The 277,272-nt window shown below is 55.5% G+C and overlaps 8 protein-coding genes across 21 annotated transcripts; 3 read left to right on the top strand and 5 right to left on the bottom strand.

The window, feature by feature from the left end:
- Positions 1-30,393: 30,393 nt before the first annotated feature.
- Positions 30,394-33,527, bottom strand: Cryaa (crystallin alpha A). Of its 2 annotated transcripts, XM_070030850.1 has the most exons (4): positions 33,288-33,527; positions 33,000-33,068; positions 31,786-31,908; positions 30,394-30,603 (listed from the first exon to the last, which is right to left on the bottom strand). In XM_070030850.1, exons 1-4 carry the CDS (start codon positions 33,474-33,476, stop codon positions 30,394-30,396), a joined length of 591 nt encoding a protein of 196 aa, XP_069886951.1. In that variant the 5' UTR covers positions 33,477-33,527. The 2 variants fall into 2 exon arrangements, with proteins under 2 accessions (XP_069886951.1, XP_069886952.1); XM_070030851.1 differs by lacking the exon at positions 33,000-33,068 and having other exon boundaries at positions 33,288-33,476.
- Positions 33,528-51,484: 17,957 nt separating this feature from the next.
- U2af1 (U2 small nuclear RNA auxiliary factor 1) lies at positions 51,485-64,296 on the top strand. Of its 2 annotated transcripts, none has more exons than XM_070030846.1 (8): positions 51,485-51,592; positions 56,098-56,185; positions 59,401-59,467; positions 62,785-62,834; positions 62,932-63,030; positions 63,257-63,390; positions 63,469-63,561; positions 64,017-64,296. In XM_070030846.1, the coding sequence occupies exons 1-8, from the start codon at positions 51,549-51,551 to the stop codon at positions 64,156-64,158; spliced, it is 717 nt and encodes a 238-aa protein (XP_069886947.1). In that variant the 5' UTR covers positions 51,485-51,548; the 3' UTR covers positions 64,159-64,296. The 2 variants fall into 2 exon arrangements, with proteins under 2 accessions (XP_069886947.1, XP_069886948.1); XM_070030847.1 differs by lacking the exon at positions 59,401-59,467 and adding an exon at positions 58,543-58,609.
- A 6,467-nt stretch (positions 64,297-70,763) lies between these two features.
- LOC138831899 (basic proline-rich protein-like) lies at positions 70,764-73,614 on the bottom strand. The gene is made up of 3 exons (XM_070028907.1): positions 73,590-73,614; positions 71,415-72,478; positions 70,764-71,354 (listed from the first exon to the last, which is right to left on the bottom strand). The coding sequence occupies exons 1-3, from the start codon at positions 73,612-73,614 to the stop codon at positions 70,764-70,766; spliced, it is 1,680 nt and encodes a 559-aa protein (XP_069885008.1).
- On the top strand, positions 71,694-85,866 carry Cbs (cystathionine beta-synthase). 3 transcript variants are annotated; one of them, XM_070030833.1, is made up of 18 exons: positions 71,694-71,819; positions 73,689-73,896; positions 74,490-74,596; positions 76,138-76,272; positions 76,473-76,552; positions 76,635-76,769; positions 77,426-77,495; positions 78,620-78,711; positions 79,670-79,795; positions 80,241-80,325; positions 81,457-81,562; positions 81,993-82,067; positions 82,169-82,303; positions 82,752-82,860; positions 83,915-83,999; positions 84,600-84,641; positions 85,335-85,439; positions 85,612-85,697. In XM_070030833.1, exons 2-17 carry the CDS (start codon positions 73,697-73,699, stop codon positions 85,436-85,438), a joined length of 1,686 nt encoding a protein of 561 aa, XP_069886934.1. In that variant the 5' UTR covers positions 71,694-71,819; positions 73,689-73,696; the 3' UTR covers position 85,439; positions 85,612-85,697. The 3 variants fall into 3 exon arrangements, with proteins under 3 accessions (XP_069886934.1, XP_069886933.1, XP_069886935.1); XM_070030832.1 differs by having other exon boundaries at positions 71,695-71,819; positions 85,694-85,866; XM_070030834.1 differs by lacking the exon at positions 84,600-84,641 and having other exon boundaries at positions 71,695-71,819; positions 85,694-85,866.
- A 70-nt stretch (positions 85,867-85,936) lies between these two features.
- On the bottom strand, positions 85,937-134,682 carry Pknox1 (PBX/knotted 1 homeobox 1). Of its 6 annotated transcripts, none has more exons than XM_070030840.1 (12): positions 132,137-133,973; positions 130,654-130,707; positions 122,880-122,987; positions 120,058-120,185; positions 109,858-110,029; positions 108,531-108,701; positions 107,706-107,805; positions 106,047-106,144; positions 101,188-101,316; positions 93,772-93,848; positions 90,553-90,725; positions 85,937-88,846 (listed from the first exon to the last, which is right to left on the bottom strand). In XM_070030840.1, exons 3-12 carry the CDS (start codon positions 122,928-122,930, stop codon positions 88,635-88,637), a joined length of 1,311 nt encoding a protein of 436 aa, XP_069886941.1. In that variant the 5' UTR covers positions 122,931-122,987; positions 130,654-130,707; positions 132,137-133,973; the 3' UTR covers positions 85,937-88,634. The 6 variants fall into 6 exon arrangements, with proteins under 6 accessions (XP_069886941.1, XP_069886940.1, XP_069886939.1 ...); XM_070030839.1 differs by lacking the exon at positions 132,137-133,973 and adding an exon at positions 131,837-131,964; XM_070030838.1 differs by lacking the exons at positions 130,654-130,707; positions 132,137-133,973 and adding an exon at positions 134,559-134,682.
- Positions 134,683-151,655: 16,973 nt separating this feature from the next.
- Positions 151,656-162,162, bottom strand: Ndufv3 (NADH:ubiquinone oxidoreductase subunit V3). The gene is made up of 4 exons (XM_070030837.1): positions 162,022-162,162; positions 159,876-159,993; positions 153,833-154,849; positions 151,656-151,937 (listed from the first exon to the last, which is right to left on the bottom strand). Exons 1-4 carry the CDS (start codon positions 162,067-162,069, stop codon positions 151,729-151,731), a joined length of 1,392 nt encoding a protein of 463 aa, XP_069886938.1. The 5' UTR covers positions 162,070-162,162; the 3' UTR covers positions 151,656-151,728.
- Positions 162,163-164,531: 2,369 nt separating this feature from the next.
- Wdr4 (WD repeat domain 4) lies at positions 164,532-177,453 on the top strand. Its single transcript, XM_070030778.1, has 11 exons — positions 164,532-164,645; positions 165,691-165,756; positions 166,614-166,757; positions 168,847-169,003; positions 169,558-169,670; positions 170,995-171,055; positions 171,594-171,692; positions 172,773-172,837; positions 173,426-173,609; positions 174,131-174,200; positions 174,494-177,453. The coding sequence occupies exons 1-11, from the start codon at positions 164,557-164,559 to the stop codon at positions 174,661-174,663; spliced, it is 1,218 nt and encodes a 405-aa protein (XP_069886879.1). The 5' UTR covers positions 164,532-164,556; the 3' UTR covers positions 174,664-177,453.
- A 1,869-nt stretch (positions 177,454-179,322) lies between these two features.
- On the bottom strand, positions 179,323-253,780 carry Pde9a (phosphodiesterase 9A). Of its 5 annotated transcripts, none has more exons than XM_070030773.1 (19): positions 253,670-253,780; positions 234,355-234,425; positions 233,335-233,412; positions 226,995-227,038; positions 204,600-204,654; positions 203,866-203,936; positions 199,298-199,382; positions 196,350-196,431; positions 194,314-194,388; positions 190,511-190,597; positions 189,911-190,015; positions 189,503-189,585; positions 188,331-188,487; positions 187,912-188,025; positions 183,335-183,439; positions 182,776-182,904; positions 181,688-181,783; positions 181,314-181,431; positions 179,323-179,891 (listed from the first exon to the last, which is right to left on the bottom strand). In XM_070030773.1, exons 1-18 carry the CDS (start codon positions 253,736-253,738, stop codon positions 181,330-181,332), a joined length of 1,608 nt encoding a protein of 535 aa, XP_069886874.1. In that variant the 5' UTR covers positions 253,739-253,780; the 3' UTR covers positions 179,323-179,891; positions 181,314-181,329. The 5 variants fall into 5 exon arrangements, with proteins under 5 accessions (XP_069886874.1, XP_069886875.1, XP_069886873.1 ...); XM_070030774.1 differs by having other exon boundaries at positions 179,324-179,853; XM_070030772.1 differs by having other exon boundaries at positions 179,325-179,856.
- Positions 253,781-277,272: the final 23,492 nt, after the last annotated feature.

Here is a 277,272-nt window from a genome sequence, read left to right as displayed (position 1 = left end):
CTCACTCATGTCTTGGTCTGGGTGGTTGTTGTTGTTTTCACCTGGAAAGCCTTTTGTTTTATGGTCATTGATTTACATCTCCCATTCCCCCGGTTTCTGAGTACGCCCCGCTTTAGAAGAATCCTCTCAAAACGTGTCAGGAAATGATCGTGTTTTCTTTTACAGTGTTTCTCACATTGAACTCATTCTACGCTCAGCTGCAGCTATGCAGGACGGAGGTCTCGGTGGGTAACATCGGGACGCAGTGTTGTATTGAGAGACATTCCAGTTTCCCTGCAGGACCCCCGGTCCACTGGGGCACACGGCAGGAATGGCGGGCATCCCCTTGCCCTGGGTGAAGTCCCTGTGTGTTTGGATCTCTGCTGCTCTGCCCAGGTCTCTGCTCTGTCTCCTGACCACATTTCAGTAACTAGAACTGCCCCACGACCGTGGCAATCTACTTTAAGATGTCCTAAAATCAAAGCATCTTTACAGCCTGGCTCCCAGTTTAGCGAGATCATGCATTCACGTTGGAAGCCCCACCTAGGGTGCTTAGGCTTGTGTCACTGGGTTTGGGTGTGGTTCTCCTGTGAGTTTCACCAAGAGCAGTGGGACTCCTCCTTCCTTCCCAACGCTCGGCAGACATTGGCACCATAGTGGTGGTGATCGGGGCTGGGAGCCGTCTGGAAAGCACCTGTGCCGGGGCCACCTGTAGCTCTGTTGCTGTGTCATGGTCAGTGGCTGGCGGGCACCAGTGCCATGGCTAGCAACTGGTGCAGGTGTGACGTGGGCATGTGTGGCACAGAGATTAAAGGCCACAGGCCATTATGGTCTTGTGTTATCAACAACTAACAGGCCGCTATACAGCTCACCCCTCACCCCTTCCCCATACACCTCTTCCCTGGGACCTAACCCCTTCCCCAGCAGCCCACCAGAGCCCACAGCCCAGCCAGAGCTCGGTTTCACAGCCAGGTCTTCTGCAATCACATTGTCGTCAAATGACACCATTTGTCCTCCCTCCTCAAGAGTGAGAAGGCACTGAGCAAGGATTTTCCTTCAATTAGCTCTGTCAACACATTAGGGAAACTTCCAAAGAAACCCCAAACTATAAAAGAAAAAGGAGAAGGAGGAAGAGAAGGCGAAGAAGGAAGAGGGGGACAAGGAGGAAGAGGAGGAGGAAGAAGAAGAGGGTAGCAGTTCCTCAGAAACTCAAAAGACGGAACTACCACCTCATTCAGCAATTTCAGCTCTAGCCCCCAAAACACTAAAGGCTGAGATCTGAAAAAACGCTTGCACACCCATGCCCACCGCTGCATGATTCACAGAAGCAAGCAATGGAACACACGAGTGTTTACCCACAGATGAGCAGTGGACTATTATTCACCCTGAAAACGGAAATTCTGATCTGTGCTATGCCAGGAAGGAACCTGGAAAATATACGGAGTCAAACATGCCAAGCTCACGGGGACCAGTGCTGTCAGAGTCCACCCTTCGGGGCCAGAAGCAGGGCCGGAGTCAGCGAGGAAGGGGACAGAGATGGCTGCCCAGGCCTGTGAATGCGCCCCTGCGCTCGGTGCCCTTAAACCAGGCACTGACCTGGGACTGAAAGGCTGAATTCTGTGACAGATGACAGATAGATTAGACAGATAGACAATTACCACAATCTAACAATGACTGCATAAAACAAATGACGTGTGAACCATGACAAGTAAATGTGTATTAGAAAAATATGTTTTTTAGGAAGAGAGGAGAAGCCCTGCAGCAGGGCCCTGTGGGGACCTGCGGAGGGCCCGCCTCCCGCCCCCGCAGCCCTGCCTCTGCCCTGGGCCTCGCGCTCCCGCAGCCCTGCCTCTGCCCTGGGCCTCGCGCTCCCGCAGCCCTGCCTCTGCCCTGGGCCCGCCTCCCGCTCCCGCAGCCCTGCCTCTGCCCTGGGCCCGCCTCCCGCAGCCCTGCCTCTGCCCTGGGCCTCGCGCTCCCGCAGCCCTGCCTCTGCCCTGGGCCCGCCTCCCGCAGCCCTGCCTCTGCCCTGGGCCCGCCTCCCGCTCCCGCAGCCCTGACTCCCGCCCTCCCGGGGGATCTGGCCAGGCAAGGGCTGGAGCAGCATCCCAGCGCCACCCACCAGGCTCTGCGTGGCCGCGGTGCGTTCCAGCTAGCTGCGTGCCGCCGAGCACACAGCAGAACTGTGTTGGAAGCTTCACCTTGAGCCTGAATTCATGGACGAGGGGCTGGGGCCAGGGCAAAGGGACACCCTGAGGAGTGGCTGATCGTGAGGCGGTCAGCAGGAGCCAGCCTGGCCCTCCCCGCGCCCACCGGAGCAGCGATGACGTCGAGGTGTCCCTCCGCGGCCTGCAGAGCTCAGGTCTGGAGAAGATGGCCTTGGGCCCCGGCCACACCGGCTCCCCTCACCCTCCATCCATAAGTACGGCGGCCATCGGAGCAACGTTCTGGGCCGAGATACGGCAGATGGACCCCTGTGCAGCCGGATGCTGCTGGGGTCTGGGACGGGAGCCCTGTGAGAGGAAGCTAGGCCGGCCGGTATTCCTGCCTGACCCCCTCATGGAGGGGCGAGGCCGGCCTCCCGAGCAGCCTCACCTCTCCAGGCCCTGCGTCCCAAGTGTGTCTTCCCACCCTTGTTTAGATGCTGCAAACAATTCTCTGGGAGTTGAAACGAGGAAGGCCATGCGGGCAGCGGTGAACCTGTAGGACTCAGACCTCCGCCACCATGCAGGCTACCTGGGGTGGATGGAGGCCCCCAACACGGCGAAGGCAGGGCGCCTCCTTCCTGGGGCTGGCTTCCGGGGGCGCTCAGAGGGCTCGGAACCCTTTTATCTGTGTTGTAGGCAGCAGCAGCCCTCCAGGGACAGCATCGGCTGAACGTGGAAGGCCACTGATGTAGCCTTGGGCCAGAAGTCATTACGTCCATAACCAGCCAGCATCTTAACACTGACCACGAGCACCCGCAGAGCTTCAGCCCCGTGCAGTGTCAGGCCCGGCCAGCACAAGCCCCAGTGACCCAGGCCCACAATGGCTTCTCTCTTTCGTCTCCAGGGCTTCTGTCCCCAGCTCTCCTCTCAGCTTCCGTGAGGTTCCCTGGGCAGGAGTGGGGGAGGCCAGGGCCGCAGGCCCCTCCACCACCCGTGAGCCACCCCTCCCTGTGTGACGCCTGCAGGGCCGGCCCCGCTGTGCACCTCTGCATCCTGATGCCCTCCCGTTGCCCTTCACCCCTCCTCCCCGGGCCAAGCCTGGACCCCAGCGGGCTGGTGGTTGAAGGAGTGGCCAGCCCACTGGATGGACACTGGGTTGGCAGTATGGCGCTCTTACAGACTTGGGGAGAGAAACCCAAGCCCTGTGGTGGGTCAGGGTCATCTTGGCATGACTGGACAGGCAGGAGATGGCCACATCCTGAGGAGGACAGAGCTGTTGTACTGTGGGCCTGGTGAGGCCTAAGACCCACTAATCACAGACATGCTTCCCCTTCCCCTACTAAGAAGGAGTTGGGGAGACACAGGACTTTCTGTTCCAGCTGGGACCACGCTGCAGCTGTGTGTCGGGCTGTGGCCCGCGCCCTTCCCTGTTCTCCCCACCGTCATTTGCATTCCTGGTACAGCCTGTTCACTTGCTGGTCCCACCCAGGCCTGGCAGCTGCACCAGCTCCTGTCTGCCGCGAAGACCAGATCCAGATGGGTGTGGCCTGACAGAGCCCCGGGGAGTCAGCTGACACCTGGCAGGGCTTCCCGCCACGATTCCTGGGGTCCCATCTGCAAGAGGAAGTACACGTAGGCCCCAAGGTCCCCCGAGCCCAACAGATCTTACCACTGAAGGTCACCTGACGTGAGCCCTGTGTCCACTGTGTGTCCCTATGTGGCCTCTGTGTCACTGTGTGTCACTGTGTGTTACTGTGTGTCCTGCTGTGTGTCACTGTGTGTCACGGTATATTGCTGTGTGTCCTTGTGTCCTGCTGTGTGTCACTGTGTGTTGCTGTGTGTCCTGCTGTGTGTCGCTGTGTGTTGCTGTGTGTCCTTGTGTCCTCCTGTATGTCACTGTATCACTGTGTGTCCTGCTGTGTGTCACTGTGTGCCACCACGTGTCCCCGGTTGTCCCTGGGCTCAGGTGTCTGCTCAGAGGAGGGAGGATCTCAAGTTCAGCTTTCATGAAAAGGAGTGCGTTTCCATGGAGACGTCCTGGTGGTGGCACTGAGCTGGGAGCCAGCCATGGCCAGGAAGCCACCCCACACCGGAGGCCCAGGACACCCCGGAGGCCCGTGGGCTGAGCTCCCTCAGGAAGACCAAGCTGTCCGCAGTGGCCATGCAGTGGTCAGCCTTGCCCGCCCCTCCCCCCGGCACTGAGCCTGCTCCGGAGCTTCACAGAGGAGCTGGAGGCAAAGAAGGCAGCCTGGCTTCACCTCAGCGTCTAGCCACCCAGCCATGGTAACGTGCAGAGGTGACGCACGCGCCCCCCCCAGCCCCCTCTCCAGGTCCCTTGTGGGAAAGGACTCGTGTGCGCCAGCCCTGGCGCGGTGGCTGTCCCTGCAGGCCGCTGTGCTTGGCCATCCCAGGCCACTATGAAACAGGCTGGGCCCATGGGCCGGGGACAGAGCCACTGAGCGGTCTTTGATGACTCAAGGGGTGGGCATGGCCTACAAGGACACCCTCCATCTGGGCCTGCTCCCAGGCCTCCTGGGCCAGGTCCGGAACTTTCCAAACACAGTCCAGTCCCAGGAAGGCAGAGGCTTCCCACCTGGTGAGAGGACTTCCTGCTGGGCCGCCGCTGCCCTGGGACCACCCGCCAGCTGAGCTACCCCCCCCCAGGACACCACCGGGGGACAGCTGGCCCATGACACAGCTAGGTGCCCTTTCCCAGAGTGGCCGAGGGAAGACTCTGGGAAAAGGCTGGAAAGACAGCCTGGCTTATCTCTTTCGGGAATCGGAGGGGAGACTGAGGCACAGGGAGGCAGTCGCGTGTGAAGCCCTAGCGCTTCCTTTTGAACTCTCCCAGCCAGCCCTGAGGCCTTGCCACGGGCCAGCAACTGTCCCCTCGGCCTGGAGCTGCTGTCTATCCGCACACGGGGCAGCAGAGGACACGGAGGGCCGAGCGCTGGCCTCAGCGCTGGCCTGCAGGGCCTGGGGCCGTGTCTCCATGTGTGCCACGGCCTGGCGCTTCCCTGCTCCAGCAGCTGCTCTGCTCTGATCGGCTCCCGGGTCAAGGGCCACAAGGGGCAGGAGAGCAGACTGGAAGAGGTCTACACCTGCAGGCGGGCCCGAGAGGCCCCGGCAGCCCAGACGACGAGAAGAAACAAAAGGCACCAGATCACGTCATGACAAGACTCATGTCCACATGACTGTGTGTTACTCTACCCCAACCCCTCCATGTAGACTAGAAGCTTCTAGCAGCCGCTGCAGCCTTCTGTCTGTTCTCTCCAGGCAGTGGTGTCGCAGGCAAAGATCTCCAGTGTCACCAGAGGTGACGGTGCAGCCCCAGCCCCGCAGCTCCTTGGCTTCCGTTTCATTTCCCCGTGATGAAGATCTATTCAAGGCTGGAGCGTGGCTCAGCGGCGCAGCACCTGCCTAGCAAGCGTGAGGCCCTGAGTTCAAACCCCAAGAGCCTTTTCATTCCCCCTTAGGAGAGAAAACAAAGCAGACGTCATGATGTGCTGTGGATCGGTCTTGGCGTGCCTGCTGCGTACAGCGTCACGGTGTCCCCAAGTTGTCCCCAGTTGTTACGGACACCCCCAAGTTCAAGCAGCTGGAAGTCAGGGGCCGAGGTGCTCATGACAGGCTCCCTCTGCTCCCCAGCGTCCCGGGGTGCAGACGAGCCACGCCGCTGGCCAGGCCCCGCGCCTGCCCGCCCCTCCCCGCGCAGCCAGCCGGGGAGCTGTCAGGCTAAAAAAAGCAGCATTGTTCAGCCCGTGCTGGCTTTGACGTGGCTGCCTGCCGGCGTGTTGGGATGACAGGTCCACGCAGGCGCTGGGCCCAGGCACACACCCACACACGCGGGCCTGTGCACACGCGGGTGGTCACGTAGCAGGACCCGCCTCCCAGGCCACAGGCGGAGGAGCTGGGCCTGGGAAGCCGGGCCGGTCCCCAGGGGCCTGGGGAATGTGCTCTGTCTGAGGCCGGGCCGGGCGGCTTCCGGTGGGATCGGCGCCCGCCCCCTCCCTTGGGGCGGACGGGCCTAGGAACTGGAATGTGGAGGCAGGCAGGGTGCTTTCCATTTAGAAATAGCTCTGTGGGAGCGCAGGAGGGACGCGGGGCTACGTGCAGAGGCTCAGGGGCCGGCCAGCTGTTTGTCCTGCGGGGCGCCCTGAAGGCCACTGTGGAGTGGAGTGAAGCCCCTCACTTTTTGCCCCCTGGAGACTCCCATTGGACCTCCCAGGCCCTCATCATCAGCCCAGTATCCCACAGATCTTGGGGCTCCGAGTCTACTCTGCCAAATGGGAGATTCCACCACTCCCCGGAGACCTGTGACTGGTGTGCCTGTCTCTGCCAACGCCACGATGCAGACTGCTGTGGAAAGCCTCGTGCATTCTGAGCTCTGAACGGACATGTTCCCATGGGGGAAACTGAGGCAGGATGTGCTTCTCCCAGCGAGGAGGGCACACCCAGGCAGAACCATGTGCGAGGATACTTTAAGTCCAGTTGCAAACGCGCTTCTTTCTTGGTGTGCTGGTTCTGGGACTGGAACTCCAGGCCTGGCGCCACACCTTAGCCTTTTCACTCAAGGCTACAGCTCCAGCCTTGAGTCACAGGAGCTACAGCTCCGCTTCTGTCTCTTTGGTGGTTCCTGGGAGATAAGGGTTTCAGACTTCCTTGCCTGGGCTGATTTTGAACCTCCTGAGTCGCTAGGGTGACAGGCGTGAGCCACCCCCGGCAGCTTTTCTCTTTGCAAGCATGTTCCGCCTCTGCCCCTGGGGAGGCAGGTGCTGCTGGGAGGCGAGGAGAGTGCCCCGAGCCTGCCGAGGCTCGCTGCGGCTCTGGGCACCCTGTGCGTGGCCCGCGGCCCTTGCACTTGGATCTCGGCCATTACCAGCCCTTCTTGTGCAGCATCAGTGCAAGGGAGGAGCATGAGCTTCGGGGGAGGGGGGTGCCCCACTGTGCAGGCCGGACAGGGGGAGGGGCACAGCTTGATGTGTCCCAGCTGACAAGGTGGCCCCGGTGGCCTTTCAGAAAGTCCAGACATCAGTGACTCCTGGGGGGCGGGGTGTCCTCTTCCAGACACCAGCTGTCTGCTGACCACAGCAACGAGCCGGCCACCACCTCCGCACAGAGCTGGAGGACCCCACCGCGGACCCCCTCCCCGCTCAGGGGACACGGGCTGGGCTAGGCTCAAGGCCCCTCAAACTAGACTGTGCAGGGAGCTGCTACAACCCCACTGCCCAGGCTGAGCCCCACATAATCCAGTCCACCCCGATGAGGACCCACTCGGCCCTGTCTGCGGAGAACGTGAGCAGGGGTTTCCAGGAAGAGAGGGGTCAATGAGCGAGGCGTGGACGAGACGCTCAGAGACTCTCAAGAGGTCAGCAGCAAAACCGTAAGGACTGTAAATGCTAAGGGCAGCATCAAAGGCTGAGGCTGGAGCTCCTTTGCGCAGTTGTAGGCAGCCAGGCGGCGCCAGAGGGGGGCCGCTTCTCAGCACTGTACCGCAAGCACCGAAGCCAGAGCCCAAAGTCAAAGCGGTGGGGGCGGGGTCCCCTGAGCCACGGCTGGGTGTGCCCTTGGCCCAGTCTTCACGTGATCAGCATCTGCGTCTAGTCTGTCCCTCTTGTGCAGTGACCACAGAGGAGGTGACACTTGGGGTCCACGGCTCTCTCAGTCATCATGGATACAAGCCAAAGTTCTGGGATGGCCCCAATTGAACTATAAGAGCCAAAGGACAGGGATCTGACGGGGGGGGGGGGGGGGGGAGTGAACAGGTTAAGAGCTGAGGGGAAGGGTCTGGGAAGGTGGCTCAGTGGTAGAGCGCTTGCCTTGAATGCATGAGGCCCTGGGTTCGATTCCTCAGCACCACATAAGCAGAAAAAGCCGGAAGTGGTGCTGTGGCTTAAGTGGTAGAGCGCTAGCCTTGAGCTGAAGAGCTGAGGGACAGCGCCCAGGCCCAGAGTTCAGGCCCCGTGACCAACCAAAAAAAAAGAGCTGAGGGGAAAACCAACAGACTGCTGTGTATGTTGAAACCTTGTCTGGAATCCGTCCCCCAGGGTCGCCTGTACTTGGCCCCGCTTACATGAACACTGCCGCTGGCGACACCCAGACCCCTGACCACACGCCCTTCCCCATCTAAAGCCTCCGCTCCTCCTGCGCCTCATCTACAGCCAGAGCCTGCTCTGTAAGCAACCACGCCTGCCTTTGTACAAATGGTCTACTCCTGTCCAGCGGATGGTCTGCACCCTACACACACACTGCACCCCCATACACACCACACACACACACACCACACCTCACACACACACACCACACCTCACCCACACACCACACCTCACCCACACACCACACACACACCACACCCACACACACAGACACACCGCACCACACACACTGCACCCCCAGACATACCACACACACACCACACACACCACACACACCACACACACACCACACACACACCACACACACACACACACACCACACCTCACACACACACCACACACACACCACACCTCACACACACATACCACACCTCACACACACACACCACACCTCACACACACACCACACCTCACCCACACACCACACCTCACCCACACACCACACACACACCACACACACAGACACACCGCACCACACACACTGCACCCCCAGACATACCACACACACACCACACACACCACACACACACCACACACACACACAACACCCACCCACACACACCACACCCACCCACACACACCACACCTCACACACACACCACACACACACCACACCTCACACACATACCACACCTCACACACACACACCACACCTCACACACACACACCACACCTCACCCACACACCACACCTCACCCACACACCACACACACCACACCCACACACACAGACACACCGCACCACACACACTGCACCCCCAGACATACTACACACACACCACACACACCACACACACACCACACACACACCACACACACACACACACCACACCTCACACACACACCACACACACACCACACCCACACCCACACACCACACCTCACACACACACACCACACCTCACACACACACACCACACACACACCACACACACACACACACACACACCGCACCACACACAATGCACCCCCAGACATACCACACACCCCCATACACCCACACCCACACACCACACACACCACACACACACCACACCTCACACACACACACCACACACACACACCACACCCCCACACACAGACACACCGCACCACACACAATGCACCCCCAGACATACCACACACCCCCATACACCCACACACACACCACACACACCACACACACACCACACCTCACACACACACACCACACACACACACCACACCCCCACACACAGACACACCGCACCACACACAATGCACCCCCAGACATACCACACACCCCCATACACCCACACACACACACCACACACACCACACACACACCACACCTCACAAACACATACCACACACACACACCACACCTCACACACACACATCACACCTCATACACACACACCACACACACACACCACACCCCCACACACAGACACACCGCACCACACACACTGCACCCCCACACATACCACACACCCCCATACACCCCCACACACACACCACACACACCACACACACACACCACACCTCACACACACACCACACACACATACTGCACACCCACACCGCACCCCATACACACACACCGCACACCACACACACACACATCCCACCCCCCACACTGCCCCCCAGCGCGTATGCATTCACACACACACACACACACACACACACACACACACACACACACACACACAGCGGCAGCTAGAAGCTTGCAGGAACTTGTCTTCGGACCTGGCCCCCTTAGGCCTGGGATCCAAAGCTCCTGTTTTTTTTGTGTGTGTGTGTTTTTTTTTAATCAGCAATCTCCTTGGTTTGAGCGTTGGAGTTAAAGCCGGGTGCTGGCGGCTCACACTGTAACCCCAGCTGCTCAGGAGCTGGGACCCTAAAGAGCAAGGGGTGGAGCCATCCCAGGCAGAAAAGCTTGTGAGACGCCATCGTCCATTAACTAGCCAAATGCCAGCCTGGAGGTGTGACTCAATGGCAGAATACCAGCCCTGAGCAAGAAAGCCTAGCAAGGGCACAGTCCCAAGTTCAAATCCTACTGCTGAGAGTTTGGGTTGAATGTCAAGCACACTACAATTCACTGCTCATCCATGTACTGTCGTGTTCGGGGATGCTGGGGGGAGGACGGGAAGGTGATGTCACCCGACACCACAGCTGCTAGGCCGCAGGGAGGGAATCCATGCGCCTGGGAGGCAGGGATCGCCGCAGGCAGCTGGACTGGGGAGGCCTCGGCGCTCAGCTAAGAGTGTGGACGACGTGGTAGGAAATGGGCACGTGGAAGGCAAGGCTCACGGAGGGAGGCAGAGGTTCCCGGAGGCTGGGCTCCACCCTCAGTCTGGGTAGAGGCTCTGCCCTGCCTTGGGCTCTCCATCCCGGTCGGAAAGGAAGGCGGATACACATCCCTTGCCTTCCACCTCCACCCTGCCGCCGTCCTCTAAGAACTAACTCACTTGGCAAATTCCACCGTGTCGTTTTGAATAGCGCAATTAGGTTGCATTTGCATTGAGCTTTTACGGTGCTTTTCTGGGCTGAAGGCTAGTTCACGGAGTGTCGGTGCAGCGTGTGCAACTTCTGAAACTCCGCATCGGATGGACGGGGTGGTTTCAGTTACAGGCTTGGAACACGGATGTCTCCTCAAAGAGACCTCATGGGTCCCTCTGCTCACTGCGGTCACTGGAGGATGGGGGGGGGGGCCAGGAGGGCGATGGTGACCCCAACGCGGCTGCACTCTTCCTGGCAGCGTGAGGCCTCCGGCCCGGCCCTCACCCAGCCCCAGGTATTTCCCACACATCGAGTGGCAGGGCCAGGTGATGGAGATTCACACAGAAGCACGGGGAAAGCCAGGCTGTCCACTTGTGTTGTATCTGAGAGGAAGTGGCCGGGCAGCCTCCGGCTGGCCAGCCGGGCAGCCTGCCGAGCCCCAGTGGTCCCCTCCGTATTTCGGGGCCGTGCCCAGCGGGATCCCATCTGGGAGAGCCGTCCTCTGCCTGCCGCACACTGCTTGGCCGTTTGGCCGTCACCGAATTCCGAGCTCGACGCTTGGCTTTCGCCAAGGGCTGCATTTCAGCGGGGCCGCGGCCCTGGCGCAGGCCGAGCCGCCCGCCCCTCCCTCACCCCACCGCCTCCAGCAGCCCCCAGCCGGGAGACAGGCTGATGGGAAGCAGGAAGAGTCTGCTCAGAGCGTCTGTTCCCCACTGCAGGAGCTCCTGCATCACGGGGGTGGGGAGCACTCCCCCACAAGCACCTGCCCACCTGCCCACCTGCCCCGGCTTGCCAGCCACGCGTTCAAAGATGTGGCCTGTGCGTGAGATGTGTGAACCTCTTCCGTCTGTGACCAATCACTGCGGGTCCCGGCAGACTCCACACCGACCGCCACCCCAGCAGAGGTGAGGAAGAAGAACGGTGGGAAAGGAACTTGGCACAAGCACAGCTCCCTGGCCACAGCCACCACAGGCCCCTGCCGGCCACGGCCACGGGACACGGCCACGGGACAGGCCTGGGAGCCGGGGCGGGGCCGAGGGGTGGCGGACGCCCTCTCCCACTAGGAGCGCAGCTTTCATGGCGCGTGGACCCTGAGCTCTCTGCTGCTTCCAAATGGCTGTGGGCTCCTGGGGGAGAGCAGTGTGGAGGAGGGACACGTCCCCCTGGGACTTGTCCCCCCATCCCACCGCTGAAGCTGAGCAGGGAGTCTTCCTCCACCACCACGCCAGGCCGTGTCCGCTGGAGGAGCTCCAACACTCAGCAGAGACTCTGTCAGGAAGGAAGGACCAGGCCAGCGGGGCCGGGGCCACGGGGTCGGGCCGGAGACTTCATACCAGAGAACCAAACCTCCCACTGGAAGCCCCCGCCCCTGCAGCGGACGCCAGCCCAGTCGCACGGCTCAGGACAGATCTCAAGGCAGTACCAGCTGGGAGAGATGCAGGAGGACCAGCGGGCGTCGGCCCCACGTGAAGCAGGTGCTGGTCAAGGAAAAGGTGGCGTCCGGGGCTCAGGCACGAAGCTGCCTCACACAGAGACACCACAAACCAGACCCCGGGCCCTGCAGTGTGATCCCGCAAAGGTGCAGAGCTCTGAGGGTCTCCTGTGTGGGTGGGGTGCACGGTGGGCGGACGCTGCTCCCACGCCTCCCTCGCTGGGTGCACGTTGATTGTGCGCTCACCGAGCGTGATTCCGGAGCAGCAGGGTCAGGCTCCCAGAAGCCTCTGCGCACACTTCCACAGCCAGCGAAAGCACAGCCCTGGTGGACGTGTGCTGCTGTGCACAGACGCCGTCTCTGTCTACGCTGTTAACTCATTAACGCCCAGCACAGCGCCCACCCGAATGGAGCACACGAACATGCCTTCTCCCTACGCCACGGCAGCCTTCCCGTGTCAGGGCTGGACGTGGCCATGTCCAGGCAGGACCACAGCACTGTACCTGGACAGCAACCAGTCAGGCTACCCATGGAAAGCACGGATGGCCTAAGCGGTGGTCCTGAACAGGCCCCACGGGTGGGAGCCCAGCGGGAGGGACCTGCTTGCCACGTCCTCGCTCGGCCGGGCACGGCGCAGGGCTCCGTGAGCAGCCGCACAGGGCTGGAAGTGCATTTCAGCGGGCGGCCACAGGCGAGTTCCCCAACAGAACCTGTGACTGGCTGGGCTACCGTCCCCGCTCCGCAGCCCCGGCCATTCTCCCTCCAGACGGAGAGGGAGGACACGGAGGACAAGGCCTAGAAGACAGCAGCGAGGACGGGGTGCTCACCCCTGCACCCCCTCTCTGCTGACGGACATGAAGAGGGGCTTCCCTGTCTGTTCCTGGGCTCTCTCTGTCTCTGAGGCCTCTGTGCCCAAGAGGTCAAGGATCAGGGGCCTGGGACTGACCTAGGGGTGTGGCTTGCTCCCCTCAGGGACAGAGGCCAGGGAGAGCCAGGGGCTTCCTGGTTGTCATGGAGACCCTGTGGTTCCATCTCAGGAGCCTCTGGAGGTCGAGCTTGAATGAGGACCGACCAGCCTCAAAGATCGCCACCCCTTCCTAACTAGAAACCAACTTTTGGAAACTGCTCAGCTTCCTAGAGAGAAAATCCAAGTGTAGGGCCGAGCACAGTGGGTCGTGCCTATAATCCCAGCTCCTTGGGAGGTTGTAATAGGAGGATTGAGAGTTAAGGCTGGCTTAGGCAAAGAGAGAGAGAGAGAGAGAGAGAGAGAGAGAGAGAGAGAGAGAGAGAGAGAGAGAGAGAGAGAGAGAGAGACTCTATGCAAAAAATAACTAAAGCAGCTGAGCGTCGGTGGCCCATGTCTGCAATCCTAGCTACTCTCGAAGCTGAGGTCTGAGGATCGAGGTTCAAAGCCAGCCTAGGCAGAAAAGTCCTTGAGACCCTTCAATTAACTAACAAAAAGTCAGGAATGGAGCTGTGATTCAAGTGGTAGACTGTCAGCCCTAGGTCCTGAGCAAAAAAGCTCAGAGACAATGCCTAGGCCTTGAGTTCAAGCCCCTGCACCAACACACCCACAAAGTTCCCAACGTACTGTGAGTGGATGGGAGCAGAGAACTGGGGGAGAGGGGAGGGGTGACATTGTCCAAAACCTCACATTGTTCTCAACCTCACATAACTGTAACCCTCTGCACATCATCGTTATAATAACAACAGCTAATTATTTTAAAAAAGATAAATAAAACTGGGCATCAGTGGCTCATGCCTGTAGTCCTAGCTACTCAGGAGGATGAGATCTGAGGATCACAATTCAAAGCCAACCCAGGCAGGAAAGTCCGTGAGACTCTCATCTCCAATAAACTACTCCAAAAGGTCAGAAGTGGCACTGTGGCTCAAGTGGTAGAGCACTTGCCTTGAGCAAAAGAAGTTTAGGGACAGCCCCAGAGCCAGAGTTGGAGCCCCAAAATAAAATTGAATAAATACACGAATGAATAACTAAATAAATGAGGGGAGGGAGGGGGGTGGGAGGCATGGGAGAGAAGGATGGACCGGTGACATTCATCAAGATGCGTGGTAGCTATAAACTGACATCTTGAATTAAAACCCCTTTGTCCAACTACTTAAAGATAATAAAAGTCATGCTATGGAGGTGCGGGCTGAATCCTCTCCCAGCCCCTGTGGGGACCAAGGCGGGGCTGGCGCAGCTGCCCCCGCTGGCCAACAGGTGCCCACCTCCCACACCCTGTTCATTATAACACAGCCCGTCCCTCCTGAGCGCTGCTGTCAAAGCCGTGCAGCTGTTGCTGGAGCTTCGGTGAACCGCGACGTCCTCTGACACTGCAGACACAGACCGGGAAGAGACGCTGTGGGCAGTGGTGCCCAGCTTCAAGGCTCTGCTTACACCTGCCCGGAGTCCCACAGCCTCTTCTCCACAGGAAGGCCCAGGCCTGGAGCCTGGGTTCCGGGAATGCGGCTGAGCCGGGGCAGCCCGGGGAGGCCAAGTGGCTGCCAAATTGGGGGATAATTACAGGCCATTTGCCTGAGATGGAGACTTAATGAAGTTTCCAGGAAGGCTCTGCACAAAGATCGGCCCTTCAGAGAATCAGGAAAATGTGCTTTTCCCTCCAGTGAACGCCAGTCCTGGTGCTGCCGGCCAGCCCAGGGCTTCCCAGGAGACCCTGATGGCATCTTGGGGGGTCTCCTGGCCCCTCTGCTGTCCAAGAAGGAGAGGGCAACCTTGCCCGACACTGAGCCCCCGGGGACCTTGGCCTTGGATCGCAGCCTCCAGAACCCAGACAGAAAGTCCTGTCTGTCACAAGCTGCCAGTTCGCCATGTTTTCTTACTGTAGCCCAGACAGACAGACAGACGTGTGTGACAAGGCATGCATCCTCTCGTTTCTGGGGATTGTACCCTCTGTCCCTCGGCTCTCGGTCAGGATGGTGACCCAGAGGAACCCCCGGGAGACCCAGGTCTCTGGAGCTCAGCTGCAGGACCTGCACCTACACCCACCATATCTGTCGGAGGGGACAGGCCGCCCAGCCTGGCCCGGTCAGGCCGCACTGCACCTGCTCAGAGCCACGCTGGGCGACCCCGGTCCTGTCCTGCCCTGTCCCGGTCTGGCCCGTCCTGCTCACCCAGACCTCCTGCAGCTGAGGGGGAGGGGCCATCCCTGCCCCCGGGGGCAGCGGGGGAGGGGCGGTGTCCTCCCAGGCCCGTGCCTCCCCCTTTCTCAAGGGGCCTCGTCCCCCGCGAAGGTGAATTGGGGGCAGGACAGGGTCCCGGGGCTGGGCTCTCAGGCTGGACCTCAGGAGGAGGCGGGGCAGGCTCAGGCGGGCTTGCTGGGCCCTCGGGAGGCTGGGTTGCCAGCTCCTTCCTGACTCCACGTCGGGCGGGCAGGAAGGGCCCGTCCCAGCCTTGGGACAGGAGCCACAGTCTACCTGTACTCCCTCGCGTCCGAACTTGAGCGCATCCCATCTCCAGACAGGCCACCGGATGGGGCGGGGGGGGGGGGGGGTGGGAGCTGCTGGGGCAGCGGGCCTCGTCTGTCCCTCCTCATCTGTCCCTCCTCTCCCGCCTGTCACTGCCCAGTGCCCTGCATGGCTGAGCCCTCCGCGTCCTCAGGGCTGCAGGCGGCCACACCCAGGTCCCCAGCCACGTTGCCCAGATCGCCATGGGCCTACCCGCCTTGGTAGCAGCCTCTGATCCTGTGCGGCTTCGCTGGGCTTTGTTCTGAGCAGGGAAGGGTTAACCACCTTGTGGCTGGCCCTGAACCCTGCTGGGTGCTGTTCAGACATGCCACGCCAGCTGTGTGACCGAGCCGTTATTCACTCCTTTCTGCATTAATTAATCAAACACTGAGTGGCAATCCCTGAGGCGCCGGAGCCGTGTCACAGGCCATTGACACCACCGCGGAGCCAAGAGCCCTGGCCTCTGCTGCAAAGGACTAGAGCCGCGGCCTCCCTGCCAGCTCCAGGGGTCCCCGTGGAGCCCCCCGAAGGCACAGGTGCAGCCCAGCCCCACCACCCTCCATGTCCCGGAGCCCAGGGTGGGCTGACGGACGCGCGGGCGGGTGGGCCTGGGTCAGCCGGGAGCCTGCGGCTCACACGTACACTGCCACCATGGCTCCTAATGGCAGGTAAAGGCAGGCCACCACCTGCCGGCGGCACCTCCCCGGCAAAGCCTCTGAAAAGACCAGAGCCCAACCCCGCGCGGCACGTGGCAAAGACTTGTGATTTTCCTTCACTTCTGAGCTGAAGAATCGATCTAGAAAATTGCAGCCAATTAAGCTGCACTGCCAAATCCCTGAACGGCGCCTCCCTGTGGGAAGCGGGGTCCCCGGCCGGGCGACCCTGCCCCACACGCTCCTCGCCTGCAGCCCTCCCCACAAGGGACCGCCGCAGGGGCGAGCGGAAGCAGCTCCCAGGGTCAGGCCCCAGGCAGGAGCCGCAGAGAGGGGAGGCAGAGGTGCCTGGGCTCCCGGGAACACTCAGATCCTGGGCAGCTCCTGGGTGCTGGGCTTGACCGGGCATTAGAGGAGACTTAAAAGATGCTGTGCAGCTGCCAGGGCCAGTGGCTCACGCCTGTCATCCTAGCTACTCAGGAGGCTGAGATCTGAGGATCATGGTTCAAAGCCAGCCCGGGCAGAAAAGTTTGTGAGACTCTTATCTCCAAGGAACCACCAGAAAACCAGAAGTGGTGCTGTGGCTCAAGTAGAGCCCTTGCCTTGAGCTGAAGAGCTGAGGGACAGCGCCCAGGCCCAGAGATCAAGCCCCACAGCCAACAGCAGCAACAGCAAAGAGGCTGCGCTGAGCCCTGTGAATTCACTAACATCCTCCAACTTTGAATCTGTGCCCATTCCACACCACAGGAGGATTTGGAAAGGGCCTTTCCTAGGATGATAGAAGGGACGTAACCCCCACTGGGAGGCAGAGAATCCATAGAAAAGCCTAGAAAACCCAAAGACAAGCGGTGTTCCAAAAAGTGTTCTAGACAACCAGCTACACATATATGAACCGAGAGAAAGATTCGAGACGCGCTCCTCTTTTTTTACGTGGGATCTGAACTCAAAGTCTTGAGTTTGCTAAGCAGGCGCTCAACCATTTGAACCACACTCCCAGCTCTCTTGCTTTTATTTTTCAAATAGGGCCTTGTATTAATTTTGCCTGGGCTGGACTCAAACCACGCCCCTCCTTTCTCCACCCTTCTCAGACCTGGGGTTACAGGTATAAGCTACCATGCCCCACCTGAAAAGTTTGTTTGTTCCAGACATGATGGATGCAATCACCCTCCAGAGCCAGGAAAACGAGCGTGGTCTCCCAAAACAGCAAGCTTAATTTTTTTTTTAAATGAGCTACTCTTTAATCAGTTGTAAGAGCATCCTGGCCTCTCCGTCTACCCAGCGCTGCTGTCATTCAGCCCTGAACTTGGTCAGTGCATGGGAGACGCTGGGAGGGGTCGGGGAGAGCCCTCCTCCCGCACGTCTCCTTCTGGGCCTGTGACAGGCGCCTCGAGAGGGAGCCATGAGAATGGAGTGCGGGAGCGGGAGCGGGGGCGGGGGGGGGGGGGCTTCCCCCGGAAGTTCTTCCAAACACAGCTGACCTCCCCGGTGCGGCAGGCTCGCCCTGTCACTCAGCAGCAGTGCGGCGAGCGGCCTGGCGAGGTGAGTCTCCTCCCTCTCATCGAGCATATTATTTTATGAACGCCTGGGCGGGTGGTACCCAGACGATGGATCTGAGAATCAGGGTGCTGGGGAGAGGACCTTTGTGCTGGGGAAACGCTAGCAGCAGAGGCCTGGCTCTGCTCCGGGTCTCCGGAGGCCGCGCTGTACGGCCCTGACCCCACCGTCTGCACTCCAACGATCCCGTGGCTCTCTGCAGACACGAACTACCTCTCCCCAGCCGGGTGTCCGGTGTCGAGGGGCAGGGGAGCTCTGGATTCGTGGCGTGGCCCCACCCCTGTGGAGGCCGCCTGGTTTATGGTGAAGTGAACCGGCCACCTCCATAAAGCCAGGCCAAGGACGAAAGCCCACCCCTCAGCTTGGCCGGGCAGGCCCACCTGACCACCTCCTGTGCCAGGCCCAAGATGGCAGGCAGGCCCTCAGCCTCCGCGCTGGCCGGGGACCCAGGGAGCAAGGATCCTCCGGCAAGGCCGGCAGAGGACTAGCAGTCCCTCAGCATGGCCACAACTGGAAATGCAAATGGCCACCTTCGTCCATCCAGAGGCTGCGGCCAAGAGGACTGGGGAGACCAAGAAGGAAAAGTCCCAAGCTACCGAGGATCCCATTTGTCCGGAGACCCCCTTGGTGGGGGCAGGGTGGGCCGGCAGAGCGGGGATCGGCCCTCCTAGCCTGGGGAAGGGCATGGCGGAGGCCACGCTAGAGCAGAGCAGAGGACCCCGGGAGAGACGGGGCTGGGACCGTGTCTCAGAGAAAGAGCGGCTGGGGGGCGGGGAGAGCGCCGAGATCCTGGGGGAATACTTGAATTCCCAGACCACTGCAAGCCGAGAAGAGCCCGGCCCTGTGCCCAGCTGGCCGTGGCCGGCAGAACCTCCAGAGCGGCCAGCGGCCCGGTCCTGTTGCAGCCGTGGCCCGTCTTAGTGGGCCGCTGTAGCAAACTGCTCCTGCACCTAATTAGCTTCCTTGCCCGCTTCCACGGCTGCCCCTGGGCTCTGGTGCTGCTTCACCACGTTCCGAGTCGGTGCTCTCAGCTAAGCTCTCTGGCCAGCTGTGGGAGCTGCAAGACCTGCCCGTCCTGAGCGCACTGGGGAAGGATAACGCCTGTGGTCAGCCAAACCCAGCCAGGGGTTCAGAGAGCCAAGGTGGAGCCGGGCAGGGCCATTCCCGCTGCAGTTCTCTCCAAAACTCTTTGCAAAGAAAGAAGGCTGGTGACACAGAGCTGCCAGGCTCTCCATGGTCGTTGAATCGGAAGGACGGCTACGTGAGCGTCATGGCAGTAAGCCTGTCTATTTCCTGTAGCTTTGAGAGAGACAAGGTGAAATCAACTCTGCGTGCACATGTGCGCGTCTCCTCTGCTCTGGTATGGTTGTAAAGGCCCCGTAGTGGCTGTGTGCAATTTGGCACAAGCGTTGGCTCTTCCATGATCAGGAAGTGCCCCTTCAGCCCGGGTGAGGATGGCCTTTGGCTTGGTGGGTGGGGCCTGCCTGGGTCCGCCAGCTCTACTGCGGTATGGTGTGAGAATTTCCAGCCTACGCATGTAATTTCTGTCTCTGCATTTCAGGTCATTTCCTGTACTTAGCATATAATCGGGTCTTGCTTTTGTAATGTAGTCTGACAATGTCTGCTTTTTAATTAGCATGCTTAAGCCACTTACACAGGATGTAATTATTGATATGGCTGGGTAAAGCCTAGCAACTCGCTCTTTCTTTCCTGACTCTGTGTTCACTTATTATTTCTCTTTTCCTGGTGGATTTCAGATTGGGTTTTTATTTATTTCCACTATTGGATTATTAACTATTTCTTTCCTTGTTTTTATTACAGGTTTCTCTGCGTTTATCATATTTCACTCATCAGACATCTAACTTTAACCTCACAAGAGCTGGGCACCAGTGGCTCATGCCTGTAATGCTAGCTACTCAGGAGGCTGAGATCTGAGGATCGTGGTACAAAGCCAGCCCGGACAGGAAAGTCCATGAGACTCTTATCTTCAATTAACTACCAGAAAACCAGAAGTAGAGCTGTGGCCCAACGTGGTAGAGCAATAGCCTTGCGTAAAAAAGTTCAGGGACAGCATGCAAGCCCCAAGTTCAAGCCCTATGACTGACCAAAAACAAACAAACATTTACAAGAGAAACTTCTGTTTACTTCCCAGGAACTAATTTCTTCCCTCTTTCAAAAATGTTGCATTTGCAGAAGCCGTGCCCTGCTCAGAGAGCCAAGGGACGCCAAGGGCACCAGGCGTCTGGCGGAAGTGCTTAAAGGGTTGAGCTGTGTTACATTTGAGCTGAGCTAGACTTAAACCACGGAAGAAGGGTTGGGACACAACAGGCCGTTCCTCAGCAAAGGTAAAGTGAGCACAATCTACCATGGAGTCACTAGCAGTGGGTCCAGAGAGGAGCCGGCGGTGTGGAGGCGAGCGAGCCGGTGACAGAGCCTCCACCCCTCCCTGATGCACCCCTGGTACCCAGAGCAGCGCGGTGCCTGGCAGGACCCTCCTCCGGGGTTCAGCCTCACGCGCCTATCATGTCGTCTCTCCCGCGAAGGACTCCACCACCGCCCCCTCCCGCGAAGCAAGTGCGAGCCTCTTCTATTTACCTCCAAAGAAACTTCTCACTGGACAAAATGACCCCCATTTTTGAAGGATGCTACAAGGGAACGTGGGTGAACTGGCAAAAAAAAAAAAAAAAGAAAGAAAGAATTAATTGCTGACAAGTTTGGCAAATTAGAGGGCTTTGGCAGAAATCTCCAGTGGCGGCCGGTAGCTGGACCCGATTCCCAGACGCGCCTCCGTGCACCGTACAGCGTTCTTTTCATAGATGCTAATAAACCACAGTTCCCTGCTTTGCGTGAAGAGTCAGATTTGATCAAGCCAGACCCGCGTGTTCCATGCCCTCCTCTCCAGCCCCACAGAGATTGCCCGTGTGACTCTGAACAATTGGTCTGAGAAAGAGCAGCCCCAGGCCTATGGGCTCGTTTATGCTGGCTACGAAAGTCCTAAGCTGTCCTCCGGGGAGACCCCACGCGCTGCCTCCCTCCCCAGGCAGGAGGAGCCCCTGGCGCCCTGGAGCTGGCCTCAACAGGAACCTCAGATCTGTGGCATAATGGACTGAGGAGGAGTCCAAGGGTCAAGAACACCTCTGAAAATACAATCCAAAGACATGGATTTGTTTCAGGAAAGCAGGCACACACAAGTGCACATGTGTGCATGCAAGGAAACAGACAATGCACACACACAAGGCATGAGCAAGCACACAACCCCTGTAACACATATCAAATGACCAAACACAACATGCATGCATGCATAAATGAACACACAATATAAATCTAACCACATCATGTGTGTATACCCGTGCACATGAGGCCACACACAATGACAGCATGCGCACTCTTACAACACACATGAACATGTGAACACACGCGTGTGTAATGTGCACATACAACACATTCATGCACACAGAGAGACACAAACACACACTCAAGTCATTCATGGGCTCAGAGGAGCTCAGACATGGTTCCTAGGATCAAAATAATAAAACAACCCGACACTTAAGATGCCTGTACTCATGAACTGACACGTGATTGAAATCCCTTTGTATAGCTGCTTAAAGATAATAATAATAATAATACTCTAATAAAAGATGATCAGAGCTTTAGATGAGATCACTTCTTCAAGTGTGGGAATAGCCTGTCAATGGCTTGTGAGGTTAATTGAGTGAAGGGATTGAGCAGAGTGGTACTAGAAATAGACTAACCAGAAAAATAAAATGAAAGAGGAAAGACCAGAACTAGAACTTGGTATCTGACGCTTTTGCTCCTTGGTTGGCGCTCTACCACCTGGGCCGGACGTCAACCCTCAGAGGCACTGTGCCCTGTGGAGCGGGGATGGAAGGTGGCTTTCCTGGTCATCTGCTTCGTGTGCTGCTGTGTGTCCGGAGGGTAACCGGTGCTCGTCGCAGCCAGCACCCTGTGGGGCTCCGGGAGCAAGCTGATGGACGCCCTGACTCTGGGCTTCATGAGCTCCCTGACTACGACCCTTAGCGGAAAAGGAATGTGCGCCTTGATCCCATACACGTCATTGGACGCGTGCAACCTCGGCACGGGGGCTTTGGCCCCATTTCTGGTGCCACACCCTCTTCCCCTCCCTGCCACCGCTCCCCGGCCTCTCCCCACCTCCCTCTGGGCAGCCCTGTCGCTGGAGGGGTCCCCACCTCTGCGGGAGCCCTTCTACTTAGCAGGCTGGATCCTGGTCGCTGCAGGTGGCCCAGCTCTCCAGAGCCCTTCAGCTCGGCGGGGCCTCTGCCCACTGCCAGGCCTGCACGGATCTGCAGCAGCCCCGTCTCTCAAGCTCTCTAGGTGTGTCTCTGTCTGTCTGCCTCTCTCTGGGTGTCTCACTTGCTCACTCAAATACAGTTTTATGATTAAAAGTGATTTTCTCTCGGCTCACAGGAGGTTGCCTGCCGTCAGAGGCTCTGATGGAAAACTCCGGTGCCTCCAGCTCAGCCTCTGCGCTGCGGGCTTGCTCTGCCCAGGACCAGCTCAGCCTCCCAGGAAGTCAGCTTCTCAACGTCTCCCGGGCTCACTCGTGAGCCGCACTGAGTCTCGTTTTCCCACCCTCCAAATTCCATCCCAGGGAGCAATGCGGTTCTTCCGTTTACCCCGGCCTCCTCTGCTCCCACTACGCAGATCGCCAGGGCAGCCCCACAGACAGCCCAACCGCTGTTCCCACCACCGGCGGCCGCGGCTCTGGGCCTTCCCCACTCCACTCATCTCCAGGGAGCTCAGCCGAAGATCTCGGGGTTGTGTTGGTCTCTAGGTCTGTCCCTGGCTGCACGGGGACCCCTCAGCCTGCGAGATGGGCAGCTCACTGTGCAACGCCGTCCACATCCAGTGGTGGAGAGCCGGCCGGGGCTCCCCAGCTTTCCTTGGCTTCCTTACCCAGCCTCCGAACACAGGTCCCCCCTTAGAAGCTGCACCTTGGGGAGCCTCTTCACCCAGCCGCCCCGTGATCGGGTGCGACACGGCCCCTTCTCCAGAGCCTCACCTCCACCTGCTCACGTGCTAATTTCCAGAAAGCTCCAAGTGTATTTGCATGTTTTCTATCTAATTTAGCTTGATCGCCGTTTAGAGCAGGTGCCACTCCAGCAGGCAACTTGAGCAATCAGCCAGGCCCGGTGGGCGGCTCAGACTCCATGCCCAGCGTCTCCCCCCTGCCTGCCTGGGGTTGTAGGGCTGAGCTACACATGCACGGGCCCGCACACACACGTGCACTTGCACACCAGCCAGTCTGCTGTGCTCTAGGTCTGAGCACTCTGAAGTAGGACTTTATTATGGGGGGGGGGAATGAGAAAGGAGGGAAGAGGAGGGAGGAGAGCAGGGGAAGGGAGGACGAGGAAGCCGAGAAGGAGGAGGGGGAGGAGAGAGGGAGGGAAGGAGCATAAAGCACTGGCCGCCTCCAGTCCTTCTTCACAGAACCAGGCCCGTGCGAGCTGTGGACACCCCGTGTGGGAAACACAGACACCCCACACGAAGACCAAGCATCAGCCACTGCACACTGCCTGGAGAGAGGCCTGCGTCACCCTTACAGGACATGCACACACACACATGCACACACACGCACGCATGCACACATAAGCACGTACATACACGCACACGCACACTCATGCACACACGCACATGCACACACACACATGCGCATGCACACACACGCACGTGCACACGCACACATCACTTCCACGCAGGCACACAAGTTAAACACATCCACACTAATGAATGCACACATGTGTGTCCATGCGTGTGCACAGGTATACACATACCTGCATCCCTATCGACAAGTGTGCTCACACACTTCCCCCTGTGGGCACAAGTCTGTGGAGGTGTGCTCACACCCACGTCTGAATGCATTCAGACACATGCACACCTGTGCACACAGGAGGAGTGTGCACACTCGGGGTCCCTGGCGCCAGGGCCGCTCCTCAGCAGTGGAGGAGACAGCTCCTCCCAAGGCCCCTGCGTCTTTCCCACCCTGCCCTGCGGCCCCCAAGCCTGCTTGTGACAACTCGCTGAGCAGCTGCGGCCGCGGAGCTGGGCAAGCGGGCTCAGGCGGAGGTCAGATGGCCTCCCTTCTCACGGAGCCCCTCTGACAGCCTGCGGGGGTGCACCGAGCTGTGCCCCAGCGGCCACGGGGCCCTGTCTGGCTTCCGCTGCAGGGGTGGAGGGCAGAGGAGAGGCCCCGTGGGCTGGCCCTGGGCCTGGCATGTGGAAGGCGGGGTGAGGGCCAGCCGAGCCCCTGATCCAGAGACACCCCCCCCCGCCGGCCCGCCCTCCCTTCTCCAGCTTTCCCGTCTTTCCCCCCCTCCTCCCACACACACCTTAACTGACCACTGTTGGGGCGAGTCTAGTCCCCCCCACAAACCCAGTTCCCACTGGACAGATGAAGACACGGAGCAGGCAGCTAGGCAAGGTGGCCGTCAGCAGCTGGCGGGAGGGGTGACGTCACCGTCCTCGGCCCGTGACTCAGTCGGTGTCACAGAGACACCCAGCGCACACCACACGCTGCGTCACAGCGTGGGCACCTTCTCCCCCGAGGGCCGCGACCTCACCGAGAGGGGTCCCCGCCAAAGGGAGGGTGCCTTGTGTGCGCACCCCGGTCTGTGCCCCCCGTGAGCCCCCCCTCCACTCCACCTCTCCACCTGTTTAACACTGTGACTTAGCATCTACTTTTGCACACGGCCCTGAGGACAGGCCCTGACCCTTCCAGCCGGGCCCTGACCCATGGCAGCGACCCTGCCGCAGCCCCGGGAGGCTCCATGTGTTCTCTGGTGCCCAGCGCTGATGTTGGTACCCGAAGGTGGCTGTGGCCCGGCCGGTCAGCGGCCAGCCCAGCGTCTGTTACTGGGTGACTCACTGGTCATTTTGGGCGGGGACTGCGGATGGCTATAGAAACATCTAGAACTGAAGCATGGGCTGGTAGCTGGCCCTTGAGAGCGGGAGCGGGCGGCCTGTGACTGACTGTCCAGCTCTTAGAGGAGCGCGGGGGGTGGGGCTGGTAGAAGGGGGAGCAGGTGGGGCTTCTGTCGGCTCTTTCATCAAACGCGTTGCAAGCCGCTCGGTTTGAGGTACTAAAATAATCAGTGACTCACAGACTTTCTCCAAAGGGCCGCGGGAGCTTTGCCCTTCACCACTCCCTGCATGCCTCTGGTTTGACGCCTGTTTGCTGGACGGGTGGCTGCACCTCACCTCCGACCCCAGCCTCCAACCCCAGCCTCGCCTCCAACCCCAGCCTCTGACCCCAGCCTCCAACCCCAGCCTCGCCTCCGACCCCAGCCTCCCGCCTCCCACCCTCCAGCCTCCGGCCCTCCAGCCTCACCTCCGACCCCAGCCTCGCCTCTGACCCCAGCCTCCGACCCCAGCCTCTGACCCCAGCCTCCGACCCCAGCCTCTGACCCCAGCCTCCGACCCCAGCCTCCGGCCCCCCAGCCTCGCCTCCGACCCCAGCCTCCGGTCCCCCAGCCTCGCCTCCGACCCCAGCCTCCGACCCCAGCCTCACCTCCGACCCCAGCCTCCTGCCTCCCACCCTCCAGCCTCCGGCCCTCCAGTCTGTGCGCCTCTGGCCTTCAGGTTCTCCATCTTTTAAATGGGGAGCCAAAGCCAATGTTCACACCTGTCATCCCGGGTACTCAGAGGCTGAGATCTGAGGATCAAGGTTCAAAGCCAGCCTGGGCAGAGACGTCCATGAGACTCAACATCAATTAACCACCAAGAGCCAGAAGTGGGACTTTGAGTCCAGTGGTAGAATATTAGCCCTGAGTGAAAAAAATCTAGTGGACAGTACACAGGCCCTGAATTCAAATGTCAGTACTGGGACAGAGACAGAAAAAGAGGGGGGAGAGGAGAGAGAGAGAGAGAGAGAGAGAGAGAGAGAGAGAGAGAGAGAGAGAGAGAGAGAGAGAGAGAGCGCAGCAAGGACAGTGAACGCAGGGAGGCCACCGACATCTGCTGCAGGTGATCTAGGCCCCTCAGAGAGATATGACTAAGTGTGACACCCCAGAGCCTGGAAAGTAACCCACACGAGGGAAAGGGTGCTTTGCTGATCAATGAAGCTCAGATGTGAGCGCCACCAGCCTGGATCAGGTGCTCCTGAGACCCGGGCCCTGGGTCTTGGCTAGACGGGGGACTCGGGCAGGAGGAGGAATGGCTTGTGAAGATGGAAGCCAGAGGAATCGTTGGGAGCAAAGCCTGGAGAGCTGCTCCCTCCACACTCCGGCAGACCCAGAGTGCCTGCCAGCACCTGGAGCAGCGGGGCCCGGGGCCGGGAGCCGGGCAGGGCCGGGACCCGGGCAGCGCGGGGGGAGCCGGGCTGGGCTGGGACCCGGGCAGCGCGGGGGAAACCGGGCTGGGCTGGAACCCCGGGCAGCGCATGGGGAGCCGGGCAGGGCCGGGACCTGGGCAGCGTGTGGGAAGCCGGGCTGGGCTGGGACCCCGGGCAGCGCATGGGGAGCCGGGCAGGGCCGGGACCCCGGGCAGCGCAGCCCTGCACTCACGTTGACTATGGCCTGGCCTCCCCATACACTCGTGCTGTTTTCGGCCACCCAGACCTCTCAGAGCAGGTGACTCCCCGCACCGCAGGGCACCAGGCCCAGGGCCGCCCGCTCCTCTCGCTTGAGCATCGTGCAACCGCCCGGGCCTGCTCTGGTGCCCCGGACAGCTCTGCCCGCTGCGTCTCCACGCGCCGCCATCGCCAGCCCCGCGCCGCCAGGAGCAGCGGCCGAGCAGTGGCTTCCTTTCAGAAGGCGGCGGCGGCGGCAGCGTGGCGCGGTGTTCCACGGCTGTGACGGATCCCGAGTGTCCTGTCTCCTCACCGCCGGCCGGTCAGCCATGCCCTCCCCCACACCACACCCTCATCTCCCTCCAAAATGCCTCCGGCTGGCCAGCGACACCCACCGGCTTTTTTTTTTTCTTCTTTCTGATCCTGGGCCTTGAACTCTGGGCCTGGGCACTGACCCTCAGCTCTTCAGCTCTAGGCAAGCTGAGCCACAGCATCACTTCCAGTTTTCTGGTGGTTCATTGGAGATAAGAGTCTCACGGACTTTCCTGCCCAGACTGGCTTTGAACCTGGATCCTCAGCTCTCAGCCTCCTGAGTAGCGAGGATGACAGGTGGGAGCCACCAGTGCCCAGCTTCCTCCTTGCTTTTTAACTGGATTTTTCTTGGTAGAGGTGAGGACAAGGTTCTGCAAACCACTCCTCTTCCTTCTCTTCCCCAGTGACCTTGGGGTGCCCTTGAGCCCCAGAGAGTGATTGTTCCTCAAGGTGGTAAAACAGGAATGAAGTGTCTTTGTGTGTTTGTATCTTTCAAGCTCAAGTACAAGTACAGCCCATGCACTGAGATGGCCTTTGTAGGGCTGTGCACGTGTGTGCTTGTTGGCATGTGTGTGCACCCTTGTGTGCTCCGTGTGCTTTGTGTGTGAATGTACCTATACATGTGTATGTACATCCGTGCATTCTCTGCCTATGTATATGTGTATGACAGAGAGAGAGAGAGAGAGAGAGAGAGAGAGGAGAGAGAGAATATCTCTCATTCTGCTCTGTTCTGTTCTGATGAACTACAAACTCGTTTGGGGTCTCTCTGGTAAGCTCAGTCCTTGGCTGCCAGCTCAGGGAGCTCCAGCCTCTCAGCCAGCAAGTGAGCTGCCCAGGAGCTGCTGCTAACGAGTCCTTGTGTTGACTCCCCCCCCCCCCCCACTGGGTCCCTTTCTAACCCTCCCATCCTGAAGGAGACCCGCAGAGAAGGCTGTGCCCGGAGTAGCTCCTCCCCAGCCTCCCAGGCCCTCACAAGCTTTCTTCTCAAGCTGGAGGGTCGGACAGCCAATCCAGCCCCTCACCTGTGGCTGGCAGGACTCTGAGACCCAGCACCTACACGGGGGAGGGGAGGGAAGGGCAGGACGAAGGGCAGGGGAGGGGCACTGGTGTCTTGGTCTTTGTTGGAGCGACAGAAGCCCTGAACCGGCAGGGCTGACGTCACTCGGCACAGAACTGCGGGAGCCGGCACAGCGCCGGCCGGCCTGCCATGGCTTTGGGGGCTCAAGCGCGGGGTGTCTGCCTAGGGAGCATGAGGCCCTGAGTACAGATCCCAGTACCACCAGAAACATTAAGAACAATCCAATGATTTCCCAAAATTGAGCCTATAAAACAGCCCCGTTCACGTTCCCCCGCCGGCCAGGAAGGTCCTGCAGCTCCGCAGCTCCACAGCCCCACGGCCCAGGGCTCCCACGCCAGGCTCTGCAGTGTTTGATGGCTGCTCCCTGCGTCTGCGACAATGAAGGTGACCTTTAAGGCTGGTGCTCCCGAGCGCCTGCCAGCCAAGGTCTTGGAGCTCCAGCAAGGCCTCTGCTGCCACCTGGTGGTCATCTTGAGACGCATCGTGGTAGGCAAAAGAACAACTAGTCCAGGCCTTGGGTGGCTGGCGGGGAAGGGAATCTGGCTCTCAGGGGGGCTGCACACCTGCCGGCGGTCACACAGCAGGTCACCAGCAGAACAGGACCAGTGTGGTGAGGAAGACGTCAGCGATGGTGATGGTGACATCAGGAATGGCGGTGATGGCGTCAGCGGTGACGACGGTGATGGTCATGATGAGAACAATGACCACAGAGTGACACGGATGCTCAAGGTGAAGAACGGTGCGGGGGAGACAACCCTTGTCCCACAGCCACACAGGGTGTCTGCGGGCCTGGGCGGGCGCCGGCCTGGACGGAGAAGCTGAGACCTGACGCCAGGCAGCTGTGGTCTGGGGAGACTCCCCACACACCTGCTTGTCTGTACCTTGGTCATCTCTAAGGACGAAGGATCTGTCTCCCACTGAATCTATTCTAGGGACCTTGTCGTACAACTTGGAGTCATAACTCAGACATAGCAAGAACGGCAGGGGCACAAGAGCTCGGGACAGCCAGACATGGGGGTCACAGGCCCTGACGCCCAATCCGGCAGAGGGCGCAAGGTGCAGCAGATGTACACTGGAGCTGACCCAGGAGAACACAGCAGGGGCTCCAGCCTGGCCCGTTCCTGAGGCCAGGTCTCCCCGTCCTCCTGTCTTTCTGGCAAAGCAGGAGGGGAAGGCAGGATCCTGTGTGGAGGGAGGGGCGGGTGAGAGTCTAGAAAGTCCCAGGAACTGCTATTGTGGACAAGAGGTCAGGCCAAAGAACAAAGCATTGCAGGCCTCATGTGGAGATTGTGTGTGTGTGTGTGTGTGTGTGTGTGTGTGTGTGTGTTAGAGAGAGAGAGAGAGCTGTGGTGTTCACAGACACTGCAGAGCACGGGTGCACAGCGTTTTGCTGCATGGTGCAGGGGTGTGGTGTGGTGGGCAGTGTTGTATGTGATCAGCGGTGTGGATGGCGCGTGTGGTGCGGGTGCAGGGGTGTCGGTGCCGTGTGGAGTGTGCGCGTGTGTGTGCTGGGTGGGGTTTGTGGCCATGGTGTGGCCTGTGCGTGGCTTGGTGTGCGTGTGAGGCAAAGGTGTCTGTTACCGAGCGACGCCCACAGCACACTCAGTCGCCACTCTGATGCTGCCCGCCCGCTGCCCGCCCGCCAGCCCCTGCGCGTCAGGCTCCTCCGAGCGCAAGGCCTCTGTGTGGCCTGGCAGGGCCTGGCGGGGCCTGGCGGCTGCAGCCCCACCCCAGGACCCCCGTCGGCCCCCGGGGGATCTGTGAGGAGCCCCCTGCTCCTGGATGGGAGTCTGCGCTGTCAGGTGCATCCTGTCCAGGCTCTGGGGCCCAGGCAGGAGCCGGTGGCCCATGCCGGGAGGCACTTCTCTGGCACTTGGGCCCTGATCACTGCCATTGTTTCCCAGGGCCACTCTGGAAGGGGCAGAGACGGGGCCAGGCCTTGAGCGGGCATGGAGAGCGCAGGGGGCTTGGGATAGGACGTGATACCCCTGTTATCATCTCGTGGTGCTGGGATTGGCACTTGAACTCAGGGCCTCTGGCTGTCCTTGGTCTTTTCTGCTCTGGGCTGGTGCTCAACCACTGGAGCCACACCTCAGCTTCCAAAACGAACATCAATCCCCCCTCCCCCTCCCCCTCCCCTGTGGTCAGGCCCCTCCCCCAGCCCCTCAAGACCCTGTGGGGGGAGACAGCACAACAGGACCACCGAGAGTTGCTTCTGTCACCTGCTCTTTATTGGCTGCCGGGGCTGCCTGCTCGTGGGTGACCGGGGTCCCCCGGAGCGGCACTAGGTAGAGGAAGGGGGGAGAGAAGATGCGAGGGAGGGCTGCCGGGGGGCGCGGCCCCCGGGGGGCGGGCTCGGGGTCGAGCCAGGCATCGTGGAAGGGGACAAGGTCTCATCTGGAGAAGTGTGCGGCGTGGCCACTCCGCCGGCCGGCTGCAGGGGCCTGGGACAGACCCCACACACACACACAGGGCGGAGGCCCCGCGCCCCGCGCCCGAACCCCCCTTCCCTCCGAGAAGATGAAAAGGAAGTGAAGACTAGGAGAGGAGAGGAAGCAGGCGGCACGCGTGGCCCGGCCCGGGTCAGGGCCGCAGCGGCAGCCGAGCCCACGGCGGCTTAGGACGAGGGCGCCGAGCTGGGCTTCTCCTCCCGAGACACGGGGATGGCCCGCTCGCTGTGGCCAGCGTCCAGGCCCGACTGGACTTTGGGACCAGAGAAGGTCAGCATGCCGTCCACGGACAGGGAGCAGGACAGGGCCGACTGGTCCACGTTGGAAGGGAGGCGGTAGCGGCGGTGGAACTCCCGGGAGATGTAGCCGTGGTCGTCCTGGACGGGGAGGACGCGGTCAGAGCGGGGCCGGGCTGGAGCCTGCCCGCCCCACACGGCGGCTGGGCCAGGCCACCAGGCTGCAGGCGTCCTCGCCCGGGCTGGGCCAGACAGCCTGAGAGCTGGTGCCAGAACCTTCCAAAGAGTCCCAGCTATGTCCTGACTCTCCCTGGCTCTGGGACTTCAGCCGAGAACTGGGACAGAGGCAGGGCCGCCCCCCCCCGCTGGCCCCCGCCCGTGACCCCGCGCCCTGGAGAGTCCTGCTGAAGCTGCTCCTGCCCGCATCAGCCTCCCCCTCCCTGTGGCCCAGTCCAATGGGCGGTTACCCATAGCGCCCCTGGTGAGAAGCTCACTTCTCCTGAGTACCAGACTCCCCCAGATTTGGCTTCCTCACCCCCCCACCAAGTTCCTGCTCCTCCCAAAGCTTCGTCTGAAAGCAGGGAACCGGGAGGAAAAGCAAGCCCGGTGGCCGTGGAGAGCCCCAGGCGGAGAGGGCAGCGAGTGAGAACCTGACCCCCAGCCCATGCCCCGCCAGAAGAGAGAAGACAGCGGCCCGGAGCCTTGCACACGGCCCCGTCCCTGCTCCACCGGGGCCTGCGCAGCCCCAGCAGCCCGAGGCCCAGGAAAGGCTGCGGGAGCCAGCGTCCGTGCCCAGCCTCCCCTCACACCCCAGGGCCACCCCCACACCACAGAGCTGGGTGGCACCGCGCCGGGAAGAACGCTGCCCTGCTGGGTACGAGCTGCAAGAGCCACCGGCCGGACCTCAGAGGCCGCAGGGGGACGGGGGCTCCTGAGCCTGCCCTCTGACCGGAGGCTGCTTGTGGGAGCACACACTGGCTCAGCAGCGGTCACTTCCGGGGGGTCCTTCTCCCATCCAAGTACTAACCAGGCCCCACGTACTTAGCATCTGAGACCAGACGACGCCGGGCGTGTCAGGGCACGGCTGCGCTCACCCTGCCACCACCGAGTGCAAAGAGCCGTGGCAGGCGGCGCGATCTGGATTCCCGAGACGCGGTCCCGACCCAGGCTCAGAGTCACAGAGACGGCCGCAGACCCAGGGGAGTGGTGAGGAGGGGCCCAGCGCGGCCAGAACTGCCCCCGGCCCCGGCCCCTGGCCCCAGCCCCCGGCCCCCGGCCCCACCTCCCGGCCCCCGGCCCGGGCCCCCGCCAGGCCCAGCTCACCTGTCTCTCGTTATGCTTGCCGTGGATCTCCACGAAGTCCTCCAGCACCTTCACGGTGAGGTCCTCAGGGGAGAAGTGCTTCACATCCAGGAAGATGACGAACTTGTCCCGGTCAGACCGGACCTGAAATCCAGACCCTCGCATGGAGCTCCCCACAGGGCCGCCAGCTCGGGAGGGTGGCCGCTGCGTCCCCACTGCGGGCGAGCCCGTGGGGGCTTGCCCGCAGCTCCCCGGCAGCCAGTCCCTCCTCTGCTCCTCCGTGGGAACAGAGCGTGCCGGGACCAACCCCATCCGCACGCCTGAGCCCCCAGGCCCGGCCTCCACCGGCCACCGGACCCCGAGACAGGCAGTGGTGTGTCGCTGCCCGGTGATGCTGGCCGCTGGTTGTAGACCAGATGGCCAGTAAAGGAGTTGCTTGTCTGCTTTATAGGTTATGGTGCTGAGTTCAAGCTGACTGGCTGATTGATAATAGTTTTAGTGGCTCATTATGGGCTGGCCAGGAGTTTGGACATGGTCAGTTGGCTGGACATAGGTCAGTTGGCTTTGTATGGGTCGCATAGCTCTTTGGGGGTTAGATAGCTGTTGTGTTACTGTTTGGCTGGCTGCTGATGCTTGGGGGAGGCCGGTTATGGGCCGGCTGGCTGACTTCTGGGACTGACTGGAGGAAGTTCACTGCCCCTGCTTCGCCAGGCCCCCCGCCCGGCCACGCCAGGAGTCCCCCCCACACAGTGGGCATGGTACTGCAGCAGCCCACACCAGCACAGCTGCAAAGCCTTGCACACTGTCTCTCCTGCCTCCCCTCCCCATCTCCTCCCCTCCCCTCGCTTCCCCTCTCCTCTCCTCTTCTATCTCCTCCCCTCCCCTGCCCTCCCCTGCCCTCCCCTGCCCTCCCCTGCCCTCTCCTCTCCTCTCCTCTGCTCTCCTGACTCAGAGCCGTTGCCTAGACCGTTAGCTCCCTGCGCTGGCTCCCAGTGGGTCAGCTCAGGGACTCTCCTACTTCTGAGACTGTGGGTGCCGCAGCTTCTCCAGCGCTGCGCAGCCGTTCAGGTGCAGAGGAGACTGCCCTGTGGCCTTTTCTCCGCCTTGGCTTGGGGTGGCAGGGGAGGGGGCCAGGAGCGGGGGGGCCGTGCCTTCCTCTCGTCTCAGGGCAGTGCCCCCCCCCAGGGAAGAGTGCGGGGAAGCACCCAGGAAGCTCCCACTGCCATGGAACTTGCCTTGCCAGGGTTGTTCTTGGGGTTTCTGCCATGTGGTTGCTGCATTACAAACCACATGTGGCTCATGAGCTGATGGGAGGAAAAGACAGCAGTCGAGCCCGGGCTGGCCTGGTCCTGGCCGCGCTGGGCCGGCGGGGCGGCCGCAGCCAGGGCGCGAGCGCTCCTGCCACGCCTGGGCGGGCGATGCGGCAGTGGTTCTGGGGGCCCTCGGGGATCCCTAGCTGCCCTCTGCCAGGGCCAGGCCCCCCCCAAACCAGCCAGGAGAAACCAGCACCACCGGGGCCTCACCTCAGAGATGCCAGAATCCAGCACCGTGCGGAAGAGAGACTGGCGGTAGTAGGGGCTGATGGTGGAGGACAGGAAGGGCAGCAGGTCATACTCGAAGAGACCCTCACCGAAGAACTGGTCGAACAGCCGGCTGGGGTAGAAGGGCCCCAGAGCGCGCTTGAACCAGGGGTGCTGGATGGTGACGTCCATCTTCTGCTGGGCACCACAAGGACCAGAGGCAGGTAGCGAGTCGGGACAGGGGCCTCTGGGAGCGCAGTGGGGAGCCCGGGCGCCAGCCCTCTCTATATACTCTGGGACAGAATGGAGGCATTAAGGGATTTCTCTGGAAATGCCTGAGCTCAGGAGACAGGCTGCAGCGTCAGCAGCCTGGCTGGGCCGTGTGCCCGCCAGCCCAGCCCCGCGGAGCCGGCGCTCCGGCCAGATGTCCCCGGGGGTAGCCCTGTCCCTACGGGGTCTCATGGCGACAGGCCGGGGACACAGGGGGTCACTGCATGCTGTCCTCTCGACCACCCTCCGGGGGGGGAAGCTGAGGCACAAGGTTGACAGGAGACCCCTCTCGGGCTCTCCAGCATCAGGTGTCACTGATCACAGAGTTCGGAAACTCACAAAAACCTCAGGAAAACCAAGCAGAAACCAGCAGCCGGTGCTGCGGTTCACACCTGCAATCCCAGCTACTCAGAAGGCTGAGATCTGAGGATCACCATGTAAAGCCAGCCTTGGCAAACAAATCTGAGAGGTACTTACCTCCAATTACCCAGCAAAAAGCCAGAAATGGTGGTGTAGCTCAAGTGACAGAACTTGAGTGGAAAAGTGAGAGTGCCAGACCATGAGTTCAAGCCCCAGTTCTGACGCAAGAAAGAAAGGGAAGGAAGGAAGGAAGGAAGGAAGGAAGGAAGGAAGGAAGGAAGGAAGGAAGGAAGGAAGGAAGGAAGGAGGAGGGAGGGAGGGAGGGAAGGAAGGAAGGAGGGAAAGAGGGAGGGAAGGAGGGAAAGAGGGAGAGAAGGAGGGTGGGAAAGAAGAAAGGAAGGAGGGAAGGTGGGAAGGAGGGAAGAAAAAAGGAGGGAAGGAGGGAGGAGAGAAGGAAGGGAAGGAAGGAGGGAGGGAAGGAAGGAGGGAAGGAGGGAGGGAGGGAAGAAAGAAGGAGAAAGAGAAGGGGGAGGGGGGAGACAGAAAAATGGAAGGAAGGAAGGAAGAGATAAGAAAGGAAAAGAAAATGAAGCCAGCTGGCACTCGTGATTCCAGAACAAGCCTTGCTCTGTGAGGCCTGTGAAGTGTGTCTGGGTCTTATGAAAAAGGGGAACCATGCTCTGAGGTTGCCTGCTGGCCCCGCCTGCCCTCCCAGCTTTGGGGTACTGCCCAGAGCAAGGCGGTTAAACCAGCCTTGCCTTTAGTGGGGCTGTCCCACCCCACCCCACCTGTGGCTCTGTGCAGTTACTGTCAAGTGTCAGAGAACTCACCTTTCTAAAGCTTCTTTTCTTATTTCCTTTTATTTTATTATTTATTTATTTATTTAGTCAGTTGTGAAGCTTGAACTCAGGGCCTGGGTGCTATCCCTGAGCTTTTCTGCTCAAGCTTTTCTGCATTTGACCACTTTGAGGCACAGCTCTACTTCCAGTTTTCTGGTAGTTAATTGGAGATAAGAGTCTCACAGCCTTTCTTGCTCTGGCTGGCTTTGAACCGCGATCCTCAAATCTCAGCCTCCTGAATAGCTAGGATGACAGGTGTGAGCCACCGGTGCCTGGCCCTAAGGCTTTGTATAGTTTCAGCAACTTGGCATTTGGCATGTCAGGACGGATGCCTTGGGAGCACTCTGCTAACTACTTTAGCAGGGAGGAAGCGCACCCCAGCCCTCCTGGCCCCGGGTTGGCCTGTGTCCTCCAGACCCGAGCAGCCGCTTGCTCCTCTTTGTGTCTCCTGTTCCTCATCCAGATTCTAGTCAGCATGAGTGTGTGTGTGTGTGTGTGTGTGTGTGTGTGTGTGTGTGTGTGTGTGTGTGTCTTTTTAATAAATGCACACCACAAAGCACTTTGGGGTTCTTTGCCAATCTCTCTGGCCTGTGAACTCAGAGGCTGAGAATAGACCCCCCCACCATCGGAGGAAGCCGGGGATCCCACAGGCTGTGAGCTCCACGGGCTGTGAGCTTCGTGCTTACCACAGGTGGCCCTGAGTCACAGGAAACAAAGGGAGAGGGGTCTCTACCAACAGGCGCACACAGCGCGCCCCGCCTCACACTAACAGCGTCTAACAGCGTCCACCCACCCTGGGTCTGGGAAACGAAGGCCCTTTTGCTCCCAGCCCAGATTCTCCTAGAATCCACACTGACAGTGTCTGCCGGGTGCTCTGCTTTCCCTCGGGCTTGGTGGCCCCATCCCAGGCTCAGCAGGAGAGGGTTACCATTTGCATGTGAAGTTGTGTCTCTGAAAGAGGCTCGAAAGCTTCTTCCCCAAGACAAGCACTGTTCAGAGACAGGAAACCACCGGGTCGGGACAACGCTGACTTTGTGAGCAGATTCACCCGGGGATGGATTCAAGTTTGGAAAGACTATTGAGAGGGAGTTAACAGGACCCCAGAAGGTGGGCGGAGGCAGCCTGGCAAAGAGGGGTGCCTTTGAAGGGTGTCGTGTGTGTGTGTGTGCGTGTGTGTGTCCTGGGACTTCTGTCCCTGAGCTTTTGCGCTGAAGGCTAGGGCCATAGCTCAAGTGTTTAATTGGAGATAAGAGCCACACAGACTTCCCTGCCCGGGCTGGCTTTGAACCACGATCCTCAGACCTCAGCCTCCTGAGTAGCTGGGATGACAGGCGCCCGGCATTTGAAGGGCATCTGGCCCTGGCCCCTTTGCCTTCTTCTTGCTCTGCCTCCCAGGTCACGAGAAGGCCCCGCTGTTCCACCTCGGGCTTGGCCTTGGTGACGTCTGTCTCCCGCAGCCCAGAAGCCCAGGAAGCCGCCACCCTTGGGCCAAAACCTCTGATATCATGAGCAAAGGAATGTCCCTCCCCTTGCTGCGTGTGGTAGGCACTCTGTCAGTGATGACAACCATGGACTCACACGGGGCTGGCGTGGCTGGGGACGCGTCCTGGAGGAGGGCTGCAGGCCCTGCTCCCTTCCCCCTTCGGCTGCGGGTCTGTGAGGCCGCGGCTTCCTCGGCCGCTTTCCCGCCGTGGTGTTCTGTCTCAGCACAAGTCCCAGAGCATGGCAGCGACTCGTCCCGGACGCGCTCTAGTTTAAGATCAAGCCAAGTGACACCTTTGGTTGTGTCCGGCATTGGCCTCCTACAGGAGGCCACTTCCAAGCCACGGTGCATCTGGAGGGGGCCGGGGGAGGGGGCAGAGGGTTGGGAGTCCCAGCACAGAGGAAGAATTAGAACAATAAAACCGGCCAAGGCTGAGACGCCAAGGCCGAGACGCCGACGCCGCTTGTCATTATGAGCACTGTCAATCTACACAGCGGCACAAAGTGCCCCTCCTCTTTGGCTGGTTCTAGCAATTGCTACCAAAACAATACAGTCAGCTCTGGACATTCGGGGAGCTATGTCGGCTGCAGCCCTCAATTAGTGGGTAGGGCAGGAGGTGTCCCATCGCCCTCGGTGCTAGCGCCCCCAGCCTGTCAGTCCCCAACCCGGTAGCAGGCGACAGCCGATCTCATGACCGGCCTTCCCTCAAGGTCAACGCTCTGGAGCCTGAACAGACCTGTCTAGCTAACAGACTTCTCTCCGTAGGACGCTTCCCAGCCTCCAAGCGCACATGCGGGGCCCAGGACAGCCCACCGGCGCGGCACACACTTCACGGCTGAGAGATGAACCAGGAAGTGAGGACGGGAATTTGTCCTGCTCACCGGGAACGTGTGTGCGCCGGGAGGAGGGGTCTTCACGCCACACACACACCAGAGAAAGATGGTGGAAGTGTGGCAGAGCTGGCTCAGGGTGGCACACCAATTTGAGCAAGTGGGTGTTCTGGACTTGGACTAAAGGGAGGTCTCCCAGAATTCCCAGCTCTCAGAGTCTCCATCAGAAGGTGCTTGTGTCTTAAGACAAGGTCTTTAGGGAATGAGGACATACAGGTGGACCCTGACCCGATCTGCCATAGGAAGAAGAGACCTGGACATGCAGAGGAGACCCCACAAGGCTCAGCCAGAGACCGAGGCCTGGGGGGACCCGACCTGCCGACAGTTTTATCTGGGACTTCCAACCTCAAAAAGAGTACCTTTCTGTACTGTGTCAGTCCACAGTGCAATCTACCCTTTTATCTGAGGTTTCGCTATCTGCTGTCTACAAACATGGAATGGAAAATACCAGGTATAAGCAATTCAAAAGCTGTTCTGAGTGGCAGAACTGCTCTCCTGCCTGGGTCAAGAATTGTCCTTGGTTATTGTTACCTTCGTCAGTCACTTGGTAGATGGACTATTGTGGACTTTCAGTGCTAGGCTTCTAATAACCCTTATTTTACTCAGTTATGGCCCAAGCCGAAGGGGCTTGGTGTTGACCATGCAAATGGTCAAGCCATGAGGGCTTCCTTTAGGCAAAAAGACGAAGGATCCCATTTTGATAACAATAGCAACCGGTGTGGTGTGGGATTGACTCCATGTCTGCTAATGCCGCAGCTACCTCCTGACGATGATCAGGAGAAACGCCCACCCTGTGTCACAGCCCCGCAGACGGGAGCCGGAGGTGACCTCACACATTCTCATGCCTGCGCTGGCTTGAAGGACATCTGAAGGACGGGAGGTGTATCAGGAGCTAAGGAACGGGGGTTCCAACCCCACTGGCTCAATACACTTCCACGCAGAGCGGATTTCACATGAGCGTGGAAGCAGCCACTTCCTGCCAGGTCTGTGGCTCTGGAGGCCTCTGGGCATTTCTCTTTTGTGTTGAAGATGTAAAACTGAGACTCGAAGCCCAACCTCGTGTCTAAATGCAAATACAAACCTGTGCCTAAGATGTGTCACTGAACAGAAAGTTGCTCTTGTTTTTAATTACCATTTTAAAGAATCAGGGAAATGGGGCTGGGAAGGTGGCTCAGTGGTAGAGCGCTCGACTTGCATGCTCAAAGCCCTGGGTTCGATTCCTCAGCACCACATAAGCAAAAAGAAAAAAGCCGGAAGTGGCGCTGTGGCTCAAGTGGTAGAGCGCTAGCCTTGAGCTGAAGAGCTGAGGGACAGCGCCCAGGCCTTGAGTTCAGGCCCCATGACCAGACCCCCAAAAAAAAAAAAAAAAAAAAAAGAATCAGGGAAATGATCATTATCACAGGATCACACAGAAAATCCTTGTGTCCTGTGGAGGGTGGAAGGTTTGGGAACGTGATTAACTGGGTGACAAGGGCATCGGGTGCCAGGGTAGCCTGTGGCGCGCCAGCACCCCGGGTCCCCCTCAGCTGGAACCGAACGGAGGGAGGGCACTATGGACCCAGGAGGCCTCGGACCCAGCAAGGCTCGTCCAGAGCAGCAGGACGGCTTGCAAACTGCACTGTCTAAAACCCAAAGGAAGAAAAAGTTGGGGACAAGGCCTGGCTGGTGACCCCACGGGACTCCAGCGTCCGGGCAGGACAACACGGCTCTGATCTGCCCTGTGCATGGACCTGGGTCCAGGGGTCGAGGACACCTGAGGGTCACAGAACAGGAAGCTCTGGAATTAGGAAGCAGAGGTAGACATGGTTGGGAGGGCCCCAAATGGATTGTGTTTGTGCTGGGGGGAAGGGGTGGGGAGGGTGCATGAGTGACATCCGTGTGTGTGTGTGTGTGTGTGTGTGTGTGTGTGTGAGACATTGTGTCATGGGTGGTACAGGTGATGCATTGGATGGCAGGCAACCCGCCCCCCTCCCGCTCCCTGAGTGCCCGCAGACGGCTGGCACACTGCAGGCCGGGGCCCTGGCTCTTCCACGCACACCCGTCCTGGGCAGCCGCTTCCCCTGTCCTCAGCACTCCCGCTGCACGGCTTGGCCCCCCACAAAGCCGTCGCATTATCGAGAGGATTCCACGACGCCAGCAGTCTGCACAGGGAGCGCTCACAAAGGCCGGCACTCCGGTTTCCACTCCAGGGCCCAAATCCGCCCTTGCGCGGCCACGGGGCATTGTTCCTGCAGGGCAGGAATGCGACCGGCTAAGCCCTGGCCCCAGCCTGGGTCAGCAGGGCAGACAGGACCGCACGGCAGACACCACTGCCCAGCGGGGCGGGTGGGGGCCAAACGCAGCACCCCTTCCAGGACCCAGCCCCGGCCACGGCCTGGGGACAGTCCCAGGGACCGCCTCTCCTCTGCCACCCACACTTGGAGTCTTTGATAATTCGCCGTGGAGGTGAGGTGCTGTCCCATGAAGCTTATTTTTATTCTAAAAAAAAAAGTGTTCGGACACTCTTGAGGCCAAATGTAGTGATTGAGGCCTGTCACTCTAACTGCTCGGGAGGCGGAGATCGCAGGAGGGCAGTTCAAGGCCAGCCCAGGCGTAACGTTTATGGGATCACATCTTATTCATGGGCTGGGGGGAGTGACACACATCCGTCACTTCCAGTGACACAGAAGGCACACGCCAGAGGACAGCAACCAGGTGTAGAGGGAGACCCCCCTTTGAAGGTAGCCAATGGAGCTGGGTGCTGGTGGCTCACGCCTGTAATCCTAGCTGCTCAGGAGGCTGAGATCTGAGGATCGCGGTTCAAAGCCAGCCCGGGCAGGAGAGACCGTGAGACTCCTATCTCCAATAAACCACCAGAAAACCGGAAGTGGCACCATGGCTCAAGTGGTAGAGCGCTCGCCTTGAGCTGAAGAGCTTAGGGACAGCACCCAGGCCCAGAGTTCAAGACCCATGACCGCAAAAAAAAAAAGTAGCTGATGTAAAAAGGAGCTAGAGGGGCGGCTCAAGTGGTAGAGAATCTACCTAGCAAGAATAAGGCCCTGAGTTCAAACCCCAATCTCTCTCTCACACACACACACATTTATACATTCCCCAAAGTAGAAAATGGCACAATGAGTCCATGGAGACAGCCACCAGATTTGCCAACTGTGATGACTTTTGCCCCCTCTGCTGCTGCCTTTTTTTGTTTTCCAGACAAGCCCTGACGTCAGATCTCTGACTCCCTCAGTGCTTCAGTGCCCAGCGCCTCCTGGCAGCGCACATTCCACTTCTTGGTTGGCCTAAGAATTTCCTATGTCATCTGAAGCCCCATCCCTGTTCACACCTCCCTGCCTGTTCCGAGCTGCCGGGGAGGGCCGTGGCTCGCTGCGGCTGGCGCACTCTCCACGCACAGCCACTCGCCGCCTTTATTGTATATGGATCTCTTTTTCCAATGCTTTTTCTGCATTTCTGAAAAGGTCACGGTCTTTCTCTTTCCATCTGCTAGCACAGCGAGACTGGATTGTCTAATGTTAAATTGGAATTAGGCTAGCTTAGTCAGTGTCTTAGCCCGGGTCCCCTAACGCAAGAGCCTGGGGTGACAGAGAGGAGGGAGCCTGCTGGGAGGCGGAAGAGGCCCGGAGAGCGCGAGGTGCTGTGCCAGGCCGACCCAGCTCTGGGAAGCCGCTGGCTTCATCCTCTGGGGAGCAAGTCACAGCCACCGCTCCCCCTCCTCAGGTCCCTGCTTCTCCCAGGGTCTCTGCTGGGGGGGGGGGGGGAAGGAATCACTGGGTCTGCAGTATCCCAGGGCAGCTGTGCTGGGGTTGGGGGGTAGGAGATGGAGCAGGGGGTTCGGATTTGCTGTGCTGTGCGCACACCTGCCCAGCGTCCCCTCTTCCTGGTTCTGTCCTTACACTGGTTTTGAAGCAAGGTGGTGAATGTCTCCTCAAATCTTCCTCTGTGTGCACATGCACACACACATGTACTGGTACTGGGGCTTAAACTCCGGGCCTCACACCTTTGCTGAGCTTCTCCCCCAATCAAGGCTGGTGCTCTGCCACTGAGCCACATTTCTGCTTCTCACTTTTTGCTAGTGAATTGGAGATAAGAGACTCCAGGATTTGTCTGTTGGCTTAGCTTTAAACCATAAGCCTCAGATTTCAGCCTCCTAAAGAGCTAGGCTTATACATAGGTGTGAGGCTTGAACTCTGGACCTGAACTCTGCGCCTGAGCTTTTTTGCTTAGGTGAAGTACCACTTGAGCCACAGGTCCACTTCTGTTTTTAGGTAGTTAATTGGAGATAAGAGGCTCACAGTCTTTCCTGCCTGGGCTGGCTTCAAACTGCAATCCTCAGATTTCAACCTCCTGAGTAGCTAGGATCACAGGTGTGAGCCACCGTGCCTGGCTTTCTTTTCCCTGTAAGTTTCTATAAAACTGAAGCTAAGCCAAATGGGATGGGACAGCACTTGGAGACGGAGGCAAGGATGGCTAAGCCAGACCCAGTATGAAAATAAGGCAAAGTAAAACAAAAACTAATGATAAAACAACACAAAAACACAGAAACTATTTTTGTGTGTGTATCAGTCATGGGGCTTGAACTCTGGGCCTGGGCGCTGTCCCTCAGCTCTTCAGCTCAAGGCTAGCACCCTACCACTTAAGCCACAGCGCCACTTCTGGTTTTCTGGTAGTTAATTGGAGATAAGAGTCTCATGGACTTTCCTGCCCAGGCTAGCTCCTCAGATCTCAGCCTCCTAAGTAGCTAGGATGACAGTTGTGAGCCACTGGTGCTTGGAAGAAACTTTTTTTTTTTGTTGGTCGTGGGGCTTGAACTCTGGGCCTGGGCGCTGTCCCTCAGCTCTTCAGCTGTAGGTGAGTGCTCTAACCACTTGAGCCACAGTGCCACTTCCAAAACTATTCTTATATGCTAATAAAACTCATCATCTATGAACAGCTAGCCTATTGCCTTCTTGGTTTTTTGTTTTTTGTTTTTTTTGCTAGTCCTGGTGCTTGAACTTGGGGCTGGGTACTGTACCTGAGCCACAGCTTCTGGCTTTTTCTGAGTAGTTTATTGTACATAAGAGTTTCATGGACTTTCCTGCCCAGGCTGGCTTTGAACCTCAATCCTCAGATCTCAGCCTCCTGAGGATTACAGGCGTGAGCTCGTGGTACCTAGCTTGGCCTATTGCTTTACGTGGGGATTTTTTCCTACTGATTTCATTTCTTTTATGCTTATAGAACCTTCTATTTTCCTGCTGGCAAGCTATAATTTTCTTGACTTTTTATTTTAAAAAAAAAAAACATAAATACTACTTCACATAAGTATTCAAATTCATTAGCATGAAGATGTTCACTGTGCACCCGTCCCGGCTCACGCTGGAATTAGTAACCCTTAGTACCGGAAGTTGGTTCCAATTAGCAGTACTGGTGGAGGAGTAGTCCTAGACAGAAAGTCTCCACCTTTCTATCTGATGAGCCTCGGGAGGTTTGTTCATTTTATTTCCATTTTTTAAGAAGCACCTTTTGTTTTTGTTGACCTTTTCTGTTGTATGTTGTTTTCTATTCTATTAATGTCTACTCTCTTTTATTATGTTCTTCCTCCTATGCTTGATCGATTCATTCTGCCTATAACTTTCTTCATGTTTATGTTTTGTTTTGCTACCCAGCCTTTGCCTTTGCTTTGACCTTAATGTCAACACATAAGATGCAAGTTTCCTCCCTTTGCCCACAAGTTTTGGGGACATGCTCAGAAATGTGTTGGGGAGCTGTGTGGCTGCTGTGGACCCGCCCCGCCCCGCCCGGAGCGAGCCCCACACAACTCCAGGCTCAGACACGAGGCTGACCGAATGCTCAGCACGCATGTCCCTGTCCACCTTTCCCAAAGTGGCCAGGGCTCAAGTACTGGGCATCTGCCACCTTCAAAGGAACCGAAGATTCCTGGCTTTGCCCTCCTGCTTCATCGAGGCCTCCCAGGCGAGCGGTCCTGACCCTCACACACACACAGTCAGAAACGCGTCCCCAACTCTGAGCCGACTGAGTGTCCCGTGCCTCATCATCATGACACCTGACTTAGCCGTGGCTCCTGCGTCCACCCCCCAAGGCTCTGCACATGGTGTGAAACAGCGGCCGAAGAATCGCCTGCTGATGGACATGTGGGGTAGCTCCCACCCCCGGCCCGTCCGAAACAATGTCACTCTCGTCTCTGTAAGAGCATGTCGTAAGCAAAATTCCAAGGGCAAAACTGCTGAACGAGTCATCAAATACTAGTGAGACCGCTGCCTCCCTCCGCCTCCTACAAACTCATACAAGGGGGCGGGAAACGAGCAAGGGCAAGGCTAACACCTCCCAGCGCCCCACAAGGCAGTCACTGGCTGGGTGAGCACAAGGAATCCCCCCGTGCTGACACATGGCCTCTGTCCCCGTCAGATGGAAAAACGATAGGCACCACACGGTGGCCGTGGCGCGGACCTGGCTGCTGTGGCCATGGCGTGGATCTGGAAACTCCGTTCTGTCTCAGTGGTTCCTGCTGTTGGTGCCGTGCTGTGAGGGTGGCCAGCTGTCTCTGGCTCCCACAGCTCAATACACAGTCTAGAAAACTGATCAGTCAGTCTGGGCACCTCCGAAACCAAGGTGGCCGCGCAGGGGCAGGTGATGGAAGGTCCTGCCTACCCGCTGGTTTCCACAAGTCGATGACGTGAGGCACAGAAACCCAGCGGGGCTCCGTGCTGATCACAAGTGCAGGCCGAGTCCACAGACGTCAGGGTCCCCCACGAGACTGAGGCAGCGGGAGGGAGCGGGTCAGATGGACACCTGAAGGCGGTTCTCAGTGGGGAGGGGCAGGGCCGGTGGCAGCACACCTGCACGGCTTGGCTGTGAGTCCAGCCCACAGCTAGGTTTGAGTGGCAGGTGACAAAGAGGGCCACAGGTGCAGGGCCATGCTGCACGGGGTGTGACGGACAGCTCGCCGTTATTTCTTCTCTCCTATCTGAGCCCATGCACGGCGCTGTCACCACGCCGTTCAGACGGACGGCTGGGGCTGCGCTGTCATCACCTCAGGAAGTCCTGGGATGGGGGTAGTGAGCGGCTGATGATCACAGAAGCGGGGCTGACAGGCCACTGACATCTGAGACTTGTACAAGAGCTGCTGCGGTGGCTGGGCTGTGCGGGGCAGGGCTGGGCTGGGCGGGGCAGGGCTGGGCTGTGCGGGGCAGGGCTGGGCTGGGCGGGGCAGGGCTGGGCTGTGTGGGGCAGGGCTGGGCTGTGTGGGGCAGGTCTGGGCTGGGCGGGGCAGGGCTGGGCTCTGCGGGGCAGGGCTGGGCTGGGCGGGGCAGGGCTGGGCTGGGCGGGGCAGGGCGGGGCTGGGCGGGGCAGGGCTGGGCTGGGCGGGGCAGGGCTGGGCTGGGCGGGGCAGGGCTGGGCTGGGCGGGGCAGGGCTGGGCTGGGCGGGGCAGGGCTGGGCTGTGTGGGGCAGGGCTGGGCTGGCTGGGCGGGGCAGGGCTGGGCTGGGCGGGGCAGGGCTGGGCGGGCAGCCTGACAGAAGCGCCCGAGGCCCCGGGCAGTGCCTCCGGAGGCACTCGGTCCTGCAGTGCCGGGGGTGGGGGGCTGTGCAGGACACCCCTGAGCCGGTCCTGAGAGGCCCCCGACAGAGGCAGCGCCTGGCAGAGGAGCAGAAGCCTCCCACCCATGAACAAGTGGGGACAGGTGCACAGTCCTGGTGAATGGACAGAGGAGAAGTTGGGGACCAAACAGAGAGCGCCAAGAGCAGAAAGCCAGGGCCACCAGATGCGGCCAAGACAGATGAGCTGCCATCTGCCGAGGCCCACACCCAGAGAGGGGCAGGGGCTGGAGACAGCAGAGGGGCTCTGAGGCTTCCTCTCCTCCATGCTTTTCTCTAGGCCAAATCCTGAAAAGCAGTGCAAAGCGCTTGGCAGGAGCAGGGGGGGGGGGGCTTCCGGTCAGTCGGTCGGTCTGCAGTCCCTGAGCAGTTCTCTTCAAAATCACCTTAGCCACGCCCGGGCTGCGCCCTCCTGCCGCGGGAGCCGCAGCCTCACGCCCTCTAGCGGTCACCGCCAAAGCCAGGGAGACGCTCCAGCCCCAGTGTGGCAGGAGACCAAGCTCTCAGCACAGGAGTCTGAACCGGGCGAATTCCATCCACAATGATCATCCTTGCCTGACAAACCCACCGCAACATTCCCTCCGCTGACAGACTGAGCACGCCTGAAACCAGCACCCCACAGACACCACGGGAAGTCAGGACTCAGGGACCCAGGGGCGTGTCCACGGCATGTCTACAAATGTCAGGTGATGGCCGGGCGCGGGGTGCCAGGCACGCAGTGACTGCTCACAGCTGTCCCTGTGTGCTTAGGAAGCCAACAATGGACAAGCAGGCATCGGCATCTGTAGTCAGGTGGACCAGAACGCTCAGCCAGGATATTCTACACCAGTTCCAAGTCACCATACAGTCCAGCCAGGTTCACAACAGCGTCACTCCCAAGAACCCAAGGTGGAAGCAACCCAAATATCCATCAACAGACGCCTGGATGAGCTGCGTGCATTCTGTACAAGCATGGAATATGACTCCACCTTGGAAAGGAAATTCTGACACATAACCCAATGAGGTCTCTCTGCTTGGTGAAATAAACCAGACACAAACAAAGACAAAGAACAAAGGGTTCCAGGGATGATGAAGGACCTGAAGCCGCTCACTTGACCATAGCCACAGAGAGCCAGAGGTGGTCCCAGGGGTCTGGGGCCAGGTGATGAGAAGCTGGGGTTTAATGAGGACACAGTTCCAGACCCGCAACATGGAAAGCATTTTGGAGGCTGAAGATGGTGCTGGCTGCACTGTGTAGCTAATCCTCAAGCGCTGAGCTGCAGCATGGCCCAAAGCGCCAATGTTCTGCTATGTACCTGTTTGCCACAATTGCTTTTAGAAGTGAGTCGATTCTTTTTTTTTTTTGGGTCGGTTGTGGAGCTTGAACTCTGGGCCTGGGCGCTGTCCTTGCACTCTTCAGCTCAAGGCGAGTGCTCTACTGCTTGAGCCACGGTGCCACGTCTAGTTTTCTAGTGGTTTATTGGAGATAAGAGTCTCAAAGATGTTCCTGCCCGGGCTGGCTTTGAACCGCGATCCTAAGATCTCAGCCTCCTGAGTAGCCAGGATGACAGACATGAGCCACCGGCGCCTGGCTGAGTCAATTCTTTACATTGCAATGGGAAACATCTTTGAGTCTCTGTAGCTACATGAAGTGTCTCTGGGACCCAGATGACATGGTTAGCCACGGCTGTTCTTGATGGGCCTGTAGGCTAGACACAGCCAGACGCCTCCGGTCTGAACTGTGAACCATGAGAGTGCACTAACCACACATAAAATAAGAAGTGACAATGAAAGTACAAGCTGGGCGTATTGGCACATGCCTATAATCCCAGCACTGCAGAGGCAGGAGGGCTGAGAAGACCATGTCTCAAAGGGGGGCTGGGGAGGACACTGGAAGGGAAGCTCAGGTGGCAGACCCGCCCCCCCCCCCCCCCCGGCCAAGTCAGCATGAGGTCCCAGTGAGGGCCTGAGTCCAAATACTCAGCTAGGCAAAAGAAATCCAGAACCCTCTACTGCCTCACGCCTGTCTCCTAGCGAGTCAGGAGGCTGATATCTGAGGATCCCAATCCAAACCTAGCCCAGCAGAAAAACGCGTGAGACTCTGATCTCCAACTGACCAGCAAAAAAGCTGGAAATGAAGGTGCGGCTCAAGAGGTAGAGCATCAGCCTTGAGCGGAAAACAAGACAGCCCCAGTACCAGCATAAACAACAGCAGGAAATCAAAATAATAAATTAAAAATATAAAAATGGAAGGACTAAAACCATCTATGGACTGCCACGCGTGGGTCCCGTGTGTACCAAATGTTAGACCAACTTGTTCCTCGGGTGTAGACTGTTGGGGGTTAAATGTTTGTGTCCCCCAAAATTCCTGTGCTGTAACACCAACCCCTCCCCCCAGGGAGAAGGCAGCAGCAGTAGACTACTGTGAGCTCATCAGGGTGGAGGCGTCCTGATTGAGATCAGCACCCTGTCAGCTAGGAGGCCCATCGCACCCTCCCCTCTCCTATCTGGGAAGATAGAAGATGGCGGCTACCCGAAACCCGGACACCGACATCACCAGTCACAGGGCCTACCAGCTCCAGGCCTCCACAGCTGTGAGCGGAGACACAAGTTCTGCGGTGCAAGCCAGCCACTGGGGCTATTTGTTACAGCAGCACGCACAGACTAAGAGTTTAAACTTTCATCACTAATCGGACCAAGGATTCGCTGAATCTCAGCACTTGGTAGCACTGTGGAAGCTGCGGGCTCTTCGAGTCCGATTTCCTCCCTCACTTGCCCAGACTTAGTCTCTGGTTGATAAGCTTTTGTTGGAGGGGGGAGGAGAGGGGTAGACAGTGAGGTCTGCTCCTCCTCCTCTACCACAAGACAGACCTCACGTCCAGAGTCAGGAGACGGAAGGGAGGACGAGGGGAGAGGGACTGGCCTCTTGGGGTTGGGTGTCTGCAGAAAGCTCTGGGGTCTCCGTGAAGAGCAGAGGGGGGGGGCTTTTTTCTTCTTCTTACAGAATAAAACTCCTTTCACAGGTGGGGAAGTCAGTGTCAGAGATGTGTCCTGTCCTTTCCTGGACACCAGAGCGGCTGGGCAGCCAGGGCCACTGTGGCCTCCCTCACTCCGAGCCCTCTGAGACTTCACTGGCCCAGGTGGAGACGCCTTCCTGGCTTCCCAGGATCTGCTCATTTGCATACAAGGAACTAGCGCCAGCCGCACACACCTGTGGCTTCTTCCACACTCTGTTTCTTCCTGGCACCTGTTGTGACTCTCCTGCTCATGCTGCCTCCCTGGAAGCTGCCACCTTCCCCACACGGTGGGCAGCGAGCGAAGCCTTCCATGTGCGTCTCCATGCAGCTTGTTCTACACCTCGGCGCCGTGTGAATATTCATGCTCACCTTTAAAGCTCAGCTGTCCCGCCGCGTGGCACGCCGTGCCCTGGACCGACATCTGGGCGCCGTGTGAATATTCATGCTCATCTTTAAAGCTCAGCGGGCCCGCCGTGTGGCACGCCGCGCCCTGGACCGCGGCCGTATCTTCCCTGCCAGCTCCGCTCCGTCTGCTGGCAAAGCTCCTCGCACACACGCTTCCAATCTGGCATCTGACGACAGCTCAGGGTCTTCGCCAAGACCGTAAAGCTTCAAGCACTTGTCTTTTATCTCCTGTGTGCTCGAGCTTTCCAACCTCACTGGCGTCTCTGCACTATGGTCAGGATTCTGGAAGCACGGCCTTCTCACAGTGAGCTGCGCAGTGCATTTCTTTTTATTTGTGCCCAAAATGCATCATACTCAAGATTACAGGACAGATACATTTTAAAAATTAAAACACAGTTGGGTGCAAGTGATTCAGGCTTTTAATTCTAGCTACCGAGGAGATCTAAGGATCTAGGTTTGAAGCCAAACCAAGCAGACAAATCCTGGAAGACTCACTGGAAGTAAGATGTGACTCAAGTGGTCGAGCCCCAGCCAGTGAGCAGAAAAAAGCCCGTACCTCACCCCAGTAGCACACACCTACTACAGCCCCAGCCAGGTGTAGTAGAACATGCCTGTAAGTCTCAGCAACTTTGGCAAGAGGATCATTTGAGCTCAGAAGTTGGAAGCCAGCCAGGCGGTGGTGGCTCACGCCTGTCATCCTAGCTATTCAGGAGGCAGAGATCTGAGGATTGTGGTTCAAAGCCAGCCCAGGCAGGAAAGTCCGTGAGACTCTGATCTCCAAGAAACTACCAGAAAACTGGAAGTGATGCTGTAGTTCACGTGGTAGTGTGCTAGCCTTGATCTAGCTGAGGGACAGCGCCCAGGCCCAGAGTTTAAGCCCCATGACCAAAAAAGCAAAAACAAAAACAAAAGTTGGAAGCCAAGCTAGGCAAAAGAGAAAGACTTTATCTCAAAAACTAAAGTTTAGGAAGTGGAAACGTCTCTCTGTCATTGTTGTTGTTGTTGTTTTAATTTTTTATTGCTATTATAAAGGTGATGACCAGATGAGTTATAGTTTCACAAGTAGGTAAAGAGTACATTTCTTTTTGGACAATATCGCCCCTTCCCTCTCTCTCTCCCAGTTTTTCCTCCCATCCCCTTGTTTTTGTTGCTTTCCTTTGTGTGTATCCACAGTCAGCAGAGACGCCCATGCTAGATTGAGCACTGGGCTGTCCCCACACCTCAGGTCAGATCAACCTTTGCAGCAAAGTGAATCTTGGCACCAATTTTCTAGAAAGAAACCATTTCCAGAGCTCTCTGCATTCTGGGACAGCAGGTAAGAGTCTGCACGGACTGTCCTACCAGGAATTGCAATGAGCAGATGGGAGAAGAGGCCTCCAGTGCCCGGAGCCCAGCAGGAGAGACATGTGCACACAGCTGCATCACAGCCCACCCCAATGGCAGCTGCAGCCTCATGGGCGCCTGAAAGAGGCCAGGCTGCAGCTGTTCTCTGAGACAGGGGTGGCTGGTTTCGTGGACAAACGGAGTTCTGACTACAGAGAAGCTTACAGCCAAGGTTGCATAGCCAAAAGGAAAAAGCAACCTTAAAATGCTGAGTGGTGGAAGGGGACTGAGGATGTAGCTCAGTGGCAGAGAACTCCATTCCCATGCACAGGCCCTGGGTTCAGCCTCAAGCACCACAACGGGGGAGGGGACAGTGAGAACCCTAAATGAGCCCCTTCCCAGCAAGAAAGGCTGCCTGAGGTGTCAGGCCAAGCTAGCATGTTGAAAGGAAGGAGGGCAGAAAGGCAGTGGAACCAAGACTTCAGGACAGAGGTGGAGACAGGCAGAGTGGAAAACTACCATGTGTTCAGGATCGGTGAGCCACACGGCCCCCATCTCCCACTGGAAGTAATGACACCGGTCTGTTTTCCTCAGAGCTCTAGGTCAGCCAGACCTCTGCCACCTAGAAGGGGAGGAAACAGCGTGGCTACTGCTTGGGTGACTGAGGACACTGAGGAATGGCCAAGAGGAGGGAGGAACCAGGACAGAGGGTTGAGTGAAGACAAGAATCTAATGGATAGGAGCTGGGAAACCAAGGGGACCGAGGTGAGTGTAGGAATGCTAGAGCAGAAGGCCTAACAGCAAAGGAGAAAAAATGTTATCAGATTACAGACAGCTGAGCTCAAGAGATGTGTTGGCCCAGTTTGCATCTATATACCTGTCACTGGAGGTGCAGAAACAGTTATGCTCACAAATATCACAGGATGGACAGTTGATGATGGCCAGAGGGGTAACCAAAAAGACAGATGGATGAATGAATGAATGGGTAAGTGGAAGGAAGGAAGAAGGAAGAAGGAAGGAAGGAAGGAAGGAAGGAAGGAAGGAAGGAAGGAAAAATGGAAGATGGGAAGAAAAATGGGGCAGATAGATGGATGGGTAGGTGGATAAAAGGGCAAATGGATAGAAGAATGGACAAATAGAAGGACAGGTGGATGAAAGGATGGACACATGGGTGAATAGTACAGATGGGTGGACAAATGGAAGGGTGGACAGATGGAAGGAAGGACACATGGGTGGATAGTGGACAGATAGGTGGGTGAATAGGACAGATCGGTGATGGGTTGGAAGGATGGACAAACAGACAGATGGTAGGCAAATAGGACAAATGGATGGATAAAAGGAAAGAGGGAGGGACAGACGGAAGGAGAGATAGCCAGGTAATCAGAAGGATGGATGGACAGATGGAAGAAGGGATGGGTGGATTGTTCTGGTGGCCCTGGACTCATTCTAGTAACCAGACTTAACTCCTCATCAGACCCTGCATCTCAGGTCAGTTTCCACGTGCCCTGGTCCAGCCGCCTCCAGGGCCTCCAGGGCAGGCCCGGGCTTCGCACCGGCCAGACGCTGCCCTCCCGGGAAGCTGCAGGCTGTGGATGCGGCCACAGGTGCTGTCCTCCCGGGCGAAGCACCACACCAAGACCCGCGGCTGCGACCCGCCCCGCAGACCCAGGCTGGCCTTGGGATGCCAGGGGCTCACCTGGGCGGGCTGGACATGAGCACGTGGAGCAGAGGTCCCGACTGGGCCCTGCGGGGATGGAGGCCGTCCCGGAAGGCCAGGGCCGGGCCTCGGGCCACAGCAGGGGTGGCTTCCCCACGCGGAGCCCGGACCTGCCCCCACGCGGAGCCCGCGCTCCCGCAGGCCGGCCGGCGGGCGGCGCGCGAGACCCGCGCCGGCACAGCGCGGGCCCGGCAGAGGGCGCGCGGGCGCCCGAGCCGAGGGGCGGAGCCTCCGCGCGCACGACGTCCCGCCTCCGCGCAGGCAGCGTCTCCCCCGATTGGACGACGCCGCAACGTCAGGCGGGGAGAAGCGTCGTCGCGTCCGGTGACGTCTCCCGCGGGCGTCGGCAGGGTCGGCAGTGTCGGCGGCCGTGTCGGCGGCGGCTGGTGGAAAATGGCGGAGTATTTGGCCTCCATCTTCGGCACCGAGAAAGACAAGTGAGTGAGAGCCGGGCGCCGGGGCACGGGCTGCGGCGGCGGGCGGGGCGGGGCGGCGGGGGGAGGCCCGCGCGGGGTGGTGGGGCGGCGGGAAGGAGCCGCGGCCTTTCCGGCCTCGCGCGCCTCGTGGGCCGCTCCCGCCCGGGCCTTGGCGCCCGGCCTCCCGCGCCTCCCGCGCCTCGGGCCCCGCGGCCCCGCCCGCCGCCCGCTTTCCCGCGATCCCGCCAACTTCCGGGCCGCCGGCGCCGCGGCGCGGGGAGCCGGTGACGGGTTTTGTCTCCGTGCCCAGCGCCGGGCGGAGGGAGTCGGACCGGCTTCCCGGGACCCGGGCCGCGGCGTCGGGAGGAAGAAACGGGCGTGTCGGTGTTGGGGTTTCTCCGACCCCGCGTTAGGCTTATGGGTTTGACACCCACCCCCCCGAATAAAAAGGAAAGAAGCTGCCTGCCTTCCCCGACCGACCGATCGTTCTTTAGGTCTTTAAAAGTGAAAAATGAGACAAAAATTAATTTCACTTAAACTCGTTGCTGCCCCGGCGAGTGTTAATTTCCAGTCTGTTGGCTGAAGTTTAGGCTAAATGCAATGTCTTCAGACGCTTTCAAGGGTAATTCCTACTTTGAAAACCTGAAGACTTAAGCGTCTGACCTAATCTACTCTGAGTAAGTAGTTAACCATCTTGGTATTATTGGGTTTCATACAAGTCTTGTAAAAATCCCTGTTTGTAATGGTAAGCCCCTAAATTTGCCATGGATAACACTGTTGGAAATGTTTCTGTTTTTTAGGAAGGAGTCCATCCTGTCCAGTGTCTTCTTTACACACCATAGACTCTCCTGTTCTTTGCCAGAGGGAATCTATTTCTTTCAAAAACTTGCATGCCCATAACAGCACTTAACCGTAATCACTGTAGGGACGTTGGTGTGTGTCACCTATGAGCCAGTCCGATTAATGGAAATACTATTTGGGTTTTGTCCTCAGGGAACTCCTGGAGGGCAGAGGTATATGTTGTGTTAAGGATAATTAAAGCACATTAAAACCTGTTACAGGGTCAGGAAGGAGGTGGTTTGGGAAGCCAGCCCAGAGTATGTTCTTGGGAATGGGTAGGCAAGCTCTGCAGGAAAGCAGCTTCCTTGCATTTAGGCTGAAGATGTCACACGTGCAGAATCCCGGGCACCATCAGTAGTCCTGCCCCTTGGTTATATTTGTGTGTGTGGTGTTTTCTGAAAAGCTGTCTTTGGCAGTTTCACTAGTACTCTACAAAACTCATGCGTTAGAGGCTTATTCTAAGTGGTGGGGGAAGGGGGCTGCTTAAACCAGGTGCTCTCTGAACGTTTTCCTGTCACAGGCTGTCACTCTACCACTTGAGCCACAGCTTCACTTTTGGCTTTTTGGGGTAAATTGGAGGTAAGAGTCTCAAACTTTCCTGTCCAGGTTGGCTTCGAACCACAATTCTCAGCTCATCCTTCTGAGTAGCTAAGATTATGAGCCACCAGCACACAGCACTCCATCCTAATTTATTTTCTTTATCAGCATACACTGTTGATGTGTGTTCTGGTACTAGAGTTAGAACTCAAGACCTCAAGCTCTCACCTGAAGGTGTTTTGTTTTGTTTTTGCTCAAAGCTGGTACTCTGCCACTTGAATCCAGCCTTTTTTCCCTCATTAATTAGAAATAATAGTGTCCAGGAGTTTTCTGCTCAGTCTGACTTCCAAATGTGGTCTCTCAGATCTCAGCCTCCCAAGTAGCTCGGATTACAGGTGTGATACACTAGCACGTGGCCACATATGTTAGTTTTAAAGGGGAATTTCATCGTGACGTTTTCACACATAATGTGTCCCCTCTGTCAGCATCAGGTCTCTGTCACTCTCCCTTGTCCCCTCTGATAGCACTTTTAAAATAGTCCTGCTGTAAATGACTACACTGAAGTCATGATTGTGATTCAGGAAGTTAATTAATAGATCCAGGCTACTTGTGTTCTCATTTCAGGGACAGAAGGGGAGGTTAGCTTCCAGGAAACGGGATCAAAAAAGTGAAAGTTCCTTTATAGCAGGCTAGAAGCAAAATATAGGGCTCTACTAAATAAAAATATTTAGCTTATTTGCCATTTTATTTATAGGCAATTTCTAGATCTGAGTGTAGATCTGCCTATATAGTAGCATGTCTGTGGATACTCTCTACTTTTTTTTTTTCATTTTATTTTACTAGTTTGATAATAACATCACTCAACGGGGCTGGGAAGATGGCTTAATGGTAGAGTGCTTGCCTTGCATGCCTGAGGCCCTGGGTTCGATTCCTCAGCACCACATAAGCAAAAAGAAAGCCTGAAGTGGTGCTGTGGCTCAAGTGGTAGAGCGCTAGCCTTGAGCTGAAGAGCTGAGGGACAGCGCCCAGGCCCAGAGTTCAGGCCCCACGACTGGACCCCCCCCCCCCCAAAAAAAAAAAATAATATCACTCAAGTTCCAGGCGTTTTAGTTAACTTACTAAATAGCTAATAATGGAATGGAATGAAAAGCATTTCTGGAAGTACAGAGATGAGGATTGCTTTCTTTATATGGGCTTAGTTGAGTGTTGTTGAGACTGGAGTTTTGATTATTTGAGATATTTTTTAAGTGAGATCTTCATTTTTAGTTGGCTTCTTTTTGGGGGGGCGGGGGGTGTTCGGTCGTGGCCCTGAACTCTTGGCCTGGGCACTGTCCCTCAGCTCAAGGCTAGTGCTCTAACTACTTGAGCCACAGCGCCACTTCCAGCTTTTTTTTTTTCTCCTTATGTGGTGCTGAGGAATCCAACCCAAGGCCTCATGCATGCAAGGCAAGTGCTCTACCACTGAGCCACCTTCCCAGTCCACTCAGTTGTCTTCTAAGGATATGTTATGGTCTATTTGAGTTAGGTTATCTAAAGTGAGTCTTACAAGTCTGTAGATTACATATAGCAGTCATTTTCTCTCCTGATAACACTCCAGGCTTTCTCATCTCTACTGCTGCCTGATAATTTTAAAAGCCCAGTTTAGCTAGGCCCTTCAAATTTCATTGAAGTTGAGACTTCTAATCTTGACTTACTGATGCATAAACATATGGCTCTGACTAAAAGTGACTGAATGTACAGGGTAGCACTCCACCTCTGAAACCTGATGGGGTTCCATAATTCACCACAGATCTGCCACTACCACACAGTGCTGGTTTTGATTTGGTCTGGCTAGTTGGTGTTTTTGAGTGTATTGGGGATGGCGTCTCAGAAGAGACCCAGTGACTTTAGGCACACTTATCAAGATGTGCTAGGGTCCGTTGTTCAGCGAAAGGAGACGAGAACTTTGCCTCACATCTGTAGTGACTTTCTTTGAAAGCATGCTCAGGTTTGGCGAGAACCTGACTGTTGTGTTTTTCCTTCAGGAAGAGTAGCACTTAATGAACCCTGTGAACTAGGTGCACATACCTGATTTCTGGGACAGTGTCAAGTTGGCATTTTACTCATATTGGAAGTGGTAGAGGAGCTTGCCTGAGGCCATCCAGCTAGTACAGTCAGGGTCTTTCTGATGCTGTGACGATGTGCTGCTTCCTCAGGAGAGTTTCACTATGAAGAAAGAGAACAGATGGGGCTTAAGTTTGGTTTTAGACTAATACTTCATTTAAGAAAGAACTGTAGGGGGCTGGGAAGGTGGCTCAGTGGTAGAGTTCTTGCCTTGCATGCATGAGGCCCTGGGTTCGATTCCTCAGCACCACATAAGCAGAAAAAAAAGTCAGAAGTGGCGCTGTGGCTCAACTGGTAGAGCGCTAGCCTTGAGCTGAAGAGCTGAGGGACAGCACCCAGGCCCAGAGTTCAGGCCCTATGACCGGACCCAAAAAAAAAAGAACTGTAGAGGCTGGGAAGGTGGCTCAGTGGTAGAGCACTTGCCTTTGCATGCATGGCCCTGGGTTCGATTCCTCAACACCACATAAACAGAAGAAAAAGCCGGAAGTGGTACTATGGCTCAAATGGTAGCGTGCTAGCCTTGAGCTGAAGAGCTGAGGGATAGCTCCCAGGCCCAGAGTTCAGGCCCTACGACCGGACCCAAAAAAAAAAAAAACTCTAGCCAGGCACCAGTGGCTTATGCCTGTAATCCTAGCTACTCAGGAAGCTGAGATCTTTGGATCTCAGTTCAAAAGCCAGCCCTGGCAGGAAAGTAGAGAGCATCTTATCTCCAATTAACAACTAGAAAAGCAGAAGTAAAGGTGTGGCTCAAGTGGTAAAGTGCTAATCATGAGCACAAAAGCTCAGAGAGAATGCTCAGGCCCTGAAATCAGTCCCAGGACCAGCAAAAGAAAGAACTACAGAGGAAGTAAACATTAAAAACTGAGTGCATTTGAATGAGTAGAAGTCAGGTTAGAATGAATGATGTTGTAGAACAGTAACAGGTTAGTGAAGGAGTAGGTGAGTGAAACACCCCAAAAGACTGCTGTCTGGGAAGTGAGAGGAGACAGGTTGGTGACATTTCCTTGTGACATCTTCCCAGTAGTCCTCTCACGTTTCTCTTCCAGAGTCAACTGCTCGTTCTACTTCAAAATCGGAGCGTGTCGCCATGGAGACAGATGTTCTCGGTTGCACAATAAACCGACCTTTAGCCAGGTTTGTTTGTTTTCTTTTTCATTTTCACGTAAACTATTAAAAGTTTGTGTACTTTTTTAGCGGCAATAATTTCCACACACAATAGTCCTTTTCCCCTTTATTTTTCATGTTCATCGTGTTGTCTTTTGCTTAAGTGGAAATGAAGTAGATGACCACCCCCAGAGGGAAGTCCCCACCCCTCTTCTTACAATTGGAGAAACTAACAATAAGCATAGACTGCTTGTGTGTTGGCTGCCGCTGACCGTGCCCTGCCATGCCCACCCCCGCCCCCACAGGCCTGTTGCGCGCAGGCCAGCACTGGCTCAATCTCTTCCCGTACCGGCGGGGGCATGGTGACAGCTGCTGGCCTGGTTGTCAGCAGACTTGTCGTGCTGTGCTGTTGCACTTTCTCCAGTTCTCCAATGATCTCATTTTCACAGCCCAAGCAGCCCATACCAGGCTGCACCATGTCACGGAAACAGTAAGAAGGAGGCTTAACCTGTAGAAGATAGGCACACATTGTCCATAGCAGCATATCTGTTCAGTAGCTGAAGATGCCTGCTATTCTGGGCTTAAATCTGCCTTTCACTTCAGCCCACAAGTATGGTTTGGGTCGTTTTGGTTTTGGCTGACATCCTGCAGGGGCTCACCTATAAGGAGAAGCAGAAAGCAGCTGCCCAGGTGTCAGAGCGTGCGAGGTCAGAGCCTGCACCTGACTCCTGTGAGGAGAGCCGTTGCCCTCTTCCTCTGAGCCCTCACTTTCTGTCCCTGTGTTGACTTCCTTACAGCTTAAATATGACTAGAGCCCTAGGAAGCCTTATACAATAATGTTCGTAGAAGAGAGGACATGACCTGATGGCCAAGCAGTTACTATAGCAAGACCTTGTAACAAATTAACGTAACATGACCTGCTAGCCAAGCAGTTAATGTAACAAGAATCTGTCTTTTAATAACTTAACATGTCCTCTGAACATGTTCCTTTTTTTTTTAAGTTACTTATCATCTTAATCACTCCAACTAAACCAGCCATAACTAAACTAAGCACCTTGAGTATCTGCCCAGGTGTTTGATTTGGGGAATCATTTATAGGAAGTAGAGGGCTAAGAAGAGAGGACATCCCCTACTATCAGTGTACTCGTTAAGCCTCAGGAAGTGCAGCTGTTGCACACTTGTGATCCCGTACAAATGGGGTGAGGTCAGTAGTGTATGTTAGCAGAAGCATCCAGTTGGGGCTTAGTTGGGGTACTCCTGGCCACCCCTAATTGAATCACATCTCCCTTTTGCATGAGGTTCCCTAGAGTACATAATTCCTGCAGAGATCTGCACTGCTGTTGCATAGCCGGGCCTGTGTAGCTTATCAGAATGTGCCGGGTGACTCCAGTGGAGAGCTGAGTAAACCAGCTCAGGGAAGTTGGGCCCACACTGAATGAATGGCTAGAGAGGGTGGTAGGCCCAGTATGGAGGTGGCTGCTTTCATTCAGGTGCTCAGCCCCTGCAGGTGGGGTTACATACAGCAGAGACCTTGGACAGCAGATCTGGACTGATGCACAGAGCACTGAGAAAAACTGCTTCTGTGCGCCCTGCCATTGTGACTGAGTTACGTTCTTAAGTCCTGAGGTGTGGGTTCAGCTGGTAGACCCCAGCGTGGCTCAGGGTGGGTAGACTTCTTTCAGTGATGTGGACATTAAGCTTCGTGTAATATATTAGCTTACTAACTTAAACATGGTTTGTTTTTTCAGACAACTTGATTTTAAGAAGAGCGGTACAGTGTAAGGTTTCAAGTCTTCCTGATCCAGTTTAAAGCACAAGGGCTAAAAGGATTGTTTTCCTTAAAAGAAGGATCGGAAAAGAGCAAATGTTTTAACTATTGTATTATGTAAACAGAGATCCCACCAAGAAAGTGTAAATAAGTGTCAGGTATCCATGACAACTCGTGTGCCTGTTTGCCAGGAGACCAGAGAACTTGACGCACTGCATACAGTTGAGCTATGCATTTGGTTGGGAAAAATAATTCTGTGTGGGGCCTATGATGAGAATGTGAATTTTTTGACATCTAAGTGTCGGCCGGCTTGAAGTACAAGAAGTGTCCTGTTACTTCTCTTGTATGAAAGCGCCTCACGATTGATGCGGGAGCCATTCAAAACAACAGTTAGCAGTTCTTGGTTGCTGGCTGACTTGACCCAAGGCACTGCTCAAACTCTGTTTTCATAATATGATGGTTTTGGTGTACTCTGCACAAGACAGTGTCTGACTTGCGGGAAAAAAAATCAACAACAACGGAGGTTTAGCCATTTGCAAACAAAGTGTCTCTTTGCAATTGTCTAATATCTGCACAGCAGCCAGTAGAATTCCCCTTTTTATTTTTTTTTTCCCCGCAGACCATCTTGATTCAAAACATCTATCGTAATCCCCAAAACAGTGCACAGACGGCTGACGGCTCACACTGTAAGTCCCACAGTTGGAGAAATTTTTTAAACAATGGTGTTCAAGAGCCTACTCTTAATTGAGACACATTGGCTCTGAGCTGCTGACATAGAGCTGTTGCAAACAGGACAAGGTGCTGGAACTGCGTGGCGCACACAGCCAGAACTTGACACGGGCCACGTTCAGAGGCTAGTTGACTAGGGAAGTCACTGGCCGGCCTCTCAGCTGACTGACGGTTGTCACGAGAGCGCCCGTCCATGTGAATGGGTTTTCGCCCCAACAGCCCATCATTGGCCTTCACAGTGACTGAACCTTGGCCTTTATTAAGTTCTTTCTGTAAAGTTAAAAATGGTAGGAATATTAAGGAGTCAATAAGGTAAGTCGCCCAATAAGTGTGGGTTTTATTTCACCATTCCCATTTTTCCTCTAGGAAGTGGAGATTTCATGACATGTGATTATTGTATTTCTTGGATACAGCATTCTTCTTGCATTTATGGAAGCACTTTATTCCTAGTTCCCGAAGGTGTCTGTTGGATCTAAACGTTGGTAGTCACCTGGAAGTCATTGGCACTCTTCCTGGGTTGGCATGTTGGAGTGCAGAAGTACAATACTGGCATCTCATGAGATCTCGTGGCATCACAGTGCTAGGTTAGCTCAGGACAGCCGCCAGCTGAGGGACATCTCTGCTCTGAAAAATAACCTGCTCTTTTTTCAGCACCGACTCAACTGAAGCAAGCGATCGCCAAAGGCAGCCGGTGAAGTGTTTACATTTAATTTTCCATAATATAAAGTTGTTGCGTTTTGTATTTCAGACCATTGCCCTCTTGAACATTTACCGTAACCCTCAAAACTCTTCCCAGTCTGCTGACGGTTTGCGCTGTAAGTTCATCCAAGTTCCTTCCCTGGTTCCCTGGGCTTGCGTGTCAGAGCGCAGTGTCCGCTCCACCTGGTCTGCTGTGCTGTGTCACCAGAGGTGGCAGGAGCTTCCGTCCCACCACCCTCTGTTGGAGATCTGACCTCCTGCCCCGTGCTCACGGGGTGACAGGGAGTGGGAAGGGCGCCTGGAAACCTTCGCCCTCTGCCCTCCTCACTCGCTGTCATCGGAGGTGTGCTGGGCTGGCCTTCCGGTGCCGCGCTTGCTCGGAGGAGCAGCGGCCTCTGAACATTTCGCTCACGTTCGGCAACTCCCAGAAAGAATTGTGAAATTTTTCAGGTTTTATTTCTTGCTAGGCTTTTTCCCCTAAAGCTGCACGTTGGAGATGACAGTCTGAATGTGCAGCGAGGGTCTGCAGTTGGTGTGGACCCTCAGTTTTCCCCCTCGCCCCTGCCACCCCTGACATACAAGTGTGCTCAAGCTCGTAGGCACTTGGCAGAAAAGACACTGGGTTTGAGCCGCCTGCTTGGCAAAATACAGTCTCAACTCCAGAGTTAGTGTTCTGCATTTGGGGAACTTGTCAAAAGTCCTTCATGGAAAAGCAGTTGTGAATGACCACTCAGTGCACATCACCGGTTTCCTCCTGAAATGGGAAATGCTAGGCCTAGGAGCAAGCACGTATGCAGTGGAGGCCTCTGGAGAACAGTGTGCATTCGTGTCACTGGGAAGTCCAGAAGCCCGGCCTTCATCCTTCACCCATCCCGCAGTAGAGCCATGGGAATGTAGTCCTATGTGGATGAGTAGAGACGAACACCTGGACTCATTAGAGTGTCCAAACTGAAGGTAGACACTGGTCATTCACCAGTTTGGTTTAAAGCAAGAAAATTCATAGCGTGCCCTCGGGTAGCCCAGGCCTAAACTAAAGCACATCTGGCTCTGGGTAATGGCTCCGGGTGGGGAGGCCCCTGCTGGGGACCGGGAGGCCTCTGCTGGGGATGGGGCTGCCTTAGAAGTTCCCCGATGAGACACTGATGTTTTTGATGAAAATACTGACCTGATAGTAGAGATTTCTTTCCCAGTAGGACTTCCTTGGTGACCCTTGGTTTAAAATTCCTGGTTATTGTTTGCTTTTTCCGTTTTAGAAATGTTTCTCTATGGACTTAACAAATAATTTTATTCACAACTCTGCCCTGGAGTAAAAACAAATGAAATGTAGATGACCGGGTAATGATAATTAAGAACTCTTTGCCCTGGATGTTCACTTTGGGGGGTTCTGTATGCTTTATTGACTTAGCATGTTGTGTATTGTAGCTCCAGCACAGTTCACAGTAGTGGGTTTTGGCACATACTGTGAACTAACTGTTACTAAGTCCTCTGTTTCTGGGATCCAAAACATACCGATTAAATATACTTTCGCATTTTAGGAAGAAAAATCACCTAAATAAAACTGCTGGCTCTTTTTGAGATACTCTTTCACATGTAGAAAATAAGCTTTAAAAGAAAGAGTAATGAAGATGGTAAATTTGATCAAAGTACACTGAATGCATGTATGGAAAAGAGCATCATGAAACCCCTTTATATGATTAATACACATTAAACAATTTCAAAGACTTCATATGTATCAGTGAACAAATACTAATTCAGAGTTTAAAAGATGATGTTTCTCTTAAGAAAACGGATTCATTTCCCAAGTTGTATTGTTTAAAATATATAACTTCACGTCAATGATTTTCTCTGTGATCAGTGTTTTGATGTACTGGTCTCTGCCTGTTAGGATATTTTAACTGATTTTTTTAAATGGGCAGAATGAATGTAGCCCATAGTTCAAAATAGGCACCACAAAAACTTGTCAAAGCTGCTAAGAATTTTGAGTGTGTAAATAATCGCTTTCCTTTTTACGCTCTTTTGTGATAGGGAAAGGGCAGTGGGTTTTAAGCGCTGAGGTCGCCTGTGAGCCGGCTTCCGGCTGGCTCTTGTGCTGTGTGTCCCCCAGGTGGGCCTCCCCTCTCGGTTGGCCATCTGGGATACGGCGGTCGGTAGTCTCAGTAAGTTAGTAGCTGATAGCTGATACATTCACTAGGTTTGGGGCTTTAGTAACTGGGCTTCTAGAAATTTTAAAGATAACAAAAACAAGCCCTAGTCAGGGAAGAAAGGGAACTTAGAATTTCCTTGAAATCAGAAGATAAGTTGCTTCCGAGAGGTGAAGGGTTTGAGTCTGGGTTTGCTAGCCGCCAGCTTACCTGTGTTGGGAAACGTGGTTTTGGAGGTGACCGTTGGAAAAGGGGTGCCAGCCTGACCTTTAAGCCCCTGCGTTGCTGGCTACTTACCCAGGGCTCTAGATATGACAGCATTGACAGGCACGCTCTGGGGTTCCCACATTACATTGGAGGACTCTACCCATTTGTACAGTAAAATTTGCTAGCAAGAATGGGAACTTTCAAACTTGCCTGCAGTAGACATGAATTACAAAGAATTAATGTGATGAAAAGGTTTTGGATTGCTTTCTTCAACAAAGCATTCTGTCTTATCTTTCCCTTTATTCAGCAACACTCAGAACACTACATTTGTGCCTGGTAATTTTCCTGCTGGTTTAATTGCACTAGAAAGGGTTTTTTGTTTTTGTTTTAAGCTGGGTGCCCATGGCTCACACTCGAATCCTGGGTATACAGGAAGCTGAGATTTGAGGGTCACGGCTCAAAGCCAATCCAGGCAAAAAAGGCCACGAAATTCATCTCCAATTAAACAGCAAAAAGCTGGACTGAAGGTGTGGCTCAGAGCTGTAAAGTACAACAAGCCTCAAGTCAGAAAGCAGAGCCAAATGCCAGCATTGTTCTTAGTGTTGTTTGGTTTGGGGTTTTGTTTTGTTCTTAAGGAGCTTTCTAGTATTCTGCTACTGGCAGTGTGTGTGTGTGTGTGTAAAGGAAACTAGTTAGTTAGATACTTAAGTTCTTAACTGCCCTGTTTCCACTCCCATTTTAACTTCATAAAGGGAAAAAATGTCAGTGTGCTTGCTTAGCCTCTACTTAAAAGAAACTTTTATTTTACAATCCTCTTAATTTGAGAGTCAACTTTTTTCTCATACTTTCTGGAGATGTAGCCCTTTTGATGCTGATTAAAACTGGTTATGATTTAACAGCTGGAATTGAGCCAGGTGGAGCATGTAAAAATCTCAGCAACTCCAAGTCATGAACAAGTCGGTGCTCCTTTAGCGTGCAGCCCTGGCCTGGTGTCTCTAGACAGGCGTGTGTCACTGTAGCGGTTGAACTTAAGGACAGGCGCTCCGCTGCCCGGCCCTAACCAGCAAGCTGTGTCTCGTTTGCAGGTGCCGTGAGCGATGTGGAGATGCAGGAGCATTATGATGAGTTCTTCGAGGTGGGTGCCCCGTGGCTGTGGCTCACTGTCTGGGGGGTGCTGGCCCTCGGTAGCCTCGGGCTGGCCCACAGCCCTCACCACCATGTTCTCCCCTCAGGAGGTCTTTACAGAGATGGAGGAGAAGTACGGGGAGGTTGAGGAGATGAACGTCTGTGACAACCTGGGAGACCACCTCGTGGGCAACGTGTACGTCAAGGTACGGAGGGGCCAGCCTGTGCCGCAGGGAGGGAAGGAGGCGCGCCGGGCCGCCGTCACCGGTGGCTGTGGCCGCGGCCACGCTGCATCCTTGCGCTGTACCGGCACGCCTCCCTGAGTGGATCGGAAACAGGCGGTGTTGGTTGCGGTGGGGCTGTGGCGGCGCTGGCCTTGTCAGTAGAGAAGCGAGCACTGGGCAGGGAGTCAGGCAGTTTGATGCCTTTCAGTTTCGCCGGGAGGAGGATGCGGAGAAGGCCGTGATTGACTTGAACAATCGTTGGTTCAATGGGCAGCCGATCCACGCCGAGCTGTCACCAGTGACTGACTTCAGGGAAGCCTGCTGCCGCCAGTATGAAATGGGGTGAGTCCGGCACACACGGGGAGCCCCCGCCTTGAGCTCTGCCGCTGCGCAGTGTAACAAGCGTCTGCTCCCCCGCAGGGAGTGCACGCGAGGCGGCTTCTGCAACTTCATGCACCTGAAGCCCATCTCCAGGGAGCTGCGGCGGGAGCTGTACGGGCGCCGGCGCAAGAAGTGAGTGCCACGCACGGGGCGGGGCCGGGCACCCAGAGTCTAAAACGTGTAAGAATGCACCTGCGGGGGGGCGTGCACGTGCGTGGAGCCCAAACCTCAGCAAGCAAGCAGCGAACCGTGCGTGTGCCGCCTGGTGATGGCTGTGGAGTGTGAGCCCGCAGTGGAGTCTCCCTGTTGAGTCTTGTTTCAATGCTGCGTGTGCCGTTAGGCTTTCTTTCGGTTTTGCTGGTGTTTGGGCATCAGTGGCACTGGCCGGCAGGGTTGGGCAAAGTGTCCATCCCAGGCCCTGGGTTGAGATGCCCAGCGGTCACCGGCAGAGTGCTGTGGTGGCGGCGTGTCTCCTCTCGGCGCCGTCAGCTGACTTGCTGCAGAGGTTAGAAGTGTTGGCACTGTGCCTTCCTGCTATGCGTTGAGATTCGCCGCTGACGGCTACCCTGTGCGTGTCTTGATTGTAGGCATCGATCGAGATCCCGGTCCCGTGAGCGCCGGTCCAGGTCCAGAGACCGTGGCCGTGGTGGCGGTGGCGGCGGAGGTGGCGGAGGCCGGGAGCGCGACAGGAGGCGGTCGAGAGATCGCGAGAGATCGGGGCGGTTCTGAGCCGCGTGTTTTTACCGTATGTCTGCTAGGAAGTGTTGTAGTTGATTGACCAAACCAGTTCATAATGGGAATTTTTTTTAAAAAACAACAAAAAAAAAACAAAGATGGGTTTCTGAATAAAATTTGTAGTGATACAGTTTTCTTGGTGTAACTTATTTCTCAGTGTAAACTTACCAGTCGTGAACTTGAGGCAGATTAATATTCATCTGTCACTTTGACTTTAAATGACTGTACTTTTGGAGTTGGGGTATTAAAAAAAAAAAATGAAGAAAAACTCATATGGGAAAATGTTCCTCTGTCACGCGGGGTCTCTCCTGGCCTGGCGCCTGTGGGCTTGTCCCTCCGTGGACAGCAAGTCCACACCAAGATGCGACCCCCAGCTTCTGGGCCAGCCGACGTTCGGGGCACAAGCCTCCTGTAGGAAGATGGGGGTGAGCCTGGTCTAGCGCACGGGTGCATGTCTGAGACACTGCGTGATGAGGTAGCTGGTCGTGTGTTGCCTGGCAACTCAGACTGAACAAACTGCCAATAGCCACAAAGCTCCACGGGCAAGGCCTCTTGTAAGACTGCTGTCCAGTGTTACTTCCAGACTCGTCCCGTGTGTAGGGATGCCACGTGTGCTGGCCCTGTAACTCAGGCTGGGCTCAGACCACGCAGCTGCCTTGCAGAGGCAAACCCAGACACACTGCCAAGTCCCTGTAGTACTGTGTTCCGTTCCAGTGGCCCCGAGGGGGTGAGAGCCACTGTGCTTTGACGGGCCCCACCCCCAGGGGCGCCTGCTCAGCACGGAAGGGAGGGGCTGTGGCCACAGCCACTTGGGCAGTAGGGAAAGGTGATGTCTGGCGAGGAGGGCGCTGCTGCGACCGTCTGTGCACTGGACGTCTGAGGGGTCAGCTTCGCTGCCCGTGGTGCGTGCAGCAGCAGAGAGGCAGGGCCACAGCCTGGTCCACTCCCTGTGCCCAGAACCCCAGCACAGGTGCTTGCGCAGCTGCACTGCAAACGCATCACTTGTACTCCCTGAGGAAGGAAGAAGGGGGAAAACGTACCACCTGGTGGTGACTAGACCCGGCTCTGCAAGTCCAGAGCGTGATTGCACGTGCCGGCGTATTCTAGGGCTGGAGGATCTCAGGGCAGGCTCTGCCCCAAGACGGCTCTGCAACAGATGCCACGGTCGCCAGGTGGTTTGGGATCAGACTTAAGAACTTGAGCAGCTTGACCCTAGCTCGCTTCTCCAGAAACAGACCTGGAGGATTGTGGGACAAGGCTAGCCCTGGGGCAGAGGCTGGAGGTGTGTCTAGAGGCAGAGTTGTCCACGAGCAAGGAAACAGGGCCACACAAGAGACTGGTACTGGCAGAAGAAAAGTACAGTGTGCATATGCCCCCAAGGTCAAGCAGGTTGTATAAGGAGGAAGAGAACCAGTCACTCCACACACCCAGTCTGAAATGAGGTCACACCCAGTGCACTGCAATGTTTCTTCAGGATAGTGTCTGATGTTAGTTGCATGTTAGAAGCATGTGGGGCCCGGCTGCTGATTCAGCATGTGGGTCCGGCCACTTCCATGGCGTTCCGTGCAGCCGTGCTTGGCTGGCTGCTTCAATCTGCAGGCCAGCTCTGCCATGCACTGCACGTCTGTGGGAAGCAGCACCGACACATGGTGTATGTGTGCTAGTACATACTGAAACTGATTTCTGGGGCCATTTGTTGCCTGCTTCCTGATCACTGCCTCACTCCCAGGTACAGGATTGCCTGTTGGCCAGAGGAAATGCAACTGGAAATGACTCCCACTCTTTGTTGTCTTGCAACTCCATGACTATTCTGTATGTATTCTAAAGTCCATTATGAGTTAAGCACAGTTGCAACCAGCATTCAGGAGGCTGCGACAGGAGCACAGTGAGGTCAACATGGGTCAAAAAAGAAGCAAGAGCCTGTCTCTAAATAAAACCTTCCGTGTCCCTTCAGTGATAGAATGTGCACTTAAAAAGGGTGAACAAATCGACACTGAAAAATGAGTAGTAAGGTAGAAGGGAAGGTCAGGCCTGGCCATGAATGCCCAGTAAACACAGGAGCGAGTCTTCAGAAAAATTTTGACAACCATATAAATAAAAATACCTTCAGACAGCCAGGCGCTGGTGGCTCACGCCTGTAATCCTAGCTACTCAGGAGGCTGAGATCTGAGGATCGCGGTTCAAAGCCAGCCCAGGCAGGAGAGACCGTGAGACTCCCATCTCCAATAAACCACCAGAAAACCGGAAGTGGCGCTGTAGCTCATGTGGTAGAGCGCTCGCCTTGAGCTGAAGAGCTGAGGGACAGCGCCCAGGCCCAGAGTTCAAGCCCCACGACCGACAAAAAAAAAAAAAAAAAAAAAACCTTCAGACAAAACCAGTAGATATCTGCAAAGTTAAAAAGTACCTCCCCAGGAGCTACTTACTAAGACAAAAAGTAAAATAGTAACTTTACCTTAGAAAAAGCTGCTGACAGCACCCAGCCACTGGATGACAGCTAGCATCCTGCTCTCCTGGCCTTCCTGCCAAAGCCTCCCGCCCTCTGTCTAGCCACGGGCATCATGCAGACCAGCTCGGGGCATTCTGCAAAACCCAAGCCGAGTGAGTAACGAGCTGTCTCAAATACAAAGAGGTGATGATGGCTAAGAAAACCCAGACCTGCAGAAGGAGGGGGGACAGCACCCTACAAATCTAACCCTGGAACCCTAGCTACTCAGGAGGCTGAAATCAGATTGTGGGTCAAAGCCAGGAAAGCCCATGAGACTCCAATTAACCACCCATAGAGTTAGAAGTAGCTGTGACTTAAGTGGCGGATGCCCGCCTTGAACAAAAGAAATGCTCAGGAACTGCACCCAGGCCCTGAGTTCAAGCCCCCAGATGGGCACTAAAAATAAAAAAGGGGGCTGAGAAGGTGGCTCAGTGGTTAGAGTGCTTGCCTTGCACACATGAGGCCCTGGGTTCAATTCCTCAGCACCTCATAAACAGAAAAAGCCGGAAGGGGCACATTGTGGTTCAAGTGATAGAGCTTTCACCTTGAGCTGAAGAGCTGAGGGACAGCGCCCAGACCCAGAGTTCAGGCCTCATGACTGACCAAAAAAAAAATGAAAAATGAAAAAGGGCTGCCATAACCAATTAACAGAAAGTTGGCTTCAAACGTACACAAAAGCCAGGTGCTCGGGCTGGGAAGGTGGCTCAGTGGTAGAGCGCTTGCCTTGCTGCCTGAGGCCCTGGGTTCGATTCCTAAGCACCACATAAGCAAAAAAGAAAAAAGCCGGAAGTGGCGCTGTGGCTCAGTGGTAGAGTGCTAGCCTTGAGCTGAAGAGCTGAGGGAGAGCACCCAGGCCCAGAGTTCAGACCCCACGACCGGACCCCCCCCCCAAAAAAAAAATCCCAGGTGCTGGTGGCTCACGCCTATAATCCTAGCTACTCAGGAGGCTGAGATGTGAGGATTGCAGTTCAAAGCCAGCCTAGGTAGGAAAGTCCATGAGACTATTTCCAATTAATCATCAGAAAACCAGAAGTGGTGCTGTGGCTCAAGGTGGTAGAGTGCTAGCATTGAGCAACACTAAAAAAAAAAAAAAGCAAAAAAATTCAGCACCTAGGTCCTGAGTTTAAGCCCACAACTGATGAAATCCTTATACAAACGTGTGTGTCTTCCATTGGTTAGAAGCGCAGATGAGGGTAGGCGGGGCCAGGCTCTGCAGGCTGAGTACTCCTTCCTGCTCCTCCTCCCTGCTGGTTGGGGCTGTCCCCAGGCGCTCCTTGGTCCACTTTGAGAGGCCCCCCCCACAAGTGTCTGAGTGCAAATTCCTGTCTCCTTACAAAGACACTTGTTACAATGGGCTCAAGCCCCCCACCCCACCCCAGACCCAGCCTGACTGACCCAGATCATACCCCTCAGAGACCCAAATAAGGCCACGTCGAAGGAGCTAGTAACAGACTGATCTTGTATGCCTCTCTACTCTTGTAAGAGGCAACCGAAACCAAGTATTTGCTGGGTCCTGTGAATTAACTAGAAGTATCTGTGCCCTTTGATCTGAGCTAGTCTCCTCGGAAGTCACTTTGGAATCACCTCGGGGTCTGGGGGAGAGGGGAGATTCAAGCCTGGCACTATTGGCTCATATCTGTAATCCTGTCCACTCAAAAGGCTGAGATGTGAAACCAGCCTCAGCAGACAAGTCTGAGCAACTCTGATCTCCAATTCAGCACCAGAAAGCTGGAAGTGGAGCTCTGGTTCAGGTGGTAGAGTGTGAACCTTAAGTGGAAAAAGCCAAGCAAGAGTGCAAGGCCCTGGGTTCAAGCCCCAGTAACCACACAGAATAAACAAGTTCATGATAAGTATCTTATGTGGATGCAAATGCAAAGCCTTCTAATCATCTTAAAGGAAGCAGCCCCAAACTCCCGGCTGTTCTGTGCCTGTAGTAAAGTGATAACATCCTAGAACTCCCCCAGGGACCAAGCCTGTGATGAGGGTCAGTCAGGCCTCACCTGGGACCTGGGACTGTCTTCACCCTGTGTGCCTAACCCTCTGCCCCAATCCTCCCTATTTAACCTGAAGCCAATGTCTTGTACCAAAGGTGGCTGAAGATGTACTGAAGCGCTGTCTCTCCACAGCTGCCGGGAACAGGTTTGTCTCTGCCCTTCACCTCATCTCTTATTTGACACATTGAGGCAAGTCGCTGGAAGTGACTTGGGACTCCTGGCCTTAGGGCCTTGGGTCTAAAAGCCTGGCTTCATTTTCACCAAACAAATTGGCAGAGATTAAAAACGAACAAGTCTGCATTTTTATTTGAAACCTCCCTACTTGCAGCCCTGGTTTCACAAGCCTCACTCATTTGTGCAAAACTTCTGACCAGCTGGCCTTGGCCCGAGCTCCCAGGTCTTCCTGCGGTGTCCCCACTTCCTCCCCCACTTCCTCCTTCAGCCTTGGACACCCTGCTCCTGCCCCAGGCTCTGCAATGGAGTTGTCAGCCTAGAACATTCCTCCCCAGAACAAAATGTGGCCCTCCAGTATCTATTCAAATGTCACCTGCCTTGGGGGCCTCGAAGCTGCACCCCGTCATTCTCCCAGGGGCTGAGGCAGGAGGGCAGCAAGCTCAAGGCCAGCTTGGCCAGAGAGTAAGCCCTGCGTCAAAAAGAAGAGAGAGAGAAAGAAGCGCACTGGTGGTTCATGCCTGTAATCCTGGCTACTGGGGAGGCTGAGCTTTGAGAATCACAGGCCAGGCGAGAAAGTCCAACTCATCACTGAAAAGCCAAATGAAGGCATCGCTCAAGTGGTGGAGTGCCAACCTCGAGCACAAAAGCTCAGTGCGGCGCCCAGACCCTGAGTTCAAGCCCCAGGACTAGCACCAAAAAGTAACAATAGATACATTAATGCAAGTAAGTAAGTTCGAGTCTCCTGTCCCCAGCCTCTCTGGCCCCATACAGGGCCGTCCCCTGCAGTGCCAGCCGGCCAGGCTCTGCTCTTCCTAGCCATGCTCACTAGCCAGGACGTCAGGAGGCCACTCCCCGGGCAGCAGGGGAGGGGGAAGGCCATGCTTGGAGGAGGCTGGATCTCCAGCATTGACTGGTGATGCCAGCGGGGCCACACTGGGGAGAGGTAGGCTGTACCAGTGGGCTCCTCCTCAGGCCTGGGGCCTGGGATCGTCCACAGGCCTGGGATAGTCCACAGGCCTCCAGCCTGTGCTGGTCCACATAGCCACCAAAGGGGGAGGGGGACATTGAAATCCCTTATTTTCCAGACCGGGTCTTAGATGTGGCCCAAGCTGGCCTCCCACCCATGGCCTTCCAGCCTCAGCTCTACACATGGCTGCACTACAGTGCGCTGCCGGACTGGACATCAGTCACCCAGACTCCAGTGACCGTGACCTCCTCAGTCACCCAGACTCCGGTGACCCTGACCTCCTCAGTCACCCAGACTCCGGTGACCGTGACCTCCTCAGTCACCCAGACTCCGGTGACCGTGACCTCTTCAGTCACCCAGACTCCGGTGACCCTGACCTCCTCAGTCACCCAGACTCCGGTGACCGTGACCTCCTCAGTCATCCAGACTCCGGTGACCCTGACCTCCTCAGTCATCCAGACTCCGGTGACCCTGACCTCAGTCACCCAGACTCCGGTGACCCTGACCTCCTCAGTCACCCATGACCGTGACCTCCTCAGTCATCCAGACTCCGGTGACCGTGACCTCCTCAGTCACCCAGACTGCGGTGACCCTGACCTCCTCAGTCATCCAGACACGGGTGACCGTGACCTCCTCAGTCATCCAGACGCGGGTGACCAGCTCAGGTGGCTTCCCGGGCTTCCGGGGTGTGGCTGGGCCAGTGCCTCTGTCTGGGGGCCCTGAGGTTTTGGGCCACACTACCGCCTCCTGCCCTGGTCCAGTCTTTCCGGAGAAGCCAGCGGCAGGGCAGGCGGCCTGGCGCGGTCCCGTCCTGAGCCTGGGTGCGGACCCGCCCCCACGCACGCACGACAGGACCTGACCTCCATCGTTCTGGGCCTGGGAGGCTGGGAGGGACCCGAAGTTGGCTCGGGGATCCCCGGCCAGGGCCTGGGGCCCGGGATCCGGGGTCTGGGGTCCAGGGTCCGGGCGGGGTCCGGGATCAGGGATCCGGGGTCCGAGGTCCGTGGTCCAGGCGGGGTCCGGGGTCGGGGCGGGGTCCGTGGTCCAGGCGGGGTCCGGGGTCGGGGCGGGGTCCGGGGTCCGGGGTCAGGGCGGGGTCCGGGGTCGGGGCGGGGTCCGGGGTCCGGGGTCGGGGCGGGGTCCGGGGTCGGGGCGGGGTCCGGGGTCGGGGCGGGGTCCGGGGTCCGGGGTCCGGGGTCGGGGCGGGGTCCGGGGTCGGGGCGGGGTCCGGGGTCGGGGCGGGGTCCGGGGTCCGGGGTCCGGGGTCGGGGCGGGGTCCGGGGTCCGGGGTCGGGGCGGGGTCCGGGGTCGGGGCGGGGTCCGGGGTCCGGGGACTAGGAGGGGTCCGGGGTCCGGGGTCAGGGCGGGGTCCGGGGTCCGGGGTCGGGGCGGGGTCCGGGGTCCGGGGTCGGGGCGGGGTCCGGGGTCCGGGGTCGGGGCGGGGTCCGGGGTCGGGGCGGGGTCCGGGGTCCGGGGTCGGGGCGGGGTCCGGGGTCGGGGCGGGGTCCGGGGTCCGGGGTCGGGGCGGGGTCCGGGGTCGGGGTGGGGTCCGGGGTCCGGGGTCCGAGGTCTAGGCGGGGTCCGGGGTCCAGGCGGGGTCCGGGGTCTAGGCGGGGTCCGGGATCGGGGCGGGGTCCGGGGTCGGGGCGGGGTCTGGGGTCCGGGGTCGGGGCGGGGTCCGGGGTCCGGGCGGGGCGGGGTCCGGGGTCGGGGCGGGGTCCGGGATCCGGGGTCGGGGCGGGGTCCGGGGTCCGGGATCGGGGCGGGGTCCGGGGTCCGGGCGGGGCGGGGCGGCACGGCCGGCGTGCTGCGGCTCAGGTTGGCGGGCGCCCGCTCCCCGCCCCGCCGCTGGACCAATCGCCTCTGCCCGCCGCCGGCCGTCGGGTCGCTGGACACGCGCCAGGCTCAGGTTCGAGTCTCCGCCGCGCAGTCGCAGGGGTCGGAGCTCGCCGCGCCGCGCCTGCCCGCGCCCCCGCCCGGACCCCGGACCCCGGACCCCGCCCGGACCCCGCCCGGACCCCGCGTCCTCGCGCAGGTGAGCTCCCGAGCCGCCCGAGCCCGGTTCGGCCCGCGTGGCGTCCGCGCTCGGAGCCCGGACGTGGCGAAGCAGGGCAGCCGGGCCCGGCGTCCCCGTCCCCCGCGGACCCCCTCCCGCCCCCTCCCCGGAATTGCGGGCGCGCGGTGGCGGGGCCGCGGGTATCGATCCCGGCGCGCGGGATGGAAGCGGCTGTTTCGCAAACCGGGGCCGGTGCGGTGGGGGCGGGGAGGGGGAGGGAGAAGATGGGGGAGCCGGTGGGGGGGCCGGGGGTCCGGTGGGGGGGCCGGGGGTCCGGTGGGGGGGACGGGGGTCCGGTGGGGGGGCCGGGGCGTCTCGGGCCCGGGGTAAAATGGAGACGCGCCGAGCGGCTCGAGGGCTCCCGGACTTTGTCCCGAGCGCCCCTTCCCGAGACCCAGCGGTCACGTGGCCCCGGGACTTCCGACGGCGCCCGACGTCCCCGCACGTAAGGGGGTCCCCAGGGCCGGGCGGGGCCGCGGCCCCGGGGCTCTGTCGGAGCGGGGAGCGGCGGTGCGCACCGCCGGGGACGGTCACGCCGGCAGGACCGGCCCGGGGCCCGGGACGCGGCCGCAGAGGCCGGCGGTTCGGAGCCAGCCCGGAGCCACTCGCGTCCTGTCTCCAGTGAACACCAGACAGAGCTGTGGCTCCGGGGCGGACACAGGCGGAGGGGCAGCGCCCAGACAGACAGGCGGCGGGGGAGAAGGCGGTGGCAGCCCCTTCCCCTCCCCCACAGCCCGCCCTCCCGCCTGGACCTCTGCTGGGCACCTCCGCTGTGTGGAGGCCCAGCTCCAAGGCCAGGAGCCGGCCGCATGCGCCCTGCCTAACTCCTGCCTCTGTTTTTGTTTCTGGCAGAACTTGAGCCTAAACTCGGGGCCTCCAGCCTCTCCCCGGAGAGCCCCAGCCCCTCTTCCTGCCGCGGGGTCCCCTCCGTGGCCAGCGCGGCGGTCCTGCTGCGGGGCTGCTCCGCTCTGCGGGGGCCGGCAGCGCAGACCCAGGCTCCCAACGGCCGAGGCTGGGCGTGGACAGCAGTCCCCCGACTCCTCCTGCCGGGTAGCGCAGCCACCACATCCAGCTTGCTGTTTGCTTTTAAACCAACACAGCCTTTCCCTTGACCACAGGGGCCGGTTCCAACCTCATTTCTTGCCTGTAACATCTGTGTACCTGCTATCCTTGCATGTGCTGGCTCTCCCCCCCCCCTTTGTGCCAACATCAGTGCTTGAACTCAGAGACTGGGCCCTATCTCTTGTTTTTGCACTGAGGGCTCGTGTTCTACCACTTGAGTCACAGCTCCACTTCTCTCTTTTTGGTAATTAGTTGGAGATAATTGGGAGAGTCTCACAGACTTTCCTGCCCAGTCAGGTTTCAAACAAACCTCGATCCTCACATTGTAGCCTCCCGGGTAGCTGAGGATTTGGGGCATGTACTCCTAGCTACCAACAGCCAGCTAAGATCTGTATGTGTCTCGCGTATTTCACTTAAACAACACCTTGAAGATTGGTTCGTGTTGTGGCGTGTATCAGAATTCCATTCCTCTTTTGGCTGAATAGTGTTCTGTTGTGTGGATGGGACACTTTTTGCTTACGTGTTCATCCGTCGTGCGGCACACGGCTCCGACACGGCTGTGCAAACACCTCTTTCCGTTTTTTGGATCAATGCCTAGGAGTCAAGTTACTGAGTACACGTTGGCTCCGTGTTTACCTTAGTGAGGACGGCCGGTCTGTGGGCAGCGGCCGACGCCTGTGCCCTCACAGCCCTTCTTGGTGGACTTTTCCATGCGTGCCATGGGGCAGGAGCCAGACCGGCCGGCCCCACAGGCCTCGCCTTGAACCAGTGCCTGTGCCTCCGCAGATCTCAGCATGCCTTCAGAGACGCCCCAGGCCAAAGAGCTTTCTGCAGGGCGCCCCCACAACTTGGGCATGCACCCAGGGAATGGAAGCCTGGAGCAGAGGCCTTCCGGGGAGAAGGAGCGTGCATGGATCCGGCCCGACACCCCGAGCAGGTGCACCTGGCAGCTGGGCACACCGGCCACCGCCTCCCCCCATCACCACGCCACCCCGTGAGTCTGTCTGTGTTCATAGGACTGTCAGTCCAGCGCCTGGAGGGGGAAGCCACAGAGAGCGAGGATCGGGGCCAGAGCCTCCTGTGTACAACCGTGGGGACTGCAGAGCCAGCTCAGGCGGAGCTCAGAGAGGCCAGGGCCTGTTTTCACTGTAGCCCAGCACCTGGGGGAGCCCAGAAAAGATGTGGATGTTCCAGAAGCATTCTCCGAATAAATGCGCGTTGGTGCCCAGGCCACGTGCTTTAGTGATGGAAGAGGGTCTCAGCCCTAGAGATACGAGACTGTCTCAATGCATGGGTGGCTGTGCCTTTCCTCGTAACCTTAGGCTACAGACAGGTCCCCGGACAGAAGTATTTTGCTGTGGTGGGCTCGGGACTGAGGGATGAATAATCCTCTGTGTGTGCGTGTGTGTGTGTGTGTGCGTGTGTGTGTGTGTGTGTGTATCTATATATACTTATATATGTACTCATGCATATACAAGCACGCGCGCGTGCACGCACACACACACACACACACACACGAACTTGAGCTGCCCATGCTTGTCTCTTACCTTGTTTCTTTTTCTAATTGTGGACTCCTTTCTGTTTTAGGGAAAAATCACCAAAAATCCTGCCAGACATCCTGAGAAAGATCGGCAACACTCCCATGGTCAGGATCAACAAGATTGGGAAGAACGCAGGCCTGAAGTGCGAGCTCCGTGAGTGCCTGGCCCCGAGGGCGGGGGCGGGGCGGGACGGGGCGGGCGCTGCCGGTCACGTGATGGCGTCCGTCCAGTCGGGGGGTCCCAGGTCCTGGGGTGCGGGGCAGGCACCTGCTGCTGGTCACGTGATGGAGCCCGTCCAGTCAGGGGGGTCCCAGGTCCTGGGGTGCGGGTCACGTGATCACGACAGTCCAGGCTAGGGGACCCCGCATCTCGTCTGTCTCTCCAGCTGGTGGCCAGGAAAGGCTTCTGCCAAAGACAAAACAGGACCCTGGGGAGACTGTGGGTGGTTCCACCTGGACGCATCCTTTGAGGGAGGGTGGGTGAGGCCTCGGTGAGGGTCTGGGGCGTCCGCCTGCGCTGGTTGCATCACTGCTGGACCAGCAGCTGTGGCCGTTTGGTCCCGCTAGGTTTGTGGGGCCTAGTGGGGCCGCCGACCATTCATGACACAGGACGGGGATTTGGGAGAATCTGTGGGGCTTGGGTGGACACACTTCATGCCACACATTTCCCTTCCCTTCTCCTTCCTTCCCTCCCCTCCTTCCTTCCTTCCTTCCTTTCTTTGTCTCTTTCTTTCCCTCCCTCCTTCCCTCCCTTCCTCCCTCTCTCTCTCTCTCTTTCTTTCTCTCTCTCTTTCTTTCTTTCTTTCTTTCTTTCTTCCTTTCTTCCTTTCTTCCTTTCTTCCTTTCTTTTTTCTCTTTCTTCCAATACTGGAACTTGAATTCAGGGCCTGAGCACTGTCCCTAAACTTTGGCTCCAGACCCAGACGCTGTTCCTTAGCTTTTTTACTCCGGGCTAGCTCTCTACCACTTGAGCCACAGCTCCACATCTGGCTTTTTGCTGATTCATTGGCTATAAGAGTCTCACAGACTTTCCGGCCCTGGATGGAGGTTTGAAGCCAAACCTCCATCCTCAGATCTCAGCCTCCTGGAGTATCTAGGATTACTAAAGGCATGAGCCACCAGCACCCACTTCATCACTTCATCCCAGATCTTAATTCAGCTGTTTGGGAAGGGAAGCCGCTCCAAAGCAGGAGGGCCTGAGGCCCTGCACGCATATGCACGTATGTGCACACATGTGCACACGCATGCACGCACGCCCCCCCCCTTCTCTAGAGCATAGGCCAAGAAGCTGCGTCTTGCAGGGGCCCAGTGCGGGGAGCAGGCTTGTGGCTCTGAGGATAAGAGCAGCTGCTGACTGGGGCTGGGGGGCAGAAGGAGAGCTTGGCCGTGGGGGGAGGGGCAGTCCAGCCGTCCACACGTGTCTGTCGGGACTGTCTTGCCCCAGGGGGACGTGTTATCTGGGACTCCCTGGTGCCTTCCTTTCCCATCCAGCCGCCTGGCTCGGCAGGGTGGCAGGGAGTGGTTCTGTTCTCGTCCAGTACTGGGGGCAGGCACAGGAGGCGTCCTGCCTGTCCCTGTCCCTGTCCCTGTCCCTGTCCCTGTCCCTGAGGAGTTGGGTGATAAGGTCTGAGCAGGAATGGGGGGGGCGGGGACCGGAGGTCTTTTCCTCCCTCGAGATCTGTCTCTGGCTCCCAGTGGCCAAGTGTGAGTTCTTCAATGCGGGCGGGAGCGTGAAGGACCGCATCAGCCTGCGGATGATCGAGGACGCCGAGCGGGACGGGACTCTGAAGCCTGGGGACACCATCATCGAGCCCACCTCCGGGAACACAGGTGGGCGCCGGCTCCGGCGGGAGGGGCGGGCAGCTGGGACGAGCCCCGGAGCACCGCCATGGCCCTGTGCCCCGGGTGGCTGGAGGAACGGGGTTTCCTGCCCTCGGCCCCTGCTCTCCACCCTCTAAGCTCCCTCTTCCCCCACCCTGCGGGGTGAGAGGTCACGGGCCGGGCCTCTCTCACCCCGGACACCCTCTCAGGGATCGGGCTGGCGCTGGCCGCCGCGGTCAAAGGCTACCGCTGCATCATCGTCATGCCGGAGAAGATGAGCGTGGAGAAGGTGAGCGTGCGGCGCGGGCGGCACGGGCGGCCGGGGGCTCCCGAAGCCGAGGCCGCCCATCCCGTCACCTTTCCCCGCACAGGTGGACGTCCTGCGGGCCCTGGGCGCTGAGATCGTGAGGACGCCCACCAGCGCCCGCTTCGACTCCCCGGAGTCCCACGTGGGCGTGGCGTGGAGGCTGAAGAACGAGATCCCCAATTCTCACATCCTAGACCAGGTGGGGCACGGGGGTCCGGGAGGGAGCGCGCGGTTGAGACGCACGCTCAAGGAGGCTCGTTGGGATTCGGGTGCGGCAGGTCTGGGGGTCTGTCCTGGCTCCGGAGCCCTCTGGACTTGGTGGGGCCTCGTGTCTGCGGCCTGGGCCAGCGTCAGTGGGCAGCTGCCCTCCCCAGTCCAGATGTTAGCGTGGCTTGGGCCGCCTTCATCTGGGGCCCCGCTGCGTTCTGAGGCCCCCCGCCCCCACCGGAACCTGTCTCATGTATTGCATTTCTGGGTTCATCCAGATATTTCACCTTCTGAAGAGGGGTTGGGGATGCGGTATTGTTTTTTGTGCCAGTCCTGAGGCTTGAACCCAGGACATGGGCCTGTCCCTGAGTTTGTTTTTGCTCAAGGCTAGCGCTCTACCACATGAGCCAGGGCTTCCGCTTCTGGCTTTTTGTGGTTAACTGGAGATGAGTCTCCTGGACCTTCCTGCCTGGGCTGGCATTGAACTGCGATCCTCCGATCTCAGCCTCCTGAGTAGCTGGGATGACAGGCGTGAGCCCCGGCGGGGCTGGAGAGTAGGCGTTAGGCCTCATGTCCTGCGTAGGCTCCTAGACAGCGCCTGTGGGAGCCGCGGCGGCCCTGGGCTCACGGCGCCTTTCTTCCCCGCAGTACCGCAACGCCAGCAACCCCCTGACGCACTACGACAGCACGGCGGAGGAGATCCTGCAGCAGTGCGACGGTACGCGCGCTGGGAGGGACGCTACCCTCCCCTGCATGGGAACTCCTCTTCACCCTTCAAAACCCAACTCTGTGACGTGGCCCCTAGAGCAGTTTCCTCTCTTTAAGCCCCGTGGCTTCTGCCTGTAGCACCCACAATGTGGTGCAGGTTCTGTTGACCCCACATTCTCTCCTCCAGGTGGTAGGAGCTGCTGTGGCAGAGACCCGGGCTGGCACTGACCCCCGCTTGGGATTGAGCTCCAGCCTGGGCACCGAATTCCATGTCTTTCTCCCCTCCAATTAGCTTTTGCACAGGCATGAGAGGCCTTGGAGGCCGTGCAGCGGGCCCGCGCCAGGCCCCGGGGCAGCGGAGACGCGTCCTCTGGGATGGCTGGCGGTGTGCACTCGAGTTCCTGCCCTGGCACGGGCTGCGGGGCAGCTTTGTTACGTGCCCGGGTGGGGTAACGTCCAGGCATTCTCTCATCCAGTTTTACAAGTGAGAATTCTCTCACTTGGCGAAAGACTGAAGCCCCGGTTTGGCGCGGGTGTCCGCCTGTGATCAGACTTGCCTGCTCCTGGACTGGGTGCGCGGCCGTGCCAGCGCCCACTCGGGTTCTGAGCCAAAGCCTGAGTGATTGGGCCTTTTTCTGGTGCTGATCCTGGAGCTTGAACTCAGAGCCACAGCTCCTCTTCCAGCTTTTCTTTTCCCTATGCCAGACCTGGGGCTTGAACTCAGGGCCTGGGTGTTATTCCTGAAAGTGTTTGCTCAAGGCTAGTGCCCTACCCCTTGAGCCGCAAATCACTTAAGGCTTTTTGGGACTAAGAGTCTCACAAACTTTCCTTCCCCATGCTGGCTTTGAACCACCATCTCAGACTCCAGTCTCCTGAGTTGCTAAGATTACAGGTGTGAGCCACCAGTACTTGGCTTCATTTCCAGCTCTTCTTGCTGGTTAATTGGAGGTGGAGTCTCATGTACTTTGCTGAGGCTGGCTTTGAACCTCGATCCTCACATCTTAGCCTCCTGAGGCTAGGATTACAGGCACCCAGCTTCTTCTGGGAATTTTGATTGCTGCCTTGATTTGAGCCGTGTGTCTTTAAGAGCGGTGGGCTGGAGGGGCTGTGGCCTGAGACCATCCCCTCCACCAGGGAAGCTGGACATGCTGGTGGCTTCGGCCGGCACGGGCGGCACCATCACAGGCATTGCCAGGAAGCTCAAGGAGAAGTGTCCGGGGTGCACGGTGAGCGAGGCTGCGGGGCGGCGGTGCAGGGCGTGCTGGGAGGCGGCGGCGCAGGGCATGCTGGGAGGCGGGCGGGCTGCTCTCCCACGGGCTCCACGCACGGTGCTTCTGGACAGCGGAGTTCTGCCCGCGTTTTGGCCTGGGCTGGGAACAGTGCTGGCTGATAGGAAGCTCAGTCAACGCACTGCGTGCATGCACAGCGGGCCTGGCGCAGCCTGGGGCCTTCCTGTCCTCCGTGGGGCGGGGGCTCCAAGGAAACACCTGGAAGCTGTGGTGTCCCGAGTCTCAATGTGTGCGTGGGGCGTAAGGGGGGTGTGAGGGGGCTCAGATGCTCGGCCATTACGTTTTCTCCCGGACACTGTCACCTGCGCTCCAGGAGGAGGTCGGTGCGCAGAGCCAGGGCCGTCCCCAGCCCGCTGTCCTCCTCCTCACGCCTCAGTACAGCCGTGGGATGTCACTGCGCATGTGTGCGCGTGCATGCGTGTGCCTGTGTGCGTGCATGCCTGTGTGTGGTGAGGTGGTCCTGGGTCTTGAACTCAGGGCCTGGGTATTGTCCCTGTTTTGGTTTTTTTTGCTCTAGGGAGTGTGCTCTACCACTTGAGCCACAGCTCCGCTTCTGGCTTTTTTGTGGTGAATAGGAGATTAAAGTCTCCCAGACTCAAAAGCTCAGGCGGGCTTTGAACCATGATCCTCAGAGCTCAGTCTCCCAAGTAGCTAGGGTTCTAGAATGAGCCTCCAGGGCCGGGTCTGGCCGGGAGGTCTCTTCTGAGTGCCCCACCCTGGATGACTCCGGATGGATTGTTAGGGCCCTCAGCCCAGGAGCACCTGTGGGTGCCTTGTTTGCCTCCATGCCCCGTGGACGGATCAGCACTAAATGCAGCAGCGGCCGGGGCCACTGTGGGAATCGCCCGGTGTCCAGTGCGGACACCCCAGGTTCAGCCTGTTGCTGCCCCCGCAGATCATCGGCGTGGACCCCGAGGGCTCCATCCTGGCCGAGCCTGAGGAGCTGAACCGGACGGAGGTGACAGGCTACGAGGTGGAGGGAATCGGCTACGACTTCATCCCCACCGTCCTGGACAGGAAGGTAGCTCACCCACCGCACTGCCGGGGTCCCAGGCTGAGGCGGCCCCCCAGCTCCCTTCCTGGCCATTAGCGGCGGTCTCCAGCCGAGCAAGGGCCCATGCAGGCCACGCACTTGAGTTCCCGGCCCACCCGCCAGGCACAGGGCAGGGCAGCCGAGGGGAGTACGAAGCCCAGACACACACGGTGACCCCAGAGCCAGAGCGGAGCCCCCGGGCCGTGGGGCGTGCGGCTGCCCGGTGGGGCCTGGCGGGTGGTTGAGTTGCTCCGTGTAACGCAGGGCACAGGAAGGGCACAGAGATCCAGGTTTGCAGGCCTGCCTTCCACACCCTGGGGCGGGGGGTCAGGGGTCAGGGGTTGGGGGGTCAGGACCATCTGAGGGAGCCCTCTGTGAGGCTGTCGAGCCCCCACGGTGCCCCTGCCCGAGATGACGGCCTGGTCCTGCGAAGGTCGTGGACCGGTGGATCAAGAGCAACGACATGGAGTCCTTCACCTTCTGCCGGATGCTGATGGCGCAGGAGGGGCTGCTGTGTGGTGAGCGGGGGGTGCTGTGTAGGGGGGAGGGGCGCACAGCCCAGCCAGGCCTCTGCAGGCTCCCGTCCAAATGCCTAGCGACAGCAGGCCGTGCGTCTTGGCTGGAGTCGCCTGTGTCTGTCTGTCCAGGTTCTTTAGAAAGTGATTCTCAGGGCCAGGCCAGAGCCGCTCACCATTCCTCCCATTCCCCAGCCAGCCAGCGCGTCCTGGGGGTGGGGGCCCCACGGCAGTGGTCCGGGTCTTCCCGTCCCCGCCGCACCCTGCGCCCAGGCTGTGCGGCGCGGCCCACGCCAGCTCCCGGGCCCACACCTGCTCCCGGGCTCCCTCCTGGCCTCCGCTTAGTTTAGGTCTCAGGAAAATTGGAAAACACACTGAGCCTGCTCCCAGAAACTGCCCTGAGCCTTGTGGGGATTCAGGGGAGGAACACTGCTCCCCCCATGTGACCAGATCCCCCACAACTGAGCCCCACCCTGGAGACCGGCGTGGGCCCTGTGATGCAAACTTCCAGAATACGGCAGGGACCCACCTGGAAGGGACCCTGTCCCCACCCTGCTCCCAGGAGAACCGGCCGGGCCCTGCCCGCTGGGCTCCAGGGACAACAGGCTCTGCCCACGCCCACTGTCATCCGGGGACTTTTCTGGCTTCCTTGTGCCACTGCAGCCGAGCCCACCGGGCCTGCTGGAGAGCTGGCTCTGCCCCAAGGCTCCAGTGCAGGCTCCGTCCCAGCACGGCAGCGTCCCTGTGCGTGGGGTGCCCAGCAGTGAAGGGGTCCCCGTGTCCCTGCATGCCTTCCGGCAGCTGCCATAAGTGGTGAGAACGTGGCCCATCCCGGACCCCTGGCATTCTCCAGAGCCGCCTCTGCTCCCGCCAGCCCCTCGGGGACCTCCATGTGTCCTCGGTGTGGCCCACGCGGGAAACGCAGGCCCTGCGGCACACCCGCCACCGGCCAGGAGGGGGCCGAGGGAAGGCGCCGGGTCCTCGCAGGTCCCTGGCCAGGGCCGCCCGGCTGATTGCTGGCGCCGTGGCTTCCTGTCAGGCAGTTGCACACTCGTGCATTTCCAGAGTGGGCACTCGTGCAGGCTGCGCACGCACGTCCACGGGTGTGTGCGAGTGCGTCCCGCCTTTCCACAGGCGGCAGCTCGGGCAGCGCCATGGCCGCGGCCGTGAAGGCCGCCCGGGAGCTGCAGGAAGGCCAGCGCTGCGTGGTCATCCTCCCCGACTCCGTGCGGAACTACATGTAAGGCGCCCCCCACCGCGCCCCCACGTGGCTACCCGGGGTTCGCGCGCCGAGCCTGGCTGTGCCAGCCTGCCCTGACGGGTGCGCTCGCAGGAGGGGCGGCTCGGGGCGGGGCCGCCGCGCGGAGGCCCTGAGCACGGGCAGGCGGCGGGGAAGGATGGGCGTGGGCTGCAGGAATCACCTGTGGGCGCGTTGCGGCCCTGGGCCGCCTCCAGGCAGCCCTTTAGCACAGTGGGGGAGGCCCCTGGATCACAGAGGCTTCTGGAAACAACCACCCAGCTGTGGAGCTCCTTCAGCCCAGGCCAAGCACCCTGGTGGACCTCAAAGCCCACTGACCAGCACCCCCAGCCTGCCTGGAGCCCCTGGCAGGCGGTCCGGGCCTGTCCACGCATGGGCGGACGCGAGGCCTTGGTTGTGCCCCTCCCCTCAGGTCCAAGTTCTTGAGCGACAAGTGGATGCTGCAGAAGGGCTTCCTGAAGGAGGAGCTTTCCGGAAGCAGGCCTTGGTGAGGGCTGCGGCGCGGGGGCGCAGGGGTGCAGGGGCGCAGGGGTGCGGCCCGCAGGCCCTTCCCCTGCGGCTCACTCCCGCCGGCCCGCCCCTCCCCAGGTGGTGGCACCTGCGCGTCCAGGAGCTGAGCCTGCCGGCCCCGCTGACCGTGCTGCCCACGGTCACCTGTGAGCACACCATCGCCATCCTGCGCGAGAAGGGCTTCGACCAGGCGCCGGTGGTCAGCGAGTCCGGGTCGGTCCCCGCCGCCCCGCAGCCGGGTTCCGTCCCTGAGCTCTGCCAGGACAGCTGTGCGCTGCCCGCTCTGTGGGCAACCGAGGTCGCCCGCAGGGCCCCTCAGCAGCCTGCCACTGCCCGGCCTCTGCCGCAGGCACTGGGCACTCATGAACTCCTCGCACCCCAGTCCTCTGCTCCCCCCATTCACTCCTAGTGCACAGGCCCGTCTGGGCCCTGTGCTGTGCCTTGACCCCACAGCGCCGGTCCCTCCATCTGGGCACTGAGGGCCGTCGGGTCTGGAGCAGTGGGCTCACTCTCCTGCCTGGCCTCTCCCGCTCTGACCACGAGGTGGCGCTCAGCAAATGCTTGCATTTTTCCAAGGTGCCACAGGGTGGCGCCCGCGCTGCCCTGGCCGGCTCTGGCAGTGGCTGACCCCTGCCTCTCCCTGGCCTGTCTCTCCCCACAGGGCTATCGTGGGCATGGTGACCCTGGGGAACATGCTGTCCTCCCTGCTCGCCGGAAAGGTGCAGCCGGCCGACCAAGTCTGCAAAGTCCTCTACAAGCAGTTCAAACCGGTACGAGAGCCGTCCTTGGAGGCTCCCCTACCCCCCCCCCGCCCTACCGCACCCCACAGAACCACCACGCCTGCGGCTCCCTTCTGCAGATGTTGGGGCCCTGGCAGGCTTGCCCTGGGGATCGCGAGGTCGCAGGGCCCTGTCTTTCCCCTGGGGATCTCGAGGTTGGTGGGGGCTGTCTTCTGTGCCCAGCCCTTGCTTTTTCCTGCACATGCTTCAGAGCGCTCCCATGGGAGTTCCGGCGAGGTCCCTTGCCCTGGACCCTCCTTGGTGGGCCCCGGGGGCAGGGGGTGGGGGGGCGCGGGGGCGGGGCTGACGTCACCTTGGCCAGGCTCAGCACCCCACACAGACCTGCAGTGGGTAGACAAGGCTGAGGGTCCACCGAGTCAGCAATTAATTTGACCTCTCACCTTCCAAACCCCCTCCCTGAAACCCCACAGCACCCATGCCAGCCCCGCCTGCCGCCCCGCCTTCCCACTGCCCCGAATGTGTATGTGCACACGTGTGCACGCGTGCCTGCACATGTGGTCCCACAGGTCCCTCAGTGTGTCTCCCTGTAGCTGGAGAAGCCGGTAGACGTCTGCTCAGAACCCCTTAGTCCCGGCCTGAGTCCCACGCTGGGCCCCAGCTTTGGCCCCCCCCTCGCCCCCCTGCCATGACCCCTCCCGGCCTTCTCCCCAGGAGACAGGTGGCTGTGGGCGAGCTGGGTGCTGGGAGGGCTTCCTGGGATGCGGGCCACAGCTGAGTCTTGACGGTGCAGATCAGCTCTGGAAGCAGGGAAGCACGCGGCCCAAGTGCTGGCCAGGAAGCCTGGGCCCCCCCACCCCAAGTGCATCCTCACCCCAGCCCAAACCGCAGATCCTTCTACCCAGCTGCCTGTGACAGGCGGTCCCGGAGGCACAGTCACACGGCATGTGGCCCTCCCGCGTTCACAGAGCGCGTTGTGCGTCTGAGGCCCAGGGGTTTCCTTGTCCTCTCCAGGTGGTGCTGGTGAGTTACCGGGATGGCAGCTTCCCACTCGGGCCGTTGATTGCTGACTCGGCTTCTCTTCCAGATCCGCCTGACAGACACGCTGGGCACGCTCTCGCACGCGCTGGAGATCGACCACTTTGCGCTGGTGGTGCACGAGCAGATCCAGTGTGAGTGTGGTCTGTGTGCGTCGCGTCTTGTTGGGAGCGAGGTCACTGGGCCTGGACACGGGCATCGTCCAGCTCAGCTTCCCTCCTGTGCTTTCCAGCCGCATCCAGCTGCCAGGCCCGCGCCCACGTTTGGGGGGCAGTGGTGATGAGTGGCACTAACCAGCCTGGGTACCGAAGGCTCCCGGCTCAAGGGCTGAGTCAGGAACCTGTGACTCAAGCTGTGTGTGCGAGGGGCCTGGCAGGCAGGCAGGCAGGCAGCAGGCAGGCTGTACTTGGATGAGGCTCAGGTTGCCGGGCAGGGGATCCTCATCCCAGCTCCCAGCCCCAAGGTGGCAGGTTATCTCACAGAGGCCCGGAAGAATCTGGAGGCTGCCTCGGCTCCCACGGCCTCCTCGCCCTGGCAGCACACACACTTTGTGAGCCCTGTACCTGAAGCTTCCTCAGCCCCCCGAAGCGCGAGTCCACCCAGGGCCCAGAGGAGAGCTGTAGAGCTCAGGATGCACAGTTGAGGCCTCAACCCCGCCCGCCGGCTGCGCTGTGCGTGGTGGGCGCCTGGGGCAGCCCCATGTCTAACCCCCTCTCCCGTCCTTGGCTCTACAGCACGGGACCAGGCCTGGTCAGGAGTGGTGGGGGGGCCTGCAGGTATGTACGCCCCGTCCGTCCCAGCCCCTGGGAAATGGCCAGGGGGCAAGCTCTGCGAGCCTTGTAAGGTCGGTGGCAGGCAGGGCCCGCAGAGAACCAGGGCCTCACCATGGGGCCCCGCAGGGATGCATCTTGGGGGACACGGTTGTGGAGGCTGACACTTCCCAAACCCATAAGGCTGAGTAGCAGCCCTAAGCCCCTGGAGAGCGGATGTGACAGTTCACGTCCCAAAGTAGGAAACTGCATTACTTACGGGGTGAAGCCTGCCACAGTGCTTTTTATGGACTCTGGTGCTAATCCTGCTGCAGCAGGCACGCCCGGCATGCCATGGGCTTCCTGGTGGCCTCATCTAAAGTCTGCCACCACAACCTATGGGCTCCGTGTGGCACTGGGCCCAGCTGGTGCCGAAAGCACGGGTTCTGCAGCTCGGGGCGGGGTGGCGCGGCGGCGATGGTCCAGCTCTGCACCAAGCCTGTGGCCCGGGCTGCACAGCCCAGGCTCCTCCCGACTCCGCTAGGCCGGGGCGGAGGAGCTGCTCTGACTGGGCCCACAGGCTCAGGACGGAGTGGTGGCATGGGGCCTCCCTGTGGGTCACGCAGGTGCCGGCGAGAACCCAGGGAAGGGTCTGGGGATGGACCCTGCTCAGAGCAGCCCCGCGCCCCACACCTCTCACCGGCCCTTGCTTCCCTCCAGACCACAGCAGCGGCCAGGCCAGCCAGCGGCAGATGGTGTTCGGGGTGGTCACTGCCATCGACCTGCTGAGCTTCGTGGCGGCCAGGGAGCAGGACCAGCATTGAGGTGTCGTATAAATGGGGGTCTGCACCTGCTTTCATGAACACGCAACGGACTGGTTTTCACCTTCCTGGGGCTGGGCCCCCTGACCTCCCTGCTGGGAGCCACGGTCAGGAGCTGCTTAGACCAGGGCTGGCTCACTGGCTGCAGCGGGCTTCTCTTGAATGCTTCCCCACAGGAAGCCAGGCTGGGCACGGGGCGACGGGGAGGCCCCGGGCTGGGCCGACTGGAGCGGCTTGAGACTGTGGATGTCCATTTAGGTGCAGTTCAATAGCTGAAAACCCACAACGCGGGAGCAAATGCGCATTCAGGACGTCCCGCTGTCCCCTCGCCTCTAAGTCCACAGCACCCTGGGGGAAGTCCCCGCCCTGGCTCCCCTGCCTGGCCTCCGGTCTTCCCCAGTGTGGACTCTCACATAAATGCCATCACACCATCTGTGGCTCAGCCGTCTGTTCTCCCGGGGGAGGGGCCCTCCGTGTAGCCGGGAAATCGTCCGTTGTGTGGATGGACTGCGTTTTGTTTTTACATTCCCCCCGCTGATGGGCCAGAGAATCTTCTCCAATAGCGCAGTCCTGTGCAGCCCAGGGACACCGTGCCACACACACAACACCACATGCATGCAAAAGGAGCTTTTGGTGACATGAACTTTATAAAAGCAAAACATCCATAAGGCATGTTTCTATTTTTAATTTTTTTGCATTGATAAATCAACTGCTTCACAAAAATCCTTTTAAAGACAACAATCCAAGAAAACATATTGTTACAGTATTCACATTTTATAAGATTGTCAGCTTCAAGGACCGAACAGAACCAGAAAGACACTGTGGAGATGGCCGCGGGCACACCAAGGGGAGGGCAGGGCAGGGCAGCGGCCACCGGCGTGCCCCGGGCTGAGCCTGGAGCCCGGCTAAGGTCTCCACACACTGCAGGACTGGTCTACTGGGGTGACTCTCTGGAATCCAAACATGGAGCGCTGAACCGCCCACTGGAGCTCGCCACTGGGTAGCCAAACAGCAGGCAGGACAACGGGCAGACTGTGGTCTCAAACACACTCAAAGGCTCTACCACAGGGGGAAGTTGGTGAAGCTAGGATCAGACCTGACCACGGAAAGGAGGCTGCAAGGGGACACACGTTCCGACCCTCTCCCTGGCTGAGGGCTGGAAAACATGTGTTTTAAGGTGCAAACTTAGAACAAATACAATTGGCAGCAATTTCATGAGCCAGAATGGCCAGCTCTGCACAAGCACCTCAGTATTCATGGAGGGTCAGAGGAAACACAGCCAGGACCCAGTGTAGCTCTTGATTTTGTTTTTGAGATAGTATCTTGCTATGTAGCCAAGGCTGGCCTTGAACTCAAGATCTTATGCTATTCCTTGGAGTTTCACAAGAGAGAATTCAGGGTTTAGGAACACAGGCCTGGCACCTCTCGGCAGGGTGTTCAGGCCCCGGCTGGGACAGTGGGGTGTGGCCAGCCCTTCTCGTGGACGCGGGCATGCCACCCCCAGGTTTGACCATGACTTCAGGGGTGGAGAGATGTGCTCTGCACGCTGTGGGTGTGTGCCTGCGCTGCCGAAGATGGAGGGGGGGGGAGGAGGAGGGGCTGCCAGCCCCACAGGTCCCAAGTGAAAAATTCCCGCAGAAGAGGCATTAAAAGAGCTAATGTGAACTTTTAGACTTGTGCAGACCTGACTTAAATATTAAAAACTATAAATAAGGAATGCAATGGCTGCTTTAAAATGCTCTTCCCCCCCTAAAGAGTTGCAAAACAAGTTTTTCTTTTAAATGAACTTCTGAAATGGCCTGGTAGCAAAGTGAGCCCTCTGCGGTCTCCCCTGGGTGAACAGACTTTTGGGGGAAAGATATCAGTTCCAGAAAAAGCCCCGCACCAGCTAATGATGGCCCCCAATGTGACCCTGGTCCAGACCCAGTCACTCCTGGGGAGTCGACGCGCAGCTGTCCCTGCTCAGCAGAGGGGCCTCGGGCCCTGGGGGATACAGATGTGGGGACCAAACCCCACCTCCTGACGGGGTGGAAGAGGAGGGTTCTGGAAACTGGGACACCTGCTGAGAGCAGGGGACAGGAGCGCCGCTAGAGGAGTGTGGCTGGGGAGGGACGGTTCAGTTCGTCGGGGGCCACACCGTCAGGTCACTGCTGTCACGTGACACACGAAGAGGGCCTGGGCGCCTGCTATTCCCCCCAGCTCTGAGCCGGGGGGGAGAGCACACGTTACGTTAGTTTCTAATAAACATTCTATCCATTACATATTCTGGCTAAAAAAAATTCTAAAACGATGCACAGTTAGCACGGTAAGGCAGCCATGTAACTGAGGTCAAATTTAAATTAGACAGGACGACAGTGGGGCTGGTGAGGCTGCGGCCTCTCACGTCACTTACCTCAGGTTCTAGTCACCACGCCCTTCCGTGCTTCTTAGATCACGCGTAAAACGCAATCTGAGCGTCACACACACAATTCATCAGCTGGATGGTCGCTCCTCTTTTAGCAGTTAAAAGGTAAACTTCCCGAGGGAAACGGGAGCCTGCAGCGGGGCGGCGGCCGGCAGGCCGTGGGATCTGGCGATTCCGAAGGTTCCAAATGGAAAACAAGCATGTAGTGTAGTGTTCCTTCTCTAGAAATTTATCCTCAATATACTCATAATCCAATTCATAGTGAATTTATAAAAATAGCTTTTTATCCAATAATTCCAGCAAGGTAAAAATAGGAGTTTCTTTTTCTACATAGTAAATGAACGGGCTCGCGGGCCAGTACCATGCACGCTGGGGAACCCAGCGCGACCGGCCCGGCTCTTCCACCCGTGGCCACGCACACGGGCGGCCCCCGAGGTCTGCTGCAAACCACAGAACTCAATTACGACTGCATAATTTTTTTAGAAAATGGCAGCACTACTCCTTAATCTAGTCAGGGATTCAAAATGGGGGGCAGGGGCATCATTCACGGTTCTAGCAGTAAACCTTTGAAGAAGTTCCTTAAAAACCCACACACGCACGTTTGAAGAAGTCGCGGCAGCGGCAAGGCCGCTTGTTAACCCTACTATGAAATACAAAAGTGCACGCTCCTATATCTACATATAAAACATATTAGAATAAAACTGTAAAATGTTTGCTGTGCAAACAGTAAGAAGTCGGGTGCGCGGCGGGCGCTGGCGGGCGCTGGCGGGCGCGGCGGCCCCGGCTCAGCCGGCCCTACTGCAGGGAGTCGCTGTTCTCCAGCACCAGGCCGCCCATGTGCGTGGGGGCCAGCGCATCCCCGTCATCCTCCGCGCTGTCCACGGACTCATCCTCACTCTGCCCCGCCATCATGACCTGCTGCACGGCCAGGGTGGCTCCGTCCGAGGACAGGGACTGCAGGCTGTCCACGTTCATGTTCACAGGCGTGGTGATGGTCACGACGGTACCTGCAGCGGAGCACAGGGAGTTACGGCTGAGAAGAGCTGTCTGCTCTCCACGGGTGCTGCTAGCTGGCTTGGCTGAACCTGAAGAACCTTAAGAAGCCTAGGTGTCTGTGGAGAGCCCCGCAGAGGCGCAGGCCACGCCCAGCTAAGGAGGTCTGGATGGGAAGTTGGGTCAGCAGAGGTCAGTGTGATGGACAGCAGATTTCCAGGCCAAAGCATGCTCCAGAGAGAAAGAGAACCCAGGACATGGGACCAAGATGTATACAAAACCAAGCACAAAAGAGAAGCAGGTCAGAGGCAGGAAGACCAATTTGAGAGGGCAAAAAAGAAGAGACAGTAACGGTGTAATATGTAAATCTCTGTCATCAAGCCTGACGGCCAAGGAAGGAAACTACCCACACAGAACAGGGATGTGGCGCATGAATACAGTGAGCGGATCTGCAGGTTCCAACCAGGTATTAGCAAGGAGACAAGGGGAGACCGTACACGCGGTGTCCACAGGACGTTAGTAAGTGATGACAAGAAGGGACCTCACATACACGCGGTGTCCACAGGATGTTAGTAGCGACACGAAGAGACCTCACATATTTGCATATCTGTATGATACGCACATAGCCAAGAAGAACCATAGAAGAGATAAATTATTCATTCCCATCTATGAACAGAATTAGCAGGGAGCACAGGGAAACGGACTGGTTGTCTCTCCAAAAATCAGAAGCCACTGGTTACTCTAGTCTGAAATTCGGGTCATCCTTGCCTCTTCTGAGGCAGGGGAGGGAGGAGAGGACCGTGATGGTTATGGTGTGGATGCAGGGGCCCAGGACCTCGAAGCGGGCTGGGGACGCTGGTCTCCTCCCCTTCCTGTGTCTCCATGATGTGGCCCTTGCTGGAAGCCGGAGCCCAAGGCCACCCACTTAAAGCCAAACAAGTGGCACACAAAGCGTTCTAACATTTGAAGCATGCGTGCAACACAAAGATGCTCCTGAACCGCGTGAGGACGGCGGCCTGTGGTAGGGAGAGAAAGAGAAGAAATAAAACTACAGACAGGTGCTTGCACTGAAAAAGGGGAGGACATCAGGAGGCCAGGGGGAGACCCGTTGTGCCAGCTGCACCTGACACTGGCAGAGGAGGAAAGCAAAACGAGAAGCGAAGGACAGAAAGCGCGGGTGATGGTCACATCTACTCTACAACGAGCGCAAAGGGTTCACATCCTCCAGCCCTGGCCAGAGCCCAGCACCGACAGACATTCACTCCATAGCTTTCTCGGAGCTAGCCTGAGTGCACAGCGGCCCACGGGGCCCCAGCTCACAGGACCACCTCTGTCCACAGCGACACGGGGCCCCAGCTCACGCGATCACCTCTGTCCACAGCGACACGGGGCCCCAGCTCACAGGACCACCTCTGTCCACAGCGACACGGGGCCCCAGCTCACCCGATCACCTCTGTCCACAGCGACACGGGGCCCCAGCTCACGCGATCACCTCTGTCCACAGCGACACGGGGCCCCAGCTCACAGGACCACCTCTGTCCACAGCGACACGGGGCCCCAGCTCACCCGATCACCTCTGTCCACAGCGACACGGGGCCCCAGCTCACAGGACCACCTCTGTCCACAGTGACACGGGGCCTCACGTTCACCCGATCACCTCTGTCCACAGCGACACGGGGCCCCAGCTCACGCGATCACCTCTGTCCACAGCGACACGTACCTTCTGACATGGCGAGCTCACTTGGAGGCGGCTGCGGCACGCCGGAAGCAATGGAGTCAGGCCAAAACCTCTGAACCGGCCTGTTCTGAGCAGTTTTTTTCTTTGTTTTCGGGGTCTCTGAGCAACTGGAATCCAGCATTGGCTGGAGAATTCGTCTTCTAGCATTGATGAACCTGTGAGGAGGAAGGGACATGGAGAGGCCTCCTGCAGTCCGTGTTCCTAATGAACACGCCTAGCAATCAGGCCCCAGAGATCCAACCGTGAAATGAATGAGTGAGCAAAGTCTCCAGAAACCGAGGGCCTGCCATTTACATAGCAACTGGTTTAAATAAGGATCCACTCTTCCATGGCACCTTTCTGGTTTTTGGTGAAGGGTTTCTGTTTTGTTTTTATATCTCATCTGCAGTTGATCTTAGCTAAAACAAACAGAAAAAGGCTGAGAAGTAATTTTTTAAGCACACCTGATTTTCTCTACATGGGTGAAATTAGGCATTCATGATGACACAAATGTGAATACGACGTTATTTTTTGTAAGGAAGAAAATGTTCAAGTAGCAAGACCTTACGAATCCAGTCCTCTCCTCTGCCTGAGGTGCGTGTTGTGCTGCTGGCCAGACCACATGCTGGGCCACCAGGGAGCTCTCTGGCTCACCACAGAGTAAGGGCCTGGGTAATGCTCCACCGCTTCCCGACACCATTCCAGATGGTGAGCTACCTAGCACAGCGCCTGTGTGTGGACAGTGATTGACCCCCCGGGACTGCGCTGCTCTGTGTGCTGGGGGTGGGGCGGGGCGGGGGGGGGGCGCAGGTCTGGAGGGCAGGGAGCAGCTAAGCAGGACTCACAAAGCTACATCATAGCAACAACAACTTGGACCTTATTCTACATGACATTATTCTATTTCTCTCTGTTGTCCTTACAGTAACAGGTCAAACTACTGCCAATGAGCACTCCTGAGAAGTTGAGCCATTGAAGCTGTTTTTTTTTTTTTTTTTTTTTTTGGGTGCAGTCATGGGGCCTGAACTCTGGGCCTGGGCGCCGTCCCTCAGCTCTTCAGCTCAAGGCTAGCGCTCTACCACTTGAGCCACAGCGCCACTTCCAGCTTTTTTTTTTGCTTTTGTGGTGCTGAGGAATCGAACCCAGGGCCTCATGCATGCAAGGCAAGCGCTCTACCACTGAGCCACCTTCCCAGCCCAATTGAAGCTGTTTTTGAGGAAACTACTCAACTTAGGAACTGAAACACACAAAGCAGTCAGCAGGCAGCCCCGGGTGGCTGCAGGCCAGGGTGGTTACGAGCTGGAGGGGCTTTGGGCTGGGGACAGTCTTGTGTGGCCCCCCTTTCCCTCACACTGGAAGGGCGGGCTGGTAGGACATTCTCTGCACTCACGAACAGGGAAGGAAGAGCAGGTGGGGTCAAGGCAGGGCCCACCCGCTGGGGAGAAAAGCTTCTCTTTCCTTTTTGTTCCTCCTACCCCATAGCCACATCAACCTGGAACTTCCTAAAAAGTCTCTGGCCTGCCTCTCTGTCCTAGCTCCACACGCTGGCCACCACCCAGTGCCTGAGGCTCTACAGGAGGCCTGCCCAGCCTCGACCATGGACCCATGAGATGCTCCCACTTGGACACTAAGCCTGCGCTGGCATTCTACTTGAAGGCAGTACCTCAAGTGGTACGATGTGTTATTGCTACCCAAATAACAGCCCCAATACAAAATCATAGAAAAAAATTTTGGTGTATGCTGGTCTTGGGACTTGAACTCAGGACCTGGGTTCTGTCCTTGAAGTTTGTATTTCTTTTTCTTTTCCTCAAAGCTAGTGCTCTACCACTTGAGCGACAACTCTAACATGGGCTTTTTGGTGATTAATGGAGGTAAGCATCTCAGGGACTTTCCTACCTGACCTGGCTTCAAACCATGATCCTCAGATCTCAGCCTTCTGAGTAGCTAGGATTAGAGATGTGAGCCACCAATATCTGGCACAATAGAAGTATTTAATGCAACACTAAAGCATACCTGGTTGCATCTCTGCATAAATATAAAAGTTTGTTGCTTATATTGAAATTTCAACAATTTTACATGTTAGCATAGTTAATAAAGTAAGGACAATAATGTTTACTACAACTGGTAGGATTTGTGCCTTCTCTTACGCATACCAGAAGCTGACATTGCTTCTCACACCTGAATAAGAAAAATGAGACAAGTAACCACGCTACTGAATGGAGCTGCACCTCTACCCAAGAGCACTGGGTGGAAAGTGTCCTCTCCCTGGAGGAAGACACATGGCTGGGGTCCGAGTGACCTTACCAGGACGTGACCCAGGCCCGGAAGAGGACGTTCCATCCACAAACAGCTATGTCCCTGGGCACCCTCTCAGCGAACGGCTCCAGGCCCTGCCACGCAACACAACTGTCACAGACAGATGGGAGAAAAACTGCGCCCTTGAGCTATAGGTAGAAGCCAGAGCACCCCTGACTCTCGCTGTCCCGCCCAGGGGCCAGCCCTGGGCGTCCCAGTTCAGAAAGAACGCAGGGCTGGGGTGGAGGCGTCACTGAGAGACCGGCAGTCCGCAGTGGGCTGGAGATGAAGCAGTGGGTGGGCCGTGAGCACGCACATTCCCGGCGCCCTGCCAGCAACGGCAGCTCTTGGAGGACGGGGTCCCGCCAGCTAAGAGCATGCAGACAATTCAACAATATTTCCTTTTCTTTTTTTTGCCAGTCCTGGGGCTTGAACTCAGGGTCTGGGCACTGTCTCTGAGCCTCTTTGTGCTCAAGGCTAGCGTTCTACTACTTGAGCCACAGCACCGCTTCTGGCTTAGATTTCTAAGTAGTTTATTAGCGATAGAGTCTCACCAGCTTGCTTGCCCCGGCTGGTTTCAAGCGACAGTCCTCCCACCTCACCCTCCTAAGTAGCCAGGATGACAGGTGTGAGCCTCCAGTGCTCCTCCACTTGCAAGCCCTGCCTTGACCCCACCAGCTCTTCCTTCCCTGCCCATGAGTGCAGATACTGTCCTCGCTGATAACTGGCCTGTTAGCAGAGTGTGCCTTCCTGTGTAGGGGAAGGGTGGGAACAGCTAGACTGTCCCCAGCCCAAAGCCCATCCAGCTCTTGACTACCCTGGCCTGCAGCCACCTGGGGCTGCTGGCTGATTGTTTTGTGTGTATGGGTCGCCTCTCTAGGTTCTACTGCAGTAAGGACATGGTGTCAGAAAGCTGTGCATCTGTCTTACCAGTTGTTCACTTGGAGTAGTGTCAGATTTGTCTGAGCAGCAATCTGCTTTTTCTCATCTTCTGTTGGGTAAGGATGCTAAAAAATAAAAGGAGGGTTTGTCCATGACCTTAACTCTTAAGAAGAAAATAGAAGCATACAAATTACCAAGAATAAAAGCTGGTATCAGTAGCACTTTTAGCCAAACTTAACTTTAGTCTTACAAATCTTTTTTCAACATAATGTTATTATTACGATCAGGGTGATGTAGAGAGGGGTTACCGTTTCCTAAGCCGGGTAATGAGCACATTTCTTTTTTGGACGGTGCCACCCCTTCCTTTTCTCTCTCCTTGTCTCCCCCATCCGGGATCACATGTTGCATAGCTCATTTTCCACACAGGGTATACTGAATACCATGACTACATTTGTTCACCCCTCTTCTCTTTCTGCACTATCCATTGCCTCCCCCTTAAAAGACAAAAACAAAGGTTAAAAACAAACACCACCACACTGCCACCAACAGAAATCCATGCTGCCATTTATTTTTATTTTTATTTTATTATTTTATTTTATTTTTATTTATTATTTTTTGCCAATCCTGGGGCTTGAACTCTGGAACTGGGCACTGTCCCTGAGCTTCTTCTGCCTCTAGCACTCTACCATTTTAGCCACAGTGCCACTTCCAGTTTTTCTGTGTATGTGGTACTGAGGAATCTAACCCAGGGCTTCATGCACACCAGGCAAGCACTCTACCACTAATCTACATTCCCTGCCTCTTAGTATTCATTTTGTTTAAATGTTCAGAGTTTTCCCCCAAGAGTAACCTCCTGTAGCCTGTGTGAGACAGTCCTGTAGCCTGTGTGTGTGAGACAGTCCTGTAGCCTGTGTGAGACAGTCCTGTAGCCTGTGTGTGTGTGACAGTTATGTAGCCTGTGTGTGTGAGACAGTCCTGTAGCCTGTGTGTGTGACAGTTCTGTCGCCTGTGTGTGAGACAGTCCTGTAGCCTGTGTGAGACAGTCCTGTAGCCTGTGTGTGTGAGACAGTCCTGTAGCCTGTGTGTATGTGACAGTCCTGTAGCCTGTGTGAGACAGTCCTGTAGCCTGTGTGTGTGAGACAGTCCTGTAGCCTGTGTGTGTGTGAGACAGTCCTGTAGCCTGTGTGTGTGAGACAGTCCTGTAGCCTGTGTGAGACAGTCCTGTAGCCTGTGTGTGTGAGACAGTCCTGTAGCCTGTGTGTGTGAGACAGTCCTGTAGCCTGTGTGTATGTGACAGTCCTGTAGCCTGTGTGAGACAGTCCTGTAGAATGTGTGTGTGAGACAGTCCTGTAGCCTGTGTGTGTGAGACAGTCCTGTAGCCTGTGAGAGACAGTCCTGTAGCCTATGTGAGACAGTCCTGTAGCCTGTGTGTGTGAGACAGTCCTGTAGCCTGTGTGTGTGAGACAGTCCTGTAGCCTGTGTGTATGTGACAGTCCTGTAGCCTGTGTGAGACAGTCCTGTAGCCTGTGTGTGTGAGACAGTCCTGTAGCCTGTGTGTATGTGACAGTCCTGTAGCCTGTGTGAGACAGTCCTGTAGCCTGTGTGTGTGAGACAGTCCTGTAGCCTGTAAGAGACAGTCCTGTAGCCTGTGTGAGACAGTCCTGTAGCCTGTGTGTGTGAGACAGTCCTGTAGCCTGTGTGTGTGTGACAGTCCTGTAGCCTGTGTGTGTGACAGTCCTGTAGCCTGTGTGTGTGACGGTCCTGTAGCCTGTGTGAGACGGTCCTGTAGCCTGTGTGAGAGACAGTCCTGTAGCCTGTGTGTGTGAGACAGTCCTGTAGCCTGTGTGTGTGAGACAGTCCTGTAGCCTGTGTGTGTGAGACAGTCCTGTAGCCTGTGTGTGTGAGACAGTCCTGTAGCCTGTGTGTGTGAGACAGTCCTGTAGCCTGTGTGTGTGAGACAGTCCTGTAGCCTGTGAGAGACAGTCCTATAGCCTGTGTGTGACAGTCCTGTAGCCTGTGTGTGTGTGAGACAGTCCTGTAGCCTGTGTGTGAGACAGTCCTGTAGCCTGTGTGAGACAGTCCTGTAGCCTGTGTGAGACAGTCCTGTAGCCTGTGTGAGACAGTCCTGTAGCCTGTGTGTGTGTGAGACAGTCCTGTAGCCTGTGAGAGACAGTCCTGTAGCCTGTGTGAGAGACAGTCCTGTAGGCTGTGTGAGACAGTCCTGTAGCCTGTGTGTGTGTGAGACAGTCCTGTAGCCTGTGTGTGTGAGACAGTCCTGTAGCCTGTGTGTGAGACAGTCCTGTAGCCTGTGTGTGTGTGAGACAGTCCTGTAGCCTGTGAGAGACAGTCCTGTAGCCTGTGTGTGTGTGAGACAGTCCTGTAGCCTTGTGTGTGTGAGACAGTCCTGTAGCCTGTGTGTGAGACAGTCCTGTAGCCTGTGTGTGACAGTCCTGTAGCCTGTGTGTGTGTGAGACAGTTCTGTAGCCTGTGTGTGAGACAGTCCTGTAGCCTGTGTGAGACAGTCCTGTAGCCTGTGTGAGACAGTCCTGTAGCCTGTGTGTGTGTGAGACAGTCCTGTAGCCTGTGTGTATGTGAGACAGTCCTGTAGCCTGTGTGTGTGTGTGAGACAGTCCTGTAGACTGTGTGTGAGACAGTCCTGTAGCCTGTGTGTGAGACAGTCCTGTAGCCTGTGAGAGACAGTCCTGTAGCCTGTGAGAGACAGTCCTGTAGCCTGTGTGAGACAGTCCTGTAGCCTGTGTGTGTGACAGTCCTGTAGCCTGTGTGTGTGTGAGACAGTCCTGTAGCCTGTGTGTGTGTGACAGTCCTGTAGCCTGTGTGTGTGTGACAGTCCTGTAGCCTGTGTGTGAGACAGTCCTGTAGCCTGTGTGTGAGACAGTCCTGTAGCCTGTGTGTGTGAGACAGTCCTGTAGCTTGTGTGAGACAGTCCTGTAGCCTGTGTGTGTGTGAGACAGTCCTGTAGCCTGTGTGTGTGAGATAGTCCTGTAGCCTGTGTGTGTGTGAGACAGTCCTGTAGCCTGTGTGTGTGTGACAGTCCTGTAGCCTGTGTGTGTGTGACAGTCCTGTAGCCTGTGTGTGTGAGACAGTCCTGTAGCCTGTGTGTGTGTGAGACAGTCCTGTAGCCTGTGTGTGTGTGAGACAGTCCTGTAGCCTGTGTGTGTGTGAGACAGTCCTGTAGCCTGTGTGAGACAGTCCTGTAGCCTGTGTGTGTGAGACAGTCCTGTAGCCTGTGTGTGTGAGACAGTCCTGTAGCCTGTGTGTGTGAGACAGTCCTGTAGCCTGTGTGTATGTGACAGTCCTGTAGCCTGTGTGAGACAGTCCTGTAGCTTGTGTGTGTGAGACAGTCCTGTAGCCTGTGTGTATGTGACAGTCCTGTAGCCTGTGTGTGAGACAGTCCTGTAGCCTGTGTGTGTGAGACAGTCCTGTAGCCTGTGTGTATGTGACAGTCCTGTAGCCTGTGTGAGACAGTCCTGTAGCTTGTGTGTGTGAGACAGTCCTGTAGCCTGTGTGTATGTGACAGTCCTGTAGCCTGTGTGTATGTGACAGTCCTGTAGCCTGTGTGTGAGACAGTCCTGTAGCCTGTGTGTGTGAGACAGTCCTGTAGCCTGTGTGAGACAGTCCTGTAGCCTGTGTGTGTGAGACAGTCCTGTAGCCTGTGTGAGACAGTCCTGTAGCCTGTGTGAGACAGTCCTGTAGCCTGTGTGTGTGAGACAGTCCTGTAGCCTGTGTGTATGTGACAGTCCTGTAGCCTGTGTGTGAGACAGTCCTGTAGCCTGTGTGTGTGTGACAGTCCTGTAGCCTGTGTGTGTGTGACAGTCCTGTAGCCTGTGTGTGTGTGACAGTCCTGTAGCCTGTGTGTGTGTGAGACAGTCCTGTAGCTTGTGTGTGTGTGAGACAGTCCTGTAGCTTGTGTGAGACAGTCCTGTAGCCTGTGTGTGTGAGACAGTCCTGTAGCCTGTGTGTGTGACAGTCCTGTAGCCTGTGTGTGTGTGACAGTCCTGTAGCCTGTGTGTGTGTGACAGTCCTGTAGCCTGTGTGTGTGAGACAGTCCTGTAGCCTGTGTGTGTGTGAGACAGTCCTGTAGCCTGTGTGTGTGTGAGACAGTCCTGTAGCCTGTGTGTGTGTGAGACAGTCCTGTAGCCTGTGTGAGACAGTCCTGTAGCCTGTGTGTGTGAGACAGTCCTGTAGCCTGTGTGTGTGAGACAGTCCTGTAGCCTGTGTGTATGTGACAGTCCTGTAGCCTGTGTGAGACAGTCCTGTAGCTTGTGTGTGTGAGACAGTCCTGTAGCCTGTGTGTATGTGACAGTCCTGTAGCCTGTGTGTGAGACAGTCCTGTAGCCTGTGTGTGTGAGACAGTCCTGTAGCCTGTGTGAGACAGTCCTGTAGCCTGTGTGTGTGAGACAGTCCTGTAGCCTGTGTGAGACAGTCCTGTAGCCTGTGTGAGACAGTCCTGTAGCCTGTGTGTGTGAGACAGTCCTGTAGCCTGTGTGTATGTGACAGTCCTGTAGCCTGTGTGTGAGACAGTCCTGTAGCCTGTGTGTGTGTGACAGTCCTGTAGCCTGTGTGTGTGTGACAGTCCTGTAGCCTGTGTGTGTGTGACAGTCCTGTAGCCTGTGTGTGTGTGAGACAGTCCTGTAGCTTGTGTGAGACAGTCCTGTAGCCTGTGTGTGTGAGACAGTCCTGTAGCCTGTGTGTGTGTGACAGTCCTGTAGCCTGTGTGTGTGTGTGACAGTCCTGTAGCCTGTGTGTGTGTGAGACAGTCCTGTAGCCTGAGTGTGTGTGAGACAGTCCTGTAGCCTGAGTGTGTGTGAGACAGTCCTGTAGCCTGTGTGTGTGAGACAGTCCTGTAGCCTGTGTGTGTGAGACAGTCCTGTAGCCTGTGTGTGTGTGAGACAGTCCTGTAGCCTGTGTGAGACAGTCCTGTAGCCTGTGTGTGTGTGACAGTCCTGTAGCCTGTGTGTGTGTGAGACAGTCCTGTAGCCTGTGTGTGTGTGAGACAGTCCTGTAGCCTGTGTGTGTGACAGTCCTGTAGCCTGTGTGTGTGTGAGACAGTCCTGTAGCCTGTGTGTGTATGTGACAGTCCTGTAGCCTGTGTGTGTATGAGACAGTCCTGTAGCCTGTGTGTGTGTGAGACAGTCCTGTAGCCTGTGTGTGTGAGACAGTCCTGTAGCCTGTGTGTATGTGACAGTCCTGTAGCCTGTGTGAGACAGTCCTGTAGCCTGTGTGTGTGTGACAGTCCTGTAGCCTGTGTGTGTGTGAGACAGTCCTGTAGCCTGTGTGTGTGTGAGACAGTCCTGTAGCCTGTGTGTGTGACAGTCCTGTAGCCTGTGTGTGTGTGAGACAGTCCTGTAGCCTGTGTGTGTGAGACAGTCCTGTAGCCTGTGAGAGACAGTCCTGTATAAGTTATCGTGTCCAGTTATATTTTAGATCTGGCTACAAATCTTTTTTTTTAAGCACTTCTCACATTCAAGAACTTTCCGTGCTTAGCAGCTTCCAGAGCACGGTGAAGATGAGGGTGGCTCTGGTCTTGTCTGGGCAGGGACTGGTGGCAGCGGCCAGCTGTGGGGTGTGCTCTGTGGCGGGCACCGCTGGAGGACTTGATATATAAGCCACCACCTGTGTCAGGTTACCTTTTATCTATGACAACTAACTGCCCCCAAGGAAAAAGACTTCTATCTAGCAGGAGTGGGGAACCATATTTCTGCTGAGGGCCATTTGGATACTCAGAACATCATCCGTCGCCATACACAATGGTCACCGCCGCAGCCTCGCCACTGAAGCTGAGGAGAAGCGTATGTGCCTGTCCTGCGGGTATACAGAATGCTTCCAAGGACTGTCAACAGCCCATGGCCAGACATTCCTCCCTCCAGCACACAGAAAGTCCTTTTCCCAGCCCTGGTGACTGTGCCAGGATGACATTTACTCGGGTGTACATGGGACCAACAAAGCAGGATAGCAGCATCTGCCCATTGCCCTGGACGCGGCTTAAACACTCAATTTGAGTGGCGGCACATTACCAGAGGGATGGAACGGCATCAGATCTACTTGGCAGTCAAGTGTGTTCCTGAAAACTTAGCAACAGGATATGTGATTTGATAGGACTGAGGAGTGTGTAGCTCTGATTTCCACATTGTAGAAGCATATACATTTTTGCCCTTTAAGTCTCAATGTGCCAGGCGCCAGTGGCTCACGCCTGTAATCCTAGCTACTCAGGAGGCTGAGATCTGAGGATCACAGTTTTAAGTCAGTCCAGGGAAACAAATCTGAGAGCTCCTTATCTCCAATTCACTAGCAAGAAACCTGGAGGTGTAGCATAAGTGGTAAAGCACCAGTCTTGAACACAAAAGCCAAATGAGAGCATGAGGCTCTGAGTTCAAGTCCTAGTACTGTCACGTACACAAAACAAAAACTTCCTAAAATAACAAGGGTGTGGTGCTGCAAGCCTGTGATTCCAGCACTTGGGAGGCAGAAGCTGGAAGGGCAGCTACTCAGACAGACCCATCTCATAGACCACAGGCTGGGATGTAGCACAGTGGTAAGCCACTTGCCCAGCACGAGGTGGGGCCTGAGCACCATCCCCAGCAAGCCCCTTCCCACCCCACGAAACAACAACAACAACAACAACAGCTGGGCAGGAAACAAATACATAGAAAAGCAGGCAATAACCAGAGCTGCCCTGATCCGTTCAGAAAACCATGAGGCCAAGTCATTGCAAAGAAAGGAGAATGAGGGGAGACCGCAGCCCTGCAGCCGGCGTACAGGCCAGCATACCCACAACGCGGCCCTTCTCCCTGCCTGTCGCCACCCAATCCTTTCCCTGCCGTGGTACTCAGCTCTGTGCGCCCTGGGTGCGCACCCCCACCTCCCCACTCCTGGGCTTCACTGCATCTTCCTCCAGGACACGCCTGGTCACTCTGGACTCTCGATGCTCCCCGTGTGGCAGTGGGCTACCTACAACACGTCACCACTGCCACCACACCAAGCTTCCAGGGAATCTGGGGCATGAGGAGAGCCGGGGTCCCTGCTCACCCGGGGACCCCATGTGGGCAGTCAGCTCATGCTCCCAGACCCTCCTCGGTACACACTGCGCTCCCTAACCTTAATGACATCCTTGCAAACACAGCATGAAACACCGCTTTCCTTCCCGAGGTTTTGCACGAACGCATCCTTTTCTCTGCCTACTTTTTAAGTAACCCCATGCTACCATCAGACCTGAAGGGTAGGATTTTCTCCCACACATGCACACAATTAGCATGAGCTAAGTTAACTCTCTTTCCACTAGGAGATCCTTATGTCTTAAGTTTTTCAAGGCCATTTTAGGGACCCATGCTCAGCCCATACTCAGTGTAACCCCAGACCCATAGACCTGGGGCTGCTGGACACAGGGACAAGACACGCGTGCAGAGGGCACCTTGGGCCACACTAGCTGCAGCCTGGCCCCCTTACCCCAATGTGCTGGAAGAGCCAGGACCGCATCACGTTGGTGGCATGCTTTGGCAGGACGCCCCTCTTGTTCTTGGACGAGCCGTCATCTTGGTGTAGAATGCTGAGATCTTGGTTCAGCTGTAACTGGAGCTTGAACATTTGACCGATAACATTAGAGAGGAAGCGATGACACGTGCACACAGCTGTGGCTTTAGAGGGGACGCCCCCCACGGAGTGATGGCTGGCTTTATGTAAAAGTGGACAAGCCAGACCTATGGGGACTCATCTTTTTGTTGTTGTTGTTGGTTGTAGGGCCTGAACTCTGGGCCTGGGCACTGTCCCTCAGCTCTTCAGCTCAAGGCTAGCGCTCTACCACTTGAGCCACAGTACCACTTCTGGCTTTTTCTGCTTATGTGGTGCTGAGGAATCGAACCCAGGGCCTCATGCATGCAGAGCAAGCGCTCTACCACTGAGCCACTTCCCAGCCCGGGTACTCATCTTCTGAGGCACATCTAACAATGCAATGTCTCTTTGTTCTTCATCCCCACTTCCTGCCTCATATCTGTTAAAGTCCTTGGACTCTTCCAGGGATAAATGATATCTTTTTTTTTTTTTTTTTGGTCAGTCACGGGGCTTGAACTCTGGGTCTGAATGCTGTTCCTCAGCTCTGAAGCTAACTAACGCTCTACCACTTGAGCCATGGCGCCACTTCCAGTGTTCTGGTAGTTTATTGGAGATGAGAGTTTCACAGCCTTTCCTGCCCGGGCTGGCTTTGAACTGCAATCCTCAGATCTCAGCCTCCTGAGTAGCTAGGATGACAGGCGTGAGCCCAGCTCTGGGCAGTGATATCTTTCTGTACACAGTGAGTTGTCCTGGCTGCCCCCAGAGGCTCCAGGATGGAAACACCAAGGCAGGATTACAGCCCGAAGGCTTAGAAGGGCTGACGGTTACAGTGATCACTAGTGTCCAGGAGGTTTGTCAGTCATGCTTATACCATGACGCCCCCATAACCAATCCAATAACATGTCCCAGGCCCCAGAAGCTTCCTGGAGGGCAGAGTACCTGGGAGGGCGGAGCTCCAAGCTCCTTCACCTGGCAAGGTACACCAGCCTCACCCGTGCCACTTTGAGACACCTGGCATGGTAAGCTGGCATACCGCTTCCGAGTTCTGGGAGCTGCTCTAGCAAACTGGCCCTGAGCCAGGGTTGTGGGCGCCCCCATTTTTAGCCAGTCACCAGAGGCACAGGCCACACTGTGGGGATGACTCGGCTCAGGGAACTGGGGCTCGTCCAGGAGGCACATTGGAGCTGGGCTGGGGGAGGGGACTCGGGCTGGTGCCAGCTCAGGAGCCCACAGCAAGCCCACTGGTAGGGACACGCTGTGCACAGGCAGAGGTGACAGGTGCGTGGGGCAGGGTGAGAACAGGGGAGGGCGGTCTGCTTCTCTCCTAGAACCTATGGCCCACCACAGCATCACTATGTCAGAGAGCTCGCAGAAGTTTGTCTCAGATGGACTCACAGGGCCTCGGAGTCCTGGAGCCAGGCCGTCGGCAGACAGGGGGAGCCCAGGTCCTCACACCAGCGCTTCCCGAGGCACCCCGTCAGCAGCAGCGGTGGGAATGGACGGGGCCCTGCACCCAGGACTGACCCAGGGCAGAACAGGCCAGCTGAGCAGAAGGGAAGGCAGCAGAAACCGTGCAGTGGAACACAGCCTCAGGAGCATTGCTACGGGCCGCTGGGCACCAGAGAGCACGGAACACAGTGAAAAACACACAGGGAAAACCAATCAATCAATCAATCAGGCTCACACCTGTAATCCTATAGTTTAAGGTCAACCCAGGCAAAACTTCTCAAGAACCCATTTCCAGCAGTAAAAAGTTGGGTGTGGAGGTGTGCACCTGTCTCTCACTGTGAGTGACGCATTCAAGGATCCCCACACAGACTGCCAAGGCATACACGCAAGCCCTAAAACCAACAAAGTCAAAGAGGGCTGAAGACAGGGCTTCTGGCCAGCAGGAGGCCTGGAGTACAACCGCCAGTACCAGCAAATACAGAGCAAAACGACCCACCGCCTCAAGGCGGGACAGCACTGGAATCAGAGACAGCCACATGGCAGCAACAGTGCTGGCACTGCTAACACCGAATACCAGAACACCAACCAAGCATCAGGAGGACGAGGCTGGAGAGGAGGCAGGAGAGAGATACCCGCTTCCATGACAAAGACAAAAGAAGGTATTTTAAAGGATGAGTTAAGAGACAGAGGAAAACAGAAAAAAAGGGCTGGACGGTTTGGCGGGGAGGTGCGGGGCTGTGCCAGCACCTGCTGCCAGCCTGTGGTGGCATCCTATGACAGCTGAGCTGTGACAGACGCGGACCTGAGAGGAACACTCAAAGTGCCTGTGAGAAGAGGGGAAGCCAGGCGCCGGTGCTCACGCCCGTCAGCCTCGCTGCTCAAGAGGCCGAGATCTGAGGATGGAAGTTCAAAGCCAGCCTGGGCAGGAAGACCATGAGACTTATCTCCAATAAACCACTCAGAAAACTGGAAGTGGTGCTGTGGCTCAAGTGGTAGAGCGCTAGCCTTGAGCTGAAGAGCTGAGGGACAGCGCCCAGGCCCAGAGTTCAAGTCCTACAAGCAACAAAAAAAGAAGAGGGGAATAAAAAATCGGTACCAAGTCACAGGAGCACAAGAAAGTGGCGGGCAGAGGGACTCCCCACCATGGCACTCTGCACAGCCATTGCTAAGTGGGCTTGTGCGGGCCCCGGGATGAAGGCTTCTTGGTGAAGGGCCTCAGAAAGGCAAGGCCAGGACGCCCTTGCCCTGCAGGGGAGGGCAACGCGTCCCACACAATGGTGACTCACGCCCTCCTGGGGGCTGCCGTGTGCACCGCCATCACCTTCTACAAGCCCAGGATGTCCACCTGCCTGAGCCACAAGGCAGGGAGCCCCGTGGGACAGAGCAGTGTTGGAACAAGGCCATGACTACCACCCATCCTGATGGGTTGTTTTTGTGCCAGTCTTGGGAATTGAACTCAGGAACTGGGAGCTTCCCTGAGCATTTATACTCAAGGCTAGCACTGTACCATTTGAGGTACAACTCTGGCTTTTCGGTGGCTAACTGCAGGTGAGTCTCACAGACTCTCCTGCCCTGGTGTCCAGCTGAGGGAGCTGGGGTTATCTATCACGCAGGCCACACAGGTCCAGGTACGAAGGTGCTCCACTGGAGTACCATTTATAGCTTTTCTATTTAAATAGCAAGAAAATTCAGTTAAGTAGAAAACATCCTTCCTAATAAACAAGACAAGTAAGATTCTGATAAGATATTTGACTTGAAAATGTTTCCTCTAATTTGACACTAGGAAATTATTCTGCAACTAGATGGCTGTGTGGTCACCGGCGTTTAAAATGGAAGAGGGCCGGCTGGCGTGACATGAGGCCCAGAGAGGGGCTGGGCTACAGCAACGACACGGACCGGGCTAAGCCCTGCGGCCAAGGCAGCACACAGGCAGCTCAGCCACAGGCCTGCATCCTTGACCCGATGAAACACTTATGTAAACACGGGCTAGATAAAGGAAAGGAGTGTAAAAGACAGGAGCTCGTGGTTCTGGTCACTCAGCTTTTGGAGCACGAACCCACTGGGTCCATCAGTGCCGGGACAATGACTGTTTCCTGCAGGAAGGGCCTGGTGTGGTGTCTCCCTCTCAGGAGGATGAAGGGGCGGCCTTGCTGGGGTCTGACTGCTTCCCTACGCCCCTGGGAGGCCACAGCGGGCAGTGGAGCAGACGCGCTCAGCTCTGCGCTCGCGTCCAGGGCAGCTGCAGCCATCCACGGAAGGAAGGACGCAGAAACATGCTGCACGCCAGTCAGGCCTGAGAGAACCCAAACCAACACTCCCCAACGAGAACCCACGTCTTGTCTTTCTCATTTAAAACTAGCTCAAAGTAAACAAACAAACAAACAAACAAAAAAACAGAAAGCGTTTGTGGCTCCAGAATTTAAAGGGATCCTGCAGCCTCGCAGGTCCAATTTCCTTATTCCACCCCAAAGGATGGGGAAAGGACAGGGCACAGTGTACACATCTGTCTGCCTTGTCCCTGTTGACTCACACAGCTGTCTCTCCTGCTATGGAGGCCAGACACTTGAAATGGGGCGCTGAGAGCCCCGGCGGGAGCCCCTTTGGTCTCTCATTGGCGTTTGCTTTAAATCAAGTGCCTCAGACACAGAAAAGGCACACTGCGGAGAGCCAGGAAAGCTTCCAGCGCTGGCGACGGCTCTCCCAGCCTACTGCTGGGAGTTCAGGCTGGGTCTTGTCTTGCTGTAAAACTTGCTGCTGCTCTGCACAGACAGAACCTCAAACCTCAGGTGAACATGAACACAAGCTGGTTAACAAGCTGCTTCTGGGGGTTGCAAAAGTCTTTCCTGAGCTGGGCACCGTGGCTCAGCCTATCATTCTAGCTACTGAGGAGGCTGAGATCTGAGGATCGAGGTTCAAAGCCAGCCTGGGCTGGACTCTTATCTCCAATGAACCACCAGAAAACTGGAAGTGGCGCTGTGGCTCAAAGTGGTAGAGCACTAGCCTTGAGCTGAGGAGCTGGAGGACAGAGCCCAGGCCTAGTGTTGAAGCTCCATGACCATGACCACCACCACCACCACCATGCCACCAATAACAACAACAAAAGACTTTCCTGAAATTTGCAAATTTTCAACAGCAAGGAAGATAGGAAGTGAAAAGAAACAAACCAATTCAAACGGATTCAGCCTGAGTGGAGATTGTCCAGGAGACACCACTGTCTTCAAGCAGAGGGATGGCCCACTTCTGGCCTGTCCCTCAGTGCCCACACACATGGCCACCCGACCCCAAGCTTCTCAGAAGGTGGCACTCACCTGGGAGTTCTGGATCCTAATTGTCCCTGGCGACAAGGCCTGCGTGACCACCTGGCCTTGCGGAGTGACCACGGTGACAGGCTGGTACACTGTGCCACCTCAAAAGGGAGAAGAGACTTTTAAGAACTAAGCTACTTTACAACTTACTTTAACTGCTCTTGTTCTACTTAAGGAGGGAATTTCAACAATACTCTGTAAACTGACCTTCTGTGACAAATGACCAAAGGCTCACTCCCCTCCTCACTAACCCACAGAACCAAAGGGGACCTCCATGCCCCTGCCTCTTCTGCCTGCCTCTGCCTCTGCCTCTGCTTTTCTCTCAATTACCACATATTAAAGACTGGCTAATGGCTCCAGATAAAGAAATACTTTCATTCTGGTTATATTTTGACCACTGGTTTTGTTTTTGTCAGTTGTGGGAATTGAACTCAGGGCCTGGGTGCTGAACCTGAGCTCGTTTGCTCAAGCTAGTGGTCTACCACTTTGAAGCACAGTGCCATTTCAGGTTTTCTGGTGGTTAATTGGAGGTAAGAGTCTCACGGGCACTGGGCTGGTCACTAGTGTTCTTTTTCCTGGGAGGTTTCCCATTCTGCTGTTATATGAGGTTTCAGTTACATTTTTACCACAGCCAGCAGATCCTGCTCCATTCCCAGCATGCCTTGGTCCACTCCCTTCAGAGGCTTTTGTTTCATTTGTAACCGTCTACATATGCCAAGGAATGCTGCAATCAGTCCCCTTCTTGAAATGGTTTTGGCTAGCCAAGTAATACTAAAATTAGGCCTAGGGCTGGGAAGGTGGCTCAGTGGTAGAGCGCTTGCCTTGCATGCATGAGACCATGGGTTCAATTCCTCAGTACCACATAAGCAGAAAAAACCAGAAGTAGCACTATGGCTCAAGTAGTAGAGCTCTAGCCATGAGCTGAAGAGCTGAGGGACAACGCCCAGGCCCAGAGTTCAGGCCCCACAACAACAAAACTTTTTTTTTAATAAAATAAAATAAAAATAGCTAGGTGCCATTGGCTCACACGTGTAATCCTAGCTACTCAGGAGGCTGAGATCTGAGGATCACAGTTCAAAGCCAGCACGGGCAGGAAAGTCTGTGAGACTCTTATCTCCAAAAAACGACTAGAAAACCAGAAGTGGCACTGTGGCTCAAGCAGTAGAGCGCTCGCCTTGAGCTGAAGAGCTGAGGGAGAGCGCCCAAGCCCAGAGTTCAAGCCCCACGACTGACAAAAAAAAAAAATTAAAATTAAAATAAAAAAAAAACACAAAATTAGGCCTATAATTTTTGCTAAACTAACAATTCATGATACAGCTTAGCTTTTTCAGTTGCTGTTAAAATTATAATTCAAAATTCTTATTTAAAAAGCACAAATATTTTTTGCTATGTATTTTCAGCACCTTATGTTAAGACTTTTTGTACAAAATACTTTAGGTAGGAAAAATACAATTTAAATATTATTATATTTGTTCATAATAAGAAATATTCAAAGAACTAGATTCTAGTACAATTATATCAGGAGCTGGAATTGAACAAAATACTGTGAAAGTACAAACAAATGTAACAATTTTAAAATTCATATTTATACACTCATTTGAATATAATAGATCTTCTTTTCTGCCCAGTCTTACAGAAAAAATGGACATATGATGGTCATACCTGCCACCGTTGCCATGGTTACATTTCCCTGCTGCAGGGCGGAGGCTGGTACCACAATTCCCTGGGGGCTGAGGGTGCCCGTGATGGCACTTTGGACCTGCTAAACATTAGAGCACACATGGATGCGAGGGCGAGCTGGCTGCGACACCCATCACACCATGATCACCAGGTTGGTCCCACTGAGCTGCTGGCTAGGCGGTGTCCCCTTCCTCCCGCACATGCTCCATGTGCCTCCCTCCCGAAGCTATGCACTTGGTCTAAGAGGAGAACCATCCCTGACAGAGAAGGATCGTCTTCCGTCAAGGGTAGACAGGTAGCTGGGCTCCCCTGCTGGAAGCTCTCAAAGTCCCAGGGGGGAAAAATCCCGTCCAAAACTCAAAGGAAGGGCATAATGCTATCACAACAGAGGGAAGGCCTGAGGTGCAGTGCAGACTCTCTGACAAGTTTTCAGAAAATAGGGTCCCTTATGAAAAAGAGATGCAAAATGACTGCTAAATACAGTGATCAGTACTTAAACGTTGGTGTCTTTCAGTACTTACCAAGATAAAGAAGCAAATGGTACTCTATTCCACTCCCCATAGACAAGGCCAGGGTGGGTGGGGCCTATAATGTAGACGGAAGACCCACCCCTTCCCTCTACACCCCCATCCCATCCCCCAAGCTCAGAAAGACATTTTCTCTGGCCCTAGTCACGCCGAACCAGACCAAGTTCAAAGAATCAGATCTCTGCAGCGGGGCAGTCATCCAGTGAGTCCAGCACCTGTAAAGGTGCTGCTGGTCTCAGGAGCAACCCACAGGAAGCAGGCCGGGCCCTGGGGACAGTACCTGGGACTGCACAGGGGAGTAGGGGCTCCCAGGCTCCCCGCTCAGCAGGGTCTCGCTGTTCATCTTTGTCTTTAGACAAGCAATGTAGCGACTGCAGAAATCTTTGCAGAGTTCATTCACCTTTTCCAGCTCAAGAAGATGAATGCGCAGGACCTGGATTGCTTTCACCATCTAGAAAGAGTTAGTGGACATTTAGCTGAGATCAGAGGACAGCAATCATCACTGTCACACGTGTCGGGTCTTGGTTAGTGGGTGGAGATACCTTGGATGCTAACAATGGAGGTGGAACCACATCTGAAACCACACATGGACAATGTCTCAGAGCTGCTGAATCGACTCTGGGCCATGAAGGGCATCTGGTCTACATACAACACGGAGCCCAAAGCCACCCTCAGAGCAGCCATGCTACAACTCTGTCCCTACAGACATGGGGCCACAGCCCAGCCCCAACTCACTGTGGCTAAGCAGGTCTCTCCTTTGCGCTACTCCATCCCTACAGCCACACGATCCCATACGTGCTTCCTAATTTCAAAATCCCAGGTCTTCTAGATTGTATTTCTAGTGTCAATTCTAAGAACTCTGCTCACACAAAGATTTCTCTTACAACTTTCCTAAAGTTTAATAATTTGGTATGAAGTCACTAAATTTTGAGGTAAACTACCCCTCAGCAACCGATGACTACTAATAACATCAACTCTGCTGTCATCAGCACCCCTCTCCTGGGAGTCACTGGCCCTCTGCCTGTAAGCTTACACAGGAAGTACTGCATCAGGTTGGAGAAGTCTTGGAGGACACCAAGTCTTATGCCAAGATTAGGGATCTACCAAGAACAAAAGGTGGGCACACAGGTCTGCTGTGGAACCTTCACAAAGACCCGCACAAGCTGGCATGGAGGCAAGGATTCTTTTTATTTGTTGTTGGTCGTGGGGCTTGAACTCTGGGCCTGGACTTCAGCTCAAGGTGAGCACTCTATCACTTGAGCCACAGCACTACTTCTGGTTTTCTGAGTGGTTTATTGGAGACAGGAGTCTCACAGTCTTTCCTGTCCTGGCTGGTTTTGAACTGTGATCCTCAGATCTCAATCCTCCTGAGTAGCTAGGATTATAAGTTTGAGCCACCACACCCAGCTCAAGATAGGAAGATTCTTTCACTCACTTGTCCAAAGAAAAGCACAGAAACCAGAAGATAGAACCATGGGTTTTTGATACATTGAAACGAACTTGTTTTATAATGATACAATTCTCTAGTGAACTTCTTCACTAGAAGCTTAACATTTTGTGAAAGGATTTCAAAAGTTTTTAAAAAATAAAACACTGACTTTACTTACTAAGTTGTCTGTTTCCGGATCCTCACAGAAGAAGGGTTTCCCTTCTTTTTCCTGTTTCCTGACAAAGTTCTCAATGTCCACATCAAAACTGGCAGAAGTTGTACCCTCTGAGCCTTGTGTGGACTGTTCACATTTTTCAAACAACAAAGCTAGTAGTGGGAATAGTGGATGCCTGGAGAGATAAGAAAAAAAAAAGGTGTGCTTTTTCCTGAGAATGCTTTGGCATGTGTGTGTGTACGCACTCGCACACATACACGCGTGCACGATTTATGTTTTTGAGAGAGACTGTCTCATTATGTAGCCCAGGGAAGGCCTCCAAACTCACGATCCTTCTGTCTCAGCCTTCTGAGTGCTAAAATTATAAGAATGAATCTTTACCCCTGGCTTGTCTGTGTGACGTTCTATAGCGGCTTTGCTGAGCTCTCAATTCTTCATTTAAAGTATACAAGTCAATGAGGAAAAGTGCGTTTTAGAGGCATGCAACCATTATCAGTAAATAGTAGACTGTGATCACCCCCAAAAGAAATGCTGTAGCCACTAGCAGCTGCTATTCCCCAAGGCCAATCCCATCACAAACCTACTTCCTATTTCTCTGTTTATTCTACTCATGTCATTGAAAACAATTACCCGTAATCACTGGAGTTTGGTTTCTGAGACTCAGCATGTTTTTGAGGCTTATTAGTGTTGTAACCCACACTGGTCCTTTACTGCTCATGGCTGAACACTACTCTTAGGAAGGCAGCTCCTATTTCCTTCTCTATCAGTTGGTGGATGCCTGGCTTTGGGCTATTATGAACAATGTTAATGCCATCATTCCTGTACAAGTGTGTGTAGGATATACATTGTCATTTCTCTTAGGCATGCACAGGAGTAGTTTCTGGGTTGAATACAACTCAACTTTCTCTGTCTCACTCTCTATGTCTCTATTTTTGTGCTAGTCCTGGCCTAGGCACTGTCCCTGACCTTTTTTGCTCATGGCTAGTGTTCTACCACTTGAGCCACAACTCTACTTCCAGATGTTTTTGGCAGTTAATTGAATAATCTCACAGACTTTTCTGCCCAAACTGCCAAATCTAGGCTTCCTGAGTAGCTAGGATTACAGGTGTGAGCCACCAGTGCCTGGCTGGGGGTGGGAAAGATTTTTTTCGGTACCACTTCTGTTTTTATGGTGGTTATCATGAGGACTTTCCTGCCCAGGCTGGCTTTGAACTGTGTTCCTCAGATTCAGCCTCCTGTGTAGCTAGCATTATAGGCATGAGTCACCAGTGCCTGGCTGGGCGTAGGGATGTGATTTTTGAGACAGGATGCAGCTATATACCCCAGACTGGCCTAGAACTGGGGATCTTTCTGCCTCAACCTTCCCAGTGCTAGGGTTACAAGGATACACTATCAATCAAACTTTCTGTTTTTTTTTTTTTTGTCGGTCGTGGGGCTTGAACTCTGGGCCTGGGCGCTATCCCTCAGCTCTTCAGCTCAAGGCTAGCGCTCTACCACTTGAGCTACAGCGCCACTTCCGGTTTTCTGGTGGTTTATTGGAGATAGGAGTCTCACGGTCTTTCCTGCCCGGGCTGGCTTTGAACCACGATCCTCATATCTCAGCCTCCTGAGTAGCTAGGATTACAGGCGTGAGCCACCAGCGCCCGGCTTTCTGGTATTTTTTTAACTATGCAGTACATATCTCTTAGAAAACTCATGGATCGGGCTGGGAAGGTGGTTCAGTGGTAGAGCGCTTGCCTTGCATGCTTGAGGCCCTGGGTTTGATTCCTTAGCACCACATAAGCAAAAACAAAAAAGCCAGAAGTGGTGCTGTGGCTCAAGTGGTAGAGTGCTAGCCTTGAGCTGAAGAGCTGAGGGACAGTGCCCAGGTCCAGAGTTCAGGCCCCACGACCAGACCCCCCCCCCCCCCCCCGCAAAAAAAACAACTCATGGATCAAGTGGAAACCTCCGGAGAGGTTTCCTGAGACCAGGGTGAGTGCTGTGGTATGTACCCCAGCCTGCTTAGGGGACACTGTACCCTCCCACAGTTCATTCTCCAAAACCCTTCTCACAAACTGGACTGATTGCATGAGTGGACAGCTTAGACAGTTGGTCATGGATCCCCACCCAGTAGGACGCTCTGCTAGACCTTGCTTTAAAAACTCATTTTAATTTCCTTTTGTACCGACTGCACCAGTTCAGCGGCCAGTGCCGCTTCAGAGCCTGCCACTGACGGCAGCACAGTGGCCTGCAGTGTGCCAGTGTGCCATCCAACAGCCCCGCCATTCCCTGGCACCCTCCCTAAGTCCTCTGCAGTTGGTCACATTTACAATGGAGGGCGCTGCAGTATGCAAAGGCCATCATCTTCTAGGAGAGATGCCTGCAACAGCATCGGAGAAACACTGCAAATATGACTAGGGCCACAGTCTAAACAGAGATAATAAACCTGCTTGTAAACCTTGAGGACAGTATGCTCAGGGACAAAAAGCCCACTGTTGCAGGATTCCATTTATATTAAACATTGAAGTAAACTCTTTTGTTGTTGTTGTTGATCATAGAGCTTGAACTTGGGGCCTGAGCTCTTTTGCTCAAGGCTAGCACTCTACTACTTTGAGCCACTTCAGTTTTCTAGTGGTCAGTATTAAGAGTCTCACGGACTTTCCTGCCCAGATTGGCTTTGAACTATGATCCTCAGAGTAGTTAGGATTACAGGCATGAGCTACCAGCACCTGGCTGGTAGTTAACTCACGCTGGTATCGGGTCTTGAACTCACGGTCTTGTGTTCTACCACTTGAGCCATGCCTCTGTTCTGACTCTTCACTGGTTAACTTTCACTTTAGGCTGTTTGTCAGTTCCTTACTGGTCCTTTAAAGCTTTGGGGTACCAATACTTTGTGTGTGCATTACACACATATGCTTCCAGCCTGTTACTTGCCTTTTTTTTTTTTTTTTTTTGTCGGTCGTGGGGGCTTGAACTCTGGGCTTGGGCACTGTCCCTGCGCTCTTCAGCTCAAGGTGAGAGCTCTACCACTTGAGCCACAGCACCACTTCTGGTTTTCTAATGGTTTATTGGAGATAAGAGTCTCTAAGACTTTCCTGCCCGGGCTGGCTTTGAACTGTGATCCTCAGATCTCAGCCTCCTGAGTAGCTAGGATTAAAGGCCTGAGCCCCTGGCGCCCGGCTATGTTACTTGCCTTTTAAATTATTTTTCCATGTAAAGGGTCTGTTTTGATACTCAAGTCTTCTTGCTGTTTTGAGTTTGCATTTGGGTGGTTATCTGGAGATAAGAGTCTTGCAGGCTTTTCTGCCCAGACTGGCTTTGAACCGAGATCCTCAGATCTCAGACTCCTGAAGGCATCTTCAAGTGATGGCAACCTGTATTTTGTTTTCCTCCAATTCGTTGTACATTTTTAATCTTGGATCTTCAAGTGGGATTTTGCAAGCAGAGACTCTCTCAGGTGGTCTTCCCATGTCACCAGCTCCTCCAATGTTTATGAGTCTTCTGCCTAAGAACCTGAAATGCTGTGCCTTCCTTCACCCACAGTTCAGTGACCTCTTCCATACAATAGTGACCACTCCGTGCACTCTTGCCTGGAATCACGCCAACTGAAGGACTGTGACAAACAGGCTACTTTATTACAGCTTCCAGTCCCCGTCTATTCCACCTCTTCCTGCAGGGCAGGTAAATACCATTTTTATATTTCTTGGTGTGACTTTATTCAAGTGTTTCTCTTCTGAAAGGTTTGGGGTTGTTTTCATTTTTTATTTTTTCGCTGGTCCTGGGGCCTGTCTGGGCCTGGGTGCTGCCCTGAGCTTTTTGCTCAAGGTTGGTGATCTACCCCTTGAGCCACAGTGCCACTTCTGACTTTTTCTGAGTAGTTTATTGGATGTAAGAGTCCCACAGACTTTCTTGCCTGGGCTGGCTTTGAACTGCAACCCTCAGATCTCAGCCTCCTGAGCAGCTAGGATGACAGGCACCCAGCTCTTCTTGTTTTAATTAATGATTTTCCTGTATGAGATCAACTGCAGCATCTTTTGGTGGGGAGGTTCCTACTGGGCTTTGATTGTATTAAGTTTATAAGTGGGTCTAGGAAGAACTATGACACATAGCACTTACGCAGTGACACACACAGCTCTACTGTGTGTGGAGAGTGAACCACGAGCACCAGGCTTGGCCATGTTTTTGAGACAGGACTTTGCTTCCTGGCTGGCATTTGCCTGGACTGCTACCTGCATATTTTGGGCTTCCTGTAGTTTCTGGAAAGACAGGCAGACTGCTCTTCATCTGGCCTCCTTCTGGTGAGATGCATCTTTTGGACTTTTCCGCACTGCCTGGCCTGGTACGGCCACCCTCTGGCCCCAGTCTACCAGATACCTTAGGGTGACAGGCACAGGCCACAGTGTCCAGCTATGAATTCAGAAGGGGCCTCACAAATTTTCCTGCCTTGAATCGAGATCCTCCCACTTCAGCCTCCCAAGTAGCTAGAGTTACAGGCATGAGCCACCAATGAAATATTTTTAACTGGATTAGTTTAAAGAGATTTGAGTCCAATGTTTAAAGAACTCCAACTACTGTATTTTAAATTGTTACTTGTAAACCGACTGTCCCTGGTGTGCAGATCTGCATTTACACATGTGTGGCTATGTAAACGCTGCTGCACAAAGGATTCAAAGCAGCACCAGGACTCCCAAACCCTCCTTTTGCTCTGGTGCAGTTGTGCCACACCCAGACCCCAGTACCGACCACTGTTGACCAGGTCAGCATCGCCACAGCAGTGCCATTCATGATATGGTTCAAGTGAAACCACATCGCTGGGTGCAGCTGGAACTCACCCGAGTTCCTGAACAGGGCCAGATTCCTCCCTTTTACATGTGCAGTGAGGCTGGGAAGGTGGCTCAGTGGTAGAGTGCTTGCCTTGCATGCATGAGGCCCTGGGTTTAATTCCCCAGCACCACATAAGAGAAAAAGCTAGAAGTGGCGCTGTGGCTCAAGTGGTAGAGCACCCACCAGCTGAGGGACAGTGTCCAGGCCCAGAGTTCAGGCCCTATGACCAAAAATAAGTAAATAAATAAAACAAAAAAATAAATATGCAGTGACATTCCAGTGCATGGATATACCACTGCTCTCCTATCTGTCAGCGGAGAAATACTCCGGTTGTGCCTAATTCATGACAACTGGGAACATAGCTCCTACAAATGCAGATGTGCACTGAGCCAGGTATTTGAATTCCCATGTCTGCAGCAGCACTAACCAAGGTCAAAACATAGAAGCAACCCAAGCATACCTGTATAGTTAGATAAACAAAATGTGGTAGATGCATACAGTATAATATTCAGTGTTAAAAAAGAAGAGGGGCTGGGAAGGTGGCTCAGCGGAAGAGTGCTTGCCTCGCATGCATGAGGACCTGGGTTCAATTCCTCAGTACCACATAAGCAGAAAAGGCTGAAGTGGTGCTGTGGCTCAAGTGGTAGAGTGCTAGCCTTGAGTTGAAAAGCTCAGGGATAGCTGGGCCCTGGTGGCTCACGCCTGTCATCCTAGCTACTCAGGAGGCTGAGATCTGAGGATCACGGTTCAAAGCCAGCCCGGGCAGGAAAGTCTGTGAGACCCTTATCTCCAATAAACCACTAGAAAACCAGAAGTGGCGTTGTGGCTCAAGTGGTAGAGCACTCACCTTGAGCTGAAGAATGCAGGGACAGCACCTAAGCCCAGAGTTCAAACCCCACGACCGACAAAAAAAAAAAAAAAAAAAAAAGCAAAGCTCAGGGACAATGCCTAGGCCTAGAGTTCAAGCCCCACAATCAACGAAAAAGGAGGAGGAGGAGGAGGAAGAAGAAGAAGAAGGGGCAGTAGGCATGGCTCAAGGCTCAAGTGATGGAATCACTGCCTATAAACTCAAGACCCTGAGTTTAAACCCACCAGGATGAAAATTTTTTTAAAAAGTAAAACACGTGTGTGTGTTTGTGTGTATCTGTCTGTCTGTCCTGGGGCTTGAACTCACACTCAGCGCCTGAGTGCTGTCTTTGAGATTTTTTGCTCAAGAGTAATGCTCTACCATTTGAGCCACAGCATCACTTCTGGTTTTCTGGTGGTTAACTGGAGATAAAAGTCTCATGGACTTCCCTGCCCAGGCTGGCTTCATTGAAGTGCAATCCTTGAGATTTCAGCTTCCTTAGTAGCTAGGATTACAAGTGTGACCCACCAGCTTGATGTATTTTATAACATAGATAAACACTGAAAATAACCACCACACAAAGAAAACTATGACATTATGCCAGCTAGAATAAGTCAGCCACTGAAAGATGAGACACTTTGAACAGCTGGTCAGTATGGCTTGTCTTGTATACACTTGGTCATTTAGTAGAGAAAGGTAGGAAATGGTAGCTGCGAGGAGCTGGAGGGAGTGGGCGTCAGTGTGGAATGGGTACCGAGGTTCAGTTCAGGAGGATCACAGGCTTGGAGGTGAATAGTGGTGCTGTAAACAGTGTGAGTGAACTTAACCACTGAGCTGTATTCCTAGAAATAAGTAAGGTAATACATTTTGCTAGATACTTTGCCATGAAAGTAAAGCACTCGCAGACATAATTCTGAGTGAATGTGTGTGCTCGCTCAGGTTCACACCCTGGAGTACAGGACATCGACAGCTCATACCAGTGAGAAACCCACAGGCAGCGCCCTCCTCCAGTAGCACAGTAAGTCCAGCATTGGTGCCGGTGCCATAGTTTACTTCAGTATTCTGACAGGCGCGCAGTGGCCTGTGGCCTGTGACGTGACACTGCCAGCTGTGTTCGAGCCTTTGCCAGCTTTTCCCCTGAATTGCTTGCTTTCTTTCTGTTGTGTTTTCAAAGTTCTTTATCTGATATATTCTAGATATAATTCCATGGCCAACCATGTGTTGCAAGTACCCCTCCCCAGCATATAGTGTGTCTTGTCTTTCTTTCTTAGTCATGAGGCTTGAACTCAGGGCCTAGGCACTGTCCCTGAGCTTTTTTTTTTTTTTTCCACTCAAGTCTTACGTTCTGCCGCTTTGAGCCACAGAACCACTTCTGGTTTTTCTGGTGGTTAACTGTAGATATGAGTCTCATAGACTTTCCTGCCTGGGCTGGCTTCAAACTGCAATCCTCAGAGCTCAGCCTCCCGAGTAGCTAGGATTACAGGTGTGAGCCAACAGCACCCAGAATCTTTTTCATTTTCTTAACAGCATCTCTTGGCAAAGCTTAAGTTCTAAATTTTGATTAGGTCCAAATTATCGCATTTTTATTTTATAAATCATGCTTTTAGTGTCCTAAGAAAGAATTTTTTGCTGGACGCTGGTGGCTCACGCCTGTAATCCTAACTACTTCAGGAGGCTGAGATCTGAGGATTGCGGTTCAAAGTCAGCCCTGCGCAGAAAAGTCCTTGAGACTCTCATCTCCAATTAACCACCAGAAAACCAGAAGTGGCGCCGTGGCTCAAAGTGGTAGAACATTCACATGAGCAAAAGATCTTAAGGAGAGCCTGAAGAAAGGGCTTTTTGTCCAACATAGTCCAAAAGACTCTTTTGTACTTTCCAAAGTTGTTAACAGTTTTAAAAGTTGCATTAGATCTATAATACCAAATCTTTGTATAAGATGTAAAACTACTCTGAGGATTTATTTTGCGTACAGATGTATAAACTGTTCCATTACCAGTTGTGGAAAAGTAACCTGAATTACTTTCACATCTCAATCTAAGCTCAAATGAAAGCTGGGCATGGTGGCATACAAGTATAGCGCTGGGGTGGCAGAGGCAGGAAGATCGTGGTTTGAGTTCAGTCTAGGCGACATAGCCAGACCTTGTCACATACATACAAAAGGAGTCCTATTTTATATTTATGCACATTTGTTTCTCGATTCTCTTTGTGTCACTTATCCAAGTATCTGTCCTTCACCAATATCAAAATGTCTTAACTAATACTTTAAAGTTATTAAAATTGTTTAGAGTGACTCCTCCAACTTGAATCTTTTTAAAACTTATTTTAGCTATGCTAGCTTTGTCTTCCATATAAAATTTATAATCAGCTTGTCTATTTGCACAGAATGCGTCTGTTAAGCCCTGGATCAGGACTGGGTTCAGTTCCAGGAGACGGGTAGCTCCACCACATGAAGTCTTCTGAGGAACGGAAAGGGCTCAACATTACTCAGGTACTTGTTTGCATGAGCATTTTTTTTTTTTTTTTTTTTTTTTGGTCGGCCGTGGGGCTTGAACTCTGGGCCTGGGTGCTGTCCCTCAGCTCTTCAGCTCAAGGCGAGCGCTCTACCACTTGAGCTACAGCGCCACTTCTGGTTTTCTGGTGGTTTATTGGAGATAGGAGTCTCACGGTCTCTCCTGCCCGGGCTGGCTTTGAACCGAGATCCTCAGATCTCAGCCTCCTGAGTAGCTAGGATTACAGGCGTGAGCCACCAGCGCCCGGCTTGCATGAGCATTTTTATTCTTTTAGCATGAAGATGTTAAAGATTCCCTCACCATACTACATGGTGGAGCACTTCCATTTCAGAACTGAAAAGGAGCCATGAGAAGGGCGTCTGCTTTATTCTTGCCTTGGGGAAAACATTCAGTCTTTTACTATCAAGAGGTAAGCTGTAGGGCTTCTTGCAAAAGCCCTTCTTCAGGTAAAAATGTCCCTGTGGTCCCCTGCCCCCACCCCAACCATGTCACCTTTTGCTTAGTTTATTTTTGGTGCCAGTTCAGGGGCTTGAATGCAGGGCATGGATGCTGTCTCTGAGTTGTTTTTTTTTGCTCAAAGCTAGTGCTCTAACACTTAAGCCATATCTTCACTTCTGTCCTTTCTGGTGCTTAACTGGAGATACGAGTCTCATGGACTTTGCTGCCCAGGCTGGTTTCAAACCAAGATCTTCAAATCTCAGTCTCATGAATAGCTAGGATTACAGGTCTGAGCCATTAGTGCCTGGCTTGGTTACAGGTTTTGGTTTTCTTTTCTTTTTTTTTTTTTTGCCAGTTCTGGGGCTCAAACTCAGGATTGGTCACTGTCCCTAAGTTTCTTTTGCTCAAGGCTAGCACTCTACCACTTGTGCCACAGTGCCACCTTTTCTGTTGATGTGGTACTGAGGAATGGAACCCAAGGCTTCACGCATGCTAGGCAAGTACTCTTCCACTAAGCCACATTCTCAGCCTCACAGTTTTGTTTTTAACTATAATTGAATGTTGAATTTTTTTCCAGTGCATTTCTCTATCAGTGGGTAAGACACCCTGGGGACCTCATTAGTTAACTTTTTAATACTGAACCAGTCTTTCATTACAGGAAAAACTCTATTTGGTCACTGTGTGTTACTCTTTTTATAGGTTGATGGATTTAATTTCTTTGTACATTATTGATGATTAGTAAGTTCAAGAGGGATGCTGTTTGTGTACTGTCTTTGGCTTAGTTTACAGTGAGCTGAGAAGACTTCTCCCCTCTTCTATTTTCTGAAAGACATGATGTAGCAGTGCTGTTCTTTTCTCTTAATATATTGGTAGAATTCTCCCGTGAAATCATCTTGGCTTGGGCGTGAAGCTCAGTGAGAGAACTTGCCTGGACACTCAGACCCACATTCTACCACAGCACCGCAAAACAAAAATATGTGGGTCTCAAGATAATTTTTTTTCCTTTTTTTTCTTTATTCTTAAAATATTACTCTGTAGCCTAAGTCAATCCAGAAATTGCCTTGACTCAAGATCCTCTTCTGGCCTCCACCCCAAGTGTTGGGATTATAGGTATGTGCCATCATGCCTGTCTTAAAGATTTTTTTTTGCAAAATTATACAAAACATACTTTTTGTTGGTGGTGGTAGTCATGGGGCTTGAACTCTGGGCCTGGGCGCTATCCCTAAGCTCTTCAGCTCAAGACGAGTGCTCTACCACTTGAGCCACAGTGCCACTTCTGGTTTTCTGGTGGTTAATTGGAGATAAGAGTCTCATGGACAATCCTCCCTGAGCTGGCTTTGAATCATGATCCTCAGATCTCAGCCTCCTGGTAGCTAGGATGATAGGTGTGGGCTACCAGCGGACGGCTTAAAACATACATTTATATTACAGTATTTTTTTCTTTAATTACTAGAAATAACATCTTAATCTGGAAAAATATCCATCAGAGCATTTACTGCCTCACACTGGCTCCTCCCCACTCTGCCTGGTTCTGGCACTGCCGTTGGCCAGTGTTTGTCCTCACTGGTCCCTTGGAAACCCACGTGCTCCATACCCAGACACTACCTATAAATGGCCTGCTTGTCAGCATCCATTGGGGTTTGAGACTCCACGGGAGGAGGGCTCACGCCTTCCGCATCCGGTTCAGAGCAAATGGGATCTTGCTCTGTTTTTAACTCTGTTACCACCTGCATCTGCAAAAGAGGAGGAGACTTTGTGTTACTAAATACAAAATAAACTCTACTGCGTATTCTACTCTCATACAGAAATGCAATCAGAAGATTGGTAAACAGACAGCCAGTTACATGATGGGAAATAAAACATTAAAAAGTTAAAACAATTATTAATTTAAAAGTAGGGCTGGAGATGGCTCAGCGGTAGAGTGCTTGCCTTGCATGCGTGAGGCCCTGGGCTCAATTCTTCAGCACCACGTAAGCAGAATAAGCCAGAAGTGCGCTGTGGCTCAAGTGGTAGAGCACTCCCTTGAGCTGAAGAGCTGAGGGAGGGGTGCCCAGGCCGAGTTCAGGCCCCACAACCAACCAAAAAAAAAAAAAAAAAAAGTAGAGACCAGCCAAATACCAGTGACTGTCATCCTAGCTACTCAGGAGGCTGAGATCTGAGGACTGTGGTTCAAAGCCGGCATGGGCAGGAAACTCCATGAGACTCATCTCTAATAAACTACTCAAAAAAAAAAAAAAGCTAGGTCTGGGAAGGTGGCTCAGTGGTAGAGTGCTTGCCTTGCATACATGAGGCCCTGGGTTCGATTCCTCAGTACCACATAAGCAAAAAGAAAAAAGCCAGAAGTGGTGCTGTGGCTCAAGTGGCAGAGTGCTAGCTGAAAAGCTGAGGGACAGCGCCCAGGCCCAGAGTTCAGGCTCCACGACTGGACCCCCCCCCCCAAAAAAAAAAGCTGTAAGTGGTGCTGTGGCTCAAGTGGTAGATGTATCTATCACCTTGAGCAAAAGAGCCCAGGGACAGCACCCAGGCCCAGAGTTCAAGCCCTAGAACTGGCAAAAAAAAAAAAGAAAAAAAAAGTAGAGACCCATAAAGGCCAAATCTTCAAACTGCTAAAGAATTGGATTGACCAATCCCTGTGAAATGTGTATGGTTTCTGAGTTGACAAGACTATATGCCCCTGCAGAGACTATACACATGCAATCTCAGCCCCCTTCTTGTCATATGTTCCTACAGCTAACGGAGGGATAAACAAATAGTCGAGGCTCTTCTTTTCTCACAAAAACAAAAACTCAGTATGCTATCTACCCATGACACAGTTGAAATTCGCCTTATCTATTCTACCCCTCAGAAATTCATAAGCTATAAACCAATGTAACATGGCTTTTGGCGTAGCTCAGTGGTAGAATGCATGCTTAGCAAATGCAAGGCCTTGAGTCTGATCCCAGCCTGTATATACTCTCAGACATATACACAATTTTTTTTTGGGGGGGGGGTCTTGTCGTGGGGCCTGAACTCTAGGCCTGGGCGCTGTCCTGCAGCTCTTCAGCGCAAGGCTAGCGCTCTACCACTTGAGCCACAGTACCACTTCCAGCTTTTGTTTCCTGCTTATGTAGTGCTGAGGAATCGCACCGAGGGCCTCATGCATGCAAGGCAAGCACTCTACCACTGAGCCACCTTCCCAGCCCCCATATACACAATTTTTAACAAGGGTCACTGCACTCATGCTAGGCATCAGTACCTCACATTTGTAATCCTAGCTACTTAGGAAGCTAAGATCTGAGGATGGAGGTTCAAGGCCAGCCCAAGAGAAGCCTATGAGACTCTTTTCTGTAATTAAGCACCCAACAGCCAGAAATAGAGCTGTGAATCAAGTGTAGAGTGCCATCCCCAAATGAAAATGCTAAGGGATAACACCTAGGCCCTAAGTTCAAGCCCTAGTACCACCTTCCTCCTCTCCCCAAAAAAGGTCTCCGCATTCAGATCAGATATGTTTATTTCATTTACTTACATCTCTAAAGATGTATTTTATTAGTTTACATTGTTTTATACAAACTGTCATCTACTATATTTAAATCCTTAAGTATATTTGAATCCTTAAAGAATTCAATTTACACACATGCAAAAATCAAATTTGCTGGGCTGGGAATGTGGCTTAGTGGTAGAATGCTTGCCTAGCATGCATGAAGCCCTGGGTTCGATTCCTCGGCACCACATAGACAGAAAAAGCCAGAAGGGGCACTGTGGCTCAAGTGGTAGAGTGCTAGACTTGAGCAAAGAAGCTCAGGGTAAGTGCCCTGAGTTCAAGCCTCAGGCCTGGCCCCAGCCCCCTAAAATTAAAAAAAAAAAAAATCAAATCTGCTGCCAAAAATTTCTAATTCTCTAGAAGCAGCTCAGACTGCCCGCATAGTGTGGTCTAGACCCAGTTTGTAGGCCTGGCACATCCCCCACTCCACCCCATGGCACTGTATTCTCCCCAACGGTCTAGAGGGAGCTACAAGGTACCTATGCTGCTGCCTTAGATGGAAAATTTTTTCTCTTTCTCTAGAAAAGCAACATAAGCCCAAGCACCTTGTAGAGGTTTATTTCACAGCTTTGTTATTAATGACTTATTTGACCTCAGAGAACAATGTGGGCCTCACACATCCTAGGCAACTGTCCAGCTTGTCTTTAAGAATGACAATACTAATCAACACTGACCTTAAAAATGTCAAATTCCCAAGAAAGTCATGATTGAGGCAGGGTTGATATCATGTAAAGAAGTAATCTGAGCAACTACATAGTTTATCTTTCTGAAGACAAACATATAATAAACGCAGAGTATACTTAAAATGGAATGTGCAGCTTCACAGAGATTGAACGATGAATGTGTACACATTTGGTGCCAGACTGCCTGGCAGTGCTTAGGTGCAGAGTAAAGCTCAAGCTCTCACTTGCTGCCCATCTTGATAGCTGTCTATACTCAACGTCTGCGTAGCCATCATGGTTGATGGGAGTGCTATTTAACTCATCAAATCATCTTGAGTCCGAGCAAGCAGTGTCTGGGAAAACAAAACCAGGAGAAGACCAGTTAGCACGTAGTCAGTGTGTTCTTGTCTTCTATTCTACAGCATTCGTGCAATACTAAATAGGCTCATGCCTGTAATCCTAGCTACTTAGGAGGCTGAGATCTGAGGATTGTGGTTCAAAGCTAGCCCAGTCAGAAAAGTCCCTGCGAAACTCTTATCTCCAATTAACCACTCAAAAACCAGAAGTGGTGGTATGGCTCAAGTGGTAGAACACTAGTCTTGAGAACAAAGAGGCTCAAGGACAGCACCCAGGCCCTGAGTTCAAGCTCTACAACTGACAAAACAAAAACAAAACAAAACAAAACATTCTGCTACCCAGGAGAGACTGAGAGGATCATAGTTCAAGACCAGACAGGCAAAATGGTAACAAGAATCACATAATCCTACTTGGGAGGAGTAAATACAAGTACTAAAAATCAGGACAGCACAGGTAAAAAGGCAAGACCCCACAAAAATCACAACAGAATATGGACTAAAACCCTCCAAAACAGAGTTAAAATAAACCCTTCTTCCTCTATTGTTAATGTGAGTTATATTGTCAATGTCAAAAAAACTTGACACAGAAAATTGATAGAGAAGTGCAGTGACCACCTGGCCAGGTGGTTCACAAAATGCTGGAACTGGTTGTGGGAGGTATTTGGAAACATTTAGAAATGGAGGCTAGAGAAGCTTGAAAATATTAGAAGCAGAGGTTAAAGTGTGACTGTGTTGAGTTCAGGAAAGCAGAAAGCGGATAGGAAGTTGGACAGTAAAGGCTGTGCTCATGAGGTAAATAGATAGAATGGAGACTGTTTTGGACATTGGACTTGAGGCTATTCGTGTTACATTCTGCCAAAGAGCTTGTCTGTGTTTTGTCCATGCCCTGAGACTTTGTGTAAAGTTAAAATTAAAGATGACAAATCAATTAAATTTCAAGGTGGCACAACACGCAGGCTGTGGCATGAGGATTGCTAACTGCTTTTAGGCAGCTTTACGGTGAGATTCAGGAGCAAAAGCAAAGTAGAAAGATTTGAAAAACTTGCAGTTTGATCAGAAAAGGAGCACATTTAAAATTGAGACAAGGAGGTGGGGCGGGGAGGGCGAAGGGGAGGATGGGATGGGAAGGGGAAACTAGGGAGGAGGCTACAATGCTTGATAAGAAATGTACTCACGGGGCTGGGAAGGTGGCTCAGTGGTAGAGCGCTTGCCTTGCATGCATGAGGCCCTGGGTTCAATTCCTCAGCACCACATAAGCAAAAAGAAAAAAAAAGCCGGAAGTGGCGCTGTGGCTCAAGTGGTAGAGCGCTAGCCTTGAGCTGAAGAGCTGAGGGACAGCGACCAGGCCCAGAGTTCAAGCCCCATGACCGGACTCCCCCCCCCCCCCCCCCGCCCAAAAAAAGAAATGTACTCATTATCTTGCCCATGTAATTGTAACCCCTCTGTACAGTATTTTCACAATAAAAAAAAAATTGAGACAAGGAAATGTATAGTTGCTGAAGACACAGACTAGTGACACTGAAAAGAAGCCAAAAGCTAGAGCCAGTGAGTCACGCCTGTAATCCTAGCTACTCAGGAGGCTGAGATCTGAGGAGTGTGGTTCAGAACCAACTTGGACAGATAAATCTGAGAGACTATCATCTCCAATTAACCAGCAAAAAGCTCCAAGTAGAAATGTGGCACAAGTAGCAAAAGTGGCAGCTGTTGAGTGAAAAGGCCGAGTAAGAGCACAAAGTCTTGAGTTCAAGTCCAAACCACTACTAGCACCAAAAGAAAAAGAAGGCAAGAACTAGGACAAAAGGAAAAGATGACTTCAGGTCATCTCAGGAACTGGACAGACTGTACCACTGGAGTGCCTTTCTAGCAGCGGACCACAAAGAGAAGTGTTTCATTCAGACACCCAGAAAACTGCCGCTGCTACAGTCCAAGTGGGCCAGCGGCTGCCTGAGTTGGCAGAGGATCTGGTGTCATCTGTGGCATGATCATTTTTTCAGACATGCAGAATGTCAAGAGTTGTGGGGTCAGAGAGGCATAGAATAAGATTTTAAAGGAAGACCGAGGAGGTAGGCAAAGGATGGTAAGGTCAGCATGCTTACAGAGGTCCCCTGAGGGAGATCCACAAAGCTGAAAAGGGTGAAGCGGAAGCTACAATGGAGACCGGAGGTTAGAGATACTAGGAGTGTGGAGCATCTGTCAGGAAAGCCCCAGGCAACAAGCAGAAGCAGCCCAGGAAGAAGCCTTGCTGGGCAGAGCCAGTCAGGCATGGATGGGGCAGAGGTGCCTGAGCCCGCTGGTGTTCACGTCACACCCTGGATGCTGGATATGAAGCTAAAGGATTTAATGTTTGCCATGTTGGGTTTAAGTCTTGTTTTGGTCACATCCCTCCATAGTATAGTATTTGTAATGGGAATGTGCACCTGTCCTACACTATTGTAGGTAGAAAGAATAAAACTAGTATGGGTGTACACATGCAGACACGGAACTTGAAGTTGGGGCCTAGCCCTGAGCTTTTTGGCTCAAGGCTAATGCTCTACCACTTAAGGCACAGTGCCACTTCTGGCTTTTTGGTAGTTCACTGGAGATAGTCTCATGAACATTTACGCTCAGGTTGGCTTTGAACCATAATTCTCAGATCTCAGCCACCAGCACCTGTTTTTGTTTTTATTTTTATGGGGTTCCAAACTGAGTCTGCTTTGGGTTTCAGAGGAGAATGTGAACTTGGGACTTTTGAGTACTGCTGGAATTTTGGAGACCCTTGGAGATGAACTAATTGCATTTTGTATTATGGAACTGATAGGAGGCTGAGAACCAGGGGCAGATTATTTGAGTATGAAGTATCCTCCAAGAAGACCTATGTGTTGAGGTCTGGTCCCAGCTTAGTGGTATGACTCAGAAGCAATGACCAACCTTGATGGTCAATGTGAGTGGACAAAGAACCTAGGAGATTAGGAGCGCACACTCTGGGCATGCGTGTGAGTGCCTTTTCAGAGAGCATGGCCATAGGCAAAGAACCCACTGTGAATGGGCGAGTACATCCTAGGGCCACTCCTTTCTTTGTTCTCTGGCTGCCAATGGCTTGAACTGCTCTGTTCCACCAAACCCCCTTCCATACCATTCCCAAAACAGTGAACCAGAACAAATCCTTCCTCTCTTCACTGCAGTTAGGAGAAAAGCTAACCAATACATGTGGTGAGGGGACCATGAGGTTGCTAACTTAATCTAGTGATGAATGCAAACTGAGTAGGCCGTTCCCAGCCAGGTCTTGGTTGGAGGAAGGTTACTGGGATGTGTCTTTGAAGGTATCTCTTTTCCCTCTCTGGTCTCTTTTCCTTTCTCTGCTGCCTGGTTGCAATGAAGAGAGTAGCTTTTTAAAAAACTGTTATTGTAAAGGTGAGGTACAGAGGGGTTGTGGTTACGTAAACCAGGTACAGTACATATTTTTGGACAATGTCACCCCTTCTCTGGCTTTTTCCCAGTTTCACCCTCCCGCCCCTCACTACAAGTTGTATACTTTATTTTCAACAACGTCCAGTGAATACCATTGCTGCATTTTTCACCCTTTGTCCCTCCATTGAGAGCAGCTTTCTTGTATCCTATCTTCCTCCATGTTTCTCCCTTGCCACAGGCCTAAGAGCATTGGAGACAGTCAACCATGAACCGAAAACTCTAAGACTGAGACCTAAAATCAATCAACCAAAATCCTTCCTCTGGCCTCAGCCTGGATGCTGTCCTGACTTTTTTTTTGTTTGTTTGGTTTTTCGTTTTAAGCTAGTGCTGCTCTACCACTTTGACCCACAGCTTCATTTCCAACTTTCTGATGGTTAATTGAAGACAAGAGTTGCATGGACTTTCCTGCCCAGACTGGCTTTGAACCTCGATCCTCAGATCTCGGCCTCCTGAGTAGCTAGGATGACAGTTACATGAGTGATCCACCAGGGTCCAGTTCCTCTAAATTTTTATAGACTACTTTCACTCTTAGGTTTTTGTTTGCTTGTTTGGTTAGATTGGATTTGGTGTATGTGTGTGTGAGTGATAGTGGGGTTTGAACTCAGGGCTCTGAGTTCAAGCCTCACACTTGCTAGGCGTTGTGGCTCAAGTGGTAGAGCGCTAGCCTTGAGCTGAAGAGCTGAGGGACAGCGCCCAGGCCCAGAGTTCAGGCCTCACGACCGGACCCCCCCCCCCCCCCGCAAAAAAAAAAAAAAAAAAACGAGAGTTACTGAAGGCTGGAAATGTGGCTTAGTAGTAAAGTGTTTGCCTTGCATGCATGAAGTCCTGGGTTTGATTCCTCAGTACCACATAAACAGAAAAGGCCTAAAGTACAACTATGGCTTAAGTGGTAGAGTGCTAGCCTTGAGCAAAAGGGGCTTAAGGATAGTGTCCAGGCCCTGAGTTCAAGCCCCAGAATGGGCAAAAAACAGGGGTGGGGGGAATTAACTGAGCAAAAACTTAGATGTAACCACTAGCTCCAATACATTAGGCATGTCACTGAAAGCCTCCCAATCATCAGTTTTCAGAGAGACAGTGTCCCAGCAGGTGGACATCTGGCAACGCCTGTGGCATTTCTTGCTATCCCAGTGAGGGAGATCCTGAAATGGTCTGGCCTCACACATCCCTCTGGTCCCTGGGTCTCACGGTTACGGGAGTCATGGTCTGGTTTCTCCTGTGTGCAGAGCTGTCGGGTCCTCTTGCTCCCATCAGTCTTTGCTATGCTGTGAGGAATATGAAATTCTCCACATTAATCGTACCTCTAACAGCATATTGGTAGCCAGCTGCTTCTCCCTTTCACCAAGAGCCCTCTAGCTGTGTGGTCATCATGAGTTAAGCCTTGTCAGACATCTCTTGTTATCTAACTTTCCCATCTACCTGCACAATTTTAGACACATGACTCAGAGCACCTAGCTAGATGCCGTTTATCTGTTAAAACTAGAGTTTTATCATGTAATCCTATAACCCTTTCATATTAATTTGTGGCTTGTGACACAGTTGGCCATGTTTATGTCATCTTAGTAACAAGCAAGCATACTAGTTTTGTTTCTCAATTGTCTTGTTGAAGATGTTCTTCATTCAGTTTTCCCCTCGGAAGCTGAGAGTTACATATCCTCAGTCATTTAATAGTTATTTTCACATGACCTAAAATCAACACTAATGTTCCTATCTCAATTGGTTTACATAACAATCCTTTATCAGTTACACAAACAGAACGCTTATGGGGGACTGGGAAGGTGGCTCAGTGGTAGAGTGTTTGCCTTGCACGCATGAGGCCCTAGGTTCAATTCCTCAGCACCACATAAGCAGAAAACACCAGAAGTGGTGGTGTGGCTCAAGTAGTAGAGCGCCAGCCTTGAGCTGAAGAACTGAGGGACAGCGCCCAGGCCCAGAGTTCAAGCCCCACGACCAACAATAAATAAATAAGTAAGCATGCTTTGAGGCCAGCACTGATGGTATGCCTACAGTCCCAGGTACTAAGGAAGGGAGGCAAGAGGATTACTTGAGCCCAGGAGTTCAGTCAGCCTAGCATCACATCAGGACCCCCGTCAGAAGCAACATGGAAGGAAAACAGCAGAGCACATTTATTGAACTTCTAGCCTTGAAGTCGCACTCTTCAGAGTGAGGGCATTCATTACTCAGCTTATCTCTGTGTTCCTCGCTCACATCTGAGCACAAAGTAATTTGGAAAGAAAACTGCACGGGGGAGGAGGTCATTTCAGAAGCATGTTTTAAGTAAATGCACTTCAGGGCAATTAAAGGTTAAAATTTAGTATCTAGCTGTAGTGTTTTATTCCCAGGTGATGCCACATAACACTGTAAGTGTACACACACACACAAACACACACACACAGAGTACTGTGAATGCTCATGGATACTGTACAGTCCTCCCAGATACATGGTTCCAAAGAGTGTCAGGAAAGAAAACCGCGCATGCTGAAGCAAGACTGACCGCGTGCATCTCTGCAGCAGCTGTTCTCGTGGGAGGATTTTACAATTCATGCAACTATGCATAAGAGATCCATGATTAAGGCAAATTTACAATACCGTGTCCTCTTTCAATGAGAAAATTAACTTAGCAAATTACCCAATACATAGATTTTTGAGCATGAATATTTGGACTAAGATAAGAATTCAGATCACTCTGATATTCATCAGGAATATGGCTAACAGGTATTTTGATGCTCTATTCATAATGTTACTTTTTTTTTTTGTTTTTGTTTTTGTTTTTTTTGGTCGGTCATAGGGCTTGAACTCTGGCCTTGGGTGCTGTCCCTGTGCTCAAGGTGAGCACTCTACCACTTAAGCCACAGCACCACTTCTGGTTTTCTGGTGGTTTATTGTAGATAAGAGACTCATGGACTTTCATGCCCAGGCTGGCTTTGAACCACAATCCTCAGATCTCAGCCTTCTGAGTAGCTAGGATTACAGGTGTGAGCCACTGGCACCCAGCTATAATTGTTATTTTTGACATAACATTACAGAAATGTTCAGGGGCTGGGAAGGTGACTCTGTGGTACAGTGCTTGCCTCTCATACATGAGGCTCTGGGTTGGATTCCTCAGCACCCCATATGCAGAAAAAGCTGGAAGTGGCACTGTAGCTCAAGTGGTAGAGTGCTAGCCTTGAGCTGAAGAGCTGAGGGATAGCGCCCAGGCCCAGAGCTCAGGCCCATGACCGACAAAAAAAAAAAAAAAAAAAAAAACATTATAAATACCATCACATCAAGAAATGAATCCACTGAGTGGATGTATCTACTCCCCACTGATTATTCATGTTTCCCCAAGTTATGCTATTTGATTCCATTTATGTCAAGATCAACATTGTTTCCACTGAGAGCTAAGGAACTGAATGGGTAGGGCACATTTGTCTAGCAAATTTCTGAAAAGGCTAGTGAGCATTTTAGGTTGGTGGGCCACATACCAACTCCACTACCTATATACATTTTCTTTTCAACTGTTTTTTATGGCTGTGGAGCTTGAACTCAAGGCCTTGGCACTGACCCTGAGCTTTTCATTGAAGGCTAACACTCTTACCACTTTGAGCCACAGGGCCACTTCTGGTTTTCTGGGGGTTAATTAGAGATTAGAGTCTTATATACTTTCCTGCCCGGACTGGCTTTAAACCATGATCCCCAGATCTCAACCTCCTACTTAGCCAGGATTATAGGCGTGACCCACCAGCAACTAGCTCTTTATAACTTTTTTTTTTTTGGTGGGTTGTGGGGCTTGAACTCTGGGCCTGGGTGCTGTCCCCGCACTCTTCAGCTCAAGGCGAGCGCTCTACCACTTGAGCTACAGCACCACTTTCAGTTTTCCAGTGGTTTATTGGAGATAGGAGTCTCACAGTCTTTTCTGCCCGGGCTGGCTTTGAACCGCGATCCTATCTCAGCCTCCTGAGTAGAGTAGCTAGGATTACAGGCGTGAGCCACCGGCGCCCGGCTCTTTGTAACTTTTTAAAATGTAATCTCAGTTCTCAGGAGGCTAAGGCAAAAAGATCAAAAGTTCAAAGTATGCTGCCCAGTGTCAGTGACTCACACCTGTATTCCTAGCTAATCAGGAAGCTGAGCTCTGAGGACCGCAGTTCAAAGCCAGCCTGGGCAGGAAAGCCCATGAGACTCTTATCTCCAATTAACCACCAGAAAAATGGCACTGTGGCTTAAGTAGTAGAGCACTCACCTTGAGCTGAAAAGCTGAGGGACAGCGCCCAGGCCCAGAGTTCAAGCTCCACGACTGACAAAGAAAAAAAATTCAAAGTATGTTAAATAAGGGTGAAATTTTACTAAGAAAAAATGAAGACATTATGCTAAGGGAAATCACAAATATCGTTGGATGTAGAGACAGAATCAATGTTCAAAGCCAGCCAGGGAAAAGAGATAAGACCCTATTCTCACCGGGAGCGAAGTGTAGTGGTACGTATCTGTAATCCCAGCTAGGTAGAAACACAGGTAAGATAATTATGATAGCTACTGACGCTGGGGGGGGGGCGGGAATATGTGAAATATGTGAAAAATAAGCTAACACAAAAAGGGCTAGAAAGTGGCCTGAGCACAAGGCCCCGAGTTTAAACTCCAATGCTACCAAAAATTAAACAAACGCATGCATTATGATTCCATTCATATGGGACACCTAGAAGAGACAAGATCACACAGAAAATAGATCACAGTTGACAAGGACAAAGTCCATGTGGGGGTTAAGGCCTCAAGGCCAGCTGCCAGACACCAGCCCCAACACCAGCCCCTGGGAATGGGGGGGGGGGGGAAACGGCTCTCTAGCCAAGGTGTGTGCTGGGAAAAGGGAAGAGGGTAAAGAGACAGAGCTAGGGACTGGGAGAGGCTGGGGGCAGAGACCAAGTGTGCAGGAAGGAGCAGGGTGGACAACAGACAGGCTGCGCGGAGAACGCCACCAGCCCTGGTGGGTGAGTGGATGGTGAAGTGCAGTTCCATTTGCCCTGGGCCCATCGCAGGGGGCTCCAGGATCCCCCTAGATTCTCCAGAGAACCTGCAGCAGTCCCTCTGCAGCCTCACTGATAGGATCCTCTGATAGGATGTGGGCCAGATAACAGCTCTTCAAGCAGAAAGTGGTGCTGCGAGGAGGGAGAACAGGGCCCACTGGCTTCACTGGCCAGAAGGAGGGCAGCGCATCATTGGGGGGGGGGGGGAGCCCAAGACAATGACCTGACTTTGGTGGGAAGGGAGGGAGGAGGCAGGACACTGGAGTGTGAGCAAGGCTCAGAGGACCCAGAAGCCCTGCTGGCTCCGAGCCTCGGCCTCTCAACCTGGAAACAGTAGTAGTTTTCAGGGTTTTTGAATTTAGAATTTTGTCCCCCAAAATGTTTAGAATGAAAACATTGCTCGGTCACCTTCTCACGTCTCTGGGTCTGACTTGCAGCTCTGACTGTGACACTGGCAGGCAGCACACTGGCCAGGGCGTCTGGGTGGATTTCTCGGGAGCAGTAACTCTTTTACTGTTGAGGATGATGCCAACAAGGGGGGGGGGGGGGGACAAGCCAAGGGCCCCGTGCATGCTTTCATGGGACACCCTCGGCATTGTGGCCAAATGACAGGACCTCTGCCCTCACCATGCCTTCATCCATTTCCTAAGCTCTTCTACACACACCCATACGCCATACTTCCCTCACACAACTTCTTAGTCTGCTTACACAAGTGAAGTTTAGCACTTTGGTGACGCCAGCAGACAATAACCCGGGCAGCTTCCACAGAACTTCGGGGAGGTACTCCATCCACAGAGCAGCTGGTGTCACAGAAGCTTCCTGTCACTACTGCCACGGGAGCCCACAACGGGGGCCCCCTCCGGCTACCACTGAGCAAGACAGGGCGCAGGGAGGGCTCAAACCGCCATGACCGCACTTCGCTGTCAGTTCTATGGGACGTTAGCCTGGCCAAGTCCTTGGGGGCATTCCACTTCCCATCACATCCCCATTCCCGCATGTTTTGTAAAAGGTCACATCTGGGTCAGAGTGAAAGTTGTAAACACCAAGATATGACTTAGGCAACTTTCAGCAGCTCACAACCTGGAACTTCAGATACACTGTGCCCAAGTGTAATCAAACGCACACTAGAAGTCCCCCAGCCCACACTGAAATCCCTGGCAGAAACGGCTGTCTCTGAGCAGGCCAGTCATCCGGCTGCGTGTCCTCAGTCGGAGATCAACTCCCAGCTGTCCCGGGAGACACAAGGATCAGAGGTTCTGAGTGCAAGCTCTACTTCCAGAACCAAACATAAAATGAAAAAGCAGAAAGTGGGGACAGCAAACCAGGTGTCTGTGGCTCCTACTGCTCTGGAGGCTGAGATCCAAGAACCCAAGTTCAAAGCCAGCCTGGGCAGGAGTCCACAGGATTTTGACCAGTTGAGCAGAGAACCTCGGGGCGGCTACGGCCTGACCTCCAGCCCTGCTCAGCGTGGCCGGCCAGGGACGTTCTCACCTTCTGGACCCACGGACCCGAGGACCCCCACGCCACTCTCCATGCTCAACACGGAAGGAGCAGCGACTAGCCCGCCACCCTCTACACCAGATGTGGGGTGCTGCGCCCATACCCTGGCCATGCACTGGCGTTTCCACAAGCCTTTCCCATGAGACACAGAGCCCTCCATCCTCCGCCCCACAGGACACAGGGGCCCTCCGTCCACTGCCCCACAGGACACAGGACCCTGTATCCCAGACACCACAGGGCACAGAGCCACTCTATCCCAGGCCCCACAGGACATGAGGCCTCTATCCCGTGCCACACAGGGCACGGGCCCCTTTATCCTGTGCCCCATAGGACCCGGGCCCTCTATCCCAGCCCCAGGGGACACGGGCTCCTCTATCCTGTGCCCAACGGGACACAGGCCCCACTATCCTGTGCCCCACGGGACACGGGCCCCTCTATCCTGTGCCCCACGGGACACGGCCCTCTATCCCAGGCCCCACGGGACACGGATCCCTCTATCCCAGCCCCACAGGACCCGAGCCCCTCTATCCCGGGCCCCACAGGACATGGGGCCTCCATCCCGGGCCCCACGGGACACGGATCCCTCTATCCCAGCCCCACAGGACCCGGGCCCCTCTATCCCGGGCCCCACAGGACATGGGGCCTCCATCCCGGGCCCCACGGGACACGGATCCCTCTATCGCGGGCCCCATGGAACACGGGCCCTCTATCCCAGGCCCCACGGGACACGGATCCCTCTATCCCAGCCCCACAGGACCCGGGCCCCTCTATCCCGGGCCCCACAGGTCACGGGCCGCTCAATCCTGGGCCCCACGGGACACGGGGCCTCCATCCCGGGCCTGGGCCCCACGGCCGGGAGCGGACGGTGGAGAGCCGCGCTGCTCGGCAGGGAAACCCGGCCACCGTGGTGAGACCCGGCCGGGCCGGCCCGGGGTCCGAGCGCACCACCGACGTCAGATCCTCCGGCCGGCTCCGGCCTTCTAACTTCCGAGCGCCGGCGGCGGCCCGGGCGGCGCGTCGGGCCGGCTCCCTCCGAGCCGCCGCACTCGGCGCGCGGGGAAGCGAGCCGCAGGCCTCCGCGGGCTCCGCACGCGCCCCCGGTGCGCGGCGGCGGGCGCTCGGGGACCCCGGGACCCCGGCGCCATCTTCGCGCCCCGCCCGCCGCCCCCCCTCCCCCGCCGGCCCGCGCGCCCCCGTCCCGCCCGCGCGCCCCCGCCCGCCGGCCCGCGCGCCCCCGCCGGCCCGCCGCCCGCGCAGGGCCGCGCGCCGCGCTCCGGGAGGGACGGTTGGGGCGCGCGCCGCGAGCGGGCCCAGCGCGGCGGCCGCGGCGCCTTCCAGAAATTTCCGCGTCCCTGAGCCCACACAGGAAAACAAGCCGGGCGCGCCCCCGCGCCGCGGAGGACGGCGCCCCCTCCCCCTCCGCTCCCCTCCCCCGCTCCCGCCCCCGCCCCGGGCGCGGGTCAAGTGCGGCCCCGGGCGCCGCCCGCCCATCCGCCCGCCCGCCCGCCCGCCCGCTCGCTCGGCCCGCGGCGGCTGCGGCGGCAGCGGCGGCCGCGGCCGGTGTGATTGATAGGGACGGCGGCGGCGAGAGCGGCGGCGGCGGCGGCGGAGCGGTTGAGTGACAGCTTACCTGGGTGCCAATCTTCATCACACTGACAAGCGGCTGCAGCAATCGGGACCCGCAGTGCCGCGCCCGCGTCCAACCGTCACGCCGACGCTGGGCCACGCGACACAGCCTTGCTCAATGGGAGGAGGGCGACGCCGACGCGCGCTGCATCAATATTCACCGGGGGGGCGTGGCCTGCCCGGCACGGGCTCCGCCCCCGCCCTGCGCGGCGGCGGGCGTGGGGCGTGGCGGCGGCAAGGCGGGGGCGAGGCCATGGGCGGGGCGAGGCCGTGGGCGGGGCGGGGGACGGCCCCGCCCCTCCTCGCGCCCGCAGCCAGGCCCCGCCCTGACGGCCGAGCTCGGGCGCGAGGAGCGGCGGCCCCGCCCCTGAGGCTGAGCTTCCCGCCTCATGACTATGCAGTGAGGGCGTGGTTTCGCGCCGCCACGCCCCCTCCCGGGTCAGGAGCCGCGGAGTGGAGGCTTGGGTTGCCACCATGTGGTGCCGGCGGGGAGGTCGGGCCGTACCACCGGGGCCGGTGTGGCGTCCAGTGTGGGTGCCGGCGCGCTGCCGCCTCACCGCCTCGGCGCCGGGGCTCCGGGCCCGCGTGGCCCCGGCTCCCGTCGGCTCGGGAGGAGCGCCCGCGCCGGCCTGGCGGTGGGCAGACGCCCCGGGCGCGCGGGCCCCCGAGCCCACGGCCTGAGGAGGGCGGCCCCACGCCGCCGCACTGAGCCGGGGCCGCCCGGGGAGAAGGCCGAGGCCGGCCCCGCTCGCCCGAGGTGGGAAGGTCGGTGCGGAGGGAGCGCGGGCCCGCCCCGCCGCCCAGGAGGCCGCGACCCGAGGACTGAGCTCGAAGCCGGCCGCGGCAGGCAAGTCTAGGAGACTCTTCCCTCCAGTTACCAGCAAAAGGCAAAGGCAGGAAGGGAGCGGGGGCTCCGCTGGTAGGGCACAGCCTCGAGTGAGGAAGCTCAGGGACATGCGCGCCCAGGCCAGCACTGGAAAAGAAAGAGTGACCAGAACGAGAAAGAAAGAAAGGGAGAGAGAGAGGGAGAAAGATGGGAAGAAAGTGTCAACGCAGTGACTGCAGAAGGTGAAAGCAGAGGGGCTGGGAAGGTGGCTCAGTGGTAGAGCGCTTGCCTTGCATGCCTGAGGCCCTGGGTTCGATTCCTCAGCACCACATAAGCAGAAAGAAAAAAGCCGGAAGTGGCGCTGTGGCTCAAGTGGTAGAGCGCTAGCCTTGAGCTGAAGAGCTGAAGAGCCCAGGCCCAGAGTTCAGGCCCCCCACGACCGAACCCCCCCCCCAAAATGGTGAAAGCAGGTACAGGTCCCTGTGCCAGGAGGGAGCCTGGGCTCACTAGCTTCACCGGGCTGCAGCCTGTGAGGCAGCCTGGCTTCCCAGGGGCACCTGAGGGTGAGGCCAGCATGGTAGAAATGGCTGCTCCAGAGTCCAAAGGCAGCTGGCCACCTGAGGGATAGGGCCTGAGGCCAGGCCCTGTCCCCCTGTCCTCTGTAGGATCAAAAGCTTGATGCTGCCCTGCATGCTGAGTTGTTTCTTTTCTATTTTTTCCTTTGCCCCAGGTCACCTCCAGAAAGAGGAGAAACCTCCATCTGTGCAAAACGTCCAAGGAAGGACTTATACATTTGGGGACCTTCCATTAGGAACAATACTTCAGGGATGCTAGTGTTTCATGCCTATAACCCTAGCTGCCTAGAAATACGAGATCCACAGGATCACAGTTCAAAGCCAACCCAGGCAGGAAAATCTATGAGACTCTATCTCCAAAATAACCAGCAAAATGCTGGGCATGGTCCAAGCAGCTGAATAAGCAAGCCAGGCAAGTACAAGTCTAGGGAAGGGGGGAAAGGAAGATGAATTCAAACTCATGTATGAGCTATTGGAAAGTACAAAGTTCCTTCTGCTTCTTTTGGATCCAACTTATCCACGGGGCCTCTTGAGTGCCAGGTGTCAAGATGGCTTTATCTAAAGGGAAAAATTGTTTTCTAAATGAAATTTGTCCATTTTAACTCAGATAACTAGCCACTCTTGTCTATTTTCTTTCCATTGTATTTTCTAAAGTTCGGTTACTCTTTCTGTGTGCAGTAGCTTATCCCTTTGGATGGTATTCATCAGAAAGCTGGAAGTTTAAAGCCAGCCCAAGCAAAGTTAAGTTTGAGACAGGATCTCAAACAAAAGGTGTGAGTGGTAGCAAGGCCCTGGGTTTAATTCCCAGTACTGAGGGTAAAGAAAAAAATGATACGTTACTTTTTTTCCAAGGATCACATCTAGGTATGTGAAATACAGAGGCACTCATGCAGTGATTGTTTACTAGAAATGCCTGAGTGGAATTCCTGTTGCCAGTGTCAACAGCACATTGTTGAAAGAATAAGATTGAATTATTTTATTTTATTTTTTTTTGTCGGTCATGGGGCCTGAACTCTGGACCTGGGCACTGTCCCTCAGCTCTTCAGCTCAAGGCTAGCGCTCTACCACTGGAGCCACAGTGCTACTTCCGGCTTTTTTCTGCTTATGTGGTGCTGATAAATCAAACCCAGGGCCTCATGCATGCGAGGCAAGCACGCTACCACTGAGCCACCTTCCCAGTCTCTGCTTTTGGTTTGTTTTTGTTGCCAGGCACTGGTGGCTTATACCCAGTTACTCAGGAGACTGAGCACTAACGATCTCTGTTCAGAGCCAACTCAGGCAGGAAAGTCTGTAAGATTCTTATCTGCAAATCACCACCAAAAAGCTGGAAGTGGAGGTATAGCTCAAGTAGTAGAGTGCTAGCATTAAATGAAAAACCTAAGCATCCAGGCCCCAAGTTCAAGGCCCAGGATGGGCACCAAAAAAAAAAAAATGGAAATGTTTCAGATTTACAAAGCAAGTGGACAAGACCCAATTTGAATTTTATTCTGCTTTGTTCTTTCTCACCTTGCCTCAGCTGCCATCCTTGTTCACAGAAAGAATTTAATCCTCCAGATTCGATGAGTGTGGCCTAATGTAGCCCCACAGGAGAAGCAGAGGAAGGTGGGCACTGGGTGGCATAGGGCACTGGGGCGCACCGTGTACACTGGGTGGGGAGCGAAAGAGGCATAGCAGCTACACCAAAAGCTAGATAGAGAAACACTCGAGGAAAAGCCAAGGAGGGGCAGAATTCCGGCTCTGGGCCCAGCCACCAGGCTCAGAAAGACCCCATCACGTTGTGCCCCAACTTCAGACTGTGAGAGGCGAAAGGTCTGCCTTCTAGCTGCCCAGGTGGAAGTGCTTGGTCCCACAGGGCTCTCGGCAGCCCCAAAGGCCGTGGTGAATCTGGGTGTCAAACTGGGCAGGACGAAGGAGAACCTTAAGTGTGAAGTGTGGTTTGGGCAGAGAGGGTTTCTAAGGAGGATGGGGTGTAAGTCTCAGCCAAGCAGAAGAGAGAGGCACATCATCTGTGTAGCAATCACAAACCATGCAAATAAAAATGCCTCCCTGTTCCCCGCTCCTGCCTTGATCTTCTAAACTCCAGGCTTGCTGGCCTTTGGAAAACTCCAGGACAGGTACCTGAGCCTGTCCCCAGACTTTCAGGTGTTCAGGGTTCTGAGGCCTTTACACTTGGACAGAGCCATGGGGAATCTCCAGTGGGCACAGGGCCTGTTGTGGAACTTCTTACCTGCTCTAGTCCTTAATGCATGCCTTATGTCACTATAGAAAAATCCTCCAAGCTCTGGTGGCTCACGCCTCTAATCCTAGCTACTCAGGAGACCAAGATCTGAAGATCTTAGTTCAAAACCCACCGAAGCAGGAAAGTCTGTGAGACTCTCATCTCCAGTAAATTACCAATAAAGCCAGAGGTGATTCTGTGGCTCAAAGTGGTTGAGTGCTAGCTTTGAGCAAAAGAAGCCCAGGGACATTGTCCAGGCCCTAAGTTCAAGGCCCAGGACCCCGTATTGTTAGCTCATTTTCTCTGGAGTACCCTGGATAATGCACCCCTATATGACTAATTTTTTAGGCCTACTTTCCAACACAGCAGACCCCACCCCCTCCCCTGCTGCCCAACACTGAAGTTTATGACCCATGAGAGCAGGAATTCTGCTCAGCTTTGCTTACTGATTGATGTAAGCCAAGCACCTGGGAATAATGCCTGGCAGAGAAGTATGTGTTGAATGCGTGGAAGAATGTTTCTAAAGCATGGCGTGTTAGTTACCTATTGTGCTGAAAACATCTCCAGCTTGGCAGCTTAAGACCACACTCATTAGCCACCCAGTTTCTTTCCTTTTTTTTTTTTTTTTTTTTTTTGGGTCCGGTCGTGGGGCCTGAACTCTGGGCCTGGGCGCTGTCCCTCAGCTCTTCAGCTCAAGGCTAGCGCTCTATCACTTGAGTCACAGTGCCACTTCTGGCTTTTTTCTTTTTGCTTTTGTGGTGCTGAGGAATCGAACCCAGGGCCTCAGGCATGCAAGGCAAGCACTCTACCACTGAGCCACCTTCCCAGCCCCTAGCCATCCAGTTTCTGAGGGTGAGGAATCTGGATGGGTTCAGTGAGTCTCCTCCCTCTCTGCTTCTCGCAGGATGGAGTGTCACCCAGGGCAAGGGTGTCATTTGAAGGGTCAGCAGAAGCATTGTCTGTTCTAATATTCCGTCTGTGAGTCTGGTTCCTGACACAGACCTCTGAATCTCTTGGGATTTCCTGGGTGGCAGGAGGGTCTTCTGTCCTAATGCGGCTCTGGGATGGGGGCTGGTCAAGCAGCTTGGAAGCTTCCACACATACTCCCTGTGGTCAGGAGAGAGGGGCTGAGACGAGGCAGTAATCACATCCCGTGAGGAAGCCTTTAAACACACGCCTGACCTGTGGGGCTCAGATGGCTTCCAGGTGGCAAAGCTGTGGATGATGGGGTGCCATAAGAGGGCATGGTAACCCTGAGCTGATCCTTTATCACAAAAATGGGTTAGCTGGGCGCCAGTGGCTCACACCTGCCATCCTGGCTATTCAGGAGGCTGAGATCTGAGGATTATGGTTCAGGGCTGGCCTGGGCACAAAAGTCTGTGAGAGGGCTGGGAAGGTGGCTCAGTGGTAGAGCGCTTGCCTTGCATGTATAAGGCCCTGGGTTCAATCCCTCAGCACCACATAAGCAGAAAAAGCCGGAAGTGGCACTGTGGCTGTGGCTTAAGTGGTAGAGTGCTAGCCTTGAGCTGAAGAGCTGAGGGACAGCGCCCAGGCCCAGAGTTCAGGCCCCACAACCAACAACAACAAAAAAAGTCTGTGAGACTCTTTATCTCCAATAAACCACTCAGAAAAAAAAGGCTGGAAGTGGCACTATGACTCAAGTGGTAGAACACTAGCCTTGAGCACAAAGAGGTTCAGGGACATGCTCAGGTCCTGAGTTCAAGCCCCAGGACCAGCAATAATAATAATAACAATAATCAATGGATTGACACAAAGTGTTTCCTTGAGTTCTGTGAACAATTCTAGCAAAATGCTCAAGCTGAAGGGAGTATGGGGAGGGGATAAGGGACACAGGAACCTGGAGTTGCCAATCTGTCAGAGTTCAGGTCCCAGTCAGGACCTATGGCCATCACGTGATGCTGAGTCCTTTATCTGTAGCATCTGCTGCTATCTCCAGGTAGGAAGTCACAAGAACGGACGTATGGGGAGGAATCTGCACCTGAGGTCACAGAAGCAGTGTGTGTGTGTGTGTGTGTGTGTGTGTGTGTGTGTAGGTATTTTAGTATGGGGAGGAATCTGCACCTGAGGTCACAGAAGCAGTGTGTATGTGTGTGTGTGTGTGTGTGTGTGTGTGTGTAGGTATTTTATTTTGTTCTTCCTCTAACTATTCAAGCATGCCATCAGGCACACTGGCCCATTGGTAAATTTCCACCTGGACAGCTGTCTGGTGGAATGGTCAGGGGAGTGTCGGGCCTGAGCCCAGTCACAGTGTTGGGTAGCATGGGGACTGTCATCTGCCTTTGTGTTAATAGATCTGTGGGACCCCAGGGCTGTTTCGTGGCCCGGCCACACTCAGACATACCCCTCCCTGTCAAGGTCACGAGTGCCATGGCCTCATCAAAGCCTCTCAGTTGGAAACCATTAGTTTGGATATGGTTCCCCAAGCCAGAAGACCTGCACTGAAGGCGTGGCCCAGGCTGTGGTGCTGGTGTAGGAGGTGGGGTCGAGGGGTGGAAGAGGTCACTGGAGACGCTGCCTTGAAGCAGATGTTGGAACGCAGCCCTGCCTCGTCTGTCCTTTTGCTTCCCAGCTGCCATGCCAGCTGCTTCCTTTAGCACACACTTCTGCCACCCTGCGCTGCCTCAAATCCCCAAAAGTGTGTGCGTCTGGTGGTCCGAGGGACAAGCCCTTGGCCTTGCCCTGGCTCAGTGCCATTACCACTAAAGGCAGGCCTCTAGTCCTGACTTTTCCTGTTACTTCGGAGATAGTGTCGATTGGACTCTTCTGTCTATGCTAACCTTGAGCCGTAACCCTCCAGATCTCAGCTCATCATCTGAGTAGCTGGGATGGCAGGTGTGAGCCACTGGCACCTGGCTCTTCTTCAGTTGGTCATTGTGGGTATTTTGTTGTCACAGCCACTAACATGGGAACCTGTTCAGCAACAAAAGGTCTGCTGAGAGGGTGTGTGTGGCTCATTGTACGGATTCCAGGTTCTTCTTCAGGTAAGGCAAGCTGACCTGGAAGTATAACCAGCAACACGGGCTCCACGTGGGATTTTCATGGCTGTAGGCCTTGCTCTGATGGCACAAGGCTCTGACAAACCTTCCCAGTGAAAAAGTCCTGTCCACCACCCAGAGTAACTGTGCTGGGGGCATGAAGCTTCTCTGTGTCTTCCGTGGCTCCTAGCCTCAGTCCTCATGTCCAGCACACTCTTTAAACCGTGGGTCCTTGAAACCAGCCTGTGCAGAAACATTGCTCGCTGGGGAGGTGAGGCAGGGGTGTCCTGCAGGATGGACAGGCTGCTCGCTGGGGAGGTGAGGCAGGGGAGGCCTGCGGGATGGACACTGCTCGCTGGGGAGGTGAGGCAGGGGTGTCCTGCAGGATGGACAGGCTGCTCGCTGGGGAGGTGAGGCAGGGGTGTCCTGCGGGATGGACACTGCTCGCTGGGGAGGTGAGGCAGAGGAGGCCTGCAGGATGGACAGGCTGCTCGCTGGGGAGGTGAGGCAGGGGAGGCCTGCGGGATGGACACTGCTCGCTGGGGAGGTGAGGCAGAGGTGTCCTGCGGGATGGACACTGCTCGCTGGGGAGGTGAGGCAGGGGTGTCCTGCGGGATGGACACTGCTCGCTGGGGAGGTGAGGCAGGGGAGGCCTGCGGGATGGACACTGCTCGCTGGGGAGGTGAGGCAGGGGTGTCCTGCGGGATGGACACTGCTCGCTGGGGAGGTGAGGCAGGGGTGTCCTGCAGGATGGACAGGCTGCTCGCTGGGGAGGTGAGGCAGGGGTGTCCTGCGGGATGGACAGGCTGCTCGCTGGGGAGGTGAGGCAGGGGAGGCCTGCGGGATGGACACTGCTCGCTGGGGAGGTGAGGCAGGGGAGGCCTGCGGGATGGACACTGCTCGCTGGGGAGGTGAGGCAGGGGTGTCCTGCGGCATGGACACTGCTCGCTGGGGAGGTGAGGCAGGGGTGTCCTGCGGGATGGACACTGCTCGCTGGGGAGGTGAGGCAGGGGAGGCCTGCGGGATGGACAGGCTGCTCGCTGGGGAGGTGAGGCAGGGGTGTCCTGCGGGATGGACACTGCCCGCTGGGGAGGTGAGGCAGGGGAGGCCTGCAGGATGGACAGGCTGCTCGCTGGGGAGGTGAGGCAGGGGAGGCCTGCGGGATGGACACTGCTCGCTGGGGAGGTGAGGCAGGGGTGTCCTGCGGCATGGACACTGCTCGCTGGGGAGGTGAGGCAGGGGAGGCCTGCGGGATGGACACTGCTCGCTGGGGAGGTGAGGCAGAGGTGTCCTGCGGGATGGACACGCTGCTCGCTGGGGAGGTGAGGCAGGGGTGTCCTGCGGGATGGACACTGCTCGCTGGGGAGGTGAGGCAGGGGAGGCCTGCGGCATGGACACACTGCCTTCCTGAAAGCCACATCTCTGTGTAACTGGCTGTCCCATTTCTTTTCCCATTGGGCCGGCTTTAAGGTGGACTTACAGTCAAGGGCCTCTGGGATGACATTTTCGTTATTTTTTTTCTTCTCGTGTCAGTACTAGGGCTTTGAACTCAGGGCCTGGGTGCTGTTCCTTAGCTTTTTTTTGCTCAAGGCTGGCACTCAGCCACATGAACCACAGCTCCACTTCTGGCTTTTTTTCCTGGTTAATTGAAAATAAAAATTTCACAGCCTTCCTGCCCAGGCTGCCCTGCTCAGAAATTCTTTTAATAGCTTTTGCCAATTGACTTAATATTACAATAAGCAAAAAGGATGGTGGCTCAGAGGGTAGGAGAGACAGGGGCCACCTGACTGGATCTCCTTCCTCCATGCCCACTGCCTGGCCTTTCCTGGGGCTTAGCCTTCTTCGTGGTGGGGTGTCACTTCTGAGGAAGCTGAGGATGAACCCCAAAGGGGAAGGAGCAGCACGGCTGGCACACCAGCCTCCTGTGTCTGGGACAGCTTAGAACCCAGGAAAAGCAGTGTCAAACTAAAAGACCAAAGGTTTTGTCATGTGCGATCCTGAATTGTCAAAGACTTCAGCAGATCATACTGGTTTTAGGCACTTGCTTGCTTGTGGTTATGGTGAAGGGATGGTATTTTTTTTTTTTTTCCTAAACTTGAGTTGGGGAAGTGGCACTGTAGCTCAAGTGGTAGAGCGCTCGCCTTGAGTCGAAGAGCTGAGGGACAAGGCCCAGGCCCAGAGTTCAAGCCCCACGACTGACAAAAAAAACAAAACAAAACAAAAAACTATATAGAGCATGGGCTGGGAAGTTGGCTCAGTGATAGAAGCGCTTGTCTTGCATGCCTGAGGCCCTGGGTTCGATTCCTCAGCACCACATAAGCAAAAAAGAAAAAAGCCGGAAAGTGGCGCTGTGACTCAAGTGGTAGAGTGCTAGCCTTGAGCTGAAGAGCTGAGGGACAGCGCCCAGGCCCAGAGTTCAGGCCTCACGACCAGACCAAAAAAAAAAAAAAAAAAAATCTAAACTTGAGTTGGTAGGTGAGGCAGGCACTTCCTAGGGCAGTCTCTTTTAGTTTTAGAGAAAATCTGCTCCTTTAAAGTACTGCTAACTTGCAGGTGGCTCACACCTGTAATCCTAGCTCTCAGGAGGCTGAAATCTAAGGATTGTCCAAAGCCAGCCTGGGCAGGAAAGGTCTGTGAGACTCTTACCTCCAATAAACTAGTAAAAAAGCTGGAAATGGAGCTATGGCCCAAGTGGAAGAGCATTAGCCTTCAGCAAAGAGTTCAGGGCCAGCACCCAGGCCCTGAGTTCAAGCCCCAGGACTGGCAGAAAGAAAAGAAGAAAAAAAAAAGAGGGAAGGAAGGAAGAAAAAGAGACTGCTAACTCCTTCACAGTTGTTTTTCACTTGGTCTCATCTGCAGCTTTCTGGAGAAACTTAGGAAGACTGAATTCTATGTTCAGGAATGTGCCCTCCATCTTGGTTTTGACCTTGTGATGATGACCTTGAACTGAGCAGGCTCAGGAATGTGCAGCCTCCCATGTGAGGCCCAGGATTCCCAACACAAATATGTGAAGTTTTCCTGAGAAGCCCCTGGCTTTCTGCTTGGAGACGCTGCTCTGCAGATTCTCTCCAGCCCTCCAGAGCAAGCGTGTCCAGGTCTTCACCTCCTATCCCTGCTCATTGGCTGTGTACCTGTTGCACTGGGACACAGAGCTGCAGAATGATTTGAGTGCATTTGTTTCTTCAGCTTTAGCAAAATGCACCTTGCCTTCCTTCGTGGCTGTCATCTCTCAGGAGGCCGGACTTCTGTCAGGTTTTCTGTGCGCATGCATGTCTAAAGCGGAGTTTATGGTGGAATGCTACCATGATCTTCTCCTCTCTGAGAGATTTACAGAGGATCTAATCCTAGCCTTCTTTTCCTTCCTTCTTTTTCCTTCCACTCAAAGCTAGCACTCTACCACTTTGAGCCACAGCACTTCTGGTTTTCTGGTGGTATTGGAGATAAGAGTCTCATGGATTTTCCTGCCTGGGCTGGCTTTGAACCATGATCCTCAGATCTCAGCCTCCTGAGTAGCTAGGATTACAGGTGTGAGCTCCTAGCACCTAGCCTGCCTTGATTCCCTCTCTCCCTCCTTTCCTTTCTTCCTTTCTCTCTCTCCTCCCCTGACCTCTCTTTTTTTGTATGTGTGTGCCAGTACTGGGGCATGAACTCAGGCCTCCCACTTTTGCTTGGCTTTTTCACTCAAGGCTAGTGTTCTACCCTTTGGGCCACAGCGCCACTTCTGGCATGTTGCTGTTGAGTGGTGATAAGAGTCTTATGGATTTTTCTCTCTGGGCTGGCTCTGATCCATAATCCTCAGATCTCATCTTCCTGAGTAGCTGAGCCCTGGGTGGTCTTATTTAGCCAATCCTATTTTCACTGTTGGAGAAAGCTCGGGCTTTCAGGAAGCCCTCATGAATGTAATCTCAAGTCCCCTTAACTCCACATGGGATGCGGGGGGCCGCCCTTGCACGATCTGAGTCCTCAGGAAGGGAGGATGCAGACTGACCAGCGTGCATTCGGTGTGATTCAATGTGTGATTCAGTGTGCATATCTGCTCCTGCACACCAGTGATTTGTAAATAATCTACCCTGTCACACTGGTAATGGAACACATGTGGAGCACCTGAAATGAAGTGTCAGCTAGCTACTAGGCATCAGGGTGTTGAGACACTGGGAATTTATTTCCTGCATTACCCTGTAGCCCCAAAAGGTCGCCATTGTTCATGCTCAGATCAAACCTCCTGCGGAGCACCCCGTGTTTGCCACCTTCTCTTTCCCCAGGGGCTCTCGTCTATTTCTGTGTCCTTGTCAACAGTATCTCGTGGTGTGATGCAACAAGTTTAGGGATATGGAGTAATAACTGGATAAAACAACCTTCTCCAAGGGCACCAGTGGTTCACATCTGAAATTCCAGCTACTCAGGAGGCTGAGATCTGAGGATCACAGTTCAAAGCCAGCCCAGGTAGAAAAGTCCATGAGACTCTTGTCTTCAATTGACCACCAAAAACCCTGAAGCACAGCTGTGGCTCAAGTGGTACAGCACTAGCCTTGAGTGAAAAAAACAAGTTGAGAGTATCTAAGTTCACTACCTGAAGAAAGAAAAAAGAAAGAAAGGGCTGGGAAGGTGGCTCAGTGGTAGAGTGCTTGCCTTGCATGCATGAGGTCCTGGTTCAATTCCTCGGCACCACATAAGCAGAAAAAGCCGGGAGTGGCGCCGTGGCTCAAGTGGTAGAGCACTAACTTTGAGCTGAAGAGCTGAGGGACAGCACCAGGCTCAGAGTTCAGGCCCCACGACTGACAAAAGAAAAAAGAAAAAAAAAAAGCACACAAAACAAGGAATGTCATTACAAGTGATAAAAAGTCCATGGAATAATTAGAAGCCTGAGTGAATTTTCCTCTAGTAGATTTGTTTCAGCTCTCAAGTGTTTAAATAAATTAAGAGTTTACTTCTTGAAACTCAAAATCAGAGTCCCTTTAAAGAATAAATTGGATGCTGGGTGCCGGTGGCTCATGCCTGCAATCCTAGCTACTCAGGAGGCTGAGATTTGAGGATCAGAGTTCAAAGCCAGCCTGAGCAGGACAGTCCAGGAGACTCTCACCACCAATGAACAACAAAAAAAAATGGAAGTGGTGCTGTGGCTGAGGGATAGTTCCCAGGCTCTGAGCTGCAGCTTCACAGCCAACAAAAATAAATAAAAAAATAATAGCCAAACTCCCAGGGTTACCTTTGCCAGTAAGAATGTGATTTAAAATCTAAATGGACGGCATTGTGAGGAATAACAGGAGACCTGGCCAACTGAGATGTCAGGAATTCTCTTGTTGTTTTTGCTGCAGCATTAAGCCTTGGCTCCTTCTGGGAGGAGGCATTTTAGTGAGCACCGTCCCCATGGAGACCTCTTAGCTGTCTGGGGTTTTCTCCAGACAGGTCTTGAGTGCTGGGGAATGGCCAGGCAGTTGCACAGTGTCTCTGATCGGGGCTGAGGCTCTCCCCTGGCTCCCAGGGGACCAAGGTGCCTGTGGGCTGCCCCCAGCCACCCTGGCTCCTGAAGCTGCATGCAACACAGAACTCAGTTGGTCTCTGTGCCTGGTTCTTGGGAAACTTCCAGTTCTCTGGGAGCTGGGGTGTCTTTGGGACCCCTGGTGGCCCCAGAGCACCTGTGCTGGATGCCTACTTTCAAGGTGGGGCCCCGTATGCTGGCTTTGGGTCCCTTGTGGCCCTCAGTCGCCAGTTGCTTAGAACCAGCAGCAGAGAAGGCATGCTAGCAGGAGGAGGACACTTTATTTTTTTCAGTCCTAGCTTTGAACACAGGGCCTGGGCGTTGTTCCTGAGCTCTTTTGTTCAAGGCTATAGCTCTACCACTTGAACTGCAGCTCCACTTCTGGCTTTTTGCTGGGTCATTGGAGCTAACGACTCAAGAACTTTCCTGCCCAGGCTGGTTTTGAACCAGGATCCTGAGACCTTAGCCTCCTGAGTAGCTAGGATGACAGGTGTGAGCCCCTGGCCCCTGGCCCCCTATTTTCTCCAAGCATCCTCAGTTCATCCCAGTCAGCCTGCGAGGGTGAAGGGGAAGTTCCTCCATGCCATCAGAGGCAGAAAGAGAGACACAGAAGCCAACATGAAAATACCTCATGGTCCCTTGGCCGAGGTGTCCTGCCCACCATGCTGGCATCCCATGCCCACCCTGGCACCCCTGTTCTGTGCCCCAGGGAGTCAGTAGCACAGGCAGGAACCCCACTCCTTCCTTTTCTGACTTCCGCTTGGGTCTAGGTCAGGCGGAGGTCCTGGATTACTTCTAGTTGCCACGGGTACAGCACTCCTCTGCCCAAAGCCAACTTCCTGCTTGTTTGAACCTCCCAGCCTGCATCTGGAGCCTGCCCTCACCGTGCCTGCTCTGGCCAACCCAAGGCCAGGGCCACATCTCTGAGCCACAGTGGGCACAGTGCTTGCTCTGTGAGGGTCTTGGCTTGCCTGCTGTGCATGGGCCCGGGAGGAGAGGGGACCTGGGAAGCAGCTTGGCCTGGGAGAGGTGGCCCAGGGCTTGTCGGGAGGAGCCTGTCACCTGCTTAGCACACAAGGTTGTCATAGAGACGTCCCAGGTGGTTCCAGCCAGATCATTTCTAAGAGAGGCAACAGGGATGAGTGCTTACGTGTTGTTTTGTGAAGCAGAGTTTAGACTCTGAGAGTTAATATCAGCAACTAAGTTTGGAATGAAAGAACCTGTTCGGGGCTGGGAAGGTGGCTCAGTGGTAGAGCACTTGCCTTGCATGCATGAGGCCCTAGGTTCGACTCCTCAGCACCACATAAGCAAAAAGAAAAAAAAAAAGCCAGAAGTGGCGCTGTGGCTCAAGTGGTAGAGCGCTAGCCTTGAGCTGAAGAGCTGAGGGACAGCACCCAGGCCCAGAGTTCAGGCCCCACGACCGGACCCAAAAAAATAAAAGAAAAGAACCTGTTTGCCACTAGCTCTTGACTACTATGTAAAACTCAGTAGTACTTGGCAAATTAAACCTGCAAAGCAATGCATCTTGTGGAGTTAACTGTGAAGCAAATTCTGACATTGCTGCCAGATGTGGTGATTCCTGTCAGTAATCCTCGTTATTCACGAGGCAGAGATCAGAAGGATCATAGTTCAGACAGGGAAAAAGTTTGGGATACCCTCTCTCAACCAATAAAGGTTGGGCATGGGGGACAATCCTAGCTATGCACGAAGAATAAATAGGATCATAGTCCAAGATGGCCTGGAAATAGACATGAGACTCTTTGAAAAGTAACTAACGCAGAAAGGGCTGGGTAGTTGTGGTAGTTGCTTAAACGGTAGTTAGTGTGTCTGGTGAGCATATGGCCTGAGTTCAATACTAGCAAAGTGAAAAAAAAAATCTGGCATTGGAGCCGGGTGTTAGTTGCTCACAACTGTAATCCCAGCTACTCAGGAGGCTGAGACCTGAGGATCATGGTTCAAAGCCAGCCTGGGCAGGAAAGTCTGTGAGACTCTTATTTCCAATAAACCAATAGAAAACCAGAAGTGACTCTGTGGCTCAAGCGATAGAGTGCTCGTCTTGAGCTGAAGAACTGAGGGACAGCACGCATGCCCAGAGTTCGGCCCCACCACCAACACCCCCCCCCCCCCCCCCCCGCCAAAAAAAAATCTGGCATTGGGGAAAGATGGAAGTTTGTCTGTCCATCCATGTTTCACATGCAGCTCACTCACATCAGTAATGAAGTGTTCTTCCCCCCAAAAAAACCCCAGCCACTCACTCTGCATTCCCCTGCCTCCTCTAGTCATCCACACCTGTTCTGAGACAAGGCCACACCCAACCCAAACCCTCCAACTCTTCATGCTTTGTCATAAGCTTAAGGAGACTGGGTTGTTCATTCCCCTACCAGGTGCAGCGGTGTGTGCTTGTAGTCTCAACTACTCCAGGAGGGTGAGGTAGAAGGGTTCTGTGAGCTCAGGAGCTAGAGGCCAAGCCGGGGCAACAGAGTGAGACTGTCTCAAAATGAAAACAAACAGCCAGGTGCTGGTGGCTCATACCTGTAATCCTAGCTACTCAGGAGGCTGAGATCTGAGGACCACAGTTTGAAGCCACCCCAGGCAGGAAGTCCTTGAGACTCATATTGCCAATAAACCACCAGAAAAAAGTCAGGAAGTGGCACTGTGGCTCAAGTGGTAGAGTGCTGGTCTTGAGCTGAAGACCTGAGGAGCAGTACTCAGGCCCAGGGTTCAATCCCCACTGGTTCAAGCAACTGGTGAGACTCGGAGACAAAGGTGACCTGTTCAGGCAACAGACCAGGGGCCCTTGACCACTGTCCACTTCCTGCCTGGACCCGTCTGCTCTGTGATCCTGGGGCTGCTTCTTGTGTCTTCTGTGGCTTTTTTGGTGAAGGGTGTGGGGGTGAGCTACACAAAGAAGTCTCCCTCCCAGAAGGCCATTTTCTGGTAGTTTTGTCTGAGGCCAAAGGCTGCCCACACAGCAGTGGAGGGGCTGGAGGGCACAGGCTTCAAATGGCTAGTTCTCCACCCAAGCTTTTGTTAATGTCACTCTGATTTGCCAAGAAGGGAAGGGAGAAAGGGAGGGAGGGAAGAGAGGGAAGGAGAGAGGAGGAAGGATAAAAAGAAAAGGAAGGGAAAGAAGAATAGACAGAAGGAAGAAAGGAGGGAGGGAGAGAAATGAATCACTTTGTAAACAGAAGGCAACTAAAGTCAGTGGAGAATGAGAGGGTGCTGCTGTTGCCTGTGCGCCTGGCTGCTGTCCGCCAGCCTGCCCTCCCCCCCCCTCCCGCTTTCGCTGGTTGGTCCCATCCCGGCTGGGCTGACAGTAGTGACAGTGCTAAAGCTCTGGGCTTGGGGCCCATCTCCCTTTGGCACCAGCACTGGCTCTGAGTCACAGTCACAGCCCCAGCCCGCACAGCTGCGAGTCATTTGAAAATTTTATGAGGAAAACTATCCATTACAGACGTATGCATTATATATTAACGGACCGTCTACAATTACATTGCCAACAGACCTTTTTGTTATGCTTAAGGTTTTCCTAATGACATACTAATTCCAACACTAAATTCGAAAATGGAAAACTCTAAGTATGTAGTAACGCTTCATTGTCAAATCTTTCACTGTCACCGGCACAGTGATAACAATCGGCATTCAGCAGAGGGGGAAGCAAGGTGGAAAGCCCCAGCTGAACACGTGAGAGCGCGAATCATTCTGCCTGCTTGCAAATGAGCTGACTGAGCAACTGTGTATCGATCGGGTGAGACAGTCCCGGGTCTTTCATGGGGCTCAGCTGCAAGTGAAAAGGGAGGAAGGCTAGGACTACAGGCAGGAGACCAGCCACTGCTGAGGGCTTGGGCTTGCCTGACAGCAGGGCTGCACTACCCAGCCTATTTGCGGTGGCAGCTGGGGCACAGACCCTCTCCAGCCCCTCTCAGATACCCAGGGCTAGGGCCAGCCTAGAGGAAGCTTTCTTCCTTCCCTTCCCTTCCTTTCTCTCTTCTTTCTTGACAGGATCTCATTATGTAACCCAGGCTGGCCTTGATCTCCCCATCCTCCTGCTTCAGCCGCCCAAGCATGGAGATTACGAGCATGTGCCACTATGCCACTACACCTGGCAAAGATGTATACTTCTTAACTGGAGCCCAAACAGTGCACCTTGCAGGGCAGCTGGCAGCGTAGGCCCCAGCAGCTGAGGGCCTGTGCCTTCCTCTCTCCTGATGCCTGCTCTGTGAGCAAAGCCCCTCGGCAGCAAGGGGCCTCTCCCATTACACAACTTGGCAGGGTGCCCTGCGTGGGCTGGGGCCCAGTTGTTCTCCGGCTCCGTAGAAGACTGGCTAGTTTGTAAGGGGAGGTTTATGTGGCCCAGGGTTTGGGGGGCTGGGAAGTCCAAGGCTGCCAAGGCCCCCAGTGAGCACAGATGGGGTGGATCTTGCAGTCACCTCTAAGGGTCAGTGTTTTGTCTCCCAGGTGGGTGCCTGGCCCTGGGGATTGATTGCCACCTGAGGACTGCCTGCTACCCAAAGGTGAGAGGTCGAAGGAGCTTCCTCCTTCAACCCAGGCCCCTGAACCACCACACCTGCTCCCTATCTACATGGAATCAAAGCTACTTCTGACTGCACTGGCCACCTGAGCATGTCAGTGCATACCTCTAATCCCAGCCCTCTGGAGGAGGCTAATGGTAGGACGATTTTGAGTTTGAGTTTTGTCCTACTGAAAACTTCCCCAAGTTCCATCAAATACTTGAACAAATGACTGCTCCAATAGCACAATAGCTCCAATAGTACTCCCATTTCCAATTTATCAACAACTAGAAGTTCCCTGACGTTAATCTGTTCTACACTACTGGCTCTGCACAGTAAGAACACATGGGCATTCCCTCATTGCATGCATCTGTCCACTGGCCGCAGCACACACTTGGTATTCTAAATGTATCCTACCTCAGATACATAATCAGCAGGTCCTGCTGGTCCTGGCCTGCTGGACCCTGTCAGAGGGAACCGAGGCCACACGCTCAGCTTGGTGCCTGAGTGATTTTATTGGGGCGGGTAAGCTGCGATGGTGACACGGCTTGGCGGCAGGACCTTAGTGCTCAGTGCCGAGGGGACTCTCGTCCAGAAGAGGGCTGAGGCAGCCTGAACTTGGAGAGGTCCAGGTTGACATCCAGGAAGGTGTATGCGTTGTAGTTGTGGTGCTGGAGGTTCCTGTAGATGGCGTTGTCAAACGGCCTGGAGGGCACCGGGGCCTGGACGGGCTTTGCCTGCTTGGGCTCTGCCTGCGTGGGCTTTGCCTGCACGGGCTCTGCAGAAGGAAGAACAGGACGGTGAGACCTTCCCCACACCGGTCCTTGTCTCCTAGTGATCTCCATGAAGCCTGCCTGTGGTGAATGGGCTGTCTAATCAGAAAAGAAAGCCCACAAAGGCACAGTATCCTCAAAAGCAAAAGTAAAGGCATTAGTTGAAAAGAACATTGTGGAGTTTATGGCCTTGACAAGTAAGTTATGACATGCGTGTGTGTGGAGGCATGGCTGTACCTGTCTGTGATGCACGCCTCTCCCTCACCTCAGCTGACACCGAGTACCTGCGGGAGATGGGCAAGACAACTGTGTGGCTTTCTCTCATCTCCACTAAACTACTCAAAAAGCCAGAAGTGGTGCTGTGGCTCAAGTGGTAGAGTGCTAGTCTTAAGCACAAGAGACAGCACAGAGATAGCCCTGAGTGCAAGCCCCAGGACTGGCAAAAAACAATGTCTCAGAGCTGACATCTTTTCAACCTCCCATGTGGTGTACACCTTCAGAGTGGGTGTGCTGTGATATGTAACAGAGGGGAGATGTGGGTTACAAACTCCTAACAACAAGCGGTCCAGAAGCAGGTGCTGGTGGCTCATGCCTGTAAATCCCAGCTCCCTCCTGAGGGAGGCTGAATTTTGAGGAAAATGGTTAAGCCAGCCAGGGCAGAAAAATCTGTGAGACTCTTATCTCCAATTACCAGCAAAGAACTGGAAGTGTGGCTCAAGTGGTATAGTATCAGCATTGAGCAAAAAAGCCAAGGAAATGGATGAGGCAGAGTTTTAGCTCCAGAATCAGCAACAAACACAGAAACAAGAGCAATCCAACAGCAAGCCTGCACAGAGAGCCCCTACCAGAGGGGTGTACTCCTGGGCAGCCTTTGGGGCAAAGAAAATATTTAAGGTTGAGGAAGGGAAGATCTCTTATTTACTTTTTAATTTGCTGTTTTAGGAATAGAACCTAGGGCCTTGCTCATGTTGGGCAAAAACCTAATATTAACAAAGCTACACTCCAGCCCTGACATTTCTTTCTTCAAAATAGTCTGTGATCTAGAATTCCCTAAATCTTGTCTTTTCCTGAGGCCTCTCCATTTGAGAGCAAGACAGAAAACAACAGTGTCAGAAAGGCAGGTCCTGAGGTCTGGCAAGCGCTGGCTCTGCATATTAATGAAAGAGGGAGAAAATAGAAAAGGAAGGAAACACATAAATCCTGTCAACATCCTGCAACCAGAAACAATTATGCACCAGGTGATACAAATTAAGACAAGGCAAGCTGTAAAAAGGAAGAATGAAAACTGCAGCCAGAGGAGGAAGGCCTGGTTAGCGATGATACATTTTAAAGAAGGCTTAGGAGACGCAGATGCTAAGGTGGAAGCGTTCCTGCTAGTGGCCACCCAGCAGCTGCACCACGGCAGCAAGTCTGCGCTCAAGGAAAAGTAGCATGAGAGGATACAACGTTGCTGGATGGTACTGGGCCCCAAAGACTTGTGCAGTCCACAGCTGCCTTGGTGGGCAGCTTCCTGCTTCAGGCCTAACTTGTGAATCCCCCTCCCCACTTTGCTTTCGACCTATGTGAGCCACACCTAAGGCTCTCCTCACCCGGATGCCCAGCACATTCGTGAAATGAACACTTGCTAAAGCTGCCAGTTTCCAAAAACTACACTGGCTAGATAGCAGTTCAGAGTGCAAGGGCTTGCTCTACTACTTTGACAGAAATATAGACTAACTTGGGACTTTGTGTGCACAGAGGAGTGTTGTTGATAATTAAGACAGACCTCTCTGTCCAGCCAGGACAGTGTTACAGGCCACATTTTGATTTCACAATGGGATTAACCATAAAGATTCTAAGTGCATAGAAATACGAAGTGGCTCTTTAGCATCTGGCCACCCCAAGGGATGGCAAAGAGTACCCTGTGCCGCATCTTCTGTGGGTGGGGCTGCGCCGACCATCTCCTGAGGACCCCCCTTCAGCTTGGGAGCTGCTATCTTTTCATTGAAGACCGCCTTCTGGACAGGAACTGCATTCCAGCTGCCTGCTGGGACCTGAGCATCCCCCATCTTGTCCTTGGCCACCAAGAGTCCAGTTTCCAGCTTTCCTGCATTTTCTTCTCTGGCCAGGAGAGGTGCTGCCTCCCTCCCTGGCTCTGTCTCTTTGGGTTCCAGCTGTCTGCTTTGGGCCCCTGAGACAGTGGTTGGCAGCTGCCCTCTGGGCCCGGCCTCTTCTATCTGTGATGTGGGTTCAGGGCTGAGCCCTGCAGACAGCCTGCCTTGCGTGTGGTCAGCTGAGATTTCTTTGACTTCTCGTGGTTTTTGGCTTGCTTTCTCTGTCTCATTCAATCTGAATCTTTTTTGTAACTGTTCTTCCTTTAGATTTTGTTTCAAAACTTCTTTCTCAGCTTGTGGCCTGGGCATCACAGGCGTGGGTCTGGCTCCTTTCTTCCTTGGCTGCGGAGGCTGCTCTGGGTAGGTGACATCTGATTGTGGCCTCTGTGCCTCAGTTTCCTCTTTGGCTGATCCCGAGATTTCAGGGGCTCTGTTCTTAGAGGAACCGGATGCTTCTGGTTTGAGGAACCCTTTCTTGCCTTTGCTCACCACTTGGGGAGCAGCTTCTGAGCTGAGCCCCTCCTCATCGGACTCAGAATCAGAGGAGCTGGATGAGGATGAGGATGAGGACGAGTCTGAGTCAGAACTCTGCTCTCGGGGTGGAGAGGGGACTTTCTGAGGAAACTCTACCAAGGTCTTTCTTGAGAGAGGTCTTGGAAGCCCTTCATCTGTGAGCCGCATGCTGCCACCAAGGCAGGAGCCGGGTGCTACCTGGCCTTTATTCCCACCCGTGGGGGGGGACCCCGGTGGAGACAAGGGTGCAGCCAGCCCGGCGGCTGGCTGGCTGGTTAGTGGCTGGCCCCTCTCCTTTGCTTGTACTACATCTAGGAAATGGCATAAAGAGGAATCATAGTTTTAATATTTAATTCAACAGTCACTGAGCCAGTGTCATAGACATTTCATCACAAATCAATATATCATTTCCATGTCCTCAGTGTGACCAACTCAAGACCCAAGTGGGTCCAGGAAGCCACTCTCCAGCGAGTGCGTGCGTGCCACCGTGGGCAAGGTGCCCGTTTCTGGGTGGCAGCAAGGAGAGATGCTTTCCTTCCCCCACAGCAGAACACTACGCAGATGGGAGCTGCCAGCCTCACTCACCTCCAGACTCACTCTGGTGGCTTCCCTGATGGTGGTTATTTTTAAACCACGTCACCCACTTGAAGACAAACTATAATACAGGTATTTTCAGATGACTATTAAGGTCTTACAAATGTATAATTTCTTTATTTACTAAAATCCCCCAAGTATTTGTGCTTTGCAAAGATTTGAAAAGTTCAGAAGTTCAACTTTCTGAAGAAAAACAGCAAAAATATAGATGAAATTGTGGTTTGAGTTTAGGTGTGTGCACACATATAGCAGATAGTAAGGATTTGGGGGAGGGACTAAGCAAAATTGCCCTAAAAAAAGTTCTTTAAGCCTGGCCCTGAGGACCCATGCTTGTAACCTAAGCTATTCAGGGGTCTGAGATTTCAGGATTGTGGTGTAAAGTCTGCCTGTGCAGAAAAGTCCAAAAGACTATCTCCAATTAACCAGCACAAAAGGGGCACTAGAGGTGTGGCTCAAGTGGTAGAGCACCCACCACAGAGTAAAAGGGTTGTAGATGGATGGAAGAGGTAAGGCAAGCCCTGGTACCAGCATACACAGAAAAAATTCCTTCAAAAGACTTTTTTCAAGTCATTTGCATTTCTTCAGTCAAGAAAATGAGTTTCACAACATTAAAAGGGCCTGATATAATTTAACATCAACCATTTCACTGGAAACACATTTTAAACTATAAAAAAATTAGGGTAAGTTCAAATATGTCTGTCATGCTGCGTGCTAGTAGCTAATGCCTGTAATCTTAGCTACTTAAGAGGCTAAGATCTGACGATCATGGTTCAAAGCTAGCCTAGGTAGGAAAGTCTGTGAGATTCTTTTTTTTTTTTTTTTGTCGGTCGTGGGGCTTAAACTCTGGGCCTGGGCATTGTCCCTCAGCTCTTCAACTCAAGGCGAGCACTTTACCACTTGAGCTATGGCACCACTAGTCTGTGAGAATCTTATCTCCAACTAAACCGCCAAAAAGCTGGAAGTGGAGCTGTGGCTCAAGTGGTAGAATGCTAGCCCTGAGCACAAAAGTTCAGGGACAACGTATAAGCCTTGAGGCAAAAAAAGCTGAGAGACAATGCCCAGGTTCTTGGGTACACGCGCACATACATCTCTCTCCTTTTTCTTTCACTGGGAGAGAAGTATCTTCCCACAAATGCTTTTTTTTTTTTGTCGGTCATGGGCCTGAACTCTGAGTCTGGGCACAAGTCGCTCAGCTTTTTGGCTCAAGGCTAGTGCTCTACCACTTGAGTCACAGTACCACTTCTGGCTTTTTCTGCTTATGTGGTGCTGAGGAATCTAACCCAGGACCTCATACATGTGAGGTAAGTACTCTTCCACTGAGTCACCTTCCCAGCCCTAGGCTTTAAGTGTTTGCTGAGCTTGGGAACCCATGACCAATTGACAGAATATAATGGAAGAAAAGTCAGGAATAGAAACAGGCCAGAGAGTGAGTGAGTGGGCACAGTGAATGGATGAGTCAGAGGAAACTGCCCTAGCCCCCCAGCATTAAGGGAGGCTTGTTTTAGTTTTGGCTCTGGCCAAAGGAATCTACACTCAGAGCAGGGATTGATACAGGAGACCCTCAGTGGCACATGTTGGATAGAAAAACAGGGAAGTGGGTGGCACTGTTAGCCTCTGCTCTCTGAACTACAGCTAGACAGCACAGAAACTCTTCACAGCCAGAAGTGACTTGCTGGCCTTCAAATCCTGCTAGGAGGCGGCTCATGCCTGTCATCTTAGCTACTCAGGAGGCTGAGATCTGAGAATTACGGTTCAAAGCCATCTTGGGCAGGAAAGGACGTGAAACTCTTATCTCCAATAAACCACCAGAAAACCAGAAGTGGTGTTGTGGCTCAAGTGGTAGAGCGCTCGCCTTGAGCTAAAGACCTGAGGGACAGCACCCACGCCCAGAGTTCAAGCCCCATGAAGGGAGAGGGGGAGAATCCGGCTGGGCCCACTTATTTGAGTCTGAATTTTCCAAGTATTAAAAACAAGGCTGGGGCTGGGAAGGTGGCTCAGTGGTAGAGCACTTGCCTTGCATGCATAAGGCCCTGGGTTTGATTCCTCAGCACCACATAAGCAAAAAAAAAAAAAAAAAACAAACAAAGAAAGAAAGAAAGAAAGAAAAGAAAAAAGAAAAAAGCCAGAATTGATGCTGTGGCTCAAGTGGTAGAGCGCTAGCCTTGAGCTGAAGAGCTGAGGGACAGCGCCCAGGCCGAGTTCAGGCCCCACGACTGGACCCAAGGCTATCTCAGATAGCTGTTTTGAAGAGAAAAATGATAAGGACTGACTCTACCCATCTCCTTTTTGTGTGTGTGTGTGTGTGTGTGTGCAATGCTTGGGCTCCAAATGGGTCCTCCTATAATGTAGGCAAGCACTCTTCCATTGGACTACATACCTAGCCAAAGGCGACTTTTAAAATTACAAACTACATTATTGGGTGGAAGTAATGGGGGTAAATGCATGGGCCTCGGGTCCGATCACCACTGAAATAAACACACATACAGGGGGGGAAAAAGCCTAAATATAGACTATTTATATGTACTGAAAATAAAACGTTTCAGATGGGATTGACTATAATATCAGTTAAAAATTTTGTCTGAGAAGGAAACTTTAATCCAACTGTGGTGGCTCACTCTGGTAATCCCAGCTAACTGGGAGGCTGAGGTAGCAAGATCACGGTTTGAGGTCAATCCAGGCAAAAGGTATCGAGACTTTACATCAAAAATAGGCACACCTGTGGTCTCGCTATTCAGGCAAAGAACTGTAAGCCAAAAACTCAACCCTATCTAAAAAACAAAGCAAAAGCAGGAGGGTTGGAGGCCTGGTTCAAGGTGCAGAGTGCTTGCCTACCATGCACGAAGCCAAAACAGAGTGAAATAAGTTTCTTTTATTCATACTAGTTACACAAAGGTTAACAGATGACAAGAATGTGTTTTCCTCTTGGTGGAGACCCAGGCCTTGCCCATTCTCTGTGCTCCGAGGGAGCCTGCAGTGCTGATCTGCAGTGCCACCTCACCCAGTGCCCACACCCAGTGTCCATGCCACGTCTACACTTACTAGAGCAGACACGGTGCCACTGGAGAAGCCATGTGGCCTGCATTCAGGATGATACCTAACCTCTGACTCTGTTTAGCTCAAGTTTGGTTTTCCTGGACAGACAATGTGACAGACACCAGCTGCTCAAATCAGTTCTGTCTCGCAGCATACTGTATGCTCATCTGGGACCACAGCAACCTTTGCAGAAGAAAGTAAAGCCAGGCCCTGAGTTCAAACTTCAGGACAGGGAAGAAAAAAAAAAGACTTAGTAATAAAAATCCAACAACCATTTATCATTAAACACTTAACAAATGCCAAAAACATGCAGGCTGATTGAGGCCCTGGCTGTCACTCCAGCATGCAAAAACAAACAAAAGGCTGTGCTAAGATGACACAGAAGCTAACTGTCATTCTTATTGTCAACACTTCTTAGATGTGACAGTGCTACTGTTAGGTCTGAAAAAAGAACAGTTCTGGCTGGGGGTATGACAAGTGGTGGAGCACTTGCGTAGCAAGTACAAGACCCTGAGTTCAACTCTCAGCCCCACCACAAAGAATTCTTACATTTAAAGAACGTGTCAGCACACACAGATGCCATCACAAAAGTGACTTCTAGTTCTACAGCCCAGGTGGACAATGTGAAAAGCTACTGGAAGGGAAGGTTACGTTTAAGTTCAAGTATTAATTATCTACTGATGTCTCTGCACAGATCAAAGAGAAAACGAGCCGAAGAATCTAAACAGTTTCAAATATTCAAACTGAGAAAATGCTATTTTAATGAAAATAAGACCAGACTCCATTACCGTTCTCCAAGCTCATCTGGGGATCAAAGACCTGCAATGAGGCCCATCAGTAGCACTGTCCTCAGAGAAAACTGGCTTTCATCAGCTCACACTAACTTCAGTGGACCTCATTCATGACTAGGTATCATTAATGAGCAAAAAGTAGGACACAAAATTATTCCCCAAAGAGAAACATTTAAATATCACATTTCTACTTCCTATCTTCTATATTACCTTTCTGTTTTCCTGCAATGGGGATGTGCTATCCCAGTATCAGAGAGAGGAATATTAAAACAAAAACAAAACAAAACAAACCAGACTACAGTGAGGCAAACCTGGAGAAGCACAGCCAGGTCTCATGGAGATGGAGCAAAGTCAGAACCAAGTGAAGGAAAATAAGTATATGTGTATGTGTGTTTGAGGGGGTGTCTTACAACCTCACAGAAGTTTGGATCTGTGGCAGGACCACAGACTGCTACAGAACCAGATGTCACTTGTTCTGTGCCATGTTGGCATTTGGAAGGTACAGACAGAACCAATTTGGAGCTAATGCAGAATCAAATGTTTTGACAGTACTGATGTGTTTAATTTAGAATCTGTCATTGATCTTAGTCAGGTCTGATTGGAATCCGGACACTGCAAAGATGAAGAACCAGATATTACCTAGCTAGGAAAACTCGTGTTCAGGTTGGGAGGCTGACTGTACCATCTACTTTGCCCCCTCTGTCCCTCGCAGCTACCATGACAATCTTACTTTTTTTTTTTTGTCGGTTGTGGGGCTTGAACTCTAGGCCTGGGCACTGGCCCTGGGCTCTTCAGCTCAAGGCTAGCATTCTACCACTGGAGCCACAGTGCCACTTCCGGCCTTTTCTGTTTATGTGGTGCTGAGGAATCAAACCTAGAGCCTCATGCTGAGCCACCTTCCCAACTCTGACAATCTTACTTTTTGATGGACTTGGCTTCTTAGAACCTGATGGCAGTCCTGTATTATTCTTCACCAGTTCACAGAGAGAAGCAGTCGAAGTAAGTCCTCGAAACATCTGTGTTTCTAGGAGCATAGTCTGACAAGAGGTAACAAATACATGGAGTTAAGAGTAAAACCATTTATAAAAACAACTACTATATACAAATACATGTTACTACTACATATAGATGGTCAGATGGAACATTCCCAAAAAGTTTCAAGAAAATACCCAAGTTCAAGGACAAACCAGTATTACATAATGCATTAACATCTGGGTTAAAGACATTTTCCTAGTTAGGCACCAGTGCCGCATGTCTATAATCCAAGCTGCTCAAGAAGCTGAGATCTAAGGCTCAAGACAGCCAAGCAGCAAAGTCCATGAGATTCTTATCTCCAATTGACCACCAAAAGGACAAGTAGAGCAGTGGCTCAAGTGATAAGAGTGCTAGCTAAGTCAAACCTCAGAACAAAAAAAAAAAAGATATTCTCCTATACATATATGCTTGTTCAGTCTCTAAGTTCCTATTATTCTACAAAATATGGTTTTGCTTTTCTGCAAAACAGTTTACAAAGTAATGCAGCAGAAGTGTTATCACAAAAATTGCCACATAAATGTTTTCTTCAAAAATGTTACAATGCATTGTCCAAAAAGAAACATACGCTTTACCTGACTTATGTAACTGTAACCCCTCTGTACATCACCTTTATAACAAAAAACTTAAGAAAGTGTTACAATTTAAGTAAAAAAAAATCTAACATTGTGATTCACTCAGCAGATACTCACTAAAGCCTACTTCTCCAGATGCTAGATTCTGAACAACAAAAAAAAGTGCAAGCATTTGCTTATGACTATAAGCATGTACACATTTTTTTTCTTGTCAGTTGTGGGGCTTGAACTCTGGGCCTGGGCACTGTCCCTGAGCTCTTCAGCTCAAGGCCAGCATTCTACCAGTTGAGCCACAGTGCCACTTCCAGTTTTCTGGTGGTTTATTGGAGATGAGTCTCACAGACTTTCCTGCCCAGGCTGGGTTTGAACCGTGGTCCTCAGCTCTCAACCTTCTGAGTAGCTAGGATGACAGCCCTGAGCCACCAGCCCCGGCTTGCATGTACACATATTATTTGCACATGTAAGAGGGAGTTCTAAAGTCCTTGGGAACGAGATGACTGGAGGGCTAAGTGAACATGTGACAATGGCTTCTCTCTCCGACCTGCACTTAACAGTTATTTTTGCAGTAAAAGCTTGCACGTCCTTGAGGGTGGAGTTTGCAGTGGAAGAGCTCAGCCTCGAGGACAGGACACCCAGGGACAGCGTCCGGGCCGGACTCCAATCCAGGACCAACATAAATTTCTAAAATGGTAGGTATATACTGACTTTTTAAGATCGTCAAGTCCCTTGAATTTGACAAGCAAGCCCTCCTCTACCAGGTCAGGTGACCTAAGCCGGCTTCACCTGCCTGCAAGTCACCAGGTTAAGCCGGGCCCTGACAGTTCCTTGGGGAATGGGCGACAGTGAGGGCACAGCCGACGCTATGCGACAGGAAATGCGCGCACGGCCGGGTGTCAGCGGTGCGACCCCGCTGTGTGTCACCTCGGAAACCACGAGACACTGAAAAGGGAAAAAAGTGCCTTCGTTACGAGCCGCCAACAAGGCTGGCCCTCCGCGGCCGCCAGGGAGAAGTCGTGGGGTGCGCAGCCAGCCTACCCGCTGCGCGGAGGGCTGGCCCGGGGTCGCGGGGTCGCGGGGTTGCGGGCCTGGGCGGCGGGCGCGCGCGGGCCCCCCCCCCCCCGGCCTTCCCTCCGCCACCGCGCCGGGTCCCGGGTCGGCGGGGTGGGGGGTGGGCGGCCCCGGGCCTGGGCGGCGGGCGGGCGCGCGCGGGACACCCCCCCCCCGGCCTTCCCTCGGTCACCGCGCCGGGTCCCGGGTCGGCGGGGGTGGGGGGGGGTGGGCGGCCCCGGGCCTGGGCGGCGGGCACGCGCGGGCCCCCCCCCCCCCCGGCCTTCCCTCGGTCACCGCGCCGGGTCCCGGGTCGGCAGTGACGCCGCCAACACGGCCAAAGGGCGCCCCCACCCGGGCTTCCGTCGGCTCCGCGGCCGCGCGGGGCGGGGCGGCAGGTTCCTCCTTTACCTTGAGGACCCCGGGCGGTCTACGCCGCAGCAGGACCCAGGCCGCCATGGTGAAGACGCCGCCAGCGGAGGTCGCAGGCAGGGACGTGAACCCGCCGGAGGACGCCGCCCGAGGACCCGCCCCTGAGGGCGCGCTCACCACTCACAGCACAGGGGGTGGGGCCGAGGCCTGCGTGCGCAACTCCAGCGACTTCCGAGTTCGGCGGCTCCCCGGGCCACGCCCCTAAGGCCGAAGCCACCAATTCCAGGCAGCGGCGCGAGAGGCCCCGCCCCGGAGCGTTATGGACTTGCCAGGACCCGGGCGCGGGACCCTGCGGTGTGCCCAGCCGCGGGGTGCCCGGCCGCGCTGCGCCCCGTGGCTGCGGAAATCCCACGAGGCTACTGGGGCGGCCCCTGTCTGCCCGGCGCCCGCGGAGGGCAGGTCTGCTTTCCACCGGATCACCTTGCCCTCCCGTGTCCTTGTCCCCGCAGCGTTGTCTGGGATTTCTCCCGGGGCTCACAGCCTTACGATCCACGCCCGTATTTCGGCTCCTACTTGATAGTCTCCCTGCTCTGTGGGTTTGTTTATTCATTTTGTGCTGGGACTGGGCCCAGCCTCTGTCCCTTAGATTTTGTTTTGGTCAAAGCTGGAGCTCTGCCCCTTGAGCCACACCTCCATTTCCAGATTTCCGCTGGTTGGTTGGAGAGGCGTGTCTGACGGACTTTCCTGTCCAGGCTGGTTTGAACCACCATCCTCACATCTTCGTGCCCCTGAGTAGCTAGAGCTACAGGCCTGAGCCACCCACTTTATTTTTAGTAGCTCCAACTGCGGTAATTTGATGTGTCATCAATGCGGTTTCCTAATATTCGTTATCCATCCGCATACATTGACCTTGTTTCTGGCTTACAATATTAACGTCAAGGTGAGGCAATTTAAAAATGAAAACTTTAGCAGAGTGTTGATCAGGACAAATATCTGCCCCTCACGTTGGGCACTGTGTTCGCTTTTTGTACTGTGACAACATGCCTGAGTAAACAAGTAAAAAGGAGGAAAAAATTCCTCAGGCTCATGTTTTCATCAGTTACAGTCCAGAATGGGCCACCTCCATTGCTTTCCACCTGGAGTGAGGCAGAACGTGGCAGAGGAAGAACATGCCCCAGGAAGCCGTGGGGCAAAATATGCCTTTCAAAACTTAGGCTTCACCACCTAGCAAGCCATTCAACAACGAGGTTATCAACTGATTAACTCATTAACGGAGTTAGTGCCCTCATGATCCAATCACTTGCCAATTGTGCCACTAACTGAGGATCACAAAGTCAATATTTGCAGAGTGCCAGGGGCTCATGTGTCAGGAGGCTGAGATCTGAGGATCTTGGTTCAAAGCCAGACTGGCATGAAAGTCCATGAGACTCTTTTTGATTTGGTCAGATGTGACTCTACCACTTGAGCTAATGTGCCACTTCCGGTTTTCTGGTGGTTAATTAAACATGAGTCTTACGGACTTTCCTGCCCAGGATGGCTTTGAACTGTGATCCTCAAATCTGAGCCTCCTGAGTAACTAGGATTGCAGGCATGAGCCACTGGCGCCCCACTTATGACCCTTTGCTTTCTTCCTTCCTTCCTTCCTTTCTTTTTGTCGGTTGTGGGTCTTGAACTCAGGGCCTGGGTGCTGTCCCTCAGCTCTTCAGCTTAAGGTGAGTGCTCTACCACTTGAGCCACAGCGCCACTTCGAGTTTTCTAGTGGTTTATTGGTGATAAGAGTCTCATGGACTTTCCTGCCCGGGCTGGCTTTGAACCGTGATCCTCAGATCTCAGCCTCTTGAGTAGCTAGGATTACAGGCGTGAGCCACCAGGCGCTTGTCGAGTCCCCCCCGCCTTTTTTGTAAATATAAAATATTGCATATGCCCTGAGGAAGATGATAAATTTTTTTGTTGATACGAAAGGGATGACACAAATGAAAAGGTGCTCCTAGACATCATAAACATGATTTTCTTCAAAACAACCGAATACATTCAATTCTAATCAAAACTTGACATTCTAATTGTAATATTTATATGGAAGGGGAGAGAAAACTATGGGTAGTTAAGAAAGTGGGGAGAGGATGAGAAGAATGGGAAGAGGAGCAAGGGGGAGGAAGAAGTGGGTAGGGTCGGAGGAATAGGTCAGGAGGAAAGCAGATAAGGGGAGGAGGAGGAGGAGGAAGGCGAGCCGGAAGAAGGGGAAAAGAAGGACGGACAGAAGGACAAAGGGAGAGTGAGAAGCCTTCTAATGGATGCTACTAGGGCCTCGCGTTTGTTCAGGACGGACGGCGGCGTCCGTGCGGGGCGGAGCCTAACGCCACGCAGGAGAAGGGCTCGGGGGATTGGGACACTGCGTCGGGGTGGACCTCACCGAACGGCCGCCCAGGGTTACGAGCGGAACGCCCGGCCCCGCCGACGGCGCGGCGCGGAGTGGGCGGGGCCGAGCGGGCGGGGCCACGGCGCCTGCGCGTGACGTCACTGCCCCGCGCCGACGGCCGACGCACGCGGTGGCGGCGCGGCGGGCGGGGTGCACGCATGGCGAGTTCTGCGGGGCTGGCGTTGTGCGGCCAGGCGCTGGTGGTGCGGGGCGGCAGCCGCTTCCTGGCCACCTCCACTGCGAGCAGGTGGGGGCGCGGGCTGGGCGCGCGGGCGGCGGCGGCGTCAGGGGTCAGGGATCGCTCACCAAGGCTCCGATCCCTCTCGTGGGGTCGCTCCCGCGAGGGCGACCCGGAGCCCGGCCCGGGGGCCGGCCGCGGCGCGTCCCGTCACACCGCGGCGCGTCTCACCTGCGGCCCCCTCCGCCTCTGGGCCCCGCGCCCGGGCTGGGCCCCGCGCCCGGGCTGGGCCCGCACCCCGCGTGACGTGGACTGTGGAGCCCGGGCTCGGCCTGGGGCCCGCAGGGGGCCGGCCGGCGGGAGCGGCGGCGTGGGAGGCGGCTTCCGTCCTGCGGGGCGCTCCCCGCAGAGCCCGCGAGCTGTCACCTCGAGGCGCTCCCGGGCCGGAGCAGGGGTGGGTTAGCGGAGTGGGGCTCAGCCCTGCCGGAGGAGAGCGGCTTTTCCCTGTAGGCGAACGCTTGGCTCTGTTACACGCACTTAAACTGGGATGCAAGGTTTCGATGAACATTCAGCAGTGTCGGAACGTAATTTCTTAGACCCATGTGTTGATTGTATAGTGCTTGCAGGAACAGCTTATTAATTCCTGTTATTTTTTATGTATTTATTTTTGCTTGTCTTGGGGCTTGAACTCAGCCCCGATCACTGCCCCTTAGCTCAAGGCTGACACTCTACCACTTAAATCACCCCTCTACTTCCGGCCTTTTTTCTGGTTGATTGGAGATAAGAGTTTGAAGGACATTGCTGGCTGGATTTGAATCTTGACCCTCAGCTCCCAGCCTCTTGAGTAGAGGGCAGCAGGCATGGTCCTGTTGCCGGTTCCTTCCTTCTTTCTTTGGTGGGGAGGGGCATAGGTCCAAGGTCATAACTGGCTGGTACAGCTTTTTAGAGAAGAGTTGAACTTTCCCCTGACACACTACATAGGCCGTTTTGTCCTGGGGGGGGGGGGGAATCGGTTGATAAGACCCTTAATGTAATGAGTGTGCAAATGTTGTTTGTTCTGAAGCAATGCTACCTTTTTGTTAACCAACTGCTCATTCTTGTCATTTCCTTCTAGTGATGATGACAGTGTCTTCATGTACGATTGCAGTGCAACAGAAGAGAAGGCACCAGAAAGTAATGGGTGAGGTGCCGGGGAGGCCTGTGAGCTGGGAGAGGAGAATTATTCTTTGACTTCTTTTTTTTTTTTTTTTTTTTGTCGGTCTTGGGGCTTGAACTCCGGGCCTGGGCACTGTCCCTCAGCTCTTCAGCTCAAGGCGAGTGCTCTACCACTTGAGCTACAGCGCCACTTCCGGTTTTCTGGTGGTTTATTGGAGATAGGAGTCTCACAGTCTTTCCTGCCCGGGCTGGCTTTGAACCGAGATCCTCATATCTCAGCCTCCTGAGTAGCTAGGATTACAGGCGTGAGCCACCAGCGCCCGGCTTCTTTGACTTCTTAATGTTTCTTCCCCATGGATAAATGTGGATAAATGAGTTCCACCTCAAGAAAGGAAGGTGGAACAGGCTCTTCATTTAGGCATGTTTAGGACTTCTCCAAATATCTTTAGTTTCTATTAGCAATCAACTATCTTTTCATTTCTTGAAATAAGAGTGAACATTTAAAGTGAATTGAAGTTAATGCTAAGTAACTTCATCTAACTGAAAGATACAAAAAGCAGAGCATGTGATTTGTGTGTTCCTTAGTATAGTTGGTCTTATGTTTCACTTCTGTTATTATTTTTAATAACACCCAGAACTGGCCCTTCCAGATCAATTTTTTTGGATACTAGCATGTTCACTGAGAGACACTACTTACTTAGGCTTCATTCTTATAGTTTGAGAAATATTCTCTGAACCTTCTGAGGTCTCCCACTAGGTCGTTGTGTTTTGGGTATTCAAATTGCTTAATTTGATCATGAGAGAAATTGATGCTGGCCACTGAGGACTGAAGCCTCAGGAGGCTTTCCCAGGTGAGGTCTAACTGTTTTCCTTGTGTCTCAGGGAGGACAGACAGCCTGTGGACAAAGGGAGTGACATGATTCTGGCGTCCACCTTCTCCACATCTGGCAGCTATTTTGCTTTAACTGATGACAGTAAGCGTCTGATTCTTTTCCGTACAAAACCATGGCAATGTCTGAGTGTCAGGTATGAAATGCTCACACTGAATCATTAAGATGTCACATACACCCCTTGTACCTGCATGTCAGTAGTAGTAGTGACAGTAACCATAGTAATAAACCACTCATGTGGAATACCAGCTACAGTTCAGATACTGCTTTAGCACTTTGGTGTATGAACCAATTTCCAGTAGACTAAGGCAGCTTCTCTGGCCAACGTCCCATGTCTGCTGCACTGGTTTTCTTTACACACAGTGCTCTTCCAGTTCCACGGCTGGCAGGAGCAGGGCCATCAGCCTGCGTTCCTCAGAAATGAGGGAGCCCATGTGGCTGGGTAGGAAGTGGGTAGGTGGAGGGCGAGGTGGGTGTTGGGATGGGTTGGCCTCGCCTTCCTCCCACCCAGCACAGTCTAGTAAACTCTGTTCAGGCCGCCTCCACCACATCTCGGGGACGCCTACATTTTGTGAACCTTTGTCTCTTGAGCTGGTGCCTTGGTGCCTCCATGGTCTTGTCGGGTGGTGTCACTGTGGCGCATTATGCTGGCTGGGCTCTTTAAGTTCCCCAGTATGATTTGGTGTTCTGTGGTCCTTGTTGGGTACGCCTCCTCTCCCTCCTGCTCTTCTCAGAAGCAGGAGCTTGGTGCTGTCCTCACTGATGTCCTCTGTTACTGGGGCTGCGCGGGGTGGGGTGGTGCTGCTCACCTGCACTTGTCATGGAGGTGAGGGCCAAGCACCCTGTGGGTGGGGAGGGTTGGAGATAGGGACTCTTGTCTCCAGTTGTAGCCCAGAGCATGTGCAGTATTAGAGTTTATCCTTGTTTTTCGAGGACACAGTAGTCATGAATGGCTCCCCAACATTTCCTGAACATGCAGCAAGGATGAGAAGATTTTATATCAAATCGTACTAGGAGGGACGGATGAGCGGGCCTTCCTTCCTTCCTTCCTTCTTTCCCACCTTCCTTCCCTCCTTCCCTCTTTTTCCCCCTCCCTCCCTCCGCCCTCCCTTCTCATTTTCCTTCCTTCCCTCCCCTTTCCCAACTTCCCTCTCTTCTTCCCTCCCTCTCTTCCTTCCTCCCTCTTTCCTTCCTTCCATCTTCCCCTCTTCCTTCCCTCTCCTTTTTTCCTCCTTTTTTTAAAAATCAGTTCTCTTTCTTTCTCCCTCCCTTTCTTCCTTTTCCCTCCTTTCCCTTCCTTTTCTTTTTTTTCACCTTCATATCTGGTTTGGAATTTAAGCCTCTTTTTTTTTTTTTTTTTGGGTCGGTCATGGGCTGAACTCGGGCCTGGGCACTGTCTCTGAGCTCTTTTGCTCAAGGCTAGCACTCTACCACTTGAGTCACAGTGCCATTCCTGGTTTTCTGGTGGTTAATTGGAGATAAGAGTCTCCTGGACTTTCCTGCCTGGGCTGGCTTTGAACTGCAAGCCTCCTGAGTGAGCTAGGATTACAGGCATTAGCCTGCAGCACCTGGCTGGAATTTGAGCCTCTTGCCTCAGCCATCTGAGTGCTAGGATGCATCACTGTACCTGGCTTGAACGGTCTCACTTCCCTCCCCAGTCCTGGGGCTTGAACTCAGATCCTAGGCACTGTCTCAGATTCTTTTGCTCAAGGCTAGCGCTCTACCACTTGAGCCACAGTTCCACTTCCAGCCTTTTGAGAGATTAATTGTCCATAAGAGTATCATTGTAGATAAGAGTCTCCTGACTGGGCTGGCTTTAATATGATCCTCAGATTTCAGCCAGTGGATAGTTCTCTTATGAAAAACTGTATACAAGCCAAATTGGTCTAAAGTGTTGTCTTTGAGTGGGGTGCATGGCAAGACCTGACTTGGGCCTCAGAGCACTGAAGTTCCTGAGCACAGGTAGAGAATGAGTTAGCTCTGTCAAAGCTATGCCTCGCCTGCCTGCCTGCCTGCCTGTGTCCAGATCACTCGTTAGCCAGTAGCAGGGTAGTCACATAGCGCCGGCCATGTGTGATGAGCGCAAATACCTTGTGTTGCTCGTTGAACATGTCTTGAAGCAGAAGCCTGGGGAGCAGCTCCTCCCCATTGTAAGCCACACTGTTGTCTGAGGCCCGAAGGTCCGTGGGAACTCTGTTCTGACTGGGGCGCTCTTTGGCCCTCAGGGCTGTGGTGAGGAGGTGCACGGCGCTCACCTTCACGGCCTCCGAGGAGCGGGTCTTGGTAGCCGACAAGTCTGGAGACGTCTACTCCTTCTCGGTGCTGGAGCCCGAGGGACCAGGCAGGCTGGAGCTCGGGCACCTGTCCATGCTGCTGGACGTGGTACGTAGCAGCCACCTCGGGTCACTGTCCTGGGTGAGGTTTTGGCAGGCAGGGCTGGGAGTTCAAGGGGAGTGCGCAGGACAGACTGAGGAGTGAGGATGGCAGTGCAAAGAAGCCAGGGAAGTCGGCGGGAGCGTGGCTGTGCGGGTGAAGGGACGCGGCCAGGGGCTGCAGTGGCAGAGCCCTAGCCTGCACTTCTTCCCACAGCTGTGCACGTGCTCACTGTGTGCCATGAGCTCTGTGCCCTCAACTTTGCTCCTCCCAGGGCCTAGCTTTTCCCAGGATGTCCCAGCCGGTGGGGCCCAGAAGCCCTTGAGGGCTAGAGCAGCCCGTGGTGTAGCCGGGACAGCCTGACAGGCAGTGGGTCCTCCCCCCCCTTCCAGTCTCTAGCCTTGCCTTGGCTGTGGACTTCGGTTCCCAGCAGACAGCCTCAGAGGCGGCCTTCCTTGGGGGGATCTCGGGGCGGGGGGGGGGGGAGAGGGGGCAGCGCAGATGCCATGCTCGTAAGAGGCCAGTGAGTGAATGGCTTTCTCTTCTGACCCCTGGTGACGCAGGCCGTGAGTCCTGATGACTGCTTCGTGCTCACTGCAGATCGTGATGAGAAGATCCGCGTCAGCTGGGCAGCCGCGCCGCACAGCATTGAGGCCTTCTGCCTGGGGCACACGGAGTGAGTGCTGCCTCTGCCAGTGGTGGCAGACCAGCCGGGGCCGTGCGCAGAGCCTGGCCCGCCCTCCGCCGGCCCTGCGGGCTGCATCAGAGCCTCCTGACCTCTGAGGCTCACTTGATGGGGCAGCCTGGCGTTCAGCACTGTGGCAGGGCACACGCACCTGGGCAGCAGGCTGTGCACACGAGAGCTGCGCTCCCGTGGACTCCTCACCCCCTTTTTCATGTGGTTTCTGGAAAGCTTTCCCAGTGTCAGGACCTGGTGAACACCTGCAGTCCTGACGGTGAGGAGGGAAGCGGCGGATGCTGCGGCCTCCTGCCACACCATCCGTGGCCTCCAGGGTGCTGCCTGGCGGGAGGGGCTCAGTGGACTTCCACGCAGTGGCGGAGGCGTTTCTGAAGAGGCCACTCTCCCAGCAGTTTGCATAGGAAAGCACAGTTTTGTTGCTTGGATTGCTTTAAAAAATCCAGAATTTGAGGCAGTGGAAACAGTTGGAGGTTTTAGTTCAGTTTTGAGATTGCTCCTATTTTCCACTTGGGCAAATGCAGAATTGGACCTTCAGAAGGTTGGTGGTCACTCTTTGCCCCTCATGATAGCTTGGACTTGCGTGTAGCTGTCCTCTAGGCCGGCGCTGAGCGTCGGTGACGCCGGCCTCAGCCCGGCCCCCAGTGTGTCTGGGTGGTTGGAGGCGGGTAGAGCTGCCATGCCCAGTGTCTTGCCACTTCCTGCCTGGCAAGGTTTCCCTCTGTGAAGGGTTGTGTGTTGGGGACCCAGAAATGTGTACTCCCTTCCCTCCCCCCCCACATGCTGTCCCAGCCTGCCTGGCCCATGTAGGCCATCACCTTCTGACATTGGCATTTTCCCCAGTATTGGTCCTTTTTTTGTGTGTGGGGGGGGGCGCTGGTCTGTGGGGCCTTGAACTCTGGGCCTGGCGCTTTCCCTCAGCTCTTCAGCTCAAGGCTAGCGCGCGACCACTTGAGCCACAGCCCCACTTCCGGCTTTTTCTGCTTCTTTTTTTTGGGTCCGGTCATGGGGCCTGAACTCTGGGCCTAGGCACTGTCCCTCAGCTCTTCAGCTCAAGGCTAGTGCTCTACCACTTGAGCCACAGCGCCACTTCCGGCTTTTTCCTTTTTGCTTATGTGGTGCTGAGGAATCGAACCCAGGGCCTTGAGCATGCAAGGCAAGTGCTCTACCACTGAGCCACCTTCCCAGCCCCTTTTTCTGCTTCTGTGGTGCTGAGGAATCGAACCCAGGGCCTCATGCATGCAAGGCAAGTGCTCTACCACTGAGCCAACTGGAGCCATGACCCCGCCTTGTCTCCTTGCAGGTTTGTGAGCCGCATCTTTGTGGTGCCCGGTCACCCTGAGCTGCTCCTGTCCTCCTCTGGGGTAAGTGCTCTGCTAGTGCAGGAAGGCTGTATGAAGATGGCTGTTGTTTCCAGCTTGGCTTTGGGACACAAGTGCCTGCTGCCGGGTGGTGCCCCTTACATGCCTGGCCCCACACCCCGCATGTGGACTTTAGTTACCAGTCTGGCCATTTAGGTGATTTTTTTTTTTTTTGGGTCCGGTTGTGGGGCCTGAACTCTGGGCCCGGGCACTGTCCTTCAGCTCAAGGCTAGCGCTCTACCACTTGAGCCATAGCTCTCCTTGTGGCTTTTTTCTTTTTGCTTATGTGGTACTGAGGAATTGAACCCAGGGCCTCATGCATGCAAGGCAAGCGCTCTACCACTGAGCCACCTTCCCAGCCCCAGGCGGTTTGTTTTTCTTGATGACCTGCTCTGTCTTCACAGAGGGCTTTGTTCTAAGGAAACTCTGGTGGTCAGTGTGCAGCCCCCTGTGTCTTCCACCTGTGCTTAGGCGTGTGACCCTTGGGAGCTTTCCTGCGTCTGTGCACCCTGTGCTAACCGTGTGTCATCTGTGTGCGCAGGACGGCACCTTGCGGCTGTGGGAGTACAGGAGTGGCCTCCAGCTCCATTGCTGCGACCTGGCTGGCCTGCGGGGGCCAGCGGAATCCAAGGACCACAAGGTAGCTGTGTGCTCACTTCAGGTGTTAGCTGTCCACGGCCTCTTGCAGTCGGCTGGGTTGTGGGCATTGCTGTTAATGGCAAACTTTTTCCCACTGGGAGAAGAAGTATCAGTCCATGTTTCCAGTTCTAGAGGTACTTGGTCACAAGGTGGGAATTATGTAGTCCAAACAGCTAATCACACTCACAATTGGAAAGTAGTGGTTCTTGGTAAAGACCCTGGCCTGCTCGTCCTGAGTGGCTGGGATGGGGCCAGCCGGCGCTCCCTGTCCATCCTGCTGCGCCTCGCAGCCTGAGCATTGGTTAGGTCTCCACAGGCTGGTGTGTTTCATGAGAACTGGGGGTTAGAGCTTCTGCCCTCTACCGGGCCAGCCTGGAGCTGCAAAAAAATTTTTTTTTACGTTTTTGTACAAAGAGGTTTCAATTCAGCAAGTCAGATTAGGAGTACTGTGCATCTTGAGTGGTGTCACACCCTTTCCGTCATTCCATTTTTTATTTTTTTGCCCAAGGCTATTGCTCTACCAGCTGAGCCACAGCTCCACTTTTGGTGGTTAATTGGAGAGTCTCAGACTTTTCTGTCCAGTATAGCTTTGGAATTTAATCCTCAGATCTCAGCCTCTTGAGCATGATCCACCAGTGCCCTCTCCCCCTTTTCTTAGACAGGAGCTCTAAGTACCCTGGGCTAGCCATGAACTTGCTGTTCTTGCCTTAGCCTCCCAAATGCTGAGGCTATAGACACGAGCCACCACGCCTGACTTTGTTTTAACATTTCCTGCTAGGGAAGCATGGCTGTGCCCATGGTGTTTTTGTCTGGTAGAAATCCCTCTTTGTTTTCCTCCTGTCCGGTGGCTTTGCATGCATTGGGCGGGCCAGGGAGGGCCGCAGGTAGCTCTGCCGCCCGCCCGCCCACCCACCCACCCACCCACCTACCCACCCACCCACACCCGCCCGGCAGCGCTGTGAGGATGTTATTACACCCGCCTGGCCCTGGGCAGTGTGAGGGAGCCGTGGTGCTAAGCCCTGCTCTGATGGCGGTCTGTAAGGTGGGGTTCAGGGTGGGGTTCAGCTGCTTTTCCTTGCAGGGCCTTGCTGCATCCAGGATCACGTTCTGGGGCCAGGAGAGCTGCGTGGCAGTGCTGTGTGACTGGTAAGCCGGGCCGACTGGAGAGCCTGGAAGGAGGGAAGGCAGGCACGGAGAGCGAGGGCCGTGGGGTAGCTCCTCCCTGGTGTGAGGGCAGTGGGTCCCTCGTGTGGTGCCCACACCCGCCATCTTGAAGGGTGGCAGCTCCTCCTGAGCTTCTGTGCCTGGCAGTTCAGTCCCTCTCAGCCCACAAGAGCTGGGGTAGCACAGGGCGGGCGCAGGGGTGCTGTGCTGCACAGCAGGCATTTCCTGAGCGTGTGTTCTTCCTTGGCCAGGCAGGTCTCGGCTTCTCCGTGCTCTGCATTTTGTGCTCTGATGGCCTGGGCAGCAGTCCCGGCTGTCTTGGAATTGAGGGCACAGGTTTGCAGAGGAGAGAGGAACTGCTTTTCCACTCCTGTCCATGACACCCTCTCTTACCCTCTGTCCTGCACTGGCCAGAGTTAACCCAGAGTTCAGACTGCAGAGCCCCCTCCCCACAGGGGTTTGGGACAGCTTGAGGCCTCCGGCGTGTGCGGCGGCTGCAGTGTGGGCTGTGGGCCGGCTTGGCGTGTCCAGGCCTGAGGTCCTGATCGCAACTGTTTCTCTCTTGGGAAGCGTTCCTGCCGTGTTCGTCTTCCAGCTCGATGCTGACACACGGCAGCTGGCATTCAGACAGCAGCTCAGCTTCCCCCAGCGGGTGTGGGACGTCGTGTTCGAGGACGCCCGGGGATTGTGGGTTTTGCAGGACTGCCGCGAGGCCCCCCTCGTGCTCTGGAGGCCTGTGGATGGCCGGTGGCAGGTGAGGTTCCACCGCACGCGCGCGTGTGTCCGTGTTGGGCTGCTGTCTTGTCTTTCGCCACTGTCCCGAGCCCCTCCAGCTTCGCCTGGGTCGCAGGGCCTTTCCTGATGGACCACAGCGGAGGCCTGGCTTGGGGAAGGGACCTGGGAGCTGGCCAGCTTGTCCCTGCCGTGCTTCAGGCATTTACCGCCGCCCTCCCCCCCCCCCCCATCCCACCTTCCTCTGTGGTGGTGAAGCTGGCCCTGCGTGTGGCATTGGGGCCCTGGACGAAGACAGGGAGGAGCTGTGGACCGCAGTCTCCCTTCTGCAGTGCTGGGCACGCCTGGCCCGCGGAAGCTGTCTCCCGAGTCGGGCTGGGGGCAGGGCGGGTACACCGGGACGTCCTGCGGCCTCCTGCCTCTTCCCAGTTCTCGGCGTCTTGGGCAGCGTTGCGGCGGCCGCGCTGAGAGGCCGCTGAGGCTCCGGGCGCACGTCCTGGTGCGGTGCTCCCAGCCTCCATCCGGGCTCTTTGTCTTCTCCAGCCTGTCTGTGAAAGCGCCGTGTCCCAGAGGCTCTCCAGCCGGCTCCGCGGGGACTGGGCCATGTTGGAAGGTGAGCGCGTGCCCAGGGGGAGCGGGGCCGTCCCTGTGTGGGGAGGGTCCTTGGCTGAGGGACCTGAACTCAGAACGGGAGCCGCTTGCTCCAGCCCCGCGGGGCCCCTGCCCGCCTGTGCCCCCAGCAGCGCAGCTGCTCGCCTTCGCCTTCGTGGGTCAAGGTGTGGCAGGTGGAGAGTCCTGCGAGGGGCCCGTCCCCGTCCCTCTCGCGGGAGCGCTGGGGCCCGGGGTTCTGGGCCCGGCTCCGGCTGTGGCTGTGGGGCCAGCCGCCTCTCGTCCTTCCTGCCACAGGCTCCGTGAGTGCGGAGGACAGCTTCCACAGCCTCTACAAGGCCACCTTCGACAACATGGCCTCCTACCTGAGGAAGAAGGGGGAGAGGCTGCAGCAGCAGCGGGGGAGGAAGCGGCCGCACAGCCCTCCGGGGCCCAGCAAGAGGGCGCGGCCCGGCCCGCAGCCCTGACCTGCGGACCCCGCCCGGAGCCCCCCGCCCCCGCCCGCGGCCACTCATCAGGAACGGGGCGCAGCTAGGTCTCCAGCAGCTCGGCACAGCACAACCCCTGCTCTCCAGGCTCCAGAACGTTCTGCCTCGCTGGATACAGCACTTGTCTGTCAGCTTTTCACTAGTTCTGGTATGGAAAGCGCTGTGAGCGCCTCGCGCTCCCGCAGGCGCCGGTGCAGAGGTTGCAGAGGCCCGAGCCAGGTGTGTGAGGATGCCCCCTGCCGGCCTCGGCCTCGGCCTCCAGGGTGGTGACTGATGTGGAGCAGGTCGCCGGTGGCTTCCTCCGCGCACACTGCAAGGTGTCATCTGGAGCTAATCATGATCAGTAAAGGTGGGCTTCGTGCAGCTGCGGGAACGGCCGGCGGCAACACCAGAAGCTCGTCTCCATGCTTAGAGGTGTGTGCTGTTCCGGAGAAAGGGTGGCTGCTGTTGGGAAGGCCCTCGGCCTGTGCCGGGCCGCACTGGTTTGTGTTTTGGGCCAGTGCTGGGGCTTGCACTCCGGGGCTAGGTGCAGTCCTAGGCTCCTTTTGCCCAAGGCTAGTGCACTACCCCTTGAGCTACAGAGCCACCTCTGGCTTTTTCTGAGCAGTTTATTGGAGATAAGAGTCTCAAGGACTTTTCTGCTTTGAACCACGATCCTCAGATCTCAATCTCCTGAGTAGCTAGGATGGCAGACGTGAGCCACCGGCGCCCGGCTCACACTGGCTCTTTGGTGATTCTGTGCCACGCGCAGTAGGCGCCGCTGTGCGCTCTGGCAGTGACTTGCCTACCAGAAACAGTCCTGCCGCCCCAGCGGCTTCGCTGCTTCTGCTTCCCCCAAGTGCCTTGCCTTCCTGCCACTGTTAGTCTGAGCACAGTGCTGTGTGGGAGGTGACTCACCTCTGGGACAGCAAGACCTCCAGCATGGGAGGCTCAACACGGGGACTGTGCCCCCTCCAGGACCAGTCTTGGCTGTGGTGTGAGCCCTGGCCTCCCAGGAAATACAGGCTGGTGAATTTCTTTGTAGAAATCTGTGCTTCCTGTATCACTCTCCCCCTTCCTCATCAGACTGGTGGGTTCTCTGGCAGGCCAGGCTGAGCCCTCCCACAGCCCTGGGCCCCGTGCAGAGCCCAGGCTCGGGAGAGGCTCAGGTGCCGCTCAGCTCCCCGGTGCTTTCCTCCACTTGTGTTTTGGCACTACACTAGCACAGGGCTTGTTCTCAGGAGCTTAGCGCAGCCTGTTTGCTCATGGTTGACACTCTACTACTCTACTGTTTGAACCCTGCTTCCAGTGGGCATTTTGCTGGCCAGCTGGCGGTGGAGACTTCCAAACGTTTTTGCCTCGGCTAGATTGGCGCCTCGATCCTCTAGGTCTCAGCCTTCTGAGGAACGAGGATTCCAGATGGATGACCAGGCTGCTGTGCACATGTGACAGGCCCAGCACCATCGAGCGGCTGGCAGTCCCCAGGGCCCACCCTGCCAACTCCTGTAGGCCCTGCCCCTTCCCTGTCCCCAGAGACGCCCACCTGTGTGCAGGTCGCCACTGGTGACACGCACTTGTATGCGTGAAACTTCCACTGATTGAGTCGGTGCTCTTTGCTCCTGGGCACGCCGGTTCTGGGGCGTGGGGGGCGTCGGTGGGCATGGAGCAGAGAAGTGCGTGCTCCCGCCTCGCCCCCGTTCTGCACATTGTGACCACCGCGGCGGCCCCTCCGCGTCCCCCAGCGGCTTCTGCTGGACCTCAGCCAGCACCCTGCTGGTCCTGCCCACCGCAACGTCCCTCCACACCGCCTGGGCACCTGGGCCACACGCACAGCTCTGTTCTTGCTGGGACGTATGTCATACTTGCTCATGCACCCCACTGTCCCTAGCATTTCCAGTAGGTTTGATGGGACCTTGACGGACAGGTAAAGGATTTACAGTTTGCGTAGTTTTTTATTGTAAGAGAACAGCACAGAGGGGTTAGTTACATGAGCAAGGTAATGAGAACATTGTTGCCTCGTTTTTCCCCTCCGTCCATTCCCTCCAACTTCCACAACTGCCCCCACCCCCCAAGTTGTAAAGTTCATTTTCAACAGTTGTTTTTTTTTTTTTTTTTGTCTTGTGAGGCTTGAACTCTGGGCCTGGGCGCTGTCCCTCAGCTCTTCACCTCAAAGCACTCTACCGCTTGAGCTACAGCACCACTTCTGGTTTTCTGGTGGTTTATTGGAGATGAGTCTCACGGACTTTCCTGCCCAGGCTGGCTTTGAACTGTGATCCTCAGATCTCTGCCTCCTGAGTAGCTAGGATGACAGGTGTGAGCCACTGGCACCTGGCTAGTTTTATTTATTTTTTTGGGGGGGGGGTCTGTTGCTGTGGGGCTTGAACTCTGGGCCTGGGTGCTGTTCATCATTTTAAGACTAGCGCTCTACCACTTGAGCCACAGTGGTACTTCTGGCTTTTTCTGCTTATGTGGTGCTGAGGAATCGAACTAAGGGCCTTATGCATGCGAGGCAAGCATCTGCCACTGAGCCACCTTCCCAGCCCTGGGCCTACAGGTTTTAACCTCAGCAGCAGTGTGCATTCTTTGTATTACAGCGTTGTCCCTGTCCCTGTGCGTCTTCGCCTCTGATGGCAAAGCAGGTTCCCCTGTCATCTGGCCACCTGTCGGGGTATTTGGCTGGTGTGTATTCCCTTTTTTTCTCTTCCATCCTTTTACTGTCTGTATATTTTGCTTTGGGGAACATCCGATGTATTTTTTTCTTTGTTTTGATTAAAAACATCTGGCCATTTAGTTCGTGTGGTTTAGCTTTTCATTTTGGCTGCGGTGTGTGGAAGGTGTGTCTAAGATGAGGGGCCACCTCTAACCCCCGCCCCTGCGGAGGGGAGGCAGGAGGATGGAGAGTTAGAGGCCATCCTGGGCAAGGTTAGCGGGACCCTATTTCAAAGCAAATACTGGAAGGCTGGGGGCGTGGCTGGAGTGGCGGAGCCCCCGCCTGGTATTGTGAGGCCCTCCGTCCGGTGGCCCTGCTGCAGGAAAGTGTGAGCTGTGCAGACTGCGATCTCGCCAGCCGTGGGACCAGCTGAGGACCCCCGGGACCCCTCCCAGCCTGACGGCGAGGGTGACCCCTCCTCTCTGCCGCCCTGCCCAGCCCCGAGCCCCACCATGTCTCTCATTGCCACGCCGGGTGTTGCAGTGTGTGAAGCACCAGGAGCCTTCGGTCCACGGGTGCGCTGCAGCTCCGGCTGTGAGCCGTCGGGGACGACCCAGTGACTTAGCACATGCCACACATGCTATCATCCCCCCGTCCTCGGGAGAGCGGTTCCTGTGCAACGTGGGTGCTGGCACACACAGCCTGTGCCACCTCCATATACTCCAAATCATCGCTGTGTCCCCTCCCCAAGACGGTGGCCATGCCACGCTAGGGGCTGCCGTACCGGGCTTGGGAAAAAACTGTGTGTGTGTGTGTTCACATGCATGGCTTCTTTCCAGTTTGGCCTGTGTTAGTTGTGTCTGGATGAGAATCCTGTGGCTGCGGAGGGCTGACCACTCAGGATTGGCATTGCTGGGCCTCGTTACGTGCCATCTTGACAGCGGTCGGACTTCAGTAGACCTTCCTGTGCAGTGTTAAGGTTGGAAAGGTCCGCAGGGTGTCATTGGATTTGGGCCTAGCATGTGGAGTCATCCAGCATCCAGGCGGGCACATGGAGCCTGCAAAGCCTAATGTGCCAGGAGTTAGAGCCCCTTGTCAGCCACTGGCCAGCAGGGGGCGCCGGCGGGAAGCAAGCCTGCTTGGTCCCCACCTGCGTTCCATTAGGTGGCATCCTGGATGGCTGGTTCTAATTTCCCTATGATTTCCTTGAATCGTAGGTTACATGGAGGCGTGGTTGAACAGCCATTTGGAGTTTTTTCCCCAGACTTCCTCTGTTAACTGATTTCTGGCACAATTGGACTGAGGTCTCAGAATCCACCCTGTTTTTGTTTTTAATTTGCTATAGGCCTGCTCGTCGGCTGTGGTGTCTGTGAGCCTGGCCTGGTGTGAGTGAAGAACACCGTCAGCTGCTTCACTTTTGTTTACATCTCGTCTTTGGTGACTGAAGTATTTGAGTGTCTAGCCCTAGCTGTGGCTTGGGTAATCTTCCCTTGTCTTAGCTTTCTATGTTTTAGACTCTGAGCTTTCTGTGTTTTAGACTCTGACGAGGCGCACATGCCCTTAGCAGGTCCCTGCTTCTCAGTCATGGGAGCCACGCCCCCTCCTCCCTGTTTTTGTTCTTTGTTCTAAACTATTACCTGAAATTAAGGAACTACTCTACTCCATCGTTCCTTTGATTGCTGTGGCCTATTGTGCATGTGTGTGCTGTGTGTCATTGCACATGCCTTTCATCCTCCCTCAGCTTTTTCAGTCAAGGCTGGCACTCCACTGCTTGAGCCACAGCTCCAATCTGGCTTTTTACTGGTTAGTTGGAGATAAAGAGTCTCATGGACTTCCCTACCCAGGCTGGATTTGAACCAGGAGCCTCAGATCTCAGCCTCCCAAGTAGCTAGGATGACAGGCGTGAGCCAGCAGTGTCCAGCTTGGGATCTGCATGTTAAGTGCCCCCAACCCCATCTGGAGCACCCAGCCTTTGTGGTCCCTTGGCCAGGGGACCCCCCCCCACTTCCCACACTCATCCTGCTCAGCCCACCGCAGGTCCTGCAACTCCAGCACAGAAACAGCCAAGCTCACGCCCTGTGCTGTGGCACCGCTCTGACATTTAATGTGGAATTTACACGGACGCGGCATCACATCATGCGGGTTGGTTCACGGGTCTGTGTGGGGCCGCCTGGCGTCCTCCGACCAGCCCCGTGTGGGAATGTGCCAGAAGCAGCTGGATACACGTCTACAGGAAAAATGTACAGCACCCGTTTCTGTAGAAGAATATATTATTTAGAAGACAATTGAAAAATAAAAATTCTGTACAACGTCACGAATTCCCTCCCCACCCTTTGCATTAGTGACCAAAGCAGCTGTAGAAAACGTGGTCCGGTGGTGTTGGGTGCCTGGTGGGAGAGGAAAGTCCCTCGGCCGCCGAGGAGGTCTGCCGGAGCCGGTTCCCAGGGGAGGGCTCCCCGAGCCCGTTCCCTGCACAGAAGGTCTCGGTCTCCGTTGGCTCTTCTTGGCCCTGTGACGGCTCTGCTAGTTTCTTCCATAGTCTGCTGTGAGTAGAGAGAGCTGGTCTGTCATCTGGGGACTGAACACCGTAGGCGGGTCAGAGCCATCTCTGCACCACACAGACTGACCCCATGCGGGCAAAGTGAGCTGCTTCGGAGCCACTCAGGACATGACCCGACTTCGAGTGAAATGATACTGCAGGGCACCAGTGGCTCACGCCTGTAATCCCAGCTGTTCAGGAGGCTGAAAGCTGAGGATTCATGCGCAAAGCCAGCTGGGGCAGGAAAGTCTGTGGGACGTATCTCCAATTAACCACCAAAAAGTCAGCCGTGGCTCATGTGGCAGAGAGCAGCCCTGAGAGGAGGAGCTAAGGGATGGCTCAGGCGAGCTGACAGCCTCAGGCCGGCAGGCGCGTGGTGTGGTCATGCATGCACTGGCCACGGGTGCTGCCAGGAGGGCTCAGGGCTGAACTCGAGCAGCGGCACGTGCTGAGCCACTGCCTTTGAAAAGCAGAGTACCTCAGTCGCATGTTACAAAGGACTTTCTCTTCTAAGTGGTGCATATTCTGATTTTTTTTTTTGGTCGGTCATGGGGCTTGAACTCTGGGCCTGGGCGCTGTCCCTCAGCTCTTCAGCTCAAGGCGAGCGCTCTACCACTTGAGCTACAGCGCCACTTCCGGTTTTCTGGTGGTTTATTGGAGATAAGAGTCTCATGGTCTCTCCTGCCCGGGCTGGCTTTGAACCTCGATCCTCAGATCTCAGCCTCCTGAGTAGCTAGGATTACAGGTGTGAGCCACCAGCGCCCAGTGCATATTCTGATTTTAAGGGTTTCTGTTAGCTACGCACACATCTCTTCTTCAGAGCTGAATCCTTATTACATGTAAGAAATTAAAGTTACACATACTTTAATTTTATGCCAAACTGGGGCTTGGGCTCTGCCTCACATTCTATTGCCTTTTTTTGTTCAAGGCTAGCTCTCTACCACTTGAGTCATAATTCCTCTTCTGGCTTTTTGCCAGTTCATCGGAGGTAAGAGTCTCAACAGACTTTTCTGCCTGGATTGCTTTGAACCTGTGATCCTCAGATCTTAGTCCCTTGAGCAGCTAGGATTACAAGCATGAGCTACCTGGCCCTTTCTAAAGTTCCACTTATTTTTTGCTGGTCGTGGGGCCTGAACTCTGGGCCTGGGCGCTGTCCCACACCTCTTCAGCTCAAGGCTAGCGCTCTACCACTTCAGCCACAGCACCACTTCCAGCTTTTTCTGCTTATGTAGTGCCGAGGAATCGAACCCAGGACCTCATGCATTCAAGGCAAGCATCTACCACTGAGCCACCTTCCCAGCCCCTCCACTTATTTTAAAACACTGTGCAGACTGAGGTTTGAGTGTGGGTCAGGTCTGTCCACTTTGAAGCTGGAGTCGCTTCTGTAAGATGGAGCCCTGGGACTCCCGTGTCTTCTTTCTCCGTTGTTCCCCATGCCTGCCACCTGTTAGTCTGAATTACCTGATGCTTGGGGACATCAGTTTGGAAGAGCGTGGCTGGAACCATGTTTCACCTCTCTGCTTTTCTCTCTGGATTTTTCAGCATTCTCCAAGGCCAAGTTCTCCGTTTTTTTCTGTAACTGGACAGAGCAGAGCAGGCCTGAGTCAACTGCCGGGAGGAGTCGCTTCACCCCCGCTCCCTCCCCCCCCCGGGGGAGCTCAGGCGCAGCCAGTGGGGCTCAGCCCTGCACCTCTGTTTAAAGCTGCTTCTCTTAGGGCCAGCATGGCAGCATGGGGGGGCACGCGGGGCCGGCCTCAGCCCCGCCCGGGCTTCGGGATCTAACCCTCGCGCCCTCTGGAGGCAAGCCCTCCCGGCCTGCGCCCCGGCCGCCTCACCTCCGTCACCTTGTCGTCCAGCTGCTTCAGCTCCTCATAGTGATCCCTGGACTCCCAGAGCGGCTGCAGCATGAGCTCCTTGACCACGGGGAAGAGCTGGGGACGGACGGCCTGAGCGTCAGCACCCGCTCACTGCTCTTAAGACACTGGACAAGGGGCTGGGAACGTGGCTCAGGGGTAGAGTGCTTGCCTAGCTAGCATGCATGAAGCCCTCAGCACCACATATGCAGGAAAAGCTGGAAGTGGCGCTGTGGCTCAAGTGGTAGAGTGCTAGCTTTGAGCAGAGAGAGGCTCAGGGGCAGTGCTCAGGCCCTGAGTTCAAGCCCCAGGACTGGAAAAAGAAAGGCATTGGGCAAGAGACTACTGGGCTCTCTGGGCCCCAGACCCCAAGTTTACACTCACCCCAATTCTTAAGAGACAGGGGTGCAAAGGCACTAGGTCAAACCCACCCACATTTCCAGGCTGCTGGCCCCCTGTGGGTGTTCACAGGAACTCGCCAGGCCCTCTTCCCTCCCCTGTCCTCCACCCTGGGGATGAGGGCCAGCATGGGCAATTTCAAGGCAGAGGGGTGAGGGGTCTCTTGGCTGGTGGCCTGGGCGGGGAAGGCTCTGCAGGAAGCGGGCGGGTGAGTGGGATGAGTGTTTAGCATGTGGGAGATTGGTGTGGGCTCTGGGGCCCAGAGGCGAGCAGCAGGGCAGGAAGTGATGTGGGTGGGCGGGGCTGCAGAGGAGGCCGGAGACCGAGGCTGGGGCCGCCATTTCTCAGTGGAGAATCTCCACCAGCTGCTGCTTTGGGGATGAGGTCAGAAGGGACAGGGGAGCCACCAGAGCTGGTGCTGCCCATTGGGTCTCGGGCTGGGAGTGGTGCCGGCTGCTACATGGGTGTCCACCCCTGGTGCAGGGCTGCGTGTGGCTCTGAGGCAGCAGGAGGGGCAACCGTCACCATGGCAGCCGAGGATGCAGCTTCAGGGCTCCTGTGCGTTCTGTGAGCACGTGCCCAGGGCATGGATGCGCGTGAGCATGCCACAGGTGTGTAAAACACACAGCTGAAGTGTGTAAGTATTTGTGGGATGGGTGCTGTTCGCTCACCTTGGCCACTGTTTCAAACATGGGGATGAGGACAAACTTGATGAACCCAATCTGGGCCGTAGCTTTGGTCACTTTGTCGCGGTCCATGAACGGGGCCACGGGGAGGCCTTCTGACTTCTCGCGGTCACTCTGGGGAACGCAGTGGACAGCAATGTAAAGACAGAAACACCCTTAGCATCTGGGGAGACCGGGCGCCCCTGTGGTAAAAGGCAGGCTACATCAACCCAATAGCCGCCGACCGCTGAGCACAAAGTGCCCCCGCGTGCCCCCGCGGGGGCCGTGGGGCCACGAGCATGCCCCCCCACTCTTCCTGGGGCTCCCGCGTGCCCCGCCATTCCTGCTTCTCTACTCTTGGGCAGTTACGTGCCGAGTTTGTCTCCGGGACTGGTGGCTGTCACTCTCTGCTATGCCCTGGCTCGTTTCCACCAACAGGAAATGAGCCCGCTGCGCATGCGGGCAGAGTCCACAGGCCTGCCCGGCCTGCAAGCTCTTTCAAACGCAAGCTCTGGGCGGGGCCCGTAGGAACCCTTGGAGCTGCGTGACTTGGGGAGTGTCTTACCTGCATAAAATACTCTTCTAATAAGCAGTCAACCCACGGCTCTGCAACCTCCATGGGGCGGACCTCATTAGAAATGTCACAGCATTTTATTAAGATCATCTTCAGCTGAAAGAGAGGTTCGGGCATTCAGGCAGGGGCGGGGCAGGGGGGACAGAGGCAGGCTGTCTGTGTGAGTGGACTGCAGTTGCTGGACAGGTAGGGTGAGGGGCGCACAGGACGCTGGCCAGGGCGCTGAGCTCTGCTGCCCCCCTCCTTCCCTCACTCTGCTTGGACCTTTCTTGAGTCTCACCTGGGGAGGGGGACCTTCGCACACCCAAAGCGTCACATACACAGATGTTTTGCAAAACCAACTACAAATGGTCAAGTTCACAAGTAATCTCTTGCTTGTTGGAAATTTGGGGAAAATAGAGAAGGCATCATTCAGAGGTGTGGGTTTTACAAGGGCACCAAGGGTCACCAAGCTGATGACGCAGGGACCCTGGCAGTGAACTGTGTATTCCCGGACATTCAGAACACATGGCTAGAGCTGTGTATTCCTGGGCATTCAAAACGCATGGCCAGAATTGTGTATTCCCGGCCATTCAGAATACATGGCTAGAACTGTGTATTCCCAGGCATTCAGAACGCATGGCTAGAAGGATCCCAGTGAAAGGCTGGCAATGGACAAAAAGTGAAGGGCCCTGTTTGAAAAAACCTCCAATAATAAGAAAACAAAACAAAACACTAAGGCAGAAAGGGATGGAGTATGGCTCAAACAGTAGAGTACCTACTTGCCAAATAAGCTCAGGGATCTGAGTTCAAACCCCAGTATTTAAAAAAAAACCCAATATACAGGGGCTGGGAAGGTGGCTCAGTGGTAGAGCACTTGTCTCTCATGCATGAAGCCCTGGATTTGATTCCTCAGCACCACATAAACAGAAAAAGCCAGAAGTGGTGCTGTGGCTCAAGTGGTAGAGCTGAAGAGCTGAGGGACAGCGCCCAGGCCCAGAGTTCAAGCCCCATGACTGACAACAACAAAAATAATATACAGATAAACAAGGAAGAAGGAAATTTCAACCTAGAAGCACAGAACACAAGGGACAGCTCAGGCCTGCCCTGCCCACACAGGGCGTTGGTCAGGTGAAACGCCAATTCTCTGCTGACAGACATTTCCTGCACTCGGTTCCCAGAGTCCATCTCTCAGCCAAGGACGCCCGGCCAGCGCCTTCAGATCCTGCCCTGGGCCCCTCCCTCCAGCCTTCCTGGCCACCGTGCCTACAGGCTGTCCTGTGCCCAGAGCCTCTTAGGGCACTATCCCCAGATGGGTGTTACTTGATGAACGTTGGGCAGGCCTGGGACACCATGGGCACCCAAGGGATTCTGACAAAGGGCCTCCCATGATCCAGTGGGAAACCACCTCTGCCTGGCCTGGGTGCCAGTGTCCCACATCCTGGCCTTGCACCAGGCACCAAGGACCGTCACCAGCAATAGCCACCTTCCTGGATGAAGGTGGTGATGGCCGCCCAGGACCTGTGGGGTCAGGCGGGGAAGCCTGGGCCCAGAGAGCCCCGGTTTTGTCGGCTCTTCGGGGCAGGTGGGAGGGTCGGGGCATGGAGTGGCCGCACTGCTCTGTTCAGCAGTGCACTGTGTGCGCGGAGCCTGCGTGGATCTGTGTGTTCACCCTGCGGGCCCGGAGGCCCCTGTGGCTCCTGTCCACCGGCCTGCAGCCAATCCCGCACAGTGATCCCATCTTTCCTCCCGGAGGGCCCAGCTCCAGGCCAGAGGCGTCACACGCTTGGCCTGGCAGGCCTCTCAGGGGAGCTGCCCCACGCCAGAGGCCATGCCATCCGGGCACCACAGTCTGTGGGCCACGACTCAGGCTGGGTGTGCTGTTCCCTGCTGGCCTCCGGGGGCTGTGGCTCCAGACCCTCCTCCTCCCGAGTCACATGGTCACGGGAGGCAGCAGCCTCCCCGGGGCCTCACGATGGGACAGACCCAGTTAAGCTGCCTTCACCCTGCTCCGGCATGCTGCCGTCTCGTGGAGGGGAAGGGAAGCTGGGCGGGCCTCTGTCCCGCGCACGCTGTCTGTGGCGGGCACATGAAGACCGGTGCTGCTTTTGGTCTGGCTCACTGTCCCGATTGTCCCCCTTCACACCTGGCAGCATCGTGCCTCCTGCCCAGCGCCGCGACCCTTCGGCTGCATGGGCGGAGGGGCGCAGCCTGCCTTCTTCCCGCCTTCTCTGACTCGTCTCCGTGCCCTTCCTCATGGGATGAAGTGGCCTCTCTCACATCCCGTGGGTTTGCAGGAGCAGAGGCCTCACCGAGACCACATGGCCACAGTGCTCCCCTGCCCCTTCGTGTTGCTTCCTGTGGTTTCAGTTACCCGTTGTCAACGGTGGCCCGGAAATAGTCAGTGGAAAATTACAGGAAAAGAAAAGAACGAAGCCACCCAGCCTGTACAGTTTAAACGTCATGCTGTGAGAAGTGGACCTAGGAAATCTGTTCTCTTCCAGCCACGCCCCCTCGTCTACATCTGCACGCAGGATTGGCTGCTCGCCCATTAATTACATAGCAGTTCTCTTGGTTCTCAGAGGGACTGTGGGTGTCACAGTCGCCTGGAGCCACCCTGGTTTTACTTAATAAGGACTCCAGAGCATAAGAGCCGCAATGCCGGCGACTTTCCTGCCTCACACTCTACTAACAGCTGACCTCCATCGTCGCTATCATCAGCATCATCAGCATCATCAGCATTATCAGCATCAGTCTGTCTCCGGGGTTTGAACTCAGAGCCTTTCTCTCCACTTGAACCTCATCCCCAGCCCTCTATAACCATCCTTGTTAGGCTCTTCTGGCACTTAACTTATAAATCAACTTTCTCATGGGAATGTGTGCATGACAATGCTGGCCTTTGTGCTGTCCAGAGCTTCACGTATTCACTGAGGTCTTGGGACAATTGTATCACTTCTGTTTTTTTTGTGTGTGTGTGTGTGTATGTGGGAGGGGGGGAGGGTCTGGTCGTTTGGCCTGAACTCTGGGCCTGGGCGCTGTCCCTCAGCTCTTCAGCTCAAGGCTAGCGCTTTACCACTTGAGCCACAGTGCCACTTCCGGCTTTTTTCTTTTTGCTTATGTGGTGCTGAGGAATCGAACCCAGGCCTCATGCATGCAAGGCAAGCGCTCTACCACTGAGCTACCTTCCCAGCCCCAATTGCATCACTTCTAATTTAGGGAAAGGGCAGGTTCCTGAGCCCCTGACTTCATGGGAGACACACCTTCCCCAGTGCCTGTGTTGACCCTGGGTTAGCTCCTATCTGAGTTCACTGTCATTCAGCCCCACAGCAGTGATCCATGAAGGCTCAATGTACCCAGATGAGCAACAGCAAGTTCAGCTCCTCTGAGCAGGGCACCTACCGCTCAGCAGGTAGGACAGTGACGATATTGGGTTTAAAGAGACAATTTAAAAACAGTGAGTCAGGCACAGGTGGCTCATGCCTGTAAATCTAGCTACTCAGGAGGCTGAGATCTGAGGATCACGGTTCAAAGCCAGCCTGGCCAGAAAAGGACGTGAGACTCTTATCTCCAATAAACCACTCAGAAAACCAAAAGTGGAACTGTGGCTCAAGTGGTAGAGCGCTCGCCTTGAGCTGAGGAACAGCGCCCAGGCCCAGAGTTCAAGCCTCATGACCACTACCACCAACAACAAAATAAAAAATAAAATAAAATAAAAAAGAGTGAGAAGCTGGGCACTGGGGCTCACGCCTATAATCCCAGCTCCTCAAGAGGCTGAGATCTGTGGATCACAGTTCAAAGACAGCCTCAGCAGGAAAGTGTGTGAGTCTCATCTCCAATTAACCACAAAAAAGCCGGAAGTAGAGCTGTGGCTCAAGTGGTAGAGTGCAGATTGCCTTGAGCATAAAAAGCTTAGTGGCAGTGTCTAGGCCTCAGCTCAAGCCCCAGGACCAGCACATGCACACACAGAGTGTACGCATCCCAAACGCAGACAGGCAGCACCTGCCTTCTCTCTGAATGCCAGAAAGGGGATGATTGCCTTTTTTTTTGGTCGGTTGTGGGGCCTGGGCGCTGTCCCTCAGCAATTCCGCTCAAGGCTAGCACTCTACCACTTGAGCCACAGTGCCACGTCTGGTTTTCTAGTGGTTTATTGGAGATAAGAGTCTCATGGACTTTCCTGCCAGGGCTGGCTTTGAACCGTGATCCTCAGATCTCAGCCTCCTGAGTAGCTAGGATGACAGGTGTGAGCCACTGGCGCTCGGCTTGGCATTTTTATTTTTTTGAGGCAGAGTCTCACTATGTAGCCCAGGCTTGGCTTGAACACATGACTTCCTGCCTCAGTTTCCACAGTGCTAGGATGGCAGCCATACACCCCCACACCTGGCACCTTTGATCTTTTGAAGGCAAGCACTGGGCCGATCGCATGGGCAGGTCCTGCAGCGGGCTCTCCGGGAGGCTGGTTCTGCAGATCGTGACCTGGAGGTGGGCCCTCATCCCAAGGCCAGGCCTGACACTGGCTTGCAGGGTTCACGCCTGAGCTGGGTGGGGAACTTGGGCGCACCCCATGAGGGACACAGAGCGAGGCTGCTCACCAGGGTCATGTGCTCCTCGTTGCTATAGTCAAAGTTCTCCATTTTTTCTTTGAAGGAATCCATGATTTCCGCATGGCGTGCCATGTCGGTGGCCAGAATCAACGCGATCATTCCCTGCATGGAGAAAGCGGCGCGTGAGTGTGTGAGCGAGCGGGAACGTGGCCTCAGCCTTCTTCCCACAGGCTGGCAGTGTCCTTAGCACAAGCTTTGGCTTGTGTGACCATTGTTCACCCGTGTGCGGTGACCTCACTGCCTCCAAGGGCCCGTGGGACGAATGATGTGGACATCCCAGGCTCCCATAGGAGCTGGCTGTTGAAGTGTCGTGAACAGTAACACCTGTGCACCCAGCCGGCCATCCGCCCGCCCGCCCGCCCGCCCAGCCAGCCAGCCAGCCAGCCAGCCAGCCGCCCTCCACGCACCTGCCGGATCTGCCTGAAGCCTTCGGGCGGGACACTGGAGAAGATGTTGCACTCGGGCTGTGCCAGGATCTGGAAGGCCACGGCACAGTGGTGATTCTCCAGGGGCGAGATGTCGTTGTAGCGCACGGCCAGCTCTGTGCGAGCGTTGATCTGGTACCTGGCGTGGAGGAGGGCAGGGTCAGAGCTGAGCTCCCTGCCATGCGCCCGCACTCCACACGGGGCGCCGCACTCCACACGGGGCGCCCACACACCCAGGTGCATGAGGGCTGCTGCAGAGGTTGCGGGAAGGCGTCACGGGGCTGGTCCGTCACTGCCCGCGGTCTGCCTCCCAGGACCCCACCTCTGCTGCCGCTCCTGACCAGGCACGCCATCCTGATCTTTAGCTCACCCTGATGGGTCCCACCTGTAACTTCTGCCCTCTCCCTGGGGGTGCTCCTGCTGGTACTGCCAAGTGTCCGGTTTCGGGGACAAAAACCAGCCTATATTTTAATTGTTTATTTTGAGAGAAAGTCCAAGCTGTCTCAAACTCATGATCTTCCTGCCTGCTGTGGGCCTGGCTGAGGCTGTACTATGGAGCCCATGCTGGGGTGAGGCCTCTTTGCTGTCCTGAGCTGTGAAGCGTGTGGACGGCCCGGGAGCGTCCAGGACGGCCTCCCGCATGGCAGCCTGGGGTACTCTAGACACTGTGTTCTGAGGAAGGGGGCCCGGCTCTGGTGCGCGAGTCACCGCATGAGCATACACACTCAGAGAGGGTGACTGACGTGTCACTGACTGCGAACCAGTGACCTGTGGTTGGCCGGTTGGTTCTGTGGTGCAGCGCTCTGCCTGGCAGGCTGGGAGCCCTTCTGGGGTTCAGTGGGCCCTCGAGCTCTGCGTGTTCCATGGGAACAGGCCAGGGAGACAGCACCAGGAGTCACGGAAGGCCACCATCCCCCGGGAGACAGGACGGGTGTTGCCGTTGGAACCTGAAGCCAGGATGCCCAGGACGGTGGCTGCCCGCAGGGTTTGACGGCTCGGGCTGGGGACCTCTGGTGACAGTGCCAGCCCGGACCTGCCAGAGGGCGGAGCTGCAGGTCTGGGGACCCCTGGTGACAGTGCCAGCCCAGACCTGCCAGAGGGCGGGGCTGCAGGTCTGGCAGCAGCGGGAGCGGAGCGGAGCGTCGTGCACGTACGTGTTGTTGTATCCCGGGTGGTCCAGATCGTGGCAGATGGCTGCGGTCATCAGGACCAGGATGTCCATTTGGGAGAGTTTCTCCTACATTGGGGGGCGGGGGGGGGAAGGCAGCACTTGGGTTTCTGCTCCTGCTGGGAGGGTGGAAGGGGAGGGCAGGGGGAGGGCAGGCCCTTCCAGCCTGGTGACTGGTGAGTGCTTCCGGCTGCAGGAAGAGGCCCTGGGCGCCCGGGGCAGCGCAGGGCCAGCAGGGCGCAGGGATCACTACCCTGGCAGCGCGCTGCCCATGCGCACGCTGGTGACGGGTGTGGGAAGGCAGCCGGACAGCCTGAGCCCGTCGCCCGCAGCGGCGGGGCAGGCTCATCCCCTCCCCGGAGGACCAGGCGCCTGGGGCCCGAGCGGGACTCACCTGGAGGCCACAGAGCCAGACCATGCTGTACATCATCTGCGTCACGCAGAAGCAGTGCCGGAAGTTGTGGAAGGGATTGTCCCGGTAGTTGTCGTGAACGCACAGCTGCGGGGCAGGAGAGGTTGGGAGCCACCCTGCGCCCGGCCCTCCCGGCCCCACAGGGCGCACAAGAGGGTCAGCATGCCCTGCCAGGCCCCGGTCCCAACCGGAGGCCCGAGGCGTGTGCACGTCTTGAGCGGGCGGGCGGCGCCACACCAGGCCCAGGGCGGCCACTGAGGCGTCCCCAGCCCGTGCGGACCAGGGCCACCGCCGTGGAAAAGGAGCGTGTGAGCAGTTCTCAGGACATGGCTCTCAATAATAATCTACTTGTTTTCAAAAGTAAGATCTGCTGATAGAGACACACTTAACAACACACCACCTCCGTGTGCACCACCACTCCTGCCCACTTACACACTCCTGTTTTAGCACCCCCCCCCCCCGCTCTGGGTGGGGTGGGGAGACCGAGACGGCCGTGTCCTTCAGAACCTCCCTGCAAGGGGCCCAGTGCCAGCAGGACCGACACAAGGACGTCTGCAGGACCAAGCTGAGCCCCACACGTACCAGCCACCGCCGGAGCGTGACAGGGTTGATGTGGAAGTCCCGGACGAGGCCCAGGTCGTGGTACATGTGCTCCAAGCAGCTCAGCATCTGTGGGCAGGGGGGCAGGGGGCAGGGGGCAGGGGGCAGGGGTGAGCGGAGGGAAGCGAGGCTGGCTGTCCCTCCTGGGAGCTGCCACCAGGGCAACCACGCTGTGGCCAGGCCCTCCCACGGGAGACGAGCCCAGACGCTCTGTGCGTGGAGCCAGACCAGAGGACACGGAGAGGGGGCCTGGCGTCCTCCCGGGACCACCAGACTGTGGGGGCTGGAGCGGGCAGGCAAGCCGCTCAATCGTGCAGGAGAATCCAACCAGAGACGGGGCTCAGTCTGTGGGGAAGCGGAACTCAACTCTGAAACAACCACACTAAGACAACCCCACCGACGTCTACATGTGAAACAACCCCAGTGTGAGGACGACCGGCCATGGTGCCCCATGCAGGGGGCGGGGGACCCTCTGCGGGCCTTGAGTTATGACTTCCAGGCCCTGTTGGGACAAGAAAGGTTTCCTAGAGTCACTGCAGAGCCTGGGGCGAGCTTCTGCCGGCAGCATGCCCCGGCCACGCCAGGGGCCTTGTCCACTGCCACCGCGGAGATCTGTGATAGTCAACCGTTGGTCTCCGTGACCAGAATATCAAGAGAACAGCCGAAAGCTGGGTTCCAGAAAGCTCCATCCAGGATGGGCATGTGGCCAAGAAAGGCATCATGGGAGAAGGGCATGGTGGCCAGAACTCCTTCACAGCCAACATCCAGGAAGCAGAGCTGGAGAGGGGCCAGGACAAGAGACAGCCCCCAAGGGCGCGCCCTGGACCTGCTCCCTCCAGCTACGCCCCGCTCTCTGTAGGTCCCAGAGCCCCTCCAGCGGTGGTACCAGATGGGGACTTAGTCTTTTTGCAGGCCATTTCTTTTTTTTTTTTTTTTTGTCAGTCGTGGGGCTTGAACTCTGGGCCTGGGCGCTGTCCCTCAGCTCTGCAGCTCAAGGCAAGTGCTCTACCACTTGAGCTACAGCACCACTTCCGGTTTTCTGGTGGTTTATTGGAGATAGGAGTCTCACGGTCTGTCTTGCCCGGGCTGGCTTTGAACCGCGATCCTCAGATCTCAGCCTCCTGAGTAGCTAGGATTACAGGCGTGAGCCACCAGCGCCCGGCTTGTAGGCCATTTCTTACGGCTGTGCTTTCTAGAAGTGTTTCCTGGGTGAGGAGCCGGGGAGATATAGATCGCACCATGAGGCCATGGAGACATCCCCGGGGACAGAGCCCGACCCTGTGAAAGCATCCAGGCCAGGGTCACACCCTGAGCTTCTGTCCCGGCCGCCAGAGGCTGCCCAGGGCAGTGCGCCGGAGCCTGGCCCGCCACCCCCTTTCTTCACCAGTGTGTGGTGTGTCCACCGACATCAGAACAGACACACAGGGAGAGGACTCTAGAGAACCCAGAGAACGCTTCACCTGCAAGCCAGAGAGACAGAGGGGCAGAGAGACACACACAGAGAGGCCCCAGAAGGATCCATTGGTGACTCCAGCCCCCAGGACTGAGACAGAACAGTCACACTGTGTCAGCCTCCCGGTCTGAGGTACTTCGTCACCGAGCGAGCAAAGGCTGGGTGCGCCACTGAAGTCCGTCCCTGCGCGCGCATGCGCTGTGCGTACGGAAGCAGAGATGCAGCCAGCGACTTCTTCCGTCCGACCCTTCCACACCTGTAGCAGCGCAGTTCTGCACCTCCGGCGGAGCCCGGGCTGTCCCATACGAAGGGAGAGCCCTGGGGCAGCCGGCTGGCCTTTCCTCTTAGCCAGACAGACAGATGTGTGCCAAGCTGCTGGCGCCGGGCTGTGGGGATGGGGGTCCCGAGGGAACCCCGTGCAGGTGTCCGAGGTCCTGGTTCTGGTTCCGAGGTGGCAGGTGCCTGGGTCATCGGGCGAGAGGTTCTCCCCTCCCCTCCATCCCCACCCCCGCGGCTCAGAGGCTGTTCACGGCAAGCCGAGAAGCCGAAATGTTTGCTGTGAAATGGGAGTCAAGAGATGAGGACAGTCGCCAGACGAAACCATCTGCTCCGCTGCCGTGGGGGAGGGTGGCGGTGCAGCTGCTCCCACGCCGGCCTGCAGAGTTCCCAGCGGGTCCCTGCGCTTCTGCGCTTTCCCAAAGCCCTGGCATCCGCCGACCCGAAGGACTCCATGGCCCCCGTCTTTGGGCCTCTCTGCCTGTCACCCCTGGGCAGCTACTTCTGGAAGCACTTTCTCAGGCTCCTTGGCAAAAGCCGCAGGGCTGGGCTGCCCGGAGCGCTGCGTGAGGAGCCACGCGGCCCAGCGGGGCCTCTCACGCCCAGGCAGCATTGGGCTCAGAACGGCAAGTCAGGTTTCAGAGCTGAGACAAGGGTCAGTTTCCGTGTAGCTGTGCGCACTGGGGGGCCCTGGCTCTTCTTACTCCCCGCAGGCAGAAAGCCAGATGACTCTGGGCATGGTGGTGTTCCTGGAGGACCGGTGGGAAGTGTGCGGCCCGCCCGCTGGTGCTGGCGTGGGACCCGCCAGCTGTCTGTGAGATGCTTCTCTCTACAGACTCGCTCTGTCCAGACTTGGAGCTGCACTGCCACTTTTCTTCCAAGCTTGGCCTCTGGCTCCCTGCCCCCTGCCCTGGCCCTCACAGATGTTCTGATGGCGGTGCCCATAACTGTCTCCAGCTCTTAGGATCCCCGTCCTCAGGCCGCACACTCAGAGCTGGGGAGCTACCCTCCACGGATCCCTGGTGTGTTTGCTGCTCTACTGGGGTAAACTGAGGTGAGGGGGCTGAGGTGGGGGCTCTGCTTCTCTGGCCACGCCAAGGCTATTCCTGTGTGGGAGACCCCACAGAGGCAGTGATGTGTACTGGCCATCTTGTGTCCCAGATTCTTTTTTTGCAGGTCCTGGGCCTTGAACTCCAGGCTGGATGCTGTCCCTGAGCTTCTTTTGCTCAAGGCTAGCTTTCTACCACTTGAGTCACAATGCCACGCCCAGCTTTTTCTGTGATTAATTGGAGATCAGTGTGTCTCAGACTTTGCTGCCTGGGCTGGCTTTGAACCATGATCCTCAGATCTCAGCCTCCTGAGCTGCTAGGATGACAGGCACAAGCCACCGGCGCCCAGCTTGCATCCCAGATCCTAACAGGGTGAAGCACTGTCTTCTGCAGGCTGCAGCCGCCGAACTTGTTAGGGGCTGCTGGCGTCTCCCCGCTGTGGGGAAGCTGCGCCCCGCAGATTCTAGCAGCGTGAACAGAGTGGAGCCAGAGGCTGATGAGGGAATTTTTTTCCTCTTCTTGGTGAAGGAGAAGGCGGGATTATAGCTGATCGCTGATGAATAGATCCAAACGAACAAAAATTCCTTTTTGTGTTTCTCAGCAAATGAGGAAATCTGAAGAAATACCTTGCAACCAGTCAAATGAGCGGCCCAGGCCGCAGCCTCGAGTCTTCAGGCCGCAGCCCATGCCCTGGGCAGAAGCCACTTCCCTTGCTGGGGGCTCCTCTGTGGGCTCAGTGCCTGGCTGTGGGCTGCAGCCCCCGGGTACTCCCATGGTGGGGGACCCCCTGTCCCTGGGACCAGCTGGACTTGGGGAGCCCTTCCTGCCCTGGGCTCTTTTCTCCTGGTCCTACTGTGAAATGTCACTTTGAACTTAAACCTGGAGATCAAAGCTCTCCCCTCTTCCCGCTGCCCTTCAAAAGGACAGAAGTAGAGAGAAGGAGCCCTGGGGATGGCTCCAAGGGTCTATAGTGCTGCCACCCTGGCATCTGAAGGCTGGTCTCTTACCTCGTTGGGCTCCCAAAGCCAGACGTCAAAGGTGGGCTTCCGTAGGGCTTCGATGGTCTCCGGAGAGAGCAGGTACTAGGAAGAAGAGAAGGCCATGCTGATCAGACCCTGTGGGCCCTGGTGCCAGATGCCCAGCGTGAGCGCCTCCTCCTCCCTCCTGCCCCCTCCACAGACACCGCACAGACTCGGGGCTGCCTTCTGGTGGAATGCCATCCGGGTGGTCAAGGGCAGGGCTCAAGAGGCACAACGGGGTGTTTGGGGGTGATAGAAATGTTCTCCATTTTGCGTGTGCGCGTGTGTGCACATGCATGCGCATGTGCCAGTTCTGGGGTCTGAACTGGGTCTGGGCACTGTCCCTGAGCTTTCTAGCTCAAGACTAGTGCTCTATCATTCGAGCCAGGGCTCCACTTCCGGTGGCAATCTTCCCTATGGTGATTGTGCAGAAATTTCATGACTGTATACATTTGTTAAAATTCTCATTACTCTGCATCTTAGAGGAGGAGCCAGAGATGTGTAAATCAGATCTCAACATGCTCACCAATAAAAACTACAGCAAAGTGACACCAAGGGAAAAATTCACACAGCATAAATTCAAATGTGGCTAAGAAGCTATTTTGAGCTGCTCCTTCTGGGAAGCGTCCCTGGGTGTAGCTGGGAGCTAACCACACACTCCGACAGCCAGGGTTCCCAGGCGGGTACCACCAAGATCAGGGAACTGCAGGAACGAGGCTAGGACACAATGCAGCAGAGCGCTTGGCATGTGCTATGGTCTTCCATAGGGCCCGGCACAGGGCTGGCCTGTGTGTTCTGGGTCTGGGCTGTGCCTGGTTTGTGACTTGACTCCCGGGGGAGGGGGGGGGTAGGCAGTGTGAGGAGCGACCAGATCCACTTTCCTGTGGAGACAGACCTTGGTCTCCGTGGGAAGGCCTGAGCAACGCCTACACACTGCATGGACCCAATGGAGCTAGGTACGAGCTAATGGGCACACAGGAACCAGGGTGAAGCCCTCGGAGGCTCTGCCCAGCAGGCAGGAGGACCTGCAGGCCGGCTCCGCCCCACGGCCGTGGCTGTTCGAGTGTCAGCATGGTAGCAGGAGCTGGGGCCTTACCCACGCTCCACTTAGGCCACGGTGACAATGATCATTTCTGTCTGCGTGCGGTGCTGGGGCTTCAACTCAGAGCCTTGCTCTTGCTTAGCTTTTTCATTCAAGGCTGGCACTCTACCATTTTGGCCATATTCTACTTCAAGCTTTTTCCTAGATACGAATCTCACCCAAATCCTCAGATCTCAGCCTCCTGAGTGGGATTACAGGTGTGAGATCCTGGTGCCTGGCTGATGGTGACCTCTTTTGTTTGAAATGACCTCAATCCAGGCACGGCCATGACTAAGAACCAGCGTCTCTCAGAGCAGAGAAAACCTGTGCAAAAGCGGGTGTCATCCTTGTTACTCGGGAGGCTGAGATCTGAGGATCATGGCTGGAAGCCAGCCTGGGCAGGAAAGTCCATGAGACTCTCATCTCCAATTAAGTACTTAGAAAAAGCCAGAAGTGGGGTGTGGCTCAAGTAGCAAAGTGCTAGACTGGAGCACAGAGACTTAGGGCAGAGCCCAGCCCAAGTTCCAGCCCCAGGACGGTGGGAGGGGGGTGGGGGGGCGGGGGGGGGCAGGAAGCACTTTCCACGTAAACTATTGTTCAGGGCCAGGGATCCAATGAAGATTTTTGAAGCTTTAAAGTTGTTTCAGCTAACACTTGAGTGCAAACAGAGTCGGTTAGCAGACCTGCAGGCTGTCCGGGTTGGGGGGGAGGGTAGGTATGCTATAATCTTCTCACAAAGTAAAGTACGCCTGGAATCACTTTTGCTAAACAAACGTCAAGGAGAATAATGTTCTGCCTAAGACTGCCCTGCCTCTGCCCGGCAGGGACGGAGGCCCTGTGTAGAGCGGCGAGGGGCCGCCCGCCCGCCCGCCCGCCCGCCAGGTGGCACCTGGGCACTGAGACACAGAGCCGGACTTGAACCCCAACCAGAATTTCATCTCACCTTGGGATAAGCGGGGACATCGCGCCGAGGTTTCAACTTTTTGTTGTTATCAAAAAAACTGTACTTACAGGGGCAGCTGGTCCTACAGAGAAAAAGGAGATTAGCTTTGGCGTTCACTGGCACACAGGAAGCCAGCAGAGGGAGAGCAGACAGAACACGGGGCCAGACCCCCAGCCCCGGCAGCCCTGCTGGGCCTGGAGAGCGAGTGGGCAAGGGTGCCCTGCACAGCCCTGCCCCCACCGCCCCAGACTGGCACTCTACCAGTTGAGCCACAGCTCCATGGGGTGGTTAATTGGAGATGAGAGTCTCACAGATTTTTCTGCCCAGGCTGGCTTTGAACTACAATCCTCAGATCTTAGTCTCTGGAGTAGCTAGGATTACAGGAGTGAGCCTCCAGTGCCCAGCCTAGCTCTGCTTTCCGATGCACTGAAAGCTTTGTGTGGGACTCCAAGACATGGCTGGAGCGTGCGGCGCCTGTGCCCTGCTCCTGGGGGACTTCTGCAGTGTTCCCGAGCTCCCCAGATGGATTTTCTATCCGGCTTTCTTCTCCACTTAGCATCAAGCTCTCTCATCTCTGAACAGAGGAGACAGATGTGGTTTTGAGCCAGCTAGCCTGCAGGATTATTCTGGAAGGCTGCCCTGGGAGGCTGTGTGGGGATGAATTTCCCCGGGAGGCAGGAGGAGGCATGCCCCCCACCCCCGGGTATGGCCTGGCTGGGAGGGGGGACACCCTGGCTCATTTGGGGTCTACCATACAGGGGGGCAGGGGACAGGGACCAGCACAGCAGTGTGCGAAATGCAGCAGAAGTTGATCTGGGAGTAGAGTCCCATCTTCTGGAACATTCATTTAGGATCATGCAGTGAGAGCCACAGAGAAGGTCATGTGGCTACCCCAGGGCCAGAGTGACACTCAGGCAAAAAGCTCTGTGCACGCTCCTCACGGGAAGTGCAGGATTCACCCCTGTGCACGCTCCTCACGGGGAGTGCAGGATTCACCCCTGTGCACGCTCCTCACGGGAAGTGCAGGAGCCACCCCTGTGCACGCTCCTCACGGGAAGTGCAGGATTCACCCCTGTGCACGCTCCTCACGGGGAGTGCAGGATTCACCCCTGTGCGCGCTCCTCACGGGAAGTGCAGAAGCCACCCCGGGTGCGGAGGTGGGACCTGTGCCGCTGGGGAGGGAAGGGAGTGGCGGAAAGCCAAGCAATGTCAAGAGACAGGGACAACAAAGAGGTCACGCTCAGTCTGAACTGCAGGGCCGAGCAGAAAAGCTGATAAGCTACAAGGCTGAAGAACACATCGGTGGGCTAAGGAGGCCAGCTGAACTGGGCCTCATGGGGGAAAGTCAAAGCGCTGAGTGTTAGTTCAAAGCGAATCTACTGCTTGGACACTTCATTCTAAACAACCGGATATGTGCACGCCAGGAAACATTTGGCCGCGTGTCCCGTTTAAACGGGGCATCTCTGGCCAGTGCCATCGTGGGTGACACCCCACCCCATCTGGTAGTCTGGAAGTTGCAGCAGGAGCTGACACTACTTTCAAACTCAGAAGAACAAGCATATTTATTTTCTAAACAGAAGCTTTCAGTACTGCTGCTCTTCATCCCAGCGCTACACTGTGAATATCACCAGGATTGCCACGACAGTTTGCTGTGCAGAAGGGATTCTAATAGATTTAGCAAAACAGTAATAACAAAAGACCCGAAGCCACGGAGTGTACCAAACAGCCGTTTCCACCACCACTCCGGGCACATTTCTGAGCACTCAGGAACTTGGTCTGTGCAGTTTGGATAACTGCACTATGATTTCCTTTCTGCTTTGAACCTTGTTTGTACAAACATGTGCACAGTGCTGTCTCAGGCAGGATGCCTGACCGCGGGAGTCCAGCTCCTCCTTGGTACACAGAGGCCCTGGGCACAGATGGGCTGCTGACCTGCGCTGGCCAGTGGCCCCGCCCCCAGAGTCCTGTTGCCATGGGAACAAGCATCCTCCAGCTAGCAGAGCAGCTGGCAGGGTGCCTTTGCTTTTCATTCCATTTGGAGCCCATTTTCCCCTTCATTTCCTGGGCTTCCTGCCTCCCCTCCCCTGGGGCTCGGTCCACGGTCAAGGCCATTTGTCTGGGATGCGCATGGAGATCACAGACCTCTAGAGCCCTCCATCAGCACCTGTGACCCTGCAGCCTTCCCAGCCCGGAGAAGCTGGCGCATGCCACGCCCACTCTTCCTCCCGTGGCGCTGGGGTCCCCTGTGGACCTGCCATCGAGCCTCTTCCCCCTTGGAGGACAGTTCTGAGAAGCCTGAGCCTCAGGAGAGGAGAGGCTGCCGGGGCTGGTGGGCCAGGCCGCATGGCCTCTGCTGTCCCTGCGGACATCAGTGGGCTCCTGCTGACGTGGCTCACGGTGTTTCAGGTTCAGCAGCCACCGTGTGCGCGTACAGAGCCAGGCTCACCCCTACCCAGTGCACTCTGCTCCCCTAAGAGGGAAGGAGCCGCCCCTACCCCTTCTCTTCACTGTGCAGAGAAAGCTCCAACTTAACAAGCTTCAGCCCAGAGACTCGGTCTCTCTTCCCTGCCAAGTCAGATGGGCAGATGGACAGACAGACCAATGCTCTCTATTCAGAGTCCTGGGGATGGGGACAGGAGGCTCATCCTGTCTGCCAGATGCTTTTGTCTGCTCACTGTTAGTTTTCTTTACAAACGACATCAAGTTCCTTCAGGCTGATGGATTACAACACACACATTACCCCGTGTGCCGTGCGCTCCTCTCCAGAGCCTTCCTTAGCCATCAACGCCAACTGGACAGCCACAGGGTTACAAAGCTCCTCTCAACAGCCCTGACACCCCCCACTGGCAGCAGATTAGGGGTGTGAAGGCCCCGGCCCCCTGCTTGCTGGGTTTCTGTGGGAGCCCTCCCACGCCCAGCAGCTGTGGCTCTCCCGGCGCAGACCTTACCTGTTGCTTCTGGCGGCCAGTTCCTCCCTCATCTTTTTAATGTCACTCTTGCATTTCTCGATCTCCACTACTTTAAGTCCTTCCACTGGTGACAAAGAGACACATCACAGCAGGGTTATCGTGGGTGAGAGGGGAGGAGCTCAGACCTTCCCACCGTGGCCCGTGCGGCTGTGCGTCTCACCCCCAGCTCCCCGCCCGGCTGGCACAGCAACTCAGCCCCCACGTGTGGCACACGGCTGCAGTCAGAGAGGAGCCCCTCCCCTACGTGTCGGTGCCAGGGGAGGGCCCGAGTCTTTTATCTCCAACAGAAAAGGGGGAAAATGTAGCCCTAGTGCCTAAAAAACCAAACTTCCCCAGCAAGGACTAAAATCCCATCGAAATACAAAGCTCTTCGAGGCCCCCAGAGCAGATAAGAAAACAAACAGGCCGGGTTGAGGATGAGCAGAGCTGGGTGATACTGCAGTCCCGGGTCCCGCTGGGAAGTGCAGCCAGCTCCGGGGACTGTGCGGCAGCAGACAGGCCGCAGGTATGGCCCGGAAGCCTCCAACGCTCTCAGGAAGAGGAAGATTAGCCTGGTGTTTTATCAGCACACCTCAGTTTTTATGCATGCAGAAGGATGCAAACCCCCCCCCCCCACGAAGTCACCCCACTCCTTCCCATCAAGCCTGGCTCTGCAGAACTGCTGGAAATAAACGTCACTTTCCAAAGGAAAAGCAGGGCCTGCCTCGGGACCTCCCAGGTTCCTAAGGCCCCCTCCCCCATCAGAGTGGCAGGGGAAGCCTGTGGCGCCCCACCCCGATGGGCTTCCCATGGTGGGGGCAAGTGGGGCACACCTTCTCAGGGACACTGCCTATTGTGCCCTAAGGCATGCATCCAGCTCTGGTCCTGGGCACTTGTTCCTGGACAGGGAAACTTCTCTCCTTTGCAAGGATGGACAGAAGCATACGCACTGAATCTCAGGCTGGTGTGTGTGTGGCTGCAACCAGGGCGCTAGCGGTCCTGGTGGCCAGTGGAGGGCGCAGGAGCTGGGGGTGGCCAGTGGAGGGCGTAGGAGCTGGGGGCGGCCAGTGGAGGGCGTAGGAGCTGGGGGCGGCCAGTGGAGGGCGTAGGAGCTGGGGGCGGCCAGTGGAGGGCGCACAGGAGCTGCCTGGTCAGAGTCACTGCTCCTTTGCCATGGGGTTCTTCCTGGCATCTTGGCGCTCGGGTCCAGCTTCCAACAGGAAGGCCGGGGCAGGGGGCGGAGGGGGGAGAGCGGGAAGCCTTCAGGGACGTGGGCTTGCCACAGGGGGCGGTTAACATTTACAGCAAGACTCCTACAGCTTGATCTTGTTGATGCTCAAGTGACAGAAAGTTCTGGAAGGTGGACAGATGTGGGGAGAGGTGGGCCTGTGTGTCCCAACAGGGTAGCTGTGCCTGCATCCTGGGCCTGTGATTACACTTGATGCGTGTGTGATTTGGTTGAGATCAAATTCAGAGACGGGGGCATCCTCAGCCATGGAGAGGCAGCCCCTCAGCCTGGGGAGTGGCCACCCAGAAATGCAGGAGAGGAGCAGGGCCCGAGCAAACAGCGTCCCTCGGGGGAGGGAGGCACGTCTGCCCACCAGGGTGGCTGAGTCACACGCCTTGCCTCGCCTCCAGAGGTCAGGCCCTGCTGACACCTCACTTCCAAACCTCCTATGGCTGCAATCCTTTCCCAGGGTTGGAGAATTTCCTGCTCCGTGGTGGCTGGCTCCCACCAGGAAGTCGGAAAAGCTGGGTCCTCATTGCGTGGGCCGAACTGTGCATACGTCATCTGTAGTGCACACATCTGAGCTCTGCCACTTGAGCCACAGCTCCACTTCCAGACTTTTAGCTGCTTAACTGGAGATAAGAGTCTCGTGGACTTTCCTTTCCAGGCTGGCTTTGAACCTTGATCCTCAGATCTCAGCCATCTGAGTAGCTAGGATTAGGTGTGAGCCACCAGCACCAGCCTTGTGCTCATATCTTAACCTCCTGCAACACTGAGAATGTGACTCCAAGTGAAGAAAGATCCTTTGTAGACAATCCGTTAGAGAAGCTGAGCTGAGGCCATCTAGATTCAGAGCCCGTGTGTGTTCTTGAGAGATGGGCAGGGGAGACGTGACAGTCCCAGGTGGGCCCCGTGACGGTGGGGGCTGGGGCAGTCACAGCAGAGGCTGGCTGTGTTGATGTGGCATTCTCAAAATCATCAGATGCCCGTGAGAGGCGCCTTGTTTTGAATCTCCTACCTCCAGCGCTGTGGAGATGCCTTTTTGCTGCTGAAGCCACCCAGGCTGCGGTGCTTTGTTGCCGTCCGTGGAGAGGAACCCAGGCCGGCTCCCGGGTTTCCCTTGCAGCTGGGGTCTGGCACCTGGCACAGTGTGCCCAGGCTTTGCATCTGCAGCCAGAGATAGGAAGCAGTGGCTTGAGGCGTGCTGCAGCATCAGGGATGCGAGGGCTGAGGACCCCAGGCTGGAGCGCGGGAGCAGCGGGGCCTCGCGGCGACGCCCAGGCCCGGCACCCTCGGCCGTGCAGCATTGGATCGGCACAGTCCAGGCTTTGCACATGGCACTGAGCTCTCCCGAGAGCAGGTGGGTGCTGCCCAGAATCCTTGGCAAAATCCTTTTCTGCTCAAGGCTGCCAGTTGGTTTCTTTAAATCCGTGCCATGAAGGAGTCCCAGAGAAGCTCTATTTTTTTTTTTTTTTTGTTGGTCGTGGGGCTTGAACTCTGGACCTGGGCGCTGTCCCTGCACTCTTCAGCTCAAGGCGAGCACTCTACTGCTTAAGCCACAGCACCACTTCTGGTTTTCTGGTGGTTCATTGGAGATGAGTCCCATGGACTTTCCTGCCTGGGCTGGCTTTGAACCGCAATCCTCAGATCTCAGCCTCCTGAGTAGCTAGGAGCCACGGTGCTAAAATCAATTTTTTTTGTGTGTATGTGATACCAAGGAATTAAATGCAGGGCCTCATGCGTGACAGCCAAGCACTCTCTCAGTAAGCTCCTTCTTTTAGGTACTGGGCACTCAACACAGGGCCTCATGCTTGCTCGGCAGGGGCTCAACCCCTTGAGCCACACCTCCAGTCCTTTTGGTTTGCTTCCATTATTTTCGAGGCCGGGTCTTGCTTTACTCCTTGGCCAGCCCGGGCTGCCATCCCAACTTGTGCACCCATGGCTCTGGGATGCCAGTTGTATGCAACTGCACCCACAACTATTTGAGATGAGAGTCCCACAAAAGTCATTCTGCTTGGGCCGACCTTGACCTGTCACCCCTGCTCTCTGCCAGCCTTGTGCTCTGGTGCCCAGGAGCTGCTCTCTCACTGGTGTGCAGAGCAGGGACTGACTTTTCCTGAGGAGTGGCCGACACCGCTCCCACGGTGAGTTCTTTGTCTAATTGCTGAATGGCTCCGTCCAGAGGCAAAACAAAAATGTCATCACAACTGAATAATCCAACGAGTCTGAAACAAGTTGACACACTTTGAAAAGCCTAAAAACCTCACTGCAAATGAGTGACCTGAATCAGGACTTTCAGGCATCCAAGTTTCCTTTCTTGAAAAATTATAATTAGAACAAGATATAAAAAAAAACGATGATCAGTCATCTTACAAGGATAGATCATCCAGATTTTTTTTTTTGGAGAAGGGTGGATACCTGATGCTTAATGGCCTCCTGTTTGTTTGTTTTTTTTCCACTCAGACTGAGTTCATAAATAAGGTGCCAAAGCAGGGTTGTGGGCGTCACACCTGAAATCCTAGCCGCTCAGGAGCTGCAATATGAAGATCGAGGTTTGGTGCCAGCCCGGGAAGACAAATCCAAGTGACTCATACCTCCAATCAACTGGCAAAAAGCCAGAAGGGGAACTGTGGCTCAAGTGATAGAGCATTAGCCTCAGCAAAGAAGCTGGAAGGGGCAGTGTCGAGGCCGAGTTCAAGTCCTAGTACCGGCACAAAAAAGAACGGTGGGAATTACGGACCAGCCTCCACCTGGACCGTGACAATCCTGCTGCTACGGTGCACCAGTGGGATGCAGGCTGGGCAGGCGAGTGGAATCCAAACCGCAGCCCTCCGATGATCGCGAGGGGAGGGGGGTGAGTGGGGGAGGGGGAGGCACGAGGGATGGGAGGCTGCTTTCCTCCCAGAATCTGGGCTTTCTGGTGACCCAATAGAGTGGAACCCACTCTCTCTTGCTTGGTATGGTTTTTCTACTTTCCTCATGGGGTGACTAGAAACCAAGAGCTAAGCATGCTGCCGACACAGTCCAAGATATGGCCCAGTCCCAGGTTTCAATGTGCAGGAGTATGGATCCAGGAACAGGTGGACGGGCCAGCAGAGGCTCACCTTGGGCTTTCCCGGCAGGCTCTTCTGCCTTGCGCATTGCAAGGCTGAGACCTGTCTGAGCCCTGGCTGAGAGGAAAGATGTTTCCCAAACACCTCCCGCACAGCAGGGGCTGCACCCCGCAGCACGCACAGCAGGGGCTGCACCCCACAGCACGCACCTTGTCTTCATGGTTCCTGGTGGTGAATTCTAAGGGGGATTAAAGGACACATAAGCAGCAAAGAAAAAAGTCACTCACATTCTACCCGTTTCTCCAGCACCGCCAGGTGATTTGCAACTTCCGCTTTCAGTTCATTGATTTTAAATGCTCTAGGGAGAAAAGAAAAAAAAAAAAGAAAGAGTATAACCCATAAAACCTTCAAAGATGACTGTGACTCCACGCCCTGGGTGGGTCCCGGTGCAGGCCGGGAGAGGGTGGGGACCGAGGCTGGTGGGGCAGCTCTTAAGGGACTCAGTGTCCCCAGCCAGACTTGGGGAACATTCCCTCCTGTGACCAGGGCAGTGGACCTCCTGCGGGAGGACACCAAGTCCCAGGTTCACCCCTGGGGCAGCCCGGGGCAGCCTGGCTGAGCGGGCACGGCTGGCTTTGGGGCCCTCGGGGCTACAGGCCATTCACCGTGAGAACCAAGCGGGAGGGGGAGGCCACAGTGGGACCAGCCAGTGATGTGGACTGGAAGGGTGACTTGGAATGGAAAAGAAACCTCTCCGTGAGCAGGCGGTTAGCGGGGAAGCTTGTTTTTAACATGGTGCCAAGCTCTGCGGTGGGCTCTGGGTCTCCCAAGACAAAGTCCCTGCGCCCGGTGCTCCCATCCTGACAGTGATGTTGGACGGGTCTCTGGGACAAGGTGCTGGGTGGGGTGAACCCAGCCGGCTTGGCTACGGAAGTCACAGGAGGGGCCCGGCAGCCGGGGCTGCGTCTGCACGGAGAGCCACGCCCACGGGGCTGGGCCGGGCGCTGAGAGGACGCAGTACCTGGAGAGCTGCTCCGCCACCTGGGCCAGCACGCCCTGGGTTAGCTCTTCTCGCTCTACAAACCAAAGAAGAAAGACAGATAGCGCAGGGGTGTGGGGTGTGCTGGGGGGGCGGGGCGTGAGAGGGGGTGGGGGGGGCAGGCGCTGCCAGGGCCTCCCGGGACCTGGGGTGGTCTCTGTCCCCTCCTGACTGCTGACAGTAGACCTTCAGCAGTGTCCTGGCCCTGTGTTCTCGGGGCACTGGCACAGTTAGGAAAGCAAGCAGGCCTGGGGTCTCTAATGAGGGGTGCTTTTCCTGAGCGCTCATTTTATGGGGCAATGATTGAGATGAAGCGGGTTCAAGGCATGTCCTGAGTAAAACCACACGGGTCTCGTGACGGCCCGCAGGGAGGAAGCGGGTGGGCGGAGTGGGCCAGGTCCCCGGCTGTCTGGCCTGTAAAATTGGGCTGGGGCTGGTTTTACAAGGCCTCGGGTCCCAGGCTGACTGTAACCTGTCCTTTCCTGTGCTCCTGGCCAGCCCCATGCAGGGGACCCCATTCTGTGCAGCAACGCCCTGAAACTGATCCACACTGGAAGCTCCAGACGCACAGGAGACCCTGCCTCCCGAAGAAAGGAGTGGACAGAGGGATTCCATTTTTAAAACGCAGGAGAGAACATACTCTAAAATAAATTTTTAGTTTTTGCTTCCCAATATCTTCTGAATTTTCTATATTGAACAATATTCATTTTGTAGAAAGAAAAAAAAGAGAGCCGGGCACTGGTGGCTCACGCCTCTAATCCTACATTCTCAGAAGGCTGAGATCTGAGGATCTTGGTTCAAAGCCAGTCCAGGCAAAAAAGTCTGTGAGACTTTTATCAATCAACTGCCAAAAGTGCCAGACAGGGAGGCGAGCCTCAAGCGGTGGAGGCCAGCCTTCAGCCAAGTGAGAGCATGAGGCCCTCAGTTCTAGAGGTCAAGCCTCAGCAATGGCAGGAGTGTGCGTACACGTGAGCACGCGCGCGTGCACACACACACACAATCTAACTTTGTGATTTTAGGTGTAGCCCAGGCTGTCCAACTCACAATCCTCCTGCTTCAGCCCTGGTGCTGGAGTTATGCTGTGTGCCACCACGACTACTTTCAATTTAATTCGTGTGTGTGTGTGTGTGTGTGTGTGTGTGTGTGTGTGTGTGTGTGTGTGTGTGTGTGTGTGTGTGTGTGTGTGTGTGTGTGTGTGTGTGTGTGTGTGTGTGTGTGTGTGTGTGTGTGTGTGTGTGTGTGTTGGTCGTGGGGCCTGGGCGCTGTACCTCAGCAATTCAGCTCAAGACCAGTGAGTGCTCTACCAATTAGCCACAGCACCACTTCCAGCTTTTTCTGCTTACATAGTACTGAGGAATCAAACCCAGGACTTCATGCATGCAAGGCAAGCACTCTACCACGGAGCCACCTTTCCAGCCCCCTAAATTCAATTTGTAAGCCCTCCTTACTTCACCTGCCTGCAGCGAGCTCCTGTAACTTCGTGTGGCTTGACGTATACACAGCGGACTCTTACACGGGGAGGGGGGCTGTCACATGGTCTCCAGTCCCTCCGCCTGCCGGTGGCTCAGCAGATCCTTCCCGATGTCTGCCTTAAACATCTTCCTCCTGGTGACCACCTCTCTTGGCCCAGCTGCTGGCTGCCTGTCGGACTCGCCCCACCTCCAGACCGTGACCCCTTCTCAGTCACAATGGGACCTCCGGGCACACATGGCGGCTTGCTTTAAAGTCAACTCCAACTCCCTGCAAGGAACCAGCTTGGAAAACTTCCTGCACCCAATGGGGGCCGGGCCTAGCCCCTGCCGCTCCCTCCACCTGCTTCCTGATCTCAGTGGGCTGCCTGGCCTCCCATTTACCACGGAGCCTGCCTGCGATAACAGCATCATTTTCACCCAGAGTCTCCTGTGGAGGGTGATCCTAAGTCATAACCTTCCCTAGAGTCGGGGCAGACACGAAGCTCCCGGTGTCCACCTTCTACGATTAGATGAGAGGAAAAGCAATGACTCTGTGTTCTATACAGTGAGCGTGCCAGCCAGGACCTGTTTCTAGAGCGGCAGGTTGAGCTGCTGGCTGGTCCAAGGATCATGAGGGAAGATGAGCGGCCCCTGACTGCTAGGGCTGCTGAAATCCTTCACGCTCCCCCGGGAGACTCAGGGTTAGATTCCTTGTGATGAAGGCTTTAGAAAAGGCAACTCATCAGTAAACCTGGTTAATGGTCTCAAAATCTCCTAAGAACCCACAGTTATACAGTACTTCACCCAGCTGCAAAAAACACAAATTCTTTTCAGGTGTCTGCAAGGCATACACCGGGTAGACCAGATTCTGGGCCAGAAAACAAACCTCCGCGAATTTAAAAGAACAGAAAGGATGTACAGTATGTTCTCTGACCCCAGCAGAATCAACACAAGAACTCAAGATAACAGGACAATCTCTGAGCGCTCAGAAACAGCATATACTTCTAAAGAATTCCTGGATCAAAGAGGAAGGCTCCAGGAAGATAAAAATGAAAAGATAACACATTTGGATTTTGCTCTCACGGAGTACTAAGGCGCTAGTGCCTACATTAGACAGGTGGAGGAAAATCTCAACTCAGCCACCTGATTCTACTTTTAATAACGACAGGAAGAGAAGCAAAAAGAAACTTTCAACAGCAGAAAGGGAAGAGAATAATGGAGTAGAAACCAGAGAAACAGAAAAGAAACAGTGTAGAAAACCAATGTAAAGAACAAAGAATTGGTTCTCTGAAAAGATCAATAAGTCGAGCAAGACTGTCAAAGAAACACAGAGACGAAGACAGAAATGGCGCAGTACCAGGGAGATACAAGGGACCACCACAGGGCCTCAGAGGTAACACCCCCAAACCCAGCAGCCGAGTCTTTCAGATAAAGCAAACCAATTTCTACCACAACTTATCCCAGATGAAGTGGGTAATCTCAACGCCTATTCCTGTTAAGGAAATGGGCTTTGTGACTGAAAAGCTCCTGGTATGAGATCTTTAGGCTCAGTTTCACTGGTGAAGCTTACCAAATATTTAAGAAGTTAATGTGATTCTAACCCACCTCTCCCAGAAAACAGAAAAGAGAACTTTCCAATTCATTTTATGAAGCCAGCATGACTAGTCTGAAACCAAATCTACAGAGCCACAAAAAACAACGAAGAGACAACTACAAGTGTACAAATTTACACCCTGCACAAAGACACAAAATCATGAACAAAATTTCAGAAACTAGAATTCAGCAATGTCAAAAAATACAAGTATTAAGCACAAGATTAAGTAGAGTGATTCCAGGGATAACAGGCAGGTGCAGTGTTGGAAAACTGCTTAGTGTAATATATTGAATTAACGACGATCATATCAACTAATTCATAAAAAGCATTTGACACACTCTCTACATATTCATGATAGAAGTCTAAGAACAATAGGAATGGAGAGGAAATGTCTCAAATTGATTTTATACAAAGGCTTGAACAAAACTTCCTCAGCTAACACCACACTTTGTGGCAAGAGACTCATGTTTTCTGTCTATGATGGTACAAGGAAAGATGTCTGACCTCACCACTCTTTAATGCACAGAGCAAGTTCTAACAGCGCCACAGGCAAGACAAGAAAACGTCAGGCATGAGGGGCGAGGAAGACACAGAACTGCCTCTGCCCCTGACATCATGGTTTATATGGCGCAGACCAAGGAATCGGCAATAAAACCTCTTACAGCTGACAAAGGGGTTCAGTGAGGCCACAGGCTGGCAGTCGGACAGAATTCAGCTGCATTTAAATGTACTAGTAACAGCCAGCAATTAAAGACATAATACCATTTATAACCACTCCACGACTTAGTATATACCTAGTAAAAAACATGAAGAGTTTACATGCTGAAACTCCAAAGCAATCGTGAAGGAAATGGAAGTCGATACAAATAATGATCATATTGATCTTAGAATTCAACAGAGCAAAAAATACCAATTCTCCACAAATTGATATAATGAAATTTCTACCAAAATCTTTGCAACACTATTTTTTTTTTTTTGCAGACATGGACAAGATTGGTCTAACATTTATCAAGACAAATGGGCTGGAATGATTTTGAAAGGAGGCGGAATGGGGCTATGCGATCTAACACTTACTAAGGAGCTGCGGTAATAAGGGCTGCCTGCTGCGGTTGAAGGGCGGGAGTGTGCTCGCAGACACAGCCGGCACCGTGGACTCATACCCGCAGTGTGCCTCACATATGGTTATTTATTTTTGGTGCTGGGTCTTGAACTCAGGGCCTTCAACTCTCACTTGACTTTCCTCTCAGGGCTGAGCCTCTGCCTCTTGAGCCATACTTCCAACTCCAGCTTTTCGCTGGTTCAGTGGAGGTAAGAATTCTGATGGACTTTCCTACCTATGCTGGCTTCAAACTGTGATCCTCAGATCTCAGCCTCTCAGGAGCCACCGATGCCTAGGGGCATCACTGGTTTATCTGACTGAGGAACAAAGGCAAATGGATGAAGGAAAGAGAGTCTCTTCAACAAATGGTGCTGGAGCAACTGACTTACACAAGCAGACAAACTTCACAATTTACATCAGTATCAGTGCAAGCCAGGCCAGTTAAAAAACCAAGGGAGAGGGGCTGGGAAGGTGGCTCAGTGGTAGAGCGCTTGCCTTGCATGCCTGAGGCCCTGGGTTCGATTCCTCAGCACCACATAAGAAAAAAGCTGGAAGTGGCGTTGTGGCTCAAGTGGTAGAGTGCTAGCTCTTGAGCTGAAGAGCTGAGGGACAGCGCCCAGGCCCAGAGTTCAGGCCCCACGACCGGACCCCCATCCCCCCAAAACAAAATGAAACCAAGGGAGAGCTGGCAGCTCAGGCCTGTGATCGTAGCTGCTCAGGAGCCTGAGATCTGATGTTCAGTTTGAAGTATGTGAGACTCTTCTCTCTAATTTACCACCAAAAAGCCAGAAGCAGTGCTGTGGCTCAAGAGGTAGAAGGACATCCTTGGGCGAGAACTAAGAGACAGTGCCAAGTCCCGGGACTGGCACCAAAAAAGAAAAAAACATCAATGCAAAGTAAATTATGGCTGCAACAAAACATTTACAGAAAATAAAACACCATGGGGGGCAGGGTATCATCACAATGTTAGGCAAAGACAGGAGTTCTTAGATGTAATACCAAAACCACAAACCACAAAAGGGGCAATTGGTAAATGGAACCTTCTCCTCTGGGAAAGATCCCTCCAGGAGAATGAAAAGCAAGCTGTCGTCTGGGAGGAAATGTCTGCAAGGCATGTTTCTGACAACGTGGTGAATGCAGACTCAAAGATCACAATTCAGCATTAGAAACAGCACCAGGGCTCACATCTGTAATCCTAACTACTCAGGAAGAGGCTGAGATCTGAGGATAGGAGTGCGAAGCTGGGAGGGGCCACTGTGGCTCAAGTGGTAGAATGCTTTCCTAGAGTGAAAAGGATAAGGGACGTCGCCCAAGCCCTGAATTCAAGTCCCAGTACCAACACACACATACAAGAGTGAAACAGGCAAGCACGACACAGCTTAGCACCTGGACCCAGAGCTTGCAGCAGTGAGAGCTGGAAGAGCCCCAAAGGGAAGTGAGCCCCGCACTGAGCCACACCACACGGCGCCACTCAGCCGCAGGAAGACGCCAACAACGGCTGCAGAAAGCAGTCGTGCGCACTGCGGCATTCTGGGCAAAGGGAAGACAGCCAGTCCCCAAAACTATTCTGTGTGATTGCGTTCATGGAACTCTCTAGGACAACAAATCAAGAGAACCAGATTCGTGGCTAGTGGGGGCTACGGAGCTGTGGGAAATGGAGGGAGACACCAGCGGGATCCTGGCGTCTCTGTCGCCCTCACGAGCTGGCTGTCCAGGCCCTGCAGGCCTGAGCTGCTAGCACAGGAGCTGGGAAAAGGCCGCCCTGCACCAAAGAACAGTCTTCCTTTGGGCTTTTGGGGTAGAATTTCTTGGGCACTGCTAGGGTTTGAACTCAGGACCTAGCAATTGCTAGGCTGGGACTGTACCACGGATCCAAAGCGCTAGCCTAGTTTTTCACTGATTATTTTTAGGATGAGGGATTGCTTTCGGCTTGGGTGTGAACTTGAGCCACGCTCTACTTTGGGCTTCCCGTTGTTGCTGGGGTACAGGCAGGTGCCCCCAAGGAGAGTCTTGCAAACTCTTCTGCCTGGGTTGACCTGGAGCCACAATCCTCTCGATGTCAGCCTCTCCCGTCACTCAGGATGAGGGGCATGTGCTACTGAGCCCAGCCTGGAGGGATCACACTGAACTTTTCTGCCCAGTTGGCCTCACATTGGGATCCTCACAGTCAGCCTCCCAAGTAGATGGAAGTACAGGTGTGAGCCTCCAGAGCTGGCAGTAATTATACCTCAAGCCACTCCATCCCACACTTCTGCCCAGGTCGGTGCCCGAAGCAAATGTTGGTAGCCTAGTTGGTGTAGCTATACCTCAGCTCCCATACTACCGTACCCACGTCATCTGTGGAGCCAGCCCAGAACCAGTCTTCACCTCCATTACCAACTGGTACTTTAGTGCAAAGCAGGCAGTGTGGGACGAAGAGCTCCCAGCACAAACCTCTGTGTTCTCTCAGCAGAGGAAGGCTGGCCACCGCGGGTGCATCAGCACCGTCCCGAGCTGGTGTGTGCCTCCATCGCTGGACCTCCTCCAGCGCCGTTCCTCCCAGTGGGCTTCAGAACTTACACGTGGGCTGTGGTGTGAGACCTCCGGGCTGCGCCAGGCCTGCCATCTTCTTCTCGTGCTTCTCACTGCCACTGCGGTCACAGGGAGCTATGTGTGGCCGGCACTACCTGGTGTCACCTTGCTTGTACTTCTGTCCTGGCTATAGGCACAGCTGACTGCAGGTTGAGCAGCCAGGATCCCATCTGCAATGCCCTGCAAGTGCTCACTTACCGTAATCGTGAATGCATATTAATTGGGCATATTAATGGTTTTACTGTGACACTTCTGTATCTGCATATTTTGTGGGCGGTGTGTCTGTGTGTGTGTCTGTGTGTGTGTGTGTATGTTGGTGCTGGGGCTTGAATTCAGGGCCTGGGTGATGCCTCTTAGCTTTTTTTTTTTTTTTTTTTTACTTCCAGCTTTTTTGGTGGTTAATTGGAGATAATTTAATTGGAGACTTGTCTGTCTGGGCTCGTGTGAACTGCAAGCCTCGGATCTCAGCCTCCTGAGAAGCTGGGATGACAGGCCGAGCACCGGTGCCCAGCCTCACACACCCTCTTGTGACCAGGCCGCCCTCCTCACGCTCCGCTTGCCCTCCCCTTGTGCATCACCCGCCCCTTTCCACGCAGCACTTCTTTTAGTTTTAGGTGCTCTTTTAAAACGTGTTTTCATTTCTACAGATGAGCAAACCCTCTCAATGCTTGTCTTAATGACCTGGAGCGCACTGCACCCTCGGGGAGGCTGAAAGCCGTGGCTCTGGGCTTTCTGGGCCCGGCACCCGTGTCAGCACACCTCCCATGGCCGCGGCTCCCATCGCCGCACCTCCCATCGCTGTGCTGCTGCGCCTCCCATGGCTGCGCCTCCCATGGCCGCGGCTCCCATCGCCGCACCTCCCATCGCTGTGCTGCTGCGCCTCCCATGGCCGCACCTCCCATGGCCGCGCCTCCCATGGCCGCGCCTCCCATGGCCGCGCCTCCCATCGCTGCGCCTCCATTGGCTGCGGCTCCCATAACTGCACCTCCCACCGCTGCGCCTCCCATTGGCTGCGGCTCCCATCACTGCGCCTCCCATTGGCTGCGGCTCCCATCGCTGCGCCTCCCACCGCTGCGCCTCCCATTGCCGCGCCTCCCATCGCTGCGCCTCCCATTGGCTGCGGCTCCCATCACTGCGCCTCCCATTGGCTGCGGCTCCTATCACTGCACCTCCCATTGGCTGCGGCTCCCACCGCTGCGCCTCCCATTGGCTGCGGCTCCCATCACTGCGCCTCCCATTGGCTGCGGCTCCCATCGCTGCGGCTCCCATCGCTGCGCCTCCCACCGCTGCGCCTCCCATTGCCGCGCCTCCCATCGCTGCGCCTCCCATTGGCTGCGGCTCCCATCACTGCGCCTCCCATTGGCTGCGGCTCCTATCACTGCACCTCCCATTGGCTGCGGCTCCCATCGCTGCGCCTCCCATTGGCTGCGGCTCCCATCACTGCGCCTCCCATCGGCCACGCCTCCTATCTGCAGCGTCGAGTCCGGCGCTGTGTTACTGCGGATGCCAGGGATTCTGTCGCTAATGAAATGTTTGGGTAGCTCTGAGAACAACCAGCAATAGGGGTACTGGCAAGTCACAGTGGGACTTGACTGTGTCTTGGGGGTCCCTGTAGACCCTAAGGTTTGCTCAGAAGCACAGGGGGAGAGAAACAAGAGTCGGGAGGAAGGGGAAGCCAGCCATGCTGGCGCGGATGCACACAGAGGAAAACCAAGGGGGAGTGAGCCCAAGTCTGCAGGCCGCTGGGGTTTTCTAAGGACTCTGCCCTGTGAGCACCACGCCACCCCGTGCAACTCCTCCTCTGCAGGACACTTCGGGGGTCCTGTCCCTGACTTTGGGGGGGCCTAGGGCTGTAGTGCAGGGCGCGGGTCTCTAGAGTGGACAGCTCGGCATCGAGGGAGGAGATCCGCCCGGCTCAGTGGCGCTGGCAAGGGGCCTTGTCTGCCGTCTGTCCATCCTTCCCCAGCCTCAGCCAGAGGGACTGCTGTACCCCTGCGGACACCTCAGGTGAGCTGGGTGGCGGTGTCTGCTTCCTCCTCCTATGATGAGCGCCCACAGGCGGTGCGGTGGTGGGCACGGCGTGGGACAGTGGAGAGCCAATCTGAGACCACTTCCTTCCTGCATGGGCTTGCATCGAGGGCCAGGCCCCCACCCACCGGAACAGGCCCAGGGGTGGGGGCCAAGGAGCCTTGCGGACCTGGGGTGGGAGCAGCTTGAGGGCCTTGGACTGGGTTCAGCTCCGGGGATGGCAGGCCAGGCACGCGCCCACTGCATAGCCAGGCAGGGAGACAGGGCACAGGCCACCGCCTCTGCAGGGAACACGTCACAGAATCTGCCCCGGCCTCGCCCACTTCTTCCAGGAATTGTTCCTGCCCAGTGCACTTGGCCCCATGGGTGGGGGCACAGGAAAGCCTAGCCTTTGGCTCCTCGCCTTTGCCAGCCAGCTGACTGGCAGCCTGCCCTCCTACCTGTACAATGCTCCCAGAGCTGCCCAGGAGCTCATCCCCTCCCCTGCTGGCAAAGCCCGCCTTCCTGCCCCGCCCACCCTGCACGGAAGGGAGGAAAGCCCAGGGCCCTGGAGTGTGCACACCAAGACTCTGACCTGCAACAACAGCACAAGAAACCCCACACAGCTTGCGGGTGCCACTCCTGAGGCCCTGGGGGCTTGTGTCACACAGGTCTTAGACCATGCAGCCACAAGGTGCACTACACCTTGTGAGTCTTAACTTAAAGAGGCAGAGTGAACCAGGCTTTCCTTCTAGAAACATGCTATCCCCTCCATGCATGCTTCCCAGAGCGCTGCAAAAACCAAACCCCAAGCTTCCTGGATTTCTGTCTTTTTTTTTTTTTTTTTTTTTTTTGTCGGTCGTGGGGCTTGAACTCTGGGCCTGGGCGCTGTCCCTCAGCTCTTCAGCTCAAGGCAAGCGCTCTACCACTTGAGCTACAGAGCCACTTCCAGTTTTCTGGTGGTTTATTGGAGATAGGAGTCTCACGGTCTTTCCTGCCCGGGCTGGCTTTGAACCGTGATCCTCAGATCTCAGCCTCCTGAGTAGCTAGGATTACAGGCGTGAGCCACCAGCGCCCGGCTTCTGTTTTTCTTTTAACCTTTCATTAAGGAACACAGCCGCATTACTTGGCCCCAAAGACATAAACACCAAAGAGGTCACCCAAATGACAGAGGGGTGCATCGCTCCACTCTGGTCCAGGCCCACCCCTGGGGGCCAGGCGCTGCCAGGGAGGAGCTGTCTGGCTGTCTGGCTTCCTTCCTGCGGTGGGTGGCTGTGTCACCAGCCCTCTTCCAAAAACAAGAAGGGCCGACTCACCTCCTGTCCCCCTCCGCTCCAGCGCTCTCTCTTTCTCTCTCACCCTCCAGTCATTTACAGTTTACTGTTTATGGACGTCATAAAATATATTCAGAAAGAGCAGGAGAACATTTCCTTTATAGCCCAAGAGCACAATAAAGTTAGATGATTAACTGGGTCCCCTTCTGGCTTCTTAAAGGCCCAGGACCCTTACCTGGCTCATCCTGCTAGGAAATCACACCCAGTGCCAAAGGACTAGCCCAGATCCTGCCAGACACTGAGCACAACACAGCCAGACACCAAGAACCCCAAGGTCCCTCGTGGAATTCTGGGCAGTGTTGTGACTGCCTGTTGATTCAAACTCAACAGCTTCAAGGGCGGCTCTGCATGGAGAAGTTTCCCTTTCATTCTTTTTTTTTTTTTTGTCAGTTGTGGGGCTTGAACTCTGGGCCTGGGCGCTGTCCCTGCGCTCTTCAGCTCAAGGAGAGTGCTTACCACTTGAGCCACAGCGCCACTTCCTCCCCTTTCACTCTTGGGGAGGGGGGAGTTCATGTAGCTCACTTTAGATGTGTGGGTATAACGTCTTCCTCCTCTCCTCCAAGGCAGAACAAGCTTCCGGGAAATCTGCGTCACAGACGGCGGCCCTGTCACCTCTCCTGAGCAGTGCTTGTGCCTGGGTGCTGTTCCAAGGACTCAAGGTGACCACTCACCACCTGCAGGGCGGAGGCGTTCAGAGAAGGTGGAGGGCAGCACCCTCGGCCCCTGCCCTCCTCCCGCTCCTGCTCTAGGGCTGTGAACTGTCATGGGGCCACACAGCCTCAGTGGCCGAGGAGGAAATGGCGACATCTACCCTACAGACAACAAAGACTTCCCCCGGGGCTCAGAACGCAGTGCCCATCTGCTGCGGGGCTCTCAGCGGAATGTGAGTCCAGGAACCAGCAGCGGACTGGACACTGGGGTGGGCTTTGATCTACTGCCTGACGGCGGCACAGAAAACTGATGCCCCGCAGACAGCCTGAATTTTCAGGAGGCCAAAGGGACTCCGTTGCTTCACCTGATAGGTCTGGGGCTTTGACCTGTGTCAAACAATCCCCACACAGCTCGTTCCAAAAAGAGCTGCATCAGGGTGAACTCGGAGCCAAGAAATACATATACTGCTGAGCGGAGGACGGGACGCTGGCATGGTCTAGGAAAGCCGGCCTCTCTTTTGAAAACCAAAGGCTTTACTGCATCAGCGGGCCTTGAATAGCACAGACAGTGTTGGAGACATAGAAGGAAAGCCCCACGTATGCCACAAACCAGAGTACTGTGAGCGACAGCTCGGGGGGAGGGGGAGAGAAAAGGAAAGAAAAAAAGGAATAACCATAATAATAATAGCGGTTGGAAGCATGGCTCAACTGGTGGAGCGCCAGCCAATGAGCAAAGCCCAAGGGGAATGGCGGGACAGTGCCAGGTGGTCAGAGAACATGGATATGAGAGCAGAGCCCCAGACGAGGAGGTCTTGGGGCTCCAACCTCAGAATCACCTTGCTCATGCAGCCGAGTCTAGTCCATGTCCGGGGCCCGAGCACACACCTCAGATGCCACCTGGGGGCGTGCCTCTAGAGACCCACCCCAGCGAGGCATAGAAACGTAGTGTCACCCAGCTTTCCACCAGCCTCACTACACACCAAGAGAACCAGCATGCAAGGTTTGTTTTAGCTCCTGGGTTTGGAGGCTTCCATCCATGGTGGTGTGGTCCTACGACCTCTGGGCCTGTGGCAAGGCAGACGTGCAGAGCCTCGGGAGGAGGGGACTGCTAACATCCTGGTGGCTGAGATAGGGAGAAGGGGCTGGGGTCCCAGTACCCCTCCAGGGCCACGCCCCCAGAGCCTCCCTTCCTTCCTCTAGACCCACCTCCTAAAGGTTCCACCACTTTCCTAGAAATCCATTTGCTGGGGAGCTAAGCGCTCAATACACACACTTTTAGCTGCAACACAGAAGATCTAACCCTTGCCAGGCACCAGTGGCTCACGCCTGTAATCCTAGCTACTCAGGAGGCCGAGATCTGATGATTGCAGTTCAAAGCCAGCTCAAGCAGGAAAGTCTGCAAGACACTTATCTCTAGTAAACCACCAGAAAACAGGAAGTGGCGCCGTGGCTCAAGTGGTAGAGCACTAGCCTTGAGCTGAAGAGCTGAGAGACAGTGCCCAGCCTCAGAGTTCAGGCCCCATGACCAAAAAAACCAAAACCAAAAACAATTGACTGACTGATAGATGGAAACCAGGAAGATGACCAAGTTTAGAGACTCTACAATGTGTTATTCATGATGCTGATGTACCATAAAAGCACAAGCATGCAAAGAAATGGGAAATGTGACCACAGGCCAAGGAAATCATCCAGTAGAAGTCTAGGTGAGCCAGAACCAAAGCCAAGAACTGAAATGAACACACTGAGACCCCAATATATCAACTGTAATAGGTCCAAGGACCTCAGCACCAGATGTTAGTAAAGGGCTAATGGATGTGGAATCTCAGGGGAGAAATCTACAGGTAACAATGCAGTAAAAATTTTAGGATTTAAAAACATAATACCTCAAATAAGAAATTCATCGATGTGTATACAACAGTCTGGCCTAGACACAACAGTCAGAGAGCTGGGGAACAGATCAATGCATGCTACTCCATCTGAAGAACAAAGAGGAACACGACCTAAAAACAGAAAGAACAGAAGCCACACCCACCAGAGTTGGGTAAGAGCAAACTACCAACACTTCGGACTTTAATCTCAGAAGAGGCGTGTGAAATACGATTAAAGGAGTGAGTGATGGCCTCCAGCAGTGACTGCAGCTTCTCAGAAGGCAGAGCTGGGGGGCACTGCAGTTCAAGCCAGCCCTGGGGGAAAAGTTAGTGAAACCCCATCTCAACTTACAAACTGGATGTGGTGGTGTGTGTGCATCTGTTTGGAAGCTGGATGTGGTAGTGTGTATGTATCTGTTTGGTCTAGGCTGGCCTGGGAAAAAAATGCAAGGCTCCATTCAAGAAATTATGAAGGCAAAAAAAGGGGCTGGAGGTATGATAGAGCACCTGCCTAGCAAGCACAGACCCTGAGTTCAAATCCCATTACTGCCAGGAAAAAAATGGCTGAAAATGTAGCTAATTTATGGACCACGAAAACTCCAGGACCAGCAAAAGGGGCAGGCAGGACGAGACCTGTCGTGGACAAGGCCCTGAAAAGAAGACCTCAGCCTCCTGGTTGCCCCCGAAAGCAGCCGGAGGAAAGACAATCCATCCCACACATGGAGTCACAGTGAAAGGAAAGCGGACTTTTCATCAGAAACAACAGAAGCCAGGAAAAAAAAAAACATTTAAATCAAACCTTAAACTCTTTAAAGAAAGAAAGCACCAAATTCTACACTCTGAACAATCCTTCCATGGAGGCAAATGAAGAGAGAAAGGCAGGTGAAGACAAGCAGAGGCTACCAGTCCCTGCCCAGACCTGCATGAAAGACAGGCTAAAAGCAAGAAGAAATGCTTCAGGCTGAAGAGAGCTCAAAACCACGGGAAGCTGCAGTGGGCAGGAAGAAATGAAGGCATCGGGAAATGTACAGGCAGTGACTACAGTATTATCTTTAAGTCTTTTTATAATTTTTTTTCAGAAAACTCAACTGGCTATTTAAAGCAAAAATTTCAGTATCTTCTGGGAATTAACAAGGCTGTAGATAGGCAAGGCATGAGACTGTGAGAAGGGAAATCGAGCCGGATTATACCATTGCCACGTCTTCATTCAGCTTCTGCAAAGCTAAACTGGCTCTTCCATAGGACTCAGTGACCGTGCCATTTGGTGTCTGGCTGGAGGTGAAGAATTCTGACCACACCTGATAGCAGCTTTAATCACAATTACCACAGCTCAGTTGCTAAAGAGCTGCCTTCAGTAAGTGAGTGGATGAAGAAGGTGGGACACACCCACCGATGAATATTATTTAAAGCTAACAAGACTTGAATGGGCACAGAAGAACCATGTGTGCTTACTGGGAGGAAGAAGCAGCTGCTGGGAAATGGCTACACAGGGACGTTCCAACCGTGTGACCCCAGACAGCGAACCGATCAGAGGCGGGGCTGAAGGGATGAACAGCACTGCCAGACACAGGGTTCATGACAGGGCCCTGGCTGGCCCCGACTCCGGGGCTCAGGAGATCCTCCTGCTTCAGCCTTCCGAGTGGGCAGGGATGGCAGGGGTGCCTGTCAGCATACCCAGGGTTGCCCAGGAGACTTGTTGGGCCGGTTGATGCTGTAATGGTGGTAGACGTTTGTTGAAACCTACAGAACACACAGCGCCAAGAGCAAAGCCTGAGTGAACTGTGGGCTTTGGCTGGTGATGCATCCCTGCGGGGTCACTGGCTCTCAATGTGTGGGGCACCGCGGTGGCAGAGGTGGCCTGGGCGGTGACAGAGGTGGCCTGGGCGGTGACAGAGGTGGCCTGGGCGGTGGCAGAGGTGGCGTGGGTGGTGACAGAGGTGGCCTGGGTGGTGGCAGCGGTGGCGTGGGTGGTGGCAGAGGTGGCGTGGGTGGTGGCAGAGGTGGCGTGGGTGGTGGCACAGTTGGTGTGGGTGGTGACAGAGGTGGCGTGGGTGGTGGCACAGTTGGTGTGGGTGGTGGCAGAGGTGGCGTGGGTGGTGACAGAGGTGGCGTGGGTGGTGGCAGAGGTGGCGTGGGTGGTGACATAGGTGGCGTGGGTGGTGACAGAGGTGGCCTGGGTGGTGACAGAGGTGGCGTGGGTGGTGGCACAGTTGGCGTGGGTGGTGGCACAGTTGGTGTGGGTGGTGGCAGAGGTGGCGTGGGTGGTGGCAGAGGTGGCGTGGGTGGTGACAGAGGTGGCGTGGGTGGTGACAGAGGTGGCTTGGGTGGTGGCAGAGGTGGCGCTTGGGTGGTGGCAGAGGTGGCGTGGGTGGTGACAGAGGTGGCGTGGGTGGTGACAGAGGTGACGTGGGTGGTGGCAGAGGCGGCTTGGGTGGTGGTAGAGGTGGCCTGGGTGGTGGCAGAGGTGGCGTGGGTGGTGGCACAGGCAGCGTGGGTGTAACAGGCTGACTGGGTGTGGGAGAAACACACGGGGGCTCGGGGCTTGGCACTCAATTTTGCTGTAAACATACACAGTCAAGTCTGTGAAACACTGAAATCCTTAGACCAACCAACTCAAAGCAATGCCCTGGAGGGGCAGGAAGGAATGATGTGGAGTACAAAACTTTGTTCAAAGCTGGCGCTGGTGGCTCCCGCCTGTAATCCTAGCTACTCAGGAGGCTGAGATCTGAGGATTATGGTTTGAAGCCAGCCCAGGCGGATGTCCATAAGATTCTTCTCTCCATTAGGCACCAAAAAGCCTGAAGTAGAGCTGTGGCTCAAGAGGTAGAGGACAGCCTTGAGAGAAAAAGCTAGGGACAGCGCCCAGGCCCTGAGCTCCAGCTCCAGTACTGTCACAACAAACAAAACAAGCAATGGGACACGACAGTGCGGATGGAGCCCACACGCAAACCCCCGAGCTGCTGGTGTCGGGTGGGCAGGGCCGAGGCCACCTCGTTGATGGCGGGCGGGAGGTCGCCTGGCACAGCTGCTCTCGGAAACGAGTTGGTGTTTCTGAAGAAGCGAGGCACAGGCCTGCCACGAGGGACCACACTCTCCCGCCCAGGTGTGCCCACAGGCTGAACCCACACCGGCCCGCCCGGCCCGCCAGGGCTCTCATGAACATGCCAGCCATGTGGAAGTAACCGGTGACTATGGTAGACTTGGAAATCCAGAGGCCGGGCCCAGTGCTGGACACCAGGGAGCATTCCACGCTGGGGAACCCTAAGAGCTGGCAAAGTCCTAGACAGTTGGGCGAGACTGGCGGAGGCTGGGCTGTGAGCGCTGTGTGGACTGCGTGGAGGAAGCAGCCTGGGGTGAGAGACACATTCCCTGTGTTGATGGGGGAGACAACCGGACCTGTCCTTTCACGAAACCTCCTCCCAACCCACCCCGGGACACCTGTGCAGTCACTGCAGCTACACGCATCTGGGTGCTGGCTTCTCTCAGGAACAGAGAGACCCACGAGGGCTGGACCACGGGCCAGCGCCAACATCCACTGCACCGAGGTCGCAGGCGGGACGGGGACACGGCGGCCCGGCATCGCTGTGTGCTAGCCCGTCTCGGTCTCGGCCTGCGGCCTGCTGAAGGCACTCAGAGCTGCTGGCTGTGTTGCTGGCACCCCTAGGGGTGCGTGAGCCCATCGTCCCAGAAACAGTTATTCTCCATTTGTACCCAGCATCCCACTGTGTTAAAAATAACGCACGCCAACGATGACTAAGGCTGGGCTTATGGAGCAAGTGAAATTGCGCCAAATATAGAAAATATTAAGAAACATTATTATTTCTCACAACACATCTGTGCTCAAATTTCAAGCAGGAACTTAACTTTGCCGCACCCCCCAGCGCCTGCTGGTCTCGGGTTAGTTTTAGACCTTAGGAGGCATTCTGGCTCATTAACATCCTGCCATTCCTCAGCAATTTCATTTGGGCCATTCACTAATGCCCTGAGGTTACTTTAAGTGAGGGCCACCATTTACGGAGGACTGGAGAAGTGGCCGTCCTTGCTGAGTGTTTTGCACAAGCGACTTCATTTCTCTTCCTAGGAAGTGGAGAGGTAAACGGATTATAATTCCGATTTTGCTCTCCTTGGCAAACAGCTACAACAGGGACAGTGCGGGAAACCAGAAGGCTCCTTGTTACCCCTGACTTCTGACCTGGGAAACAGAATGGCAGCCAGGCTCAGGGGGGCCAGGCGGGCTGTGGCTTGGCCTGTGGGTTCCCCACGCTCCCCAAGCTGGGCGCAGTGCTGGCAGAGATTGGAGGAGGAGCTGAATCCACCCCCTCCTCAGGCCGGTTCTGATGCTGAAGTTCAGCTCTGCTCAGGCTGAGGAGTCCATGTGGTGTCTTCGTGCCCTGAGGATACAGAGGAGGCACAGGTCCCGAGGGCAGACACTGCCGGCTACAGGCCGGCTGCGGCAGGAACGCGGTGCCCTCTGATGGAGGAGGGACGGGGGGGGGCTCCCTGCGGTGGGGGCCACACAGCCCAGAGCTCACAACACCTGCCCCATGCTCACGCTGGCTTCTCACAGCTCTGTCCCACGGCTGTGGCCACCGTGGTGAACTGATGTTCAAATGTGGCTCAGGCGTGCGTCGCTGCCATGGGCTCAGGGCGGGCAGAAGGCCCGTGGACAGCTGCACAGCCATTGGCTGTGGAGGGCAGTGATGAATGTGAGAATTGGGAAACTTCTCAAGGATCCCTGTCGGAGTCAGAGCTGTCTTAGTCAAGTAAGAGTGATGGATGACTCCAAGACTGTCGAAGGAGTCAGCACCATTGATCTATGAGTCTGTCCCGTGTTTTTCATGGCTGGTATTACGTTCATTAATAAAAGGGAAGAATAATCTAGCTACAGGATTATCATCCAGGACTAGTGGAAAAGAAAATAAGTTTGTCTTTGTTGTTGTTGGTACTGGAGTTTGAACTCTGGGCTCATGGCTGGCGCTATACTACTTCAGCCACACTCTGCTTTTGTTTTTTTTTTGGTTGGCTAACTGGAAATAACAATCTTATAGATTGGTCTCTCTGGGTTAGCGCTGAACCTTGACCTCAGATCTCAGCCTCCTGAGTAGCTAGGATTATAGGCATGAGTCACCAGTGCCTAGCTTTGATCTTTCTTTCTTTCTTTCTTTCTTTCTTTCTTTCTTTCTTTCTTTCTTTCTTTCTTTCTTTCTCTTTCCTTCCTTCCTTCCTTTCTTTCTTTCTTCTCTCTCTTTCTTCTTTTTTTTTTTTTGTTGGTCATGGGGCTTGAACTCTGAGCCTGGGTGCTGTCCCTGAGCCCTTCAACTCAACTCTACCACTTGAGCCACAGTGGCCAGTTTTCTGGTGGTTAATTGGAGAGAAGAGTCTCATGGACTTTCCTGCCCAGGCTAGCTTTGAACTGCGATCCTCAAATCTTAGCCTCCTGAGTAGCTAGGATGACAGGCGTGAGCCTCCGGCGCCACTGTAACAGGGCAGTTTTCTGAAAGAAGCTTGGAAACATGGAACTTCTATGTTCACAGAGGTTGGTACAGATGGGAGGTTCTTCTTTCCACAGCTCTTCCCAGCAGGGGCTGTTTCTGGCTCCCAACGCCAAACTCTGCTTTGTGGTGCTGATGTGGACCTGGGTCAGGACTGGCCTGTTGTTCTTTCCAATGGGAAGTCATGTTCTGTGTGTGTGTGTGTGTGTGTGTGTGTGTGTGTGTGTGTGTGTGTGAGAGAGAGAGAGAGAGAGAGAGAGAGAGAGAGAGAGAGAGAGAGAGAGAGAGAGAGAGAGAGAGAGAGAGAGAGAGAGAGATACTAGGGTTTGAACTTAGGGCTTGGGTGCTGTTCCTTCGTTTTTCACTCAAGTCTGGCATTCTACCACTTGTGCCACATCTCCACTTCTAGCATTTTCTTTCTTTTTCTTCTTAGTAGTGGTTAGTGGTGGTGAGTTTCATTAATTTTCTTGCCCATGGTGGCCTGGAACTGTGATCCTCAGATCTCAGCCCTCTGAGTAACAGGATTTATAGGAGCGAGCCACTGGTGCCTGGCAAAAGTCATGTTCTTTGTAATACTCTGTTTTTGGAATAGTTAAGAACGGCACAGTCCGCTGGGACAGCAGAGGCCTCTCTGGAGCCGGAGCCTCTTCGAGGAGAGGTGCGGGGAAAGGCCACCACAAGAGGTTGTAGAGCTGGGCCGGACGGCCACGGGCTGGCTAGTCTGGACTCCGGAGGTTCTTTTTTATGGCCACTGTAAATGTGGTCTTCAGGTTCACGGCCAGCACACACCGCTAACCTTGAGAGCTCTGCAGAGGCCCCGGGAAGCAAGGCCTGGCACGTGGAGGCTGGAAGGCTGGGGCTGCACACCCCACTCAGAGAATTAAGAATCCCTAGGAACCAGCTCTGAAGGGAAACAATGAAGGAAGAATGCCCTTTTCTGGCTAGACTCCTGGATGATGGGGCCTATTGGATGACTCTGTCTCCCCAAGAAATCCTAGAGTGCCGGCACATTGGAGGACCAAGGGTTCCCAGACACCCCCGAAGGGGACACCAGCCTGACTGGGAATGTAACTGGAAAGGAATCAGACCATGTGGGAGGTGTGGGTGTTGCCAGGGAAACCATAGTGCCTTCTTGCTGAAGAGTAACTGTAGTCTCACACACAGGCTGGTCCTAGGGGACAGAACAGCTCCAGGCCCGCCGTGGGCCTCTCTCCTGGGTGACTTCTCTCTCTGAAGAGCACAGTCCTGTCCAGCAGCAGTGTCTGCAGCCGTGCACACACACCCCTCAACTAATGCAGTGTGTGTGTGTGTGTGTGTGTGTGTGACTCGGGCAGGGGTTGGGGGAAGGCAGGGGCTTCAACCCCGTCCCCTCACCCCCTCCACACTCCAGCCTCACCCCGTCCCCTCACCCCTCCACACTCCAGCCTCACCCCGTCCCCTCACCCCGTCCCCTCACCCCCTGCACTCCAGCGTCACCCCGTCTCGCACTCCCTGCGATCAGCAGTCCAGCCAAGTATACTCCATTTGTAAGAACCAGGAGAAAAACTGGTCAGCGGGGTTGAGTGAGATGTGACTAGCAGCCAGTGGCGTGAGCAGAATCATGAGTCTGCGATGTATACAAAGGACATGGGACACACTGAGCACATATAGGAGAAGTCACACGCAGGCCTAAGGCTGAAACATACAACACCAAGAACGAGCACTTCACGCGCTAGATGCTGAAGCGGAAACACCACTGAAATTGAAAGCGTAATTTAAAAAAGCGTAAAAAAAAAAAGTCTGGAAAGATAATGACACACCGTGTGAGGTGTGAAAGAGTAACACATTATCTTCCTTTCCAGTAACGAGAGCCACAAAGACAGGAAGAGGGGGGCCGAGCAGATTCTCAAAGCTGATGAGAGGTAGGAGGCCCGAAGCCCTCAGAGGCCCCAGGAACCCCAAACAGATTAAAGACAAAAGCCCACATAACGGGCACTCGCTGTAAATTCCTGGAAGCCAGTGATACGGCTCCAGCAGCCGAGGGAAAGAGACACACGACAGACAAAGAAAGAGGAACGAGACACATGCCAGCCCTCCGCAGACGTGCACCAGCTGAGAGACAATGAGACACGTCACACTAAAATCCTGCTGCCTGTGGACAGACGTCCCTCCAAACCCGAGATGAATGACACCTTTGTTAGACAAACAACAGCCAGAGGACGAGTTGACAGCTGGGGCGCCAGCTCCGCACAGTACTCGGGGTTCAAGAAGAAGAACCATAGCAAGCACGGAAGCCCAAAACAGACCTGTCAAGGCAAAAATCCTAACAGTGCACTGTGGAGTTCCAACTCCAAAGTGTGAAGAAAGCACCTGAACAAAACGTCCACCGGGCCGTGAGGGGGCCCTGCACCCCATGGCGCTGGGGTGAAACCAAGAACCACCACGAAGAAATAAAAACACAGCTCAGAAGCCAAGAGGGGAGGCGAAAACTGCATGAGAAAACGCTCAGGATCCAAAGACGTGGGGAAAAGTGAAGACACAAAGAAATAAAAATAACAAATGGAACAAGTAAAAACCAGTAGAAGGACAGTAGATGGAAACCAACTCAATTTTTCTCCCACGTTACACACTAAAATTAACTGGGAATGAAGCAATCCTTTGGCCTGGGAGTGTGGCTCAACGGTAGAACCCTAAGAGACCCAGGCCTTGGGTTTGATCCAAACACCATCAGATCAGCCAACCAATAGATCAATCAATCCATCAATCAATCAATCAGTCAGAGACCTAAATGTACAAGCTAAAACCACGTAAGATGAAAAGCTCAATATCATCTAAGAACAAAATCAACAAGTTTGGTTCAAAATTTAAAACTTTCGGTCACTGGAAGAGATCGGTAAGAAAGTGAAAAGGAAGTTGTGAACTGGGCTGAGTTTTTACAATGGAGATCTGACAAGGGGCGTGTACAGGGACAGGTACAACTTGAAAGCAACCTAGCAGCCAGCGAGCATGGAAGGTTCAGACCCCACCTCATGAAAGAGGACTGGAGAGTGGCCAGTACATGCCTTAGTGGTACAGTCATTGGAGGCTAGGGGACCACGAGTTCAAACCACACCGAACTCTACTGCACACCCATTAATGTGATTGCAGTGAAAATGACTGGCAGTGCCAGGCGCCGGGAGAGGAGGAGTGGGTGTGTGAAATGGCACAGCACCTTGGGAAAGTAGCTGGAAGTTTCTGATAAGGTCAAACACACCTTCACCACCTGACTCAGCCACCCACCTCGACGCATTTGTGAACATTACTGCACACAGCAGTCTTACTATAGAAAAGCCTGCAAACCAGAAGCAACCTGAACACTCACCCTCAAATGCAAGTAAAACGCCATGGAGTGGGGTGCATCGAAGTGCAAGAAAAAGGAGTCAATCACTGAAGCGTGTGACAACATGGGCAAGCATCAAAACCACCGAGCCAAAAAAAAGAGGAGAAATACAGCCTATGTAATTTCCTTCGTAATAAATGACCCTTTATTTAGTCACTGGGGTTGCACTCAGGGTTTTGTGCATGTTAGGCAGGTACTCTACCATTTGAGCTATGCCTCTAGCCCTTCTTGCCCTGGTTATTTTTGAGACAGGGTCTCCCTTTTTTACTCAGGCCAGCTTGAACCATGATCCTCTGTTTTTGTTTGCCACCATCGTTGAGATGACGGTTGTATACTTTCTTTTTGGCTTGAGTCTGACTTTAAACTTTGATCCTTCACCTCCCAAGTAGCTAGGATTACAGGCAGGAGGCACTGGTGCCTAGCTTATGTAAAATCCTTGAAAAGGGGGGGGTCTAATCAGCGGGACCCGAAGGCAGATGGCTGCACAGACAGACTGCAAGGGGCGTGAAGAGGTTTTTGAGGTGGTGTCAGCATTCTGTATTTGGAGTTTGGTGACACGGACAGGCATACATATCCATTTAAGTGGGAATACCTCATTGTGCGTAAATCCTACCTTGATAAGAGCAAGTTAACAATCCAAAAGGAGCTAACAACCCTAGCACAATAACGTGTCTGACAGGTGAGGCACGCTGAGAATGCAGTGGGCTGCTGGCAGCTCCCAGAGAATAGGGCGATGCTGGGCCCAGGGAGACCGCCGACCCCCTCCCGAGTCTCAGGGTCAGGCAGGACTCAAGAGCATCCCCACGGTCACGCGAAGTATCAGATTATGTAACAGCAGCAGGCTGCAGGGTCAGAGGCTTAATGTATCTATTCCACTATGGGGGGGGGGGTGAGGGGGAGCTTGAACTACCTTTTGTTTTCATTTCATTAAAAAACAAATGACAAGGCCTTACCAGACAGCTGTTTCATGGCCACCGGCCTCACTTTGTAGGGAGTTCTGCAAAGAGAGAGAGAGGGGCATGAGACACTGTCAGGACGCGGCGTCTGCCTGCGGAGATAAGCCGAAGCCAGCAAGAATTAGAGCTCAGGAGAGCCCTCCCTCCTGACTCCCTCCCCACCTCCCTCCTTCCTTCCCCGTTCCTTCCTTGTGCTGCGGATGGAACCCAGGGCTTTGTGTGTGAAAGCATATTCACTACTACCCAGTCCTATTATTAAAACGGTCCATTTCCCTTATAACACTCCTATTTGGCTGATGGAACAAGTTATTATTATTATTGTCATTGTCACATCTACCAATCAAAGGTGTGGAGCCGAGGTTCAACCAGCAGCATTCGGCACTGTTGCAAGACCCCCACACACACATGCTGTGAGGCTCACAGCCCAGCAAGCCACGTATCAGCGGCAGACAAAAGGCCACTGTCGCCGATGCAGGGACCGCTGGCCAGGAGCTGCAACGGGATCCCCAGGTCAGTGGAAGCTGGGGGAGGCCCAGAGGCCAGCCATGCCAGCAGGGTTCACAGCAGCGCGCGTACAGGCGGCCTCCTTGGAGAGATGCTTTTACCCAGGAGTTTAGCAAAATTAAACCTGAGAGCTGCAGGGCTCCAGGGGGCGACGCGCACGGGCCAAGCTTACAAGCAGCCCAGCAGCATAAGCGGAGTTCTCCACACGCACTCATGTTGTACAGAGGAGGCTTTCAGTGCACAGAGCGACGCAGAACACGCGAGCCTTCACCCTGGCGAGGGAGCGCGGGACAGCAGACCCGGGACTCCGTCGGAGGTCTCTCACCCGGGCCCTCCCTAGCTCATCGTCCCTTCCCCACAGGTGCTGGTGATCCACACTCGTCCCCGGCCCCGGGCCCTCCACATTCACACCAGTGTGACAGCTCAGCGCCAACACCTGGCATCTCCTCTTGGGCTGGCACAGGCGGCATCCGCAGCGCTAAGGCCGGAGAGCCCTGCGGTCCTTCGGGAGGTGACTGGGCTTGGACAAGGTCACGAGGGTGGAATTTGTGTCCTTCTAAGTGGACCCAAGGACCAGTGTATCCTTTCCCTCTCCTCTCCTCTCCCTCCCCCTCTGCTCCTCTCCCCCTTTCCTTCACCCCTTCCCTCTGCTTGTGGGGGGCTGAGAGACAGCTGCTCTCAAGCCAGGAAGGGCCTCCTTGGAACTGGACCGTGCTAGCCCCCCGATTTCTCACTTCCAGCCTGCAGAAGGCCTCGTGTGAGGCTGGGTTAGAGTAGACGCCTGTGTGTCTCCTTCAGTTGTTATTAAAAAGATGAAGACAAATGAGTTCAGACCCTAAGGGTGTCCCTGAAGGAAGAGTGAGCTGGATTCTGCAACAATAAGGCAGGGCAAATCGGAGTGACACCCACAGACTGCGAACAGCAACCCATAAAGAATAAGAACAAAACTGCATGGCGCTGTGAAGGTGGGCACACACTTCCACGGTGACCTCTTACCTCCCGCACGCGCGTGAATCCTAATCTCCTAGAAGACAGAGAAGTGAGCTGACCGTGCGCCTCCCCATCCATCCCTCTGCTCTTCCCGGAGGCCGGGCCCAGCCAGGTGGGCTTCGTTCCTTGGAAGGGACTGTCAGACGTGGCATCTAGGTCCTGGGGACCAGACAGGCATGCCGGGCGGGCCCTCGTGAGCTTGAGGTGTCCACAGTGACCCATGGCCAGAAGCCGGGGAAGTCTGGCCGGTGCGCACAGCCACGCTGGACTTTGGCCCAGGCCGGGTCTAACCACAAGGCCCCCACTGCCGGCTTCACGCAGAACACAGGTTGGGAGTCCAGAGCGAGGGATGGTGAGGGGAGAGCTGTCTCTGTCCCCTCCTCGGCCCTCCCTCACACTCCTCAGAACCTCCGCTCCAGGCAGGGCAGCGGCAGGAGGGAAGGACCAGGATTCTGCAGAGCAGCAGGACGCGGGACGCTCCCCTCTTCAAAGGGGCCACAAGGCTTTTCTTTTTCTTCCTCTTCTTCTTGTCTTCAGGACAGTGACAGGGGAGAGAGAGGTAGGGAGACGGAGGGTGGCCTCCATCTTGGAGCAGGGGCACAGAGCCCGTGGACACAGGGACTCTTCAGCCGCTACAACACGGTGACTGCGGTCTGTCCCAATGGCACCATTCCCGAACGAGCACCCAAAGAACGCTCCACCGGCTGTGCTGTGCAGGACCGCAGGACAGAACCACTGAGCACGGCACGCCGGAATGGGTGTGGAACTGGACACTAGCCCCTCAGCAAAGTGCAGGCAGCTGTGGAACCTTCCAGGTCCTTGGGCCAGCGCTCCCGGGGATGCATCGTGTACCCACTCAAGATTAGGCATGGCTCCTGGTTCCCTAATGCCCTGGGCACTGAACCTGGTGACGCTTCCCAAGCCTTGGCCTGGCTCCACACACTCTCCTCTCCACCCAGACGCAGCTACACCTTCATCGCTCTCTTCTCCACATCACACGTGCATAGCCCTCCCCACCCTGGAGGGACCAACTGGCCTTGGCCCTGTAGCCCGTGGCTTTCTCTTGGCCCTGTAGCCTGTGACTTTCTCTTGGCCCTGTAGCCCGTGATTTTCTCCTGGCCCTGTAGCCCGTGGCTTTCTCTTGGCCCTGTAGCCCATGGCTTTCTCTTGGCCCTGTAGCCCATGGCTTTCTCCTGGCCCTGTAGCCCGTGGCTTTCTCCTGGCCCTGTGGCCCGTGGCTTTCTCCTGGCCCTGTGGCCCGTGGCTTTCTCTGCAGCCTGAGAGCCTGTGCTCTGGTCCTGGTGTCCGGGAGGCAGCTGTGCTAAGCGAGGGGCAGTGGCGAGGCCTTCCATGCCAGCGGTCACCGGCGTGACGTCACTCTGGTCCTGTTCTACCACGAGCCCCGGCTTCTCTCATGCTCTGCACGCACCTGTCACACATGTGTTTCAGTGGCAGACATGGAAGAGAAGGGCGAAGTCCGAGCATCAGCTCCGTGCACCGGACCTGACCGTTCAGGGCCTTTCTGAGGAGGAACCCGCAGCACTATCTGAACAGTGGGCCACCAGGGCTGGGGGTTGTCAGTGACGTAGTGATGGCAGATGCTAATCAGCCTGTGGTCCTCCCAACTTTCTTGAACACTCCAGACTATTTCACACATGGTCTGAATGATCTGAACGCTTTCCTGGCTCTACCCCAATATCCTGGGAAGGGGGTAGACTCTCCGGGGTTCCTGGCTGGAGGAGTGGCCCCTTGACCAGCAGGGCAGAGTGGAGATACAGGGTGGAGAGGTGGCCGGGGTGTGGACGCTGGGGTGGCGTGTGTGCAAGCCGGCAGGCCCGGGACCGGTCTGAGGAGATGGATCTGGACCAGACCATCACCACGCGAGGCCCCGACCACGTCCAACGGCCAGCAGAACACAGGGAGCCCTGGGCTGCGGAGCAGCGTGGGGAAGCCGGGCAGGGCTGGAGGGAGAGCAATAGCATACAGGGCTGGCTGTGCAATGTGAAGGAAGGTGTAGAGGCAGAAAGCGCTTGGTGTAGGCAGCAGAGGCTCTGGTTTTGAGATGGGGGTCAGGGAGGAGCTGCACGGCGTAAGGCTGTAGAAGATCCATGGGGAGCCCCCCCCAGAGGGGCCCCCCACAGAGCGGGATGCAGGAGAGAAGTCAGCAGCCCTCGGGGCTGGAGAAGCCGCAGCGCTGTTTGTGAGTGGGACGCTGGGAAGACTCCAGGTGTCGGAGGACGGGCACTGGACGGCAGAGCCCCTCCCCTCCTCGGCCACAGGCCAGGACAGGAGGAGGTGACCACGTCCAAGCTGAGTGACTGCGAGATCTCCAGAGGGGAGGAAAAGTACAGAGCCAGCAGGGGACTGTGGGGGGTGGGGGTGGGCGGGGAGGGTGCTGTGGCTTCCAGCTCTTTCCAAGAAGCATCCAGCCAGGACCGGCAGATAGCCAGGAGTTCCGGGCACACACCTGGGGCACAGAGTGATTTTCAAGCATTCCCCGTCTTCATACCATGCTTCTCACTCCCGAAGGCATGCCGGGGCCCCTTGCAGAGCTTAAAATAAAATCTCTTAAAAATCTGGGTTAATGGGTCTGAGGACGGATCTGGCACCTGCCAGGCCCATTTAGAGAGCCGGAGGCTTTAATGTGCAGCGGGCTGGAGCTGGCCTGGTTTGCACAGAGCAGTGCGAATACAGGGGAAGATGCCTGGCTTTGGTCCTTGGCAGGCACCAGTCCCGGAGGGCACGTCCATGGAAATGGGGCCGGGCAATGTCCCCACGCGAGCAGGACCTGGAGGGACCCCGAGGGGCCAGCCCACCGACACCTTCTTCCCACCACGCAGTGAGGATGTTGGGTGGCCGCTGGAAGGGGAGATGGAGGCAGGACCCCCGGGGGTCGCCAGGAAGGAGACTCAGAGGGAGAGGAAGGTGTGAGGGCAAACGTGGAGAACAGAGGTAGGCAGAAGTGGTGGAGAACCTGAGAGTTTCAAAACAGAATGGCGTAAGGGCACGGGCAGGGAGGCCGCGGGGAAGGAGGGCAGACAAAAGCCCCTTGGGGGAGAAGAACAAAGCTCTACTGGCCTTGGGCTGGTACCCCAGGGTCTCCTGGGAACCTAGGCCAGGAACTGGGGGGTGGGAAGAGCAGGAGGGGCGCTCTCACTCTCTGGGCGCCGCGCTGGGGGCCGTCATGGTGCCAGCTCAGAGCCGAGAGCCAAGACCACTCCTGCCCACGCTCAGGTCGGCCCACTCCCATGTGGGCCCAGACCAGTGTGTCCCTCCCTCGTGTCAGCAGACAAGATCACTCACTCCCCAGTGAGGAAGACTGGCACGGAATTAAGTGCCGGACAGCGTGACGCGAGCCATGAGCGTGCCGATGGCCCGGTGGCTGAGTCCGGTTCACTCAGGGCGTCGTCGGCAGCCACCGTGCGCCTCCTTTCGGAGGTGGAGTGGTGAGCAAGGCCGAAGTCCCCGACGAGGTCTCAGCCCGGCGGGCGGGCGGGTGGGCAGGGAGAGGTATGGAATGAGTAAGGAGACCAGGCCAGAGGGCATACGCGGCGGTGTGGCAGCAGCCTCAGTGGCCGGGGCCGAGGCAGTGACGCAGGGAGGGGCACAGGAGCAGGGGGAAGGGCCCCGCGGCCGCTGGAGCAGGACAGGGGCCTGTAGGGAGGCAGCCAGATCCCGACACCAGCACGCATGGCCTGCTCCAGGTACGTATAACGACAGACAACATCTAACCTACCCCAAACCCTGTGTCCTCCCTGCATGGCCCCTCCGCGCAACACCTGCCCCTGGTGTCCGCCACGACCACCTGCGCCATCCCGTGCCCTCTTCCCCGCCTCTCTCTATCAGAGGCACTTAACTCTGCCTCCCTGGGGCTCACAGGGCCTTTGCCTGGCGCCTGACTCCTTTGCTCATCAAGTCGCGTGGAGCTGTGGCCCTATTTGTTCCTGCGCAGCAAACTGTCTTCCTGGGATTCGGGGAAACAGGGTTGGGGTGGCTCCGAGACCCCCCTCACTCTGATAGGTGCTGGCTGGAGATGATCGATCTCCGAGGAGGTCATTTTATCCCCTACGGGTGTCAGGGCATCCTGATGCGCCACCCCTCCGGGAGGAGGCCACAGGCAGGGCTGAGCTGGCACCGCCCTCACCGGAGGCTCTGGGGAGCCAATAAGCAATGTGCCTCTGAGGAGTGTGGAGAGGACAGAGGCTGGGACAGGGTGAGAGGGGAGGGGCGCGGCAGTGGGGGAGGAGCTAACAGTGTCAGCCATGACCACGACCACGGGGCCTCACTGACAGGAGGAAGGAAACAAGGTCCCCTGTCCCGGGGGAGGAGCTCCTGCAAGGCCTAGGCAGAGGTTACAGCCAAAATACGTCACTGCGGTCACTAAGCAGCCGCAGGACCTGTGGACAGCTGCCTGGCACGAGCGCTCGCCTGTGGGCCGGGGGCTGGTGATGGGTCCACTGGCAGGCTGACCTTCTCGTCCTTCCCATTCAGCCCCTTTCCCTCCACACACAGAGCGTCCCAGATGAGCCTCGAGGAGGACAGCCCTCATGTCCCCTGGGGGCCTGCTTAGGGCTTCTCCTGTGGCCCTTCCTACGCTGAATGCAGACCTTGGTGCATGGTGCTACTGACTCCCCTTCCTCAGTTTTCCCGTTCGTACCCCTCCTCCTCACAGGGCTCCTACTGAGCAGAGAATGTCAACTCGTGTAAAGGAACAAGCAAGTCCAGCCTTATTCCTGCCTCCTGCCCTCCCCCTTCCAGCCCACAACGCCTCTCCTGGGTGGGGTGGAGGTGCCCGATGCACCTTGAGAAAGGCCACTGTCTGAGGCCAGTAGCAGCCACATACCGTTCTGAGTTTGCAGGCATGGTAGGGTCGATGGAGACCATGGCGTCATCTGTGGTCAGAAGGGAGATGGTGGTGTTCCTGCAACACACACTGGCGTCAGCCCTGCCCTACAGCATGGACACCTGCACGCAGCCCGCACACCTGACAGCTACCCCCCCCCGAAAGGGCCAGGACCCGCGCGTGGGGCCAGGGGCTGCGCTGAGAGCCAGAGGCGTCCCCTAGAAGTTGTCCCTCCATTTGCAAATGAAGTCAAATGGCTGAGCATATTCTAAGTGCCTGTCCACTTTTAAATAATTTAAAATGGGAATTGGAGCGGCCTCATTTGTTGAGTTGGGAGATTAGAAACAGACCTGTGGTACCACGGGAGCTAACATTTAGATCAGAGATGATGAATCTGTAGCTGGCTGGATTCCTTCCAGGTCCCTGGGGACTCTAGCTAGCCCAGCACAAATCTCTCCTACAAAATAGTCTTAAACGGCTGAGGTGCACTGCCCTCCGGAGCCTCTCAGGTCTTTAGGGGCTTATGAGCCATCACCTTCACCAAGTAACTTACACTCGGACCTGCAGCGGTGAATGTGGAAAACCTGAACAGTGGCAGCAGCAACCTAATCCCAGGGTTGCTATAAAGAATTATATATGTATGTACTATATGTTTATATATGATTATATTTATATGTTTATATAAACACATATAACATATGGCATATTTCTTAGCATAGCTCTTCTTTCTTTTGAATTTCTTTGTGTCAGAACTTAAGGCCTTTTGCTCTCGGTCAGCAGCTAACATTCTACCACTTGAACCGTGCCTCCACTTCTGGCTTTCTGCTGATTAACGGGGGTTAAGAGTCTTGTGGATCTGTCTACCCAGGCTGACTTCCAGCTAAGATTCTCAGACCTCAGCTTCCTGAGTTTTACAAGTGGGAGCCAGTGGCCCCTCTGTGCTGCGCTCCCCGCCAGGTACGGCCCTCAGGCACCGCTGGGGCACCATGGTCCTCCTGGCACAGACACGTGGGCACTCACCGGGGCAGGCCTGTGGCAATGCAGAACAGGTCCATGATATCGCTGGAGTTGCAGTACTTGCTGAACACCACCTGCAAGACAGAGAAGGTGGGCGGTGAGGCAGCAGAGAGGGCAACCGGTCTCCATGGCGACGGGAGATTCCACGCGCCTCCTTTCCATGCTGACCTGAAGGCTTCCTTTGAAAAGAAAATCCATAATCGTGGCTCTGGTGTGCCTCACGCGCACCTTTCCATTTGGTGGATTTAGAGGAGTGGTGAAAAACTTGGTCCTTTTGCTCCAGGCAAATGTCGGTGAAGAAGATCTAAGCCACCACATGCCTGCACGCCAGCAGGCGACCACGCTTGCTGCTGACCCCTGACACAGATCTGGAGGCGTGTGTGCGCGGGATGCTCAGTGCCAGGCACCACAGCCGGCTCTGATGTAAAACGGCAAATTTAAGTTCATTAACTTAAAAGGACTGCCTTTTAGTATTTGAGAACTAAGGGATGAGGTTGAAAGACTCTATCGTCAAAGCTGGGGAGTGAAAACAACAGAGCATCTCTGAACTACTAGTATCCCAGAAAAACAAACCCCACGCGCAGCCATGGCTGACCCTGAAGAGGAACCCTGGCTGTATCAGCATCTTTCGCCCCAGGAGTCGCAATAGCTGTCACCCTTTACCCACATCTTTTCTTCCCTCCGGTCATCCAGGGCCATAGGTTCTACTTGGCGGTTTCTAGAAATGAACAACTGCTAAGTTTTAAACGGTGTGCCATCCTGAGGAACGTGATGAAATCTCACCTCGGCCCAAGGAGCGCTCGCCATGGCAGGCTGCTGGCGATGCAGAATGGGCCCATAATATCACCGGAGTTACAGTACTGCAAGGAGTGTCTGCTCAGGCCCTGGGCCTGTCAGGGTCGACACTGGCCCGCTCATCCTCTCTAACTCTGGAGAAGCTGCCTGGCTTCTGCAGCCGTTGCCTACAGTTGTTTTAGTATGGCCGACCCTCGCCTGCAGGCTCCATGGTCATCTGGAGCTGGAGACTCAGGAATTCAAGGGAGAAACTCAGAGCCACACAGAAAAGGAGCCATACAACCACTGACCCCCACAAGGGCAGATTGGCCGGACAGGCATCTGCGCCTCCCAGGGACCCAGGTGTGGACTGGTCAGGATTTCCAGAAAGGCTCTCTGCTGAGAAACTGAGATGTTGGCTTAATGGGTGATTTTTTGACTGCATGACGATGCTTTTCCTCTTCTCTTAAGCTTCTTTAGCAATCTGGTAGATATTTGCAAACTGAAATATTTTAAAATGAGATCTGGTTTCTACGGTCCCCAACTTCAGAAGCTTGTACCAGTCTTTCCTTTCCATGGCAACAGAGTTCCACAGGAAGTGCTGTGGGAATCCATCCCCCTCCCACCCAGTGCTCAGCACTCCACGGCCCTGGCTCTGCCAGCATCCACGGGAGATGGTGGGAGTTTGGCCTGTTGCTGGATGGATGCTTCCACCAAGCCAGGGCAAGTGCACGGAGCCGCCCATACACAGTCCTCCTGGGGGCTGACCTAAAGCTCAGGAGCCCAGACTTTGATCAGGGATGATGATCTCATCATTCCTGGAAGGCCGGGAGCTTTGTAATATTCTAGACATGGAGAAAAGCGTCTACTCAAATTTATAAGGATTGTGGGTTGAAGTCAGAGGAAGTTTTGTTTGGTTTTTGTCTCTGCTTGGCTTCCTACCCTCAGGACACTATCAATAATCGAGATTTTTAAAGTCTACATCTGAAGTCTCCAGGCACACCAACTCAAAAAGGCCCTTACGGTAGACCGGCGCTGTCTGCCCTACCAACCGACCCAGGAGACAGGCCTCACTGTTTCCTGTGCAATCCTTCAGAGGACTTTTGACAAAGGCTGGGAGGCTGCAGGGGAGTTGGGGGTCTGCAAAGGAAAGCAACACCTTGTCCTCATCAATGTTCCTTTACTTCCCACTGCACAGTTCTTTGAGTCTCTTTTGAAACAGGTGTCACCTGGTAAGAAGTCTTTTCTTACGTAGTCACCTCCTGTCTGAGCCAGCATCGTAACGACCTTTTTTGCTGGGAATCAGCCTCCTACAGGGTTAGGAGGCTGGGGCAAAGCAGTCCAAACCACGGGGAGCTGGCACAACCTGGCCCAGCTCGACAGCAGCCGCCCAGCTTCTCCAAAGCCTTGCCGGGAAGACATGGGGTTGTGTAGCCGCATGCTGAATTTCTGTGCAAACCTTTGTCCTTTGTGCAGAGACAGAGCACAAACAACAAAAAGATGGATGCTAGGAAATGCAACCCGGAAATGCAGAAGTCACGAGATTCATGGAAAAGACTTCGGATGCCATCCAGCTTGGAGGATGCCAAATACACACAGCAGATCGCCCCAAATATAACACAAGACAAGAGAAACTAGCAAGACGGCCAGGCATGGCTGCGAAAGGGCACTGGTCCCCTCCCGTGCGCGCGTGCTCAGAAGGCAATCCTGATGCTCGCCAGGTACCAGCTGCAAGCCCAGAGCCGTTTGGAAGCAGCAACACAGGGAAACTGAGGGACACAGATGCACACGCTCCCACGGTCCCAGCCAGCAGGTGATACGTCAGGACGGTATCCCAGGCACCACCACAGCCTCTGCTGACCTCTGTTGTCTGCCGGTCACTTGGTCTACATACAAACCGGCCTCCTATAAGACAACGTTAGGGCCAGAGCAGTACCTAAGACCACAACCACAGCAGCTTCTGCTCAGTGTGCTGCGGATGGCTGACAGCACCAAAGCCACATGCCTCTTAGGGCTCTGGGTGACCGCAAGCGGAGCACAGGGCTTGCAAAGAATGACTCAAACACTGCGGTTGAGGACCAAACTCAGTGTCATGCATCTTGGTCCCCTCCGAGTCTGACAGCCCTGCTGGGATATGAGCATGTATCTCTGGAGTCTCTGAAGAACTTCCCGGCACAGCCTGTCAGCACTGGTAGGAATCCAAACACACAAGCGAGGCCCCTCAGGCACCCTCACAGCAGCCTCGCTGTGCCCCATCACCCCACAAATGCAGACTTGAGAAAAGCTTCGGTGTGAACTCCAGCATCCCCGTGAGGACGTGATGTTTTTGAGACAGGGCCCGGTGGCTCGGGGCTCCGCTTTTCCCTGCATGCCCATGTGGACAGGAGCCAGGGACAGACACGGGAGGAGGTCCTGGCTTCCCACCTGGGGCCTGCCATAGGGTCAGGAGGCGGAAGCTTCCGTCCTGGGAGGAGCTGCTTTGCGGCCTTGTCAAACCAGCCAAGTTCCGGGCAAGGGCCTCGCGCCAGTTCCCCCTCTGTGAGCACGGCGGTGACTGCAATTCAAGATACAGCCAGACTCGAAAGGGCGCCGTGACAGGAAAGGAGACAGCAAGTAATGAGGCGCGGGCAGGGCCTGGAGGGAGCGCGTGGGCGGGGTGTGTGCCCTGCGTGGAAATGGGGTCTGGGCACAGTGTGGCCACGGCTGAGCGGAAGTGGGACCTCCCTGCCGGCCTGGGAGCCCTGGGGACTGAGTCCTTTGAACTGGGCCTCTGTTGGTCATGGTAGCCTGGGCTTTCCTGGCTCACCTCTCTTGGGCTGATCTGGAGTATTAATCCGGGCACCTCCATTTTGGAGTCTGCAGAGGACCGGTCCAGTGAGGTCCCTCTGGGGTGGCCCTCAGCGGGGGAGGGGCCTGGGTGGCAGGTGCCCCTTCTCCCCGGCACTCTGAGGGGAGCGGCTGTGGGGTGCCAGCCGCCCCAGATGCTTCCAGACGGCCCTGCGGTGTTGCCCATCTTTCCGTCTCCCGGCAGAGCCTCCCCTGGGGTGGGTGCTGGGAGACCCTGGCTGACCCCAAAGACTCGTTTCCCCTCTGCCCTAGCTCAGCTCTGGTTTCTTCACAGAAGTGCACACGTGCGGACCCACGGCCCGTCATGGAGATGCCGAAGACCCACGCACGTACTCGCAGATGAAAACCTGCCACGCTTTTCATTTCCATCATCTACTTTCCCTTCCCTCCATGCCTTTGCCTGCTCTTAGCCAGATGAGAAAGAAGTCCTGAGTAGGGTCGGCTGGAGGACGCTGGCTCCCGAGGGAGGACGGATCGTAGCCGGCAGGACGGGCGCCACGCAGCAGCGGGCCTGGCCTGCTGTCCTTGGGTTTGGGCTCCAGATACAGAGTGACTGCTCAGTGCCTGCCCGCTTACCGGCCTCTAGGTTTCTAGCCACTCTAAATGTGACAGGTGGGGTCAGTCCTCTTCTGAGTGATTGGCAGGAGGGCGGGATCTCGGGGCAGGGGTGGCTGGGGAGAGGCAGCCAGCTCTGCTTTGTTCCGTGTGAGCCGCCCTAGAGCCCTAGCGGAGACCACAGGACAGGCTCCTTCTGTGTGTCCCTCGGCAGCGCTGTACGAATCCCTCCCCGAGCCTGCCAGATTCTGGTTTGGACTGGCACAAAGTCAGCGACCGCCAGAAACTGTGGTTCCAGGGGGGAAACACACTACATCCTGGACAAATGGGACCGCTAGGGCTTGGGTTTGGCAGGCAGCAAAGCCCAACAACCAACCGGCCTTGGCCTCGGCCCAGCTCCGCCCCCCTCACCAGCTATCAGCCAAGGAGTTTCTCTCCTGGGCAGAGCAACCTTCACTGCTTCACCAGGAAACACCAAGGCAGGGAACCAGGAGCCACCAGCTTCCTTCCCCAGAAGGAAGCCCTGGTGTTACCCTTCACATTGCTCAAACCTCCAGACCAGGTAGGTAGGGCTGGAGTATCGAATCCCCAGAAACGTTTCCTCATTGGAATTCTACCATCTTCCCCCCAAGTGATTTTAGAAACCAGCGTTGAAAATGAGAGCCTGGGTGCGTGGACCCTTGAAGCGGAGTGCCTGGTGGAGGGAGAGAGGGAGGGGAGAGTAAGGGGGGGGAGAAGGAGGGAGGAGAGAACCAGGGAAGGAGGGAGGGAGGAAGGAAGGCTTTCTCTTCTCCCTCAGGTGGCTTGGCCCACAGAGGGAAAAGCTGGGCCCTGCCCCAGGAGGGCAGGTGCGTGCGTGGGGCTGGATGTGTGGCCCTGTCTGCTCACTCCGTGTCCCTCAGCTAGGTTCACCGGGCTCCTTCCTCATCCTGCACGTCGGCATTAACACTCCACCACGTTCTCATTTGCTTCCTAACTCGAGGTTCATTATGATAAATGTCTGTCTACCCGGCACCAGCTCTCTCCTCCCAGCCAGGGCCACGGATGTCTAAAGCAGCCACTCTGGTCAGGCACCGGTGGCTACTCAGGAGGCTGAGATCTGAAGACTGTAGCTCAGAGCCAGCCCAAGCAAGAAAGTCTGTGAGACTCCTAGCTCCAATTAACCAGAAGCAAGAGTACAAGGCCCCGAGTTCCAGCCTCAGTAGCCACCCAAGGCACAGTAACAACAAGCAGACAGCCACCTGCTCTCCACAAAACCAAGGGTGGATACTAGACAACCAAACTGGTAAGAAGGCATAGACAGAGGGTGGGGGGCGGGGGCAGGGGGGAGAGGGGAGGGCAGGGAGGGGAAGGGGAAACAAAGGAGGAGGCAACAATGCTTGACGAGAAATGTACTCATTATCTTGCTCATGTAATTGTAACCCCTCTGTATGGTATTTTCACAATAAAAAAAACTTACTAATTAAAAAAAGATCTAATTAAACACTCAAGTGTTAAAAAAGAAAAAAAAGAAGGATCAGCGATGGAAGGTCTGAGATGGGGACGTCCCAGCCCCCTTCTGTGGGAGACTCCTGGACACACCCCAGAGGTTCCTCACACAATTCTCCTCATTGGAATTATGTGGAGGACAAAGGACATCCCCGAGGGCACACACAGCACAATTCCAGGCACATGACATTCCAGAAACATCCTGCAATGATGGACTGTTCTAGTGACAGTGGCAGTGGACAGAAGAAGCTACCCAGGTGATATGTGTAGATACAGATGAGAAGACTGTGAAGAGGGTGGCCCTGGGCCTGCTGCGTGGACTGTGTCGCTGCCCACAGCCAGGACACACCACCGTGCCAACGTCTGCAAGAAACCACTGCTGGGGACTGGGGCAAGGACTCCAAGCTCTGTGCTCTGTCCTACAGCGGAGTGTGAACTGGCCACACGCCAAGTGTGATCTGAAGCCATGTAAAGTGAGGTCACCAGGGTGGCTCAGAGATGGAGAGGGAGAGGGAGGAGGGAGAGTGAGAGGGAGGAGGGAGAGGGAGAGGGAAGAGAGAGAGGAAGGGGGAGAGGGGGGAGAGGGAGGAGGGAGAGGGAGAGGGAGGAGGGAGAGGGAGAGAGAGGAGGGAGAGGGGGAGGGGGAGAAGGGAGAGGAAGGGGGGAGAGGGGGGAGAGGGAGGAGGGAGAGGGAGAGGGAGGAGGGAGAGGGAGAGGGAAGAGGGAGAGGAAGGGGAGAGAGGGGGGAGAGGGAGGAGGGAGAGGGAGAGGGAGGAGGGAGAGGGAGGAAGGAGAGGGAGGAAGGAGAGGGAGAGAGAGGAGGGAGAGAGAGGACGGAGAGAGAAGAGGGAGAGGAAGGGGGAGGGGGAGAGGGAGGAGGGAGAGGGAGAGGGAGGAGGGAGAGGGAGGAGGAAAAGGGAGGAGGGAGAGGGAGGAGGGAGAGGGAGGAGGAAAAGGGAGGAGGGAGAGGGAAAGAGAGGAGGGAGAGAGAGGAGGGAGAGGAAGGGGGGAGTCTGTCTCAATGCAGCCCTGCTGGGAGCAGCTCAGAAATGCACGCCGCCTTTCACCCATGATCCTACGACCTCCAGAAATGGCCCTTGGCAAAACAATCATCATCAACATAATCATAGCAGGAGAGCATTTTCTAAGCTCCAGGCACTGCTCTGAATACGCGCATCAGTTCTCACAGCAAGGGGGCTGCCTCTCAAGCCCAGACGGGCACGGCTCAGCACTGCACCCACACAAAGGCACAGCCAGCCGGACCCCTGCATCACTTCCCGCAGAGACACAGGCTCACACAGCCAGAGGGTCACCCTCCGTAACACCGTGATGGAGCACCAGGGAGACCATTCAACACCATACCGGGAGCCACTGTTGATGCAGTGCTGAGCAAAAACCACCAGAGCAGACTGTATGCAAGAAAGCCATGTCTGCGCATGCACACATGTGCACACTCATTGTAGCACATTCACACGTGTAAACACACGTGTGTGCGTGTACACTCACTTTAGGGACCAGCAAGCACCACCTGGGCTGGCCCCAGCAGCCCCCTCAGGACAGTGGGATAACAGATTCTTTGGTTTTCTTCCCGACCCAGCCTTTATTTTTCAAATCTACAATGAATATGCAGGGCTTTTAGAACCGTGGAGAAAGTTCTCTCGCTCAGGAAGCTGAGGTTAGGAATTGATAACAGAGCCAGATATGAGCACTGGTGCTGCATTTCCATAGAATTCCCATGAGAGGAAAAGGGTCTTTACCATTTTTATTCAGAAAGGATATTCCTTGGAATTAAGCCAAGCACAAGAGAAAATTAAGCGGCAGTTAACCAGAGGATGGGACTCACAATTTAAACAGCACATAGCTGCGGCTGAGAGGGAGGGAAAGGGAGGCTCAGAGGCCAGACACTGCCAAGGGTTGGGGGGGTTAGAACCCCAACCCCACGCAGGGACAGCCACGATGCTCCTGGCAAGGGAGGAAAAGGCTGCAGCTCTGTCCTGGGAAGCAGTCTCACCACCGAGGCCCAGCGCTGAGCTGGGGGGGGGGGGGGGGGCGGTTACACGGTGAGCCAGAGCACGGGGCAAGGCCGCCCCGGCCACCCAGCTCCTCGCTCCTCGTCCTCCTCACTCCTTCAGAAGCTGTGTTCATAGGCTGGAGGCGCAGACAGAGCTGCCTGTGTCTTGTGATCGGCTTGGGAACGGGCAGAGAAAGGGGCTGAAAGCTCCGTGGGGGTCACTAACTCCATCCCCCTGCACCCAGCGGGATCGGCACAGGAGCCACAAAACCCCAACCCTGTCCAGCTAGGCGGTCAGCCTCACCCCCTTGCTGGCGTCTGCCCTCTTCCTCTAGCTAGGCAGCTGTGTCTGGAAGGCGAGGTCCGGCCCCTGGGATCCTGCACTGGGGGGGGGGGCTCCGCGGTCGCATACCAGAGCGTCCTCCGGGAGGACCGGCGAGGGGCGGGCCCTGCGCTGACCGGCGTCAGCTCACTGGGAACCCTCTCTAAGGCCCGAGTCAGCGGCTAGGGCCTCCCGTCCAGCCGCCCTGGCTCTCAAGGACCTCAGGAGCTCAGAGCCGTCACAGCCGTGGTCCCCACAGAGGTGCACAAGCAGAGGGAAGGCCCAGCCTGACCACGGGTCCTGCTGCTGCGGGACTGGGCTGGTGACACAGTGCCACAGGGCTTGCCCTGCTCCCGGACCCTGGGCCTGGCACTCCTGCCTGTGCCCTCCCTGTGATTCCAACTTAGCTCCTCCTCCTGCCAGGGAGAATACACCAATCCCATCCCTTTCGTTGGTCCAGCATGGGTTGGGATTCGCTTCCCATGGCCTGTGTAAGCCGGGGAGCCTCCACACAGCCCCGCGGGCCTCGGTGAGGCTGCCTCCACCCCAAAGAAGGTGGCCGCAGGAGCAAGAACCGACCAGACCAGACCAGACCATCCTCGGAGACACCAGCCCTGAGCAGTTCCCCCACCAACACCCCTCCCATAATGCCCCCAAACAGTCCTGATTCTGGAGGAGTTACAGGTAAAATTTCCACCAGCTTTTCAGTGCCAGAGAACCACAAATGTTTAATACAAAATACAAAAAAAAAAAAAAGCTAAAAAGAGGTCACGACCAAAATCGCACATCTTACCATTTTTTCCCTTATCATCCCCCAAATACGTGTTTACCAACGCAAGTATCACGGGCTGTTACCACACACCATCCACCCTCACTCCCACCCATCCCAGCGGACCTGTGACTTGCCTCCAACTATAAGCTACACACTTGCATTGGAACATACTGCTCGCCCTGCCCTGCTTTGTCTCTCATTTGAGACACTGCACTGGGGCCGCATTCAAACTCTGGCCGTTAACCACCAGGCAACCATGCTTTTTTGCTTGCTAAAACCAAATCTGCATTAGCCCTCTTCCTTTTCTAGCTTAGGGAGACATTTCTCTGATCACCGCCTTGGAAAAAAGAATATGAAATAGTAATTGAAATTTGCATTTATTATGTGCTGGATCCATTACAGCCATTATGCTTTTTAAACGCCTTTGCTGCGATGGGGCTGGACGCGCGCAGACGCAGGAGCGGCACCATCCAGCCACCCCCCCTCCTTTCCCAGCAGCCCCCAGCTCCACACTCCCGTTCCCAACTGCACTCCCCCCCACCCTCCTGGCCCAGCACCATCCTCCATCCTCAGCACCACTCACCTTGGCGATTCCCTGACCCCCTATTTGTATTCTCTGACCCCCCACCATCTGTACTTCAGTGTGGTCTCTATGATGGCTCCTTCTCAAAATAAACATAATCAATGGGGGTGGGGGTGAAGAACAATAATGCAATCATTCCCCCACTGTGGGAGGGGAGCTTTCAACTTGGTAACAGGTGTGCAGACACATGTGACGGGGTGGGGTGGGGGAGGCGCAGGGCGGGGGATGCGCAGGGCGGGGAGGCACGGGTCCACATCCTCTTCTCACCTCTTGCTTCTGAAGCACACTTTCTCTTTGGCCGCTCAAAGGTAAAGGCCAACACTCCTGTTTTGCAGGTTCAAAGGCTCAGAGTGGAGTGACTTCCCTGCACTGAGCAAGGGCGTGGGAAGGACGGGATGACTGAGAGGGCAGCAGGTCGAGCCACCTGCTGTGAGAGACGGGACTGGAGAGGCTCCAGGCCGCCTGGCTTCCGCCCTCACCACCCTTGGAGGGTTCCCACGGTCAGGGCATGAGGAAGACTTGCCAAGCCCACCGTGTCCACCCCATTCCTTCCTGGAGCAAACGCTGCAGACGGGAGCTCACCGAGAGAGGCTGGTGGATTTAGGGCGCTCACTCCACGGTCAGTTGGCCTGGTTTTGGGGCCTGTCCGGAGGCAGCACGGCACGGGGGAGCAGAGGTGGACCATGAGGCTCACCTCATGGCCGGGACCCACTGGACCCCAAGGGTGCACACACCTCCAGCAGGCCCAGCCTCCCCCTAGTAGCCTCAGGCCGGGGATCAATACTTGGGTCTTTGGTTGGTGTGAGAGGTTCTCAACCGGGGCTCAAAGAAACCACAGGGCCCTTGGCAAGTCTCTCAATGTATCCGAGCCTCACTTTCTGCATCCTCAGAGTAGGGGGGTACCAGCTCTACCTGCCTGCCGTCCTGGGGACACGCCCCCAATGCTAGGGGCTCCTCCCTGGGGACAGGACACGGCCACCACAGCGAGCTCTCCCGGACACCAGGCCCATCTCCCCACCTGCCTCTGCTCAGGCCGCAGGACCCATTTGTCTTGGTTGATCTGTTTGTCACTCTTGTCATTTCTCTGGCTCGCTTCGCTTTTGTTTTTCCTGCTTCTGGTATCTGAGGCCAATCTTTCTGGCGGCTATAAATAATGGAGCACAGCAGACTGAAAATGCAAAGGATGAGGGACCAAAGGAATAAGAAATGTGCCGAGGCTGAGGGCTGTGCAGAGAGCTGGCTTGGGGGAGGAGGGTTTCTCTGGTGGCACTCTGCTTTGCTTCTTGAGGTCAGATGCTAGCTAGAGGCAACTCAGACATGGCCCTTCACTTCCCTTCTCCCTAGGCCTCCGACTGCTCCTTGCTTAACTTAACCAGAGTCCCACCAGGCTCTGGGCATCCTAAGGTGGGGTAGAGTTAGAAAAGAAAGCCAGGCACCAGTGGCTCACACCTGTAATCCTAGCTACTCAGAAGGCTGAGATCTGAGGATTGAGGTTCAAAGCTAGCCCAGGCAGGAAAAACTATTGAACTCTTTTTTTTTTTTTGTCGGTCGTGGGGCTTGAACTCTGGGCCTGGGTGCTGTCCCTCAGCTCTTCAGCTCAAGGCGAGCGCTCTACCACTTGAGCTACAGCGCCACTTCCGGTTTTCTGGTGGTTTATTGGAGATAGGAGTCTCACGGTCTCTCCTGCCCGGGCTGGCTTTGAACCGCGATCCTCAGATCTCAGCCTCCTGAGTAGCTAGGATTACAGGCGTGAGCCACCAGCGCCCGGCCAACTATTGAACTCTTATCTCCAATAAACCACCAGAAAACTAGAAATGGTGCTGTAGCTCAAGCAGTAGAGTGCTTGCCTTGAGCTGAAGAGCTGAGGGACAGCACCCAGGCCCTGAGTTCAAGCCCCGTGACCAACAAAAAAAGAAAGAAAGAAAAAGAGAGAAAGGAGGGGAAGGGGAGGGAGGGAGGGAGATGCTGGGGTCGGGGATTCCTCCCAGCAGCCAGCCTGGCTTCAAGACACCATGTAAGAATGGAGAGGCAAAGGTGCAAGGACCGGCCTGGGGCTGGGGTGGGGGAGGGGCCTGGCTGGCACAGGCGAACAACTCTGCCCCCACCGTGTGCTCAGCTGGCCCATGCAAAAACCACAGAGACTGCCCTACCCGCTCCTCACCCCGGGGTCCCCAGGACCCCTCTCCACCCTCACTCCGTGCTCTCTCCCTGAAGCCCGAGGGAGAGCCGGGAGAGCCAGGACTTTCTCTCCCCTTGACCCGGGCACCGCCGACAGGGCGGGCGCCGTGCGTGGCTGAGGCCACCTCCTCCAGGAGGACCTACGTGGCCTCCCCAGCTCGCAGGGCCTCACAGGGACGCGGCTCTCCACCGTCCCGGCCACAGGAGGCACAGCGTGGGCCGCGAGGGGCCCGGCTGAGAGCCGCGCTCCCCAAGGATACGCTGTCACCTGCGGGCGTGTTCCCTGCCACACCGACGCCACAAGGTGTGGTGTGGAGCCGTCCCGTGGCACGGTGTCCCGCCGCACAGAGGTGGCCGGGCCTCTAGCACTGCGCACAAATCCCTCTCAGCCGTTTCCAGGGATGCCCGGGGCTGCTGCCGGCCCCTTCTTCCGGGAGCCACGTCTGCCAGTGGGGCAAGGGGGCGCCGGGGACGCCTCGGAGGCCTTTGGCATCGGGGCCCTCGGAACCCCGGGCGTCTTCACGGCCTGTGTCAGGTATGAGGACACACAGGGTGGAGACGGACAGAGAGTCAGGTCTGGCTTCAGGGACAGACAAGAAGAGGCCAGACACCTGCCGGTGTTTCCACCAGTGAATCTTCCCAGATGCTGGGCCAGCAGTGTCCCCCACAGCCACAAGGGCCCACTGAGGTCAGGCACAGGACATGGGGCTCCCCCTCTGCGTGCCTGGGAGGAGAGGGGTCATCTCAGCCTCTCTTCACCTCCCTGACACCTGGGCCTGATGGCTCCCCGGTGCCCTTCACCTCCTGTGTGTGGGGGGTATGGTGAGTGAACGTGGTGTGCAGTGTGTGGGCTGCGAAGGGCCAGGCCTCTGCTCCACACCTGCCCCCGCCCTGCCCCGCCCGCACCGGCCCGCCTCCACCCTTCACGAGGCTCCCTCTGGACCCTCACCCCGGGAACAGGGCCTGGGGCTCGGCCTCACAAGGGCACTGGAGACGGGACAGGAGGAAGCGTGGGCCGTGCTCTGCCCCTGGGTGCCCAGGGGAAGGTCTTGCCTCAGACGCCAAACAGCAGTGGGCGTGGCTCTTTCCATGCCTGGCCAGCAGTGTCCCTGTCCTCAGTCATGACAGGGACAGAAGGCCCTCTGAGCACCACCGTTAGTTCTCAGCCCAGATCCACAGCTCACGCGGCGGCCTCACCCCCCCCCCCCCGCCCTATACGCCCCCTCCTGCATGCCCCTCCCCACCATGCCCCGCCTCCAGACCCAGACAGTGACAGCACCTTTCTGGCTACCATGCCAGGCACAAGCTGGGCACCGTCCCTGGATGGAAGCTCCGGCTCTGCGGCCAAGTACCAGGTGCCATGTTGCCCCATGTCCTTGTCCCCCACTTGGGGAGAGGAGGCAGAGGTCTGGAAAAGCTTCTGCCAGGCAGAAACAGTGAGGAGACAGTTGCATGGCCCGTTTCTACTAACAGCTGTCTTAGAAGATTAATCAACCCGGCGTGCAAGGGCCGTGTGACTGAAGACAGGCCCCAGGGCGTCCACCCGCCGGGGCTCTGTCTGGTCAGCGCCACTCCTGCCGTGCCAGATGTTGTATGTGCGGTGGGCTTAGCTCTGCACTCCACTGTGGGAGGCTCCTGAGGGCTGGGCGGGCCCTGGGGCTGCCGTGAGAAGCAGGGCTTTGAGGGGAGGCACAGCAGGAAGCAGGTGGCTAAGAAAGTCAAGCCACTCTTGGCTTCCAACCTAACCTCTCCCAGGGAGGCCGACTTTGCCCTTGCTCTGAGCTGTGGGTGAGGGAGATGAACCTGAGCCCACAGCCCCCCACTGCGGCCAGGAAGCCCACAGTTCACGAAATTCCATCTCAACCAATAGGCATGGTGGAGGACACCTGCTATCTGAGCCATGTGCATAGTGGTTGCGCATGGTGACACACGTCTGTCACCCCCAGTGACACAGGGATCACAGCCTAGGCTGGGATAACCAATGGGAAAAGGGACTGGAGACAGGGCTCGAGTGGTAGAGCACCCGCCGAGCAAGCATGAGGCCCTGGACTCAATTCCTAGTACTGTCAAAATAAAGTACCTGAAGCAAAAGGGTTAAAGCACTTTGGTTCTTCTCTGTGTGTGACGGACTCTGGGATCTGGGGAGATGTGGAGGAGGGGGATCGCGTGATGGACTCTGGGATCTGGGGAGATGTGGAGGAGGGGGGATCGCGTGACGGACTCTGGGATCTGGGGAGATGTGGAGGAGGGGGGATCGCGTGACGGACTCTGGGATCTAGGGAGATGTGGAGGAGGGGGGATCGCGTGATGGACTCTGGGATCTGGGGAGATGTGGAGGAGGGGGGATCATGTGATGGACTCTGGGATCTGGGGAGGTGTTGAGGAGGGGGGATCGCGTGACGGACTCTGGGATCTGGGGAGATGTGGAGGAGGGGGATCGTGTGATGGACTCTGGGATCTGGGGAGATGTGGAGGAGGGGGGATCGCGTGATGGACTCTGGGATCTGGGGAGATGTGGAGGAGGGGGATTGCCTTCCGTTGACTGACGGGTCTTTCTCAGACTCACAGCTCTGGGTACATCTCCACCAGCTCTGAGGCCCGTGTACCCGGGCATGAGCCACACTCTGCACACTCCTGCAGAGGGGGGTGGCTGTGTGTGTCCCCAGAACACTGTCCTCAGGAAGGTTCAGACCTGTGAGTACAAATGTGGGCCACAGAGGCTGCAATACTGAGCTAGCCAGAGGCCCTGGCCCCTTCCCAGCCCTTTACAGAGTTGCAGAGCCCGGTGTCTGCGGGCAGGATTCCCAGACTCCTGTAGAGCCTGAAATGGGAGCCACACGCATGCTCAGGGTGGGCCGGGTGAAACCCGAGGACCCCTGGCTGGCGTCTCTGCTGGGACCTGCAGGTGTGTCCACGGATCTGGCCAAGACCTTCCCCGCCTCCCAGGAGCACAGCACACTGGCCCAAAGCCCCCAGGAGCCCTGATGCTGTCACAGATCAGCCGCCTGATGTCCTTATTTCATCTCTCCTTTGCATGTCCCCTCCTCTGTACATCTGACCGGACAGCTGCCCTCCCCTTCTCATGAGTCGGGGCTGTTTGTGCACAGATGTCTCTGAGGCCAGATGGGCCCTCGCTCACAGTGGGCTCTGGTGAGACTCCCCCCCCCCCCCCCCAGCCCTCCGGTGTAACCCATGACCTTCCCAGTGTGACCTGACTTCCTCCGCTGGGTCAGAGGCAGACCGTGTCCCAGGCAGTGGGACCCAGGATCATGCCCTTGGCATGTGGATGCTTTCATTTCAGAATCACAGTAGATTTGGAGTCAAGAATAAATAATAAGCCGGGCGCCAGTGGCTCACATCTGTCATTCTAGCTACTCAGGAGATTGAGATCTGAGGATCCTGGTTCAAAGCCAGCCCAGGCAGAAAAGTCTGTGAGACTCTTATCTCCAATTAATCACTGGAAGTGGTGCTGTGGCTCAAGTGGTAGAGTGCTAGCCTTGAGCTGAAGCTAAGGGACAGCGCCCAGGCCTAGAGTTCAAGACCCACAACTGACAAAAAAATAAAATAAAATAATAATAAGACAGCATCTGCCAAGGATTCTTCCAGAACCTGGGCTGCCCAGGCCTGAGGAGCGGAGAGGGGAAAGGCCTATGCCGCCCAGGCAGGCCTGCGGGCAAACAAGACACCACTGACCTCCCCAGGTGCCCTTACTTCCTGGACCCTGACCTGTATGGTTCTCTGGCCTCTGCATGGTCCCTCTGTGGGGACATCACCCCCCGCCCCCATCTCCCAACAGGCAAGGACCAGAGCTGGAGGGCACAGGGTACCAGGCCCTCTGCAGAGACCAAGGCCAGAGCGGCCGCTGTGCAGTGGGGCTGCGCAGCGTCTGGGCCAAGGTCTCTGCAGGCCATCAATGGTCAGCTGTGATGCAGGCAGGGGGTGGTCCGAGCCTCCAGCGTCCCTTCCAGGGACTCAGGACACGGCTAGTGTTTGGTGTGAAGGTCTGGGCCATAGAGAGGAAGAAGGCTAATGGTGTGTCCTGATGTACTGCCTCCCTGGCTAGAGACTGGGCCCGCCTGGAACAGGTTCTCCTGTGTCGGTTCCAGTGGTCAGGCACTTGGGGAAGGGTGGCTTGTTGCAAAAGAAATAGAAAGCTAAGACACGCCATGCATCTGCACAACCCAGCTCTAACCAGGCAGAGACAGAGGGGCCAGGATGGGAAGAGGACTAGCCAGGGAAGTGGCTCCTGCTCCCTGTCTGTCCCTCTTTCCCTCCCTCCCTCCCACAGCTGCATCTGAAAGCTGCAGGTTCTGAGACCAGGACCCCGTCCCGTTCCCCCCCCCCCCATGCAGGAGATGCTGAGGAACAGAGGTACATGAGCCCGAGGAAGGGCACTGGCTCTCCCCGTCTCAGCTTCCAGACCCGGGTATCGGTTCCTCTTGCTGCAGCCCACCCCAGGGGGCTGGGCAAGGGAAGAAGGCTTCACCTGGTCCCACCAGGTAGGGGTGGGGTGTGCAGTACATGAGGTTGCCCCTGGCCACTGGGCAGCCCCTGACCCAGACATCCTGATGCCCACCTGGTCCTCCCCTACAGAGCAGCCTTCCCCCAGGAAGGTACCCTTGGCTCTGCCCACTGCCACCCCCTCTGCAGTGTGGGAGGCTGCCAGGAGCAGAACGCTGCTCCCGAGACCCGGCCCCAGGTAGGGCTCAGGCCGGGTTGATGATTGCTGTCGGGGCCATCCAAGCACCACGCCAGAATCCTGTGCACAGATCCAGCAAGCCCGCTTCACCGTCTCCCTGATTCCCTCAATTCACACTCCTCCCGGAGCAGGCCACAGTGAGAAAGAGGGAAGGGACTGACCCAAAGCACAGCACTAGTGAGTGGAGGTGCCAGGACCCGAGCCTCCCGTGTCCCAACGCCTGGGCAGAGGGATGTCAGAACCGGTAGGATCGCGGGGTCCGCCAGCCCTCACATGGGGCTCTGGGCAACAGGCAGTCATGGTGCTCCCAAGTTCCTCCACACACCATCTGGAGGAAACACTCCAGAGGAGGACAGAATCCCCACAGCTGCTGGTCCTAGCTGCTTATGCAGGGACTAGAGATTGGAACGCCTTGTGTGTCTGGAATTTTCTTTATATGCACAAAAAGCAAAGCGCTGACCTAGCATCCAGACCTGGGGTGTTCTGGGACCTGTGGTGGTGGCGGTGGCGGATTATCTCACAGGGAAGACCCAGATGACTCCCGGATTTTCACCTGAGGTTTGCAGGGCCAGAAAGCCCGTTTTGGATGTTGTACAGTGACCTTCCTCCCATCTCTGCCTGTCTGGGGAAAGCTGGGATGGTCAGGACTTGGTACTGATGACTCCCGGATTTTCACCCGAGGTTTGCAGGGCTAGAAAGAAGCCCGTTTTGGATGTTGTACAATGACCTTCCTCCCATCTCTGCCTGTCTGGGGAAAGCTGGGACAGTCAGGACTTGGTACTGAAGGGGACGGAGAGGAGAGATAAGGCGGGAGCTTCGGGTTCCTGACTATAACCAGGACTGGGGACCGCAGAGGTAGAAAGCAACATGCTCTTATCTCCTCCTTCAGGCCCGCTCCAGGAAGCAGCACGCAGAGGAGATGGGGTGGATAAAGGGAGACCACTGCATGCTGGGAACTTGCAGATGGCCCAGCACCGGGACTCTGAGAAGAGGAATCACAGTCAATGGCAGGGTCAGAGAGAATGTGCTCCGCTGACAAACAAGGCCCGAACGGTGCTGCGGGCCCATTACCGAGAGGCCCAGTACTGCAGGGCACGGCACTGCTAGGCGTGAAGCCTGAGAGGTGAGGGAGGGAACCCACTTGCCTGCTCACACACGGAAATCACGAGCAGCCAGCGTCTCCAGCTAACACCCAGCTCTGCACGCCCACAGTGCTAATGCAAAGAGCAGGGTCAAGAACAGGGGTGCTGGCCAGACGTGCGGCCTCCTCCCTACTCTGCGGGCGAAAGGACATTTATGGGCAGAGAGGACGGTAATGCTCTTGAGTTCTCCAGCGCTCCAGGCAGTCTGTTTATATGCCCTCGTTCACTTCTCATTACGGTCCATAAACGGAAGTAATGGTCCTTGCATGGACAGGATGCCAGCCCAGATGAGCACGCAGTCCACAGCAGCCCTGACCCCACCCAAGGCCATGACCTTCTTCAGTGCAAGTTCTATCGTGACACACATTCTCTCTCTCTCTCTCTCTCTCTCTCTCTCTCTCTCTCTCTCTCTCTCTCTCACACACACACACACACACACACACACACACACACATCCATGCTCACACCAGGGCTGGTTTGCAAATGGCTTTCCTTGAGGTCACCTTTTAGGGTGACTCAGTGTGTCACCTTACCCCACCCCACCCACGGCGGCCCAGCCCGTCACCTTCCCTCTACTTTTCACCCACTTCCAACCAAGTGGCTTGCCAGGGACCTTAGGGGAATTCTTAGGAAGGACCTGCCACTGCTGACCAGGTGAAGGATACCTGAGGGCTGAGGAGTTCAGAGGCACAGAGCACCTGCCTTGCATTCAGGGGGCCCTGGTTCAACCCCTGCCCCCCCAAAAGATAAACCAGGCAGACCTGGTTTATAATATAAATTCTCACTGGTGGGACAGAAAAACGGCGTGCCTATTTGCATGTGTATGCACACGTATCGTGTTGTGCCTGCACACTTGCCAGTGTGCCTGTGTGGTGTACGTTCCCCGGTGTGTGCAGGCGCCAGGCTCGGTGCTAGGCAGTGTTTGGAGAGGGCCCTGCTGTCCTTCAGGGAGGATGTGGGGCTGACATCTCAGAGGTGCAGGTGCTCTGCTCCCCAGGTCCCTGGTAGGGTGGCCTTCCTCACCCCGGTGAGATCCAGACTAGCTGGGCTCCGGCTCTCAGGAGGGGACACAGGCAGACCAGGTGACGGCCATGCCCAGGCCACCCGGGGGCAATCTCCTCACCATGGCTTTTCCCGGGGACTTTGGGAGGAGGGAGGCTGATGAGACCCCCAGCCCTCCCCTCATCCCCCCTGCCAGTCAGACACAGAAGTCCAGGGACTCTCGGGGGTCGGAGATGCTTGGAGAGGAGGGGTCTCGGACGCAGGGGGTATGCCGGAGGCCGCGGGGGACCCCGTGTCCCCAAGACCAGGGAGCTGCAGCTCGGAGTCCTTGCGGGCCCTCATCCTGCTGCCCGGAGGCGCCCCCGCCCCCGGCCCGCGGACCCCGGCGCTGCCCCCCCGCCCGCCCGCCCGCGGACCCCGGCGCTGCCCCCCCCCCCCGCCCGGCCCGCGGACCCCGGCGCTGCCCCCCCCCCGCCCGGCCCGCGGACCCCGGCGCTGCCCCCCCCCCCGCCCGGCCCGCGGACCCCGGCGCTGCCCCCCCCCCGCCCGGCCCGCGGACCCCGGCGCTGCCCCCCCCCGGCCTGCGGACCCCGGCGCTGCCCCCCCCCCCGCCCCCGGCCCGCGGACCCCGGCGCTGCCCCCCCCCCGCCCGGCCCGCGGACCCCGGCGCTGCCCCCCCCGGCCCGCAGACCCCGGCGCTGCCCCCCGCCCGGCCCGCGGACCCCGGCGCTGCCCCCCGCCCGGCCCGCGGACCCCGGCGCTGCCCCCCCCCCCCGCCCTCCCGCGCGGCCCGGCCGAGCCTCGGGCGCCCGAGCCGCCCCGACCGCCAGGGATCGGGCTGGAAACCCGAGGCTCAGCGCGGAACGCAAGCAACGCCCCGCGCGGGGCCTCGGCGGCCACCTGCGCCCGGCGCCGTCCCCGCGCCGCCCGCCGCCCGCCGCCCACCTTCTGGATGCGGCCGTCGACGTCCAGGTAGATGGCCTTGGGCCGGTAGCTGGAGGAGCCGGACCCCATGCCGCGCCCCGCCGCCGCCGCCGCCGCTCGCCGACTTTTCCCCGTACTTTCTGCCGCGGCCCGCGCAGGGGGCGGGCGGGCGGCGGGGGCGGGGCGGCCGGGGCGGCGGCCAACCAGAGCGCCCGGCCGCCCGCCAGCCCCGCCCCGCGGCTGCGCGGCCTCCGCCGCGGCGCCGGCCGCACGCCCTCCTCCCCTCCCTCCCCTCCCACCGGCCCTCCCCTCGCCCGCCCTGGCCTCCCCCTCTCCCTCCCCCCTCCCCCTGCGTCCTCCCCCACCGGCAGTCCCCCTCCCCCTTCTCCTCTCCCCCCCCCTCCTCCAGACCTCCGCCCTCCCCTCTGGCACTCTTCCTCTCCCTCATCCCCACCCCTCCTCTCCCTCCCCTTTATCCCCACTGCTCCCCCACCCCTCTCTGCTCTCTCCCACTTCCCCTCCTCTGCCCTCTCCACTCCCACCTTCTACCCCTGCCTCCCCTCCTCCTCCTCTTCCCCCTCCCTCCCATTCCTCCTTCTATCTGCCCCCCATCCTCTCTCCTCCTCCCCCCTTCCCTCTCCCCTCCTTCTCCTCTGTCATGGGCAGTCTCCCTCCCTCTCCTTGCTGTGCATCTCCTCTTCACCTCCCTGTCCACATTCAAGCAAACTCCTCTCCTTCCCTTTGAGTCGTCCACCTTTATCACAGGTGAGTGGCCCCTGTCTGGCAGTGCCCTCTGCTCAGCTGTCCCTGCGCCCGAGGCCTGGACACCAGCGGCTCCCACATGCCCAGACGCTGGTCAGCTCGTCGGTGGACGCTGGGCCAGTCCAGTTAGCCTGGGATATTCTTTCCCCCACTGGGAACAGGAAGTGGGGAAAGTTCCTTCTCTTCCTGACCTCCTTTCCCAGGGCTGCAGGCTGGCCGCCTCCTGCACCTGCAGCTCAAGTGCACTTGGGTTTCCACCGGGGGAGCGCTGCCAGGTGCGGGGGGGGGGGGGGGGAGGGGGGCGGGTATGAATTGCTGTTGGGAGGGGAGGGTGCAAGAGCGGCGGGGAAAGCAGGAGGCAGTGGGAGTAGAGGCCGCCCAGGGCTGTGGCGGCTTGTCCGGTGTGTTGCTTTTGGAAGCCAGTGTCAAACAGCTTGAGAATGCGCTCCTTGTTTGTTCTAAGTGATTCCCAGCCACGCTTTCCGTCTGCTGGGTGTCTGGGCTCTGCTTGCCCAGGGGTTCCCTGCCCTCCTTCCCTGCCTGCCCTCCCTCAGCATCTGCCCTCCCTCCATGCCTGCCCCCCCTCAGCATCTGCCCTCCTTCCACGCCTGCCCTCCCTCAGCATCTGCCCTCCCTCAGCATCTGCCCTCCCTCCACACCTGCCCTCCCTCCACGCCTGCCTTCCCTCAGCATTTGCCCTCCGTGCCTTCTGGGAGCCATGGACGCCACCATTGTCATTTCCTCTCCCTTGCCTCCTGGTCTCTCCACCAGTCACGGGCCTCCTGGGCAACCTGAGGGCTCTGTGGCTGCTGCTGGTGATGCCATCAGGCGAGGGAAGTGGTCACCCTCCCCCCTCCCCTCCCCCGCCCCCCCCAGACATCCCAGCCTCCATGTCATGGCTGGAGGGCTCTGCGGCCCCTGCCCACACCTCGGGGACAGCGAAGAGGCCATCAGAGCGTGGCTGCCCCCGGGATTGTTGACAAGCAGCAACCGGGCCCAGAGGGCACACGCAGAGGCTTTTGAGGTTGAGGGTGAGCTGACTGCGTGGTTAGGATGTCACCTGACTCCCAGTTGGGATCTTGTGCCCCATTTGTGTGGAATGCTCTGATCATCTGAGCTGATCCACACACAGCCTGCTGTTGGGGCCATCTGCGCTGCCTGGCACAACGGGGCGGCCACCTGGCACAGGGGGAGGGGGCGAGGGGTGCCGGCTAACAGCGGGCTGGCTTGTTCTTACCCTCCCTGCCTTGCTGGCGTCTGACCTAGTCCTCTCTAGCTGCTTGCTTCCAGACCCCAGGAACAAGTGTCTAGAGCTAGTAAGCGGCTGGCCAGCAGCTTGGAGGCTGCGGCTATTGCTGGGCCCCACGGGCAGGCTGCCCTTTACGCGGCTCAGCCGGCTGTGAGTTCAATCATAATTGCTCCTGAACTTAAGTTGCATTTCTCCTCCCAGCTGTGGACGGCTAGTCAAGGAGAGCCATTTCCTGTCCCCACTTCCCCCCATGAGCCATAGCCTGTCATTCACCAAGAACTTCATGGCTGTGTGTAGACAACCAGGCTATCAGAAGTCCCTGCTGGGAGGGGCTGGCGTGTTAGGGGGGCAGACTGGATGGGGTAGATAAATATGGCACCTGGCATGTTGAGTGGTAGCTAGTGCAGAAGAGAAAAATCCTGACAGGGAAGGGGTGCTGGGGGCTGGAGTCTGGCTGGGGGCATGGCCAGGCTTAAGGTCACAGAAGCAGCCCAGGTGGGCCCTGGGAAAGGATCTTCTAGCCAGGGGAGGTCTCACATGCGGGGGACAGCAGAGATCAGAAAGGTAGAGGAAGGCAGTGGATCTGAGGACGCCATCTCTGTAAAGCATCAGCGGCCGTTTGGACGACATTGGGGTATTAGGAGGTCCCCAGAGAGGACCAGAAACAGATGCGTATGTGTGTATCACACCCTGCCTCAACTTCCCAAGAAGGTTCAGCTGATGCACACCTTGGACACCAGAAGGGCTTGGGTCTCAGTGTCTGGAGTCATGGAGTCACACGGGATGGTTTTCCAAGTGTGTGGTCCCCAGTGGCAGGGAGGGCCAGGACAGCCGGGACCGGACAGGGCTGCCTCCACCCCCAGCCTCTTCTGGCACCTTCCTGGTTCATACAGACTTCACGCTTTCCACCAAGCCCATTCTGTCTGCCAGAATGCTGAGCCGGGGGCGGGGGCTGCGATCTGGTTCTCCAGGCCCCATACCAGCCAGAGCACACCAGGCCCCTGCGGGGAGGAGGGAGAGAGTGTGTCCTCACCGAGAGAGGCTGGGAGGGTGGGAAGGACGGGCCAAGCGTTCTGGAACGTTCTTGAGGCAGGCGGTGGCGGTCACTCTATGCGGATGAGAGGGGCTGGACAGAGCATCTTCCCCAGCGGCTGAGGCTCTCCCCGCCCGCCCCAGGCAGCCACCCTGGCTGGTAGGGCAGAGGGCAGCCTCTGCCGGCCTCTCGTGTCTAGTGCGCATTTCTCTGGACGATTCTGAAGAGAATCCAACCTGCTTCTGACACCACCTCTTCGGAACCTGGGGTTGGGAAAGACAGTCGTTTCTCACACAAGCAAGGTATGTGCTGCCCAGCTTGCTGGGGACACGTCCCTTGTGGTGCTCAGGAAGGGACAGGGTTCCCCCGGACATGGAAACCCTGGAGAGGATTGGGGCTTGCACGCCGGGCAGGGCACGGTGGACGCTCTGCTCTGGCAGTCCTCTGGCTTGCACACTTGAACACTAGACACGGGATGCACAGAGATGGAGGAGAGCCCTGCCCTTTGACCCAGGCTGCCCCGCGCAGGGGTACAGAGGGCAGAGCGGCGCACAGGACGGCGCTGGTGGTTTGATTTACACACAATCATCCTGTTTTTACAGCTTCGGTAACTGCAAATCATTATCAGCTGTAAACTTCCAACAGCAAGGCAAAGTCCTGTCCAGGCCAGGGGATGAGCCAGCCAAGCCCGTCACTGTCTGAGGCCCTGGCTCCTGGGCCCGGTCTCAGTCCTGAAGCGGGTCCCCAGGGGCTAGGCATTGAGCTTACTCCAATATGCTGCTGTTGCAAACAGAGCACGCGCCTCAGCTGTGGCCATGTCTCTTGATACTGGCGGGCCTCAAACTCCACCTCCTTCTGCCTCAGCCTCCTGAGTGGTGGGATTAAAGGGCCGTACCACCCCTCCCCCCAGCTGAGCCAGTCACCATTCTGGCTGGGTTATTTGGTTTTGGGTGATCCCTAAGAGTTGAACTCAGGACTTTGGGCTTGCTAGGTAGATGCTCTGCCATTTGAACCACAGCCTCAGCCTGTTTTTGCTTTAGTTACCTTTGAGATAGAATCTTATGTTTTTACCCGAGCTGGCCTGGACCTTGATCTTCCTATACTGGGCTGATAGCTTCACATCGCCATACTTGGTTGAGTTCACGTCTCCCTAATTTTTTGCCCAGGCTGGCCTCAAGCTGAGATGCTGTCAATCTGCCTCCTGAGTAGCTGGGATTATAGTTATAGACCACAGAGCCCAGCTTGTGTCTCAACTGGTCTCAGAAGCAAGGTTTGTAGGTACAAGTGCACCTTACATGCTTTGCTTGCTGGGTGGAAGTACACCTAAAATTTTGACTTTGCAGCGTGTCTCCCCTAAGGGGTTAAACCAATTCATTATTCCCCCATGATCATCGCACACCAGTTGCCTTGGACTCCACAAAATAAGATGGACTAATCCTACTTATTTTTTCGACTTCAAAAAGGAAAAGTCTTGTTTTGATTTTTTTAAATCTCCATCCACAAATGAGCCAATATTTGCCTCACGTTTCTTGGCCACTGGGAATCCCCCAGTGGATGCTGGCTTTGCCAGGGGTTCTGTTTTAAAACCTTTTTCTTTTTTTTTTTTTGTCGGTCATGGGGCTTGAACTCTGGGCCTGGGCGCTGTCCCTCAGCTCTTCAGCTCAAGGCGAGCGCTCTACCACTTGAGCTACAGCGCCACTTCCGGTTTTCTGGTGGTTTTATTGGAGATAGGAGTCTCATGGTTTCTCCTGCATGGGCTGGTTTTGAACCGCGATCCTTAGATCTCAGCCTCCTGAGTAGCTAGGATTACAGGCGTGAGCCACCGGCACCCGGCTAAAACCTTTTGCTTACTGATTTTTTTTACAAACTTTTTTTTTAATATAGAAAAGCTAGTACTTTTATATGCTTCACACGTCCTTCCTGGCTGTTGTCTTTTAACTTTGTGGCCATTTTGCTCATAAGGTCATTCTACACATTTAACTCATCAAAACCACCCCCTTTCCCTGAAGCTGTGCTACATTTCTTGTCGGCTTGGAAAGAGATGTCACTTAGAATAGAAAATTAAAATAGAAGAAAGTGACCTCCCTTTTCAAAGACCAAGCTCGTCTAATGGCAGGCTCCTCTGCTGAAGGGAGGGCCCAGGTCAGGACAGACGTTAATTAATCCCCCCCCCCAGGACCTCGGCGGGGGGCGGGCAGAGGCAATTAACCCCCCCCCAGGACCTCGGCGGGGGGGGGGGGGGGCGGGCAGAGGCGGGTGCCTTTTGGGACACCGCTGTTTGCCCTCTGGCTTCGTTCTCACTCTGTGTGTTTGGGGGTGTGATCTTTGTCAGGCTGTGCATGTGGCCCACGCTGAGCCGGACAGAGGGGGGCTGAGGAGCTGGGAGTGTGAATGGAGGTTCTCGCAGAGGCAGGAGAAGAGGGAACAAGGTGGAGTGTGGAGTGGGAAGCAGCTTGGACAAGGCAGCACGCACTTTCTCAGGAGTGACGGGAGGGACAGGACAGACTGGAGCTGATGCAGGGGCTCAGGGCCCTTTGGTGAGGAGGCCAGCAGGTGATGGTTGCAGGGTAGAGTTAGGTGCTAATGGGCTCATCCTTAGCTGGAGACACTTCCTGTGGGCAGCACTGGGCATGGCTGGATCAGGAGCCCTCCCTCCCTCCCTCCCTCCCTCCCTCCCTCCCTCCCTCCCTCCCTCCCTTCCTTCCTTCCTTCCTTCCTTCCTTCCTTCCTTCCTTCCTTCCTTCCTTCCTTCCTCCCTCACTTCAGAAGCTTCACTTCCCAGCTGTTTCTCCTCTGTGCCAGCTCTGAAGGCCTGCTCTGCCCCATCTCCGCTTGTCACCACTAGGGTGACACAGCCAGACCCTGCCCTCCCCCCAGACAGTGCAGGGCTTCCAGCTGCCTCCTGTTGACCCCTGGCCTCTACTGCCCAGTCCTCCTTGCCTCATCTGATGTCCAGAAACATCAGCTCTCCGTGGCCTCTCCCTCACTTGGCGTATCAGCACGTTCAGGAGGCCATCCTCCATCCCCCAGCTCGCTCTTCACTCCCTAAGTCGTCTATGTGCCGAGCTCTCCCCTGGCTCCCGGAGGGCGTTGAGCTCCTCCGGGCATCTGCGCCCCTGGTCCCCGAGGATGCGTGCACTGTGGCTGGACACTCACACTTGCGCCAGGTCCTCGGGTTTCGCGTGCTAGACGGGGTGATGGCCGGTCCTGAGTGCGGTGGTCACTGGGGAGGTAGGGGAGCCCAGGCGGGCAGCGCAAGGCCAGGATCCTGGGCCAGGGCTCCGGCTCTCCATCAGTGACTTAGCAGCCAGCTGGAAAGATTTCAAACTCCTGACTGGCAACATGATCCTAGCTCTCTCTGGACCATTGGACCTACGGCCGCCATTGTAGACAGAACAAGGAGCGGTGGAAGCCAGGGCAGAGAGGCTCCCAGTGTGCCGCGTGGGGGAGGGAGAGGGCGCGGGTCTTGGGAGGAGCCCTCTGGAGAATGACCCTCAGCCCTGCCTGCCCAAGACTCAGCTTACCCAGAAGCCACTTCTGTAATGGTCTCGTCTCCTCTTTTCACCAAATGGCCTCCCATCAGAAACCCAACCTCCAGCTGTGGTCCTTCACCGTGGGCCTCTCTGGTGGGAACTGGAAACGGGGGTCTCTGTCTGAAGCTCAGCTCTCAGTGCCCCTCCCCACTGTGGGCCAGCCGGCGGTGCCCGGGGGCTGCTGGGCTCTGAGTCCGTCCCTTGCCTGGAGTCCCCGGCGCTGGACAAGAGCCGAGGATGACCTCACCTCCCGAAGGAGACTTGGGCCCTAATTCTTATGCAGATACACACCCCACTGCACGGTTAGATCTCCTGTCACTCAACCCAGCTGCAGGCATCTGAGCCAGGGTGGCTGTGTGGCCTCGTGGTGACGTCCACGCTGCCCTGGAGTGTTTGAAAATGTTCTGAGGGGCTGGGAAGGTGGCTCAGGGGTAGAGTGCTTGCCTTGCATGCATGAGGCCCTGGGTTCGATTTCTCAGTACCACATAAGCAGAAAAATTCGGAAGTGGCGCTGTGGCTCAAGTGGTAGAGCACTTGTCTTGAGCTGAAGAGCTGAGGGACAGCGCCTAGGCCCAGAGTTCAAGCCCCATGACTGACAAAAAAAAAAAAAAATCTGATTGCAGTCCTCCAATGCTGGTAGCTCCCACCTGTAGTCCTCGCTACTCAGGAGGCTGAGATCTAAGGATTGAGTTTCCAAGTCAGCCCAGCCAGAAATGTCTATAAGAATCTATCTGCAATTAATGAGCAAAATACTGGATTGGAGGTGTGGCTTAAGTGGCAGAGCACCAGCCATGAGCAAGAAAGCTGAGCAAGAGCATGAGGCCTGAGCTCAAGCCCTGACGCGGGGCCGGTTGCTAGGTTTAGGGCCAGGGGTTGTGTTTTTCTGAGAGCAAGAAGCTCTGACCATGCTTCTTGTCACTTGTGGTCAGTTTTTAGGTACCACCTGTCCACAGGAGTGGGGGCCCCGTGACCCCAGCCCCAGGGGTTCATGCAGGAGAAAGGTCACAGCCGCTGATCTCCTGAGCCGGGGGAGCTTGTTCCTGCTGTCCATTCCCACAAAAACGGAGACACTTTAGCACCTCTCCCAGCGAGGTGGGTGAGATTGTATTTTGCACATAATAGGTTGATAGCTGGTTCCTCTTGGATGGTACTAACTCATTGCTTCCCGCTAAGCAGCTGTGTGTTGCTTGAGCCACATTTCCCCGTGGTTGAGGAGGTCGCTTCCTGCGGAATAGGGCATGGATGGTGCCCGGGAAGGCCCGGCAGCTGGTTCTGTGCCACCGGGGAGCTGGGCCGAGGCAGAGAGCAGCCAGAGGCGGCGGGGAGGCCTTGCAGCATTGAGGCTCTGTGCTGACCAACTTGGGTAGAGGAGGCGTGTGCACCCCCGGAGCGTCTGCTGGGCCTGGCCGCTGAGAAGCCCACCCAGTTCCCACGTGCTGGGTAAAGTGGAAGGAATGGCCTAACCTTCCTATGCCTCAGCTTCCTTCTCTGTAAAAGGGGGCCGTCGGGCCCTGGCCAGGACTAAGGTTGGCAGAACAGTCGTCCATCCACACAGCAATGATTTTGTACACGCCGACTCTTCCTCTCCCTGTCCTCTCTCAGTGGAGCCGGGAGCTTGAGTGCGGCAGCCCTGCGCCCAGCGCTGTCCCCTGGGCCCACCATGCGCCCAGCGCTGTCCCCCGGGCCCACCGTGCGCCCAGCGCTGTCCCCCGGGCCCAGCATGTGCCCAGCACTGTCCCCGGGGCCCACCATGCGCCCAGCGCTGTCCCCCGGGCCCAGCATGTGCCCAGCGCTGTCCCCCGGGCCCAGCGCTGTCCCCCGGGCCCAGCGTGTGCCCAGCGCTGTCCCCCGTGCCCAGCGCTGTCCCCCGGGCCCACCATGCGCCCAGTGCTGTCCCTCATACCCACTGTGCACCCAGCACTGTTGCCACGGCGTCTGCACACGCGTGTGCTTGGGAGCAGAGGCTTCAGGGTGGCTGAGGCCCCTTCGGAGCAAGTGAGCTCGAAAAGGAAGCGTCTGCTCCTAGGTTGGGGGAGTGGTAGTGATCCTCTCCCTCCGAAGAGAATTCCCAGCACGGGTCTCCAGCCGCTGTGAGGGGCTGGTTATTAAGGGGATTGCTGCTGCCCGGGGCACCAGGCCCTTCCCGCACCCCCGTCCAGAGAGGGGGGCAGGATCCAATAACCACAGGCCGGGCACTGCTCTGCATGGGGCCTGGGCCCAAGAGTCTTTGAAGAGCTGTCTCCCTGGTGACCAGTGCCCACGCCTTCTTGACATTTGTGCAGGAGTGGCTCCATCACCATGCTCACAAAACACAGGGAGGGGCGTGGCTTTAAACCATAAGCCACCCACCCCCTTGAACTCGGGAAAGGAGCAGATCCAGTAGCCAACCAAAGACCATCATAGGGCACACCGGCTCCCGGCCACATAATGAAGAGGGTGCAGCAAATCAGGACATCTGGCTGCTGCGTGCAGCAAAGTTTGGCGTTTTGGAGGAAATACATTTGAGCTATTCTTCTGGGAGGCTCCCCAGGAACGTTTCAACCTGTTACTGAGGATTCCATAAAATCAATCCCCCAAATTTCTTCGGCATATCAGACTGCCGAAGTGGGAGAATCCCAGCTCTGATATATTCAAGCAAGGCAATGTTTGACTTATTATGATAAAGTTCAAGGGTTAATCTGTCTTTAGATTCAAAAAGGCTCAGGGACTTGACTTTGTCTGTCTGTCTGTCTATCCCTCCCCATCTTCACCATGAATTTACTCCATGTGGCCAATATCTGTGTTAGTTGGCTGCCCAGACTCAGGTCCTGCCAGCCTCTGAAGAAACAAGGAACTTCCTGAGAACTTGGGGAGCAAGGTTTGGGGGGAGACCCCATGTTGGCTCCCACACGGGACATGTCTGAGGGGTACAGACTGAGGATGGATCAGCTCCTAAGCCAGTACCATCTCCCTGAGTCAGGCTTCTTTGCTAATTATATATTTTAAATAAAACCTTTCTTTTAGAACTGTTTTTGCTAAGCTAAAACCCATGACATCTCCCAGACATCTCCTACCACTTTCCCCTACGATTCACGTCTTACAACAGTAGGGTTAATTTGTTTAATGAATGAACCCACATGGCTGTGTGTGTACTATCCAGAACTCTTGGTTTTCCTCGTCCTCCCTCTGTCCCAGGATCCCAGGTGACATTTCTCATTGCATCTCCCAAGGCCCTTCTCTTTCCCAGCCTTGTCTCCTTTTGGATGACATTGGTGTTTTTCTGGGGGATGGCTAGCTGTGTGGTGGGGCATCCCTTACTTGGGATCTTCTGGCTGTTTCTCTCCTCAGTGGGCCTCTCAGAGTTCGGGTGGGGCACCTTTGGAGGGGTGCTCACGAGATGCCCCACTGTGGGCCTGGCCTCAGCCGGAGGCTGAGGTGGAATCTGTTGGATTTCTCCAGGGCCAAGCGACTCTTTTCCTCTCTCTTTATATTCTGTCCCCCCTGCAAGGCAGGGACCGCTCAGCCCACAGGGAGGAGGGGCGAGGGCTCTCCTCTGTGGCTTAACTTATTCCGCTGTTGGTTGGTGCGAGTTCTCAGCTGGGGTCCTGTGCCTCTCTGACGCACCTCCATAGTGCGGCTCCTTTTTTCTTCCTGTCACCTCTTTTCCCTTCCCTTCCCTTTTTCCTTTCCCTTCTCTTCCCTCCCTCCCTCCTTTCCTCTCCTTTTCTATTCTCTCCTCTTTCCTCCCCTCCCCTCCTCTCTTTTTATTGTGTGCATTTACCTTTGTTACAAGATATTTCTGATCACTTACACTTCTTGCACTGTCTAGACGTGTCATTTCTCCGAAGACCCCAAGTTCCTTTTATTGGAGAAAGGCAAGAAAACCACTGGGGTTGGTGGGTGTGCTATTGCTTCCAGGCCCTCTTAGTTGGCAGTAAGAAAAACTATGTGCATATGCCCACACATGCCAAGCACCTACCTGATGAACCCAGTGAAGTACCTGGGCCAGGCTCCACCCCTAGTCAGGCGCTCACACCGTCCCTGCAGACTCCACCCCTAGTCGGGCGCTCACACCGTCCCTGCCCAGACTCCACCCCTAGCCGGGCGCTCACACCATCCCTGCCCAGACTCCACCCCTAGTCGGGCGCTCACACCGTCCCTGCCCAGACTCCACCCCTAGTCGGGCGCTCACACCGTCCCTGCCCAGACTCCACCCCTAGTCAGGCGCTCACACCATCCCTGCCCAGACTCCACCCCTAGCCGGGCGCTCACACCATCCCTGCCCAGACTCCACCCCTAGTTGGGCGCTCACACCGTCCCTGCCCAGACTCCACCCCTAGTCGGGTGCTCACACCGTCCCTGCCCAGACTCCACCCCTAGCCGGGCACTCACACCGTCCCTGCCCAGACTCCACCCCTAGCCGGGCGCTCACACCGTCCCTGCCCAGACTCCACCCCTAGCCGGGCGCTCACACCGTCCCTGCTCACTGTCTACCCAGGGCAGGACTGTGCCTGAGCACTGGGGGTTCCTCCACGCTGCCCACTTTGGCTGTCCCACACTACAAGCTCTAGCCTGGAGCTTCCCTGCCAGTGCTATGAGTATTTGTCTTAGAAGTAGCCCAGGGCCAATCATTGGCACATGTGTCAGGTCCTGCCCCTGCGTGTCCAGAGCTGGAGGAAACCCCTTGGCCATTTGTGGTCCTGTCCTCCTCTGAATGTGGCTCGAACCACGGCACTGCCTCAGGCCTGTGTCCTTTCCCCAGCCAAGAAGGGTTGCCTCCTATCAGAATTCAGGAGGAAGAGCAGAGCTTTGTGCTCTGATGGCTCTGGGGGGGAGGTGTGGGCCACTAGAGATGGTTTCCTGGCTTCCTTCAGTGTGTGCGCACATGTGTGTGTGTGTGTATGTGTGGCTGTGTGTGTGCACTTAAGCTGCAAAATCCTACTCATGAGCCCATTTAGCACCTGTGAGAACCCGTTGGAATCTCTCTTCTGGCGCTGGTCGGCAATCCTCCTACAGAGCACACAGCCTGCAAGGCTTACTTAAGAGAATCCAGTGATGAGTGAGGGAAGCGCAGTCTTTCCGTGTTGAGAGGTGCTCATGCTCAGAGGGCATGGTGTGCTGGGCCAGTCTGCACATACGTTGTGCATTATCAGCCCTTGGTGGGTGGTTCCCCATTGTCCCGAACCTGTCTCATTTCTCTGGGTAAGACAATTTGAAGATCTCTTCTGGCTGTTCGGTTTATACCATGAGAGATGTCCTAGTCATAAGCATGGGTTTAATGTCATTATATGCACAGTAAAAAATAATATCCACCCACACTCCCAGCAAATGTAGTTACTCATCCTGCTCGCCAGCCTGGCTTGATCTCTGGCCTCCCATTTCCTTTCCAACTTTAAGAAAGAAAGGTAAGGATGCAGGAAATGGCATTGCAGTGGAAAGGCAACCTCTCTGGAAAATTAGGAAAGGCTTCTTTAGGAAAACCCACTAGCAGGGTCCTGCGCGGCAGTGGGGCTGGCTTGTCCGTGTGGCAGTGCCAGCGGCGGGTGGATTGTGGGCCGTGTGTCACCGGGGCTGATCTAGGAATTCGGCTGTGCTTAAAACCTCTCTACTGACCGACAGACACGCAGCTCTACAGGCAGCGCATTATCGAATCATTGCGTGAAATCTGCTTAGGAAGGAAAAGAGCTATTTGGCTCTTACATAAAGGACACGAAAATCAGGGAGCATGTTCAGAGCTCTCCACAGTCTCTGCTTTAACTGAGCAGGAATAAGCAATGCAACTACAGCCACTTCCGGCCCCCCTGCCTGTCCTACCCATGGGTGTAAAAATGTCCATGAGAGGCACGTGCCCCTCAGCAGGGCGCGGTGTGACTTTGTAAGCTCTCTCTGCAGGAAGAAGCCAGGGAGGGGCTAATGATAGAAGCCACTGAAAGGAAGGGCCATGTGGATGGGAGGGCGCTGAGCGGCTGCATACCTGGAGGCGGCTCGGTTTGGGGCAGGTAAGGGTCCGCAGGCGGATGGACACATACTTTGTGCCCATCCATTTGAGGACTGACTTTGTGACAGGGACAGTTCCGGCTCTCAGGGGCCCAACGTTCCTGCTTGGATGAAGTGTGGTGAAGACCATCCAGCTGGGAGGGGTCAGGAAGGCCCTCCGGGAGGCGCCATCCGGCCCAGGCCTGAGCGCTGAGCCAGCCCTGTGGGGCAGAGCATGGTAGTGGAGGATGGCGAGTCCTCCTGGTGAGCGCTGCTCACCACACACAGCACAGTGGTCCAGAGCGGGCCTGTTGCGGGCTCCCAGGCCTCCGCGCGGCTGTCCGGTCCCCAGGCCCAGGGATCGCCCACCAGGACACACACAAAGGCTTCTTTTCCCTTGGCTGGAGCTGGAGGGTAAAGGCTCCAAGCCCTGCCCTGGGGCTGCCTCAGCTGCTGGCCAGTCTTGGTTCCAGGCAGCCTCTTCCACGGGACCGGTGGTTTTGAGGTCGTTGAAAGCGCTCAGCCCTGACACCTGTGGCTCCAGTGGCCCCAGCTGCACTGTGAATGGCTCTAGCTCGCCACCCCATTTTGAGGGCTTCCCTCTTACACTGCCCACATCTTTTGTTTTTTGTCAGTCATGAGGCTTGAACTCTGGGCCTGGGCGCTGTCCCTCAGCTCTTCAGCTCAAGGCAAGCTCTCTACCACTTGAGCCACAGCACCATTTCTGGTTTTCTGGTGGTTCATAGGAGATCAGAGTCTCACAGACTTTCCTGCCCAGGCTGGCTTTGAACCGTGATCCTCAGATCATCCTCAGCCTCCTGAGTAGCTAGGATGACAGGCGTGAGCTCACTGCTCACATCTTTACCACCATCTTTTTCCAAGTGCCACGAGAAGTGTCCTAGTTCTGGGCTGCTGTCCCGGTGGAGCCTGGAGCCTGCCTGGCAAAGCCATTGGTGTGTCAGGGCTGGGGAGTGTCCTCAGCCGGCTCGGGGTGCAGTTAGTCCTCTCTGAGGAGTGCGGGAGTGAGTGACGGCTCTGCCGAGGAGCATGGAGGTGGCAAACGCAGGCCCTGTGCATCCCAGCGGCTCGGAGCCTCACCAGTGCCAGTGGGAAGGGGGAGCCCAGGGAGAGGCAGACCAGTGTTGCCATGGTGATGGGTGATTGATAAGAGGCTGTATGCATGGGAAAAGGAAAAATTAAAACCACTGGCCATGCCTATGAGAGGCAGAGCAGCAGCTTGAAGGAGCCGCTCAGTCCTTGGGAAGATTTTACCGAGACCAAGGTTGCGACGATCAGACGGCTCAGGGTGAAGCACGGCGCCGGGTCCTGGTGCTGTGGTGGTTTCCTGGCTAGAGTGATGCCAACCAGGCTGGCACGGCGGGAGGGCACGGCTGGAGCGGGTGGGCCAAGCCAGCCCTTCTGCAAAGGGTGGGACAGGGCCAGACAGTTCCACGGTGGAGAGCGCCCCAGCTCAATGTCAGCCGAGGGGCCCCTTCTGACGCGTGGGGGTCGGGGTGCTGCTGGGAGGAGCTGCAGAGGGCATGCTCCCGTGTCAGGGGCCGTGCCCGAGGGCTGTCCATCTACTTGTAGTTCCCGCTTTCCTAGAGACCACGGCTTGGGAGCCGACGCCTGCCCTCCAACGTCCTGCCACGTGCCATCTGCCCCGCTGTCTGTGTGTTGGGATCACAAGCCTGTGCTTCGCATGGACCCCCGGGCGGGTTCCACGGCGCTCTGCTTACTTTTCACCAGAGGAGCAAACTAAATCCCAATGCTCAGCACCAGAGTGGGTAAAATGAAGGAGAGAGAAGGCGCCGAGTGTTGGCACGGCACAGGAGCCGAGTGTTGGCACGGCACAGGACACGCAGGCATGCATGGGCCCTGGCAGGCAGGGAGATGGCTACACCAAGCTTGCAAGGCTGCTTACTGGCGTGCGCCGGGCAGGCGGCCATGCTACACCTCAGTCTCTCCCTCTGTTAGACACCCAACCAAGATATGAGCGATATATTCACTACAGCAAAACTTACTTATTTCTGGGTTGCTACTAGAACTTGAACTCAGGGTCTCATGAGCTTGCTTGCTCAGGACTGGTGCTCTACTACTTGAGCCCTGCCTCCAGTCTGGCATTTTGCTGGCTAAGTAGAGATTGACCCTTGAGGACTTTTTCTGTCTGGGCAGGCTTTTGGGACACAACACTAGTCCCTTCCTTGGTATGCTCTTGGACTGTAAAAACTCATTAAACTGCTGGGCGCTGGTGGCTCATGCCTGTAATCCTAGCTGCTCAGGAGGCTGAGATCTGAGGATCATGGTTTGAAAGCCAGTCCCTGGGCAGGAAAGTCCATGAGATTCTCATCTCCAGTAAATCACTGAGAAAGCTGAAAGTGGGGCTGTTAGCCTTGAGTGAAAGGAGTTAGGGACAGTGCCCAGGCCCAGAGTTCAAGGCCCGGGACTGGGAAAAAAAAATCATTGAACTGGATCTTTTCGACTTCTCCATTTAACTCCATGCAGATTAAAGGCAATGAAGAGAGTTGTAATGGGGAGCGTGGAGGTGGCGTGCGGAGGCTCCGGAGCCGCCTGCCCTCGGCCGCAGCAGGGTGTGGGAAGAGGAGGGCGCTCTCCCAGCCCTGCAGGCACGGAGCACCTCCCTCTGCAGGGGCTGACAGGCGTGCTGGTTAGGAGAGGCCGCCTCCACCAGCTCCTGCCTCCAGTGAGCTCCGGGATATTTGAATTCCTTCTGTCCTCTGACTTCTGCTCCCAGGCTCTGCTTCTAAAACCAGTAGTGTGGATTGTTTCATACAACCCGAAGCCGTTCAGGGCCTCGTGAAGAACTGAGGTGTGCCTGCCAGAGAGGCAGAAGCCCACTGGGAAGGAAGGCCCGCGGCCTGGCAGCTGTGGCCCGGCCAGAGGGGGTGACAGAGTGCTGGGAGCCGTGGGAGTGGGTCATGCATCTAACCCCGCCCGCCACCTGGCTTTCAGAACCTGCCTGAGGCCTGCATGTGCCTGCTGTGTGTGGAGCAGAGCGCAGGGGAGGGAGACAGGTCCTCGGCCTAACAAGTCAGAAGCCCATGGGACAGCTTTCTACGGTGCAGAAGAGGGGCACACAAGGAGTTTCCCAGAGTTCCTAGAGGCGGGAGAGAGAGGCTGGCAGGGGAGGCCACGTGGATGGGTTAGAGGGGTGAGCCAGGTGTGCATTGTGGCATTCTGGGAGACGGGAGGAGAGGAGATGTCTGCTGAGCAAGGCTGCAGAATCCAGTGCCGGAGCTCTGGCTGGCAAGGGCTAGGGGTAGTTTGCTAGAAAACGGAGACTTTATGGCCCAGGAATATACAAGTACTCTCCTCTGGGAAGGCTGAGTGTGAATCCATGATAAATGGCTTTTGGGGCTGGGAGAGAGGCTTGTGTGTGGACAGGATTTTGTACAGAAAAGGAACAGCACAATTTCCTGTCAGGAGCCCCGCCGCCCGCATGGCTGCTTTTCCCCTTTCTCCTCTCGGTTGAGCGGCAGCGTTTGGGCAGACTCCTACAGAATTCGGAAGTTCCCTTTTGGCTGCGAAATACCATCTTTATTTCATCAGAGTTAAACATCTGAATAACCAGTTCCTTCTTATATTTAAATTCAGTTTATGTTAATAAAATGGAAAAATTATAGAAATTCTCTTTGCCAGGCTCTTGATTCCTATAGGTAAATGTTACCCACCTTTAAATATTTTGAACTGTTTATATAAATTCAGCAGCGTTGATTTTCTTGCAAAGTATTTCAGTGATTGGGTTAACAAACCGAAGCTCCTCCAATATCTACTTATCTAATTATCTTTATAAACACAGCGATCTTCAGTTCACAATATCTAGTTATCTAATTATCTTTATAAACACAGTGATCTTCAAGTTCACTGAAGCTTTCAATACTGAAAATGAATTTAGCACACTTCTATGTGATATCCTTCGTCTAAATCAATTACTTAATTTCAATCAATCATATGAAAAAAATGCCAAACAAATCAAGCCTTTAGGGGGTAACAAGTTAGACAAGAAATGTAATCATCACCTTACTTATGTAACTGTACCCCCTCTGTACACTACCTTGATGAGAAAAATTTTAAAAATCAAGCCTTTAATGCTGAAATTATGAATATATAATATAATATGTAATAAATATATAAAAATATAACACAAAATATAATACCATACTTATACTTGGAGAGATTAAGACTGGGGGTTTGATTTCCTTAAAGTTTCTGCACTTGGTTTCAAATATCTCTAAAAGACAGCTACAGAGACAGTGACATGTCCCCAAATTGGGGGTGGAATGCAAGGGCAGAGCCTTGTGCAGCTGCAAGCGTATTAGACAGGATGCTGAAGGAATGATTTTACACATAATGAGCTCTATTTCTAGTGTGTAAAGCTCTATTTCTGGTCTCTCTATCAAAACAAAAGTCATTCATCTTACAAGCTCTGCCTTAGCTGAGTGAGGTGACTTACACCTTTAATCCTGGCTATTCAGGAGACAGAGGCCAGGAGGATCATGGTTCCAAGCCAGCAAAGACAAAAAGTCCACCGAACTCCATAAACCAGTCATCTCAACCAAGAAAAAGCTGAGTGTGATGACAACACCTGTCATCCCAGCTTCGCAGGAAGAGTAAATAGGAGGATTGAGGTCCAGGCTAGTCCAGGCATCAATAAATTCAAGATCCTGTTTGAAAATATAAGGAATGCACAAGTCGAGGGGTGTGACTCCAGTGGCAGACTGCGCTTCCCATCTCTCCTGCTATTGGCTGGTGCAGCCACATGCAGGGCGGGCCTTTCCTCCTCCTTGCTTTCCCACCTGTCAGTTCTCTCTGGAAACCCCTTCACGGATACACCAGGTGCATGCTTCACTAGTCCCAGGCCCCTTTCAATCCAGTCACGTTGACAAGCTAATTAACCATCACACGGCTACCCTGGAGCTAGGAATTTGGAAAGCACCTCGGCGCCTAGAAGGTTCCATTTTGACATTTGGACAGCTTCTGTCGCTAAGCTGGATGGGTGCTTTGCCTTGTGTTTGGGGCCGCATCCATCTCCTAGCAGACACAAGAGGACCAACCCTAGAGCTGGCCTTCGTAGGGCTTCTGGGGCTTAGATGGTGGGGGTGCAAACCAGGCTTCTCTGACCCCAGCAATGGTCATACGGGGGACCCCGTCTGTGGGTGAGGGTGCTGTGTATCTTCCACAGACATGGAAAGCATCATCGGTTATAGAAAGGCACAGCTGTGATACATGGCTGCTTGGGCATCCATTTTATTCAAAATTTCACTTTATAACTTGCTGAGCATGGAGCACAGCCATTCTACGCTCTCTATATATATCTTTTTTTGGAAAAATAATATAATTTTCAGTGAAGAGCTATTTTAAGAACTTCAGGAAAATTCAAGATTATAATTCAAGCCAAGATGCTTTTATGGATGTACTCCAGACCTGGGTGAATGCAGAGCCCGGGACAAGAATAGTCCTCAGCTCTGCCCCTTCATTTTAGAGTAGTTTTTTTTTCCAGTACAGTGTGAGTTCTCACTCTGGAGGCCTCTGGGCCTCCGCCAGGGAACTGTGAAAACGCTGATTCCTGAGCTCAGCCTTGAGCAGGAAAGCCAGCCTCTCCGAGAGCAGCCGGCTCCCCCCTGTCAAGGACTCTCCTGGGCCACTGAAAATGCACTGTGTGTCCTCACTGCTTGTGGCCAAGAGTGTGTGTGGCTGGGGGTGGGAGCGGGGACTTCGGCTGAGGGGGTTCCCAGCCTCCTCAGCAGGCTCGAGGGGAACCCCAATCGCCTTTGCTTCTTGGTCAGGGTCACCCAGGCTGCTGATGTCCACATGGGAGGGATGGGTGACCGCTGTGAATGGGTTTCTTAGGTTGAGGGACACCGACTGCCCATCTGGACAGCACTCATCAGTTCCCTTTCCCTGTTAGGCTCTTGGCCAGCAGTGCCTGCGTTAGCCGGTGCATAGCCGCAGGTGCATCAGGAAGGGCCTTGATGGGGCAGGTTGAGCTGCAGAAGCAGATACCGTGGCGCTGACTGGCTGGGCTCTGTCACCTCAGGGACAGCAATCTGGGCAACTTGTATCTGAGGACTCCAGGAGGACAGGGACTACCTTTCCACCCCCCCAGAGCTCTCCCTGGCACCTAGTGGGATGCTATTATCATTATCTTTAGCAATAAGTGAGGAATGCCAGCAGTGGCTGGACTAGTGAGAGGCCCTGGATGCAGACAGACACTTCCTGCCCCACTGGTCACCAGGGAAAGGTGAATGCTGGCTGGCTTTTCCAACATGGCCGCAACTGTCCTGTTCCACTTCAGTGCTCAGTGGAGCAATGCCACTGACAGAGAGGAGTGGACACTGAACACGAGACCTTAGGCAGGTCCTTGGGCAGGACGATGGCAAACCAGTGCGGGCATCATCTGTTCCCTCCCTCACCCATTCGTGGCAGTGCTGTCTTGATGTCACACTTTCTGGCACTGCGCTGAGGCCCTGGGGTCCAGGCGGAGTCACCACAGCTTCCCCGGTGGAGGGTGGGATAGAAAGTTCCAGCTCCAAATTAGAGACTGAGATAGTGCATAAAGTGCATAGATTTGGGCAGAGAGCATGGCGGGGGAGGGATGGTGGGGGAAGGGCACAGGTCCCACCCGAGAGGGGGTGGATGCTTAGGAGACAAGAGGCCAGGAGATCATGGTGCCAAGCCAGCACAGAGAGAAAGTTCTCCAAACTCCATAAACTCTATAAAAGCTGAGTATGGTGACAAGCACCTGTGGTCCCTGCTTTCCCGTGGGGGAGGGGCACGGACCCCACCCAGGGAAGCACACAGCTCACGCTGGGTCCCATCACAGCCAGGAGGAGCCAGACAGGGGCGGAGCCCGCTCTGCTCTCTGACGTTCTAGGAACATGGTGAAGACTTTAGAAAGACAGTGTGTGGAAGTTCCAGCTGGAAAGCATATAGAATGGAGTAGGATTGTCAAACCAGAATGCTTGCTGGGAGCTGGTGGCTCACGCCTGTCACCCTAGCTACTCAGGAGGCAGAGATCTGAGGATTGTAGTTTGAAGTCAGCCCTGGCAGGAAAGGCTGTGGGACTCTTATCTCCAACGAGCTACCAAAATGCCCATGTGACCAATGTGGTCGTGAGCCAGCCTTGAAATACCGTGAGAGGGCAAAGCCCCGAGTTCAAACTCCAGGACCAGCACGTACACACACACACACACACACACACACACACACACACACACACACACACACACACACACACACACACGCTCTGTGTCTGTGATGTAGAGTTAGTCCTCTGAAGGCCACTGAATCACAAGTGTTGCTCCCAGGGACAAGTGTGCTTGCCCTGTTGCGGTTGAGGAGGGGAAGCAGTATGTCAGAGCTTTGCTCTCTCAGCCATCTCTTCTTCATGACAAGTCCGCAGTAGATGGTGGGAACAATGGCGGGCACCCCCAGGGCCTGCATGTCCCGCTCTGACAGGTGCAGCTGTCCTTGTAAACGTGTTTGTGCCTTAGTGCTAATTATGTTCTTATTGTTAGCTTTGAGTTAGTTGCCTTCATGAGAACATTAGTACAAAAGAAGATAGGTGAGCGCTGTGCGCGCGGTTACTCTTCCAAATGGATGACAGCGCGGCCGGAAGCAGATGTTCACATTTAGTTCTGAAATCTGTTCTTTCTGCTGCCAGAGCCAGTTTCTTAGTATCTTTTTTGAAGCCAGAACGGATGTGAGACTTTTCATTTTCCTCATGAAAGTGCTAGAAAGAAAAGAGGTTTAGAAAAGAGAAAGAGCTGGGTGCTGTTGGCTCATGCCTGTCATCCGAGCTACTCAGGAGGCTGAGATCTGAGGATGGTGGTTCAAAGCCAACCCAGGCAGGAAAGGCTTATGAGATTCCGATCTCCAGTTAACCACCTGAAACTGAAAGGTGCTGTGGCTCAAAATAGTAGAGGGCTAGCCTTGAGCAAAAGAGCTCAGGGATCAGCACCCAAGCCCTGAGTTCAAGCCCCATGATCAAAAACAACAAAAAAGATTTAGAAGAATGAAAGAAAGTAAGGAAGAAAAGAAGAAAGGAAGGAAGAAAGGAGGGAAGAAAGAAAGAAAGAAAGAAAGAAAGAAAGAAAGAAAGAAAGAAAGAAAGGAAAAAAGAAAGGAAGGAAAAAAGAAAAAAGAAAGAAAGAGAAGTTGGTCTGACTCAGAGGCTGGGCTGTGTAATCGGCTGTCTGGGGCGGTGTGGGGAACTTGTCATTTAGATCCTGGTCTCACCCATCTGTGCCTGGGGGCTCCTCTGGAGAAAGATGGGGGCTGTCTGGGGTCTCCCCGGTGAATGCCTCCTTCCCAGTGGGCGTTTCTGCTCAGTCCACCCTGGTGTGCGGGAGGTTAGCTCTGAGCATAAATGCAAGACAGCAGTAGACATCAGCGCCTCGGCCTTCGGGATGACTTGAGAGTTTGGTTGTTCCTCCCAACACTGATAAGCACTGTTTTGGAAGTGTTTGAGAGAGTAAGTCACCGGAGGGGTCCCTGACATCCATTCTCATGCAGTCATGCCGAGGTCCTGTCGGTGAGGCCACACTGATTTGCAGGGAGCACTTAGAACTTCAAGGTCTGATAGCCTGAGTAGCCCAGCAGAGCGAGCGTTGCAGCCTGGGCCGGTGCCCGAGCCTGAGCCTGTGCCCGTGCCCATGCCTGTGTGTGGTATTGAGTGTAAACGGCTCCCCGAGGGAGGGGCTGAAACGCTTGGCATTAGTTCAAATACTCCCAGAGGTGGAAATGCACTCTAAACGGCCACTTAAGTCTTCAGTATGCTTTGCAAACGTTTTTCGGGCGGCATCATTTTGTGGGAACAACGCAGGCCTGGTAGGCAGCGGTGCTGGGCGTTAGAGCTGAGTCCTCTGGGGACGGGACAATGATTGGGGTGTGGGAAGCGATCGGGGGACAGCCTGCCTCCCCTGGCCCAACAGGAATGGTGGCTGCTTCTTCCACACGAGAAAAGTCGCTCTGGGACAAATTGTGTTCTAACGGTGGCCACCATGTGGGAAGGAAGGAGAAGCAGAGCTCGGTATTCAGCATGGCTGTGCGGCTGTGACAGACCAGGTTGTCTGCTCCTGCAGAGATCCTGGGCTGGCCTACAGGACGGTCAGGCACCTGTGCGGGGAAGTCGGGACATGGGTCCTGTGTTGCAGCTCTAGGAGCTCGGCCAGGTGCCTGCCAGGTGCGCAGTGGGAGCTGGCTGGTCGAGGGTCTCTGAATGTTTGTGTCCCCCTCCCCCAATCCACAGAGGAAACCTAAGCTGCAAGGTCAGGGTCGAGGGGCGGGGCCAGCGGGAGATAGAGGGGTCATGAGGGTGGAGCCCCCCTGAATGGGATTAGAGTCCCCTGAGGGACTTCCTGCCCCTTCCCTAAGCAAGGACTCACCCAAGGCGTTGTCTACAAAGTGGGTTCTCACCAGACCTCAGACTGGGTCTGGATCCTGGACTTCTAGAGTTGTCAGGTAAACTGCTTACAAAGTGACAGATCTCACTGCTGTTTATAAGCCACCTGCCCGTGCTGTCTTACAGTGGCCCAGGCTCCAGCAGCCATTGGTGCTTCACTGTCACCGGCTGCTGGATGCAGTTACTGCAGGTCCTGATAGATCAGAGTGGAGGCCGGGCCCGCCGGGTCTGCCCGCAGCGGGCGGCCACAGCCCCTGCATGCCTCGGCCTGCCGTGGATGACACCGTGAATACATCATATCCCTGAGGCAACGTCTGTGTGCAGTCAAACAGAAAACCTCTCAGCTCAGGCCGTCTGAGGACTTGGCAGCTGAGGACAGGTATCCTTTGGTGAAGGACCTCTGCAGTTTCTGGACCTGACAGTTTTCAACCTAAGCAGGAAACAAACTGCAGACTCCAGGAACCATTCTGAGGCCGATGTCCAGGCCCCTGGACTGTGTCCAGTGAGAGCCCTTCCCTGGGACAGACTTAGGACCATTTGCTTGGGGAGAGGCAGGGAAGCCTCCCTTCATATTTGTAGTCCCTCTGAAGCAGGGGACACAGGAGCACAGGAGCTGGGAGCACTAGAGTTTTGGCCAGGAGTGGCTTAGGAGAGGCACATTGGCCCATGAGCCTAGTTCCCAGGTTATAACCAGGACAGGCAACCTTGGCAGTGTGCGCGCTCTTCTGGGCCCCTGGTCTGTGGGGTATGGACCTTGGCAGGGGAAAATGACCAGTGGAAGCCCGTTGGTGAGCCAGGAAGTGGAATCCACACTGCATCTGCAGGTGGGGCCACGTGTGTGACCCCCCAAAGCTAAAACCTAACAGCGGACCTTTTGTGAACTCTCAAAGACAGACGTATCTCAAGGACTATTAAAAGTTCACACAGGCAGCATCTTGGGCAGAGGAGCAGCTTTGACATATAGCTCAGACCAGGCATTTCTCCCCGCACGTCAGAAAGGAAAGGATCCTCTGATACAAGTAAAGCAGGGCTGTGTGTCTGGAAGGCTTGCCTGCCAGCTGGTGACTGCCAGGCTCCCAGCTCCTCCCTGGCCGGGGCCTGGGCCGAGGCCTGCCCTGGCTGTGCTACCAGAGCCTGCAGCGGCCTGAACGCGCCCAGGCCTCAGATTCGATCATCTGCGTCGCTCTAAAAGGAAAACAGCTCAGAAGGATGGAGAAAGGTTGGCCATGGAGAATTCTGATTCTTTTCCTCCCTTCTCTTCCCCGACCTCTCCACATACCCAAGCTTGCTCCTGGACACCTCTGATATCCCGTGGGCCTGTGACACACACCCCTGAGGCAGAGCGGTCAGGACGGTGCCACGGGTGCCAGGCCATTGCAGGAGCAAGTCCCCAGGCGCCCCCAGGTGGCAGCAGCATCTCGGCGGGGAGCCCACACGTCCACCTGTGATCAGACACTGCGCCCACAGTCCACAGTCCCCATCCTGTGGGCCATCCTGGAACGTGGATGGCACAAGGGGCTGTCCACCAAAAGCACAGGTCCTGGGCCCCTGGTGGGCAGAGCCGGGATCAGCACATGCCAAGTTGGAACCGTAGCTGTCTCGGGGGCTTGAACTCAGAGCCCAGGTGCTGTCCGTCAGCTATTTCTCAAGGCTAGCCTTCTTCTGCGG

This window comes from Dipodomys merriami, unplaced genomic scaffold, assembly GCF_024711535.1.
Source record: "Dipodomys merriami isolate MVZ:Mamm:240054 unplaced genomic scaffold, mDipMer1.0.p SCAF_2, whole genome shotgun sequence".
Lineage (NCBI taxonomy): Eukaryota > Metazoa > Chordata > Mammalia > Rodentia > Heteromyidae > Dipodomys > Dipodomys merriami.
The sequence above is the reverse complement of the archived record's forward strand: the minus strand, read 5'-3'. Positions and strand labels throughout refer to the sequence as shown.

What these genes read in the sequence shown, in the direction of transcription:
- Cryaa (XM_070030850.1), bottom strand. Translation starts at nt 33,476, where the DNA reads ATGGACGTCACCATCCAGCACCCCTGGTTCAAGCGCGCTCTGGGGCCC. An exon ending in TGGATTCTGGCATCTCTGAG is followed by an intron (nt 33,069 to 33,287) that starts GTGAGGCCCCGG and finishes TCCTCCCATCAG; the next exon opens with CTCATGAGCCACATGTGGTT. An exon ending in GCAAGCATAACGAGAGACAG is followed by an intron (nt 30,604 to 31,785) that starts GTGAGCTGGGCC and finishes CTCCCCGTCCAG; the next exon opens with GACGACCACGGCTACATCTC.
- LOC138831899 (XM_070028907.1), bottom strand. Translation starts at nt 73,614, where the DNA reads ATGGAAAAGTCCACCAAGAAGGGCT. An exon ending in AAAGTCCACCAAGAAGGGCT is followed by an intron (nt 72,479 to 73,589) that starts GTGAGGGCACAG and finishes CCGGAGCCACAG; the next exon opens with CTCTGTCTGGTGTTCACTGG. An exon ending in CCGCCCCGACCCCGGACCCC is followed by an intron (nt 71,355 to 71,414) that starts GCCCCGATCCCG and finishes GACCCCGCCTAG; the next exon opens with ACCTCGGACCCCGGACCCCG.
- Ndufv3 (XM_070030837.1), bottom strand. Translation starts at nt 162,069, where the DNA reads ATGGCGGCCTGGGTCCTGCTGCGGCGTAGACCGCCCGGGGTCCTCAAG. An exon ending in GACCGCCCGGGGTCCTCAAG is followed by an intron (nt 159,994 to 162,021) that starts GTAAAGGAGGAA and finishes ACCTCTTGTCAG; the next exon opens with ACTATGCTCCTAGAAACACA. An exon ending in GAAGCCAAGTCCATCAAAAA is followed by an intron (nt 154,850 to 159,875) that starts GTAAGATTGTCA and finishes GCCATTTCCTAG; the next exon opens with ATGTAGTACAAGCAAAGGAG.
- Cbs (XM_070030832.1), top strand. Translation starts at nt 73,697, where the DNA reads ATGCCTTCAGAGACGCCCCAGGCCAAAGAGCTTTCTGCAGGGCGCCCC. An exon ending in GATCCTGCAGCAGTGCGACG is followed by an intron (nt 77,496 to 78,619) that starts GTACGCGCGCTG and finishes CCCCTCCACCAG; the next exon opens with GGAAGCTGGACATGCTGGTG. An exon ending in AGAAGTGTCCGGGGTGCACG is followed by an intron (nt 78,712 to 79,669) that starts GTGAGCGAGGCT and finishes CTGCCCCCGCAG; the next exon opens with ATCATCGGCGTGGACCCCGA.
- Wdr4 (XM_070030778.1), top strand. Translation starts at nt 164,557, where the DNA reads ATGGCGAGTTCTGCGGGGCTGGCGTTGTGCGGCCAGGCGCTGGTGGTG. An exon ending in CTGTGGATGGCCGGTGGCAG is followed by an intron (nt 173,610 to 174,130) that starts GTGAGGTTCCAC and finishes TGTCTTCTCCAG; the next exon opens with CCTGTCTGTGAAAGCGCCGT. An exon ending in GGACTGGGCCATGTTGGAAG is followed by an intron (nt 174,201 to 174,493) that starts GTGAGCGCGTGC and finishes TTCCTGCCACAG; the next exon opens with GCTCCGTGAGTGCGGAGGAC.
- Pknox1 (XM_070030838.1), bottom strand. Translation starts at nt 122,930, where the DNA reads ATGATGGCTACGCAGACGTTGAGTATAGACAGCTATCAAGATGGGCAG. An exon ending in AACCATGGCAACGGTGGCAG is followed by an intron (nt 106,145 to 107,705) that starts GTATGACCATCA and finishes CTCCCTTTTGAG; the next exon opens with GTGGCACAGTGTACCAGCCT. An exon ending in CTACTCCAAGTGAACAACTG is followed by an intron (nt 90,726 to 93,771) that starts GTAAGACAGATG and finishes TCCTCCTCACAG; the next exon opens with GTTCATCAATGCTAGAAGAC.
- Pde9a (XM_070030773.1), bottom strand. Translation starts at nt 253,738, where the DNA reads ATGGGGTCCGGCTCCTCCAGCTACCGGCCCAAGGCCATCTACCTGGAC. An exon ending in GTGGCGGAGCAGCTCTCCAG is followed by an intron (nt 203,937 to 204,599) that starts GTACTGCGTCCT and finishes TTTTCTCCCTAG; the next exon opens with AGCATTTAAAATCAATGAAC. An exon ending in CACCCGGGATACAACAACAC is followed by an intron (nt 188,488 to 189,502) that starts GTACGTGCACGA and finishes CCTCCACGCCAG; the next exon opens with GTACCAGATCAACGCTCGCA.
- U2af1 (XM_070030846.1), top strand. Translation starts at nt 51,549, where the DNA reads ATGGCGGAGTATTTGGCCTCCATCTTCGGCACCGAGAAAGACAA. An exon ending in ATAAACCGACCTTTAGCCAG is followed by an intron (nt 56,186 to 59,400) that starts GTTTGTTTGTTT and finishes TTTGTATTTCAG; the next exon opens with ACCATTGCCCTCTTGAACAT. An exon ending in TGCCGCCAGTATGAAATGGG is followed by an intron (nt 63,391 to 63,468) that starts GTGAGTCCGGCA and finishes GCTCCCCCGCAG; the next exon opens with GGAGTGCACGCGAGGCGGCT.